Consider the following 286,662-nt stretch of genomic DNA (forward strand, 5'->3'; position numbering starts at 1 on the left):
TCATTCTGAACCATCCAGGATTTTAGTGCTTCATCTTGTCCTTGAGGAAATGGGAAGATTTGCATCATCTGGAGGGTACCCAAGACATGAGCGTGGCCACACACAGCTGAGCTCTGTAGCGAGCAATAGCTGTCAAAGTGATTGTCAGGGCAGCAGCCTGGCTCCCTCAGGTGAGCTGGAATTCCCTCCAGCTCTTCCTAATCACTAGACAAACTGTTTCCCCAAAATATGCACTGAGCAGCCAGTGAAGAGCACGAGGCGTTGCTTTTAGTTTGCCATTTGTTTTTCACAGAGACAGAGGCCTGAGCAGAGCAGCTGCTGGAGGAAGACTTCTCTTACGCTGTTGTGACAGATCTCATTTATGAGCCTTCAAGCCCCATTCACCTCACATGCAAAAAGCAACAGCTGGTAGCACCTTTGTCTTCTCTCCCAAGACCACAATGGCACAGCCACTTTCTCTTCATTTCTCTGGGGCACGTCTGACAAGAGAAGGCATAAATACAGTAACAGCCCAATTTATCCAAACAGTGAGTGGCGTTCACAGCCACAAAGCTCTGCTTGCTGGAAAGTTTTCAATTACTTTCCAGCACAGTGATTTTCTCCACCTCGATTCATGCTTGAAACCACTAGTAGACCGTTTGTACAGTCATATCTTTACATCAAGATACTTTCAGCCAGCCTGGCTGTTCAAAAAAGGTTACAGAACAATAAGGTCTCTACAATAACATAAAAGGTCTGATATTTAGCATCAATCTTATGTTTGGCTGATTGTTCAATTTGTCAGATTCAGGGTTTTTCTAGGTATCACAGGAAGCACCTGCCTGCCAGGCTCCTGTAATCATGGCCTATTTCCTCTGAACCAAACTCTCCCCAGAAGAAGGTCCATGAATAATCACCGGGTATTGAGTTATGAGCAGGACGTGTACTTGGTGCTGTAGCCCTGTTCCAAAGAACCTGTGGCTAAGGAACAGTAAGTACAAACCCTTTGATCTGGGACAGCTATGGGAAGCGACAGTGGGATTGCTGAACCTGTCAGACTGGACAGAGGTTGTGCTTCCAACACACACTACTTTTATGTAGCTGGTGTGTGCAGCTGCTCACCTGCCTGTAAATTACAGGTGTTGAAAGGGGACATGAGCAGGGAACAAGCCCTGTGGCCCTGCGAGTGCCTGTGGTGTGGGGTGAGGCAGCGCAGGAAGGGCAAGAGTGTCAGTACACTGACAGGGCAGTAGATTTCCATAATCCTCAGGCACCCTTCTGAACTAGATGATCCCTCTCCTGGGAAGTTCCAGGTCTTTCAGTATCACATGTACACATCTTACTTGGCAGCCGTGGAGAGTAGTTGTGCTGTATTTTTCCATTTCTGATTAACAAAATGACAAAATGCTATTATAACCCTGGGTACTTGGAACAGGGTTGTCTGCAAGCCAAGAAAGCAATTATTTGTTCCAAGCTGGCTGTCCTCCTAGGTCTCTGTAATATTTTTATGCCTTTCATTGTCATGACTGACAATACTAAGATTACTTTTCAAGACTCCTGCCCACCGGACTTACACAAGTAGTACAAGGAGACCTTTCTGGAAGTACCCCTTGTCAGGGGAAAAAAGAAAAAGTTGGTTACTCCCTTGATTTACCAGAACTCATAAATGACCTTTAAAAAGGATTTTGTATAAGCCTTACTGGTCATTTACCAGGAAAACAACAGAAGACAGTCTTTAATTTTAGAGTCCATGTAGTTTTGACTTCTGAAGGCAGACACACAAGATGACAAAACACTGGACTAAGAGCCCTCTATGAGCTCAGGTCCCAAGGAAAGAAGGAATAGCTCCTTTATGAGTCACGAGGCTGGGTGGGAAAGCCTGATGAAGACATGTGGAGATGAAGAGCAAATACTTCAAAGAGCAGACACTTCTGCTTTAGTGAATAGAGATCCTCTCCTTTATGGTGTCCTCGTACTTTCCTGGTTTTTATTAAAGGAAGTGCAGATGGGGAAGGGGTGCTCAGTGTGGGTCTCACTATTTGATCAAGAACGCATCTGAGAGGGAAAAGCAGCTTTGGTCTGGCAGCAAGCAGTTGTCATTGGAGACTGAGATTGATCTCAGCATACACCAAATCCTGAAAAAAGCTCTGAGATCATCTCAGATCTCCTGACTTTGCTGCATGTGAATTTATAATGCAACAGAAGTTCCAGAAATATTTTTTTTTCCCCAAGCAGGAGATTCTGGTGAATCTTGCACTGTCTTGCTTGTCCCTGACATGTTCAAAGGGAAAAAAAGTTTAAATCTTCTAGCACCATGTCAAAGATCCCTTCAGGGCTCATGGATGAGGCAGCTATAGTAGCTTTCATTTTGTGATGTCTCCTCTTATGTGTGTGCTGGGGAACAGGGTAAGATTTAGCTGGAACTAGGCTGACTTTCTCTGACTTGAAACTGGAAAAACCTGGAACTGAAAGCAACAGAGGAAACTGTCCTCCCAGAGATCAGATAAATATTCAAAGCTCTCTCTGTCATCGAGTGGCCTGTCACTACAGTGGAGGATGAAGGAGCAAAATGTCTTACTGATCAGGCAGATGAAGGAACTGCCTTATTTCCCACATGCTGCTGCAGAGGAGCAATCTGACCAGACATAGGTACAAGCAATGAAGAAAAAAGGAAGTTTTGACAGTAACACTGTACAAAATACTCCAGGCAAGCCCTAAAGGCACTCATTAGAAAAGAACAGATCTCCCCTGGGAGCCTGAAGGTGATCCCCTTAGGGAAACCTTTCTACAACATGATGGAAAGGTTGAGTGATAGGAACAGAGTTCCTGTTCTTCAGCAGAGATGGAGCAACACTTTGAGGCAATCTGAACACAGGCAGAGCATCCTGCAGCACTGGTCTCTGCCCAGGCTTGACTAGGAGCAGTTACACAGCTGGAAAGAGTTGAAAAGATGGCATTATGCTCTAGATCCATTAGCAAGGATTAACATAATAATTTCCAGCTCAAATCCTGCCCCAGTGTGATCTCCCCCAGTGCAGGCTTTGCATCCCTGAGAAGTTATCTCAGCTGCAATTGCAAAGACCCAGCCTGCAGACAGCCCTCTCAGGGAAGGTTCTCTGCATGGAATCAGGCAAAGGATTTGTTTGCAGTGGAGGCCCAGGTGGCTTGAACCCTTCCCTCCTAGGACAGGAATTTCCCTTGCTGTGCCAGTCACATCCCTGGGAAGACTTCCAGGGGAGCAGAGCACCTTGCAGAGCTCAGGCTCTTACATTTTCCCCAGGCTAGATGTTTGTACACCCAGAGTGTGAATGTGCAGGTGAACAAGCACTCAGACAAGGAGTGTATTCCTCCTTTCAAGAAAGGGCTGGTTTTCAAACAGCCATGTTCTCCTTGGGCAGGGCAACCCCCAGTGCTGACCAATCAATGCAAACCAGAAGTGCCAGTTTGAAGTGACAATAAACAGGCAATGTAAACCTGCAAGGACATACCCATCTTACCTAATTCATGCCTGACCCACAACACACAGACAGGAGATACAAAAATAGGAGTCTTCCTTTTGAAATCCAAACACTCATTTCACAGCACTCCATTAATTCAGCAGGGAGGGACTCTGAACAACCCCTACACTTTTTAGTAGAGCTGCACCCTGCATCCAGTGCAGCTCTCTTTAGTAGAGCTGCACCCAGTGACACTATTTGAACAAGAGAAGATGGACTGCAGATGGGTGATGGCTTAGGATCCACACACAGACCCCCAGCATCATCCACGTTCATTTTCTGCTCCCCTTAATTGCCTTGGTGTGTAATGAGCTTGCTGGCTGAAAAACCTGGGTGAGGCTCTGTAGCTCACTCACTTTGCAGTGGAATGAAAGCAAATTATTTGTTCAGAGAGAAAATCCTTGGCAATCCTCTCAAAACGGGAAGCAGTTAAATTACTGCAAGAAAAATCAAACCATTTACCACACAGTGTTACAGCTCAGAGAATACTGAAAGCTGGCACCACAGGGAGAGGAAGAAGCCTCCTTCCAACACACTGGCACAGCATGGAAGGGGGACTGTGTGATAGACCAGGTCACAAGTAAACACTGCTGAAAAATAAAGATTGTTTCAGCTAAATCAGTTCCTTGATCCAGCTCACTGCACAGACACCTGGTTTGCTGGCACCAGGAAAGGGCAGCCTGGAGGTGATAACGTGTCCTCTGACAAGTGCCAGTTTAAAGAGGTGGCTGGGCTGGCTGCAGTTAATCAATTCCAGCAGGCAGAGCCCAGTTCAAGAGCCAGCCCCAAGGTCAATTGTGCATCCTGCTCACCCCCACTTCCCAAACTGTTTCAGGTTGGCACTTTCGTTGACTTGCTGGGCTTCAACAGGCAGGGCTATAAATAAAGAGCCATTAATCAACTACTTAACTACCTTTTTTACTGAAATAAAGAAAACCCACAGAAATGACATCAATATGTGAAAAATCCAAACAAACAAGTTAGTGAATGCAAAGACGATCCAAGAGAGCATTCCCAGGAACACACTTGAGGCTGAAGTGGCTCAGAGAACAGCCGTGCTGGGTGTTGAGTCAGACTCTCCAGTGCTCCTGCGCTGACTCACTCCCCTGCCAGCTGCCAGCACACGCTGCGCCGTCCATTCAGTACCAACAGGAGTCGCTTGTTCAGAGTTCAAGTGCATCTGATTCACCATGAGCCATCAAGCTTCTGCAGTCCACTGCCATTCCCTGCTCCCCCTTCCCTACTCAAGTCCTTCTGGGTTTTCCCTTCTTCCCTCTACTCCCAGCTCTGGGACAGGAACACAAGTTACCATTTAGGATCAGAGAAATGTGCAGATTCCTTGTCAAGGTTACAAGGTCCTACAGGCCACTGTGGTGCAAAGGAAGCTACAAAAGCATCCCCATCTTCCCCTGCTGCTGCCTAGGGAAAGTTATTGGTTTTCCACTCTCCAGACCCACACTGGGAATGAGCTGTGTAGCCAGGCTCTTGCAAACAGTGCTTTTCCAGAGGACGTTAGGCTCTCCCCAAGACTTAAAACAGGAAAGAACGAGCCGTATGCTAAACACCCTCCAAGAACACAACACTGAGTGTTTCTTTCTTGGGCACTTGCTCTTCAAAGAGCCTTAGACAGAAGGATCCCACACCTTGCATCTCTGCAGGCCCTGTGTAAGAACCTTGCTCTTCCAGTTGTCCCTCCCATGACACCTGCACCTGTGCCACAGCACTGCTTCATCTCCACCAGCTCTCAGAGCCCCCCAGCAAGAGCTGGCAGATGTGGGATCAAGTGAACAGCTGTGTTAGGCACACAGGATCCCACGTCAGGAAGCAGACCTGCTGCATGACCAAATCCAACTGGAGCACCTGGGACGCAAGTCAGCGCAAAGCCTTAACCAGCAGCTGCCCTGCCACATGGCCTCACATCCCAGTCCCATGTGCCAGGAGTCCTCTAACCTAAGACACACCAAACTGATGCTCAGGTAGCCCTTCTCTATTCTCCTGCTCCCATGAATTTCCTGTGTGACCTTGAAGTGCACAGCTGTGTCTGCACAGCCTTAGGGTGTTGGTTCACCCCCATCTCAGGTTTGGGCAGTAAAACTGGCTTAAGCTCCTTCCTTCCTCCCACTGCCACAGCATTGAGAAATGAGCAAACACTGTCACAGGGCAAGAACAAAGAAATACTTTGAAAGCTGTTACATTGCCACAGGGCTCAGGAAGTTACACCCTCATTTTCTTCAGCCGTGAAAGGGGGATATAGCCATCTCCCATATTAAGTGACGTTAAGATACAAAGGATAAGGACAAACATGAAAAATTATGAGATGCACTTAAAATAGTTTTGCCACCTCTTGGGTTGGTAAGGATAAGTTCCATAGCTCTCCTTTTTACTTGGTGAAATTGCTCAAAGTTTAAAAAAGCCTATGAAATCTGTTTGCAGGTTGGCTTTGCACTTGGCAGTGTTTAGAAGTGTGCCACTGAACAACAACTACAGGCAAGGGGAGGAACTCCATTATTGTCCAAGGACAGGTGAAGGATGAACTGAAATGCTGGTATTCCACAACAGATTCCCAGCAAGGGAAGCAAGTAACAGCAGATGATCAGACAACAGGCAGAGGTACCAAGTGGCCATAATCAAAGAACAGCTTTTATTGGCCAGAATAACCAAGAAACCATTTTCTTCCAAAAAACAAAACAACCCCTTAACTCAGTGGTAAATCTTCACTAAGCAACTGAAACGCAAACAAACTCCACATAAACTTGACTGTTCTCATTCATCCTCTCAAGTATTCCTCCTCCTAAGTTAGCTGCTCTCCTTAACCCTCCTGCACCACCAGAAGTAGGAGAATGACAAAATTCAAAGTCATTTAGGACAAGAGAACAAAAAAAACCCATGGGGAGGCATGAGTCTGTCCACTTACACACATGAAAGAGGTTGGTGTATGCAAAAATCTTAAATACTTACCTGAAAGCAGTAACTTCCCTGTTTCTGAAGATACAAACATTTTACTACACAAACTATAGTTTTGTGGTGTTTTTTTGTTTTTAATCCCAGGATACAGGTACAGTTGTGGCCTGTACAGGTTGTTACAACTCAGACACCACCTGCAGTTTGTCAGTTTACACTTCACTATTCAGAAAACTTGGAAGTTAAAAAAACCATAAAAATTGGTTACACTGAGTTCTCAAAGCAAATCATAATTTAAACCTCTGCATTTACTCGTGCCAGTAAAACAAATACCAGACAGAGAAAGCAGGTATCTAAGAAAACCTTGCTGTCCCTGGTAACTGAAATCATGGTGGAAAGAAAAAAAAAATGAGAGAGACAGAGATGCCAGGGTGCAAGACACCAGTTCCAATAGAGGAATTCTCAGGAGTATTTTCACTAATTTCTCAATTACAGGGTGTACATTATGAGAAACCATTAAAAAGGAGATCTGGTTCATAAACAGTTATGCACATTAGTTCAACTTACATAGGTGAAAATTTAACAAACAAAAAGGAAAAAAAAAGTGTCTTAAAAAAAAGTTGGTATTTACACACTGTGTTTCTTGAAAGATCCCATGTGTCTGCACTGAGCTGTGTGCTGTGCACACACCTCTGAGGGTGTGTGAGCAGAGATAGCCACAGCACTTCCCTGACAGCAGGGAAGCAACACTACAGAACTAATGGGAATCTCAGCTCCTGGGAGTTACTGACCACTACTGCTGCTGTGCAGAGAACGGCACCATGTGTTTGACAGAGGAACTCCACTGGAAACAGTCTCCTGTCCTAATCTAGACATGATTTTACAAAACATCTAACACCTGTACTACACCTTTTGTAAGAAAATAGAGAGCAGCTTTGAGCTGCAGTTCTTCTAAACTACTGTAGGAAGGCTTCTCTAGGTACTTCCTAAATTGGCAACCATCTGAGGTAATCGATGATGCTGTTCCAACGAGCATCCTTCACTTCTCCCCACCTGCACCAACTGTTGCCTCCTTATTGAGTCCTCTGATTGACAAGTCGTAAACCACTTCCTCAATTTTCTTGACATCGTATTTCAGGCCATCGTAGCGTTTCCTCAGGGAGTCATTCTTCAGGTTGAGGAGGCGGAAGCCAGAATCCAGCTCGTTGATAAAGGTTGAGATGCGGAGAGGGCGAGAATAGTCCCCAGCTGTGACACTGTTCACTGCCAGCCTGGCCTGCGAGAGGAGACACCGGAGAGCACAGCAGCCACATCACATCACATCACAGTCCCCATCAGCTACTGTACCAAATGAAGCACTTGTGTTCTTGGCAGACAGATTATTTGTTCTTAGATCTACCTTTTTGTTGAGCATAGTTCTGGATTTTCAATCAAATTACTACTAGTTTAAATTGTTAAAGTATCACTGAGCAACATGCAGAGAAGCATCTTGCTACAAGTTCAGATCAAGGTGTTGTGTATCATAACTGCCAGGAACAACTCAGGAAAGCTAAAAAACGCATTACTTCTGTTTTCAAGGTCAGTTTCAAACCATAAACATGCATGCATATCTTTCTTACCAGCTCACTGGCCAGAGTTAATACACCAGAAAGATAATCTTCAATGTCCAGGTGAAAGCCCCGTTCTCGATCAGCTTCAACTGAAACAAAAACAGAGCAGTGATGAGGTGGTGCAAAGTGATGAGTGATGAGCATGAGCAAACCCAGCCACCTTAAATTGCATTTGTTTACTGGTGCTAATTTGAAATATCAAATTTATGAAATGCTATTACAAACTGAAAGTCAGCCTTTTCCTGTATGTGATGTAATTACAGCCTCTCTGTTCTTGATTCAGCATCTTGTACATCCTCAACTGTACACCCAACAGAGTAATAGGATTTACATCTATATACAGGATGTATTTTCCTTACTTTTTTCAAATCTTTTGCTCTGTGAAGACACAATTCTTTTATAGCAAAGAATTTCATCTGTTTTACACACTTTTTAAATACCAAAAGCAAGAAGTTAGAGAAACAAGCTCTCATCTTTGTGTTATGCTTTTGGTGCATTTACACACTTTGAATGAATAACCTCCATTGATGAAGAACTTATAAATGAAGACTTTTGTTAACATTAGGTTTGCCAATTTCCGTCTTTCCGTCTTCCAGTCTTCCGTTCTGAGAACTTCTTGTTTATATAATAAAATCAAATACCAGATAAACCCTGGAACTGATTTCTCAGGAAGAAATGAAGTACTGCCATTTCCCTGTACCTCTGAAAGCTACAATGTCTAAGGTCACAAGCTTTTTCTCTTCGGTTACAGCATTAACTTACTCCCAAGTATTTCTGCAACAGCTTCTCGGGTCACTAATGTTTCTGACTCCAAGTAGACTACGAATGCTGCCAGGAACACCAGCCGCTGCAGCACAAACCTCCAGTGCTCATGAAACCTGCAGAGGAAACACCACGTCAAGGTATAAATAATTAATGTTTATTACTGGAGCGTTAGGCAACAAGCACACATTCTGTGTGTGTTGTGTTTTCTGCCTTAACACATGCACTTTGCAGTACTTTTGGTTTATCAGAATGACACCAGCTAAAAGACATCTCCTTGGTACTCCAGAACTCCACACCCAGGTTACCACACCAGACACTGACATTGGCTCACCCCTCTCACACACCTCCTCAGCTCCCACACTTTTCCAGGCTGTGTCCCCCACAGACAGCCAGAGCTTTCCCTTAGCAGATCTGAACTGACAAGATTCTTGTTCTTTGAAATGTTCTTGTCAGGCACTGTCCCCATCTGGCAGCAACAGAACACAAAGGTGACAACTTCATTTAGTGTCTGCAGAACCAAACAGCCATTTCATGACAGATTTAGAGCTCTGCTTCCAGGAACGCCCCAAACCGAACAACTTAACTGAAATTAATGGAGCAGCAAATGCCCTGCTCCCAGATACAAGGGCAGCTCCAGCAGAACACCAACTTCTTAAGCTTCCCTTTTTCTTTATAAAGAAAATTTCTAGAACAATAATTCAATACTGAGTATTTTTGGTGAAAAGTTACAGTGTTTGAGCAAAAGACCTCACACTCTTCTACCACGATTAACTTTTCAAAGAGAAAGAAGCATTCAACCCATCAACCATTACATCATTATTCCAAAGCAATGATGCCAAATGCCAAGCAATTCCCACATATATCTGTGCCTGGCTGTGTGTGATCCTGCACCTGTAATACTGATCAGCAGGAAACTTGGTCTTCAGAGACTCCATCTGTGTCCTCACTGTACCAAAGTGCTCACGTGCCTTCTGACACTTCTTTGGAACTGAAAAAGAAACAGCACAGCATTTGGGGAATGAATACACTCAGGAAATGGATATTTGACAGGCAGCAGAGGTTTGTGAACCGTTTCCCAGTGCAGACAGTGCTATTTACACTTCCTTCTTCCTCAAGGCAGGCTACTGACACTTGGAATCAATCTGAGAAGTATTCCTGGTGACACCATGAGCCATAGAGGTAAAGCAGAAAGATTCCTGAATTCCAGGCTGTCTGATCTGCTCTGGGCCTTTGTTTTGAACTTGAGCCAAGATGTCCCAGCAACAGCCAGATCCCAAGCAACAGAACAGCACTGCACACAGCAGCTGGCCCCAAAGGAAGCACACACCAAGCACTGCTGCCAGACATCTCTCACAGTCAAAGGAAAAGCAACTTTTCCTTCACTATATTAAAATCTTATCCTATTTTTTTCCTAATCCCTCAGAATTCGGCTACATGAGGTGCAACATCCCTTCAGGAAACTGCACTTCCTGCTTTTTACCATGTATTTGCAGAGCCTGGGTTCCAGCCTGCCCAGTGTGTGTTACAGCCCTGCAGAGAAATGATCTCTTGTTCCTGCAGCAGCCACTGCCACCTCCCGTTCCCCAACAGAGTTACAGCCCCGCTGCAGCGCCAGCGGCCGACCCAAGGGCTGAGGGCACAGCTTCCCTCAGCCCTCTCACACAGCCTGCTCACAGCCAGGACAAAGATCAACCTGACACACCCTCCTGCATCTTCATGTACAGAAGCCAGGATTATTCACAAAAGCTACATCTGAAAGCTGTGATGGTTTTTACCAAACAACACCTACTAGGAGTCACTCGAGTGTGATTATAAAACTTCTGTTAATAACACTTAATTTCTGTTTAAAAAAATAAAAGGGAGGGAGAACGACATGCAAAAACTGAAAAGCTTTAGGAAGCAGAATGTGGGAGTGCTCCACGTGGCAGCCAGGATGAAAGAGCTGTGTGCAGCTCACTGAGAGCTACAGGGCTGCCTCAGTCACGTGAGCATTGCATGGCAAGGGGAACAGAGTAAGGAACCCGTTCACGGTTGGATTCTGCCAGAGGCACCTGTGACAAAAGAAACAATCCTTACTGTGAAGGCTCACACAATGCCCAGTGACACACACAACCCCCAATTCAAACCACCCTTGCACAGCCCCAGGTGCCACCTCTGATGTTCTGCAGCTGCAGCTGCAGAGACCGAGCTGGCTCTGGGGCTGTGGGGGCCCCGCCTGTCACCCTGACTGCCACCAGGCAGCAGCAGGAGGCAGCACACGCTGCCCGGCCTTTGGAGCAGCTCCACAGCTCCATCTGGGACAGGCAGCCAGGGAAGCCCCTGCAAGACGACATTTTAAAAGCCACTGGCTGGTATGGGAAGCTGGCCTCCATCAAACTCCCAACTATCCCATGGTTTTACTGACAGCTGAATTTGATGACAAATTCACAGGTCTGCTATCACAAGTTAACTCTTGACCTATCAAGCATGAATTAATTTTTGTAGGAATTATAAGATGAGGCTTTGGGGTTTTTGTCTGATTGGTTTTATTTGTTTGTGGTTTTTTGGTTTGATTTTTTTTGTTGTTGTTGTTTTGCATTTTTTCAGTTGGTTTTGTTCTTTTTTTTTTCCTCTAACTATTCCAATCTCTTCTCAGACTCCTCAAGTTCCAGGACCAGCTCTCTCCAGCAATTAAAGATCAAGTGAAAATACACTGAGTTGAACACAGGCCTGTACAGTTAAATGCTTGACAATGACTCTGAAGTTGCTCCCCACACAATGACCACGGATTTTCCCAGGTTAGAGAACTGTGCTTGTGTCACTACGATATTTTTATGAAAATCCTTTTGTCAGGATTTTCTTCTCCTGAGAAGCTGAGAGAGCCTCAGGAACAAATGAAAACAAATTCCTGTCTGCTGCTGTGGAATGCAACAGGAGCTTTCTTGATTGTCCATGTTGGATGTTTCTACTTAGTGACCAGTGAAGGAGGCAGCTGGGTTCAGACTCTCTGGGAGTCACAAACCTTTGTTATCCATTCCTTTCTATTCCTGTCTCATCTTCTGATGCATCTTTCTGTTCTGGCAGTATAGTTTTAGTGTGGTCCTTTTAATATATATCATAATATAATAAACCAGCCTTCTGAAACATGGAGTCAAGATTTCTCAGTCTCTTCACAGGTCCTGTGTGCCCAGAGAAGGCCACACGCTTGTGCAGATAAGCACTCAGCAGCTCTGACTGCCAGCACTGCCAGCTTTCCCAGCAAATGGAACCTGCCTGCACAGCTCAAAGCTCAGCTGCTGCTCACTGCTGAACACAGAGCCTCCCTGAGGCCAGAGGAAGCCCAGGCCTCCAGCTCCAGCCCCAGTGTGCTGGGCAACCTCATCAGGCTGGAAACAACCCATCAGCTCTGCAAGGGAGCGAAACAGCACCTGGGGAGGCTGGTTCTGTTTCCCTTCACAGGGTGGCTTGCACAAATTCCTCTCCAGAGTTTCCAGCACAGTCAGAATGCTTGCTTCTTCTCACAATATACTAATTGACTGGAAAAAACCCAGCTCTTCAGGGACACATTTACGTTTATTCCAGTAGTTTCACCAGTAAGCTGAGAAATGAGGGGGCAGGAAGAGCAGATCTGAACCTGGGCCTGCAGAGCCGCTCTCGGGGCCTGGAGGAAACAGGCTGGCCCAGAAACATTCTGTCCAACACCTGAGAAGCCTGGAACCAGGCTGATGACAACCCAAACCTCCAAAGCTGCAGAACAATTCCTGCTGTCACTCAAGCAGACATCAAGAGCAGGTCCTGCTGTTTCAGCCCTTGGAAATTCTTGTTACATTTTGCTGCGTTAAGCAGATTTTATACACACGGAGAGAATGTGTTGTGTACAAACCAGATGTGTTCCCCCCCCCCCAGTCCATCCTGAATACCCCCTCAGTGCTCAGGACCACAGCTTTTTGGGGTGGGGGGTGAAGAGATGGGACGGGGACCCTGATCAAAGGCCCAACAAGTGATGATAACACATCCTGTGTGCAAGCCACCTACAGGAGACCTAAGAGCCAACTCAGCGGCCCTGAAAAGAACACCCTGCTCTCTGCACCGAGACACAAAAGCATCACGCTAGGGAGCGGAGAAAGGGACAGAACGGCGTCCCCAATGCCGAACGGCAGCTTTACTACTTGTCCGGCTTGAAACCTCCCGGCTGCGCTCTCCTGTTCCCAGCAGCCTGCGGGAAACCCCCGCTGAGGGCCCCGGGAGAGACCGGACCCTGGAAAAGGGGCCCGGGACAGGGCACCCGCGTGCTCCGAGGGACGCTCCCGCCCCCGGCTGTTCTCCCGGGGGCGGCGGCGCGGAACTCACTGTGCTGGAAGCCGGGCCCCTGGTGCACGCCCTGCAGCAGCGTCAGGATCTCCCGCGCCGTCTGCTCCAGCGCCTGCACCACCTTCCGGATCTCCTGCGGGCACAGCGCGCCGTCAGCCCGGGCACGGCACGGCACCACCCCGTCCCCGCGTCCCCGTCCCCTTCCCCGCCCCGCCCCGCCCGCCCCGGCACCTCTCGGATGTCCTGGTCCTGGCCGAGCGCTCCCTGCAGCGCCGCGAACATCTCGCTCACCGACATGGTGCCGCCGCTTCCCGCCCACGGGGCCTTCCGCGCCGCCGGCGCGCGCCTGCCCCGCGCACCGCCTGCCCGCGCCGCGCCGGGCTGCCCCGCGCACCGCCTGAGCGGCCGGAGCAGCCAGGATGAACGGAGGGGCGGCCGGGAGGGTGCCCAGCGAGTGCTGATCGCCCCGGGGGTGAAGCTGGCCGCCTCCAGGGCGGGAGTTTGTCGCCCCGGCGGTGTCCGTGTCCCGGGCCGCCCTCCCGGTGCGGTGGGGCCGGGCCCGGTGGGGCCTCGCGAGGGCCCGTCCGCCCCGTTGCTGGGAGACGGCGTCTGGCCGCACGGCGCCGGCGCGAGGGCAGTGACGCACTTCCGGCGGGCGCGCGGAGGCAGCATGGCGGCGGGGGAGGCCATGGCGGCGGAGGCGCCCGCGGCCGTGAGGGCGCCGCCGCTCCTGGCGCTGGAGCCGCGGCTGCAGCGCCAGTTCCAGCAGAAGGTGCAGCGGGCCCGCACCAAGCGGACGGCCAAGGTGAGCGGGGCGGCCCGGCGGGGCGGGGGCGGCTCGGCGGGTCCCGGCCCGGGCTGACGCGGTCTCTGTGCCCGCAGGAGGAGCTGACGCCCGGCGTGGTGTTCGTGGGGCATCTCCCGCGGGGCCTCTGCGAGCCGCAGCTCCGCGAGTACTTCGGGCAGTTCGGGACGGTGACGCGGCTGCGGCTCTCCCGGAGTAAGAAGGTGAGGAGCGGCCCGCGCGGTGCCGTGGTGCGGCCGAGGCCGGGCCGGGCCGGGCGGGCTCCGTGACCTCCGGGGCTCCCCTTGCCCAGCAATGGCCCGCGGAACGCGCAGAGGCCGCAGCGCCCTGAGCCCCTCGGGAGCCCCGCGTGGGACGCGGCGGGGCCGTGCCCGGACGGAGCGCCGGGGCCGGGGGCTGTCCCCGGCTGAGAGGCGGCGGCTGGGGCACGGCCTGGTGGCCCCTTTTCCCGTGAGTAAATTCCCTCCCGCGGGAAGTGTCAGAATGCACCAGTTCAAGGTACAACTGAAGTGCCACGATTCTGTTTTAACTTACTTGTTGTGTTTGATAAATCTAATTTCTTCTCACTTCTGGGTTTGCTGTCACATTTTAAGATTAGTGTATAAGCATGCAACAGTGGAACAGCAGCACTGCAGGGCAGCTTTGGTTTTTTTTGGCAAGTAGGTACCTGTGAGCAGTTTGTTTTGTGTGCAAATATGTATTTTACAAATAATGACACGCCAATTAAGGACTAAATTGTGCTTTTCACAATTTCAGTGACCTTTGTGCCATTATTTGTGGTTATCTGAGAATAGGCCATGACTTTGGAAGAATAAAATAACTTTATTAGAGCCCTTCAGGTGCCAAAGCATTGTTTGATGTTTCTCTCTTGTCACTCACAGACTGGAGCCAGCAAAGGCTATGCATTTATGGAGTTTGAGTGTGATGATGTGGCCAAGATTGTTGCAGACACAATGAATAACTACCTGTTTTCTGAGAGACTGCTGAAGTGTAAGTATCAGCTGCAGTATAAGTCCTCTAGCATGCAAAGGAAACTTTGAGTTATTTCAGTTATTTTTTTTCAACTGAGCATAGAATCTTAGGGGTTTTTAATGAAGTTCTGTCCCAGAAGTATTTTCTGTGGGATGAGCTTTTCATCACGTGTAAAGAACACGCTCAGCAGGCTCTAGTGCTGGTTCTTTCTCTGGGCTAATGTTGCTCTTAGTGACTGTGTAACGTGAATCTCAGTTGGGTTTGCTGTAGAGATACTTCCTTTCACATGGACACTCCTTGGCATTTGCAGTTGTCTGTAAGGTTGGACAGGAGGGGTTTTTGAGTAAAAGGTTGATGAAATCTCTGAGTTTGTCAGTCACGGTAACAGTAACACCTTCTTTGGAAATGATTAGGATCATAGGAGGTGTTGTGAAACAATTTTGTCTGATCTTTCTGGGTGAAACTGTTTCACCCATCCTCCCGTCCATTTCTCTTGTGGCTGAGGGCGCAGTGACCTTTTCTGTGCTCCCGGATGGCTGCACCAGCGCGGTGCTGTAGCTGTGAGCGCCCTTGGCGGGAAGGGGAGCCCTGCTGTAACCCGTGCCCGTGTTTGGCGCAGGTCAGTTCGTGCCTCCTGAGAAGGTCCACGAGAACCTCTTCAAAGACTGTGACAAGATCTTCCGGAAGCCTTCCCAGCCGGCGGTGCGGCGCTACAACAGGATCCGCTCCCTGCTGGACAAGGCCAGGATGACCAAGCGCCTGCTGCGGAAGGAGAGGCTCTTACGGAAGAAGCTGGCTGAAAAGGGGCTGGAGTATGACTTCCCAGGATTTGTAAGTTTGGCATCGTTTCAGTGTCAAGCAGTATGTGCCTCTCGAGTTGTGCTGAATGCATGGCAGTCGTGTGTTTTGTGTGGGACTGGCAGAAGAGCTGGAGCCCCAGGGAGGCTCACTTGTGTTAGGAGCTGTATGGAAGCGCCAGGCGTTCAGTGTGGTGCTGCTGCGGGCTGCCCTCCGTGTGCCTGCGTGTTTACTCGTGGAGAAATAACAGGTAGCAGCAAAGGGCAGATGTTCCTTTTCTTCTGCTGGTACAAGCAGTTGGATATTCAGTGGTTTAATACTGGAGTGCAGATCCCCAAAGAGCAGAGGGGCTTTGGCAGAGTCGGGGTTTGAAGGCAGGTCCCAAGACCAGAACATCCGTCCACAGCCCTTGCATGTTCCCCTGCTGCAGAGTGCTTGGGTCAGGTACTTGAGTGGTGAGCAGTTAATGCTGTTTGACATGGAATGTTTTAAAAATGCAGAGTAGCGTGCTTTCTTGTGTTGCTTTCGGTGTTTTTGTTCAAACCAGATCACCTCTGTGTCAGTCAGTTTATTTAAACCCATTTGCTGTAGCAAAGACTTTGTAGTTATGAAACACATCTATGAACTGTTAAGGGATTGCATCTTCACACAAGTGTGTAATGATCCACCTGATCTGTCTTTCTTCCTAGGCTGCACAGGCGCTTTCCAAAAAGAGAAAAAAAGTTAAAACATCCAAGAAATCAAAACTGAACGTTTCTTTGAGCAGCCAGGTAAGACAGAGCAGTGCTGGTGGTGACCAGTACCACCATTCACATTGGTGTGGGTGTTTGAACAGCTGGCACCTTAATACTGATTTCAACACACAAAAACCTTAACATTGTTTGCCTGAGAGATGTTTGTGCCAGGTAGCTCCTTTGAGATGTGTTTACACTCTTGAACAGGGGAGGGTGATAGAATCCTCGTGGTTCGTTCTCCTGTGAGAGTATTCAGCAGCAAAGGCTTCTGCTCAGCACACTGCAACCAGCAGTGCCTGTGCCTCGGTGTGTCTGCTGTCAGCCTCTGCTGTTCAGCACTCCCCTGAGGCTGAGGTGCTGCAGGGTGCTGGGCCAGGCACCTGTACCCCCCTGCACCTGTGCTTTATCCTGGGACGACATGATCTCCTTCTGGAGTGGATGGAGTCCTTTTGTTGGATCGTGTTTCAATGCCTGCCTGTTTTGATAAAAAGAGAGGTGAATTGTTGAGACAGTCTAGTGCTGTCTGTCCATATTTCCGTCTGTATTGTCCCTCCTACCCTGTGCTCTCCAGGCACAGAATTTGGTGTTTAGTGCCAGGTAAAAGTAGCAGTAGGGTGAAAGGGAAGTTCGGGTCATCAGGGCTGAGATTTGGGATATTGGCAGTCCAAAAAGTCTGTAATGCATAAACATTTCTGTTCTGTTTCATCATTGTTGTGAGTTGGGGGGGTGAGTGTTTGGGAATTTTTATTATTACTGGGTTTACTTGTGATAATTGGGGCGTGGCTGGTTGTGAGGAAGACAGGATAACTGATACATTCTGTCAACTGAGTTCTGAGGGCTTACTGAGGTAACAAAGCTGGGATGTTTCAGCTCTGTTGTAAAATTGAATGTGGCATTTCTGTATGCCAGTCTCAAATATACTCCTTCATCCCCGCCCCGTTGCCCTGATTCTCTTCCACTTGACTTTCGTGATGCTTTGAGTGAGGAAATGCAAAATTTAGAAAGCAAATGTGCATAACAACCATGTTAAAAAATGTGAATTAATTTCCATTTGCCTTTCACGTACACTTCTCTGAAGGTGACACTTCTGTCCAAAGAAATAATGTCTACAAAAGTAGCTAGATATAAAATGTAAACAATTTTCTGAAGGAGAGCTGGACTGAGGTGTCTTGTGGTACCACAGGGGCAGTGACAGCTTTTTCTGGCAGATGGCTTTGCAGTGAATCCTGTGTTTCTGATCTCTTCAGGATCCTACTCCAGTCTGTACTCCAGCAGTGCTCGAGCGCCGGAAAGCTGCTCGGATGGATGATGACACAGAGGATGAAGTAACTGTAAGGCTTCCTTCTGGCAGCGTTAAGAACGCTGTGCAGAGACCAAAGAAGCAGCCAAGGCAAAGGCCAAGCCTGAAGAAACAGAAACAGACCTAAAATTTTTGTGGCTGTAGCCATATTTTTCTCAACTTAAAAACTATTGAGGTGGAGCTTCTACTGGGTCTGCTGCCCTGGCTTGGTTCATCCTGCCTAGACTGTTTCAGGTTTTCTTAGGCAAGGACTCTGTTCTCAGATTCTGTCCCTCTGGTTTAGCCATCAAGGGATGTGTGAAGATATTCTTGACTTTGTGCTCACAAGTGCCTGTGCTGTGACACAGCTACAGTAGTCCAGAATCTTCAGTTAATTTTGTAACTCATGTCTTGTGCTCACTGTTTGGAAACAAAATGTGAGGCTGTCCATTCAGAGTTTGCTAATGCAAGCAACTGTATCTTAAATTTATAATTAATTACAGGTTATTAAAAAAATTACCACCTTTCAGTTTTCTTGGCTCTTGGTAACAGTTCTTCTGTTTAACTGAATGTGTTCTGTGAAAGTTCTCATGTATTTGCACCAATGGAGGCTCTCGAGAAGATGCACCAATAATCAGAGCACTCTGAGTTCTACTGGCAGCTCTGTTGTCCTTTGTCACTGCATTTTAGTTTCATGGCTTGCATGAAACCAAGGGTGTCTGCTCCAGGGGTGATAAGCACATGGAAATATTGTAATAGCCAGGAGTGAAAAGGCAGGTTTTTGTCAGGAGTAGTATGAGTTCAGAGAATTGAGTGTAGCTTTTTGTAATGCATTAAGATTCATTCTTGTTCCAGCTTGCTTGTCATTGCAGATGGCAGGTATCCAGTCCTGCTTGAACTGGCAGTTTGTGCAGTGAGAATTTGGATTTTAATGCAAGTCTGAGATCTGTAGAAGTCCCAGATTGGGTTCTGTGCACATACTTAGCCTTCATCTTTTGTTGTCTTAAACACTCCAGTGCTGTTGGCTGCTGGTCAGGCTTGGCAGGAGATTTTACAGGAAAGCCCAGGTGATAATAACCGGCTAGGTAGGTGGCTGGCACTAATTCCTTGGCTACTTTAGTTCAGGTCCTGGCAGAGAAAAATTAATCTAAACCATTGGCCTTGCTGATTCTGATCTGTCTGGCCTGATCACTGGAATAATCGTGGGATCATAATGACATTGGCCAGGTGACTCAGATTAGATCTTTCTCCTTTCCTGAGGAAGTCACTTCAATGAGTGCATCTTCATATCCAATGCTCGTCACCTTGGGCAGGCCAGGGGAATCTCCTCACCAGCCCAGTGGTCAGGGACAGTCCTTGCCTTTTTATGGAAGTGTTGCCGCATACATCTGCAGGCTTCCTTCCCTGTGTGTTGTTTGCTGAGGAACAGGCAGTGCTTGCACCCCAAACCCCTGGGAAATGCCCGTTCAGTTGGGGTTTGAGATACAGGTGAGCACCGCAGTGGTTGGCAGAAATTGCTTATCTGTATCTGATGTGCAGCTCTGAAAAACTTCTACCTTGACATCATACAGCAGAGCAGCAGAAAAGAACCAAAATGCTCTGCCCAGAATAGACAGTTTTCTTTTGAAATCCATGTTCCCGACTTTGTGTCGGGCACATAAAGATGGCTGTTGAGTCTGGATGAGCTAGAAATGTGGCTGCGTTTCTCCTGGTGGGAGCTGAATCTCCTGACACCGGGGGGCAGCACGGCTCAGCTGTGTGGCCATGCTGCAGCACAAGGGTTCCTGGGAAACGTGGCACAATTGTAAGGAAAGCCTCTTGGCAGTGAGGAGTGAGTGGCTGCACTGGTGTGACTCAGGTCTCTAACAAGGCTTGAGAATACATGAGAAACCTGATCTTAAGTAAAAATGCCCATTTCTGTGGTGCTGCCACAAGTGCTCCTTCCTAGGCTGCTAAGTTAAAGCTGCTCTTTAGAAAACTTAGTTTACTCAGAGTAACTTCTCTGGTGCGGTTCCATGTTCCCCAAAGCCTGAGCATTGCCATTCCTGTGCTTCCCATTCCAATGCCTTGGCCTGCATTTTGAACATGGAATTACTTTCTTCCCACTCTGCTTCTGTTGCTGTGCTCCTCTCTGTGCCCAGTGTTCTGCCCCTACCAGTGTCCATTTGCTGCTTTCTTCCATGTTGGACTTAGTGGCTTCCCATGCTGCTTGCAGTGCCAGGGCTGTCCTGTCTGGCTGCACGAGCTCCTGCATGTCCCCTGCATGAGGGACTTTGGCTTCTGGAGGTCTCTTGGAAAGGTTTGTGCCTTTAAGCTGAAGCCCTGGCTGCTGCTGGCTCTCCAGAGTCACATAGCAGTGTGAGCCTTGATGGGAAGACGTTCAAGAAAACTGCTCACAATAATGGTTGCTTCCTGCTGTAATTTTCCTTTCCCTTCCTTTTGTTTGTTCATCTTCCTTCAATTGAGATCAGCTTAGATGGCAACTCTGAACAGCAAGGAAGCAAAATTTTGTGTTGTTTGAGGAAAGCACAACAATACCCAGGCTACAGCAAGGAGCTCTCAGCAGAAGGCAGCTTTTCTTGGTGATAGTTTCTGTTTTTAGGCTGCCTGTGTTATTAATACACTGCTGTCCAGGGAGATGTACGTAAGCAGAAATTCAGACACCTGATACTTGCCAAACATAGTTTCCGTAGCAAGTGGACAGATGTGCTGTGTCATGAGTTATGCCCCAGTCCCTGCACTGATTTTTATTTCTCATTTCTCCAGTAATTTGTTTGTTCATCTTGGACAAACACAAACCTCCTGGCCACTGATTTTAGGGCAGGCTCCAAATTGTTTTTACTGGGATGCTGGGAGTGTTTGGGCTGTGGTTTCAAGGCATGACTTGCAAGTGCTCTGCCTTTCAGTTATGAGTGGCTTTGTGGAACTGAACACTTCATTTTGCTGAACACTCATGTATGTATTACTCTTTGCAAGCTTGAGAAACTTAGGTGCTAGCCAAGCCTGCTAATTTACACTCATTTATTACAATTTCTCTGTTTTGCAGGAGGGAGCAGAGTTTTAAGAGTGTTCACCATTTCCTGGCACAAGAAATACTGGAAGTAAAAGAATGGGGAGTAGGGAGGGTGGGGGAGAAAAGCAGAATTGGCTGCAAGATAGAGGGGAGAAAGGAATGATGAAGGCAATGCTCACCTCTCAACACAAAGATACTGGTGAATGTGGCAGGGTTAGACTGCTCAAAACTAAAGATACAGTTTTACGTTTTCCTACTTATTTTGCCTGTTGGATGTACTGTGGGATGCCCAGGCTGCACGGAGCATAAGGAGTGTGCTGCCATCACAGTCCAAGTGCTGGCACTTGCTCGTGAGCCCAGTGAAGGAGAAGAGCAGGCTGGGCAAGTGACACTTGCTCTTGCCAGTCCCAAGCCTGTGTGCTTGCATACCTGGCTTTGGAAATGGCTGCAGCCCCGAGGAGCAAGGTTAAAACCTGTCTGCAAATGGCTCATGGTGCAAGGGAGGACTTCGGCATGGCTCTGAGGGGTGACATGCTCTCCTCTACAACTAACCAGGGAGGCAGGAGCTCCAGTAAATTCCCCTCTCCCAGCTTTCCCTTCAGAGTACTGGGAAGCTTGGCTCTCACTTTGCAGTGTGATGCAGCTGGGGTGGGCTGTGCTTTGTGAGGTGCTGTGCACATCCCTGCCCTGGGCAGGCTGCTGCAGGTGAAAGCTGGGCAAGCAGGTAACAGGAGTACAGTGAATGTGATTTCCATTACATGTTTTCCAGGAATATCCACAAATCCTCTTGGACCAGACTCCTTCATTGTCCAAGATGCTGTTCAAACACATCCTTTTTCCCCGACTTTTCCATCTAACCCCCAGATTCTTGAAATGTCTGACTCTAGGCAGCAATAATCTGCACTTCTTAGCCAGAGATATGCTGGGGACCATGCCAGGGTGCTGCTGGAACGGTGGGGAGGCCATTCTGTGTGTCAGGCTGCTGCTGGCACTGCTAATGCAGGCACATCCCTCCCTGCCCAAGGGCAGCAGCTGTCAGAGCAAGCTGAGGAAATGGTTAACTGTGTGAGTGAGAATTCTTAAAGTGAAACGCTTTCGTCCATGCAGGGTGCAGCAAGGCTTCTCATCACTTCTGACACGCTGCATTAATTAAACATATGGCAGGAACAGAGATCTTGGCTGTCCTGGGAGGCTTGGAGTAGTTACACACCTGCATGTCTGTGGCCAGTAACCATGTGGTTCTCCTGTGCTGGGAAAGGAAAAGCTGCAGAGAAGCCCCTACACAAGTCTTGGCTCTGATCAGGGAAGAAAATGCTGGTTTATGATAATCCTCAAATGTGTTGTTGAAGAGAGGCAGAACGGTGAGGACTGACTCTATGGGACTTTGAGACAGCAAGGTGGGGCCTGCAGTGAGCCACAGGCACTGGGGTCACTTCCTTTCCCTGTCTGTCCATTTGATCCTTCACATGGAGACTGGGGCTTGGCCTGGATTTGAAACTTGTTGTTTTAAAGAACAGGAAGGAAAGAAACAAATCTCATTTTTGTGATAGTGATTTTGGAAAGCCCTGTTCTTTTCTGTGTGTTTTTCCAGTGCTGACTGAAAGGAGCCTTGGTGAGCAGGTGCAGATGTGGAAATCAGGCTGTTTGCAGTGAGGCATTGCTGCCAGTTTCCCACAAGGGCTTGCACAAACTCCCACTTTGCTTGTGTATTTTTTTTTTAACAAGCAGGGAAGTAGTTACTTCTGTCAGGGTGGCTTCATAAGGCTGAGAGCGTTGCAGCATGTTGAGGGTGAAGGCAGGACTTGCCTCTGCTGTGTTTGCTCAGTCACTGTTTCTCACACAAGGCAGCCGTGCAGTGGGGGGTGAGCAGGGTCTGTGCCAGCTGTGCAGCAGCAGCAGTAAAGCTGCTTTGTCACCTGCACTGTTTTTATTTCTATTGATGTGAGAGCTGGAAGGGCCGTGGTGTGATTTTCAGGTGCTGGGCTGCATTTGCAGGTCTGCCTGTTAGAAGAGGGTTGGATTTATCTGCCCAGAGGTGATGGCAGAGGGAATGTAAGACAAATCTATAAAGTTTTCCTTCAGCTATCCCACACAAAGACATGCTGTTTGTGGTTTATTAACAGGGCAGTGCTAAAAGTGGGTTCTATTGAACTGTAACCTTAAAAAAATTCCAGTTTGGAACTGCTGGAGCTTTGTGACTGGTCTGGCAGGAGCTATGCAAGTGCAAAGGACTAGCTCCAGAGGCAGTATGGATTCTCCTAAGGCAAATGTGTCTGTTGGTGTAATGTCAGTGCAGCTCCATCATATGAATCACAGCCTAAGTTTTTATCCTGAGAACTACTACCTCATCTTTTTTCCCCCATCGGGTCATAACTTTACAAGATTAAATCCTGCCTGTTAATATATAGTACAGAATCAACCAGTTGTTTGTTAAGACTCATTTGGAGTTAGTGATTTGGACACTTGGGATTGGATGGGCTGCCAGTGTATGTTTGCTGTGTTGCCATTCAATGTCAGCCCTCCCATTGCATTCTGTAAGAGCTTCCATTAATTTCAGTAGAAATCTGCATTTGGGGTGACCTAATCTTTAAAAAGGATCTTAATCCACTTAGCCTCTATTGCAAAGCTCAGCATTTTTTCCTTGTCAGGAGCAGACTGCATTCCTAACCTTGATGTGTCACTTTCCAGTTGGATTAATATTTGAGTGAGGATAAAAGGAAATGTTTTCCAAATACTGAAAGAACCCATGCTGGTAAGGTATGTGCACATGCAATGTGCAAGTATTAAAAAGAAAAAAAAAAAAAAGAGATACGAGCATAATTATGTTTGGATGGTGGAAAAAAGATAAAATAGTATCAGCAGATGACTATAGAGAACAAGCACAGGAAGAGGTAAATCCATTCAAAACAGTGTAACTGGGAAACAATCAGGGAAGCGGAAATGGGGATGAAATGTCGTTTAATGTAAATTTTAGTGCAAGACAAAATAGGACTCTAGTTTGACCTGTAAATGTCTCTTCCCAGAGGCCTGGGGGCAGCCAGGAAAAATACAGTCTCTGATGCAAATGTAAGACCTGGTGCCCATGCCTTGGTAAGGCCAGGGCTGATCTTCCAGGCTACTCCATTAAATCTAGCACAGCTCAGAAAGCATGGAAAACTGTTGCCAGTAGCCTGTGTTCAGTTTTGGGGGGGGTTCAGCTCAGGCTCTGGTCACAAAACAAAGAACACCACAATTAACACTAATTGGTACCTTCCTTGATGTTTGGTCAGGGAGAATGAACCATTCCCTGCCTTCCTGGAGGCAGTCACTCCAGGTCAGGGGAAGAAGCCTGTGGGGATGTCGCATGGCTCACAGGACCTTCCTGCCAACGGGAAATCTCGAATCCAACCCAATTCACACTGCCTGAGGACTACCTGCTTTGTACAGGATGTTTCTCCTTGGGTGGCCAAATGTCTGCAAGGAGTGAGCACACGTAGACGAGCCACTGTGCGCTCCATGGGCCTTGAAGCCATTTGCTCATTTCCCTTTAATCAAAACCTTCTGCTCTTGTGTTTTCTTTTCTGTTTGGTGACTGAAGCGAAGCTTCATGTGCCTTCACGTGGGAGTTAAGTGGGTCAGTGGGATGCTTTGTTCGTGGCAGCTCTCACGTGGAAAAAATCCGATGCAAAACGCTGAGGCTTGGCAGGAAAGTGCCAATTAAAGATAGCGGTGCGCGAGCACATTGTGTGAGCTGAAAGTGCTCAAATCTGGGGCTGTGACAACTGCCATGTGCAAAGGGAAGAACAAAATTTCACGTTGATCTGAAGTACTTGTGATTTCCCTGTCTCAAATGTTGTTCTCATGCAGCATGGACGAGGAGTTTATTCCCTGTTTCCCAGGTAAGTGAGGGGTAGATGAGGTGAGTCACACCGGGGACCTGTGCCAGAATAGGATCAGCAGCACTCAGAAGTTGGGTACTTGGACTTCACCTCATGTTGGCCCATGGTATTTGTGCCAGCAGCAGTCCAACCTTCTCCTCAGCATGGATCAAGGCTGTGCAGAAGTGTGTGAGTGCCAGGAGACGGCAGAGACCCATTGCTATTGAGTCAGCTGTTCTTCCCCTTCTTCTTCAGCGAAGCTGTTCTTCCCCTTAGCCATGCAAGCAGTCAAGTTGGGGCAGCACATAAAGGAAATGTGGCCAAGTCTGCATAGCAGTGTGCTCAGCTCTAGGAAAGCAACCCAGGGACAGCCAGGCTTTGACACTGTTGTCCTCTGCTGTTATGGGCAGCTTCATCATCATACTGTCATTCATAAATAAAAACATTTCTCCCTGAAGCACCAGGCTCTCAGATGCCTGAGCAGATGTTGTGCAAAAGGGCCCTGAAGGAAAGGGGAAGAGCAGGTCATTCAGGTATAGTCAGTGTTTCTGCTGAAATAGTCCATCCATCTGCTTCCCACTAGTTTTATTGATACGTTTTTATTTGAAAGAGCAGTGTTGTTAATTGAAAGCTAGACTATCCTTACATTTCTTTATTTAAAAAAGCTTTCTGACTTCGTTTTGCCCTTACTTAAAGCTTTTTGTGCCCTTGCTGCAGATGTCCGTAAGTTCATCTCTTTTTTCACCTTGCAGATGGGCTGTGCTTTGTTTTGCACGTGTATAAGCACACAGCTCCTTGTGTCCAACCAGACCTTTCTCAGCAAGCAGGGAACAGTGTACTTTGCAGTGGACTGATTAGAGAGATGCCTGCAGCTTCACTGGGAGCAGTGTCCTCTCAGGAGACTTTTCCACTGCACTGGCCTCTTTGTTTTGGAGACAGGTAAGTAAATGGAGATCTTTCAGAAATGAGAGCATAGTAAAAAGTACCTTTTTTAGGTATGTCATGGATAGCGGTACTGCCAAATGCCTGCTGCTGAGCCACTGCTAGTGAAGGCCTGGTCAAGCAGTCTCATGTGATGGCAGCAGCTCCTCCCGTGGTGACTTCAATTTCCTTCATTTAGAGAGTCCTCTCTGCACCCCAAGATGAATCCCCAAGGGCTCCTTAGCAATAGCACAGTTGTTAGCTGACCATAACTTTAGAGAAGCTGAGGCATCCCTGCAGACTGGATTCCATCCAGAAGCTTAGATCTGGCTGCCCTTGGGGTATCCTGCCGTGCCTTCACGGTGTTTGCATTGGGAACTGTCGCAGGCGATGGATGTGCAGCTCTGTCACAGGTGTGCCAGAACTAAGGCAGAGTGATGGCCCTGGGAAAGCTGGTGGATTGTGCCATGGAATCGAGAGCAGAATGAAAGAATACTGAGATTAATGTTAAGAAACCTAAAGGCCAAGAATCAGAAGAATGCTTTCGCCTCCTACTTTTAAAAAGTTGGAAGAAAACTTGCAGGTTACAATGTATTTTTAACTTCTTTTCCTAATGAAAACAAGGCTTATGTGACCAGTCTGTCTGTCTGCTTCTATTCAGCTGACAGGCCAACCCCCTCCTTTTCCCTTCCCAGTGTTTAGGGGGGAGGAAACAATCTCAAGTTTCATGAGAATGGAAGAGCGAAATAATCATTGCCAGCCTCAGGGGAAGGCAGGAGGGAGCTCGGCCTGAGTGGTATGATCCCTTGTGATGGAGGGCTGCCCTTCCATCTGCACGGGGAGACAGCCCTGGACTAACCCCACCGTGCCACCGTGTCCCCTTGGAGGGGAGTGGCGCAGGACACACAAAGGAAGGTAGGGCTGCTGAGAGGGCAGGGCGGATTAGAGGGACAAAGAACACAGACCTGTGAGAAACCAGGCATCATTAGTGCTGCTGCTCATGGAACAGTGTCTTGAATATAGGCATGAGCTGTTCTAAAAGTCTCTGCGGGGAGCAAGGAAACAGTCATGTAGTAACAGGAAAAAAATCCAAATATTAGAGCTGATAATGTGACAAATTTATTTCTGTGCAGACTTTACCTGCTTTAAAATAAAAATGTGAAGAAAACGCATAAAGACCATGTCCACAATCTGCCAGTTGCACAAGGGAGCTTCTAGGTTTTGTGCAGTTGTTGTCCCCTGAAGTCTTGCAACAAAAGAGAGAATAAAAGTTATATTTTCTGTGCAAGTTTTACCTAGGAGGGGAGAAAAAAAATACCTTAACCTATGCCAGCTGCATTTCTCAGCATTGCTTTACAAAGCTTTAGCCTGCCAAACAGTGAATGTAGAATCACCAGAAGTAAGAATCTGTGAAAAAGGGGCAAACATACAATTATATCAGAAGGTAGTTTTGGGAGATTTCCAAAGTAAACGCCTCTTCATTGTAATACTGAAGAGAATAAATTCACAGCAAATGTGTGACACACAATAAGTAATAAATGTGTGACACAAAGTTATTGATTTACTAAAACTAAACAAAATATTGTTTCTCATAATTCACTTAACTTAGTACTATTCAGTTTTTATCTTATTTATCTTTTTAGCTCAAAATGAGCAAGGTATTTTGTGAAGGTATTTTGGGAACAGAGCAGGAGCTATCTCGACTCTCTGAGAGAACTTTGCCTGTAGTTCTAGCAGATCCAGGCGAAGCGGAATGATTGGTCCTTTGTTAATGTACCCATGGTCTCTGTCCTCAGCTGCTGTTGGGAGACTGCAAAACAGGAGAAGGGCGAAACACTGGGGGAGTCCTGTTTGCAGAACTGCCCAGCCAGGGAGGGGAAACACAGCACACGGGCTGCGCTGAAGCAGAGCTGTTGTGTCTGCTGTGGGTAGTGCTTAGCCAGTTAGGGCTCTCAGGAGATTAGCTACTGCCTGGGGGTGAGAACCATGGTAATTTCTAAAGCTGGTTTGTAATCACCTGCTTTCAGTTTAGTCAGACCTAGCATCCTTTTAAGCACTAATATCCCCAGCTTTCTCTTGACATCTGTGCAGCCTGTTCCACACTACACTCAGCCTGTGCTGATGGCTTCACCCAAAGCAGCAGGTAGGTATTGCAACCTGATGGCAAAAAAAGAACAAGCTGGAAAATCTTGGATTATTTGGAGGGAGCTTGCCAGAAGTCACTGCTGTGCCAGAGCTGTGAGCCAAGGAGAAGGGCGTTATTATTTCATGAAGTTATGAATGAAGATCAATCCTTTGTTCCCATACTGCTCTCCCACGTTTTGAGGCTCAGACTTGGTGTTCATTGGGAGCTGCAGTGTTATGGAGGTCAGCTGCCTTCTGCAGCACAGAGGACGAGGACAGTGGTGGTTTGAGGGGACATGAAGGTTCATTCCCCACAACCAACGGCAGAACAGCAGTCCTGAGTGCAGGGAACAAGATGGCCAAATACACGTTGGTAAAGAGCTTCTGCACAGGGCATTTATTTCCCATTCTCACCTCAGTTATAGAGTGGGAGTACTGCAATTTTTTCCATGAAGGAGAAAGAAGTAGTTGCTTTTAAATGCAGCTTTTAAACTAAGGCTGCAAAAATCAGCTTTGGAGTGGGTCTAGTGGGAGGGCAACAAAGATCATTAAGAGACTAAAGCATCTCAGAATCAGAAAAGGCTGAGAGAATTGGGGCTGTTCAGCCTTGAGATGACAGAGGGGACCTCATCCACGTGTATAAATATCTAAAGGGGGATGTCAAGAGGATGGATCCAGGCTCCGCTCGGTGGTGCCCAGCAACAGAAGAGGCAACAGGCAGAAACTGATGCACAGATTTCCGCCTGAACATGAGGAAGAACTTCTCTAACGTGCAGTGACCGCGCACTGGAGCAGCTTGTCCAGAGACAGTGTGGAGTTTCGCTCGCTCCAGAGCTGCCGTGGCCCGATGCCGTGCCCTGTGCCGGAGCAGGGAGCGTGGCCCGGCTGTGCCGCTGGGCTCCGTCCAGGCCGTCGCCCGATGCCGTGCCCTGTGCCGGAGCAGGGAGCGTGGCCCGGCTGTGCCGCTGGGCTCCGTCCAGGCCGCCGCCCTCGCTGCTTCAGAGCCGCCCCCCGAGGGCGGGCAGCGCGCGCTCACGGGCACGCGGCAGCGCTGAGCCCTCGCGCTCTCCGCGCGCCGCCTGCGGGACTCCTCTCAAAGCCTTTCGGCCTGTCCCCGTCGGAGCGGCAGCCGGGGGCGCGGCGGTGACTGGAGGCCGGTCAGCGGGGACGGGGCCGTGGCAATGCCGCTCGCGTTCCCGGGGACACGCGTGTCCGCGCTCCGGGGCCCGGTTCCCGGCGGGCGATGTCGCCATGGCGACGGGGCGCGCGGTAACGGTCCCCGCGCATGCGCACGGCGCGCGCTGACCTCACCGCGGTACCAGCGGCCGCAGGGCGGCGCCGCGCCGGCGCGCGGGGCGGGGCGGGGCGGGCGCGGGCGGCGCGTGCGCGCTGGGTCCCCCATTCTTCCCGTGGTCAGCGGGGCGCGCGCGCGGCCATGGAGCGGAGCGGGCGCCGCCGCCGCCGGCACTGAGGGAGGGAGACGCGAGAGGGAGAAGGGAGCGCGTCCGCCCGGCCCCCGCCCCCGGCCCGCAGGTACCGCCCGCGCCCGCACCGCCGGAGGGCCGCGGGGAGAAGCGCGGCCGGGGGGCTTTGTGTGCGGTGCCGCCGCCGCCGGGTGACCGCGGCGAGCGCGGTTCGGGGCGGGGCCGAACCGTCCGCGGCACCGGCCGGGAGGAGCGCGGTGCCGGCTCTCCCAGCGGTGCGGTTCGGGAACGGCAGGGGAGGGCGGTCCGGTGGGACCGGGGGCGCGGGGGCTGCCGGGGCCTGGCTCGGGGCCGCCGAGCAGCGGCCGTGCGGGAGCGGCGGTGCCGGGGCCGCGTCAGAGCAGGGGTCCCGGCGAGGCTCCCCGCTGGAGCGGCCGGCTCGGCGAAGGGAGAGAGGTGCGGCCGCTCTGCGAGCGGCGCGGGGCTTTGCTGGCGCCTGAGGCTGCTGCGCTGCCGGAGCATCGTGCGGCTTGGGTGGGTTCAGCCCTTGCGCTTGGCCCCTTTGTGCACGTGCCGTGCTCTGCTCGGTTTGATTCTGGCAGCATTTCGAATGGAAGTTGGGTCAGAACTGTGACTTTGTGCGAAGAGCTGGGTTGGTCATTAGATAAATCCTGCAGAAATGCTTCAGAGAGATACTGGGTCTGAGTAAGTGAAGTGTAATTGTGCGTGTTACAGGCCTGTGTGGGCTCTGCTTAAGGTATTTTTAATGTTGTATGTCTAAAGATACTGGTGAGAAAGGGAAAGGCTGCTTCCTTCCCCAATACCCTGAACAAATGCTTGAGAAGGATGTGGGAAACTGAGGTAGGATAACAGGCTCAGGGTTGTCTGGGAAGCCTGTGGTGGAGTAGCACAGAGGCGTCCCAGGTGTGTGGGTTGTTGTGACCAACAGATTTCTCTGCCCCTTGTGGACTTACTTCATAAGTCAGTGTTTCGTAGAGGAGACTAGGGTTAAGTAAAGTAGCGTGTGCCAAGCCAGTGTTAATAGGGATGTGGTCTCCAGCCCATCACTTCTGCCAGCATCAGAGACAAATATGTCTTAGTCCAGTTTGCTGCTGTAGCCCATTTCTCTGCATCTTTTGAGCTGTTGCATCTCTGTTCTGTGCTCCTCTTGATGCTCCCTGGGCACCATTGAGGACAAATCAAAGTGTTGTCGCTTGACACCTGCAGACACAGATCCATCATGTAGATCAGTAGTGCTTAGATAGTTCTCAGAAAGGCGTTGGAAGTGCAGGTATTTGTTTCCATGTGGAATTCTGAATTAGATTTAAGAGTTTTGCAGCTGGAGAAGGGAAATGTTTGAGAACTTGCAGTAGGAGTCAGCTTTCTCTTGAGTAAAGGACTACACCCAAGTGCGGAGTGGAACTGCAGTACTGTCATATTCAGGGTCTTCCTTGTCGTGGCAATACAGCTTGCTGTGTGCAGCAAGCCTTTGTGCTGCATTCCTGGGCTTGGCAAAGTCGAGCCTTTGCTTGTTTTCTCTGTTGAACCCTGTCAGTGGGACTGAAGCCTGGAAGTTACGAGAGGGACAGAGGAATGACATGTCACCATGGGTGATTCTCTCTGTATTTCATAGTCTCACTTGATTAATTTTTTTTAAATTGTTGCCAACATAAATAGATTTTTTTCATACTGGTGCCTGCAACATTCCTGTGAAGTCCTTAGAATTTGTCAAGCAGCTTCAAAACTTTCTGTTTCAAGAGGAAAAATGCCATGGCATTATACACTTCAGCCTTGCTTCACTTAGCTGATAACAAGCAGTGTTAAAAGGGATAGAGCAGCAGATTTTGGAAGTGGAAATATTTCTCTAGTTCACGTGATGTTCCCCAGAAGTGCAGCTGGAGAGAGTGCCTATGATTGAATGAGTTGGTCCTCCAGGCATCTTTAAAGTTCTGTAGGAATCTTGAATCTATGCTACAGCTTAGGTCTTAAGAAAACCATATATTTAAACAGCAGAAGTCAAACTGAAATGAAATTTCTCTGTTTCTCCCATGTTAATCAATCCTTCTCTATCCATCAGGCAATTTGGTCAGGGCAGTTGGATGTTAAGAGGATGAGAGTTGACAGCAAGTCTGGCCACGTCTCTGGTGATATACAGCATCACAGAGGAGGATGAGGGCGAGATGTCCTCTACAGAGGAGCCCTCAACAACCTTTGTGTCAGAGACAGGTCAGAAAATGTTTCAAGAGGCTGGACACGAAGTGTTCAGAGGGATAAAGCAGTGACCTTCCCTGCATGTACCTCACAATTTCAACATACGCGTGGATTTCTGTGGGAGTAATGTAGCTTTGAAGCTTGTGGACTGCCATTACAGGTCCCTTCTGGCCTCAGATGACTTTGGATCAGGCTCATGTGTCACCCTGAGCGTCTCATTATCTCTGGCCTTGCCTGCACTAGGGCTGGAAAGCTTGTTGGTGTGCCTGGATGGGGCTTGCTGCTGTTTGTGCCTCCTTGGCTGGCAGTTGTAATTGAAGCTTCTCCTGGATTGTGACAGTGCCAGCACACCTTGGAGCAGTGATTGCCAGTGCAGTGGAGAAAATGCTGGCAAGTATAGAAGGGTCTGTCACCTGAGCGAGTAAAATAGACTGTCCATGTCTATTAATTTCTTCAGACTGCTTCTTGAGTAAATTCTAAGCAGTCTGACTGTGAGGGAAGGGGTTTGTTTTTTTCCTTGATGAAGGTTGATGTGACAGTGATGTGCAGCTTTAGCTTTACCTGGCTGTTTGATGGTGTCCACTTGATGTTGTGCTTTGCTCAGTTGTTCCATTTCCATCGCACTGTACAGTGTTGAAGCTTGCATTACATGTTTCTTTAGAGCTCATTCAGTGGTTTGGATCTTGTCCATTGGATCAACCTGTTACCAGTTCTCAAAGCTATGTGAAAGCATGATGTGAGCTGTTTATGAGCTTTGCACAGTGGCATACTGAGGAGCTGAGCACATACATGTTCCTTGGCATTCTGCACTGCGCTGCTGTCTGGCTCTGTCATACATGGGAGAGTTCACTTTCTCCTCTCTTTGGGAGCATTAGCACTCTTACACCTGGAAAAAAAGCCACACCACAAAACCCAAATGAACTGGATGGAGTTGTAACTGTTCACGTTGTAAAAGGGCAATAAATGGGTTTTGTTGGAGAGGTTGCAGGTGCTCCCCAAGAGATTTGATCTCAGTTCATGGTTAGTGTTTGAGTTCATCTGGCTTCCTGTTCTGCCCCTTAATCAAATCTCTGCATGTTTGGCTCTGCAAGGAGGGAGATGTCCATTCTGCATCCAGAAAACAAGTATGCCAAGCAGGAGCCACAAAATTAATTATTAGGGAAGCGTCATCATCATTAGTTTGTTGTGAGTGGGAAGATTTAAAAATCTCTAATTTGTTTTCACCGCCAGCAGGATAACAGACTAAACAGCCTAACCAGGCCAGTCCCTGATGCAGTGTTTCGGTATTTCAGGCTTAGTCTGTGGCCCTTTCTTTACATTTTTTTGTGTAGATACTTCAGATTCCAAGATATTTCAGAAAGCCTAATTGAACCAACAGTAATTTGCTGAGGCAGAGATCTGAGATCAAAATAAAGTCAAATTTTGACAGGTGTTTCAAAGTGCTGCTGAGCAGAAGGGAGGAATTGCAGGTGTGTCTCTGCTTGTTATATGCAGGTGGTTTCGTAGGCTAGAGATTCCTTTAATTGTTACTAGGGTTCAGCTCAATTCATGGTGCTGTCAAATAAAAGCTCCTTCTGCTCCTCCATGTCCTGTGTTTCCTCTCAACCCAGTGTTTTATGTACCTTAAAGTGTCATGGTGGCTTTCTGCACTCCCCTGCAGTCTGTGCTGAGAGATTTCTTTGGCCGTCCACTTCTGTGCAGTTGCAAGTGCCAGGCTGAGTAGAGTCTGCTTATGCCTGAGTGTGGAGGGTAGCCCTCCTTCCCCTCCCTGGAGCTGAACTGATTCCAGGTGCTGGCTTCTACACCCCCCCAGCCCATCAGTTGAAATCCTGCTGCTGCTGAGTTCTCCTCTCTTTGGCCAGGAGTTTCCATGGCAGCCCTGGAGAACAGGGGTAGGCAAAGACCCCTGTTGTGTCATGCAGAAAACTTGTGCTTAGAGTCATGGAAGAGACACCCCACAGCCAGTGTCCCTTGAGGGCTTGCACCCAAGGTTTGATCTTCTGTATTATTTTCCCGTTCCAGCCTGTCATTTTACTGTAAGCACTTGTCTCTCGAGTACTTCCTTCCGGGGTAGATCTGGCTTGGACTTTCACACAAAAACTGACTTCTGTGTCACTAGCCAGTTATATATCAATAGGAATAGCAAGGTCCTGAAGGACTGGAGTGAGAAATCTATGTCAAACCTACTGCTCTCTTTAAAATTCAGTTATTTGGATCTTATGTTCTGTATTGGTTTTTTCTTTTCCCAAGGTGTTATTGCACCCTCAGTTACCACTGCCACTGGAGACTTACTTTAGAGTGACTCTGGGAAAGGCACTGAATTCCTACCCCATACCTGCCTGTAAAATAGGAAGGTGCTATTATACTACTTTTTTCTTCAAATGATGTACACAAAGGAGAGGCTTTCCATCTTCAGGACTGCCTAAATTAGTAATCTTAGCCTGAGGGACTTAATAATTCACAATGCAAAGAGAAATTACAAGATTCAGATGTTCTGTGAAGCCACTTGTCATGCCAGCAAACTGCAAGTGATGATGGGTCGCTGTTCTAATTCTCAGTAATGTTCTACTTCCAAACCTTGCTAAGCATTTTACCCACAAGGCTACAGGTGAAGGTCTATTCTTCCTTTGTTTTTTCCAGATGATCCAATATTGCTGCTGGATTGTGGAGGAAAGGGTGAGGATGTGGCTGGAAAATTTTGTCCTGCTCTTCTAGTTGCTGTAGAAGGGGAGCTGATGACACTTCCATTCTTCTGAGATGTCAGACAGCCCCCTGGAGAGAGCCTTGTGCACCCTTGGCTAGGTCACCTTGCAGAGCCAAGCTGGAAGTCGCAGAGCCAGTGCTGTGTGGTTTGTGTGCCAGGGTCTCACAGTGTCAGAGCTGCAGGCTCTGAGATAAGGTTAGATCTCTAGAGTAAGGGACAGGGAGGATATTTTCATACACATAAACTCAAAACTCAAGAACTATTCTGAGAATAAGTGTCATGATGATAGTCCCCCCCACCACTGGTCCCATAGGCCCCTAGTAAGTTGCTTGTAGTACATTTCCTTGGAACCATGAACTGAGATGTCTGCAAGGGGGAGTCCACGGGGAGCAGCTCCTGCCACTATAGGATTTTGAGCTGTGTCTTGGCACTTGAATTGTTAAAAAGGAAGGAGACCTTGAAAGCTCATTTTAGACTTGTCCTTGTCTCAGACAAAGTTAAAACCAAACTAATTTCAGAGAGGGGTTGTATTAGGAAAACAAAAGATGTTAAAGCTCATCTCATTTTCTACCCTACTCTGGAAGGGTTGCTCCCAGCCTGCAAAGTGGTTTCATTACAGTGTAGGGTATTGGAGTCACATTGAGGTGACCTGTGACTTGTCTTGATGTGCTGCAGCTTCATTGCTGATGAGATTTTTTTGAAGATTGTTGCATTGCTGAAATTGGTAGCTCCGTGTGAGGCATTCAGTTACCCAGGCAGCAATGTAAACCTTTAGTGGAGGCATAAGAATTTCTGTTATCTGAAGCTTATCTCTCATCTTACCCAGGCTAGGTAATGCAACTTTCACAGCCAGCATCTGGCCTAGAAGGCCAAGGTTAGCTTAAGCTCTGGAAATCTTTCAGCTGTCTTCGCTGTAGAAATCTGCCTCAGTTTTCCTGATGGCAGTGGAGTTGTGCCCTGCTGCATGTTGGTTACTGGCTGTACTTTTGGAGATGAGCCCCTTTCGTGACTCCAGGCAAGTTTGAAGACCAGCCAGTATTTAGCAGAGCCCTAGCAAGCCTTCAGCCAGACGTGGCTCTTCTAAGGATGAGCTGCCTGCAGCAGTAGAGTTTTACGCTGCTTTAGTGCAGCTGGTGCTGTGGGAAGATAAAGAAACCCTCCTTTGAAGACCTTCTGGAAAAGAAACTGCATCCATCTAGGCAGTGCTTTGCTTCTCAGCAAGGTTGGACTGAGAAGTGGTGGCACTGGCACTGTTTGAGGACAGTTAAAAGTTACTGGATGGGGCGTGGAAGGAGTGCATCAAGTGCCACCAGAGGCACTTGGCACAGCGAGATAAGCACGGGGCTGTCCCACCAGCTAATTAGCAAAGTATGAGTTGTCAGTCTGGAAATCTAAGATACCATCTTTGAATTAGGGGGAGGCTGAAGTACAGGGCAACACTAATTACTGATTTAAAACAATCACAGTGATTGTGTAATGTTCCCTGTCAACAAAGAAACATGATTACCTTCTTATGGGTACAGGTGAACAATGGGGAGGGCCCATCTGTCAGTTGCTTGGTGGAAGTTTCCTACAAACTCCCTTTGGCTCCAGAAAAATGTTGCTTTCTTCTTCAAGTAGGACACTTGATGTTGTACTTGCCACCTCCTTCTCTCAGAGTTTGAACAAGTAGGAACACTTTGAGCTGCTTTGTTCACGGCTGCTTGCACACCCGAGGGAACAGTAGGTTTGATTGCCTGCTTGGTGATTGTAATACTTTGTAGAGGCCTGACACCAGTCCCCTCTGGGGAGGGTATAGCTGTGCCGGTGGAAGCAAAAATAGAGAAGTGGACAGAGGGCTGAGAACTTCCACCCTGCAGAGCTGCAATTTGACACTGCCTTGCTGATGAGATCTCCACTTAGTCTTTGCAGCACATGGTTTCCACATGCTGTTCTAAGTGCTCTGAATTTCTTGCCCAAGGGGGCTTGGCTAGCAAAACAAGTAAGTTATGTGTTTACACTGCCCACCTTGCAGAAGTGGTGAGCTGCTGCAAGTTGGATGCCTGGTTGCTTTTGTATTTGAAAAAAATTGCTTCATTTGGCTAGGGTGGAGATCCGCTGAAGGATCAGAGTTCGACTGTTGACAGAGGTCTGTTGAATATACCTTAAACTAATTTTAAACTGAAGTGACTGTGCAATTAGGTCCTGAGACTTGTGAGGAAGGAGACTTGTTGGTACTACTGTGTTGCTGTGTTACTTGTACAGATGTTGGGCTACAGCTAACCCTGTACACAAAAAATAAATAAATAAAAGGCACCAAAGGAGTGTGGTCATGTTTACAAGTTGGTTACAAATTAAGCTCACTGGCTGGAAGTTGAGGGATACCTTCAGGAAGATGACTGGTTATTGAGTGGTGCTGGCTCTTGCCTCTAGTGATTGTGAGTGGCAGCAAGATGCTTGTCTCTGCGTGCTTGTGTCTGGAGCAGTTGTGCTGGTACAGTTGTCTGGGGAAGTTATGGACTGCATTGACTTGTTGGCAAATGAAGATGACAGTGAAACATGACAAAGATGATAACCTGATGTCTAGAGCAGAAAAGAGTGGAACATCATTTTTAAAGTCAAATACTTATATTGGAAGAACTCCCAAGGATAGGCAGGACACCAAGAGAGTAATAGTGCATTTTTATGTGCTTCAGGTTCCCTTCCTTGCAAGAGGAAGAAGATTCAAAATTTCCTGTGAAGTTATCCTAAGATAAAATCTTACTTGAGAATTGCAAATCATGCACTTTCACTTAGTCTGAGGTCAGTGCTGTTCTCCTAAGTGCTGAAAAAAATTCATTGTCTTAGGTACCCAGTTTAACATTGCCACAGCATCTTAGGTAACAAGTATTTCGTTTGATTAATTTATCTGTTGAGCCAGTTGCTTTACTGTGAATTCTATCAGCTTTTATGCTGTTATGATGGATAGTATCTAAGCTGAGTAACTTTGTGCTGTTTGATCTTTGTTAGCTTTCCTCTTTAAATTCATTTTGAGCTCTAAAGCGGCATTAAACATAAACCTTTGGATAGCTGTTGATGGAAAATTTGGGTGTTGCAAAGCATATAGTTTTGATGGCTGATTAGTGAAACAAAGAACTTTTTTTCAATGACAGAATTGGGGTAGTTTTTTCTCTTGGGTTGTTTTGTCTACTTGGTGAGCCTAGCCTGTCTCTTCGAGGTCAGACTACAAGGTTTGGGAGGATTGGAGAAAACCCTTGCTCTGGAGCTTATACTGGCAACCCTTCTCAAAACTTAGAGGAGCTCCAAACACCAGACCTGTGCCACTGAGTTATTAATTTTGAGTTCTGCGTGACTGTTCCTCTGTGGGAAGAGGTTGTACTCAACATCCCTGTCCAGAGTTCTTTATCTCTTGTAAATTTGGCTACTCAGAAAGTCCCGGAGTAGACCACTGGGGCTGAGAACTGTGGCTTGGTGTTTTTCAAAACTTATCTAGGGGGCATCTGCCCAGATGATTGCAGACTTGATGGGATGCAGCAGCCATATGCTTCATTGTCTGGCAAGTTAGGTTTTTTGTTAGCGTGGGTCTTGTTTTTCTCAGGTGGTGTTTTTTCCACTTCCTCCTTTTGGGAAGAGGGGAGTCAACAGACTTCCTAACATGTGTAGGATAGCTTTATTTTTTGGTTTTTTTTTAGAGAGTGCTTCTTAAACACCTGTTAGCTGGCAGTTGCAAGCCACATTGACCTTTCCTCTTGGTTTCCTGTTGCTGTTTTCCCCAGGATTCAAAGATGTTTCTGGCTTTTCTTCCCCACATACATTTGATAGCGGTGCCATAATGTATAGTGGATCTTCTTTATACTACAGTCCTCAAGGTTGTGACACAAATTTGTTCTTCTGTAGTGTACCATGATTTTTATCCTATGCCTTCCTTCATGTGTTTAATGAGCAAGGAAAGTGGAGAGAAATCTATTTATATTAGTTTGCTTTAAAGATTGTTTCTGTGCTTATAAGTCTTTGTAGGCAGAGACTTATAAACTCTTTCATGAAAACCACATAGAAGGCAGACCTGAATCTTTGAATGCTCATTTCTCATGGCAGTATGGCTGGCTAATTGTTTCTGGACGTGTTGGGGCATGTCTCTGAGTGGTGTTAATAAAAAATGGCTATTCTGTGGTAACTAGCACTCATTCACACCCTTCTGTAATCTGAAATTTCAAGTTTAAGCAAGTTCTAAATTTCCATCGTAAAAGCAGTTTGACTTTCTTCACTATCTATCCAGTTTAACAGAAGGGTCCTCTTTTGAACATGTGTGCAGCTTCTGGAGCTCCAGAAACAAGCTGCCCAGCTAACTTGCTACCACTAGAATGTTGTAGCAGTTTAATGCCCTGTCCCTTCTCCAGAAGCTCTGTGCTAGAGAGGTGTCCAGTGAAATGCTTCCCTACTATGTGAAAGTCCATCCTCTGGACATGTAGACGCTGCTGTGTGTAAGACTGTCTCCCTTAAGAGGAGTGTCTGCAGCAAGGAGCAAGACCAGCCTGTGCTAGAGGGCAGGGCAGGGGCCAGTATTCAAAGCTGCAGACAGGGAGACCTGAATGAAAGCATCTGCTGTGCTTGTACAATTGTGGAAGTGGCTCTGGTTTTGTGTCTGTGCTGCCATGGGAGTGAGTGCCATGTCATGAACCATTTTTGGTTGAGAATGGGAAAGCTCAGAGTGCTTCTTTCAGATTTGGTGCTAAATTGACCAAGTGAGAAACTGTAGCATCAGTAGAAGCTGCAGTAAAAAAGGCAATGCTTCCTTCTAGTTTGGAACTTTATTTTAGAAAGAAAAACGGTGTTAAGAGTACTGATTGGAGGGGGTGTTGACAGTCTTGGAATTTAAAATCAAATCCCTCTTGAAGTGACTTGAAACAAAATGGTGAGAGTTTTGTGTGTCCTTGAGATGGGGTAGGGGTGACAAGCAGTAACCTTAGATTTGGGTAGGGGTCACAAGCAGTAACCGGGTACAGCGCTAACTCAGAGCTTGGGGTGCTGTGTGTGCAATAGCACCCAAGGCTTCCTTGCTGCTCTGGGGACGAGGCTTTGCTGACAAGAAGGGAGCTTAGTGTACAAACATGAGCAATCCCTTCTGGCTGGGGGTAGGATTTGCCTGGCAGTTGGTTGAGGTGAGTCCATTGGTTTACTGAACCAGTTTTGATGCCCATCAGCCAGCAGGGATTTGAACTGGCTGCCTGGAATGGAGGGACCTGCACTCTGGTGACTCCTGCACAAGCAGTGTGGGAAGCTGGGACGCTTGTGGCAATGCTTGTAGGGTTAGGGAAGCTTAGGCCCTCAGAGCTGAATCTAGATGCTGTGCTTGGTGGTGGTAAGAGGTGGCCAGGGAATATGGGGGTGAGGTAATGGACTGAATAGCCTGCTTTGCAAAGGGTGCTTTTGTTTCCAGGCTGGGGTTCTTGTGTTCATCTCATCTGCTGTCAGGTCCATTTTCCCTTATTAAGACCTTTGTGAATGCCTTATTTGCTCAAACAGAAGGTATTTATTTGCTGCCCCAGTGCTTCCAATTAGCGAGCTTGTGCTTCCTTACAGCTTCTTTCCAGTTGTTTATTGAACCAGGTGTCCGCTGCACAACCTCTTCCCTTACTCTGAGCTTGACCTGCTTTCCTCATGTTGGTGGAAAAAGTAGGGCAGATTTCTAGCTTTGGGTATTATTAGCCAGGAAACAAAAAGACACCCTGAGTTTTTATCACCCACTTCCTAAAAGAACTAACCTGTGATGAGGGAGTGCTTCAGGAAGCACTGTGGTGATGCCAGGAACCCTGGTCTATGGGAAGGTGGAGGACAGGCCCTTAGTCTGTTCCCTGGCTGCCTGGAGGGATTAATTTGACTGCAGATGGAGGGACAAAAAAATCACTAATGAAGGGGACAAGAGAGTTCTTAGGGTTTAAGAGCATAAACAGAGCCCACACATACAGTAATTTACTTTTTTTTTTTTTTTTTTTTTTTTGCATAAGCCAAACACTTCTGAGTTGATGCTGTGCCTTGGAGTGGCAGCAAAGTTTAGCCTGACCTTCTTTGTGTGTGGCCTTGGTTGTCAACTGCATTTAGAGTGTGCCAGTGAGTGCTGTTTCCTGGACATGTGTAGTTGAGATGTAACAGAATTCAGCCTGGAAACAGCTTGAGCACCTAAGTTTTGAAAACTGATCATTTTACATTCCTGGAGCCCTGTGTTAGTGCTTTGTCTTGTTGACCAGCTGATGACATTGATTGCTGAAGGCCAACAGTCAAAATGGGATCCAGACCTCTTCCTGCTTTGACTTAAAGTAGATAGGTTTTCCTGGTGACCTGCTGAAGGATTTTGTCTCCACCTTTTCGGGTGGATGGTGACAGTTGCAATAATATTGATTATTAATCAACTGTTACTTTAAGCCATAAATTTACTGTCTGTCACTAAAACTTCCAGGGAACTGATGGATAACTGCTATTGTAAAGAATAAGGTTTTTGTCCTGACCTACCTTGTTTGATTCCTAAAAATAGACCAATGCTGCTTGTATCTGACTTACACAGCTTCACAGCCGTATGTGAATAACCTATTTTGTGACATGCTTTCAATCTTTTTTTTTTCCTCCAGTCTTAATTTAACCTATAATACTGTTCTTTTTCATTTCTTTCAGAATGGACTGCTGAATTGGGATTTATTGCAGACTCAACTATACAGCGCTGCTCATTGCTTCATCTATTACTAGTTATTTAAATTGGACTTTTAATATCCTGCCAGCTGCTGTCCACACACACATGGTGCATTGTTGCCATTCTCAGAATTGCATCTTTGAAACCCAGGCCCTCAGTAACCTTCATAGAAGAAAGAGGCGACCTCCTGCGTACATTTGTAGAGGGAGTTTTTGGCCCTGCTGCCCTCTGGCTCTCTGGCTGCTGCTGTATTTCTGAGACACTATGGAGCCCAGTATGGAGTACTGCTTAGCGCAGGTGCTGCAGAAGGATGTTGGAAAAAGACTTCAGGTTGGCCAGGAATTGATAGATTATTTCTCAGATAAACAGAAGTCAGCTGATCTTGAACATGATCAGACTATGCTGGATAAAATGGTTGATGGACTGGCCACTTCTTGGGTAAATTCCAGCAATTATAAGGTAAGACTTTGTCATGTGGAATGTGATTACTGTCAGAAGTGTTGATGTCAAATGCTACTTGATCTAAATGAAAGCTGTATGGTAGACATTCTATACTGTTCTGTAAGCTGGTGATTAGACTGAAGTGGTGACTGTTGTTCCATATCTTGGTAGTTGATAGCTGCTATGATATCGAGGACTCAAGGCAATAAGAATTAAGTGAACGGTGCTTTAAGCACAAGTGAATTTACATTTGGTGTTCATAGTTTGTGATAGTCTGTTTTCTTTGTTAGCTGGTGCCATGCTTTGATCATCTCAATAGTTTAGCAGTGTTCATGATTTCCTGCCCTACTAAAAGGTTTATCAAACTGAAAAAAGCATATATAAACTGCATTTGTTTTCACTGCCATTGAATCTTGTAGACTTTTGCTGTTTTCTGTGGGCAACATAGTAGATGAATTATACTTAGCTCAAGAAAGATAATGTGTGTGTCTTCTTTTGAATTTGATAATGTTGAGATGAGTTGGTAGGACACGGGACTCCACTGCCTTGTTATCCCTGCCGTGTTACTTCATTTCCCTTCAGGTTTAATGAGGAAGTCCTACCACAGCCAGGTACTGTGGGAGTGGGGAGGGTTTCTCAGCTGTGACTTGGAAAACTCTTGTCCTGGTCTGCTCATGAGGCTCTCTGGGAAGTCTGATAAAGTACTGAAGCTATTGTATGGGATGTAATAATGTTCCTTTCTGTTAAGTGGTGAGGAATCTCAGAGTGAAAGTTCCTACAGAGCTGGGCCTAAAGATGGGGGTTGTACTGGAGTTCATACCTGTACAAGTGAAGGAGGGACTGGCTGTATAGGTTGTAAGTGCACTGGAGCTCAGCATACTCAATTAAAAATGATTTTTAATGGGAATTTTGGTTGGGAGGTTGTTGTCACATTGCAGAGTGCATTTCTTTCTTTTCATTTTTGAAATGCAGAGTGCATTTCTTTCTTTTCATTTTTGCCAACAAGCAGCTGTTGTAGAAGCTCTTTGGCATGTAGGGAAAAAAAGCCCCCGAACACTAAAAACACTATCACCAAACCACCAAAGCTAATATGGTCTCAATAGAGAATCCTTTCTGGTGGAACACATGAAGAAATACTTAGCTTGCTGTTGTGAACAAGGAGTGTACATATAATTTTCTGAGAGTATTACATATTCTTATTGCCCCTTTTCCTGCTAACTGGCTTTCTCTTACAAATTTCCATGATTCTCAGTGGAAGAGTAACTCAAGCACAGTAAAATTGAAATTATCACAAAATGTGCTATTTGCATGGATTTCATGAAGTGATGTGGATCATAGAGCTGTGCAGTGATTTGCAATCCCAGCATCACACTTAGTTTGCAGAATTTCTATTCAGATAACATGCTTGTCTTCCCAATCTTTTGTCTGTTGAACTACATGCTTAAAATGGTCTGTGGTATTCATTTTCCAGTAACAAACTGGGGGCACTTCTGTACTGCAGTGACTCTGTTCCAGAACTCATGCTGCTGAGCTGGCTGTTCATTAATGTGCGTGTTCTATAGATAGCACTTGCTGTGATTAATAAGTTCTAGTAAGCATAACAGAGACATGTCTCAGATGTCTGGAGGGTGTTTTCTCAGTGAATGAGTATAGTAGGAGATGTGAAGCCTTTGAGTGGGGCAAGCTGGCTATGTGAAGGTCAGTGATGTGGTGAAGTCTGCTTCAGGATCCAGCCAAGGCTTAGTGCACCCTCTTATGCCAATCTCTTCCTTTTGTTTTAATGCTTGCATCCACATTATTGTTGCCTTTTTTGCTGACTGCTTGTGGGGTAGGGGTTCAGAAGCTCATCTTTGTCTGCTGTGAGAGAGCACAGGGGAGCTGGTGTCATCTGATCCAGTTCACGGATTAGTGTGTCAACTTTAGGAGTGAAAGGCTAAGCATCGCTGCCCCAGGATAGCCATCTGGAGAGCTAAACTGCAGTGGCCTGCTCACAGTGGAAAAGCTGAATATTTGTAGTCTGTTTCTCTTCTCACCTCAGTCTCTTCGTTTGAAAAAGTATCAGCTTAAAACAAAGATGGAGATCATCTGCATGATTTGAAATTTCCTAGCACTTCAGGAATAAAGTGTGTGTTCTCAGGATAAGACTGAGTGTGGATAACAAGAGCCATTATACTGGGACAGCATCCAGTGGATTCATGGCTCCTGCCTGTCTAGGACTACTCTAACTAAACACTTGTGCTTATATGTTATCACTGAGGAAACATCAGTGAACCAGAAAAGAGGCATCTCTAAGGCAAACCAGTTTAGTTTGGGTTAAAAGGAGCTTGAACTGATGATGAAATTGCACCTTTAGAGGAAGGGCTCAAGCTATCTCCCTCATTGGCATCCACGTCTGATCTGTGTATGTCATGACCATCATTGACCTTTTTAGGCTTTGCTGTTTTTCTGTACATTGTTTCTATTTTTTTATGACACTACTTTGTGAAGTCCTTGACCTCAGCACCATGACTGCAGATAATGGAGTCTTCTTTTTCAAGAGATTCAGAAAAAAAAAAAAGAATAATGGAGGGCAGATATGTTTTTCTTTGGTTGATGCTGTCTCAAGTCTGTTAAAAACAGCATGTGTAAACATAGCGAGCCCTAACATACTTCTGATAGCACTCAGTATTTTAAAACTCCTTAACAAATCATCTTGTGACCTGATCGCTGGTCCCTGCTTTGTAACAGACAGATGTCTTAGGTGAAGAAGGCAGTTGGATAGTTCAGGATGCTTTTCAAGTCAAGGAAACATAAAGGTGATTGTAAGAAACAAAGCACTGAAGTCTAGTGCAAAGCCTTTTGCATGTTTGTGCTTGCTAGGAGTGTGCTTGAACTGCACCTAAGAGCCATTGCAGCCTTGAGTTTTCTCAGCAGTACTTACAGGTGTGTAGAAGACATTAGAATGGTGCAGAGTGAAAAGATGAATTCTCTTTGAGAGCTCTTACTCCTCTTTGGAGCGCAGTTGCTTAGAGAAGACAGCCTGTGTTTGTGTGAGCACTAGGATATGTGGATTACACCAGTGAGGTTGAGCTGGGGAAGGTTTTACAGGATGCTTTAGGCCAAAGAGGAATTCTGCCTCTGGTCTGTTTCTTCATTTGTGCTTTGTTGCTTAGTCTGTGCTGTTTCAGGATGGTGGTTCTGCTTGACTCCTTTTCTTCCCCTGCTAAGCGTAAAAGAGAGTTATTTTGCTGAGCTTTGAATCTCTGAACAATATCTAAGGCCCGCACAGAGCTGTCTGTCTTAAAACATGAGGCAGAACAGCACAGCAGTGTCAGAGGCCTCAGCATGTCCTCTCAGGTTCCACAATCCTATGGCAAGGGGAGAGAGCTGAAATGGTCAGTAATCCCCTGGTGAGCCATCTCGCTTTGAGCTGCTTCTGCAGCATTTAGTAATGCGGATGTTAAGTGCACAGGATCTCCTGGCTCATCTGTGGCTGATGAGCCTTTCTCAGTATCCAAACCATGATGTAAATTAAGGTGTAATTTAAAGTCATATGTCCAGGATCTTAAAGTTGTTTTCAACCAGCTTGCTATTCCAAGAGGTGATCTGAGTGTTTGGCAGTGACCTTCTCTTGCCTGCTTCTTCTCAACAGCATTGGGAGATGAGGTCTCTTGCACCTTTTCCCCTGGGATGTGTTGCCTGTGCTGCTGGAGTTGAGGTTTCCAGTGGAAATAGTTCTTGTTAGTGAAGGGTTTTTTTAGACAAACATCCAAGAGGGAGATTGGTGGTGACAGAGCCTTCAAGCAAGTCAGGGTCCAACATACTCAAGAGAGATTGTATTCAGTGTTTTCACTTGTTGCAGAGTGGTAGGAGAGGCCAGCTTGAAGTGAAACTGGATGGAGGTTTGCAGTAAGGAATTGGATGCAGCTTTGTATATTTTTCATACACTTTCACAAGTAGTGATTTTTTGGCACTGCACTGCTCTCACTGGACAGGGTTTGCTTTCCAAGGAGAGTATCTCACCTTGCATGGCGTGGTCCCTTTGTCCCAGTGCAGCCAGGTCTGTGTGAGGCTCTGTGCCCAGCAGCCTGTAGGACTGGGTTTTGCCTCTGAGAGGCGAGTTAGGAACTGACATGGTTAACAGACCCCCGGGTCTGGGGACACATCCATCCACAGCCTCCTGCTGCGCTGGTAGACTCAGTCTGTCAGGGCAGGGCTGTGTCCTGAGCTTCGTTTGTGTTCATGTATGCAGCACTTTGAATTTGATTTGTTTAGTTCCCAGCTGATTTTGGTACTGAGAGAGACATCATTCTTATTTAAAGTAAAATGTAAGATGTTAACAAGCATTTTTTTGATATGATGAAATATTGCACAGATATTTTATTTCCCCTGACAAAGTTCCTAATAGCATTAGAGAAAGCAGCCTTCCATTCTGATCTGTTTCTGAATATCAGGCATTACAAGAGCATGTTTCACTGAGCTGAAGAGAAATAAAACTTACATAAATTAGCTGGCTTTCTTAAACTGTGTGTCGAATAATTTTTTTTTGCTTGCTAATTGAGGGGTAGAACAGATGGTGCAGGCTTAGTTTAAAGTGACATCCATTAGAGTTACTTAAGCTGATGAATGGTTGTTCACTATAAGCATACATTTGTTCTCTATACCATGTTTATTTTGGTTGAAATTCAGTAGAAGAAATCCTGATTTAAGACATAATTATCATGCATGGTTATGGGTTGATATGATAATTTGGTGAGTGTGTTTTGTTGAGTATTTAATGCACGGAGGGAAAGGACTTCACCATCTGTGGAAGAAAAAGAGACTTGTAAAGGGTTTCCAAGTAGCTGCTGTTAGCTGAGTTTTGAGCTGCTGGGGGTGCATGGAGATCAGTAATGTACACATTCATCTACTGCTTTCATCCCTCTTTACCATGAAGCTGAAATTGCTAATAAAGATGAATTGCATTTGTTTTGATGTACAAAAGACATGAGAAAGGGACTATGGAGGAAAAGTCATCTTGGAATCTGGACTTGAGAGTACAGCCCATGCCTTGCATGTGCTCATTATTGCAAAAGGGACTGTGGCAGAAACTGCTGCTGATGACTTCCCTTGTGGGGAGAAGAGTTACCTTAGGAAGGGCTAAAGACTTACTCTGTTTGAACTGCGTTTGTGGAGAGTGTCCAGTCATTATTTTCAGGCTTCTATGCTGGCATGCTCCTAATAGGTGGGTTTTCCTGCTTTAAATTTATGGAAGAGCAGAGTTTTGACTCCAGGATATCCAGTTTCCTGTAGGCATTGATATTAATTCCCAGTCCAGCTGATCAGTTGTTTTTTCTCTGGCTCTAATAGCTGGACCTGCCTTCCCAACACTTAACTGCTCTGTATGGTAATTTGATTGGATTATGGTGCAGCTCTTACCTCTATGGTATCAGCAGTGTGGGGAGTGCCACAGAGGGTGCAGTGCAGAACAGAAGATTGTAGCAGCTGGAATAGATCAAATTCAGTGCTAGTTTCAGAGCTTTGGATTCAGGGCAGGGGAAAAATTACCTACTCTAGCAAGTCAGCTTTTAGAATTCCCCTGTAGCTTTTTCTTCATGCATAAAAGGTAATAATGACTGATGGAGCAGGAAGGATTGTCCTTTTCTGGCTGTAGGGGGAAGAACTCTAGTGGAGCAGTAATACTTTCTTGTTGTTTCATGCACAAAGTGGATGTGCTACTGGTTGCATAAAACAAAAGGTTTGTGAGCCTGAGTGTGCCAAAGAACAGAATCTCTCAGTTGTTTACCAAGGTATCACCAAATCAAATACAAATAATGAGAACCTACAGGATCCCAAGGGAACCTGCAGAGTGGAGACAGAGTGTTGAAATAATTAGGACAGAAGTTTGTTTCCTTAGTGGCACATTCAAGGTCTAACCTCTTTTCCACTGGCTTTAGAGCTCAGTATCCAAAGTTCATTCATGAATTGGAGGGGAAAATAATCCCATCCCTGAGAAAATAGGTAGCTTTTGTAAAACCAAGTGTATTTCCTTTGGGTCACCTATTTCAGAAGTAGTTGAAGCCTGGAGCAGAGTCCTCAGGTGTCCCAGAAGCGTCTGCAACACAGCAACCTTACAAACCATGAGAAGATGCTTAAAGCCAACCAAGAGTTTCACACTCAGTAAAATTCCTCCAACCGTTTTCATCTCTCTTGTTTTGACCAAAGCAGCCTGAGGGTCATTGCAACACTTACATGGAGTTTTAATTAAATTGCAGCTTGATATCCCGTCTCGTGGTGGCCCATAGTGGATGGTGAGAAATAAATGGAATTATGGGATACAAAGTAAAAGTCTCCCTTGCATGTCACTCTGGCTTGTAGAGATTTGATTCCTGGTTTTGTTTGCTGACCAAATTAAGCTCTTGTAGGATTTTAGGGCTGGGACAAAGAAAAGTTGTCTACGGCGATTTTTTTTTTCTTGTTTCTTTGTTTGCTGTGTTGGTTTTGTTTTTTTTTTTTAATTTTTGTGTGCGTGTGGGTTTGGTTTTGTTGGTTTTTTGTGGTGTGTGTTTTTTGGAGGGTGTGTTTTTTGGTGTATATTTGTTTGGGTGTTTTTGTTATGTTTTTGTTTTCTTAGATATGTTTTCTCTTGTGTGTTTGGTAGAATGACTGCCTCAGCACTGGCTTTGGGACTGTGAGTCTGGGTCAACACACAACAGACTGAACCATTGTGGTTACTAAATTGAGAGGATAAAGCTATTCCTTTAATGCTGGTGTAGTGTTTCATTTGCAGCACTTCAGTCTTGCCACTAGGGTTTATTAGAGGTCTAACAGAGTTAGCCAGGTCTCAGAAAACCTTGGTGTGTATTGCTTCACTGCAGGCTAAGGGTCACAGCTGATGCATTGGTGGAAAAGGCAGATTATTGGGGATTTATTTTCATGGGATAAGAGTGTACTAATGCTATTGTAGAGTGCCTTATTGGGCCCTTCTGTGGCATGTGTTGTACAGTTCTAGTTGCCTGTCTGCAAGAAAGGAATTCAAGCTGGAACAGGTGCAGGGAAGGGCTAGTGGGGCGTTTAGGGTATTGGAGAGAGAGCCTGCCTAACCAGAGGAGACTAAGAGGTTTGGCTTGTTTAGTTTACAGTATGAAGGCTGACAGGGAATATGACTGCTGTCCATAAATACATCAGAGGAGTGACCGTCAGGGATGGGAAAGAACCCTTAGATTTAAAGGGCAAGGTTAGCACAAGAACGAATGGATATGAGTGAGTAAATTTAGACTGCATGTCAGATGAGAGTTGCCTGCAGAAAGAACATTGGAAAACTCCTGGAGATGAACAGATAAGGGCAAGACATTTGGTTTTAGGATAGATCTTGTGATGATTTTGAATAGTTTATGTACAGTGTAGGGTAACAGGATTATGCATAGTGGTAGGGCAATTTTGTTTCAGTTCTTTGTGTGGTAGAACAGATAGGATACTGTGCCTTAAACTGCTTGGAACACTTTAAATAAAATATTTTGAACAGTGTACTGGTTTGGTCCTCAGAAATCCCAAAGTGACTTTGAGAGACTGTTCATATTGTGCTTGTTACCTCTGGAGTAAAATTAGCAGTCATTTATATGCGTGTGGGACCCATCTGCCTTCATGTTTAGTAAGTGGCAGGGTGAGTAGGAGTGAATCCTCACTTTCCCTGACATGACCTGAATGGAAGGTTAGCGTCAGTGATGGATTTACTGGGACCTTGTTTTTTTTTGCTAGTCTCTAAATTGTTCAGTGGAGTTTTGTTGTCCTCTTGATGCTGAAAGAAATACTCATCAGCCCCCAGGGTCCTCCCACCAGCACCAACCTGTTGGCTTCTCCACTGAAAGTATGCACATTCTTCCATGTCTTCTTTGTGGGATATTCCTTGAAGTTGTCTTAAAAGCCATCCTTGTCTCACCCTTTGAACTTCCACATGAAAAAATTGCATACTGAAAGTCCCACTGTCAGTGGGCTCTAGTTGCCTCTGACTCGGTCTAGTTTTAATGAAGTCATTTTGTAAGTAGGGAAGTTGTATGAAGCCTCATTTCCTTTGCCTTTTTCTTTGTAGATTTGCTGGTATCTCATGCTTTGGTTTTCCTCATGCTGAGGTCTGGGTTTCAGTGGAATCTCTTTTGGTTACTGTATCTGTATTTGCATATAATCTTTGGTATCTCTGTTTTCCCTACCATATTAGGTTGAAGTTTGCTAAAATTGGCTAAAGAATTCAGAAGTTAGGTAAAAAAAAAGAATAGATGAATATTAGATCAACAATTTCATTATATCTTCCTTAAAAATAGGGCTGGAAATACCTGATAATGCTTTTTTTTAAACATTCCAGTGTGCTCTTAGCATTAAGTGCACCTATGGGTTTTTTTGGAAGACCAGCCCATGGGACTAGGTAGTCTGCTGCAGGGTTACCTTTGTGTTTCAGATGTGCATTTCTGGCTCTGGCAGCCCTCCTTTTTCAGCAGGTGCATTTTGGAACTGAAAGGTGGCATTAGCGATATGGCAGTCGGATCAGCCCTTAGGGTCACAGGGTAACTCAGGTTGCAGGGGCCTCTGGACTCACCATCGAGTTTCATCCACTATATCACTATTCAGTGACAAGGCCCTAAAACTTATTTATTACTTGTTTTTTAGCCGAATTTATTAGCTGGTAAGTGCTAAGTGTCCCAATGTCAGAGGGGCTTACATGAACTGACTCCCATGTAAATATTTTTGGGATGCCAGTGATGCCAGCAGTTTTGTGAGGTGATTCTGAGTCACCCAGGGTACCAGTGACAGCTTAACTGAGGCTGAGCACAGTCAGCTTGCCTTGCTCAGAGCTGATGGATGGAGCTGTGCTTTGTGTGAGTCTGTATGAAGCTGCCTCATGTAATTGCATCCCGTGTGTCCTCTGGTCTGTGGCTGTATTATTAAATGTAGGAGGGAACACAGTGGAGACATGTAGTCTGAATTTTTCCAAATGAATGTTGCCTCCCACAAATCATTCATTACTTTCTAGATGAGATCTCTTTTTTTTTTTTTTTTTTTAACTAGGCAAAACCTACTGAGTTCTTCATTTGTGCTAAACATGGAACTTTAAAACAAAGCAACATTTGAGTATTCAAGAATCGGAGCAAAGACTCGCAGTTATCAGACCGTGGAGAGCCTGATGGGTTTTTATAGTGTGGCTGGGATTTTGGCCAGAGGAAAGAATGTGTAGGATTGAATCTGCATTAAGTGTGAGAAAGTTTTTGTGGCTACTAATGCTTTTTCATCTCTAAAAGTAACCTCCAGGAGAGAAGTTTGTGGAAATGAAGAAAAATTGCACAGTAGAGTTCTATTCTGACATAGAGCCACAGAATGGCTTGGGTTGGAAGGGACCTTAAACATCATCTGGTTCCAGCCCCCCTGCCACTGGGTGGGGCACCTTCCACTAGACCAGGGTGCTCAAAGCCTCATCCAGCCTGGCCATGCCCTTCAGGTGGCAGCTCTGCTCCTACAGGCAGGACGTGCACACAAGCACAAAGGCTGGCAAGATTTCTTTGGGATGTGTGAGGTGAACTGAGGTGGTGCCACCTTGCCAGCGTTAAGAGTGTTTGTGTCAGTCAGCTGGTACTTGAGAACCTGGTAACAGCAAATGGGAAACATAAAATTGCTTCAGTTCAGTGTGTTTTGAAGTTATATTGTCTGAGTAATATCTGCATTTACTGTGAAATGTATATTAGGAATCAGCTCTTTGTACTAATTTTCTTTGTGTCTGTGGAACTGTATTAAAATACAGCGAGTTTGCCTTGTATTGCCATGACTCTCCATTTGACTAATATCAAGTGACATAGTTGTGTTGGGTCTAATTGGAAATCCTGCAGCAAATGGAGGCATCAGTGCTCGTGCAGTGACATGGAACAAATGTCTGCTTTTAACAATTTGGGAGGACTTCATGTCTCACTGTTGGCAGCTTAAATAAAGGGTCACAGCTCGTTCAGTGCGGTACAGAGCTGGGCTTTACAGGCTTTTACTGATATGCACCCGTCACCAGCATTGTCTGATGGAGCCGGACCTGTTCATACTCCAATTTCTGTAATAGCTCTGTAAATATAGACACCTTGAGCTTTCACGTTGGAATAAAAAGTGCACCTGGAGTTTTGGAGGGAATTCTGTTTGCTCGTAGTTGATGAAATCCGTCCTGATGCACCAAATTGTTTAACCCAATGCTCCTCAATAATCTGTGTGTTTGTGTGTGCTTTCATCTGTTTGGAGTGCTGTGGACAGAACGATCCTTGTGCAAATACTGCAGTACACTCCTACTTTTGGAAATTAAGCCCTTGGAGAAGGCAGCTGGGTACCTTGGTTAACTCAGAGGTGCTCAGAGGGGCACTGCAGTGCTGTGTCCTGAGGCACGAAGGGTGCCATTGCTGTGCTGCTGTTGTGTGCCTGGCTGAACTGCTTGACCTCCAGAAAGAATTTCTCACACTGTAATTGGATGTGGTATGGAAAGCTAAAACTGCACACAGGTTTTGGGAGGTGCATGCTCTTACAGATTTAAATATTTTGTCTGTCTGGCTAGAGCTTTCCTTCCAGGCCTGTATGGGTGGCTTTCCTGGTTTTCCTGTCTGCCTCTTCTACTTTCTTTCCCTTTAGATCTTTGGGAAGTTGTTACCTGCATAATGTTGCTGGATTGTGAATAAGTTATGTGAGTAGGTTTGCTTGTGAAAGACTACTAGCTCCAACCCCATCAAGATCTGAACTTTCTTGTTGCCTTCAAAGAACTCTGCTTCTTTCTTCATGTTGGTCAGGTCCCATTGTCTACTTGCAGTTTCATCTGTTTCCTTCTGGACTTTCCTGCTCCATAAGCCTGCTGAAAGGTAATGAGAAGGTTTCCTAAGCAGGAGGGCATGTGTGGAGAAAAGTGCTGTGAAAAGTTGCACCTAGAGGTGGTTTGATGGAAACTGGTACTGCAGATGAATGGAAAGGCAGGAGCTGCCATCTGGGACCAAATGACAGTGCTTTGAAGGTGGAGATCTGAAACTTCAATTTGCAGAACAGCTAGAGAGTGATGGTGGTGTGAAAAGAAGGATCATCCATGAAAAAAGGTATCTGTAAGATAATTTCCTTACAGGAGCAGTGGTACAAATGGGGCATACATTTGGAAAAGGTGGGAGAGGCTATGCAATAGCAGAAGGGTGAGCTGCTGAGAACCATGTGAGAGCTTCAAGCTGTTTAATACAGATGAGATGGGTTGGAATTTAGGTCTGCATGAAATACTGCAACTTTAGAGACTTAACAAACTTGAAAAGCATCTTTCAGGTTTCTATCAGGGAGAGATCTTGAATGCTAGATACTAACATGGTCTTAGCTGTCTATCCTTCATTATGCTATCACTGAGGGATCTGGAGCTGATGCTAATTGATGGCTCTCTGATAGGCATTTCTGAGTTTTCTGGTGGCCATTTTCAGGAAGAAGTAGTGCATGAGAATTGTAACAGAGTGTGCTGAAGCTGGGCAAACACTTAAGAATGAGAGTTGGTGACTTTTCTAGGTGGTAGCTCTGTTGCAAAACTAACTCATGTGAAAGCTGGCGTGAGGGTGGCTTGCTGGCTTTTTTGTCTGTGGAAAGCAGGCTTCTCATGATGTAATAATGAAGTTGTCTAGGTCACATGAGTCCCATGGGCTCCCTAGTTCTTTCAGCTAATGTAAAGGAGGGAAATAAGGTGAAGGGAAAGTTGTTTTAGACAAGAGAGCCAGGATGAATTGCTGGAATATGTACTTTATACTCTGTGTGGGTACTCCAGACTTCCATGTGGTGTTCTCTGTGTTTTAGCTAGAATCCATATTTATCACAATTGTTTTGCAGGAGTGTGTTTTATGGTGATTCCAAGATCACTGGTCAAACATCAGTGTAAGTCTGTTGGCACAAAGGGTGGTTCAGGTGGTCCTGCTGTTTCCATGCTCCCAGTCAGAGAGGCTCATTTGGTGCAGCTACAGCCCTCAAACACTGCTGAGCAAAGGCTGTGCTTTGGTGGGTGACAAAGAGTGGGGAGCTGTGCAAGTGTCCCTGTCTCAAAGAACCAGTTGTTGTGCAGACAGCTTAATGCTGGCAGTTCAAAAGGCTTGGATAAAGCCCTCTGGGGAATCTGAAGATGTGCATGAGCCAGGAGCTTGGAAGAGAAAGGAGCTGCTGATCTGGGAAAAGATGGAGCTGTGGGGAAAGATGAGTGTGGGATAGACTCTGCTGTCCTTGTGGGAAGATATCCAGTGGTGACTCTCATGTTGAGGTCTGAGAGGAAGAGAGATTCTGGTGAGTCTTTTTAAACTGGGATAAGGGAATCACAGGCAAAGAGAAGAGGCCAAGGGCAGGACATTTAGATGGTGTTCATCAGAATGGGAGTTGAGCCAGAAAAAACTTCTGGCACGTCAAAAAGATGCCCTGAGCCTGTTTATCTTCCTTCTGTTTTCTTCATGGCTATCACCATTGAAGTCTGGCATCTTCAGACTGGGAGGGTTAAAATAAAGTGTGTTACTGAGAGGTTGATTTCCAGGGATCAGAGGGACACTTGTGATAAATGAGAGAAGCAGTTCTGGTAAGTGAATGTGTGCTGGAAAATGGCTCTACAACCAAACTTGGCTGAGGAACAATTAAAACAAAAATGCTCTAAAACCTGCTTTTTTAGTCAGGAAAGGTGTGGTAGGGTTGGGACAATGGGAAGTCTGGAACTTAATTAAGAGCCAAATCCTGCTGCCACTGAAGTTGGAGAAACTCAAATTGACCCCAACTGCTGCAGTGTGCCATGTGCAGGCTCTCCGGAGATGGGACAGAATTTTGGATGAACAGCACCTCTAATGTGCAGAAGATCTGTCTGTTTATTTTGAGTTTGAGCTCTTCCAATACTGTTAATAACACGCCTGTGTTACTTGTGTGCATGTTAATAAGGATTAATTTACATCTGAATTTTGTTTCTTATGGAGATTTTTTTCTGGGAGACATTCCTTTGAGGCATTCCTTTAATAAGAAGTAATGGGGGGGTAACTAATCTTGTTTAGCCTTTTGTTACAGAAGTCAGAGTTTGTGATTGAAATTTATGATTTTCCACTCCCACTGTTTGATGCTTTTGAATCTGTATTTCCATGTGATAGTATCAGTGATTTTAAAGTAGCAACACATTGATAGTTCTTTTTTTAAAAATCAATTATATGTGAATTTATATAAGAAATATTGGCTTCTGTGCTAGTTACTTTGGTATTTTTTGAATGTGGCATCTTCTAAATGTACTATTTTCTATAAATCTTACACAATAGAAGATGGGGGAAAATCTTGGGCTATTAGGTTTTTTTTATACTGTCCTAGGAATGGATATGGGAACAACCCCAGCCCTCTCTGCTTTTTTGCACACTGGGAGGAGCACAGTTACAGGTTTTTTTTATACTGCCCTAGGAATGGATATGGGAACAACCCCAGCCCTCTCTGCTTTTTTGCACACTGGGAGGAGCACACCAGTTTTGAAGCCATGAGCTCTCAGCCATGTGGAACTTGGTTTATTGTTTAGGGAGCTATAAAAGATAACTCAAAGGAAGTGCGGCTGTTGTCTGTGGGCTTCCATTTGCTCTGTAGAGATCCACATCCTTATTAGAAAGTATGTAGATCATGTGTGTTTCAGAAGGCTGAAAACTATTGCTTTAGAATTGGGGGTGGGGAGTCCCTTTTTGGCAGATGACAAGAAGGGGATTTTTTTGCATTTTATCATGGTATAAGGAATGTCTGTATCTATAACAAAAAATAAATTGCTGGGCAGAATTCTTAGTTCTGATTTTCTTCCTTTATTTGATTTGAAGATCTTAAATCAAGTTAAACCCTAATGCTGTTTCAGAAGAAATACTTTAGTCATAGAAAATAACTGGTTTCAGTGCAGAAGGAACTGCTTGGGATTTCTTGTACTGTATTACATGGGACATCAGATTACCTGATCTAATGAGGCCCTCCTGCTTCTAAAAATCTGTTACTGGTGCAAATAATGTTGGATAAAGAGGTCATAGTATTTGCTGCCTGTATTCTTTAAAATAATGTAGCTTGATACTAGACAGATACTGTTTTCAATAACTTTGTTCTCTTCTTGCTGTTTCCTTTGTACTTCCTAAATCAGTGATGTGAGGTTCCCTCTGCTTCCAGACAATGTTTGTTTTGACATCCTGAAATCTTCTCTTGGTTATTTTGTGGGAAATCTGCTATCTCATTTGTCTTGAATAGAATCATTCTAGGTATAAGCATCTGAGGAGAACAGCTGACTAACCAGCATTACAAGCTGGATTGCGATTTGGAATTAAGGTTTCAGTCAGGAGAGCTGTCCTTGTCCAGAACACTGGTTGCTTGGGCTCATGCTGGGTGATCAGCTGGGGGTTGTGTCCTTGTACTGAAAGAGTTACTGTTCTGTAGCAAATACAGGAGCTGAGAGTGAGGTATTTGGGTGTCCCAGGACCTGTGGTAGCATCCACATCCTTGCAAGAACTTGAGGGTGCATCCTGCTCCTCTGAGGCTTGAGGCTTAGCAGGGAGGGAGATAAGGAGTGAGCCCACATACAGCTAAAGGAGGTTCTTTGCCACAAGCATTCTCTTTCTCACTGACAGGTTCAGTGTTTGTGGATGACATGCTTAACCTGCATATGGATATTGTTTTCATCTTTGTGCCTGTTTTGAATCTCTGCTGTTCAGTGCTCATTTTTGGAACAGTTGCATATCTGTGAGATGAATCTTGTTTTTTCCTTTTATCTAGCATCAAAAGAATAAAAGGAAACTTGAAAAGAAGTGTACGTGCTTTTATTTGACTTGCACAGCTAATTTTCTCCTTAATGCTGTGAGCTTCAAGTTGCTGCTGAAAGCAAGTTTGTGCACATGCACCAGGAGTGCATGCAGGGAGAGAGTCACAGGTAGATAAATGTTCAGTTCCTGGGGAGCTGTAGATTCCCTGTTTCCTTGTGTTTTCCACTTTTGTTAGTGGTGAGCAGTAGGTGATCTGGCTGCACTGTGGACAGTTGAGCCTGTCTTTGACAGTCTTTGTCATTTTCTGGGCCTGGTGGGTCTCAGGCTGTGCTGGTTGCCCAGGCTTTGTGTAGTGCCATCTTTCATCAGGGGCTGTGTTTGTCCAGAGTATTTGGGCTGGAGCATGGACTCCTTCAGTAGAGATAATGCTGTTTGGTGCCTGATGTCTAAAGCTTTCACTAGAACTCATCTGTATAAAACTTCCTGAAATTCCTGCTTGTTATGAGAAACCTCCCTGCTTCTTCCCTGATCTTGCAAGATCTGATTTAGAAATACTTAGTGCATGTTTTTTCAACATTTACTGTAAATAGTTGGTTTGCAGGTTCACTGCTCTTCTGATTGGCATAGTTGATGATATACATATCTTTGAAGTCTTTGATGCTGGATCAAAAGAAAATAAAATGATTTTGGAAGAATGAGATTAATATAAATTTTTAAATTCTGTAGTGCATTTCCTCTGAAAGTATCTGGAATTACTTTTCAGACCAACAAAATGGCTAAATCCATCATTGAAGGCTGCTGCTCCTACCTGCCTGAACAACAGACATGGCATAAATGTGTTGCTTTCTGTCAAGGGAATTTGACTGGTTTAAATATTGATGCTATGTTCTTTAGTCACCAGGCATTAAGGCAGAGACTGTATTTGGTTCCTAGTTCCCAGATAAAGTAGTGAGGTAATAGTGCAGGGAAAATCTGGGAGTGGGCTTGCAGGGTACCCTGCCTCCCTTCTGCCCGCTGAATGGGAAGGGAACTGCTCTGAAGATTTAAGTGTATTTACTGCAACATTAGTAGAGGTTCATGTGGAGCTGTTCCCCCTCCCTGATTGCTGCAGCAGCAGGTGCATTAGGTGGCTTGGCTCTAGGGGCCAAGACTGTTCTGGAGCTTCCTTGGCCTGCCCTGGGGTGACTGAGCCCAGAACCTGGTGTGCAGTACTGTCACGGGGAGAGGTACAGAATCAGTGTTAGGAATACGCTTGTACCAGGCATGGTGGGAGGAAGACCTTCTCTGCCTGCATGACTGAAATAGGCTGGCAGGCAAGGTGACTCCATAGTGAAGAGGAAATCCCTGGATGTTTTTCACGCTCTTCATTTTCTGCTTTATGTTTTTATGAAGCTGTAAGTCACCCCCCCAAAGTATGGAGGCTGCTCCACAAATTCCTGTTGAAAAGGATTCCTCACTGTGCGGAATAGAGTCTAAGCGAGTTTCTGGCCAGCCTTGGCCCCTTCCATGTAAAAACATGATTAAACTACTGCAGGTTGGTTTTGTGTGTGTCAGAAGATTACGATTACAGGTTAAAGACCTGGGTTGGTGAATGGTGATCAGCTGAGTGGGAGCTGGATTTCTGCTGGGCTAAAGGTTTGCTGGAAAAGCAGGTGCCCTTGCAGGGATTAGCTCCAGGGGAAAAGGTGTTTTCTCTCTGGCTGCTATATGCAGGTGTTCTAGCTAATGCCACATGCAGATGCTTCTCATTCCAGATTAATGATGCTTTGTACCCCCAGGTCTCAAGGAGGTTGTTTAAAGGAGAGAAGTGTATTGACAGGATTCAGTTGTTGAGTCTGGTCTGTTTGCCCAGTTCCTCAAACCACTGCGGTGAATTCACTTTGGAGCCATGGGCAGGGCTTAGTTGCTGCTGAGTTGGCAGCTCCAGCAGCAGGTGATTGCAATTGTGCCTCCAGTATTTTGTGCTCTTGGGAAATGACTGGAGGCAGAACTCTGCCACTGTCCCCTTCCCAAGCATATTGTATAGTCCGCGTTTGAAAGAAGAAAACTTCTCTTGCAGATCCTTTTCAAGCAACCTCTACTGCTCCCAATCTGACCAATGAAGGAGCTGTGTGGATTTTCTTTGGTGTCAGTAAGAGGAGAGTGATAGTGAAGAGTGGTTAATAATGAAGAAGAGGCTGCTATTGACTCAGCTTGCAGCAAACCCTTCTCCCTCCACTGGTTGCTAAGGCTGTAAAAGGTGGTGGTGATAAAAGCCAGGTTTGCAAACCACAGGTCTGCACCACAACCAAGCTCTTCTGTGTAGGGAGTCAGAATAGCAGTCGTGTATTTGCAGGTGGCTCATGAGATGATGCTTTAGATACCTCGCAGACACCAGCAGAGTTTTTTGGGCTTGTTTCTGTCCTGCTTGCAAGTGTTTGCAGTCAGCAAGGAGATGCCTTCCCTGCCTGTAGGAGGTTGTGCTCTGCTTAAAGGCTGCAAGAGAGGACACAGTTGCAGCAGCAGTGCAGAGTGCCCCACTTGGAAATTGATTGGTTGTTAGTTTATCTGTGTTCAGGGGAAAGCTCTGGAGAAGATTTGTTGAAGAGTTTCAGAGGTTGAATATTAATTTTTAGGAAACCCTAACTGCAAGCGTGGCTGTATTTTCCCTGTGGTCTTAGGATGAATAGGCATTACAATAATGTGATATGAGTGTAAGACTAGCCTGTAGTAACTAATGTGTTTTGGTGGTCTCTGCCTTTCTGGTATTCAGGCTACCCATGGAAGAAAAAAAAAAAATCTCCTGAGATAAGGTTTTGAAATGAAGTTTCTATTTCCAGGTAACCCGGGCTGTTTAATATCCTCTCTTGAATGAAGTGCAGTGAGTCTGTTTGCAAGGCCTGCGAGCACAAGCTGTGAACCTCACAGCTGGAGTCAGTGGAGGGACAGGGCTTGTGCTTCACGCTGGAACTGGGCTGTTACGGATTTGGATTCAGTATACAGTATCCAAGTTTGTAAAGTCTTCTCTTCTTCCTGAGTCTCTTATCAATCTTTAGGGAAAATGTTTGTGTTTGTTAAATGGAGGATACCGGCTCATTGTAGTGATTTGAAAATGGGGGTCGTGTCAAGACAGCTGAGGTTGGGGGAGGATGTCTAACTTAAGATCAGCTTGTTTCTTGACCCTTCCAGAGCCAACAGCTAAAGAAGATGTGGTAGTTTTTAACTGTGGTGGTAAGACAATTTCCATATGGTCTGGGAAATGGTGCAAATCTCTTTTTTTTGACACAGTTTCATGCAATTTAGTTTAAACTTCTCCCTGATAAGTAAAATGCTGCAAGCATAAAGTAAATTTTCTATTGCTTTGAGTGGCCTGGAGACGTTTTTACCAGGTTTAACTCACTTAGTGTGGCATAAATGAGTCCGATTTAATTGGGAAAGGGCTGGTCTGGGTGTTATTCTAGCTTTGGTAGCAGGTCTTGCAAAGCAGCACAACTGAGTCATACTGATATGGAACCCAAGACAGAGCATGCTGAATATGCTGAGTTTGTTTCCTTTTCATGCAGAGTCCAGCATGTGTGTTTTGTGAAGTTAGGTGTATGGGTGGTTAGAAAGTTGTTCTGAAGAGCCAAAAGTTTGTTAAGATGTATTGATTGCTATTGAATAATGAGTGTCACAAATATGAGGAGTTTTACTTGGTCTTGGAGCAGCTCAGCATGATAGAATCCAAATGTCTCCTTGCATCTTACTTGCAGTGAGGAGAAAGCTCTTTCATGTTCTCTGAGTGAGCCCTTCTCTAATATGTTATTCCAAGAAATCTCATTATGTACATGCTCCATATTTCTCAAAGCTTGGCTCAAAGTAAGTTTTGTCAAGAAGAAAATTGTATTTGTGTGTGTGTTTAAGTTGGCATCATTGGTGTAGAATGTGCTAAAGATCCTGCAGGGGAAGAAAGGATGGATATGGTTTGAGTTTCAGACCTAGGAGAGGGAGCCTAAGGTTCAGCGTAGTCTTTATATACTTCATGATTGTACATTAATCTTGATTTAAGCTGGTATTGGAGAGTTTTATTAACCAGGGTGTCAACCTTACCCTGGGGAGTAACTTTTATCATCCAGTGTAGTGTATTTCTACAGAGGATTGCTAATAAGAGTCTATCACTCTGCCTTTTATTGTTCATAAAGGATGCTTACTAACTAATAACTTACATTGCTGATAATGTGTTTTTAATGGCAAGGGAGGAAATTTTGAGGCTTTGTAGGTATTGTAATACCAGGGACTTCAGGAAACAGTCAAATCCAGTTTATTGTTCACAGAAGACAAATGAATATACCCGGATGTCTTCTGTCAGATATTTATCCAACCTATGCTTAAAATACATCCTTTGAAGATTTCACATTCTCCCGAATCAGTCTGCTCCAGTGCCCCTCTGGTCTGCCTGTTTAATTTTCTTTCGAGCTAATCTAAGAGGATTTCTCTTTATCCTTCTCCTGGAGGATATGGGAAAAGATGATCACCTTTGTTCAAGTCCACGCTAGCAAAATCTCTTCAATGTGGTTTTCAGTACAATTGTTAATGTGTGCCAAATGAGGCTGCTGGTTTGTGCCTTGTTCTGCAGTGTGTTGGCAGAGCTTTGTGCTGCTGGATCTGGTGGGATTTTGGGGGGAGGACACACCACTCTGTTCATCCCAGAAAGGTGCTAAATAATTGAAGGATAGAGAAGAACAGGACTTTTCTGCCTGTAGGTAGGTGTGCTCAAAGGCCTTGTTTTTGCCTCCTTTTCATTGAGGAGTCATGTGCCCTTGGAGGTGTAACATCTTCAGTATTTAATGAAGATCTAAAGTAATCTTTAGCCATTTTATGGCAGCTGCTCTGGTTTCCAGCTCCAGTTCTGTAGCAGTGTCATTAACAAAGAGCTGGGGGGAGATGGGGGATGAAGCTTTAAAGGAATTGTTGTGGGCAGAGATAGTTTTTGTAATCTCTGGAAAGGCACAGCATGTGGCAGGGAAAAGAGCACGCTGGCAGATGGGGTGAGTGCAGCTACAGTCATGCCAAGGAGACACTGTTGTGAGGCTTTCTTCCTGTGGTAGACAAGTGGGTCACAATGTTGATATGTCACTCTGGGAACTTCAGCTGTGATCAAGAATGTGATGATATGAATTAAGGGCATTTCTGGAAAGGGAACCTGTAGAAGAGGTAGTATCGATCTTTGTGCATGGAGGATTTTGCCCTTGGAGACAGAGGTTTCAAATCAGTCTCCTCTAGATGAACTTGCATGTCAAGCAACAGCAGAGAGGAGAAAACAGTCTTGGAGGCTGCAGCAGCAATGTCCTGTGCAAGTTAGCTGGGCTGTAGTTTCCCTTGGTGGTCACCGTGCTTATGGAGTGTCTTACAGTGATGTACCTGGCAGAAGTGATGGGTGGTGTTAATGGTGCTTTGGTTTGTGACTGTCTAGTAGGGCTCAGAATCTTTCCTGTCCATTCCTTGGTGGAGCTTTCTTTTTGGTATTCCTGGTTAGCTTTGCAGCCTGAGGAAGAGTGTGCCTTTCTCGTGCACTGTGGCTGCACTGCAGCGTGCTGCTGTAGTGAGGGCTTGCAAGAAGCCAGCTATGGCTCTTAGACTCGCCTCAGAAGTTCCTGAGCTGCTATTACGTGAGCAGAAAACTGGTTTGGCTTGTGCTGCTCTTCTCCCGCTTGGTGAGGCCAGAGAGCTGTGTCAGCTCCCTGCTGAGTGTGGCTGGTGTTGCCTTGCTCTTTGCTCAGGGAGGCTGAGAGGCAGCTGTGGCCAGACCCACATCACCTGTGTGCGGGAAGAGGCTCTGACCAAAGGCTTCCGAGAGCAGGCTTGGGAGACCCATCCTACCTCTGCTACAACAACTCTGTGTTGTGGTGCTCTGAGTCACCTGGTAGCACGCCAGTTCCTTTCTGTAAAGTCAGAGAATTTCTTCAAATTCTTGCAGAGACAGTGTAGGCTGGAAGGGTGCTGTGTGCCTCCATGCTGCTTTGTACAGATGAAAAGAAAAATAAAACCAGTGCTGGTGCTAGTTGGTGTTACATGCCTTCAAACACTCCTAAGGAGGGATTTGGGATTGCTTTCCATGGGTATTTTTCTTGGGACCTTGTATTTCTTGCTGAAGAGAAGTGGTAAAAGGGAGGTGTTAATGTTGCTGTATCTTGACTCCTAGACCTAATTATCTAGTGATGAAAAGGAATTTTGTGGAAAAATAATGTAACTGCATTAACCTGTCTTGCAAAATAAAGTTTTCACTATCTTGGATTATTTAATGAGTCACTTAAAGAAATCATCAAAGGCCATGTAAGGTTGCATATAATTGGGCAACTCTTTAAAGAGCATGTGGTCTCCATAGTAGATTGAAGTAGCTTAGTAGCTAAAAATCTGTTTCTGGAATTTTTCCCTACCTAATAGAATTTAGATAACTCTGAATTAAGTCATCAAAAGGAGACAAATTCACAGTGACAGCTGATTTCCCTGTCCTGTTTCTGGATGGGGAGAATGTGAATGCAGACAGCTGGCTCAAGTTTTGGTTTTGTGCTAGTCTGATGGGTCAGAATCTGGCCTGTAGCAGCTAATCCAAATTCCTTACATTTGGTTGATGAAAATGTCAAGATACAGCAGAAACCACTGCAGGGCCTGCATATCTCTTGAAGATTTTTTTTTTTAAAGAAAGAGTTAATAAAGAATCTGTGCTTTGTTTCTGTGTTGCTTTGTGGTTGTGGCATCTTCTTTGATGTATGAATTCGGAGACAAGGAACAGAATGTATATGTGCACACTCAAATTCCCAGTCCTTTGAAAGATGGAGGAGAAATCTCTTTAAATGGTGATGTGAGTGTATGAGTAGGTCTGCATGGACATTTTTTTCCTGCATCTATAGATCTTAGACTGAACTACATTTGTTACTGGACTGCATGCTGGCACAGTCCCAACACTGCAGGCAGATGTATATGAAGGAGCCAAATAATAGCTCTTTCCAACATACAGTACTGCTAGACCTCAGTGTGACAAGTTTATGATAGTAATAATGCTCTGTAGTTCTAGTTGAGGATATGAAAACTAATGAAAAACACTACCTTGTATCTCCTTGCTGTGGTGCAGGAAAATGCTATTAACCTACAGGAGGAAAAGGATGAAGGGCAAGAAGAGGCATAACTGTAGCTGCATCTGCTTCTGAGTCAGTTTGTGGTGTTGATTTTGTGGAAGACTTAGCAACTTATCTGCTTGACTTCTCTTACAATGTCTGTTCTTAAGAAAAAGCAGCCACTTGATCTCTAACCTGTACTAAAAGCAGCGTTATCTGAAAAGCATGTTATGTTTCTGTGTTTTCCTTGGGCATTGTCGTATTTTAAATCCACTAAATTATGTTTTCTAGCCTGACATAGTTACTATCTGTGAAACTCAATCTCCAATCCAGCTGAAATAGCCTCTGTGCCATAGACTGCAAGAGACTTGCCAGCAGCAATCCCTCCTCCTTCCTGAATCGCTTTGCCACTGATAGAGAAATAGTAATTGAAGCCTATCGCTGTGTGACTTTGAAGTTTTTACTTTTATCAGATGATGTCAAGTTAAAACCTCCTAGATAAATGAACCAAAAGCCCAATGCCTTTTTCTTTGCTGAAAAGAATAACTCAGTTATGACTGGCAGTATTTGAACTTAAAGTGTGTATCTTGCTCCCTTTTCCGTGTTGCAGATCCTTTATTAGCTGTGTGAAACACCCCTGAAGTCCAAGATTGTCATGGGTCGGATCATGTAGCTGGAGTCTTTGGGGGCTACAAAATGTTGCCTGGCTTACACTACTCTACACAGAGAAGGATTAAAAAAACAAAATAAGTTTTTTTGTTTCACAGTCTGTCAGCAGGGTCTTACAGGTGGCGACACAGCAGTTCATTAAACCTGGTTTTGGATTGACAGGGCTGCTTCTAACTAGAATATAGAAAAGTGTTGCAGGTTTTAATGAGCAATAGAAGTTAGTTTCAGCTGAAGACTATGTGTCTATAAAAATCAAGTACAACAAAACACCTTCTCTAGAAAAGTGGCCTGACTGATCTAATTTGAGCAGTGGAGAGGAGATGGCGTTGAACTAACTGGACTTCGGAAACAAGTTCTCAGCTGAATTTATTGATGAGGTCCATTCTTATGCTAAAAGTAGAGTTACTGTTTCATTTTACTCAATGTGGAATATGCAGTAAGGCTGGCTGGGATGGGAGGAAGCAGTCTGGCTTCCTTTTCATGTCAGGTTAACAATGTCACACTATCACATCCAGCATTCTGTCTGTCTTGTTTGAGAATTCACAAGACATCAGGTTTTGGAGCTCTAAGAGTGACCATACTTTCCTATCCGTGTGAAAGTATTGTTGCTTTATTTAAAACAAAAAAAAAATACTAATGGGATACTTCAGTTTGGAATAGGTGTCTCAAAGGAAATAAATAACTTCTGGAGTTAAAGGAGTGGGAAGGCTTACATAGCATCCAACCTGTTCAGCAGAAAGCAAGAATGCTGATCTTGTCAGCAAGAGTCCAGTGAGAACAAACCTCTGAGAAAATAACAGAATTACAAAATAAGGCATCAGTCTTCTAAAATCACACACACACACACAAGTTATTTAAACACTTGATTCAGCTTAGCCATTGTTATTTTGAAAATAACAATAAGAGTTGTGAAGGAGAGAAAAATGTAGTAAAAGCATTGTGAAAGGTGAGTACAGCCTGTCCAGGAGGTACCTGCTTGGTCTGGCTGAGCTCCCCTGAGGTGTCAGCTCTTTGTGTACCTGTGCTGAACCCTGAGCGGCTTCTTTTGTTACACTTACAGCTTCTGTTCCTCTGATCTATTTCAGGTCTAAAGAGTTCCAATTAAGATAATTAATCCAAGAACTAATGATTTAGTTGAACACTTAATTAATACTTTACTTGTGTCAATCCACAAGAATTTGTGGAAACCTCTTAACGTGAGGGATGCTTGTTTGTGTAGTTGTGGCAGTAGAGCATTGATAGGAGCTATTTGCCTGACTTGTTTAAATGTGTTTTTAGAGCTGGGTATAGAAGCCAGAATTTATGTGGTTTGTCCCTATAATTTTCCAATTGGTTTTCCACTTGTGCTGTCAGCTGCTCAGATGGCTTGTTCTTTTCCGTTAACAAAATGTTGGCTCCCTCAAGCAGTGTAGGATGCAGCATTCCCTTCTCTTCCCTTGTTTGTGGTTGATTTTTTTCTTGTTTGTTTGTTTTGGTTTGGCTGAGGGTGTTTTTTTTCTGTTTTTGATTTGTTGGGGGTGGGGTTTGGTTGTTTGTTTCTTTGGGTTTTGGTTTTTTGGGGTTTTTTTCCCTGTAAAATGCTTGCAGTTGAACAGGTCTGGAGACTGGATTGCTTCAGCCACATGGAACAGGCACTGCTGGAGCTGTCTTACCAATGTCAGCCCATCCACGTGTCCCAAGCTGAATCTTGAACCAATGATTGCCAGGCTGTTCACCTCACTGTGCTGTGGCTGGGCTTCCCCAGGTGCCATTTGCAGGAATTCTTCATAGCAGTGAGTTATGCTATGACTACAGTGGCTACAGTAGCCAGAAAAATCTCTCCAGGCAGGTTTGTTGAAGAGTTGTTCCATGGTGACTACTATCACCTCTTTCTGATCTGCAATGTCAAGTGAATTGGTTGATAAGGAGTGGTTTTTGTATGGAATGGGGTTTTCCAGACAGCTTATTAGAGAAGCCCTAAGTACACAGCAGAGCCACAGTGGCACTGCACAGCACTTGGTGCATGTGGTGTTTGCTCCAGAGCAGTTCTGCTTTTCCATGACGTAGACATATGCATTTCCATGCATAAACATTTCCATGGCAAGAAAACTCCCCTTGATGTCTGCAGGTGTCCCAGACCCTGGATACTTGTGGATAGGTAGCCTGTCTGAGATTGCAAAGCCTTTTTGGGATCCTGACCACATGCCAGGCACCCATGTGGCCCAAGGGTGTGCTCTGATTTAGATGCATTGTGCTTCACTATGCTGTCATATAATTGAGTATCTGTTGGACACAACTAAAAAGGCGTCTGTTTTCAGTCTGAGGGAGGAAAACAGATGTTTTATTCTCTTGTGAGAGCTCACAGTGATGCATCAGCTGTTGCTCCAGATCTCAATGATGACAGCCAAAAAGGCAAAAGGAAAGACACCAGGTCAAAAGGAGTTGAGGAGATCAACATGAAATAATTTCTATTTCCTTTGTGTTAAATGACATGTGGGATTTGGTTCTGAAGCATGTGGAAAGCATTACCCTCTAAGCTAGAATTAACTTTTAAATGGGTAGGGACAGAATATTTTTTCATTGATTTCCTAGACCAGATAGAACAAAGTCTTGGAAGAGATCTAACTGCCACAAGTTAAATGATATTAAAAATGATGCTGGACTTGATCAAGAGCTGGATGTAAGACATAGTTGCAAGAGGCATGCATGGGCTACAGAGTGGTTGAAGCTGCTGAGCCAAAAGCTGTGTAAGAAGGTCTGCAGAGTGCTAGGCTGGGGCCAGTGGTGTCACTTCACTCAAACATGCCTGTCCCTTGCAGGATCACACAGCAGCTCAAGCAGAACGCATGCTGGCAGCTGCCCAGCTTGCAGACGGGCACTGGTACGTACCTGCTGGTGTGAGGCCTGGTTCCACCTGCATAGGCACACTCAGGAGAGCAGGTCAGCACTGGGGCTGTCCCCTTCTGTGTTCCTGTGGCACTGTTTTTGCTGGGCTCCTGGTTGTAGTTGGAGTATAGCAGTGATGGTAAGCCCCTGAAAGTTTTCCCTTAAAATTGTTTGACATGAATTCAGAAACAGCAATTAAGAGTAGCTTGGAAAGAGAGTAAGAGGGAATGGCAAAAGAAGAAACTGGTGTAGCCAACAGCCTAAGGCAGTAGCTCTCAGTCTTCACTGACCTTATAGAACAGGGGGAAGCATCATGCTGTATGGGCTGTGCTAGATCTTGTGGGTGCTGTAGAAGCTGAGTTAGATGTAGCTCAGCTGCACCCCTCACTGGTGTTGGTGAGACTGGGAAGTGTTTTAACCTGTGCCTTTAAGGGTCATCCTCTGAGCTTTCACCGGAGTGGGTCAGAAAGAGTATGAGCAGGATTCTGGCTGAAGTGGTGCCTTCCTCTGTGGAATTCCTTCATCCCACCTCTCACCCTTTTCTCTTCCTAGCACCCATCTCTTCACTTTCCTGGGTTATTGTATCTTTCTGTGGCTGACAAAGGCCTCTTGAACCTTTCTTCTTTTTTGAATGGAGTTCTTCACTGTTGCACCATTAAGCTGTTGCTGATTGTGTCTGGAGACACTTTCCAAAGGCGTAGGACTGTGTGGTACGTGCTGAGCAGGCAGTCTGTCTGTGCAGGGTGGGAGGTGCTGTGAAAGCTCTAGGTCTTAGGGTGTTTCCAGAGTGTTACAAAGACTGTGGCTGCTGAAAATGCTATTGCATTTTTAATTGCATGTAGTCCTTTCTTCCCAAACAAGGCAAGAACAAAGCTTCATTAGCCACCATCTAGCAAGAGCTGTCATCATCTAGTAAGTTTCCTACTCAATCTGGCTGCTGCCTACTCCTCACCACTGTGGCTGCTCTGCCTCCCTGACTGATCCCCAGCTTTTTTTCACATTGCCAACAGCTGGTGGGACTTTGCTGTGTCTGCACCTCTTTGGTGCCCTCCTCATGAGACTGGCCATACATCCTGTCATCACTGCATTGCAGTATTGCTGTTCCTCATAAAAGCTGGTGTTGAATGGTGTAATCTGGAAGTGCAGATGTTCAGAAGCTTGGGAACTAGTGATCAAGGGGAGTATCTGGATATTTGAACATCCTCACAGTTGTTACTAGACTTTGTGAGTCCTAAGGGAGTAGAAGATTGTCAGTGATTATCTGCTAGGTTGTGTGCTTGCCTTGTTTTTTTCCCAGATGCTGTCTGAACCCTCAGAAACACTTCTGTTCCAGTTTTAAAATGTGTTGACCCTTTCTATTCTTGTAGTGTTAGAGATGGAGTTGGGGTCAGTGCTTCTGTGCTAGGAACTTTTAGGTGCTCCGGCTAATATGGTTTTTCCTGCAGGCAGATTCCCAGTGTGATTTCTCACTTGCTCTGTGCACTGTAGCAGCCTTTTGCTGCTAATGGAGGGGAAGGCAATGTTATTAGGTAAAGCAGCCTGGTCTGTTAATAAGGCACATTGCTGTGCTGGCAATTGATTAGTTGCCTTAATAAAGGCTTTCCGTTTTCCTATAAAAAACTAAACAGGGCAATGCAATGGCCTTTTTATTTTCCTTGCCATATTCTTTTTGCTTTTCTGTAGCAAAAGGAATGCTTCATACAATGAAGCCTCATTGTATGAGGCTTCATTATACCTTGAGCTCTGAGATGCAACTAGTTACCAAAGCTACAGGGAAGTAGTGATCCTGATCCTAAGCTGATCCTGGGGCAATATCTCATCAGTGCTCACAGAGTTATATTAATTTTTTTCCTTCCTGGCTGAGGACCTGGCTGTAAGTGTAAATGCTCAGCTGGGGGCAGTGGAAATGTACGGAACACTGGCAGTGTTTGTGACTAAGATATTTAACTTTTGTGGTGAGGAACCAAAGGCAGTAGCAGTTGTTAGTGCAGGTGTTTTGTTTTGATGTAGTTTCATGTGAAGACACTAAGCATTGAGTAATGCATAGCTGTAAGGTGCTGCATAAGCAGGACCACCTTTCTGAAACAATGGTGCTGCTGTTGTTTTTCCAGCAGTGTTTGGGATAATTGAGATGTGAAAGTGTGAAGTAAGTTGTAATTCTGCTTTCAACTGCAAAGTCTCCTGTTGTATTACCATGAGTGCTGCTTCCCTGGAGACTTAGCAGGCTGTATTTCGTGTCAGTGGTGATTTACCTGCTGTGCTGTCTGGAGCTTTGACCTTGCTCAGGGTAGAAAAGCCTCCTGTACTCCACAGCAGTGACTCTGCAGCTTGTGCTTCCCTCCATGTCTTTGGAGAAAGCCCAGTGGCTGCTCTTCCTCTCATCATGCACAACCACAAGTTGAGAATCTTTGCAAACCAGGGTGAATTTATTCTTTGGAACTCCTCCCTTCAGTTCCCCTGAGCAGAGGCAGGGTAGGGAGCACTGTGATTGAGGGCTGACTTGGTCCAGCTCTTTCACCTGGGACATACTTGTCAGCTCTCCTGGAAGCAGATGTCTGCATTTCAGGGTGATCATGTTCTTTTAAGCATTACCCTGTTTGTCTTTGTGGAATTTTTTGTTATGATAACTTTTTGCTCTGTGGTGCATTTTCTTTCAATTGCTTTGAATTTCTCATGCGTTCTGTCAAATCTCCAGCTTTTCGATCAAGAGGCAACTGAGGCGCTTTTGTTGGCTTTTTTTACTGAATCCAGAAGATAGTTACTGGAATTTTTTGCTTTTGCACATGAAAGGTGCCCTTGTGTTCTAACAGTAGTGGTAAAAATACATCTCTGTAGCGATAATTTCTGACAACCTTTTCTTAATGTCTCCCAACATTTAAATGACCTTAGTTCTCTTGGAATTTATTTCACTATAGAACTATGCATTTTTTACTGAATTGCTCATCTGTTACCAGGCTTGTAAATGAAGAAGAACTTTCAAATACCAGTTTTTTGCTTATTTTACAAGTGCTGGTGGTTTCATTGGGTGTTTCAGTTCACCTAATTCCATCAGGGAATTGGAGGATTTTCAAGGTGGTGTGTGTGACAGAATGGATGGTATCTCATCAATCTAGAGAAAGAACCCAAGAATATATATTTAAAGTTTTCCCCCATTCAGCTCTTTGACTATAGCTTGCAGTCACGCCAGTAAAACCAGTTGTGCTATTGTTGCTGACTTTTTCTTTGCTCGTGTTGGTTTTGCAAAATGTGTCGTACAAAAAAAACTTAGCATCTGTGTCTGTGTGAGGATTGTTGGGCTGGGGAGATGGACTCATGCTTCCAGTGCAGATGTGGTGCTGCCTTGGAAGATGAAATATTAACTCTTGGAATGGCAGAAGGAGATGGACTGTTCCAGGGTGGATGTGGTTATAGTTGTGTGCATACAGCAGTCAGCATTTCAGAAGCTGATTCCAGGTTTCTCTGACAGGATTTTAGTTACTGCTGTGCTGACCCAAAATACCTGACTTCAGAACTAAACCTGCCAATATCATCTGACTTCAGCTTGGTCTTGGGTGCCCAGTTCAATTGTGGTGGATGTTTCATGTCACAAGGCATTAGAACTGCTCCCTCTCTGACTGATCAGCACTGATCAGACCAGCAGTGATGTGAGCCATCAATGCTTGCCTTGAACTTCTCAGTGTGTCATCTGAAGTGCTACACTTTTTTCAAAAGTGTATTAGATTTACTCAAAGTATGCAAGCACTTCTCCATGGTTTTGCTTATGAATTCAAAAGATTATCTAAGCAACTGTTCAAAAAAACCTGGTTGAATACTCTTACAATTTTTTTTTCCATATTGGGATTTAGAAGTCTTGTCTTCCATTTCCCATCCCTTCTCCAAAGCAAACCTCTCAGACAGAGTTCAAAGTGAAATAGCTAAGCTGTGTCACCAGTGATGGCAATCAGCATGTTGAAGCAGCATGAAGCAAGCTGGTGTCACAGCTGCTGTGGAAGCTCTCTCCAGCATTCCCATCTAGGTCCCAAGCTGCCAGGCATGGAAGGTTCAGCAGGAGGCCAGCAGAGTGCAGTGACTTTGTGGGGATGTACTGCCCGTTCCACTGCTGCTTCCCGGCCAGGACAGGGGATGAAGGTTCCTGCACCACATCCCTGCTGTGGCATGCTGTGATGAGTGGAGGGAAGGGCTTGTCTCTCCCCCCTAGTTTGTCCAGGCCATCCGGGTAGCCTGGAGGTGATTCACTCGGGTTTCTTTGTGCTCAATCAGCTGTTGCTGGATTGTGCAGCTTCTTTACCCTTTTATGGGAGTGTGTTTAGGTGTGTCTTGTTTTCAAGATGGATTTGTCTGCCATGCTTGGTGACCATGTACTGCTGGAACAGGTGATGATGCACTGCCTGCTCTCTGATATGGCGGGCTGCCTGCAAGTCTTTCAACACCACCTGGATATTAAAGGACAGATGCTTTGAGTTGTTTTTGTTGACCTCTGAAAAAAAAGTACTGTCTGTATTGGGAAAGGCCGTGTTGCATCCTGGGAACCAACAAGAGAGTTCTTTACTGGGAGAGATGACCTGGCAGTTGGAGAGAGGCAGGAGAAGGGTTTGCTGACAGCCCTTGGTGCCTACAGAAAGTACTCTGAGCTCTGAGACAAGACAAAGCGGCAGCAGATGCCAAATAAGCTGAATACTGGGTGGCACAACTTGCTTTATTGACTGTCTTGGGGAACCTCAGGAGTCAAATGAGCAGAAGCAGACTCTCAGGCCGAGGGCTGTCACTCTGTGATTCTGAGATCACTCTTTTGGGGGCCCGTGTAAATAGGAGGCTAAAAGATCTGTGCTGATGTAAAGGCCTGGAATAGCTCTGTAGTTATCAGCATTGCAGCATTATCTGGAATTTCGGATGGAGAGCTGCCCTTCCTGTGCCTTGGTGTGGAGCTGTGCCTGCCAGCTGGCTCCCCTGGGGAGAGGCCTGCATTGGGATCACGGCACTGGGATGGCTGCTGACAGGGCCCATCGCTGCTCCCGAGGCTCCTCCTGGACCTTGGTGTGTGTTAATTCGGGCAGAGCTTCAGGAACTGTTCCAGCAGTGAACGGGTGGGCTCTTCAGTGCAGTCAGTCCAATGCAGCCAGGGCTGGAATTCAATTAATTCTTTGTTCATTTGCCAGCCATGCCCTGGGTTGTCTGTTATCTGTCTGTAGCGGATCTGTTGACTCTGTCAATCCATACATGATTTCTACTTTCTGCCTCTGACCTTCTGAGGCAGGTGTCACATTGGAGTTGATAAATGAATCCAGCATAGTCGGGAGTAACATTTGCTCACCCCAGTTGTTGTTTCCTCAGTAGCTGTCCGAGCACCACTGTAATCATTGTGCTAATTCATAAGCACAATAGCAAAAAGTCGTGCATGGCTTAGCTCATCCTCCTGGCCTTATCCTGGGGGTGAACTGCAGGGTATGTTTGCACTGTGCATATGTTTCTTTAAATGCTTGAGCGATGAGTTCCCCTCACTGTTCCTGGCTTTCGGGCAGTTTGAAGAAGAGATGGATTCCTTCCTCTCCCGGGATCGAATTTATCCCTGGGGCACATCTCTGTAATTGCAGGCAGCACACTTATCTCTGTGCAGGATGCTGCTGTGATGGGGCTCTGATCAGACAGCTGTAAATGGTGACTGGCACTCAGAGTCCCATTGACTTTCCCTAAAAGCATCTCTCCACTGATGAGGATCTGGAGCCCGCCCTCCTGCTGGGGCTCTGTTCCCAGAGCCCAGGCGGGAGGCTCCCCTAGAGCTGGCAGACACAGGCAGCGATGGGCCTTAGGGCAGCTGCCTGAGCATTTGTCAGTGCTAGATTAAATCCAGCGTGCGAGATGAATGTGAAAACGAAACACGGCTTAATAAAAGCACGAGGGAGAAGCTCCTTTGGTGTACGAATAAATATTGTTGAATTAAAAATTGGCAGTGTTGAAGGGTCTGTTACTGTGAGGGGAGAAGACTGCATACGCTCTTTGGAGAAGGTGAATTTTTTCCTTGGGAGAAGTTAGGATCCAGGGGCTGGTATTTAGGAAGTTTTTTTTCACAGGATACTTTGCATGGAGTAGTAGGCAGTTTCGCCTGCTGCACCACGCATAGTTGGTTCCCTGGGTGTTCCGAAGCCGAATTTGGAATGAATCCACGTGCCGGGCCGAGGGCTGTGGACTGACGGCTGCTGCGCGAGTAGCGCACGGGGTTGGGCGCAGAGCAGCACGGCGGGCGCCCGCACGGGCTCCGTAGGGAGCAGCGCTGGCGATGGAGGGGGAAGGGAGAATGGAGGCGGTGCCGGGAGATGGGAGCGGTGCCGGGCGGCCGCAGCACCACGCGGGTCTCCCACGGCGCCGTGCGGCGCTGGGTCCAGCTCGGGGCGAGCGTTGTTCAGAACGCGCCGCGCACACGCCGCGGTGCGAGGTTCCAAAAATTGCGCCGCGCACGGAGCGGGCGCTGCTGTGTTGTTCAAGGCGTTAGCAGGGCTGCTCTCGCCATACGCTCATTGAGCAGCCGCGCAACCCCCAGATAAGGACGGTTGGCGGTAGCTGGGGCGCGCCGCGCGTAGGGGAGCGCGAATCGCACCCAGGTCCCGGCGAGGGGCGGCGCGCCCCCGGCCCGCCCGCTGCCCGGGGCCCGGCTCGGGGGCGCGCACCGCGCGGGGCCCGGCGCGCCCGGGCGGCTCCGACCCGGGTTCGAGCCCTTCGGCGGCGGCACTACCCAGAGTGCTCCGCGCCAGACGGGCGCCTATTTGCATAGAGGGCGGGGCCACCGCGCGGCGGCAGCGGCGCCGGAGCGCGCCCTCTGCCGAGCGGCCGCGGCACTGCAGGGCACGGCGCCGGTGCTGCCGGGATAACCGCGCTCCCGGAACGGGGAGGGACAGCGGGTACGGACAGGCCTTTGTACAGACCCCTGTGTGTACACGGGAGTATAAATGTATATGGGTATGGCAGTATCGTAGAGTATCCTGAGCTGGAGCTGGCTTACAAGGATCATCAACTGCGGTTCCTGGCTCTTGCACAGGACAGCCCCAACAATCCCCTATGTGCCTGGGAGCCTTGTCCAAGCACTCCTTGAGCTCTGGCAGCCTTGGGGCCACCACCACTGCCCTGGTTGTTTGTGTATATATGTACACTTGTGTGCATGTACAGGGAGCTGGACTGTGTTGGAACAGTCCCAGTGGCACCACCTGAGAAGCCTGGCTGTCCCTGACACTTCCAGGGGTGATTAACCTCTGTGCTTATCCCAAAACCTAGGGAGAAGTGTCTTGTACCAGCACAATCATGATCTATAGAGTTTGTGAAGTGTTTCACGTACAGGCTATACAGTATGTATACAGTGTATGATGTACCTTTTTTTAGTAAGTAAAGCTCAGTTAATCAGAGCAGGTTTTCTGATCTGCAGCCTGTCATGAAGCTTCTCTCAAATTACATGTCTTCCTTTGAATTCCAGTTATGTCATAAAAGTGTTTGGTTTAATTTCTGCCAATAAATAATTAAGCAACTCTTAGTGCATACAGTTTTCTAATTATAATTGTAATAATTGCAAAGAATTAGAAATACTAGTTACAGCAAATACTGAAATGATTTATGCACATGGTTTGTGTACCTTGCACATCTATACATATGGATTTAGCACTGAGCAGCAATCCCAGTTGCAGTGCACTCTTAATTCATTGCCTGTTCTGTGCTTGCAGGTGGTTCTCCTGGGGATTGACATCATCTCTGCACTGGTGTCGCGCTTGCAAGATCGCTTCAAGGCCCAGATTGGCACAGGTGAGGGGTCTCTGTGTGTGTCACCAGCACTCTGCCAGCACCTGCACTGGCAGCTGGACTCAGAGCTGTCTTTCTTTCTTCCCAGGAGAGCACTTGGGAGGCTCTTGGTGGTTTTCATGCTCTGCTGAAGGGCAATGGGCTGATGCCTCAATTGGGCTTTGGGGGAAGAGCAGAGGGGTTCTGCCACTGTTGCAGTTTTTTCCTGAGGGATTTGAATGTTCCTGCTTTCTTTCCTTAGTGCTGCCAAGTTTACTTGATAGGCTGGGAGATTCTAAGGACTCAGTGAGGGAGCAGGATCAGACCTTGCTGCTGAAAATCATGGAACAAGCTGCTAACCCTCAGGTATGCTCAACAGCTCTCCACAGCATGAGTGACTGACTGGCTGTGTGAAAAAAGGAAACCTTTTTTCTGTCAGAAGGTTTTCTCTGCCATTTTTCTGTCTGAAATGGTTTAATTTCCCTACACCTTGTTATAAGGTGTTTACTTCATTTGGGAAGGCTGATGCCTGACAGGATACATATGGGAGCGTGTCAGTGGATGGGATGGGTATGTATCAAGAGTTATTGCTTTCTGTAAGTATGTTTTAGGTAGTGGGGAGTTACTGTGAAGTCAGCACAAAACAAAGAATTAGTCAGATCTAAAAGTATCTTGCTTCTTTTTGTCCTGTTCTGCTTGGATGGGTGTAAAGCTTGTATTTGAGCTCCATAGGTGGTGTGGTGTATTTCTGCTGGAAGCCAGAATCTGTTTCTTACCCCATCTCATTCTTTTTTTCTTACCTGTCTTCTGCAGTACGTGTGGGACAGGATGCTAGGAGGATTCAAACACAAGAATTTTCGGACAAGAGAAGGGATTTGCCTCTGCCTTATTGCAACACTCAATGCGTAAGTCAGATCCTTCTGCAAACCTGTGTTGTGTACATGAGCCTGCTCTGATTCATAATGGTGCTTTTTGTTCTCTGTTCCCAGATCTGGAGCTCAGAGTTTAACACTGAGTAAGATAGTGCCACATATATGTAACTTACTTGGAGATCCAAACAGCCAGGTGAGCTTTTGCTGTGAGTCACGTCTAAAGGTTGTGCTGCTTGCCTTGTTGGTGATGAGCTAATTGTGCTGCTGCTGGTGAGCTCTGAACAATGCTGTGCACACAGAACCCCTGGCTGGTTTTGGAGAGGTATAATTTGAAGTATGTCCAAACTAGCATATCAGTTACTCCGAGGGTTCAGCAGAACAACATGGATCTGCAGGTGAGATGAACAGAAGAGGGAAACCTTTGTGGGAAGGGAACTCCTGTGCCTTGGAGCCTGCAGGGGCGGCTCCTGGGATAGAGGGGATGCTGCAGGGATCCCTCTGGGCTCAGTGCAGCACCCCTCACCTTCAGAGAGAAACCAGTCTGGGCAGGGAGGGCAAATGGGACCAGTCAGACAACCTGGCCATGAGCACTGCCAGAAGTTGTACAGGCAGTTTCTGAATAGAGGGTGAAGACAATCTGTACCAAGACCTTTAACCAGCCATGCAACCCAAATGAAAATACAAGTGGAATAAAATCTTTTGCTCCTGCTTTCTGTCTTGTTTGGGATTGGTATGTGGGGTTAGTGAGAAGAGGGAGGTGGAGAAGTGTTGTTCAAACTCGCTGTGTAATGTGGGCTAGCAGTTTTTGAATAATGCTGTTGGTTGTTCTGCCAGCATGGGTGACACATCTGTGATCCAGGTCTGGAGAGGGTGTTCAGCTGGAAGGAGGTGTGGGGTGTCCAGCTGGAGAAAGGGTTTTGTGTTTGCTCTGGGAGTTGGCCATATTTCCGTGGCTGTCAGGGTCTCCTTGCTAAGAGGAGGATTGAGAGTGAAGCAGCCTTCCCTTGCTGCTTGTGCCGTGCAGGATGGTAAACTCATTACTCCAAGAAATTTAATGTTTAGTGTCCTCTGTAGTTCTGAGCTGGGACTAAGCAAGCTGTTACCCTCCAAGGAAATCCTGGGTTTAGGGTTTGGACTTGTTAAGCACACAGATGACTTGCTCCTGCCATAGGTGAGCTGCTCTGGAAGGTTGGTGAAGGCACTGTGACATTTTTCCTTTGTGCTGCCTCTTCCTTGTGCCCGGCACAGCTCCTTGTCCTGTATCCAGCTGCAGGGGGAAACAAGGCTGATCTCTTTCCCTTTCTCCTGGGTCTGGTCCCTCATCCCCAGAAAGCCTGTGCCTGAACTGGTCAGACAAAAATCGCTGTTGACAGTGGCTCTGGGTGAAGCAGGGTGTGCCCTGGGGCAGGGGCTGGTCCTGGGCTCCCCTGGAGCTGCTGCTGTGCTGCTGGTGCCTCCTGAGCGCTGGGAGACTTGCTGGACACGGTCACTGCTGCCCTCTCTTGGAGAGAGGATCGAGAAACACTCCAGGTCAAGTCCAGTTTTTTTTTCTTTTGTTGTGGATGTGGAAGCTGTTCCATCAGAGCCCTTTTCAGAAATAAGTGCTTTCGTTGTTTTCAGCTGATGTGATTGAGCAACCCAATGTGCATCTGGTGTGACAACAGTACTTAAACTCGGATCATTTTCTCAAAAATAAAATTACTAAAGCTTTATTATTGCTGTGGTAGAGTAAACCAAGTATGATGGAGTCGCTCCTTGCCTTGCCCCTTGGGATTTACAGTCCTGCAGCTGTGCCTCTGCCTCACTGTACACACAGAGGCAATCCTTGCAGTGCTCACGCTGGGTTGGGGTCCGTGTACCCAGAAAATGGGGACACCAGAGAGTCCCCACAGACTGCTGTGCCCAGCAGCCTTGGTGGCAAATGGGGCTGATGGGCAGGAGAAGAGAGGCAGGAGTGCTGAGTAAGGGCTGGCACGAGTGGAGGAGGGGTTTGGAGGCTGGCAGGGACCTGCTGAGCCAGAAGGCTGCGGAGCCGGAGAATGGGGAGAGGTGGGTGTGAGTCAAGTGTTAGGGTTTTCTTTGGCTAGGAGGCAGGGTATGTGTGCCTGCCCTCTGACTCCCACCTACAGGCAATTCTGGCTTGTGTCTCAGGATATTCCATGTCTAGTCCTGGGGTGTGGGGGGGGGGGTAGCTGCAGGGCCATCTTCTGAGAAGCAGAAGTGCACAGTCAGTATTTCTGTAGGCAGAGCAGATAGTTCGTTTACCTTCTCTGCCTGCTGTGTCTAGTGGAGGAAGGGTTTAAGTACAGAAAGGTGACACTTTAATCAGATTTATGTCTCTTCTGTTGGCTGGAAGGAAGGACGGGCTCAGCAATTTCTTGCAAATCAGTTTGGAAAATATGAAAAATTCATGGTGACTCGGGTGATTGATTACTCCTCCCTTCCTCCCTGTTTTGCTATCAACATAGAAAAGTAAGTTTTTAAGACAGCATTAAAAATCAGTTTATTTTATAATCTCCCAGTAATATAAGGTCCGTTTGTGTCTCTATCCTTTTTTCATCCAGTAAATGTACCTGTTGTATACAATGGGAGGAGTTTGGCAAAGGAAGCCAAGCTCCTTTTGCATGAAGCCTTTCATCTTACACCTTCACTGCCTTTTCAATTCAATTACCTGCTGATACTGTTAACATGTGAAAGGCAGGGTTGGAAGCTCCTTCATGAACTGTGTGGTAATGTGTATAGTGGCAGCTGTTGTTGCTGGAAAATAGACAAATTCAGTTCTCTAATGTAGGACTTATTAAGGATTTATTAATTTAAATTGTAAAGATGATTGATTTCTCTCATGTCTCACATCCAGGTTCGAGATGCAGCAATAAACAGCCTTGTGGAAATTTACAGACATGTTGGTGAACGTGTAAGGGCTGATCTCAGCAAAAAAGGATTACCCCAGTCTCGGTAAGTTGAGAATGTCCTTAGGTCTTCACTATTTTTGGGCTGCTTTTTATTCCCTTTCTTCCTTCAGAAGACTTCAGGAACCTCATGACTAAACCTTTTCCTGGGATCGTTGTTTCATTTTTAAAAAAATTTTTTCATCGGATAAACACTCAGATTTACTTAGTGCAGATCCTGTACCTTTGCCCAAGTATGCTACAGCATCTTTGGAAAACCACAAAAATTATAGCAGATGTCTATTTAAGTGATTTTTCCTGTATGTTCTGCATTTGTAGAGAGGAGACACTTCAGAGTAGCTTACGTTTATGCAGCATAGTCTGTCATAAATGACAAAAACTCACAAACAAAATAATCAGTTTTAAGATTTTATTTAAAAAAAAAGCAGCTTCCCTCCCCTGCCCCCCACCCCCAACCCACCCAAACCTCAAACAAAAAGCAACCAAATTTATGTCAAAACCAACACCATGTCCCTCTGCTTCTGCTGTCAGGTGCATTCAAAAGCTGCTCTGCATTGTGCCTCCAGTGCTCAGGGCACAGCATGGTTAGCCCTGAGGATGGAGTAGATGGCAGCTTGTCAGTGCTCAGAGGGAGGAGGTGGTTTTGGAGTTGGGGTACATGCAGGTGGAGGCAGCACTGTTGCCTCTTGTTGTCCAGTGGAAACATCTGCTCCCACAATGTGCCTTAAACTAGTAAACTCACTGGGAAGGATTGATCAGATGTGATAAGAATCTTCTGCTCAGCTAGACCTGTGACATAAATGGGAAGGTGTCAGGGCCAAAGACAAATGTTGTGTCAAGTTGGTTTTCAGGGGTGTATTTTGTGGTATTTCTGCAAATTGTTTAGATAGAAAAAGTGGTGATGAACTGGAAATGCATCTACAATTAGCTGTATCACATCTTCAGTAATGTAGTATTTTCAATTATATCTCAGGTTTTCCTTTCAACTTTTGTGTTGATGTTGGTTTGGTTTTTTTTTTTTTAAATATTAAAATAACTTCCTTGCATTGACATTTTCTGCTGACATTTTTGACAGTGCTCCCAATGACTTGAGGGAAGCCAAATCTCTTCTATAAGACCTTAAGATGGTAGAATTTGGCTGCCCAGGGAAGTGTTGGAATCACCATCCCTGGAAGTGTTCAAAAGCCATGTGGATGTGGCATTTCAGGACATGGTTTAGTAATAAACCCAATGGTGCTGGGTTAAAGGTTGAACTCGATGGCCTTAGAGGTCTTTTCCAGCCTTAGTGATTTTATGATTCTAATATTCCTATAATTTAAGCTCAGTTGCTCATTGTGTATTTTTAAACTTTCAAACAGGTTGAATGTAATTTTTACAAAATTCGATGAGGTCCAAAAATCTGGAAACATGGTCCAGACTTCAGTTGGTGAGTAGAAGTACTTGTACTCTCTGTTTGGTGCTTTTAGCAATTTTCAGTTGGTCAGGCATTCCAATGGATATGCAGCAAGCATTCTCCTAGGGGAAGCAAGTATGGTGAATGTTCAGAAATGCACACAGTGCCTTTGCAACAAATACCCTGGATGTTTAGTTTGTCTGCTGTGTTTTTGTAGTATCAGAAGAAGGAAGCCAAAGTTTTGAGAAGAGACGGTGGTGCTATAACTGTCTTCTTTTCCTCTTGAGTTACATTAGGGAAATACATCTCCTGTTCTCAAGTCCGTGTGCATGTAAATTGTTCATAAGGTAAATTAAATAGTAATTTCAGAGAAGAGTTGCCTTTTCAATTTAATGCCCTAAAAGGCACAGAGAGTGTACACAATAATGCAGCAGTGTTCTGTTTAAAGCTCATGTTGTTTGTATTTTGCAGGTCCTCAGTGTCCTGGGATTCCTCCCAAATCTGTCCCAAACCAGGACACTAAATTTGTATATTTTGTATGTTTAGGACTGATAGCCAAAGACCCTTAATCTGAGCCTTAATTCTGTCTTATCTGAGACTAGTATTTTGCTTACTGTAATAACAAGTGTTTATTACTGTATTTACAGATAAGCTTATGAGCTAGGAAATAATTTAACAGGTATTATAAATTTAGTAGGTATTGTTTAGTAGTAGATTTTTGTGAGAGTTCTTGGTGAGGTAATTAATCTTTCTGCTGACAGTTGAGTAGAGCAGATGAAGAGCCTGAGTTCAGCGCTGTGTGTTCCTATCAAGCTCACACCCTCTGCAGGGCCAGGAGCAGGGGAAGTGATGTCCCAGTCATTCCCACCATGCTCTTCAAAGTCAAGAGAGCAAAGAGGAATTTTCTCTTTTAAATAGGAAAAAATACCTTTTTCACTTCTGGGCACCATTCTTCTTGCCATAACCATTTTACAACACAGTAAACTTCATCCCTGCAGAATCAATAAAATTAACTGGTTTGAAAATCCTGAAGTTATAGTTTGGATTATTCAGAAATGTGGTGTATTATTGTGTATGTTTGGGAATGATGAAGACCTAGTACAGGTTCCTTTGTGATGGAATGGGTTAAAATTACGTTTATGGAATGGGTTAAAATTACATTTTTGCATAATATGGGACTATTTTGTATGTCCAGGTGGATGAGGCTTACAGGGGTAAAAAAGTGCAGTTGAGAAACAAATGTCCTTGTTCTTTTTTAGCAGGTGGGAGGGGAAGTAAATATTTAATCCCTTAGCAAACTTGTTTAGGTTCCCAGCCTCCAGGTGATTTCTCTGAAACCCCTACTCAGACTGAAACAGATTTACTGCTGATTCAACTTCCTTGCTTTCTGCTTGGCTAGGCTAAGGTGGAATTTTTGTCTCGCTAGCAGTGGAATAGAATGAACTTTCCAAAAAAGAAGCAGCAATTTGATGCGTCATTGTACTAGCTAGATTGCTGTTGTTTGGTGGAGGCAGACTTGTGATCTGAGATGTATTGCTACATTGACAGCAGTACATTAAAGCATTGGTGTGTATCAGATCTTCTACTTTTAGGCTTCATTGAAAATTATTTTTTCTTTTATACCCCTTTGTCACTCTTTCAGTGAAAGATTTACTCTTTTTGTGCATCGAGGTCCTGAGACGTTATGATCCCCATCTTCTGACTCCGTGGAAAGGCTTTCAGTACTTCCCAACACAAGTGCTCCTGTATTCTGCACTCTATTTAACCTGATCTTCTGATGTCTCCCTTCTCTTGCTTGTGCTGTGGCAGGACGCAGTCTCTGGAGTCTGTGTGTGTGGTAGGATTTCTCCTCAGTAGAATCTCCTGTATGAGCATTGAGACAAAAAAGTAGCCTGGGGGAAAAGGGAGGCTGGAGGAGTGTTAAGGGTCATTGAGAGCAAAGCTAGTATCTCCTCTTGTTCTGCCTTTTCATCTTCCTAGACCTTCCAGAACCTTTTCATCTTCCCTAGAAATGAAAAAGTTATTCTATAAGTTCTATAGTTGCAGAATTAAAGTAGTTCTCATTTCTGAAGTTAGTAATAACAACATTACTTATTAACATTTTTTGTGTGTGTTTGAGGGGAGGGTTCACTTTCCCTTCGTGCCATAGGCCTGTTTGTTGCTTCTTTCTTGCCCTCCAAGCACAGCACAAATACAGCGTTACATGCTCATCCTATCTTGTGTGTCAACAGCTCTGTGCAACTCTCAGTTTATCTTTCTGAGATTGTGTAAGCCAGCAAAAGGAGGCTTATCTTCACCCACAGTCACAAGTTTATTGTGGCCTGTGAAAGACGAGCTAAATTTGTCAGGTTTCTTGTGTCCCTGACACTTTCTGAACAAAGGTGACACTTGGAGCAGCTGTCAGAGTCACCAGGGAGGATGGTGATAGATACTGCACATGCAAAAGATGTGCCTTTCTCAGGAAATAGTGGAAATGGCTCAGTCTTGTTAACCCTTTGAATCTGGCAGCGTGGTTGGATGGGTGGCTCTTGGTTAATGTGCTTCTCTTGTGGGTAACCAAGAGCAGGCTGTTGGCTGAAAGGTCACTCGTAAATGAGCACCCGAGCTGTGCTAATCACAGCGAGACTTGAAAGTGGTTGTCAAACCTCTCTTGCCACAGAACACAGTGGTACTGGGCGGCTGGGACAGCAGCTGTGGCTTCTAGAACGGTGCAGCACAGTAAAAACTGGTCTCTTGGCTCTGAGACTCCTGTTTGGGATAACACAGTAAAAACTGGTCTCTTGGCTCTGAAACTCCTGTTTGGGATAACACAGTAAAAACTGGTCTCTTGGCTCTGAGACTCCTGTTTGGGATAACAGTTTCCTCTACCAGGTCACTGAGGATTCAAGTAAAAGGAAGGAATTGCAGCAGTGCTCTTTGTATATCAGCAGTACTTTGGAGATTAGTGAGTTGCTCTACTTGTTAAAGTTTTCATATCTAGTGATTCCTAAGACACAAACAAACAGAAATCTTACACGGACTACTAGAAAAGTTGCTTAAAATAATAGGACATTTTCTTAACCCAGAGAAGAAACCTAATGAGTCAACTCTAATTGGTCTAAATTTCAAGTCTCTGAAAATAATTCATGTTTTGTTTTGGCTTATCTTTCTATACTGTAGTCCATTAGTCCTTGTTTGAGTTTATCTTGAATTGTTCTTTTTTTGGCTAGGCTTTGTTTTTATCATTTAGTAACACAAGAATCAAATGCTTAGTGGGGTGGGGGAGGTTTGCATAGTAATCTGAGGTGTTTCATTAAGTTGGAGGAGGTTTTGGCATGCCCAAGTATGCTGCTTGTTGCTAGGCTACCAGCAGCCCTTACAGCTAGAATATGAAGTTAAAATCCATGCTGGATTTCTTGATGATTCTCAGTGCATCTCTGTTTTGTTATTTGGCATATAATTAGTCAGCCTCTTGAAGCAAAAATTATAGTTTTTCCCCCTTTGGGCTTTCAGCAAGCTAATTATTTTCTGTGTTACTGCTTTGGCTAATTATGCAGATGCCTTATTCCCCTGGGACAAATACATTTTCAGCATGAAAGAGCCAGTAATTGCCAGCTAGTCAGCTGCTGTTTCTGAGTGGCGTTGTGTGATGCTCTTCAGTTGGATGTGATATAGAGAGAGGCTTTTGGACAGAGTCTCCAAGAAATTCATGCTGTATGGGTTTCCTTGGTATTATCTGGATGGACCTTTACAGAAACTCTATGGATATTCCATGGATTTGAGTTGACTTTGAATCAGATTTGGACTCCGGATTTGGACTGAAACTTATAATCAAGTTTCAGTAAATATTAAAAAGGAAATAAATTATCTTCTGAAAAATACAAGCTGATAGGAATCAATGACCCGAACCAAAGTTACTAGCAACCAAACTGTTTTGGTGTGGTTTTTATGCTTTTCATCATTGTGATTATCCTAATACGATGCAAAACTTCATTTTTTTTATGTAAGTCACACAATTTTTTGCACGATGCATTTATATTTGTGCATGAAGGGATATTGTGGTGGTGTTCCTGTGGCAAAGGAGGGCATTGAACTTTCCTGTTGATGTTGAATTTTGACTCGGAAGAGCAAGACGGATTTAGGGACAGTGGAGGTGGTAGTGGTCTTGGGCTGGAAGGAAATCAAAACAGGATCTTAAAGCCAGAATTCTGGGGCAGAGATCCCTCCCCCACGGGTACCCGTGCAGTAAGATGAGAGGAGGATGCAATTTTGGTAGCTGACTGCATGAGTGTGTGTTCTAAGAGTAATAAGCAAGTTAATTAAAACAGTGCTGAAATAAGACACGATAATTTCAGTTACTGAAAAATTATGAAGAGGAAGAAATGCTACTTTTCAGTAGAACTACTTCTATATTTGGGAGGGTGCATAAGACAAATATGCTATTTACTAAATGAATTCTGCTTGTGAAGTTGTGAACTTGGAGTTAAGTAGATGAAAACTGGAGCTATTTTAGATTCCTGTCTTTTGCTGGTAATAAAGCTGAGTCATTGGAAGCTATTTTCATATTTATTATATGAAGGAAAACCACCCACATTTGCCAAGTGATGCCATGCATCTGAGGGTGGAATATTGTTTGTTTGTCAACACACATCCAAGCAGCAGAATTGCAGATGGGAAGGAGTGACAATTGTCTGGCATAACAGATATTTTGAACCAGTAAATGCTGCACTGTGCTTTTTTGCTTTCATACCTCCTTGTGCAGTTAAATTTCCATTATGGCTTGCTCTCTATTAATACAGTTCTCAAGTTGAAATACAAAGTGAAGCAGAAAATTGGTTTCATTGACTCAGCATTTTTAGGGCATGAAAAAAGCAAATAAATGCCTCTTCACCTGTGTGGGCCGAGAGAGAGCAGTCTGAATGATATTTGAATGAACACCATTAATTGACAGTGCATCCTTGTGGAAGGTATAAATGGACAAGAGGAGCTCTGCTCCCTTTCTAGCAGCTTTGTAAATAAGCATATTGCTGAAATTCTCAAATGCAGAAGGGGAGGGCTGTGAGCAAGCAGGCACAGGGGGGCACATGGAGCTCAGCTGCGTGCTGAACAGGCTTTTATTTTGGAGGAGAGGTGGCAATCGCCTGCTAGGTCACACAGCAAAGTGGTGTAGGAGGGTGGCGAGTTTGCTGGTGATTAAGTTGCTGAGAAACATGTACTGAGAGACGGCTGCTCCCCAGCACGGTGCCTTTCTCCAGCAGCTCCCCAGCACCGCAGAGAATAATGACTACAGGGAAAGGTAGGTGCTAATGAATGTGCCACAGGGATGGATGTGTTTATTTGTAAATACCTGAGTGTTCACTGCTCTGTTTCTTTTTAGCGGTGCGTAGAGACTGAAGCAATCTTGCAGTAAAAGTGGAACTTAAAAAAAAAATAGTCTGCAAGCATCTGTAGCCTGGTGTCATCAAGCTCAGTTTAAGATGATATAAAATATGATAAATTGTTTGATGGGGTGGAGAAAGAGAATGTGTGCATATGTAAGGGACCAGAACAGGTTGAGAGAGGTGAAGGACATGAATTTTCAGAAACCCTGCTGGTCAGTGTTGTTTTTGAGTGATCACTGAGACTTCCATTTCCTAACTGTTTCCTTTTGCAGCACTAGTTGGGAAGATTTTTTAAATTGGTTATGAGTTCTTTTGAATTAGCATTGAATCACAGTTCCAAGAATGTACTAAATGGAGATATCACTTTTTTTAACCTGTATTTTTTGTGTTTTAACTGCATTTCTGTAACAGGATGTGTGTGGTAGTCAGTGAGGCTGGACTGGGACTTGGTGCAATGGAAAGGCAGAGGAGCTTTGTATCTATTCACCTGTGAAGAATTAATTTACAGGAGGGAAGCATATATTGTATTTATTTTTGGTACGTAAGAAGCCTGTGCTTTTCATCTGAGCTTTCAGAGGAGATGATTTCTGTTAGCCATCTTTGTAAAAGCTGCATTTTCTTTCTTCCCCCTTTTCTCTCGATTCAGTGTACCTGTTGTCTTTTTGAAATCCTTCCTATACTGTGGATGTAGTAGACTAATTTCAGGAAGTCTGAGTCGGTCGGTATCCAAATTTTCTAGACCTTGGGTGTGTATTGATATTTACTGTCTCAAGGTGTGAGTTAATTGGTAGCTTTTTTTGTTTGTAACAGAATGTGGAAATCTCCTGGGCAAATTGAATGCTGTGGAATGAGCACTGCATGCTACAATATGTGCCGTTTCTATGGACAGATCTTTATTTTATCCTTCCAGATCATTGTTTTCCAAGGCAATTACTGCATGTATTTTCAGAGGAAGCAGTGGATACATATACGTGGTGTTCCTTGTTCACCATCAGTAAATGCCTCCCGATGCCAGGGAATTAATACAGAAACCTGTCTGGGTTGGTTCTCCTCCTCATGAACTGCATCACCTGTCACTGCATAGTGTCACCATCTACAGCTGAGAGACCTTCGCACTCTGGCTGCTCCTGCCTCTCAAAAGAGGAGCTGAGAATAATCCATGATTTTTCCAAAGTTGGAATTGTGTTAAATAATTAATATACTTCATTGCTTATTGCAGAAAGCAAGCATGTATTTGTTGTCGTCAGTGAAGTGTGATGATTTCATCATGCTGGGAACTTCTCAACTTTAAAAGATCAGCTGGTGGAATGAACAGCCTGGGGCAGTGGTCTAGCTGATCTTATCAGTTGGGAAATGTCTGACCTCCAGGTCACTGCTCGTTGTCTGAGCTGTAGCAGTAGGAAATGTCAGAAGAAAAGTACGTGTGTAAGTTGTTAGTGTATCGTGAATTCTGGATTGAATCCAAAGTACCTTGATTCAGATTTCCTTGCAAAGAAGGCCAGAGTTACTCTGGTTATTTCATCACTTCCCCTAAGCTCAATGGTTTTATATGAGCACACAGATGCTCTTTTGGCAAAGCTTTGGTGTAATTAAGCAGAACCACTTTACTACCCACATCACTAACAGACATGCAGAAAATACGGGCTGAAGGAGTGGGCACTTAAAGGATGAGATGCTGCTGTTTAGTGTGGGCTTCCTGAGTAAAAGATTAATGTGCACCATTCCATTATTACTGATGGAAGTTAAATGCATGAATGTCCTGCACATCTGGAGATGAAATTCTTCATGCAGGGCCTGTTCTCTTCTTCCCTATTGGTAAAATACCATGTGTATGTGAGCAAACTCAATGGTTGCCTCAGGAAACACATGCAACTTATAACACACAGCAAGTATGAATTTATAGTCTAGCGTTCATAAAGAATTAGAATCAAAAAATCCTACACCGTTCCCTCCCAAGGAAACTGCAGTAACATCTGGTACAGCTGGGGAGGCAATTACAGTTCAGGATGCTTAGTAGTTTGCTGATTTCTCTGCTATGATCTTTTCTTTCAAATTCTTTCACCTGTTTTGGTGTCAGGTTGGTTTCACCTCTAAAACAAAGCCTTAAATTTGCAGTGGTCATTGTCTTTAAAGTCTTTTCACCAGTTTAGTGGTATTTTCCTGTGCTGATTTTCCCAGCTGGCTCTCCTTTGTAGTTGTTCTGTCAGGAAGAGCTTGCAGTCAAAGCTGGAGCAATATTAACTCCAGTGACATTTTTACATGAAAGGACTAACTAAATCTTATGGTTTTGATCACTTAGCTTTGTTTATGGTACACAGAATCTTCCAGGGGCAAGTTCATCAGTAGGATGGTTCATACATATGCCTGTGCACACATACATTGATTGATCACTGTCAACATAGCAGTGATTTTTAAGTCAGCCTTTTAATTCTCATCAGTTCTCTGAGAGATGGGAGTACAAACTATTCAAATATCATAGAGCAAGACTGGCACACTGAAGGGCAATCTGGTGGGAGTAAAAAGTATCCCATAGTTGTACACTGTGCAGATTTGTGAAGCTTATTTGGGTTGTATTTGTGTTTCACACACACTAACTTCAACCCTTGTTGGGGGTACATAGTAGAGTACTTCCGTGAGCACAAGTGAAGGTATCACAAACTTTCTGCTCCTATGACAATAATTACAAAATTGTTCTTGGCATAGAAGTCCTTGCCTGAGGCTCACAAGTAGTTCAGTTTCCAAGAAAGTGGTAGAGGAGTAGGTGTCTTTCTTTTCTGTATGCTGGCTGGGTCCTGGAGAGTAGTCTCCTAATAACTACTTTTAAATGAATGCTCTGGGCTGTTTTTATATAGAATCACTGTCCCAGTTAGAATTCAGTTGCTGTCCTTAATCAGCTGCCTCAGTGGTGGCCAAAGACTGCTTGGGGAAGAGATGAAATTTCTTGCACCTCTTGTGGAGCAGTTTGATAAATTCTGTGCTGCTGCTCTAATTTATTTGATGAGATTTATTTTCAGGATGAGTGTGTAACAAGTGGACTGGGTTTAGCTGCTGTAATTAGCAGCCTCTGAGGACAGCAGTCACTCTGATAACTGGTGAAATACAGGAGAGGTTTTTATGGGTAACAGAAGAACACAAAATGTTTTTCTCCTACCAGCAACAAATAACATCCCTGTCCTTGTATATTGTAACCACAGTAGCTGCAGCTTCCATAACTGTGAGATTTTATTAAAGAGTCTAGACTGAAGAGCACCTGGTTGATTTCTGAAGAACCTGGAACCAAATGCTTGGAAGCTTGAAGGTCTTCTTGTACCTAGTTACTTTTCACTATCAGATCATTGACCTTAGGCTGGATGAGATTAGACTGCTGAACCCTTTCTGAGGCAGACTTAGTAATACAGATGGTATATCCAGTTTTAACATGCAGTGGTAGAACAAAACCTGCCCTTAAGCGATGTTAGTGGGGGGCATGAAGAGGAGCTTTTTTCCAAAATGCAGGAGTGGACAAGTGCTGGTTTGTTACTCCAGAGGGAGGTCAGGGAAGGCAGTGTATGTACTTGGCCCCGGTCTGGCATTACACTGCCTTCCTCCTCTGTTATGTTTGGCTGAAGTATTTTGTTTGTAGCTCAGATATAGTGATGTGAAGTAGAACAAAACTGAGCTATAATAAGTAAACGCATCCTATTTTTGTAGTATTAAGACAGCAAATACTGCATAATGACTGGGTTTCTTCTGCCTGCTGAAGGAATTAATTCTGCCCTGCTGCTCTGTCAAAAGAATCCTTTTGTTGCATTGTGCTGAGCAGTTTGAGTATCTTTTTTTGTTTATTCCCATGAAGCCCCAAAGCTGCAGAGAGCCCTGAATAATCCTGGCTAGGTTTACACCCCACATGTAGCCTGCAGGGATCTCACTGCAGACAAATCTTCATGAGGAAAGCTGCTGATGGCTGCTGCTTTGCAGGTGGCCTTCAGAATCAAGCCAGGTGAATTTTACCAAAATTTATAAGCAATGCACTACAGAGGAAGAGAGAAATACCTTAATTCACTGTGAAGTATCACCTGAACTGCTTTTTTCAAGAATGGCAAAACCTAAAGCAACCACATTTCCAGAGCTATTCCCTTTCCTGTGACACACCTAACCTGCCTTCCCTCAGAGCTTTTCAGTGCTCAACAAAATCCTTTAGATGCTTGACATGGATGTTTCTGGTATGAGATGCACATGCTGATGTCTAAGGAATATGAGACATATCTGGGCTTCTTTGGAGATGAATGCTTGAATGCAGAGATAGAAGAGTGAAATTTACACTGTTTTTTTACTCCAGATCTGCTCCCTTTGTTACTCTTGGACTCTTTCTAATGATTTCTGTGGGAAATGAACGGGCCCCTATGTAAATTTCTGGTAGACTATGTTGTGAAAAGCCTTGTTATGAGTATTCAAGGCATGACTGCTCCTAGCCTTCCAGAGGGAAGGGGGAGACAGGAGTTTCAGGTATGAAACAGTGTTGGCCCTGCTTCTGCTGGTGTTTATGCACTTGGCAGCCTGGTGCTGCCTTCACCCCCGTGCAGTGAGACTGTTCCCTTTGGCTGTGGTGTGGCTAAGAGGAAATACGTGTACAACTTTAAGAAATGTGTGTCTCCCACATACATCCCTGCCGAGTGATGGGACTCCTGTCTAGCGAGCGCTGGCTCATAATGAGGCCTGACATTTCTAATTAGGGCAGCTTTATGAAGAATGGGTCTAACTCTGTTCTCCATCATTTATGTTTCTTCCCCTGAACTCCCCCCAGCTCCTGCTGGGATCAGGGGCAATCCTAGAGGCAGGGCTGGGCACACTTATCCTGCTGCAGCTCTGCCAGTGCACTTCAGCTCCGATTTATGCTCCTGCTGTTTGAGCTCTGTGCTGGGCAGGAGCTGAATCTGCAGAGGGTTCTAATCACATGGAGCTTCTGTGATGTGGAGGGACAGTCACGCTCCTTTTCACTGGAGACTTAAATAAGATCTGATCCCAAGCTTCCACAGGCAAAATATTTATGCACCAGCACGCTGAAACTTATTCTCTGCTCCCTCCCCCTTAAGAAGCTCCATACTAGTCTCTAGTGCTTTCCTTAGATGTCTTTTTCTTCCTTTTATTTTTGATGTGTGTGCTGGATTTTGTCTCACTGCAGTGGGATTTCTCCAGAGCCTCTGTATTGGGTCTTTGTATGCACGTTGTGCTCTGTGCTTGCTGCTTGCCTTCATTGCATTCCCTTAAGCCTATTTATTATCATGGGCTCTAAAGCAGTCTTGTCCCTATTTTTGTCCTAACTATTTTTTGTTTGTAGCAGCACATTATAAGGAGCTCTGTTCACTCTGCCTGAAAGTGTGGGAGATGTGGCAGAATACTGGGGCCCTGGGAGCTTTGTGACAGAGCTGGATTGTGCCAGGTCCTGTGTCTTTTGTGTAGAGTGGGCCAGGCAGCAGAATGTTCCCTTCAGAGCCTCCCGTGTGAGCATGTTACCTTTGGTCCTTTCCAGAGCTGCTTCCAGGGAAGGCTGCATCACAGAGCCATCTGAAACACTGCATTTGTCATGCCCTAAAAATGGTAAATAGTTCCAGTTAGAGGTGAGAATGTAGCTGTGTTTGATGGTGCTCTGCACCCTTGGCCAGCGATGGTCTGACCAGTATTTGAAAGCAGGTGATCTCTGCTCCCTCATGGCCTGCAAGGGGTTTCTGTGAAACTACACACAGGACTAATGCCTGTAAAAAGCTGTGATGAGCAGCTCATCTTGTAAATTTTGGGCTGGAATCTTGACTTTCCTATACCTATAATGCATAGACCGCTAATTCCAGAAAACTTCTGAATTAGAAGTAAAGTTTTTTCACCAAGAGGCTTTTAGTTGGTTTTATGCAAGTTCCTGTAGTGCACATACTTGAGGGACTGAGAGGGCAGCCTTATGTTTGGAGTTTTTTTCCCATGAGATGATATTTTTCTTCACTTTGAAGATAGTGAGTGAAGCACTGGAAGAGGTTGCCCAGAGGATCTTCATCCATGGAGGTTTTTAAAATGAGTCTGGATGTGGCCTTGAGCAATACAACTTTGTCAGCCCTGCTTTTGAAAGGAGATTGGGTCACTTGACCTTCAGAGGTCCCTTTAACCTAAATTATGCCATTATTTCATTTTTCCTCCTGTAGGATGCAGTAGGTATGGAAGATCTTCAAATTGATTTAGTGATTTTTTTTACTCAGTACTTTCTAGCTGTGTGTGTCAGTGAGCTGAAGGCAAGGTTTGCCAGTGTCATTTGAGATTGTGTCTGATATTCAGCTCTTTAGTTTATCACTGAAGTGGTAACAGGGCTAAAGGCAGAAGAGAATGTGACCTCAGCCAACAACACAACCTGATGTCAGCATGAAAAGGCTGCAAGCCACAACAGAGACACCTCTATAAATGGCAGCATGTATCCTTTAATGCACATCCTCTGCTGATTTGGTGTTATGCTAGAATGGGTGACAATGCTTCACTTTAGTTTTATTGGTCTGTCATCAGTGTGACTGTCAAGTTGCACATGGGCATTTTCAGTGAAGCATTAAGATACAGATTGCTCTTTGATTTTAATATTAAGAATTTAAATCTTGATATTTAAATGTGGATATATTCTCACTGTTTATGTGAAGAGCAGTTTGCTACAAATTAGTAGGTGCTGTATTTTGTTCAATTTAATCTTCATGCCGTTCTTCAAAATACTATTATTAGGAGTCTCCTGAAACTTCACATGTAATGGCAAGCTTTATTTTGCAGACAGAGCTCTGTATTCCTCTTCCCTATGTAGACAGCCAGAATATTTCTTATAACTCAGGATGTTTGAATTAATTTTCTTCATTCAGTAAGGTTTTTTGCCTTCTTTCCTTGTAGTATTTGGAAAAGGAAGCTAAGTTAGCCTGGTTTAAATGTAATCTAGATGACTAACCTAGATCATCTCAACAAATCCACCCCTATTCCAAGCAGGAACTATCAGTGGCTCTTTGTGTCGGTGGGAGAGGCTTTCCGGATGAATTAGAAGGACCCTGTTTCAAATATTTAGAAACTAAACACAAAAATCACTATTAAAGAAAAGGGACGGGAAGTTCTCCAGCCCATCTTCTTGGTTGTGTTTTTCAGTGAAGACTTCATCAGTTCAATCTCCAGACTGTAAAGAGGAGGGAGTGTGTAGTGGGCAGCCTTGAAGCTTTGCATGGGTAAAGAGGCAAGGCAGACAGTTTGAGTTTATGCTAATTGAAGCATTGACTTCTTATGGGCATCCTTATGTAAAGGTTTTATTGAAATTCCTGCCTCCCAGTTAAAAAAAAAACCTGATCTTACTTGCTTTCAATCTCTGAGCAAAACTAAAAGTGAATCTATAGTTGTGTGTTACGTGCTGTGCTTCACATGCGCCAGTTCCTCTGTTTGCTAATTCTTCTTTAAGTGAAGGCAAGCACAGATGGCTGCTAAAGTGAACTAGATGATTTGCCAGCGTGGTGGTGTGCTTGCAGGAGTGGGACTTGGACAGGCCTAAGGCTGATTTGTTGTCATTGCTTTGAGTTTGAAATTTTCATTTAGAAAGTTGAAATTCTTAAGTTTTGCCATCGTCTTCAGTTTGTGGTGTGATTAATTTATGGATTTTTTAATTCTAGCGAGATGCTTGCTGACCTTTCAGTCATTTGTTGTTAAGAAGCCATGCTTGTTTCCTGTTGAGCCTAAACAAGAATGGAACATGAATCAGTCTTGAACAGAGAAGTTCATGTAGGACGTGCATTAATTCTGTGAGAGACATAGGAGTTCTTCTCTCCATAATGCCAGGAGGCAAAGTTGTTCTCATCCTTTCATAGACTCTTCAGACTAAATCATGCCAAGAGACTCTCACCAGAGGGGCAGTGAGTGTAATTTCATCTTTTTAGCTCAACTGACATAGTTTAGCTGGCCTGAAAGGCCCCTGGGTGCTGGTTAATATGCAGACTAGTGGCTCAAAGCTTGCTTCCCTGGCTGGCTTGTGGCTTCTAAGCATGGATTCAGTGTTTGACAACATCTAGGGAGCTGATGGGATGTGCACCATATCCAAGGAACCAGGATGCTGCTGGTCACTGATTGCTGCAGGCTGCCACAACAGTACAAATAGTAAAGAGCTGTTGTGTAACTGAGCCATTCAGTTCCAGTGTGGACAAAATAATAATTCTTGCTACTTGAAATTAAGGTAAGTGATCTGTAATGGAGGTGAGCCATTCAGGTGGCTCAAGCTGGTTAATGGTGGAAGCTTCAGATGAACCAGGCTGATGCTGCTCTAATGTTTTGGGAGGCCTAAACTGATACCTGGTGAAGCAGTTGGCCACATATGAGGAAGAATCATGCCTAGACAGAAAACTCTTACTTCTATAGTATCTGCAAGTGTACAGGACCTTCAGCACTCCTGCTTGTGAAAGGAATGAAGTGGTCAAGCTATGACTGGTACTTGTCTTCTCCAGAAATGTTGAAGATTTATTTATATACATTTGAGCATAGAATTTGGGTTTAGGGTTTTGATAAGACATTATTTTCCCCTACACTTTATTCCTATTTCTTCTGAATTTTATTTGCATCTGAAGGCAGAGTGCTGTGAACTGCTCACTTGCCCCATGTTTGGTTTTCAGTAACAGCTGCTGACAGATGGCAGTGCCCTATGAGCATTCCCTGTTACTTGTGTTAAACAACAATGCAGCAGCAGCCTATATTGTCTGCTAAAAATTACTGAATTGGATGGAGAAAGATTTATATGGCTTTTTCTTCTGCAACTTCGTCTGCTTGACATTTTCTGATGTGCAGCTACTGATACACTTCTTTGTTTTCTTTGTGTTATAGTCAGCTGTTTGTGCCAATTTTTTTAATGTTCATACTGGTTTTTCACATAGTCTAAGCAACGCCTGGAAACACCTGCTAATAATAAAAACTTGCTAATTTGGTGCTCTTATCTGCCTCTGCTTTCACACCTCCTCTGTGGTATTACCACTTCCATACCTGAAAGTTTCAGTCATGGAGTTTGTGAACATTTTTCAGTGTGTCAGCAGATAGTAATCCTGCCTGTCAAAGTGAGTATTAACACTTGGTTACACAGAGTGTAACACATGGTCACTCCTGCTTCTGATTTGTGGAAATGTAAAGCAAATGCATGAGACTCTGGAATCTTGACTGTTGATCTTAAGCAGTATTGTAATTTCCAAATAATTTACTTGAGTGTCAAGATCCTTTTACTTGGTTATCGAATAAATGGAAATAGTGAGTCGTAGCTCTCAGTTATTACAACTGGTTGAAATGTGCTTTTGGATAAATGTATTTGCACTCTGTGAGTCACTGTGAAAGCCTCAAAGTTGAAGTTTAGAAAGGAAACTCTCAGATAAAGTCTGTGACTAGGTGTTATCATTTGAAGATTGGTTTCAGTGTCTCTTCCAGCTAGTAGAAGGAAGGTCTTGGTCTCACCTGGAATCCTGATGTTGCTACACAATTAATAAATACAAACCAACAAATAAATTTTACTTGTATATAATGCAAGTGTATTTTCTTTTGCACATGTGAGAGGGAAGCTGTTGTGAAATGAATGATGTGGAAGAACCATTGTTTTCCTTGTTAGATTTTATTCTCTAACACACATTTCATTTTAACAACTTAGTCCCATATTTTTAATTCTCTCCATTCCTGTGTCTGAAATTAAATGTGTTTAAAATAAAATATTTGAATTCTTTGACATGTATTATTTTCTTTTGTTCCTGCTCTGGAATGTAAATTCTAGGTGTGTCTGGACACCTTACAGCCCACGAGAGACAAAGTACCTTTAATAACCTTGAACTTGAACCTTTTGTTTGTCACGCAGTACACAGATGTATTACAGAGCATCGTCATTTGAGTGAGTTCTGGCAGGAGGGGGGTTCACTGGATGGCCTCACCCTTACAAAGAAAAATCATCCATTTTGCCTCTTGTGAAAGAGAAATGGTGCTCTTCTGCACCTCCTCGGAGTCATGCCTTTTCTCCTGTACAACAATGTGAAGTGAGTGGAAGATGACAACAAAGTGATCTAAAAATAAAGACTTACATGAAAATGTGAGGATGCATCATACTTTGATTTCAAAGGTGCTTCAAAGAGCTTTCCTTCCCTCAGCTCTTGCCACCTCTGTGACCTGATGGCTACAGATACTTACCTTGGGATCAGTATCTTCAGAGCAAACTTAGAAAACAAATTTCTTCTTCCCAGTCATCACTTACAGTAAACCTGGGTTCAGGGGAAGATTTCATCGGTGCTGTGCACTGTAAAAGGCCCAGTAAGTGCTTGAAGACCATTATCTCAACCTGGGAACCTGTTGCAGAGTTTCCAAAATAGAAATGTCTCAGACTTCATCCCTATTTTATTTTGTTGAATAACCTTGAAAGAAGCCTCTTTTTAGAATTGAAGCAATCCATTAGTTTCTGTTGTTACTCCTGATTAAGATTTATGCTCAAATGTGCTGTTTGGTTGAGCAGTTGGTTGCCCATGTGCTCTCTTCTATTCCTAAGTGGTAGGATGTTACAATGATGTGAATCCATTTAGTCTCTATTTCTGCCTGTTCTCCCACACCCCCTGAATACAAGGGTTTCTGTCCTTTAAGTCCCAGACAGCAGGTGGATCTAAAAGTCTTCCTGCATTACAGTACATGCCATAACGTGCCTGAACAGGAGGAAGGTCTGAATTGGTCATCCTTGAATCACCCTAGATAGTTCAGCTAGGCTTTGTGCTTGTCTGGCAACTTAAAAAATACCACCCTAGAATTAGTGGGGAAATTAGACATTTAAATTATCTCTTGGGCTGATACTGTTTTAGTAATATTTGATTTTGACATCAAACTGTGGGGAGTGACTTTATAGTAATGGGGAATAAGGAATCATGGCTTCAGTCACTAGGAAGTATTTAATTGAATTGCTGGACTGAAAGGGATGCCTGACTCTTGCTTTTTGAGCATGATATTATTTGATCTGACAAGTAAGAAGTTGCATATGCACCAGTTCTGGGATGGTTCACAAAGCACAGTGTGTGAATTCCTGTCATATATGTTTCACAAGAATTTTTCTATTCCCTTCTCTACTTACTATCTGTCCTTCCTTGTGTGTCGTAGAAGTTTAATCTCTGTCTCTCCTCTGTAATTTCCGGAGCCTATTTCCATCTCCCCAGACTTTAACTCGGGCAGTGTACATCAAATATCATACTAAGCTCTGGTTACCTAGATTTTGTCTCTGTTGGGTAATCAGTGCTTCAGGCAAGTAGTAAAAATCCTCGTAAGTTTTAAGGTTATTGAGTGTAAGCTTTAGAGTGAATTGTGTATCGTAGAACTGAAATAAAAGTAGGAACTGTTCATCTCAACATGTGTATTTATGCTCCTTTTTACAATGTCACAAAGCAGAAGCACAGTGTAGTTAGTGGAGTCTGGTTCTCCTGGTGACTTCTATGTTTATATCATAAGCAGCCTGCTGAAAAGGGGACAGCTTGCTTCCAGGAGCTGAGCCTTTACAAGGACTACACTTTACAGCTTGCAGTTTAGGAGTAAAGTGTAAATGTCACATATGAAGGGACATATCTCCCTACAGCATAGACAGTGCAAGCAGTGCAAGAGGGAAGAAGCTGCTATCTGATTTGTCCATTTGAATTATCATTTGCAGTGGTCTTTCAGGGTCACAGATGTACAAAGTTGCTGTGCCAGCCAGACTTGCCTTAGGGAAAAGGGAGTTCTCAAGATGCTTAGAAAATGGTTCTTTGTATTAATAAAGTGTTGTTTTGTTTTTAGTTTTGACTTGTTGACTTAAAGAAGTCATGCATGGAGGCAGTAGATGTGCATGTCTGAAACCAGAAGTCTATATAGATGGAAATCAGTTGGGTTTTGGTATCCTGTGATGATAATGATTTCAGTAACTTTTCTGAATGAGGAAGGACTTATACCAGCCATGCTCACCACCGTGTCTCAATCTTGTTCCACATCAGCCTCTCTTGGCAGAATCACCTGTGAGAAGTGCTAAGGAAAGATGAGTGATTTTGAGTTCTTTTTTTCCTCAGTAGTGGTGAGAATGGCTGTGCCAGGCTTTTTCTGCAATCAGCATTCCCAGCTTTTGCATGGGAAGCCCTTTGGTTTTTAATGTCTCCAATTCTGTTTAGGTCAGCATTGTCTTGTGGAGTCTTTAATGAGCAGATCCAGAGTAAGATGTTTAGCTGGGTTGTGGTTAGTGTTTGTATTCTTTGTGGTAAATGTGAATGATTCTGCTCAGCCTAATTTTCTTTCTTTAGGGCTAAGTTAAATTAAATTACCTTACTCTTGCTGTAGTTTAATAGCATCTCAAGGGCTGTGACTTTGCCTCAGCTGGTGTCTTATAACTTGTTAAGCAGCAATAATTTGATCATGCATCTGAGTCCTGAGGCAAATTCATCCTTCGTTTTCACTTGACAGACTGCCCTTAAACCAGAGGGAATCTGCTTGCTTGTAAATGTTTATTCAGAGCTTCCACCACCTCTTACCAAGTTTTGAACTTGATTAAAACTAAGAGATTAAGGTCAAAACAAGTCTGCCCTTAGTCCCTTTGTTTAGTTCTTCTTGTGGGTGAGATGGTCTCCGAGTTAGAGTCAAGTGGTGCAGGAGATACGGCAGAGAAACTGGTAGAGCTCAGTTTAGATGAATCAAGATTTTACTGGTCTGACAAACACTTTTTTTTCAATTTGAATTTCCTATTTGATCCTGACATATTGTTATTTGATGCAGTAAGTGGCTTTATGTGGTAAAACTGATTTCTGTTGTTGTTCCTTCTTGGACAGACCAGCTGTGGAAGTCTTCTACCATGAACTTAGGATGTGGGAGGAAAACAGGATGGTTACTGAAGAGGTTAAATGGCCAGCTGTGATCAGAATCAATTATTAAGTCCAACTTTCAGTCATGGCAGATATTTTTGGATGGCTGGATGACAGGCTTAAGTTTTACCTAGATGCAGGGACCTGACGATGGTTGAAAAAGGGTGCTGAGCCATGGGGAGAAAGTGAACAGCAGCACTGACTGAGGCCAAATAAAAATGGGTTGGACAGGAATATCTTAGACTGATTAGGACACAACTACTTGCATTTTTAACTGCCCTTTTTTCTTTTAGAAGAGAAGGAGGGGATATTTGTGCTTATTTTTTAATAAAGTCTAATAATAGTAATTATTTTTATCTGTGCTATGACTGCATTATTTATATTGCACGCACTTTGAAAAAAATGCTTTCTTCTTTGTAGTGCATTAAAGTTCCCCTGCTTGCTCGGGGTTTCTTGTTACCTCTGAAATACGAATACCAAATTTAGTAGGCTGAAGTAATTAATGACAAAAGGAAGGAAAGTTTCAGCAATGTCTTCACTCTACCTTTTTGTCTGCTTTTCTCCCTCTGAGTATGACTGCTCTGTTTGCTGTACCTGATGATGATTCTTTATGGGGAGGAATGTGGATGAAAGAGCATAGATCTCCCTTTTGTTTTAAAGTTGTTGGGGAGTGGATGAAACAGGCTTCAGGAAAACGGAAGCCCTGCTGACTATTAATATTTTATAAATTGTGACACATTTTTGGTTTTAGTGCTTTTCTCCCATGACTTTTTTTCCTTAAGCCCATGGTTTTCTTACATTGAGGCTTTGAAGGACAGGTGAAAAAGGCCCAAGAAACAGATGTATCTCAGGAATTGGAGCTTTCCACCTGTAAATCAGGCATTCAGACTGTGCTTATATTTATTTGAAGCTGTATTAAATATCAGTCTGAATTGTTTATGTTAGCCAACCATGTGGAAACCATATGCTGTACTGTAGGTATATGTCAAATAGGCTACTAGTCGATGTCCTAAAACCTCTCCATGCTCACTTGAAACCATACGGAAGAAAATCTGAGATAACAGCAAATTTAAAAAAAAATCCTGTGAAGTACAGCATGATTTTGGATTCACCTCTATCCCACATCTATAGAGCTGGAAGCAGAATTTAGCCTAATATGATGGTAATTAAATAAAGGAACTCCTATACTCTGATACATCTTCTGGCATTTGCTCTAATTCTGGCTTTTCTGCACCACCTGCAGTCAGCTTCCTCATGTGTACTTGGCCTTTGTTTCCATTGTGTCAAAGAAGTGGAACTAATCCTGTCTAGATCATACACAAATCTGTGCAGAGTAGTATTATAAGTTATTGGCAGTGAACATGTATTCTAAAAATTACTGAACAAGCATTTTTTCACTAAAAGTAAAACCTGTCTCATATTATTTATTAGTTTCTGCTTTTGCACCTTAAAAAAAACCCAAACATTTTCAATGCTACCTTCGGAGTCACTGGTCTTGAGTGATCGTAATAAATACAGTAAGATTTTTCTACAGTGATCCTGAGAAAAGTGAAATGCTAGCTTTTCATTTACTGTGTTTATTCTCTTTAAGCCACTGGGGAGATAAAAACCAAATGGGCTTGATTGTCAGGAAACCATTGCTTCCCTCTGCCAGTGTTAGCCAAAATGAATGTGATGTGAGTGGGGAATGGGTATTTCTCCCCAACATCAGCATCAAGTCTGGTTCCCCATCCCTTTCCTTTGCTGACATCTGCAGTGGGTGCTCTGGAGATCGCAGAGCCAGCTCTTTAACTTAGTAGCCATTGTGGCAGGAGCTCAGAGGTATCTCAGACCACTGTTTGGTAACCATTTCTGGCTATAGAGCATAGCCTGGATCATAAAATTCAACTTTGAATTATTCTTAAATAAACAGAACTTGTCTGTACACTTTGCTTTTGTATATGTGTGTTTGCAGCCGGTAGTAATATGCATCTTTATAAAGATGAAGCATTTATTTATGGTAGAAATTCCTGGTTATCATGCTGGTCATGCCTGTTTTGCTAGTTGACAATCTTTCTCAAAAGGCATGTAGGCTGGGGAGTTGTTCTGTAGTTTTCCCTGTGGTTTTTCTTTTGTCTCAACCACCTTCAGTCTAAGACATTCTTATCTCATGATTATTGTCCACTGAGCATTTGACAGATTTTAAATGGTCATCTAATTAAAGTATATTAATTATGCATCAGGTCAGGCATTCTGGGTGGGAGTCACTGATGTGTGATGTGTGTAACACTGTGCAGTTTTTGCCAGTGCAGTACCCATGTTCTTGCATTATCCTTTAACCAGACAGATAGAATGCCTTGGGACAGAAGGCTCCTGTTTTCTGTGGCTGTACAGGCTGTGGGCTGACAGCCTTGTTTTTTCCTTCATTGTTCTGGGATTACTGCACCTATTTCGTTTCTTGGCTCAGAGGTGGCTGCTTGAAAAGTTTAGGATCCCCCACCATCTCACAGGAGGTGTTGAGCACCATGTCCCTGTGAATGATTGTAAATAAACATAAATGAAGGTACTCTGCAGCTTCCCCAGGTCCCTCCAGCACAGCTTACTGGCTTAACTTCACCGACCCAGCCATCCTCTGAGAATTAACCCAAAAGGAAACAAGGCTGCAGCTTGGCATTTTCATCTCCTTGTAGATATCTCTAGAGAGCTTACTTCTGCAGGACTCGTGTGCATTAGCAGGCTTTGCAGGGTGTTCTGTGGTGGCTGGAGGTGGGATCTGCAGCATTTCTGGCCCCGCAGTGTGCTCTGTGTAACTGGAGGCAATGAAATGCCTTTGCCTTTTGTTTTTGTAACAGCACTTTGTCCTGAAAATGTCAGGATGCTCTTTCCTTCCAAAAACAACTCCGCGTGCTCCGTGTCACTGCTTTACACCTGGTGTTCTGTGTGTTGAGAATGAGCATCCCCTCAAGAAGTGATAAATGCTAACACTGGAAACAGCAATTTCCTTGTGTTGACAATGATGGTGTTGGGGCAGTCAGCATCGAGGTGAGCTGCACTGGTCATAATTGCCCGAGGAGGCAGAAGGATCTGTGCAGGGAATGCCAGCTGGGGAGTGCAGGCTGGAGAAGTGCCTCACCCTGTGATGTCATGGCAGCAGATGGTGCAAATAGCTGGAAATCTGGACCTGGTTGTGGGGCTGGAGTCACCTGCCCTGTTTGCTCATAGGGCTCCTGCCATTACAGGTGAAAAACACTGTCCATTGGAAGGCTTCAGATTGTTGGTATGCCTGGTAATTAAGTTCGTAGGCTATAGGCAGTCCAGGTAAGACAAAATATCACCTATCGATTCCACAGGTATCTCCTTGTTCCTTCAGGTTTTGGCAAATAAGCCCCAGGCTGCTGCCAGCAGGTGTCTCCCTGGGAGCTTGGTTTAATCTTGCTTGCTGTTTTCCTGTAGTGCCAACCCTGGGAAATACCGAGAACTCAGTTTCAGGTGTGGCTAAGCTTCAAGCCACCTGTAAGAACAACTAAATTAATATTTTTTTCCTAATATGTTGATTCTAATATGTGTTATTTCTACTTTTTCCAAGCTGCTTGCAAATGTCCTTTTTTTGAATATGCATGGAGCAGTTTTGGAGATAATATTGGGAAAATAAGAGAACATTTGTGTCACTACTTACATCTCTAGTAGGAGGAAGAGAAAGGGATCAGTACAAAAAACTGTTCAGGAGTGGAGCCTAATCTAGGCTCTGGCAGTGCCCTGGAGCCTTCACACCCTTGAGAATGTCCCTCAGCTCTGTGTCAGTTTATTCACATATTAAAAATAACAAAAGATACTTCTTGCTCTTGTTGAAAGGCTCTGCCCTTTAGTTACATTTATATAATTTTTAAAGCGAATACTGTGCAAAGCTGATCACAGACCTGGCAAAGGAGGCTGTTGCCTGGGGTGCTGGATGTAGTGTGGGTGATCAGCAGCTGGGTGATGCTGATGCCCACTTTGCTGCCTGAATCCTGACATTGGCTTGCTGCAAACACAGGGAGTCCAGGCTGTTGCCGTAAGTTTTCCATCAAATGCAGAAATGGAGGTGAGAGCAAGGAGGGGAAAGGTTCATTGATTGCTCTTTAACCTGACACATCCCTGCTATATGTGCATATGGAAGTGGTGCCTGAGGGAGTTCCTGTGCCTCTGCAGAATGGAATTTTTCTGTCTTGTGAATGAAGGCAGAAAAATTCACTTTCTTTTATATAATTATTTGCATAAATAATTAAACTTCAGTAAGGCTGAGGCAAAATCTTAACATTGCCACTGCAGTGCAGCACGGAGGATTCATATTAAAGTGGGAAATAGTGTGCTTTATCTGCAGTTCGGGTATGACAGGATGCTGTGACAAGGCTCATTCCTGTAGTTCTGTCAAAAGATGTTTTCTGACTCTAAAGATCTCCCTGAGCCATCCTTCATCAACAGCCTTTCTCATTGATTGCTATCTCTAGGGCTCAGGGACCCACTTTGTCTCTTTCCTCTCTGAAGATTATGCTAATGAGAGCACAGTGAGGAGGGAGCAATAAGGTGGTGCAATTTAAAGGGTATTTTCAAGGGTCCACAACAAAACTGGGGCAGCGCTCCCAAGCACAGTCAGCAGGGAAAGCCACAGAAGCAACACCCTGGTGTGGAAACAGGCTCTGAAATAGCTGGGGTGTTTGTGAAGGCGGGGGAGATGTGTGGACAGCCGGGCAGGGAATGCAGGGTGGGTGCTCCACAGGGCATAATGACCAACCTCTGGGAAACCACAGGGGTAAGTGCAGGGCAGGGAGAAGCTGCTTTTGCTCTTTCAATTGAAACTTTATGTAAATACGTGGGCTTTTGGGGTTGGGTGTGTTTTTCCAAGGTATGCACTGTGGATTTCCTGGTGCTCTTGAGGTCTGGGGGAAGGCTGTGTGGCTGCTGGAAAAAGCACTGTGGGAATATTGTGTTTCCAAGGATTACTTTGAGGAAAGTAAATCCTTATCTCTGTCTCTTCTTCACTTTGATTTTTCCTTATGTATATGTCTGTGTCTGTCTCTCAGTTACTTAATTTTAAAAAAATCATTATGAGTAAAGGCTGTGTCTGTACAGCTCCTCACACATGGGTGTTTGATTCTTGTTTAGGTGTCTGTATGAACTGTAGTAAAGTAATTGGTGAAACTTTACTACAGTTTCCTGGCTCTTAATGAATTTATTTCAGTTTTTGATGCTTTTGTGAATTATTTTGGTTGAGCTGGTGCTCATTCACTCAGTATCATAGTTATTATGTTGTCTGCTATTGATATTTAATTTAATAAAGCTGATAGGAATGTAACTTTTGTACCACCTCTTTTCTAAATCTACTTAAAGCTAATGGAAACTTTCATGTGGCTGAAAACAGGCTAAGTGACAGTTTCACTAACTCTTAAAAACTCCCATTTCCAGGCATGTTAGTTTTACAAACACAAGTTTCTTAAAACTTTTGCTTGCTGTGCTCTTAGTTGTGCTAGTGCTCGTAGATGCTATTGGAGGGGGCATGCTGTGACTTGCTGACGTGATGGCATTAATACTGTCAACATTATGGTTAAAAAAGTTCTGCTTTGAAGTAAACAGGCTCATTAAATCCTTTTTTTTTGTCTCTTCAAATCTTTAGAACTGTTGTTCTCAATCATGCCTGCAGCCATCTGTCATGGCTACATCTTAAATTGGAGTCATCTGATTTCAGGATTGAAAATTTTAATGTCCCTCAGAAAAGTAACTTAAATCATCATAAGTTGAATGATTTCAGATCAGTCTTCTGCAGGATAATTTTTTTTGAATTACCAGGCCAGTCCCTGAGAGCAGATTTTGAATGTTGCTGGGCTATAGCTTATTCTTGCAGATTGAAGTTGGAATTTACTTTCCATGTGCTTATTGTGTCTGCCTAGTCTGGTGTTGGATGTGGTCAGGTCAAAGTGTACAACAGTGTCCTCACACCAGTTTGGTAAAGTTGATTTTATCATAGTGGTATGGGTTTAATAAGTATAGGGTTCCTCACTAACAGAAATGTGCTTTTTTAATGATTTCTATGCCTAAATGTTCTGCTTACAGAGGGATGGCAGGCATGAATACTCTGAAATTGCTGCAGTTGGCTGCTTGGGTATAAGCAATGTGTATTAGAACAACAGCCTATATAATGCAATGTATTTGGAGCAGAAGACAATTCCAGGTGCTACTTCTTTGAGGGTTTTTCTTTTCCTTTGCGATAGGAAAGTTGAAGGCCTATTAGATTCATTAGGTAGTGATTAGACAGAATGAGGCAGCAGCCAAGATGATGGCTTTCCTTGCTAAGGAGGGAAAACTGAAGCATTTGGGATTAATGAAAAGCACATGGTGTTTAAGAATTATTAAAGCAAAAAGCGTTTTGCACCTGCCTGGCCTGACATTCTTGGCCTGGGTCTCTAAGCACCACCTTACCTGTGGCAGATGGCAGCTGTGATGTTTATTGTATTTATTATTCCATAAATACCTTGACTAGATTTCCATTGTTGAAACCTTATTCCCCAAAACTCCCACCCATAATGATGTGGATTGTAGTTTAAATAGGGTGATATATGTGAGATAAGAGAAAAAAAGCCAAGGTACTGGTACATGTCTTGTCATTGTTCAGCCCCTGGAGCAGTTCATGCTGAAGCCAGGTTTTTGGGACTCCAAAGCCAGTTGTGAAGGAGATGAGGTGGTTCAGCTCATAGTGCCAGAAGGGAGCAGCAGGGGTGGGCTGGGACTGGAGCTGGTGGCTGGGTCAACCTGGGATAACTGGATATGATGGGAGAGAGAGGGACAGGTGGCATTGGCAGGACTGACCAGGGTCAGAGGCCACGTGGGTGGCTTTTAAGGTGCAAAACACTGCCTGGTGTGGATGGTGGGAAGGAGGAGCTGTGTCTGGAGCCAGGGAGAGCAGCTGGGACACTGGGAGATGGCCAAGCAGGAAACCTTAATAATGTGCTGTGCCCATGGACTTCTGCTTGTAGCTGCCACTCCTTTGTTTTTAAACGCTTAAGCCTGCTGAAGAGCTTATGCATGTTCCTTTATCTTTAGTGGGTTTATAAACTCATTTTCCTAGAGAAACCTTTACAACACGTATGTTGGAGTTAGACAGTGTTGCAGCTAAGCCATGCATGGGTTTCATGTGTGCTAATGGGAGCAGGCTTCTAACCTTAGCTGAAGCTGTCTCGCTTGGACACCCAGCAGAGGGTGACATCAGAAGTCACAGCTGGAGATGGGGGTGCCAGATGCTGCCCTGGGGGGAAGGCATGAGCTGAGATGTCAAAGGGGTGTCTGTCTCAAAAGTATGGTCCAGTGCTCATGGCCCTGTGCCTGGCAGAAAGGGTTAAAGAGGAGCACACCCTGTTTCCTTTGGCATCGGTAGTTTTGCTGGTGTGTTCTTGGCTTGTAAACGGCTCTCAGATCTTCAGGGAGCTGGGCTTTGCCCACCTAGTGGGGATCAAGCATGCAATTTGGAAGTGCTGTAATGTTTGTCAGCTTTAGCAGCTACCTGTCTGCCCCTAGTGGAGCATGCCATAGGAATGGTGGGGAGGCAGGTTCCTCTGGTGTCATCCACTTCCATCTGCACCCAAAAGAGGGATTCCTCTGAGAATGCAAGAGGGTACCATCTTGCCTGTTTCAGCTGCTCTGGTGCTTGTAAATGTAACAGATGATGAGTGGGCACAGTGGGCCCAGGACAAGTTTAGTCCTTTACATAGTCAGATCTGAAGACCATAGTGGGGCATCTTTGTGAGGAACAGAGATGATGGAAAGCTCTCTTCCCAGTCTGTCATCACTGGGATCACAGAGTAGCTGTCTTCTCTAACAAATAACTAAAATATTTGAATCTGACCTCCTAAAGTTTTTAAAAGCCAGAAGGCATCTTTTTTCATTGGAAAGGACATTTGAGACTCTGCTTTAAAAGGTCCCAGGCTGGTGGTGCAGGCAAGGGACGCGCTGGCCCTTGTTTACCATGGTTCTTGAATAGCAGCCTCTTCTCCCCACTTTTCACCTTGCCCAGACCTGAAGGGGTTACGTTTTAAAATGAATAATGACTAAATTTATTCGTCATGGACAAATGATGACAGCTGTTGAGATGCTCCTGTTAGCACTTCCCAGGGGATAAAGTCAGGCTGGTTGCTAGTGCAAGCCAGCCGAGCCAGGCACACTCAGCTCATCTTCATCCCGGATTATTTGTCCTGGGTTCCCCTTGCTAGTAGGGAATTTCCTCCCTAGAAGTGAACCGAAGTTTCCTGGGCTGAAATGGGTGTTGATAATGGGAATTGTGCAGATCTGCAGCCGTAGAGAGAGAGGACAGAGGCCATGGCTGTTTAAATCCACGTGTGAAGACAGCATGCTTAATGAATGCGAGGGGCAATGATTGATTATGTTCTGGACTGAAAGCCGCGGCGCTCTGTGAAGCACTCTTACATCTGGGCACGCTATGGAAAATATGAAGGAATGTTGAGGAAGCTTATTTGCAGAAGGATATGTACTTGTAAGCAATTTTCTCTTCTTCTTAAATAATGTAAAGGAATTGAAAAAGGTAAAGCAGATTGTCTTCTCTCTGTCTCTGAGACAGCAGAGTGGCGAGCAGACAAAGGCCTCTTTTATAAGGGCATGTCTTTGACAGAGAGTACTGTAAGGTCCTTATAAAGGAGCACTGGGGGTGTCTTGTGATGGGAGAACGGCAGCGGTTATTTAATGTTAGAGTGGGGCACTGATTCCGCTTCAGTGCACCTCAGCTGGTGTCCTGAGAGTTACACCCATGCTGAATTTGCCATTTGCTGATATGCTGAAAAATATGAACCCAGTTCAAATGATTATTATGAGCAGGAATCAATGGGTGGCAAAGAAAAAAGGGGGTTTTGTAATAATAATGTACAGTATCTTGGTTTTCTGTTCTTTTCTGCACTCCCGTGTCCAGGTTCCTTTCTGTTCTTTGTTTCTCTTTCTGTTCTGCACACGTGCTGCTGGCAGACTTGATGTGCAGTTCCGAATGTGTTGCTGTCATTCTGCACTGCTCAGATGAGAAAATGCTGTTGGGTTACTGAAGGGGTATTATGGTTTGATAAATATGTAATGCTTAGTTTGCAGGCTTAATGAGCAGGAAGATGCGATTGTAATCCAGTCATCCCCAGAACTGTGGGTGGGCTGGTTTGATTTTTGGAGCGTTGCTTTTTTTGCTAATGCTCAGAAAAGCCTGTTTTAGAAAGAAATGATCATTTATTTAGTTGCTAAAATGTTACAGGAGTGCAATGCTTTTAATATCTGGATTTTTTTAGTTTTGATTTATTATGTGAAATAGGAAACCACACCCTCTTCTCCCTTCAGCGGGCTGAGGCTTTAAAAATGCATACAGAAGAGGAAGTGAGTTAACTAAGGCTGCATCTAGGTAACCTGAAATGCAGCTGATGGAGAATTTTATTACTTGATGAAACAGGCTATGAACTAGTAAAAGTACCTTCTGTTTCGAATATGACTGATTTTCTCTTGGCTGTTAATACATATATGTCAAATAATAGTTTGCTAAATATTTATATAGGAGCTTTTGAAATGATTGCACCTGGAACAAGTTTTGCTTAGAAGTTTTTGGATTGAATGGCTGTCCAAGTCTTTCTGAATCACTTAAACCTTGTCCTAGAGGCTTCAGAGATTACACACTTTAAAGACTATTTTGATCTGCCCTGACCTTGGTGCAACTCACACCAAGTAGTGTTTTTGAAATAATTCCTGTTTGAACTAGACTGTGTCTTTTGGGGGAAAAAAAATCAGTTTTGCTGTTTTAAGAACTGTCTGTGGTAGAATTCAGTGGGTGATGCACCTCCTAACCTCACTGAGGCTCAGCCCTGTGATTATTGCAAAAAATGGAGGGGGGAGCAGGGGGGAAGAGAGGAAAAAAAAGGCAACTCAGAATTTAATCTGTTTTTAACCTCTAGCCAGTTGCCTTGTAATATATTTTTCTATTAGGTGAGAAACAATATTAATAAATCACATTGGAAAACTCTGTTAATAAATCTTCAGTAGCTGTGTTAACAGAATATAATCAAGCAACTTATTAGGAATCTGGCTAGACTAAACAATCTCTTGCAGAGAATTTTCATTTAATTGAATTAAAAACATATTTTCTAATCCTTTAATCATTCTCATGATTGTTCCCTGAGCTCTTTTCAAATTAGTTTTGAATTACATATGTCAGAACAAGACTGGTGTCAGTCGGGAGATAGCGCGGTCTCCATGGCTGCCTTCAGGCACCGTGTTAAAGAGACAGCCCACATCCTAATTGTGGTTTATATTCTCTTCAGCTGTGTGACCTGAAATTTATCTAAGTAAAAGTTCTTCTGTTCACTTTTGCCTTGTTTGCTTTTTCCTGAACAACAGTACCAGTTATTATTTTATCCCTTTCCTTTAGAGTTGCTTTTTTCCTCTAGCCCTTTCCCATATTTCAAGACATTCTTAAACATCAAAATGAAGAGATGTCCTTGTCCACCTTTTTTCACTTTTTGGATGCTTTTGTGTACCTGCTGTGTCAGTACTGAGTTGTGGTTGGGTTATGGCTTCGTGTGCACTGCTGCATATCAAAAATGGGGTGTGTAGGTTTTTGGATGATCTGTGATAGTTCTTCTGTGTCCAGCTGCTAATAAGCCAGTGGCACTTAGGGCAGAGAAGACTGAAGGTGGTTGAGCTGAGAACAAAACAGGCTTTTCTTCCTGTTCTTTTGCCTCCTCAAGAATATGCCTATACTGTTATCAAGTTACTTTTTTACTTTCAGAAAGCTCAGCCTGTATTAAATTTCACTCATTAGTGTCTCACTAGGAGCCTGTATTTGTTACTAGATGCTCCCAGATGCTTTCCTGAGCAGGGATGGATTAAAGCACCTGCTTGACTTTTTGCCAAGCGAAAATTGTGAAGGAAATGTTCCTCATCTGGTGGAGAGTGAGTGTGTGCCTTGGGCTGCTGGAGAGGGACAGGCATGAGGCTGATCTCAGATCTTGAATGAAGTGTTCCTGTGGAGAAGCTGAGTGATGGGGGCTGAGCTGGCTTTCTGGCCTCAATAATTACGTGTTCCATCTGTATCAGCTGCCCAACTGCTTTGTCACCTTTCAACCTAAGGCTGTTTTTTCAAGTGAATTAGCTAATCTGTGTAAAACTGCAACATAAGCAGTCCTTTGGAATTGAAGTAACCTTGACTGAGAATCAAAGTGGCTGTAATTAATTTTTAGTTAATTTATGTTCACATTTGGTGGTAGAGGCTGAAGTTGGATGTACACAGAAGGTTCTGTAAGGTTTAATGCACCTTATAATTATGTTTTTATGAATTTGAGAAAACTTTTTGTATTTCCTTGTAAGGAATCTCTGGTGTTAATTTAAAGAGTTAAAGAGGATTTGTAGCTCCAGATGGGTCTGTGATTTATGGTCTGTGGTTCATCAACAACATGGGTGTTGCCATGTGAACTTTCCTGGGTGACTGTTTATCCTTGGTCTGGTGCAGGCAGTTGCTGCTGGATCTTGGATTTGCTTGTGGTCTTAGTTTCGACTGTCAACACCCCAAGTATTATCTGGGGCTTGCATCTTTCTGCTGCAGATTTGAAGTTCATTCTTTTCATCTGAATGCATTCATTGTAAGGGTTTATAACACAGTGGCTGCAATAGTGAAGGATTGGGTTCAGTGAGCTGGTGGTATTCCATGACTAACTGGATTTTAGCATGAGATGGGAGCTGGCAGAGCAGGCTGGAAAATGTAGCATGTTTGCCGTAACACAGGCATGTTCCTGGGGACACCCCTTTGCTTCATTGGTCTTACAGCTGAGTGTGGGTTTTTTGGCAGATAAAATTTTTGATGATGAAGACTCCGTGGATGGGAACAGACCTTCCTCAGCCAGCTCCTCGACATCTTCAAAGGCCCCTGCAAACTCACGCAGAGTTGGGATGGGCACTACCCGCAGACTTGGCTCTGCAGCCCTGGGCTCCAAGTCTTCAAGTAAGCCAATAGCCTGTATAAATTGATGTGCCTGTGGAGGTTTTACAGTGTTCATATTGAGCTTCTTGCAAGCACTTCCAGACTGGCCCCCAGAATCCAGTAACAAATTTTCCCCTATGCAGTCACTATGTGTGTGTTCTCTGCATGCCACGACCAGAGTCTGGTAGGATGAATCTCCAAGCAATCCCCACATCCCCATAATTTATTTTGCATTTTGTGAGAGGTTGCACCTGCATAGTTGTGCACTGAGGGCTATGAGTAAATCAGTTGGTGCTCCAGTGTGTAGATTTTTGCCTTTGTAGTTCCAACTCTATCTGAACTGAGGCTGCTTAAAACTACACAAGCTGTATAGCCACACTTCAGCCCTTGCAGTCTAAACCTGACACACTGGCTTTTTTTTTAAGACCTTTGGGCATTTCTGGTAATGAAGGTGCAAAAAGAATACTGATCAGTCATTCTGAATGTCAGCACTAACTCTACGTGTAGCTCTAATTCTATATGAGTCCTAGGGAAAGGGAGAAAGTTCCCTGTATCAGGCAGTCTCTAATCTGATTAGTATTCCAGAGACTGTTTATCTTCCTTATCGTTCGTCTGTTTGTGCACCTGTCAGATCTCCACCTTCATCTATTATAGATGGGATTAAATCCTTTAAAATAAAGTCTTCCATATAATTAAAGTAAGTATTCCCTTTCATCTTTCAGACTGTGTCCCCTAACTGTTAAAAGACTACTGTAATGACTTCCCTAATGTGCCCTGTGTGCCTGTGAGTTGAAGGATTCCATGAGTGTCTCGCCAGTGCCTGGCATTGAATTTCCCTGCCTCTGCTTTCATTACATCTGCAGCACTCCCAGGCTGCAAGGGTAGTGAACTTTCTCCTGATTAAGTGCCTTGATAGCTGGTGGTTTCTTAATTGATTCTGTTGTTGATAACAAGATTGAAAAGGCTTTTTCATTTGTGTGTCAGCAGCCAAAGAGGGAGCAGGTGCTGTGGATGAAGAAGACTTCATTAAGGCATTTGAAGATGTCCCAACAGTTCAGGTAAGTACAGTTACCTGTTAAACCACGTTGTACTAAAAAGCAGAAGGTGGATATAGGATCTCATGCTTATCACTGGCAGATTGTGCTTCATTGTGATGTTGGCAAATCTTTAAGGGGGAAGCGGGTTAGAAGTTGAAGGGAGGCAAGTTTTAAATGGTGGGGTGTGCTAGTAGTTTATGTGAAACCCTCTGGGCACTGAAAGCAGTAAAGGTGACTTGTGTCTCAGGGATCACTGCTGTTGTGAGTGTGACAACTGGGCTATGCACATTTCCTGATTTAACTGGATAGCTGAGATGCATCACGTATCCCCTCTCCTTCACTGGAGCTTTATATTTGGGAGAGCTGAACAGCACATGTGTCCACTCACGATCTTCTGTCGGTTTTGACTAATATAGCCACTAATAGCTGCAGGAATGCTGCTGAACTAAAACTATGGTAAAATAATGCAACGTGATCCTTTAATCATCTTGTGATAATTTCTAAAATTTTGGTTGCAGGCAGTGGGTGTAAATTCTGTGCATTGTGCAAAGCCAGTTGTGTCCAAGACTAGCACATGATGTTTAAGCATTGAGGTGCAAAGGATATAAGAATGTAGTTGGGAAGTGATCTGATTTTAAGGAGTAAATCCTGCATTACAGTGCTACTCTGTATTTCAATCTGTAGATTTATTCCAGCCGGGATCTTGAGGAATCCATAAACAAGATCAGAGAGATCCTATCAGATGATAAACATGACTGGGAACAGAGAGTTTCTGCGGTAAGTAGTGAATTTAGATAGCATCTCTATTAATAGAAGCTTTTTCTACACTGAGCTTGATCCCACTAAGGGTGCTGAGAAAACCTCAGACTAAGGCTGGAATGTAGTTTTAGTGGTGAGCACCTGTTATGTTCCCCCAAACTTGAGAGAAACGTTTCCTTGTGAGACTGAGTTTAAGCCACATTTGTGAGGGAAATTGCTATTTGGTATACTAGACTCTGTTGAGACAGCATCAGGTAGAGCTGGAAGTTGTGCAGCAAATCCAGGTTCAAAGCTAGAAATTTGCTGGCAGGTGCTAAAATCAAAATGCCAAGTCTTAGTCAGAATATCTTAAAACTTACATGATAAGGCAGAAAATTACTTTGCTTACAGAGAACTTATTTATACTTCTGCAAAAGGGAGGTGTAAAATAATTCAGGATAGGTCTTGAATAAATAAATATGACTGTGGGAAGTGTGGAAGTGGAAAATGGGATGTTATATGCATGTCAAGACTACTAACTGAGGTGAGCTGTGTTTTCATGATACAAATAGATGCACAGTCTTGTCTACACAGTAGACTTTCATCACTGGTGTAGCAGCTTTGCCATGTCTGTCAAACCCTGTGTTACAGATTTGAGTGGCAGACTGGGCTGATTCAGCTTCCTTCTGTTTAGTTTTATTTCTGTACTGAGTATCAGGGAGGTGAACTTGAGCCCATGTGCAAAAGCCCTGGTGCATGGGAGGGCCTGTGAAGGTGTCAGAGGGTTGTCTGTAGGATGAGATGGTGGTCCCTGTAATATTAATAGGAAATTTCCCATTTTGATGGGCTCAAGGTTCCACTTCTGCTAGAGCCAGATAACTGTTTTGATGAAGTCAGTGGCCACATTCTGGGTATAAGTCATTATTGCCCAGGCCTGAGTGTGAGCCATGCCCTTTAAGTCTAGGCATCTTTTTAACACAAGAGTCAGCTGTGAGATTGCCTAAACATTAGAAGCTGCTGTAAATAGGGGAACAAAGTGGAATGTTTAAGATACCTTTTAGTTTAAAGAAATATTGTTTGGTTATTAACTGTACAATTTGAGTGGCTGTATGCACCACTTCTGGATTTCTGTAAGTTAGCAAGGATGTTTAGCTTATTGTACTTCGTGTGTTAACTAACCATGGCTTGAATATAAGATAGGAAATAATAAAATTACTTGGACATCAAGAATCAACTTCCTCAATACATGTTGATGAATAATTGCACAAGAAGTCTGGAACCAGGTATTGATCTTGAACTGTCCTTTTATTTGCTGCTCATTAATAGTCACTGATGTCTTTTATACTCTTAACAGTTGAAAAAGATCCGCTCCTTACTTTTGGCTGGAGCTGCAGAATATGATAACTTCTTCCAACACTTAAGGCTTTTGGACGGAGCATTTAAATTATCTGCTAAAGACCTGCGCTCTCAAGTCGTACGAGAGGCTTGTATCACCTTGGGGTGAGTTTATTTTCCATGTGTGTTTGAAATGTGATGTGGAAGAAAAGGAATAGGCACTGGTTAAAACACAATTAGGATGCTGCTTGTGCTGCTGGTGCTACATACTTAAAGCTAGAACATGATTTGTCTGCATGTGTTTCAAACCCCATCATGTGGGCCACTAATTGTAATTCTGCCAAGCTGTGTTCCTGAGTACTAAACATTGCTGATGTGGGATGCACAGAATGAATGAGCAAGCCATGCCTTCATGCACAAGTAGGGAAGCATTAAGCAATAAAGCTGGAAATGTTTGTTTTCTTCTGGTTTGGATTGAGCTAGATTTTATTTCTCATGGCCTGTCCTTTGTGAAGTACTTAAAGAAAAAGTGTGCTTCAGTGTTTATGATTTTTTTTCTTTAAAATAGGGACTTTCAGAGAAGTTGTAATATAAACTAACAAAAAATATTCCATCACCTTGATCCCATTTGTTTGATAAATAAATTTTTTGCTGTGCTAGTTACATTATTTTATGCTGACCTTACTGTTCCTCAGGGTTCAGATGAATATAGGACACAAGTTTGGAATGAAAGGAAAGGAACTGTTTTTTGAAACATGGTGTTATCTGTCCTTTGGAGTTGGAGAGGAGATGACAGTTGCAAAGATTGAGATGTCAGATGTGCTTATGTCACATGTTCTGTACAAGTCTGACTCGCTTTATCTTCAACTCACTTACCACCATGACTTCATTCTGTTTTTCAGACATTTGTCATCAGTTCTGGGAAACAAGTTTGACCATGGGGCAGAAGCCATCATGCCAACAATTTTTAATCTAATTCCAAATAGTGCCAAAGTCATGGCCACTTCTGGTGTTGTAGCAGTTAGATTAATCATTCGAGTAAGTATACATCAAAAGAGTTATAATTTCTGAATACTGCAGTGTTTCTGATGAAATATGAATGCTGCTGCAATAAAAATAAGATTAATGCCTAATCTACTTTTCTGATAGTGCTGGGCTTGGCTGTCTCAGATGTTCTGCAGCCTTGTGCAGATGATGCTTGTTAAGCTCTGCTAAAATAGTAAAGGAAATGTTTCTTTTTGCAGGGCAAGATATTTTCATCTCTCTAAGAGCTGAGCAAACATTTTTCTTTGAAAGGGTTTTAGACCAGTCTTGCAGCACAGACTCATCCTCTTAATTATGCTCTAAAATACCTCACAGACAGTCCATGTTTCTCAAAACTGTTAGTTCACAGTGGTGACTTCTGCTTAGTGATTCATTGGGTGAGCTGTAGGTTGCCTAAAGTCTCTAAAATTGTCACCATTAGCAGTTCAGCTCCTCCTGCAGTGACTTCAGCTACTTGATTCACTAGAAAGTGTCATTATAGAAGAAAATCAAGTATTTGTTAAAGGTATTTTAGCTGATAAATTGTAAAATAATTTTATATTAAAAATCTGCCTATATCTGTTAGTGTTCCTTTATCTAGCAGTTCTGTTTTTAAGTATTGAGCAACAATAAGGATCTGAGTACTGAGCTCAGGTGGCCAAAGGAGATGGTCTTTCATTCTATGGAATTGTTGTGTAAATATTTCTTCCTGATCTTGTTTTTTTACTTCCAGCACACGCACATCCCTCGGTTAATACCCATCATAACCAGTAATTGTACCTCCAAGTCTGTTGCAGTTAGAAGGTGAGAACTTAGTTTGCATTTACTGGTGTACTTGTAAATAGATGCTTTCTGAAAATGTGAATGTATTTATTGTTATTTTTGAAAGGCTTGAAAACACACTCACTTAATATAACATGAATCTCATTCTTCTCCGTGATTTGAGTTCAAATTCAAAGTCAGCTATCCTGCATAGGCTGTGTCACTGCAGAGAGGAAAAGGCATTTTCTCACAAGGAGAAATGTTTTTTAAACTAATTGTTGCCCTTACATGTTGTTATAACAGCATATTATTTTGGCATTTTTACAGACACGTCCCTATTCCCCACTGCTGGCTGTTACAGTGACTTGTTGTCTTTGAGCCAGTAAATCAGTCTTACATGAAGGCATCATCTGGAAGGGAAGTTGGACTGAATGGTCTAATGATCCTTTCTGCCCTTGGAATCTACGTGCTTCAGTCCACTACCTCTCTGGGAGACTCTTGTCTCCTGCATGTGCTTTGACTGGCTCTCCTTGAGTTAGGCAAAAGGAAGGGCTTTGTGGTTGCTGCATTTGTGACAAACCTTGAACACATTTCAGCACGCTTGTGCCTCAAGATTCGTGAAGTGAGGCAGGGAGATTAAAGTTGGAAAGGTCTGTCCCCAGATGAGGCTAGCTGTGAGGTTTCTGTGTGAAGCCTGGACTAACAGGTATAGAGTATCAGTGTCAATCTGCTGGGCATGTATCTTGTTTGATGAAAAACAAAGCTTCCAGGATTGTTTTATGTTCTCTATAGCAAGCTGCCTCCAATTAATACTTCTGACTGTTTATTAATGGTTTTTTTAGAGCTGTTGATATTTTTATTGAGGTCAGCACTGAATTTTGATGTCCCAAAACGCTTCCTAAGCAAACATGGCTGTTGTTCACAGTCAGGTATGGCAAAGCCAGTGTGCCCCAATTAACTTAAACTCAACATTTATTCTCTTTCTTCTCTCTCCTCTCAGGCGCTGCTTTGAATTTTTAGACTTGCTGTTGCAGGAGTGGCAAACACACTCCTTAGAAAGGTAAGTTCTGAATGGAAGTGGGTTTGTTCTCTCCTGCTTATCTGGAGAGAAGGAGATAATTTCCTGGGTCATTTAGAAAGGATCATTTAGGAAAGAAGATCATATTAGGTAGCTGTAGTAGAGATGTTTTTGCCACCAAAAGAAGCACGTATGCACATACACTGTTTATTCTGTAGTTCTGTCAGAGTTTGGTGAGTATGTCTCCTATGCCAGCCTTGGATAACCTGGCTGAGCAAATCCCTGAACTCAGTAACTTTTGTTTAATTTTTTTTTTTCCTTTTGCACCCTGAAGTGAGATGATGAGGTGAAGTCTGCTGCATGTCTCATTAGGACCTTCTGAGACTTCTACATTACTTTAAACTAGTGACCAGTTGAAGTAATGGTGCAAGGAGAGACTTGGACACAATTCCTCTAGCCCTAGACTGCACAAGGCTGTTTAGGGCTTAGGAGACTGTTCCAGAATCCAGGCAGTTTGGATAGCTAACTAAAGGTCTATGAGGGATGCTGCTTGCTGTTTCCTAGACAGCAGTGTGGATGAAATAAAACTGACTTGTAAGAATAAATAAATAAAGGGCACAAAAGATCCTTGATGGAAATGAAAGGATGTGGTGAACTGTTAGTTCTCAGAAACCAAGGCAAAATCAAATTAGTAATTTTTTTATAAGTGTGGCACATCTTTCTGAACTTCTGGATAATATTTTCTTTCTTATTTCAGACACATATCAGTGTTGGCTGAAACAATAAAGAAGGGAATTCATGATGCAGACTCTGAAGCCAGGATAGAGGCAAGAAAGTAAGTGGAAGCTGTTGTTGGTGTCTCTTCTTCCTCCCCTTCTTTGCCCCTGTTTTGTGAGTCAGTGATACTGCATGGTTGAGACAAGAATCCAGTCAAGATAGATTCTCCTGACTTCCCAGTTGGTGGAAAAAGAGAGACTGAGGAGTGACCATTCTGTACAGTTCTCTGAGGAGGGGAAACAGAGAGGGAGGTGCTGATGCTTTCTTCCTGTGATCTGATGATAGACAGGTGGGAATGCTTTGAAACTCTGACAGGGGAAGTTCTGGCTGCACATCAGGAAACATTTCTCTGCCAAGAGAGGGGAAAACAGGGTTCCTACAGAAACCTGTTTCAGGGGCACTTGGACAATGTCCCTAACAACAGACTTGAACTTTTGGTCAGCTCTGAATTGGTCAGGCAGCTGGTCTAGATGTCTCTTATACGTCCCATCCCACTGAAGTAGCCTATTCTATTGTTATTTGCTACTCTTGAAATCAAAGCCCTTGTGCTAGTGCACTGCTAAATGAGATCCTAAATTAAGGTAGTATTTTGTGACAGTGAAGATAAATTTTTGTGTATGTCTATAGGAAATTTTAATATTTGCAATTAATTTTATTCTTTTGAAAATCTTACGCATTTCCATTAATATGATCATACTTACAGTAGTATGCTGTGTACCAGGATCCTGCTTTTCTGAACAGAGCACTACAGGAACCTTTTTCTGCAGAAAGAGGATAGTGTAAAACATAAAAACAATGAATAATAAAGTTTATTAATCTAAATGCTGTGTTTTAAGCAGTGGTGTTTCACAGTAGGATGCTTAAATCCTTTTGAAAGGCAGCATGTCCATCACTGAAAATTACAGTAGTCACTGAGACTTCACAGCAGGTGACTAGTTAAGCTGAATAGACAGCAAGGAGAATGGCATGGGACTTCAGAGAGCATGCTTAATTCTCTCTTCCCATGTTTATTCAATAGTAGTGTGGCTGATTGTGAGACAGAAATTTGTTTTCTTCTTGTGATGTGAGAGTGCATGTGGCTTCTCTGAGGACTGGCTGTCACACACAAACAATTTTTGATTCATTTGAGCTAATGATCTTACTCTTGAACTGCCCATTAGTTGCCCCTTGAAAAGTACTGAGAGTCTTCATCTCCTTTGTGCCTCAAGAGTGAATGGTGTTTAGCCATCAGCCAGGAGGTTTGGATCATAGAGGAATTCTTCCCTCATCTTAAAGTGCTCTTTTATTTTCATCATGGCACTGATTTGAAGTGCACGTGAGCATCTCTTTCATTTTTCTTGTTGGTTTGTTGTTTTTTGTTTTTTTTCTCAAAAAGACAGGCAGCAGCCTCAGCTCAGTACAGAGACGTGTCTCTGCAGCATTCTTGGAGACCTGTTGGTTACACTTAAGGAAGAAAACAGCAGCTGGTACTTTCCTGAATCAGGCCCATTCATGTGTGTTCTGCCTTTGGCATGGTTGTGAAGCAGCTACTGCATACCCTGTCCCAAACTAGTGTCAGTCTGGTGGCCCTGCAGTCTCCCATGTGCAGGAGACAGCTGGAGGGATGAGGGCTTCTTCCCTAATGCAGCTTTGTTGGCTACTCCTGGTTTTACAGCAAATGCACCAAATGGTTCTTTTATTTGGTTTGTCTTTTGGGCAGCTGTTTGAGCAACACAATGGTTGAAAAAGCTGTTTGTCTTAGATGTGTCAGGGCAGTAGGTGCTTGCAAATGGCTGGGCATTAGCCCCACTGATGGGTATAGTGACAAGGACTCACTTTTGTGACACAGACCCCTAAAGTGTGCCAAGGGTGTGTTCACAGTGCTGTGTCTCATTTCCAGGTGCTACTGGGGTTTCCACAGTCACTTCAGCCGAGAGGCAGAGCATTTGTACCACACCTTGGAGTCTTCCTACCAGAAGGCCCTGCAGTCCCATCTGAAGAACTCTGACAGCATCGTGTCCCTGCCACAGTCGGATCGCTCCTCCTCCAGCTCCCAGGAGAGTCTCAAGTAAGGCTTTCTGTGTCACTGCCTCTCCATTTGAACTGCTGACAGACAGCTCCATTAAACTGAAGGGAGCCATCACATTGCTTTGTCTCATCTGGTCATTATTTGGACTCTACACTTGGTTACTCAAAAATAGATTTGTTTATTTATTTGTTTGTTTATTTTTTACCTAGCACTATACTGTTGTATGAACAGCAAAACCCTGTGCTGGCTTTAAAATATAATCATTATCTTGACTCCATAAATAATTTTCTAGGAAGCTATTTGTGCTCAGCAGATACTGCTAGTTACTCCTTTCAGGTGCTTAAAACAGTGCTTAGATTGAAGTTCTGCCTTTAGCAATAATCCTAGAGGTTTAAATCTGTCTCTTTCCAGATAAAAGAAAAGAAATTACTAAATTAAACTTGAGTTGTAACTGCAGAGTCAATATGTAACTCTTATGTTGAATGTATGTATTTTATCTACTCTCAAATATACTGTCAACTTAGATTTCAAATGTGTGGATTTAAGTGTAAGACCTGTATGAAAAATATCTATAACTTACTGGTGTAACTTTTTATATCTACAAAAAGTGTTCTTAAAAATGTCTTTTTGCACAAATAATATGAGTGCTAATTTCTTAATGCTTTTATAAATAATTTAATGGTGGTGCTGTATTCTTAAACAACAAGCTTTGGTGGTTTATTCCTGCTTATAAATAATTTCCTATTAACTTAATTGTGTACTAAGGGAACAGAATACTGCTCTTGATGATTGAAATATAAGTTTTGTTTTAATAAGTGTTTGTATTAACTTCCAGCCGTCCACTGTCTGCCAAAAGAAGTCCTACTGGAAGTACAACATCAAGAGGTGAGAACAGGAGCTGAAAAATGTCCTCAGGTGTTGCTGAGGAGTGTGACATTGTGATACATAAAAACCAGCTTTGATCACTGTTTACTGCTCCCTAAAACAGCAGCTCAGAATGTCGAAATTTTAATTACTTTTGGATTTTACACCATATTCTGTGCATCAGCTGCTGATAAAATAATGCTTTTAAAAGAAGTTAGTAAATCAATAATTTCTTACCCCTGAAGGGGAGCCTAAAAAGTCATGAAAACTGTAGCCAAGGTATGCTTTGTAATAGCTTGAATAAATTGCTGCTGATGCTAAGACATGCACCTACATAGTCTGATAGTGCCTTCAGTTTTACAATTTTTGTTATTTATTCTCTGTGGTATCAGCACTTACTGGAGGTGTCTGCACACAAGTCCTACAGTGTTAATTTCCATCTCATTGCTAATATGTTTTTCTTGTCAGATGGAATATTTAGGTACAGCTTTTCTGTCCTAAGTAAATGCATACAATAATCTAAATAATACATTTTAATACAGAATATAATTGACAAAACTTTGTTGGTAAGAGATAAGTTGCCTTTTACACCTGACCAAGGTTGGGTTCTGGCTGGTTTGTCTGTAACTACTGAGACCTTTGATTCAAGGAGATGTTGTTGTGTAACCTACTTGACTGTGCACACAAATGCATGTTTGCTTGCAGCTGAGTAGTCAAGCTTCATGCTTAAGAGGGTGAGCATCAACAAGTGATGGGAACAACGATCCTCATGAGAAGATGAGGTGTTGGGAAGGAAGTTATTAGAACCTGGACTGAAGGACCTGCAGGTCTGTTTTGGCCAGCAACTCTCACGTGCCAGTGATGTGGTTGAACTTTCCCATCTAGACTCCATTAGAAATTTCTTTTTACTGGCCTGACAGCCTTTTTATCTTATCATTTAAGCTTTTACAACTTGATAAAGTTCTTAGAAGCAGTGTCAGGGCAGCATTGATTAAATATCTTTGCAGGCAATGTGGGGAAGCCCACATTGCCCTGATAAAGCATTCTTAGTTGAGGTATTTCAGTGCCAGCAGGGAGTGTTAAAAATAGTACTTTAAACTGCTTGTCAGGCTCTTTGAAGCACACAGCTCAAAAAATTAATCTTCTTTATTCTGGATCTCCCACTCCCATCTGCAGCATCTACAGTAAGTACAAAATCTGTGTCAACACCAGGATCTCTGCAGCGATCCCGCAGTGACGTCGATGTGAATGCAGCAGCTAGTGCCAAGTCAAAAGTGACGTCTTCTGGAGCATCCACCCCCTTCAGTTCTGCTGCAGCCTTGCCCCCAGGGTCATACGCATCACTAGGTAAATCTACGCGTTCTACAATTGCAGTTAGCTTCCTTTAGTGCCTCGCAGTTTTATTGGAATAATAAACTCTGACTAGAAGAACGTACCTCTGAGATAGTTACCAGCTCTCCAGGATCAGTGTGTGATCTCTTGCCCTTTGGGATTAAGGAAAAAAAAAATACAACTGAACTGACTTGAAGCAACAGTTTTGAATTGTGTAATAATCTGCGTCTCACAGATTGAGGACAATGCTACTCAGTTCCTTTTGACATGTTCTCCTGTCTCTTTTCCTTCTTTTCCTTCCCTCCTTTCCTGAAACTGCTTTTCCATTGTTTTATGCTTTGATTACTACATCTTAGCTGAATTTGCTTCCTTTCTGTTTCACAAAGGAGAAAGATGGAGAAGCAGAGAGGAGGTTGGCTTTGCCATGTCATCAGACAGGATATAAGTATCTGTTCCTTATGCTGGCTCTTTGGATTATAGCCGCATGTCACATTATTCCATAGAGCATTGTGTATCGCCTTCAGGTGTCTCAGGGTTTCTTAAAATAAACTTTGCATTGGATCTTTCTCTCCTGGAATTGCCATCAAAGGAGTCACAGAGGAGGAAATGCAAGGCAGTGATTGACACTGTATTTGCTGAGCTTCATCTCGGTTTGAGCAGAGCTGATCATCTGAGCTCATTTCTCGTTCTGCTGGTTTCACACTAATCTAATCTCAGATTTGTCATCCATCTACCTTTACAACAGGGAAGAAACTCAGGGGTCTGTGCTCTTGATTTAAGCTGTGTACTTTATCTTCACTGAGAAGGGTTGAGGAGTTTCTTCTTTTAATGTAAGGCATTTGCTCTTTAACCTGTTAAAAAGTAAGTGGTGAATTATATAGGGATGGTTTTTATGGATTCAGTTTTGAGACAGGTTGACAGATTTCTTTCATATCTGGAGTGTTTTACCTTGGCTTAGATGTGTTGGTTGTATTTAGTTCAGAAGTTGAATTCTTATTCTGATTTAAATTGCTCTTACTTGGTTCAAGATGCAGATACATTGCAGTGGAAGTGTAATTACAGAATGTGAAATTGATCATATGATGGTGGGCTTAAAGATGCAGCCACTTTTGAGTTGTGCTGCACTCTGGCTTCAGTGGCTAAACTGACTTCAAACAGTCTTATGTCATGAGGAAGAATGAAGAGGGAGGAAATATCTGCTTAGAGCTGACTTGGTCCTTGAAGCTTAGAGACTGAATCCAGTGTCAGTCTTGTTCTTAACCAGGCTCTAGGAGAAAAGTAGCAAATTCACTCTTAAGTGATGCAAACATGGCTGCTCCTGAAGGATCCTGCTTCTTTTTTAGCTAGTCTGGACATTTATCACCTGCACATCCCCATGAGAGAAATGGTGAGGCAAACAATGAAAATGGAGTTGTGCAAAGGTTGGTTATTGCAGGAGGGAAAACCTGCAAGTGTTTTCTTCTGATACATCAAGGTTTGATCTGCTGCTTGGTCCAACTTTTTTTATTTCTTTAATTGTATTAATTTTTTTTTGTATATTTATTTAGCTAATATATAGTGCCCACTTCTGTTGATGTTACTGATTTTTCCCTATTAACCCTGTCCTTACTTTTCTTTAATTTGCCTAAAGATGGTACTACCAGTAAAACTGAGGGTAAGCAGTCTCTGTGTAACTGAGGTGTGTCCACAGTCGTACTACCCTCCCTGGTCTCTGTTCTCAAAGTGTTACCTGGTTCTCATCCATGTTCACTGGTGACCTGCATGAAGTGTTGCATGGTTGTCCTGCTCATTTTGATGCCATGGGGTATTCTTCACTTTCTCTTTGAGCTCCTCCCTGCTAAAAACCATCAGTCTGCTTTTATGACTCTGGTCACTAAGTTGTTATGTGGGTTTTTTCTCTATTTAAAGCACTGCTTTTGGTTGAAGGTGACCTGTGTACAGACTAAAAAAAAACCCAACAAAAACCAAAAAAACTCCCAAACAACATAAGGCTTGTGATTTCTTTTCTCCTTGATGTGTAAAGGTTTGCTGTGTTTTTCCATCCAAAGCTCAGGTCACGACTGCCAAATGCTTTTGGGAAGAGACTGGGCAGTGAGAGAATTGAATGAGATGATCACATGGCAGAAAAATGAGGACAGTAAACAATGATCTCTAGGGAAGGAATATTTAGTCAACCTCTTTAAACCTGACCTCTCTCTTTTTGTTGCTAACTGTCTGAGTGAGATGGCTTACACCAAAGACAGTTGGAGGAAAGGCTTTTTATACTAGAACACTGAGCCTGCTAGTTTGGGAAGGATCCCAGTCTGTTTTTCTGGCTCATGGTCAAAACTTGTTCTTTATTTCTTATTTCTTCAGCAAAAAAAGATTACTGAGAAGTCACTTTTTCTGAGGTAGACAGGAGTTGGAAACAAAAATGTTTTCTACACAGAATGGAGATACCACACTCTCCAGCAAAGCCTTTTTTTCCCAGTGCAAGTCTCTTTTCAAGGGATCTATTACTGTCTTGTGGGACTGTGCTCATATCTTTGATGGCTGCTTGTATTTGGATGTGGTGGTCTGAGAAGTGCCACTGTGCTGTTGTGACATCTGTGTTATTTTCCTTACTATTAGTGACACATTGATTTGTTATTTGGAGGAGAAGGTCTGTACCATTTTTGGAAATGGTACTTAGTGTTCACTGAGAGATGAACTGACCCCTCTGCATCTTGAGCAGGAAGTATTTGTGCTTTCTACTCTGTCAGTGATAAGGAATATGAAGTTGAGCTGAGACCTGAATATTTCTAAATCATGAGTTAGATGAAAATTCCAAGTTGTTGTAATAACTGATCTTATTTCTTCTTATTTTTTTAAAGTTGTTGACACTTTTCTTTTGTCTTAATTCTTAAACCTATCTATTTTTGTCCTACGTTTGAAATGTTGAGGGTTTAATGTTTTACATGAAATACCAGCTTTCAGTCCTCTCCCTGGCTGTGATAATGTTTGCAGAGGCCTGTTACAACAGCTGTCCTGTGCAATACTTCTATTTTTAGTCTATTAAATACTCTAGTGTCATGATGCAAAAGGGTGGGGGGTTTATTTTGTTACTGTTTTCAATTCAGTTACATTAGGAGCAGATTGGATTTGGTAAAAATCTGTAATAGAAACCAGCAAGTTGCTTGGGGCAGGGAAGATTGAGATGAACTTGCAAAACTTGAGTTTGCTATCCCCTCTGTTTTAAATACCAAGTCTTATACCTTCTTTTTGCTGTAGGATTCTCTCTTTTTTGATGAGGAGGATCAGGGAGAATTAAAACTCAGTACACTATAGCCACAATACTTCAAGAATGAGTTTAATCACTGTTTGAAACTCTTCATCTTTTTCCTTTGAGGTCGTTGAGGCAAAAAACCCTTTATTCAGGATTGAGTGTGTCCTTCACTGAATAATGAAACTGAGTAAGGTCTTCTGCCAACTCTGTGATCTTGCAGATTGAGTCAGGAACTCCAGGGGGAAAAAAAACCTTTGTACTCTTGACATAAATGTAAAAATTAAGAGGGTGGGGCTAGAGAAAAACATCCTCTTGCTCTGGAAACAGAAGGAAACAGGACATAAAGCAGAAATGTCATCTACAGTTGTGCTCCTGTGGTTTGTTTTGAGTTTTTTGCCCAGGTCACCAGTAAGTAATTTAAGAGAAAATTCCTGTGTTATTTTGTGTGGTTCAGCTTGACATTAAATCTGCAGTCTGGTTCCCATCATGCTTTCTGTAGCTACATTGTAAAATTCTGCTCATTCCCCTCAGCTGGGAGCCAGCATTGTGTGGACTTGGCAGTTCCCTTCTGCTTTGCCCTTGGTTCTCCTCGTGGTTTGGAGTCAGGCAGCTCAAACAAAAGGAGCAAGACAGAGTAGGTGATGCCAGTGCAAGAATGCCAGCTAAGAGCCGAGTATCAGTCCTTTGGTTTTAAGTTGTGACATCCCAACGATTGGCAAATGCTGTAGAAATGCACCTCCTTATGGAAAGGATAGGTGAGTCTGTACCAGTGAGGTTTGTGCAGGTCTTCATGCAGTGCAGAATTCCTTGATTGCCCAGACCCTCATGTATGGGGATCTTTTGAACTGCACTTAGGGTTTTACCCACAGAAAACTCAAAAGAGATAAATTACAGTCTTGATCTTCCCAGCTAATGCTAGGAAGGTGGCACTTGTGCCATGTTTGTTATACCTGACTAAAAGAAACCTTAGAAAAGTTTCTGCTTATTTTATCATGAAACAGCTTTTAAAGTAATACTTTAAAAGGCTGCATAATGCTTTTATTAATTAGAATGGTTCAGAGCATTTGTATTACCTTTTTTTCAAAGCAAGCATGAAGTCAAACCCTTCAGACAAAGCCTTTCTCCAAAAGGGAAAGCACAAATGCTGGTTTGACCTGCGACAGGCCAGCTCAAAACAAAATCAGCAGTTTGTGGTCAGTGGCACAATTTTAAATCGTTTTTAGTATTCACCAGAAAGGCAATAAAATGGGGTTTGTTACAGTTTTCAGATAACTTAGGCTCAGGTAGACACCTTGAGTGCATTATCAAAGGCTTTGGGAGTAACACAAGTTTAAAGAAATTGCCATTCCTGTTTTCTTCTCTGCCTTAAAGTTCTCCCTTGTCCTTAAGAGTGAGGCTTGATTCAAAGTCTTGACTGACAGCGGTACCTTACACGGAATTGCTCAGGTCGTAAGTTTTTTGCTTTTCTTGCTCCATCCCTTTGCACCTGCTGAGTTGATTTGGCTTTGTTTGTTTGTGTAGGGTAAAGTTGAGTGCTCACTGAGCCCTCTGCTTTGGAGGGAGATCTCACGTAAAACCCTGAGGCAGCCCAGCCTGATGATTTCCAATAGGGATCAAGTGCCTTTCAGGGTAAATCATTGTGCAGAATCAGGTCTTTCTAATGTTGGAGAAGTGCTAAATGTGCATGGAAACCATTCTGATGGGGGTTGTAAAAAGTTCTTTAAATATTATCTATACAGCATGTTTTTAATTGATCTCTGTGTGTCTCCCATGTCCATTTGCTATTTAGCAGTGGTGCAGTTAGGGCTAGAGGCTCTTTCAGGAATGTTTTTCTCCAAGTGGGGCAAAAACCCCAGTGCTGGGTAACCTAAATGCATTAACATGATCCCTGGAGAGACCATCATTGTCCCAGTGCATCCATGTATAACTTGTGTGATTGTAGGTGTCCCTATTCACGGCATGGAATTGATCAAAGTGAGTTGTGAAGCTGTTGAATACCATTTCTAGACTATTTGAAAACCATTTTTTTCAGTGTGATATGAGACTGAGTGTCACAAAGCCTATGGCTGTTCAGTGCACTGGGGGTGGGGATGCTGCAGTATCCACCCAGAGGACTCTGCCTGCCAGGTGAAGCCTCTTGTAAAGCTCAAATGTTTTCATAGAATCTTCCTTAATTTGTTCCTTTTCTGAAAAAAACCAAAACCAAAACAACCTTTCTAGGTTTAGGCATTTGTTAGACATTTCAGGGTTGATTCTGAACCATTGTTGTAAAAACGACAGTAACTTTAAAAAGTAAAACCAAAACCTCCTAAAAATCCAGAAATGATTTCTTAACACAACACATTTATATGGAGTCTTTAAAAATCTTTTCTGTACCAACAACAGTGTGTCACATGTCAAATTTAGATCAAGGGCTTTTTTATGGAAATAGTTTCATGGTTTTTGGAAACCATGTTGGGGCAGTCTTTATCTGTTCCTTTGCTGTGTTGTTGTTGTTGTTTTTAGGATGCAGAAATACTTTTAAAAGCAGCAGAAAAATAATGGTTGTGAAATATGGATTGCTACATCTGTAGTTTGAACTAGATATGGAGACAAACCCACTTGAAAGCAAAGAAGTTTTGGGAGGGGAGGTGTTTGCTTGAATTTAAGAACAAGAAAAAGTCGAAATAGCTCACTTGATATTATATTTCCAGTCCTGCTTGAAATTAATTTTTCTGTCTGGGTTAGAATGATAGAGGTAAAGCCACACACATAGTCCTATGTGCAAATAACTCTTGGATGTGAGTGCAGATTCTTGTTTGCAAATGAAATTCCTGGGGGAATGCAGAAGCCACATTTGTGTTGTATGGATTGACTGCTATATATGCAATGTTGTACTTGGTGTAATATATATTAAAAATCCATTTGCAAGGCCAATGCAGTGTTAGTTCAAATGCTTGTCAGCATTTTTTAAAGGATGAGAAAATCTTTATCAGTGTTTGGACTCTGTTCTTACTGTGGAAGAGCAACTTCTTCTCTCACACTGTTCTCTCTGACACCCAATAGGCCTAAATCAGTGTGCAAGTGTACCAGTCCAAAAGGAAGCAGAATTTTTGTTCCTGAGCATTCATTCATTCATAAAGAAACTGCTGAAGTTGGTAGAAATCTGTCTACCTGCCCTCAGGGGTCCCAAAATTGGGCTGAGTTTTCCTCTTCCTGTCATGTTGATAATCACATGTTAATTAAGTTTGTGTTAGTTGTGTTTAATTTTTTAAGCCTCTAGAAATGGTTTCAGAAGCTAATCTCAGTTTCATTTTATGTACTATTTTAGACTTTGTATTTCTTAAGTTGGAAAAGTCACACATCTTACCCCAGTTTTCCCCTTCTTAGTCACCTGCTGATGAAGATTCAAGAAAGGGAAAAAACCCCCAACTTTCATAGATGCAGAAAAATCCAGAAAATTTTGAGCATCTTAAGTGGCCTTTGTGTAATAGGAGGAGACATCAGTCCCTTCTCACCCATTCTTGGCCCATGTACATCACTAAATGTGTCTTCCAGTACTGCCTGTTACTGTGTGCAGTGTTGAATTTCAGCTTGATTTCCCCCTAGGACTTCCTGCAGTGCCAAGGCCTCCCACTGGCCTTCTGGAGGGATGCAGATGAATTCCATTGCTGCTTCCTAAGATGGTCAGGTTTAAATTCTTGTCTTACTGTGATGCCTTCCTGGTAGAAATGAAGGGAAGCCTTGAGGCTTCTGAGAGGAGCGTGATGTCTGCCTGCCTCCTTCCCCGTGCCTGCCTTGGAGCCTGTGTTGGGCTTTGGGTCCATCTCATTAACAAGTGACAGAGTGGCTCTGCTCACCTGTGTGGAGCTGTGCCAAACTTGCCTGGGGTGAGATCTGGCTGGCAGAGAGCTCTAGAGCTTGCCTCTGGCAGTGCATCACCTTGACCCTTTGTAAGGGGCGAGAATGCCCTAGAGCAGAGGAATCTGCAGCCTTGCTTGTGGTAAAGAAGACCTCAGCAGCCAGTTCTGTGACTGTTGGACCCACATGGATGTGCTCAGAGCTTGTTCACTTGAGCCAGTGGTTAAAAAGTTTTGTTTGTGTTTTCCCAGTTTTCTGCTGATGATTCCTTCCGTGTCTTGTCTGTAAACAATTGTTTGAATGTACTTACCTGTACTTTGCCTACTGAGCTGTTTTAAAACTAAGTGCTGGTGGAGAGGTTTGAAGCAGAGCTGGCTTGTAGGCTTTTTCCCTTGCAAACAAATTTGCCCTTTCTTTTCAAAGTTAGGCATCTCCTTGTCACTTTGGGTCTAGCAGAAGCTTTCAGACCATGTTATGAATATTTTGAGAGCTCAGAGAAGGAACACAGCTCCCAATCGCTCTGTCTGGGCTGCTTGCCATTGTCGTGTCCTGCATGTGTGCCTTATGTGAAGTGGGTTTTTCTGGGTGGGAAGTCTGTGTGTTTCCCTGTTCACATATCTCTGTGTGCTTATGGTGGAGACAGAGGGCAGTGGATAAGTATCTGTAACCAGTGGGTGCAGTTGTTTAGACTTCTCTTACCTGTTGTGGGTTTTTTCCTTTCATGATTGTGCCTGAAGCTGGAAGTCATCCTCTGGATGCAGGATAGCACTGGCAGAGTCCTGAGAAAAAAACAACTTCAGTCTTGGCTAAGAACTGACGTGTTGAAAAGTATTGATAGAGGCTTTCTTTGTGTTACTCTTAATTATCATTTCTTTCCCATTAACTAGAGACAGATAATTGAAGCAGAGCACTGGAAAGAGCATTCTGTAGGAAACAACCCTACCCCAGGAAGGGGATGAACTGATGACCCCGTAAACTTTCCTAGCTCAAATTTCGGTGGCTTTTCCATGAGGAAAGGACAGAACAAGGACTGAGAACACTTTGGGACTTTATATCCATTCTCTGCTTAAATAAAGAGAAGGCACACAGAATCTCTTTTCCTCAACACTGGTTATGTTAAATAGGGCTCTCCATTACAAGTAAAGTTGCACTGATCTCTGGATAAATATGAGGGACCTGTAAACAGCGGGGAAAGTTCAATGAGCCTGAAATAAAAGTGTGGCCAGGCTGTGTTGACAGACTGTCACAGGAGTGCCTGCCAGCCTGTGCAGGTGGAGCAGGATATAGAGCACCAGACAGCCACGTGGAAATCCCAGCGATGGAATTCGGGAGGGCATCTGTCACACCTGTCTCTGAAAGGGTGATCACCTTGTCAGAAAGTAATAATTTGATACAGGAAGCTGCATTTAGGAGACTTGAAATTTGTTGTTATTGATCCTTTGCAAAGAAGCTACTATAGAACAGGAGCAAAGGCTATAGAGAGGTAATATTTTTTAATTAAACTGGCTGATAGCATTACAGAAAGCAAAGAAGGTTTTGGACTATGGGCTGTGGCTGTTACCACTCCCTCCCCTGCATCTCAGCCAGCCTAATAAAAGGTGTTGCCTCTCCCAGTAAATTTCTTTTGTACCTTGGCTAATTGTGTGTATAGAGTGTTAGACGCTGCTGCTGCCTGTGTAAGAAACTTGTTAACAGCGTGATTGTCTTTGCATTCCTCCAGGCCGGATTCGCACCAGGAGGCAGAGCTCTGGCAGTGCCACCAGTGTCACCTCCACGCCTGCCGATACCCGAGGCCGCAGCCGGGCTAAAGTAGTTTCCCAGTCGCAGCGTAAGAATTGCTTTATTCTTGGGGGAGCAGAACCAAGAGTTATTGATGTGTTTCTCTTGAATTGCAGTATCACCATCAGAGAATTTGGCTCACTTTGGACATGTAACAAAATGAATCCCCACCTAGCCAGTGTGTGCTCCTGCTGACAAACGGGGCCCTAAATCCCAGTGATTAGTTGTGGCCTTTTTTACCAGCTGTGCAGCAGAATTTCGTGTCGCTGTGATGTGTAGCTCTAAATAACTGGCACTGTGTCTTGCTGAGACACCCCCCTGTGCCTGTAGCTGACTGCTTGCCCTGCCAAGCCTCTCCTGCTTATGTGACTCTATTTCTGTATGTGTGAACACGTGAGCTGTCTAAAATTAATGGGGTTTGGCATCATTTGAAAATAGGACATTACCTATTTTGTGTAGATATGGGAAAAAGGGTTCTGCTTTGATTCACATGACACATCTGCGCTCTCTGGCTTCCTGGCAAGGCATGCTTTTCTCCTAGGAGCCATACATATGGTGCTGCTGCATATTTGTCATGTGTGTCTGAGGAGAATTTTGTCACTCAGATTTAGAAAGGAACTGACGGAAGGGAGAAACTCCCTGTTATGAGGACCTTCAGCCTTGAGAATAGGAGATTGGGTTTGTGAAGGACCTGTCTGTTCTGAGGACTTGTCTTGCTTTGTACCCCTATTTGAAAGCCCTTCTCTGTTCATTCTTTCATTGCTTTGCTCTGTCATGCTGGAGGGTTGAAAAAGCTGTTTATAGCCTTGTGTTAGACTGGGACATCTGCAGAAAGACATAGTATATTGAGCATGGGGCCAAATGGAAATCTTTACATTGAGGTCATAAGGATATATTTGGGCTTTGGGATGCTAATGTAAATTTATTTCTTCAGTATTGTACTTAGAACTTAACCAAAGCCAGAAGTCACCTTTTTTCCATAAACTTAGTTTGGTGAAAAATGGTCAGAACAAATGAGACAAGTCTCAGAAGTATTTAAATAATAGTTATTCTCTAAAGGTTTCAAAGATTATGGACCTAATTTTTCTATAGAATGCCTTATAAAGATTTCAGATGGTCATGTCTGAACCTGCTGCCTTGGTCTAGTTTGCTGAGTTTCCAGCCTAGCCCAACCAGATGTGATCTTTATCCTTAAACCAAATGTTGCATGGAATAATTTACAAATTCAAATATAATGAGTCGGTCACAGGACCAGATTCTCCATGCCCACAGTGGATAACCATGTTGTAATTTCACAGACTGGGTTGGGGTGCAGTTTAGAGCAGAACTTGGGTGTTGGTTGACATTTTGCTTAGAAGTTGGTCAACCTTGGGAAATTTAGTTGCATCTGCACATTAACTCACTGCATTCTGCAGAGGCTTTAGGAGTGACATGTTTGTAAATAAATCTGTCTGTATTGTGTATAGCACAAACCGCATGCTGAACGCTGTATTGTCTTGCTGTCTTTTAATCCACTTTTTGCCTGTCCCTTGGTCTGCCCTCATAATCAAGGATCCAGATCAGCTAATCCTGCTGGTGGTAAGAAACGTTTTCCCTTTCTTGCTTTTTCACATTATTTCTTTCACATTTTTTAACTGCTAAGCTTTTAGCTTTCCTCATTCTCTCCTAACTGTAAGACTTAAAAAGCATTTTGTTGAAGTCATAAATGAAAACGTGTATGGCAGGGGACTTTGCTTTCTCCCACTAATCAAACATGGTAAGCGTCTCTTCTGATGTCAGAGCTGGCTCACTGCTGCAGCTCAAACTCCAGGGGCTGAATTCTCCTCTCAGTTACTTCAGTACATCCCTGCTGACACCAGTGAGATGACTCTTAGGTCACAGTGCTGTGTGGAGACTGGCACTTGTCACTCTGGGGTGGGGAGAATGGATCTGGCAGCAGGTACAGTATTGGAGTATATTTGATTGGTTCAGAATGGCTCTGGCCAAGAAATTGGAGGGGGCAAGTAACTTTATACATGTGCTATGGTATTGTTCATGATGCTAATAGAGTTCCCTATCTTCTTACATTAAGACAGAAGGACAGTCTTCAACTTTTGTTGCACTCTAATTGTAACAGTATTTGGAAATGAAATTTTTCAGAGATGTGAGATGCATTTCAGCAAGAAATCACTGTGAATATTGGTTCAAACTGTGAGCTTGCCTGAGTATGCTCTTGCAACCCGTTCAAATATACTTTTCCAGGCTGTTTCAGCAAATAAATTTAATGTCAGAAATCGTAATGGCAACAGCAGATTTTCAGGGACTCACATACTAATTTCTTAGAAGAAATATAAAGTTGCCATGGTCTGTTCAAACAAGACAAGGAAAAATAAAACAGGCCAACTATTCAACTTGCTAAAAGATTTCATAATCTGAAAAAAAACAACTTAGGTTTAAGCAGCCAGACCTAAGTAAGCCAGCATCTGAGTGTGAGGCTCATGGGATTTACCCATTATTGTGCTGATCTGTTCAGATGTGGTGGGTTTTTTATTTTCCTTCACTGAATTATTGCAGAAAAGCAATGCCACCACTGCAGTGTAGCACGAAGCTGCCTGAGCTGCTTTGCAGCAAGTGACCCGTGCCAGAAGCCAGGGCACTGCAGCACATCCCTGCACACAGCCAGGTTGGTGTTGCTTTATGAGGAGGTGAGGCAGCCTGGAAATCTGTTGCTGCTGCAGCAAGGCTGCCTCAACACCTCCACAAACTTTCCTGAAGCCAACTAGGGTGTTCATACACTGCAGTGTCTGCTTTGGGCTTGATCTTCATGGGCAGCAGAGTGTTGCTGATGTCAGCGTTCATTGTCCACGGGCTTTCCTCAGTTGTCTTGAAAGCTTATAGGGAACATTCCCATTAGTTTTCTGAGGGATTTGGATTAGATTCTAACATAGAGCTGATTGTGTTCCAGTTTTGCTGCCAGTGTGTTTAAAATCTTGGGGGATTTTAATTGTTTGTTCCTCGTTTCTGGTTCTCTCCTAGCTGGTAGCCGGTCTAGTTCTCCGGGTAAGCTCTTAGGAAGCTCCTATGGTGGCCTGAGCAGTGGAACATCCAGAGTCCAGCCAGTGCCATCATCCTCAGAGAAGCGCAGCAAGATTCCTCGGAGCCAGGGATGCAGTCGGGAGACGAGTCCCAACAGAATAGGCCTAGGTAAGAGCAGTCACTGCAGGGACGTGCTGCCCGCCTGCCTGAAGGAGGGGCTTTCCTCTTGGCTGGGGAACTGTTCATGCTGCTGTTGTTCTTCTGAGTTTTTCAGTTGACAAGTTAACGTGATTGTGGTTTAGGAGATTAATCTCAGCTTTCCAGGTCGAGCTTATGGTTTCAAAGTAAGCCTAAAGATGTTATGATGTGTTTTCTGTTTGAAATTCAACATGAGCAATATTGCCAGATCAGAAAGCAAGAGCAATTGTGAATAACCATCAGAACAAAAAGACCTCATTTAAGCTTATTCCTAAAATGAGTTGAGCAATCTTTACAGTCAAATGGAATCAAGGGCAGAAAGTGCCTTCTTGGATTATTTTAGAAATTTGGCATTTTACATGGTTTGCTTCTCTCATCCTTAATTTACTGGAGCCACATTCTTAGAACATGTTTAAGACTTATGTAGTAATTGTTCTGGTTTTGATACTCTGGTCTCACTGACTGTTATGTAAATATCCTGTAATAGTTTCTATTTTCAACTCTATCAGCAGACTTTTTTAAAGTCAGGTGAGTAAATATCAAATCTATAAAACTTTGTATATCTGAGTCAAAGTGAAAAGGTATTCAGTGTGCTGTCCAAACATTTTCATTTTTTAATATGTATTATTTTATAAGTTTGAAGCTAATGTAGAAGAATATTTTAAATTATACTGATTCTAATTTTTTTTATCTCCAGAGACTTTACTAGTAGATTGAAATTGGTTGAAATTGTAGCCTTACTGTTGGCAATTAAATTTATAACTATTGCCTTAGCAATAGTTTTATATTTTACATTTGGGCTGCATATTTATTTAGAGGAGGTCATTAATAAAGAAGTATTTTATTAATTCTTTCCAGTATACTGAAATGAGTTTAAAGCACCTGAGTGTATATGCCATTATGATTCATAAAAAATACTGCATATTCATTGTGACTGCTTTTCCAAATTCACTGTTCTTCTTATGTCTGATCTATTTTATGGGCTTTGTATGAATACATTGTGCTTTTCTGTTTGTTGCTTTTAAAATGTGAAGTGCCTCCCAGATACTGGAGGTAATGGTTCTGCTATCACTGTGAAGAAGAGCATTGTTTTTTAGGAGGAAGCAAAGAATGGTGGACGGTACCATCACATGTGCTTAAGCTGATCATCATACTGTGTGGTCTGATTTGAAACATTCTTGAGCACCTGAGGGGAAATTGCCTTGTGTAGAATCCTCACTCTTGGGTTGCCTGCTTTCAGGTATATTACAGGAGCCTTGAATTCTTTTGAAAGAGCAGTTTGTATAATTTCTCTGACGTGCTCCCTGAGAACATAATCAGTGCTTGTTCTTTGAGAGGGGGAGAGATGCACATATATCACATGTGTGGCTTTCTCCCCAGGACACAGCCTGGGTTGAGCTGTTATGGGAACAGGAGTGTCTGGCACTTTACTGTTCAGTTGCAGAAATTCTGTCTGTTTATTGGATTTTAAAAGTTGTAATACTGATCCAGATGGAGATAGCTTTCGAGCTGTCAGCTACGTACCATTATTCCATTGTACCTATTGCTTTATGACATATTAGCTAACAGTATTTTGTGCTTTTTTATTGTGTTGCTTCAGTCTCTATATTTCCTTGATATTTTATTTTGTTTGTTCATTACATTAAATTAACTCCCACTCACCTTGATTGCAAATACAGAAACCATCCCCTGGAGTTCTTCAGGCTCTCCTGGGGCAGTAGCAATAATAGAGCCCTCTGCATGTGGATGCCTGTTAGCATCAGTGCCTTGCTGCTAGCTTTGATTTCCATGATGACTACAGGTATCCATGAAGTAGATTCCTTCTGTGTGCTGGGAAGCTTGAAGAAGATTTTGTTTCCCTAGAGGCAGCACAGCAAGGCACATTTAGTGTTGTGAGGTCCTGTGTGGTCACCTGTATATCTCTGCTTGTGACTCTTCAGTTTTAAGCCTGCCTCTGCTGTCTGCTCAGTGAGTTTTACTAGTGGTGATATCCTCTTGGGGAAGGAGGAGTGCAGTCCATTTAATCTTGAGCATTTCTTTGGGCTCCTTGAAGGAGATCATGTGCTCAAACAGGTGATGTCCATTTCCCATGGATTGAAAATCATTAGCCTGAAGTTAATTCTGTTGGATGCTCTGCAGATTGTGTGGCACAGCTGGGATCTGAAAGAAGTAAGAGATCCAAGACAGCCATTCTCCAAAAAGTGGAGCAAGCACGGCTGCCTATCAGCTTCATGCAGCAGCACTCTTTCTGTTGGGGTTATGCTGTGTATATTCATTGGAAATTTGCAGGCAGTTCTTGACTTGCCTTGACTGGGTGTTGCCCACTGCAGAGCTTTCCTTTGGCTGTTTGGCAGGATTTCAGACTCTTTAAAATGCTGGTATTGATGTAAGAAAGCGTCTGCTGATTCTTAGTCTCCACTTAAGAATCATTAAAATTCACACCCTAATGAAATACCAGTTTCTTCTGGTAGATTGGTAAACAGGGACACTTTGATGTTCTGGTGGTGATATTTGCATCTGTGGGGTTCCACTGGCATCAGACTGCTTGATAGTGTGTTTTAATAATGGTGTGAGCTATGTCTAAGTGCTCTGACTTTCCAGATGAAATTGGTGAAACTTGGATGCACAGTACACATTACAAAGTTTGAATATTATTGGAAACAACCCATCCTTGTCCTGTCCTAGACTTTCTCACAGCAGAGCTGGCTGTGGACATACTGTCTGCTTTCATGCTGCCTACTCCTCTTAATCCATTTTGCTACTCATTCACTTGATTTCTGTCCAGCTTTTGGGTTTGAGAATTCTCCAATTGAGACTTGCTCTGTCTTCTTTGCTTTTGCTCCCTGCACTGCAGAGACAGGCTGTCACAGTGTGAGAGACTTAGCTAAATGACAACACTGCTGGCCTTCACTGCTGGCAGTGTCTAAAGGAAATAGCCTGAGTAGCTGATACAAAATCTTCTCTACACAACATGGTGGTGAAAATGTGAGGCAGGTGCCTGGGAGTCCACAGCAGACTCATCCTTCAGTTCTTTTCAATCCATTTTTTTTTTCTTGATTTTCTTTTGTATTCAGCAACATGCAACCCTTTTATTTGACCATTAATCCTGAAGTGTACCCAGTGTTTGGCTTTGGGTGTTCTTTTTGTGCAGTCAGTATTATGCTTCATCTGTAGCATTGTCCTACTAGTGTAGGACAATGCAGTTAAAGTGCATTTTCTTCATGCTTCATGCTGCTGCTGTTAGCTGGTATGGAAGGAGAATCTATTGTGTGCATCCACTAATTTTTTTAATCATTCACATCTCTCCCTCTCTAAAGAGCCTTCACTGTTTTTAGTACAGTTGTATTATAGAAAAGATGGGCAGATCTTCTCTGTTTAAGAGAAATGACTGCTTGTGCAAAGCTGATGTGAAGGCTGCCACTATTTGAAGGCTGTCTAAGCATGAGACCCAAGAATGAGAAGCTTGCTTCTAGAGAGTCTGCAATTTCAAACCAAGTATTTGTGTGGAGAGCTTTAGTGTTACTTTTACCTGTAGTTCACCTGTCAGCTTTTTCCCTTGTACATCTGAGATGGGATTATTGTACTTATGGAATTTAATTTCATCCAGTTCTTATAATTTAGTCTGCCTTATTAATCGTAAGACCATCTAACTCACCATCATTAGACATCAGGGTGATCTAATCAGCTTGGTTGATAGCTCATCTCACATTGTCTGACATCAGAGGTCAACCATCAGAACCATTAATTCACCACAGAGATATGAACTGGGTTTTGCAAAACTGGGAGGGATTTGCCGAAGCAAGAATCTGGCAGAAGTCTCTATTTGAATTTTAAAGCCTGAATATGAAGGTTTCTATTCTGTTCTGTACTGTTTTGCTTGAAGGATGCTAATATATCCATTTTATGTGAGGGCACTGAAGCACTGTAGAGGAACTTCAGCTTGAGTCTAGGCATTTAAGTTCTGTATACAAACCGATAAAGATTTGCAAGAATATATAGATATGTTCTGAAGCATTCAAATGACATTATTTAAAAAAAAAATAAGGATACAGACAAAGTATTAGCACGTTCATGTTGTGCATATGTAGCTCTGCTGTGTTGTCACCAAAGCTGGTAGTTTAGATTTTACTCTGTGCCTAAGAAAATTCATCAACAGCAATTCCTGAACATTTTAAATATGCTACTGCCTTTTTAAAACAGCAAGGGAAATCCCTCTTGTCATTAAATTCTCCTGACAATTAACTGCTGATTTTTGCCCTAAGAAAATATTGTATTCTTTATCAGGCATGAAGCTTACTAAATAACATTCTGCAAACATTTTTGAAGCATTCAGGGTCTCAAACATCTGCAAGCATGTAGGGTTTTGTACAAGTAAAGAATATAGTTTAAAGCTCCCTTGAAGTATTCATATGTCTCAAACTGTGTGCATATAAAACCATTAAGATAAACTTCTAGAAATGTCTGAGGAGCAGAGGTTAGCTTCTGTTAAATATCTGAAGCTACTGCTCTCTTCAAATTCAAATCACTTTTTAACCTGTCTTTCAGGTATTCAGGTTCTAAATATTTTTCCCCAGTATCTTTCATTGGAGAAAGATATCTCTGCAAGTCTGTGCGGTACACCTTTTTTTTCCTTAGGATATTTGTTCAAAAAACTCTCCTTGTGAAAGGCAAATCTATGTAAAAACATCATATTAGTATTACTTAAAGAAATTTTTGTCTGATCATTTGTTCCAGAAGGGTGTTTATTTTAAAATGAAGGAAGAAATATTCCGGAAGGGTTTCTTTCAGCCTCATCTGTTTTGCAACAGTAGAGCTTCCCTAAATGATTGAAAATTCCTGCTCTACTTGAATAACAAAACTTGGATTGCTTAAGAAAAAAGCAGACTGTCAGCCAGACATTAATGCTGCTGAAATTTCACATCACAAACACAGCTCAGCATGTAAGGTAGTTGGTTTATAAAGAGCCTGAGCAGGCTGCTACAAATTGTAATTACTAATGTGATAATTACCATAACTAACAGAACTGTGACTTGACTTTGAGCTTTCTGTCCTCATTAAACTTGTTCACCTTCTCTGAAACTCTCCATGCTGCATGCTAGCACGGAGCAGTCGTATCCCCCGACCCAGCATGAGTCAGGGGTGCAGTCGTGATACCAGCCGTGAGAGCAGTCGAGATACAAGCCCTGCTCGGGGCTTCCCTCCACTTGGTGAGTACATGTAGGCATTGGAGCTTTAAGGGTCAATATTTTTTTTTCCTTTTTCCCTTGTTGTGATTGCCCTTTTAAGACACTGCTAGGAGGAATGAGCTCTTTTCTGTCCTCTGGATTCCTGACACTCCCCGTTTCCAACCCCGTTTTTTTTCCCCTTCTGTTTTCTTCTGCATGCTTCAATTCTGGTTCTCAGCCCTTCACTGTTAGCAGGGAAATAGCTTAGTTTGAACTTTTGCAATTTTTAGTTCGATTGAATCAGCTTCTATTCTGCTGTGCTTCGCTTAATAACACTGATGGAAATCTATGGGAGGGCAAGCCTGGATTTTCTAGGTCACAGTGAAGTAGTTTTGTAGCATTGTAGCCTGTTGTTGAGTGACTCAATTATTCATGATTGGATTTTCTTACAGCTAGGTACAGTTACAGTATATAATTTCTATCCCGAATCCTCCAGTGGAGATAGCAGCTCTCTTTTTGTAGAGGTTTTACAGGACAGTCAATCATCAATTAAGTTGCACATGCTGTAGGAAACTTTGTCAGGCAGTGTAAAACCAAGGAAAGACTGAGATTTTAAAGGAGCATCATTAAACTGCAGTTAAAGTGTACAGTACAAATAGAAAATCTCATTGCACTTACCTTATGCAGAAGTTTTTCTGCACAATGCTGAATACAGCAAGATAGTTAATGTTTCTGATCAAATGCCATATCATATGTTCAACCCAATACATTACTTCTTGTATCAAAACTCGTCATCTCAGACATGAAATACAGTTATTTCCAGGCCCTCTTCATTTATGTAGTCATTTAATGAAGGATGGTGTTACAGTATCTATTTTGCACATAGTGACAAAATACAGTTGTATGATGGAATGTGTAAATGGAACAGAGCACAAGTTTTAATAATTGGAGAATCTTTTGGGTTCAATGACTTCATTATATTGAGCTATAAAATAATCTGTTTACATTATTATCTCAGCTTCTGGTGAAAAATGGAAGGAGTTCAACTTTGCACTCATAACTTGGTTCATAGCTCTTTAAGATAAATAGGTGAACATTTTTCATTAAATGAAGCTGATTTCATACCAGATCTAGAAAAAGACAGTAGCTCCACAACTGTAGCTGATTTTTATAGTTAACCTGCCTAGCTTCAAGTTTGGATGAAGCTTTTTTCTTCCAGCCAAAATGTATAAGAAGGCTGGATTTCAGTGTTAATTTGTCAGTGTTCTATGTCACTGTGCTGTGTTTTGTTTATTTCATTGAAAAATACAGTCATTGAAGTACTGTCTTGAGCCCTTGTTCTGAAAAGCAAATGCAGTGTATCAGAACCATGGTCGGTGTGAGCTTTGGACACTCCCACAAGTGCTGAGTCTGACTCTTACACTGACTATAAAATCTCAGTTCCAGATGTGTGTTATACTGTTCTATTGTGAGGAAATTATGAGGAGAGTGTAATCTCATTTTAGCTCATGATTTTTAATTACCGGAAGAGTAATGCATTTCTAGAAATACATTGTTATAGGTCAAAGAGGTTACATGGGGAGAAAATATCAATGTAACGACAATAACCCAATGTAGTTATTACCTTAATACCTTTTTCTTGTGTTTTCATTGAAATGCTGTAAGATCAAATATGTTCATGAACTTGTTAATTATGTGGTGTGTGATTCATCTCAAAGAAATTTATATATGTCAGTTTAAGCCAAAACAGTGTGGTTCTCAGTATTTTTAGAACCGTGTCAATCTTGCAATAATGCAAAAGTAATATCATCCTGTGTTCATAGTCTGGTTTTGCTTATAAAGATTAACTTGTATATTTGTGAATTATATTTAGAGTAACTTAATGGAAATGACAGGATTGTTGCATTTAATGGCATTAAGGTCAGTGTCAGCACTGACGTCCTATTATTTTGTGACTGCAGTGCAGGCATACATGTCTGTGTGTCATGAGTCCTGCTTCCTAAGTTAGTAAAAGCAGTCAAGAGTGAATCTATACTCAGCCTTCTTGCAGAGATGTATGTTTTTAAATTTTTTTTTTGTTATTTTTGTTTCTCCCTGGGCCTTGATCTTGCAGTGTTGTCCACAGGGGCACAGTTTGATGGCTTGGGGGAAAGCAGTTGTGACCTGTGGACCTTAACTCTGAGGTTCAGTCCATAATCCTGCACTGATCACGCAAAACTTTCATGAGTTTACTTATGATATCAGTGGGATAGTACTTTTGAATAAATGCATGTTTTCTCCATGGCCAAAGGCCATATTGCATATAGCTTTTAGTGAAGCTCTCAAAGTCAGAAAAACCCAAAATTTTATTTTTCTGAAGTTGCTGATTCCTATTTCATTATATTAGTATTTGTGTTTATGAATGCTTTGCCTTAAACAGAAGACTTAGAATTTTCTGCTGCACAGTTATGTGCATAATTGACAAAGCCTATTTGTATTGTAAGGTGATTCTGCTTTATTTTTTCAGTTTCTTGACAGTACTAGTTATGATGTTAAAGCAGCAAGGCCTTCAGTGAGTCTTTGGTGATGAATTGCTTAAATGAACAATCGTTTTCTTGGGTCAGTTGCTTTGAGCTGGTGAGCATGTCATTGCTAGACACAGGGAAAACTTCTTTAGAAAGACAAAATTTCTGTAATTTGGGAATGACTGGGCCCGTTTTTCATTTGCTTTCATAAAGAACTCACTTGTATGCTGAAGCCAAGAACTGAAAACCTCTCCAAAGGCATTTTGTGATTGATGTGCTGCTAACAACTGGGAATTGAAGTGGGAGCTATATTTGGCTTAGGCTCCTCTGCTACTGTGTGCGCTCCATTGCTTTTAACAATTTGTATACATGTGTCCTTCTAGATGGGTGTGTGATGTGCATCATATTCTCCTTAGCTCTGCATGTACATACTGAGGTTCAAGAAACATGTATGCAAAATTTGTTAAAAGCAAGGGACCTTTGGAAGTAGCAACACCTGAATATGTGTGTCCGTGTGTTTACCTGGAAAAGAAACCAACCCAAGGACCATTGCAGTGGTTGGTGACCTCCCTGTATGACTCTTCCTACTTATGTGGTTACGCATTCTCTTTGTTAACGTTGATTTTATTATGCATAGGCTAGAATGTTGTGGAAAAATACCTGCAAGCACAATTTGTAACCATTCCTCATGGCTTCACTTGGGGTTTAGATCAGACACATCTAAACCCTTCTCTGTAGTTATGTGCTCCACGTTCTCGTGACGGCCGCCTGCCAGACCTGCAGGTCTGGACCGTGACTGATGTGCATCGGGGTGTTTTTTGCTGAGCTGCGCCCAGTTTGGGACCGTTCCAAATGAGTTCTGTCATGCATCGTGTTGATGGTCACGGGGGAGGGGGAAGCTCGGGGCGGAGGCGTCGCAGCGGGGCTCGCACTGTAGCTGTTCCGCATCCACATGCAGCGCCATTCCCTGTCACTATGGAACACCTCTGCCGGTAGCGGTCACACGCATCCCCTTTGGATTGTGGCATTTTCTGTCTCGGGTTCAATGTGTGTTAATCCTGTGGGTGTTGCCATTCCTTCTACTTGCAGCTTCTCGACGTCATTCCAGGTCCACTAGTGCTCTCTCCACTGCTGATTCTGTTGGGCAGTCAGGTGAACAAGCGCTAACTGCATGAATCCGCTTCTTAATCGTAGTCTTGTTTTCCACCATCTTAACATTTGCCATCGTGTGCATCAGCCGGCACTTGGCATGTGCTTCTCACCGCTGCGGGGCTTTCTGTTCTGCTTTTGTTCCACGTGGCTTTTTGTTTTGAGTTTCATTTATTGGATGTTTTTAATTTTGTGCATTTTAGGAACATTGTGAACAGTGTTTAAACAAAGGGTGATCCAGGGCTTTCTCAATTCTCCTGTAAATTGGATCAGTTGTGCAGCATGGGCTAAATCCTGACTGATGCAGAGTACTTGCAAATTCTTCTTCCTCTTTAGCAGTGTAGCACTTTCCAGTGCCTAGGACAGGATCCCAGTGAGTTTCATCCCATTTATTACTAAATATTCTGGACTCCTGTCGCTATTAATAAAAGTTCTTTGTAGGATCCCCACCAAAATACACAAGAGCAGCAAAAATTTAGCACCTGATGAACTTTCAGAATGAACTTTGGAGCATAACATATGCTGATCCATCCTTCATATAATTCTCAACTTTTGTCCAAAGTACATGGAAGCTTTTGAAAGAAAAAAAATCCCTTAATTTCACTGGGCTTTGCATAATGTGACTGATGGTTACATGTAATGAGAAAAATCTGCAGATTCCAGTTACTTCTGTCCCTTCCCTGTACTAGATTTGCAGTTATTTAACACCCGTAATTCCTTTTGAAATAAGGATATTTTACTGGGAATCTTAAAAATAATTGAATGAGGGTTAGCTTTGGGACAACAGAGACTTAATTGCGGGGACAAAGATAATGTAGAAGATGAGGGGTTCAGTGTTTTCTTGGAGGCTAAAATCTTATAAGGAATTTGTTATACTGAAAATTATTTAATTAACACCCTTCAGATAGGGAGTGAGAAATACTCTGTTTCTCATGAGTCTAGTTAAATGGCTATCAGTAAAACTCTCAAAACATTTCCCTTATGTTACTCAACAGAAATTGTGCAAGCTGATTTGACTGGAATTTTTCAGATAACAATTTGAATTTGTATTTAACCAGAATAATTAAAAATATTTAAAATAGCTGTCTTGTAATACAGATTTAACCTTTGTTTGCTTTTGGCTTCCTGTGATAGTCACTTCGTGTTTGGCTCCTGTGGTTTGGTACAAAGCGTAATCAAATTTTGTATGGTTACCTGTGTGCTACAGAAGGCCAAAATGTTCTAAAAAATTGCAAAGCAGGATTTAATAATGGTGGTTGCAAATTTTCACCAAGTTTGTAACAAATATAATGAATGAATCTAGCCAGGGAGACGAGGGAGTGTGGCCACAGCATAATCTGCAGATTTCTTGCCCAGTAACATTGGGCTTGACTGTACTGGTTATTACTGGAGCCAGGTGTGTTCCCAGCCCCACATCAGAGATGTGTTGAGGTCTCTCCTGTGGTCTTATTTCAGCACTCCAGGATGGCAGCAGTGTCTTGGGGAGAAGCCCAGAGTAACTTGGGTGTTGTAAATTTAAAAATCACTGAACAAAGTAGTTCAGAAGATTTCTGATAGCCATGGAGATAGAAGCCAGCATGCCACACTGTACTTAATGTGTTAAAAAAGCTCAATTTTGTTTCTTTATGCTGGGTATTTAAACTGATCTACAATTGAATTACTTTGTCATTTTGTTCTTCATTTAAAAAAAAACCCCAACCAACTATCTTCCCTTTTCTAATGTAATACTAAATTTATTCAAAAACAAATGACAGTGGTATTTTTCATGCATATATATTCAAAAGTTAAAGCCAAATTTTGATCTCAGTAACGCTTGAGGATGTAATTGATTTGGATTTAATATAAAACCAAGTCCAGAACTTACCTCAACAGCTACAGCCTTTGTACTGTACCAGATCTCATTTATACTTAGAAAAATCCTTGACCTCTGTACAACTTTATAGTGTATATATCTCTGTGTGGTGACTTCAGTTTCAGTCAGACCTACTGCATTATCATCTCTGTGCTTTTGTTACATGTGCACAGATTTTTCCATTTTAGGAATAAAGCACTGTTTCATCTTCATGTTTGAAGTTATTCTTCAACCCAAATGCATTAAAAAAGGGGATAGTAATAACACATACAACTTTTATTTCTTCGTGAAGTGTCATGATTTGATTACTTTTTGGCAGTAGTTCTAAGAAGTTTGTTTCTTTTTTTTTTCCCCCCTGTAATGTGTTTTGTAGAAAATGTGCTTTTGTTGTAAATCAGAAATGTCTTGTCTGGGTACGTAGCTCTAAGAAACAGTAAATTTTGATAGGTACAACTTCTGTTTGAAATAAATATTAGTCTGCAGGGGTTTTTTTCTTTTCAAAATACTTGGGACTTTAAAAATCTTCCCTATTTCACCACAGCAGCTTAATCTCGAATAAAGCTTTGTAATTAGGACAGTAGAACTGGCCAGCTTCAATATCTGATATAAATTATGCATGTCAGTGTGAGCTAATCCCTAAAAGATATTTCAGTGCAGTAGGTTCATAAAGGAGAAAACAATGAAATTTTTGATATGCAGTATTTTCCCCAAAAACACATTAAGCTGGTGAATACCATGTTTGGCCTCAGTTTTGAGCAAATCCACTATATGGTTCAGCAATTTGATAAGCAGTATTTTTGCACTGTTAAATTAATTATAGATGAAGTGTTAAAAGACCTGTGTGACTTGACCCCACTCTCCTGCTGCTTGATGTGGATCAGCTGAAGGTCTCTTAAATGGGTTTGTGCAGCTTGATCCGTGCTCCAGTGAATTTGCTGGCAAAACTCCTGTTGGCATGTGTGGGTACAGGGACAGAGGTGTAACGTGTGTTCCAGGAGGGATAGTCTAAGTTCTCCATGAGCAAACACAAGCCTACTCAGAAAGAGAAACTTGGAATGTCATAACCAATCTTTCTGCTTATAGACCAGAGCCAGGATCCCAGTATCTGGGATGTGATCTGCCCCCCCTCCAGAAGGATTTGGCTGCCAGAACCTGGCCTGTGATACTTAAAGTTACTGATTCTGTCATAGGTCTGCTAGTGGACCTTTCTGAATTTGGCTTTTCTAAAAAAACTAATTTCGGTAACTTTTTTGGTAAACTGGGCAAATTATAAAGTAAACTAATTAGTATTAGTAGTGTAAATGGCATTTTAGACTCAATGCCATTGCTTTGGATGCCACTGAGAGCTTTGCCATCAAATTCAAAGGGAAAAATGATGATATTGTCTGCTCAAAACCAGTTTTGATATAAAGCTCTAGAATTTAAAGTTCTCAAGAGAACTAGAAATTGGAGTCACTTCACAAGTGAGTTTTTAACTTAATTCCTATAGTGTGAAGGTGTAGGGGTATATTCTACTGGTTAATCAAGCCTTGAAACATAAAATAGACTAATCTGGTGCTGCTAGTCTCACATCCTTGCCTGAGAGAAAAGTCTGCAGGATAGATGAGCGCTCGAGTATTTACATGTTCTGACACTGGGCATGGTTCTGTCTCTCTGAAGTTAATGAGAAGCTCTCTTGATTTTTGAGAGTGTCAGATTGGGATGGGCACGTCTGCCTTTGACATTAAAATAAAACTTTGAGATAACTGAGTGAAAAGAAACAGAAAATAGATACCCTGCTTCCCAGCTTAAAATAAGTAAATGAAAAGTTGCCCTGAGGATCCAAAATTGCCTCCAACGCCCAACAAACAATAGTTTATTTCTTACCCTAATGGCAGACTCTGTGAAGCTCTGGGTAAAAGGGCATTTAATGGAAAAGCACTGTGAGTTCCCAGAGTCCATGGGGAGAACTACTCGGGCACCTGATTAGGATTCCAAATGAATGTGAATTCATTTAACAATCCCTTTCACTGTTGTCTTTTGTGCAGACCGGTTTGGACTCGGACAGCCAGGCAGGATGCCTGCTTCTGTGAATGCCATGCGAGTCCTGAGCACCAGCACAGATCTGGAGGCTGCTGTGGCTGATGCACTGGTAAGAGGAAAAATACAAAATGCTTCCAACTCCGGAAAGTGGCTTAAAGTTACCTGTACGTATGTTCTCCTCTTTCTAAACAGCTTTATCCTGATCGTGCCAGTGTCTGATGCTGTAGAGTTACCTTTTGCTGTTTTGACTTTGGGAATACTGGCAGCAGTATGTTTTTCCTGATTCCATGTCACTTCTCTGCAGCTGTCATCAGACAGACTGCTGTGGCTTGGTACTACAGCTGCAGGATGGGTTGAATCAGCTGTTTGCCTTTCACTTGGCTGTCAGAGGATGTGCCCAGCATTTGTGAGGGTGCTCGGCACTCGTGGGGTCAGAGATTTCCATCAGTCCTATTTCTTGCGTGAAGATTTTGTCAAAAAAACAGTGTTCCCTGTTAGTGAATTCCTGATCAGGGTTTAGCAAGAACAAGTTTCTACCCTGTGTTATTTGCACCTGGGTAGATACTCAGAGAGCTCATAACTTGGCTTGCATGGAATCTGTACCATCTCATGCTGTTATGGTGTAAGTTGAATTGTATTTGTCTGGTTTGCTGCTAATACTTTTGAACATTCACTGCTTTTCCTAGTAAATTTTACGTCATTTTAAAAAATGTTGCTTATTGTACTAGGATATCTGCTGAATAGAACCCAGAAAGTGTCTTCTGCTTTTCAGAAGGCACGTGATAAGCCTTTTTATATACCTCGAATATTTGGGGGAGCAAGGATGTGTAGAGGCAGGAGAAATTATTGTGCAGTGCTAGCTGAGTACCTATTGGTCTTCTCCAGCTGTAGACCTGAAGGAGGGAAGGATTTCCTGATGTGTCTTGAAACAGATCTCTCAGAATCTGTCTCAGATGCACTTTAAGGAAGATGAACCATGTCGTCAGTGTTTGTGGTAGATGACCTTCCTCCATTTCCTAGTTCACTGTCCCCAAGGATGGCTAACATTTTCTTTTTTATGTCTGATTATCACCCAGCTCATGGCACCCATTAGAGTACTTCTAGAAGAATGGTCCTTTTTACAAAATTTTTCTTTCGAATCAAAAAGTGTTTGTGAACGAAGATAGGTAAAGCAGTGTATAATGGATAGCACTGCTGTGTTTAGTGGGCTGAATCACTAGTGAGCATTTTCATCACCAAATGAAATGGTGCTTGTGAGCCCATTTCTGCTCTCAGCACCTCAAATTTGCTACCAGAGCAGTTCAGGACATAATTACAGACAATGGTTTGCCTGTGTAAATGAAATCAGGCTTTATCCCTGCATGTGAGCAGCTGCTGAATACAGGTTTCTTAAGGGAGAAGAGTATCACAGTATTTCAATTGACCGCTGAGCCCTGAGGTTTCTTTGGGTGTGACTTAATCTTCAGCAAGATTTAGAGTGCTCTTTTAAATATTCCAGCTTTGATGTTAAGTAACATTAAACTGAAATGTTAAAATTTTGAAGGGTTGAACACTTAAAAGGGAAATACTTAAGTCTAGCTGGAAACTAGCTGGTGCTGCTGACTTGGTTGATCAGTCTGAATTTGTACAGCTTCAGGAGATGCAACACAATCTTGTTGATCCCTTCTTTCCCACCACCCCATTTTTCTCTTCATTGTGATGCCAGCTTTTACCCAGTAACCTTGTTTTCGAGAATTGTCTTTTCCATGTAGTAAGAAATAAAAAGAATTTCTCCAAAGGTGGCTTCAGCCAAATCCTCAATTGAAACAAAACATGGTGGGTCATTCTGTGACCTCTATTCCCTCTGTACAATTGCAGTTGGATCCACTACTTCTGTTTGAGCGGGACTTGGCCTGAACCCACAGTGTCCATACTGGGAATCAGTGCTTGGCTCTGTCAGAAGAGCTCAAAGGGTGATGGAAACTTTGCTGTTAAGTAAGGCCTTTAAGCCACTGGTGCCAACCAGGGGGTCTTAAAAGAAGCTAATCTTCAAAACAGTGTGGTGTAAGGGCTGTGGGTTGAAAGAGAACTTGGCAAGTGAAGTTTGTTAAGTATGCAGTACTGTAGATAGTGACTTCCTCACATCAGGATTTCTTTGCAAGACTCTAAAATGAAATGCTGCTAGTAATATGTGGGGAAAGAGAAATCACTACCAAAATCTCTGGGATCTTTCATTGTAGATTTCTCAAAAGTAAGAAAGGAAGTGCTGAATATAGATCTGTTCCTAAAAAAGTTTTTAACGGATATTCTCAACTTCCAAGATCCCTAAGGGAAATTGTAGCCAGTATGAATAGTGCAACAGTTAGGAGATAAAGTCAGGCATTATTATACCCACTTTTATTTTGCAAAAACTGTATTTTTTTTTAATTTGCTAAGACACATTTGCTATACGTTTTTGTTGCAAAAACAAACCCTACATAAGCTTCTGACATAATTCTCTATGCTTTTTCCCACCCTTCAATATTTTCCTGCCTACAGCTGTTAGGAGACTCCAGGAGCAAGGTACTAGTGCTTTCTTGACTTTTTATTTCTACTTTCCAACTCTCCCCACCCTGTTGCTAACACCCATGATACTGCACGTGAGTTAATTTCAATGCTTCAATCCTCCAGTCCTAGTTGAAGCAAAACTCTGCTGGCTGTACAAGTCCAAGACCTGCAGGACTGGATGCTGGAAGGAATTCTGTAGCAAACACTTATAGAAATACAGAAGATTTTTTTTTATATACATTATCTTGTCAACCCTGTTTATTTAAGGTTTATTTAAGAGGTTTTTTGCTGCCAATTATGCTACTCTTCTTTCTGTAAGGATCAAGGCAGTTAAAGATGTACCTAAGGGAATTAGATCCTCTCATGCCATGCTATGGACATGAGTGGGATTTGACTACTCAAGTCCCTTAGCAGCCTCTGGAAAGAATCCTAGCCCAAACTAACAGAGAAATTGCCATCTCCCATATCCAGTGCATTTCTAGAGTCACTTCAGTATTGATATCAAAGTGACTGGGCATGCCAGCACAGATTTTTCCAGCTATTTCTTCCTTATCTTTATTTTTTGTTTAAGTAGAGGTTGTATTGTCATAGTATCTGTAACAATGGAACTGAGCATTATTGCAAATAGAATATTTATTGTATTTAATTTCATTACCAGTAACTTAATTCTACTGGGCATAAATACATCATTTTCATGCTGGGGAAGGCAGGCTCTCTTCCCCTGAGTCACTCAGTCTCATTGAGATCAGTGGGCTCTGTCTTGCACTGCTGTGAGAGGTAAGCAGGCAATGCATGGTGGCATCTTTAAAACACTTCAGTCACTGTAACAGTAGCACTAATCTTCTTTTTAGTGATTGCAAATAGAATGTTTTTCTTTGGCATCAGTGTAACTGTATATAACTTGATAAGTCTGAGTTTCCCCTTTTCCAGAAAAAGCCAGTGAGGAGGAGGTACGAGCCCTATGGGATGTACTCGGATGACGATGCCAACAGCGACGCTTCCAGCGCGTGCTCGGAGCGCTCCTACGGCTCCAGGAACGGGGGCATTCCGCACTACCTGCGCCAGACTGAGGATGTGGCTGAGGTGCTCAACCACTGCGCCAGCTCCAACTGGTCTGAAAGGAAAGAAGGGCTCATAGGTCTCCAGAATTTACTGAAAAGCCAACGGACACTCAGGTGACTTCATAGTTTTCTGGTGTCAGGAATGCATTAGGGATGACTGCAGCCAGAAGGCAGTGTTATGTACCTGCCTTATGGAGACAGGTAGTGTCTTCCATGGCTGTGAAGGCTTTGTCTCCACAATGCGGGATTGCAGTTAACTTTTGGAAAAGTTTCTGCTGTGTCATCAGTATAATTGGTGGCAGCAGTGTAGAAAGGGCTCAGGTAAGCATGCTGTCTTCTCTTAGCCTTCATCCGTCTCATGAAGACCTCCAGTGGTAGGTGCTTGTTGTAGCACAGTGAGATTTCCCACAGTGATGCTGTTCTAAACCTACTCAAAGGGCGGTGCCATTTTTACATTAGTCTGTTTGAACCTTCAATATTTTTTCCCATGGCAATTTAGTTGGTGAAGCAAACATTGCACTTACTCTAAAATGACTCGGGTGTGTGTTTCAAAGCTGAGATCAGACAGTGCTGGTGCTGGCTGTACTCTTTATGAAGGCTGTGTTAGGTGTAATTATAGATCCTGTTTGTACCTCTTGAAAAATTTTATATCACAATTTGTGTCTTATAAATGGTGTAGTGTGTAATGTAGAGGGAAGATTCTTAGGGCTGTGAAGAATGTGTACCAACTCTGAAACTGCATATGGTAGGAGAGGGACACCTTTTTCCCTTGCTGAAAACCACATAACCCCTTCAAACTCTTTTGGCACATCACGCCTTTGAAGAGGTTTTAGAATTACCCAGTAGGTCTCAGAATTATCCAGTAGTCATTTGGAAACTCCCTATGGCCACAAATCACATTAACTAGACAACTGGCTCTCAGGCCATAGACATTTCACCCTTGGTTTATGGAGAAAGTGTTTGAAATAAGCTGTTTATCTCTTGGCTCCTTTGAAGGTAACATTCACAAATAGTTGTGAATGACAATTTTATTTTTCTGTTATGAATCATATGTACTTAAGTTATAGCCAAGTTTATAAGTGGTTGTTTAGAGCCTTCCTACTTGGGCTTGTGCAATTGTTTCTATTTTAAAAGGGCTTCACACTGGCTGAAAAGAATTTGATGGTTCATGTTAACAGTCCAAGTAAAAGTGTACTGGGGGCAGGCCTGAAGAAGTTGTTTTCTTGCCATTATAAAAATATTCTAGCACTTCACATGATGTGATACAGGCCTTAAATGGGAAGTGCTACAGGCTTTTAAAATGGGTAGTTAGAGTCTCTAGATCAGAGATGCTTTTTGATGTGGTCTATTTTTGAGTCTCTTAAAAGATACTTCCTCTATGTATGCTGTCTTTTTTCTTTCTCTTTAACAAACTGTCTGGAAAAACTGTTGCACCTCATTACTTGTATGAAAAAGTTGGGTGAGATTTGATTTTGCCACGAAAGTGTGTGAGGATTATAAGCAAGGTTTGGGGTGCTGCTGGGGATAGTTGTAAGGGAGGAAGGACTGACAATTTTTGGTGATGGGCTGTTTATCCAGGTCAGTAGATCTTAGCAGAAGTACTGGTGGAATTAAACCTTGATTTCAACCCTGCTGGTTGTAGTGTTTGAACTGTGCTGTCACCACAGTCCCTCAAGCTAGCAAGTTGTCTTAGCTTTGATCCTGAATAATTTTTAAATCTGTCCCAGAAACTACCCCTCTGTGCAGTTATTTTTTAAAATTTGATACTGTGATTAGTTCTCTGTATTTCATTTTGGTTTTCTTTTGATCTGCTTCCTCCTTGGTTCAGAGCTATCTGGTGCCTGTTCTAATGATTAGATTTTATCATCCTGCTTGTTCCCACGGCATCTTGAGAACATCATCAAGGTCATTAGTCCAAGGGGCAAGTCTGTCTTGTAATTAAACCTGCTGCCTTCTGTTGTGGTGTAACACGTTAATAAGAGGCGGTGATGTGGCTGGGTTTTCTTTAGTATTCTGGACTGAAAGATGGCTGATCCTGTGTTAGCTGGGTTTGCATATCCAGGGATGTGCATGCAAAGTGGAATGGCACTTACCCATCCTCTTTGTTTCATACAGCTTCGTGTGGCCTACTTTTTTAAGGGCTCCCCATAAGGTCGCCTGAATAAAACAAGGCAAATGAGTCCCTTAAGGAAATGTTCTTCGACTGCCTGTTGCAGTTTAGTACTTGCATTGTTACCTTGGGTCTGTGAGCTTTTAGAAACAGACATGCATATACTTGCTGACTTTATATAACCTTTGTCCAGAAAGAAAATTCATTAGAGTAATAAATAGGGGTTCATTCAGAGACCTGCAATCTGCATGATGTCAGGAGAGTGCTGTAGTCATTCTGAGCCTGTGCAGCCTCACCCTGAATTAAGCTGACAGCTTACTGTGATGTTGTTACAAAGACTTCTCCCTCCCTACCAGACTCTTAAACCCGTTGGTTTTGTGCCCTTTTAAAATTTATTCAGCCTTTCATGCATAGATTTATTGGGGGGAAAAAAGTCCTGTATTACTTAGGAACAATCTAACATAAAGCATCTGTAGACTACTGCCTTATTGTGGCCTGTTCAAAGATTATTTTTAGAAAGAGAGAAGTTGGTGGATTGTAGAATTAATGTTGGTCTGGAAATACATTCCCTGTAGTCAAAATCTTCAATAACTCTTCTCTGAGCAGTCAGTGTTCGTTTCACTAGTTGCTCTGGTTTCGTTGTATTTGTGGAAGATGTCCATTTGCATCCATAGTATGCAGGAAATGTAACTTAACTGCCTTGCTCTGTTTTTGTTTGCACCATAAACAAGAAGAGCTTCTGTGCTTTTTGCCAGTTTGCTTTGCAGGAAAGCTAAGACTTCTCAATGCATTGCAGATAAGAGCTTTGGCACCAAAGAGTTCTGCATTTGGCTCCAACTCAGTTATCTCATGCATCATTCTTTTTTCCCTCTGCCATAAGAAGAGCACTACTGAGCAGCTAATAATCTCTTATGAATAGGAAGTTAGATTGTTCCTTGATGTAATTATCTTCTGATTTAATAGTTGGCCATTTGTTAATGTCTCTTCCATTTCTGTATGTTTGGCTTCTCAATGTGCCTGTCTGCTGTCAGACTTTTGAGTCAGTTCTGATCTGTTAATAATCTGTGATTCTAGACTGATACTACTGAAGCAACTGGGAATTTAAACCAAAAGATGTGATTAGTATATAACCAGAAAGTTCTGGTTCATTTTACTTGAAAATTTGAAATCCTTGACACAAAGGAGACTTGAAAAATCTATGTTTAAGGTAAAAAAAAAAATGCATGATTCAGTGATTCAGTGACCTTGACCCACACAGAAACTAAGTGCCTCGCAAACATGCACATTTCAAGTTGTCTTCTGTAATCCAGAATATAGAAGAAAAAAGCAGCAGAAAATAAAATTGTCTGGTTTAAGATTTTAAAAAATAAGTGTTTCTTAGATTTTTAGTGTCAAACTGGTGATCCCAGCAGTTAAACTGAAGTGCCAGTAAAGGCTTTGTTTAGATATACAAAGTTTTCAGAAGTGTGACTGAAGTAACACTGAAATAAAGAAGGTTAGGTCTTTCTGCTGTTAATATTTATTAGCTGATTTTTTTTTTTCTGCAACTAAAGCTTTGGCATTAATGTTGTGTTTTATTTATGTGTTTTAGCCGAGTGGAGTTAAAGAGGCTGTGTGAAATATTTACTCGAATGTTTGCTGACCCTCACAGCAAGGTAAGATCACAAAGGCTTCCTTGCTCTCCTACATTACTGAGTGTGCACATTGGGCACTGTTCCAACATGAGTGGTTTGTATTTCTACCCCTGCCATCTGCTGGGGAAAACTGGCATTTAAAAATCTCCTTGGTTTTCATTTGTTTTACAAGGAGGGCATGTGTCTCAGTCTCTTTCATGTTGCTAGGAACTGGTTACGCCATGCTGCCTGAGGAGCAGCCTAATGCCTTTCAGAGGTCACCTCCTGGAGCCAGGAGTTCAGTTTGATTTGCACTTCTCTAGGGTGTATTTCTGGTGATACACAGGGAAGAGTGGTCCACAAGGGGTCATGAACATCACAGCCACTGGGGCATGTGTGTTGTGTACACCTGAAAGCAGATGTCTCACCAAGATACTATTCTGATTCTCATAATCAAGGTCTTTAATATAGCTACTTTGCCTTCCTTAAAACACTGACCTTTGAAGTTAAAGGCTGGGGCATGAATTGACAGACATTTCTTAAGAAGAAGTGGGCCAGAGAATGGGGAGGTAGGGCCCATAGGCATGTTCAAGACTAGTGGATTTCTGTGGACAGCTGAGGAGGAGCAGGGAGAAAGGAAAAGGGAATTTCATGCATTTTCTGAGTATTGCTAGTTGAGGAAAACCAGTATGGCTGTGTAAAAACATCAGCAATTGGGTTAAATGCAGTTTGAGAAAGAAGAAGTTGTATAAATCTTTGTACTTCAAGACCTCTTGGTAAACCAGTTTTAATAAATTATTGTTTGGTGGAAATTCCATGGGCAGGCAGAGTAGCCTGTCACAGGTCCTGCTCAAAATGTGCATCTTTTGCCTTAATTATACGGTGGGCCAGCTGTCCCACAGGTCTCACCAAGCTTGTAGTACCTACCTGTAAGTTCTTAATGCTTTGGTTCCCCAAGGTTTGTGTAGTAGAAAGGGTGAAGGTGTAATTATTTGTTTGCAAAATAATTCCAGTTTCTGAGTAAAGTGGGAGTTTGTTGCACACTGGGCTCAAGTATGTCCTTTGTGGCAGCAGTGATGTGTCATCTTCACTGCTTTTTTTAGAATTGCTGATACAAACTCACTAGTTATGGTGTTAAACACATGTAGCTTTGTTCATATAACTGTATATAAACATATGTTACTTTTTTGACTGAGGAGACTGAATCTGATCCAAGGCATATAATAATTGTGTTTGAAGAAAATGTAAACTTTGAATGAATGTGTATTTTATCTGTTGAGAAACTGCATCCTTGATCACTCTGTGTTCTAACGAGTGGTTTGTTTTGTTGCATGGCCTGCTTTGCCGTGGAATTCACAACAGAGAGTAAGTGTTTTCTACCCCTTCCTCCTTCCTTCATTCGTTACATGTGGTGTTTTAATACAACACAGTTTAGACATGTCTTGTCTGATTTTTTCCCAGAGCAATGTAGTCACTAAAATCATTCATTCGTGAAACTCTTATAACAAAATCATCCTGAAACTCAGACAGTAAACCCCCTTCCCCTTTGAATATTTTTATTTTAAGAACTGTATTTCTTTTTTCTGACGCTTGTTTTGTTTATAGGTGTTCAGCATGTTTCTGGAAACCCTGGTTGATTTCATCATCATTCATAAAGATGACTTGCAGGATTGGCTTTTTGTTCTCCTGACCCAGTTGCTAAAGAAAATGGGAGCAGATTTGTTGGGGTCTGTGCAGGCAAAAGTCCAAAAAGCTCTGGATGTCACCAGGTAGAGTACTCAGATGGCAAATGTTGCTGAGGTTTTTTGGGATTACAGGAAGGTGTGATTTTAGAAATCCAGCAGTGCTGTGTATTTTGAGGGCTCAGTCTTGATGAATATAACGGAGAAAAAAGTTATGTCACAGTGTTTCAAGTATTTAATTAAAAAGTCTCTTTTCTAAATAAATATCTTTAAAGCATAAATTTCAATATATATAATGGATTAATTTTAGGGTTTTGTGGGGTGTATGCTCAGATATCAGGTTTTTTTGATTGACAGGCACCCAAAAATTGCTGTTTTCAGAATATGAATGGCGCTTTACCACAAAATTCAGCACCTCTTTCTTGTAGTTCAAACACAAATAACAGGTCAGGATAAGAACTTGAATGCTACTGCAGTGCTCACACCAATTCTGTATTCCATGTCCTTTGTAAAGGATGTCCAGCACAGGTCACTATTACAATAAAATTTGGCTCATTCTAGAATCTGATAATTTTAAAAGGAAGGAAAAAGTAGTAATAATCTAGGAGAAAATAGTGGGGAAAAAAGAGGAGAGAGAAAACCAGGTATGAACCCTAAAGACAAGATAAAGCAAGCTGCTTCTAGAGATAAGGGAACAAAGCAGAGTCTGAAATGAAATGGGCAGGCATGCCAACAGAAGTGTACAGACAGCAGAGTAACAGTGTGCAAAGATGCTGATTTAGCAGTTTTCTCCAGCATTGTGTCAATAACTAGCTAATCCTTAAGGTGAGAGTTTTTCTTATGGATGGTAAAGTTACCAAGAAGAAAAGTGTGCTGAAATCTGCTATGTAAACTTTGAGGTATTGAGTTAATTTCATTTATGTTGCATTACATCTTTCCTTTGTTTCCTTTGGACAGGGATTCTTTTCCATTTGATCAGCAATTTAACATTCTGATGAGGTTTATTGTAGATCAGACCCAGACTCCAAACCTGAAGGTCAGTATCAAAAGCCATTTCACTAAAGCATCAATGTGCTTGTCTTAGCTTGTCATGTCAGGCATGCCAGCAAGCATGGAACTCATGAGAAGGTAATCATTGTATTATGTGCATGATACAGAAAATATATTGGCAACTTGGAGACATGTGCCAGGAATACTTCCTCCCCACCATGTGATGGAAGTCTTGTCAATCTGTTGTGGGATCTGTTCCTATGGAAAAAAATGCATCTTTGCCAACTCCTGAGCTTCACAAATCCCTTTGCATTTCTCAGGTCAAAGTTGCTATCCTGAAGTATATTGAGTCCTTGGCAAGACAGATGGATCCAACAGACTTTGTGAATTCCAGTGAGACAAGACTTGCTGTATCTAGAATTATAACTTGGACTACAGAACCAAAGAGCTCAGATGTGAGAAAGGTAAGCCAGGACAATGAAGTATTTGCAGTAATTATTACTCTTCAGAAAGGATAAAAAAACCAAACAAACCTGTCATAAAGGTAATGAAAAGTTCAGTGATCAGACTCAAACTTTAAAAAGCCCTTATTTTACATACCTCACTGTCCAAACAAAACTGTCAATTCAGCCCACACACAATTCTGAAGCATATCTTCATATATTTTTTTACGTGTGTGACTTTAACTACTATTACCATACAAAAAGAGATCATGGTTTGAAAATGTGCTTTTTCTTGAGCATTCTGGAAATATCTCTAGGTTTGTATTTTGTTTAGGTGAAAGCTTTGTGCTTTGTAGACTGAAAGCTAGCACAACTTCAGTGTTATAATGTTGTTAAAAGAAGGTAAACAAATCAGTAAGCTGCCAGGGGCTCTCAACCCTTCTCTTTTAAGTGCTGTGTGTTTATCTCTACCTGGAAAAAACTGACACAATTAGGTCAGGCCTGGGTAATAGTTACCTGGTTCTTTATCTTGCTCTCAATGCAAGTGTCAGGCAAGCTAAAATGGGACAGCTAATGATACTCATCTCTCCCAAGAGAAAAGCAAGACTTAAGCAAGTTTTATGTAGCTGGCATCTGTAACACAATTTAAAATTACCTTCTATTTCCAGTAGGAGTTAAAGGCTTTGAGATGAACTTGGATTTAAAAATCCCAGCCAAATTTTAATAATTTCAGAATGTAAAAATTGTATGAGAACTTTACACTATATGCACATAAAATGTTGACTTAGTACTAGAATAACATGCAATTTTATAACTTTGGAAATAATAAAATTACTTTTATTTGATTCTGATGAAAAGATTGCTGGGTATCAAATGTGCTGCCACACACGTGTGCAGCATTATCCAGCAGCTGAAGGAAGGCTTCAAAGAAGCTGTTTGGGCGTGTGCTGTTTGCTTGCTCACATACAGATGACTGGTTCTGGGGGAAAAAGGAATATCCTCTTTTCTGAAGACTTCCTGCAGGGATTATTCACAGCACTGTAACTGAAGCTTGCTTTGTAAGATAGTCTCCCTCAGGAAAAAAGGGATACTTTAAATTCTGGACTTAGATCTGGAATGTGGATTTGCATTTTAATGTTTCCATGTCCAAAGTCAGAAAGAATTGATCAGGCAAAGCAGCTGCTCCTGTGTTACAGTTCAGGTGAATTTCAAGCAGTTTATTTGGCTGCTGGGCTGTGAGGGGAAGTTGTAATTATTTTAAGTAGAAATATGCATTGAAAAGCAACATCTCTTCATATTGCTCCGGAGAAACATTCCACCATTAGGGGTCATCATTGCTGCGTGCAAAGGGAAGCAGAGAGCATCTGCTGCAGCTGAAAAATTGGATGCTTGCTGTTCCCTGTGGGCTGTGGGGAGCAGGTGCTCACTGTGTGGTGTCCATCCTTCTGTCTGTTCCAATGGCTTGCACAGCTCTGGCAAAACTTTCAGCAAGCTCTACCTTGTGGTAGAGTGGTACTTGGGCAAGTGCCTTGGGCCTGGCAAGAGATTACTGAACCAAAATTCTTTTTATTAAACCTGCATATGACTTGGATTTGCCTTTGGTGCCAGTAGTTTCCAAATAAATTATTACACAGTTAAGCTAATTTAGGCTACTAAAAACAACCGCACAGGTGATTTTTATTTCATCATACCATTGGTGTACTATGATTTTATTAAGAACATAGTACAAACTAGGGGCTTTAGAAGAAACAGTGCAGCTAAGGATTTATAAGCAATCATTGGCCATTATCTGTGTCAGGACTGTAGTTAACAGACTTGTAAATTGATTATGCAGTAGTGAATTGGATTATCAAGAACCAATCTAGGCAGGTGAAATGTTCTGAAGAGCACAATTAAATATTGCTGTGGTTTTTTCTGGCAACATAACTTGAGAAAAAAAAAGTTTCACTAGTACCTTTTTAGTATCAAGATGATTCATTTAAGCATCAGAAGATTCTGCCCTTTTGGAAGGTATTATGGTGGCCTTCAAGATCTGTGGTTTTCTAAAAAGCAGACCATGCCCTGTAAATACTGTGACAACCTGAAAATGGACACAGCAGTGGAGGTTATGGGGAAGAAGGAGAAGAATCAGTTTTGTCTTCAGGTGATTGAAGTACCACAAGAGGTCTGTAAAAATAGATTTTCAACGGAATCTGGTCTTAAGATTATCAGTACAATGAACTGAGCTCCTGCAAGTGACCAGAGTGCACAACATTTGTGGTGTGGAGACCTCCTGGGTGGTGCAGCCTGGTTTCCAGGTGTGGCTGTGGCTGACTTGGTGGAACAGTGATGCTGCTGCTCAGCTGCTCCTGGAGGCAGGGACTCTTTCCCCCAAGAAATGGAGTCCCACAGCCAATAATATCCTCTTCACCCTAGTCTGAGTTACTGAATTCTCCCATAATGCCAGTAATATCTGTGTGTGCTGGCCATGCTGTTCTGTCTGGGGTTTACCTTTGAGCAGAGGCAGATAAAGCAAATTTCCTCACACTGCTGATGTCTGTCAGTGAGGAAGGCATGTGGCTGCTGTGTGCACGTGGCAATTAGTCATGCAAATCTGATCCTGTAATAGCAACCAAGGCATCTGTTCCAGAATAGAACTTACTATATTTTCAGTCTATACTGGAGATTTTCCTTTTGTTAGTGATAGTCTGTCCATTACTACCACTTACTCTGTGTGATGGTCATGGACATCCCAGCCACATAGTGTTAAGGCACTGGGAAAAAACAGAACAAAAAAATGTAATTTAGCCCAAAAACCTTTTCAAACTGAATGCTACAGCTTTATTAATAACTTTGTGTTTTCTTGTGACAACACTTAAACACACTTAATGAGCACACTTAACCAATCTGACACAACTTGAACTGCAGCTCATGTTTTGTAGCTAGTGGGATAAGAAAAAGTAAAAAAAATGCTGTCTTGCATAAAGCAGTTTATGGTCCTGTATGAAATGACATCTGTAGTTAAAACATAAGCTCTGTTTTCACAAGGAGAACTCACGTGATGTACTATGAGGAACATGCGACTGATACTGAAGTGTGCATTGACAAAATGTGATTCCCTTTCAGGGCAGAAACCATTTAAGCTGCTGATAGTAGCCATGAGCTATGTGCAGTTAAAATTATTGTCAAGCTTTAGGTTTAAAACAAGGTGATCTGCAGTGTGTTACGGGTAAATATTTGTCTTGTTTTAAAGATTGTTAGTGCTTGTGGGTGTTTACCCTGCATTCAGCTTAAGGTTCACTTCCTGCAAGCAGTGCTTCAAGAGAGGTGAAGACATTTGCCTTCCATGCTGAGCAAAATGCACACAGGGTAGGAGCAGGTCCTGCAGTGCCATGTGGAGACCTGCATGGGATGTGGTTCCAGTGTGAGGAGAGCACCTGTTGGTGATTCCTGCACATGCAGCCAGCTCGTGGCTTTTCCCCCAAGCAGAGCTTATCAGTGAGCAGGGCACAGATCAGGATTTCAGATAACTGAGCTGTAATTTCGACTGCAGTAGCATCTAACCTTGTATGAGATACTTGGCTTTCCTCTGCACTGATTTGTTTCCTGCTGTAGCAGGGTGTTAATTCTGATTTTCCTCTGGAAATTGTTTAAGATTTGATGAAATAATTTTACAAAGGGCAGTTAATTCCCACACAGAAAAGTAACACAATGGCAATGCCAGTAGTGTGATGATTGGTCTGTGAGGACATTGTAAGTCAGTAACTTCACCATTCTGTTAGTAATATTGCCAGCAAAGTTGTTATGCAATCCTTACGTAGGTAAAGTGCTGATTGAATTTGGATGACAGGCATGGGCTCTGTGTGGGAAAATACTTTGATCCTGGAAAAGAGCCATCAGTTTGAGAATGGAAATTAGAATAAGGCTTCTCATTTGACTTTGGCCAATGTCTACAGAAAGCTCGTGTCCAGGGCTTGTCTGAATGGAAACTTTTGTTTAACATGAGTGCCCAGAATTTGTGGGTATGGAATCAGCTGTAAGGGCACACAGGATCTTAGCGTTTAGGAGGACCTTGTACAGGCTGAAGGGGAATGAGGCCTCCTGAAGGTGGTGGCAATTGGTGAAGGGCCGGTGACAATTCTTACAGTCTTGTTAATCAGCCCAGCTCTGGTCTTAATGATGAATAACAAGATCTGTATTGCCTGATTGGTATTTGGACTACTAATATCGGGGCAGAAGAAATTTTTTCCTTTGCTCCAGATACCCTGACTGGCTTCTCTGTTGATGAAACATTCCTATGGTGGTTTTATTTTACAAGCCTGAAGGCATTTTTACATGTTATGGGCAGCCTTGTATCACGTGTACATCACGTTCTGCCTTCCACTTATGTAACCAGGAAAACTTTTTCTTTCAACTGCCCCACTTGTCACTGCAAGCTGCCCTTGAATACAGACAGTTGGATGGGTTTTGGTAAGAAAATCCAAATTCATTGCTCTGAATCAAAAAGCCCAGGAGGGTGCTTCTGTTGCTCTAATTTTCATGAAGATGAAGCCCTCCTGAGAGTACCTTGAGGAAGGCCCTCCTTGGATTGCTACCACTGTTTTGCAGGTGAAGTCGAGGGATATCTTAAGAAAATCAGTTTGGGATCAGATTTTTTTCACTAAAATTGATTGAGGAACAGTTTCTGAATTATGAAGAAGGAAGATTTCAGAGAGAAAACTGCAGGCCAATAGACACTTCATAAGTTGAAGCAGTCAATGAAGATTTATTTACTTCTTTAACTAGTAATCCTCAAGGTCATTTCTTCAGAAATATTGATATTGTCACTTTGATTAGCAAAACCTATCTATCAGTGAAGCCTAGCTCAAGGAACTTTAGATAAAATATTTCTGTGATATCTGTAGGAGGACCAGTGACAGGAAAGCAAACATGTTTAAGGGAAGGAAACTCCTTTGCACGGTGATGCCGTGAGATCTCTAAAATCTCTTGGAAGTTTAAATCATCCATCTGATTTCAGCTGCTCTGGGGCAGATGTGTAAGAGCACTCTCAGAGCCTCTTAGTGAGCTGAAATGGCATTGCTTCTTGGTGCTGGTGTTATGCAGTGAACACTCAATGAACACAATGAGCATGGCCTGTTACAGCAGCAGTGGCAAAGAGGACAGCTGCAGAAATACTTTGGAATGGCAAATTATTTTAGTACTCTCTAGCCACAAGGCCTTGCCTTTCTGGGTCAGAGGTTTCTCTAGCACTCCTGCAGTATTCCTGCACCAGACTTGTGCAGCTCATGGACTCCACGATGAGCCAAGTTACCAGAGCACCAGGCATTAGGATTTCATTTCAGGCTTATGAAATCTTAAACAGGACTACATCCATATTGCTGAGGTCAGCCTTTTAGCCAAAGAATATTCCAAAAAAAGTCTAACTCAATGTAAATGCCCAGAGGAACTTCTATCAGGCATTTAAAACATAGTCAATGTTAGGAAATATAGTGTAATACATGGAAAAAGGCACCTGGTGGATTGTAGTGTTTACTTGATTTAAAGCTATTAGAACAAAAAAGGATCTCTGTGTCCTAGCTGTGTTTCCAAAATAGTATCCCTCATTTTCTGTTTGTTTTGAATTTGATGCTGCAGAGCTAGGAGAGCCCAAATGTTTTTAGTGTAGGCAGTGTGAGGAAAATGGCTTTCTCCCAATGTTAGTGGCCTGAAAATGGGGATGTGCTTGTTGGGAGCATGGCGCCAGGGTGGATTTCCTTAAACTGAAAGCAGTTTGAATATACATACTCTGCACTTACTCTGTTTGCTAGGAGAGCTAGTGCATGCTAATACGAGAGAAGAGATGGCTTCCCAGAATTTGTATAGTCACACTTACGTATCTGTGAACAGTATGTTTGTGTGTACGTGCAATTTATATAAGCACTCACATACCTACACAGGTATAGGTGATGTTTCTATTTTGAAAATCAAGTCTAGAGGTGATGTTTATGTGATGCATTGCAGAGCTGTTTGCAGTGTGACAGATAATTCTGCTGTACTTCCTCTAGCATTTCAAAAATCCAGTGAGATTAAAGTGCATGTTTTCATTACAAATCATATGACTTCAGTAGCTAGCTCTTCTTCTTTCTTAGTTTATATGTGGGAACTTTTGCCTGAGAATTCAGGCTTCTATCATGCCAGGTTTATAAGTTTCTCAGTTGTTAATGAAAGATGTTTCTGGTCCTGAAACCTGTTTTTGCAACAACTGCCATTTTATAATGAGCAAAGTTACTCAGGGTAGCCTTCATCAAACTTGATTTCTGGGGTCATGTCTGGTTCTCAAGAAATAATGAACGTTTTTGCCATGGTCTTTTCTGTGCCCAGGTCACCAAACAGCAGCACTCATGCATCATAATCTGCTGTAGAACAGTCATCCAAACATGTGGTGGTTTGGTGGTGCATCTTTTTTGCTGCCACTTTTCTGAGATGCCTTTGACACTTGTAATGCAACTATCTGTGACTTGTGATGTATAAAGTATGTACTGTGTAAAACAGAATAGCAACATGGATTTAATCTGTTTCTGTATTTAAATTTGTTAAACAAATTCTTCCTTTTCAGGATGTGGGTATGAACAGCAAATGCTAATACAGGTGGTTTGGGAGAACTGTGTGTTTAAAAACTTGTACTCAAGCTAACGTGCTTGGATTATGTATAAACTGCTAAAGCCACTGCGCTTCACATTGCCATGTCTGTGATGTGATGTCCTTGCTCATCTGATGCTAGGCCTGAAAAAGGAACAAGCAGAAGGTTTGGTTTGGTAGATAGTTTGTTAGTTCAGTGCCAGCAAATACTTAATTGTCTGCTGGAAAGTACACTGAAATAAGACTTGCTTAGAGCTTGCAAACTCTCAGTCGATGTGAATAACTCACTTAACACCAGCTACTCATTGGAGAATTGCAGCCATGTGCCAGCGTGTGCTAATGCAAGCTGCCTAATGTGCAAGTGCTACCTCTTGATCTCAGGGGATCTGTATTTGATCTGAAGTTTAGTATAAATCAAAGTGACATGAGAGAGAGCTTCTCTGCTCCATTGTGCCTTAAGTTATTAATAAAAACCATATTTTTCTTAGACTGGATGGTGATGCATTCAGAATGTAATTGTGTGTGATGCATTCAGAATATAATTGTGTTTGTCAAAAGTGAGTAGATTTTAGTGAGGCTCTTCCCCAGACTGATCACATGATAAAAGGCATTTATAGGCACTGTTGGTCCATCAGACTGATGTCCAGACTGGAGACAGGAGTTTGCAAGTTTTTAACCATAACTTCCTCTCAACTTAGAGATATCTGTGAGGGCAGGTGCAGGGAGATGCAATTCTCCTGTTCCTGGCTGGCCAGATGCAAGTGCCATCCCAGTTCAGCACTGCCTAGGCTCTGCACCTCAGCAGAGGTTTTCAAGTGGTTGTGGAGGCCACCAGGAGGGTGCCAAAGCAATGCCTTGTACAAGAACTAAGGGATAATCTGTAAGCCTGAGAGCTGTGGCCGAATTTAATTTTGAATTTAATTTCAGCTGCCCTCTGCCGAAAGGAGTGCTCTTTTGATGACATCAAGTAATGCTTTTTTTATTAGTTTCTGTTACTTGAAATGAAGCGAGAAATTGATCACAATTCTTCTGCAAAAACATACCCTGTGTATTGTTTAGGTGATTGAGTTGAAATCTCTGTTTTCTTTGAATAATACCAACTTTCCTGTTTGTCAAACCCAGACGATGCATAGTTGGGTGGGTGAGGATTTGCCAGCTAGGACAACTACAGCCTCCTCAGGGCCTGGTGAAGGAAACTTGGAAGAGAAGTGTAAACAGGTAGCCTGAACGCCTTGTGCACTAATCACACTAATTGTGTTTGCAGTCTCAACTCAACTGTCTAGCTGTGTAAAGAAACCTGGACTGGGAGCCTGAAAAAAGTGTGTCTGTCTGAAGTAATTTTTGGCTTTGATGTGTTTTTTTCTGTTAACTCTATTGTTGTAGTTCCTCATAAAGGATCAGGGTACAAAGTCCTCTTCTTTTATGGGGCTTCCAGTGTTGGGAGCCCATCACCAATAGATGTTTGAGTAACTTGGAAACTGCCTTCTTGTAGCTCAGGCAACTATCTGCTTGTTCTGCTTGGTCCACTGGAGCAGCAGCAGCAGCAGTCATATGGGACTTGTATTAACCCTAGGTCACTGACCACATTTCCTTTCTAAAATCAATGGATTTTTCCACTCAGCTTTGATCTGTTTGCTTAATAAGCCAAAAGATTTCCAAGACATTTTTTTATAATTCAGCCAAGTTGAAAAAGTTACAGATTTTGATGAATCTGACTATCATCCACCATCTAGGTAAAAACAAACCAGATATTGCTGAAGCATTTGTGTCCTTTTAGCAGTTGACAACTATTGGACAGCAGGAATTGCAGTGACCTGAGTGTGAAACTTTGGGAGCTGCTACTGGCTTGTGGAACCTGATGTCTCACTGCATTGTGATAAGGAAAATAACAAAGTGACATAAGCAATCCTTTACAAACTATTCAAGAACCTGACACTGAGCCAGACCCCCTCTCTAGCATAGTCAGGCTCTGAAGTGACTGGAGTTTCTCCAGCTGAAGCCAGCAGAGAATGGCTTCATTAAGATTAGATAATCTGTAGGGTCTACGTTATGTGCCACTGGAGGAGATGGATTGGTGTTCTGTACTAATGGTACAGGGACACAAAGGCAAGGGAAAATTCAGATATTACTTTCTTCAGACTATGTATCATCAAGCATGAGTGTTGCATGGAGAATGTTTGTACATTGTGTACAGAAATAAGTTTTTTATTGCTTGTTGTATTTATTTACTCTGACAGTAAGCTAATGAAGCAAGACGTCCAGAAATTCAGAGATTATGAAACTGTCTCTGGTTTGTCACAAGCTGAAAATCCACAGATTTAAAATTATTAGAAGCATTATCTGTAGAAGATGTCCTTTGATTAGGTAAAAATATGCTAAATAAGTGAAACTTAGAGGATTATCAAGTGTGTCCAGTTCTAACTATTATGACAGATGTGGAAAATCTGCTCTTGGTGTTCTTCATTACTGAAATAAAATTACTTGTGTTAGAAGCATTTCAGGAGTGAAACTTGAAGCATGTTACAAATATGATTTCAAGCTAGCATGGACCTTCCAGCTTTTGAGGCCAGTAAGTAACAATGTTGGTACAGTGGTAGGGACTAAGGCCTTTGTGTATTAAATAGTAAGTAAGAAATTATGGGCACACTTTCAAACAATGACTTTTGCCTGAAATAAACCTGGAAGTGCTGTTGGATGTCTGAGGACAATTTAGAAAGAATGCAGACATGTTACTCCAGTGTTGTCTTTGAGACCTTTCCTGGAGCACCACTCTCAGGATGTAGTAGTCCTTGGCTTTATTTCAAAAGGAGTAAACTATAGGTCTGTTTTCTTTGAGGCCACAGAAAATTGTGGGCTTTGGGAGCTACTGTTAAGCACTTCATTCAAAGCCCAGTGACTATTTACAGGTGACAGGAAGGCTGCTGAAGAGCACTGGGTATACAGAATTCTGGCAGACACCCCTTAAGACAAGCTCTATTTTGTGCAAAGAGGGAGGACAGACACAGTTCTGTTGTTATTGAAGCCAAAAAGCAAAAGTGGAAGAAAACTGTAGTGACCTCTGAGACCTGAAACTTCTCTCAGCTACTCCTGTAGGACAGTGTCTGTGCTGTTAGTGTTTGTGGTGGAGCTTTGCTGAAGGTTTCTCTCAGATCTCTGAGATGCATCTCAAATATCTCTGTTGGGCAGCTCCTGACTTACCAGTTGATAACTCCAGATATTCTAATCTCCAAGCAATCTCTCAATCTGTGAACTTCATTGATCAGTTTTTGGTTTGGGGGTTTTTTGGTTTTGTTGGTTTTTATTTAATCTCAATGAATGTGAGATCTGTTTGTTCTGACACAGAGGATCTGCATGTCCACTCCTAACTCTCGAGGGTACGCATGCTGTTCACCAGCGGGAATGTACGTTGGCATGGCTTGTCACTTTGCATTCAGTTCAACTGCTGTTCCTTGTTCTGAGATTTCTTGTGTGCAGTAATATTTTTATTACAGAAAATTCTGTGCTGGTGAAAGCTTAAAAGTTCTTGGATCAAAATGGACAGAAATACACTTCCTTGTTGGATACCAGGCAGGCTTCATGGCAGAGTTGTCCAAAACTTCAGGTCAGAGGAGGGTAGACAATGGAGTTGAGAAAGCCACGGGGGAAACTATCTCCCCACTTCTTTCATCCTTAGATCTATAGAATGGAGTGAATAGTGACATACTGTGTTTCTGTTCAAGTCAGTAAGAGTTTTGGCAGGAGAGGCAGCGTGATCCATCTGGTATGAAGTCTGAAGACCTGTTTGCTGCCGTCCTTGGAAGCCTGTTGAGTGTTGTGGGCCTTGGTTCCTTTGTTGGCCATATGAAAAGGATGATACCAAACTTTCGTGGATGGAAGATGTTTTTATATACAAAGCTGTGCTGGTTGCTGCTGATGACAGAAGAAACAGTATAGCTTGAATTGCAGTTTGCACCCTGAAACAATGGGGTACTGTGATTCCCCTCCACTATGAAGGGTGCTTGTGTACCCAAGTTCATCATCTGTGAAGAATTCCACTCCACAGGGAATTGCAGATCCCATTAATTATGGCAACTTTGTAAACACATTACTTACTAAAAAATCCTTCTTTAAAGTGATGAGAACTTTGAATGTACATTTATCCCTAGAGCAGTGAATTACATTTGTATCCTTTTCAAAGTTATTTTTCATTTTTAGGAGATTTTAGAAAGTTCCAGAAAGGATCAAACCCAAGTGTCTGCTCTTCCTAAGCGTATGTGTATGCTTTTCCAAAATAAGAGCATGTGTAGCTTTGCTGGTTAAGTTCGTGAGCTCAAGCCACTGCTTTGTGTCCAGATACGTATTCTGGAAGCTGATGTGTCAATGGCTACACCTCCCTTGGAGAAGGTGTTGCTGCAGACTATCAGAAGTCCTTCATCATAGCTTCCTTTTTAGTGTTCTTTTTATTGATGTTTGTATACTTTTGAGGTAAAGTCAGGGAACAAGCCCACAGAACTGGTGCATCCACACAGGTTGGATGCTGCTGGGGAAGTCTGGTTAGGAACATGTGATGCTAATTACTTTTTCAGGCCTGCACACTGTGATTTATTCTGCTTCCATTCCCATTTGATTCCATTGTCTTAGTTCAGATCTGCAGAGCAGTGTGTTTGCTAATAGACTGGGGGAGATCCTGTTCTGGCAGGATTTCTCTGAGGCACGTAAAGCAAACCCTGTCCAGTGAAATTAATGATAGAATTCTCAATTGTTTCTGTGGTACCTCGGTTTCACTTACTAAATTTAGGAAATGTGGTGGAGTCTAGCTGGTCCATGGCTGAGAGAATGGTGGTTGTCACCATCCTCATTGGTCTTCCACTTCAGATGGAGTCTTTTATTGCTGAAAAAGCCTGAGTGGTCAAGATTTAAAAGGAGAGGTGGATTTTCTGTGTGATGAAACAAACTTGGGATCCCTAGGAAGAGAAGAGGTTGGGTGGGAAGAGAACTCATCCCATTCACACATAAAATAAAAAGCACGGGAATGACAGATCGTAGTCCTAGAGTTCATACTTGTTTGAACTTCTGGTTTTATTTGTTTGCAGTAAATCTTTGCAGTAACTTGTTCAATTGAAATATATGCTGGACAGGACAATGGTAAGAGTTTCTCACTAGGCTGTGAATAGCTGTACACGTCACATCTGGGGAAATAATGATGTATATGCAGAAATATATTTAAGTTTTAAGAACTAAGGCTAACTATTGCTGTTAGTAATTAGTTATGATATATCACAAAGATTTGTCTGGTAGGGGAGTCTTCTTTTTGAATGAAACACACATCACTTACTGTAAGGATCACTACCAAGAGAATGCATGCTTTTTTCAAAGAACAAAAACTGATGGTTTCTTTTTTCTTCTTCTTTTCAGGCAGCACAAATAGTCCTGATTTCTCTCTTTGAATTGAACACTCCTGAGTTTACCATGTTACTTGGTGCCTTGCCAAAAACATTCCAGGATGGTGCTACCAAGCTCCTGCACAACCACCTCAAGAACTCCAGTAACACCAGTGTGGTGAGAGGCCCTTGTCCTTGCAAACAGCAGAGCCCCAAAGACAGCAGCTCATTGATAAGCTGTTGCAGATGTTCAGTTTGAATTATCTGTAACTGTTGTCTTGAAGCAATATGGCAACAGAGGCTTTTGTTTGATTTTGCTTTTAATAGGGACCATTAAAATAAAAAATCTCAGTTATTTTAAAATTTAATATAGTCCTAACCAGAAGAGATTAAAAAATTACTGAAAAGTGCATTAAAATTGGTGGGGTTTGTGCTTTCAAGTTGGTGGTGCTTTTGAAAGTCCTGCCAGTAATGATTTTTTGGCTAGAACAGATCCTGATACCACAGATTTTCTGGGCTTCTGACTATTATTGAGATCAGTTTAATAACTGTTATACTGTCTGTTAAGGAGCTTGCAGGATCTTTAATATGACCTACAATGTCACCTCACTCTATGTCTGTTACTTATGTTTTGCTTTTATGTGAAGCTCTTACGTATTTTTATTTCACTGAAGGAATATGTTAGTAGATTTAAATAGAAAATTTCTTTCCCTTCCCAGAGCAGCAAGGATTAGGGAATTTTTTGTCTTTTTAATGTGGAAATCTTGTGAACTTGATGGAATTTGAACCCTCCTATCTTTGCACTTCCACAGGGCTAAGTAGAATTTAGTGCAAGCAGGAACTGCAACACTAGGCTTGCAGGCAAATGGTCTGGATTCTCTAATACTTTTGACTCTCTGTGAAAAGTGTCAGAATTGAGAGCAATTTCTACTCATTTTGCTGTGGTATAAAAGATTGTGCAGGCCAGTGGAAAAATGCTAAGTTAGACTGCTTACTTATTCTCCTAACCAGTATAATCAGAATGCTTTAGACAATGTGGAAAATAGCTGTGTAATTAGAACACTAAATTGTCAGGGTAATGATGAGCATATTTTGGAGCCTTGCAAATCTTGTTTGAGAAGTTGGATTGATTGACCATTTCTCTGGCAATATTTGCAAGCCAAACATGTTGAGTATTTAAATTGCTGTACTGTGGTACACAGGTTCTGTGGGTTGTGGAGAAGTGCACATACACTTTCTTTATTCTCAAGAGTCATATTTTCAGGAGCGTATTAATGACTACATTCACCATGGCTGCACATTTTTAGGTCAAGAGACATAATCAAAACTGCACTAAGCTTGTCTAGAGCAAACAGAGGCACTGTTTGGACCTGTTGTTGTACCTGCCTGTGCATTGCAACATGTTGCTAATCCCTGTCTTCCTGCTTCTGTGCCAGGGTTCCCCCAGCAATACCCTTGGTCGGACTCCTTCCCGGCACTCCAGCAGCAGAACCAGCCCCTTAACTTCACCTACCAACTGTTCCCATGGTGGACTGTCTCCAAGGTAATGTGGCAGGCTAATTAAACCCCTTGCAAAATACTAAAGGATTTCAACACCAAGTGTGCGTTTGCAGAATATGACTCACTTTGAAAGCAAAAACAAGACAATAAGTTTACAGTAAATTTCTGCAAAGAAGCAGTGTTTGAACATGATAATATGTGGCTGGTGATTGACTTCAGTGTTCCAGTCCTCATGCTGTCTGTGTAATTTTAATATCTTTTCTTATCATATTAGTTTTCTTTTGTGGCCTTCAGAATTACATTTGTGGATCATGAAGGTAATATTAATTGGCAGCATTAGAAATAAGGTCTTGCTGAGATTGCATATGTCACAATGTCTGTGATGACTCTCAGAACAGGAGTTTCAGTTCACCATTTTTTAGGTGTGGACCTGTAATCAGTAATTCTTCTGACTATATTACAGGGCTCGTGCTGCTGAGAGAAGTGCTGTATCTGCTGTTCCCCTCTTATTCTTTGTGAGGATGCAGGACAAGCAGAGGTGGTGACTGTTTCAGTGCTGAATAACTCCCAAACTGCTCACCTGGCTCCTCACCAGCAGAGCAGTGGTCTGGTCTTTCAAGCAGCAGGTCTACTGCAACCAGGTGTTCTGCTGAAGCTGCAGGTGCTACCCTAGAATATATTGGTCCACTCCAAAATCTTGTATTCAGCCAACAAGGGCTCTTGACTGCTGGGAATGTGGATGTTTTACAGCATTAAAACTTACAGTAAGGGAGATGGCATTGTAGACAGTATGTTCTGGGACCTTAGAAATGTTGGAGGAAAGCAGCAAGCTGTTATCTGGACAAGCTCTGGTTCATGCTGGAAAAGCTTAAATTGTGCTGCCCTTGTCTGCCTGTCCTCTTCATGACAGGTTGTGGAAGAGGCATAAGGAACCGTGTTGGGTGGGGACTGCAGTTCATAGTGCAGTGTAGCAGTTTACATTGAATTCTGCTGATCTACCCATGTTCCTTGCAAAACTCTCTCTGAAGGGATGCTTGGACATGTGAGTGTGTCAGGAAAAGTACAGGCCTTTAGCATTTAATGAACAGTTATACTAATTCCAGCAGCATAGGAATCACTGGTGTTTCCTGAGAAAATTTTGGGTATCTAAATACATCTTTGTGACTTCTAAATCTGCTGTAATTCAAAACTAAACCAAGAGTTTGCAAGCCAAAGCCAAGTTGCCTATTATGAGTTTTTTTCCACAAAGGTTTCATTAAGAAATTAAGTGGTAGAGTTTCAGGGGAACAGTTCCAACTATGTTGCTTCCTTTTTGACTAGCTTGAGCATTGTTGCCCTGCTGATTTCTGTCATGGGAAATTATTGACTGTGTCTCCCAGCGGTTACGCTGTGGTTTTGTTGGCCATGTTGGCATGTGGCACTTATTTTGTAATTCCGCAACCTTTTACCATGCTTTTTGGGTTTTGCCATTGGGACACAATTGTTTATTGCCACTTCACTCACTGTTTTCTATTTGTCTTTGCATTCTTCTCACCTCTTGATGTCAGGAGGCAAATATCAAAGTATTGATTAAAGTATCCAGTGTACATTGTTGCTGTTGCTTTCTAGCATTTTGCATTTAGAAACTGAAGGGTTTTTTCTATATGTGATTTGTTCTCAAGGACTAGTTTGACAGGGCATATAATTCCAGAGCATTCTGCCATGGATGCAGTTGTCCAGGAATTTCCTTTAGAAAACCATCATTCCTTCCATTTTGTATAAAGTTCTTGGAGGTGTTTAATCAAAAATTTAGGTGTCTTTTCAAGAAGTATGTCCTGCTTCCTTGCTAGATTTAGTTATTCAAGAGTGATGTTTAAAAGTTACTCTTCAGTGATAGGTGAAGGGGGAAGCTGCTATGAAAGCCCTTTAAAATATTTGGAAGTGATAAGCTGTACGTTTTGTGGCGAGTGCCCTCTGAGCTGTAACAGTATCTGCAGATTTTTGCCATTTGTAGAAAAGGCAGTGGCAAGTACTGCAAATCAGGGGCAGTAGCTTCTGAAGCTCTGCTGGGCTGCATCCTTCTTGCAAATGTCTTGTGTAGCACAGTTTGGGCATGGTCCTGATTTGAAGGGAGAATTTAGCTCTGGTTGTCCTTTCAGAGAAGAGGCTTTGAAAGATGTGCTGACAGACTGTGGTAAGTAGGGTATGCTGCACTATTGCATTCTTTGGTATAGGTGTTTCAGTGTCATGTTTCCATTACAAATGCTTGTCATTTGCTATTCAGCACTGCTGTGAAATGTCACTTTTCTCTCTACAAACTCAGAACATAAACACGCCCAGCTCATTCTGATAGCAGTGTAAAAGCATCCAGATTCCCAGTTTCTTTGTGTAGCTCTCCTCCAAAAGCAGGCTTGGCCTTACATTTTCATGGGGCCTACTGCCAAAGGTTTGTAGTCAGGTTGTGTATTCCCATTGCCTCCTGGGGTGCTCTGTGTGCAGGCACTGCTTGCTTTGTCCCTGCCCATGCCTTGTGCAGGCAGCCTGAGTGTAGTCAGTGGAAGGATTATCTCCAGTTCTTAATGCCAGCTTTGGTTTTGAAGATTATGCTTTCCTTGTATTTTTTTTTCTTGGTTCACAGATTGGAGTCAAATGCAGAGGCATACATGTTTTTGGAGCTGGGATATGTGTAGAAAGGATGATTGGGTCCTGTAAAAATAGGAAAATGCTGCTAAGCATAGCTGCTCTCCCATATTACTAATGGTTTGTGGGCACTATCCTCAACATTAGTCAGCAAGATTTCCTCGATACAGATTTACTGTATTATGTGTGTATTCCAGGTGACTGATTTTTTGGGAGTTGTGTGTTTGTGTATTTATGTGTACATGTATTTGGGGCCTACGGATAGATTCTGAATGTTTTGATTGGAGTCTGCCAACAACTGATTTGCCTATCCAGATGTTAACATCTGCTTAAGTATCCCCTAAAGTCTTCAGGAGGGTAGCATGCTTTCAGGGTCTTGGACAGAGTCCTTTCTCCTGCCTTCATTTACTCCCCCCAGTTCTGCTTCATGGTCACTATAACATATCCACTACATCTGTGAGTTACTTCTGCATTTGTATCTGCTTTTTTTTTTTTTTTTTTCTTAAAAGTTTTCGTTTTTGGTGAGAGGAATTATGGAAGAGAGATGTGCTTTCTGAAAAAGAAAACAGGGAAGGGCATTTGGGAAGACTAAAAATAATAGGAAAAACACGCCAGACTTCAGACTGAAAGAGAAGAATGTTTCCTAGGCAAAGCACAGATAAATGGCTTGGGTTTGTGTAGGACAGAGAAATCTTCTGAGATTTAACAAATGATTTTGTAGGACAAAATGGCAAACGCTGAGTTGTGAAGTCCTTTGGTGTTCTGAATGGTAAATTGACTTCTGCAAACTTAAATGTTACATTCAGGTTGGGAAGTTCACATATTAGAATTTTGTAGGAGTAATTGAACAAATACATTTGGAATGAGTTTCTGCCATTATTAGTAGCCCAGAAGCCTGTGCTTAGTTTTGATTATTAAAAACAAATAAACAAAAATCACCCAAAATTAAAGAAAACAATTTAGTCCTTCAAAGATCTATAGAGGAAATGCATCACAATAAAAGGCTACAATTTTATCTGGCTATGTAAGTTTACATATTTGCTATTTCACTGATAATAATAAATACCATTAAAAGCAACATTTGACACTTCCAGTATTAAGTTGAGCAAGCAAAGGCATGGAAACAGATTTAAAATAAGCCGCTCACTTTATACAATAAGGACAAACCTGCATTGTTTGGGGGCCTATGTTCAGATAGGTGAGACCTGAGCTGTGAGACTTCTGATCAGCAGTCTGGGAGTCTGGAGTATTTCCTTGATAACACTGGCACGTAATAGCTGTGGGATTTGATTGCTGGTTAATGAGTGGAATTCTTGACACTGCTCTTCAGAGGAGTTTTTTAACTGGCTTTGCTGCTGTTTGCACTGGAGCAATTCTTGACTTGTTTGTCACTTCTCATGTGAAAGTATCTTTCACTTGCATATGTACAAATACAACTATCCAAGACAATGTGCTGAAATGTAATAGAAACAAAGTAGTGTTGTTAATACTCCACCAGCTGAAGCATCTATTCTCATTTAGAAGGTGATTTTGAAAATCCATGTATCTTAATGGGAAAAGGACAAAAGCAGAGGTTGGACAAATTGACACAGGAATGGATGTCTTGACCCAAAGGCACAGGGTCATGCAAAAACTTAAACGGGCCTGTGAAAGTTTAAGGAGCAATCTGAATCAACTCAGAGGCTGGTTTCATCCAGTCTTTCCAGCTTTGTCTGCTGAAACCTGGGCCAGGTCCCCACGATCCATTTACACTCCAGACTGACTTTTCACTTGCTGCGTATTTGGGTTCAGTTAGAATCTGGTGAAACAGGATCAGATCTTAAGCCCTGCAAAGGTTTTCTGATTATGTAGGGCCTGACTGCAGGCTTTTATAGAGGCACCAGGAGACAAACTTTACAAGTTATCTTCAGGTGTCTAATAAAAAAAATTCCAATTTTCTATTCTTCCAGGGAAATCCTGTTGCTTAGAAACACCTGCTTAGAGTTTGAATACACGTGTGGCCAGGGATTGCTTGCATAGAACATTATAAATGCAGTTGTTTATAGAGGCTATATCCATTTGTAAAATCTACTGCTTAGTACGAGCAGGGACTGGATTTTTTGTGAATCGTATTATGTTAGGAATAAAAATGGAAATGAATAATAAAGACCAAAACAAAGACTTGTGAGGCGCAATGGAGTATTCTTGTTTAATTTTGTTTCTATTAATTTTTTTCTCTCTCCAAGGCAGCATGACAGCACTAAGCCACTCAGATTATAGTTTCTTTTTTTTTCCTCCCTCTCCTTTCTCTGTTTTTTCTCTCTTTTGTTTCTCCTCTGGTCACGGCAGTCGGCTCTGGGGTTGGAGTGCAGATGGGCTGTCGAAGCACCCCCCTCCCCTTTCTCAGCCTAACTCCATCCCCACTGCTCCTTCCCACAAGACTTTCAGACGCTCTTACTCTCCCAGGTAACAAGCTACCTGTTAAACCAACTTGTCTGAGGTGTCACAGTATTATTTACCTTTCACACCATGAGATTTGTTCAAATGTGGGTCTTGGAGAGGCTTTGGTTGGAAAAAGAACAGAGATGATGATAGCTTTCAGAGAGCAGGGCAGCCACTTGCTCGCTGCTTGGGGAAGATGCAGCATGCAAGTGGGGATAAAAAAAAAAGTGGATTTTTCCAGACTCTTTCACCCATTCAAGAAGATGGCAGGGAACATGCTTCACAGTCAGTTTCCAATGCAGAACACAGTTGCTGAGCACTTTTGGCAGGCACTGGTTGCATTACAATACCGGGGGCAGGATCTTTCAGTTTAGCTACACTGTGCATGTGGTACTAGAGGACTTCTAGATGGGCACACACAGCTCAGGAGTGACTTCACATAGAGCTTTGCTTGTATAATGTGATGGTTAAACTTGGAAATTTGTAGTATTGAAATTAAGATCGTCCTTACCACAAGATTTTATCAATTGCAATTTCAACATCTATTCCTCCTCCTGTGCCCTCACATGGTGTTCCAGTCTGCATACAGCTCTTGGATCAATAAAGTGGACTAAAGCTGTATGCTGGTTTTAAGAAAAAAAACCCAACCTGAATACAAATTTAATTTGTCAGATCTCCGTTAAATTCCTTGTATTTTTTTCAAGTTTAAACCCTGACAAAAGACCATCTGTAAATGTGGTTTCTCCTGACTTAGATATGTCTGTTACCTGAGGAAGGACTATATATAGTCTTTCCTTGAAGCAAAAGGAAAGACTTTCATTTTTCCTAATGAAAAACTATTGAAAGAAAAGCAAAGAAATTTTTCCTTGAGGGCTCAAAATCTGAGAACCTGTGACATCTGAGAGAAAAAGTAGAATGCAGTTGTAGGTACCTCTGTGAACACCTGCAGAATTAAAAACTTTAATTTAATGTTCTGACTCTGGTAGGACACTGTGCAGCTGTGGAGGGAATCCATGTTGATTTTTGGAATAAAACTAGTTGAAAGTGGTTTTTCTGTCTTCTTTTATCTGACACCAGATAATAAATTTTGGAATAATGTAACATATATTCCAGCCCAGCGCCTGAAAGTGCAAGGACATGAGTTACTGTGTACTGCTTGAAGACACTAAACTGTGGACTACTTACACATAGTTTGGATTGGAAACTGAGTAACAATTTATGGAAGTAAAATGTATTTCATGCCAGGCTGGAAAACTGCCAAATTGTATCTTGATAAACTTATAGACAGCTGCATTGATTTTGTGCAGCAGATGGAAAATAATGTTGTGACATCCCTAAACACTGCTCATCTCTACTCACTTCTTATTCATCCTGTGCCTTTCCTCTAGTTTTCTGCATGGGTCATAATTTTTTTTCCATTTTGTGCTTTTTTGTTTTTTCCTGAAAGGTGAGTGTAGTTCCATTTTACTTTTATTCCCCCCATTGTGTTGTCTGTGAAGTATTCCAGTGCACATACTGTCAGTGGAGACGTGTGTTCACATTGTAGAATTTTCATTCATGTAGAGCACAGCCATAATGTGACCTCCTACACAGGCTTACTCCTGATATATGAAATCACTGGATTCTTTAGGTTTTTGTTAAAATGTGGGTTTGTGCTTTGACAAATGCATCAGATTGGTGGCTCTGAGAAATTACCTTAGTCCTTTAGCACTGAAGAGTCTGTATTCTCATTGTTCTTTGGTAACAGTGTAGGGCAGAATTCATCCCTGAGGAAAGAAGTGATGACTTCAGCAGATTTATTGTCAGTATTATATTTGTGATTATTTCTTGGTTTTTCTGCCATGGATTTTATTGTGTGACCTTCGGTAAGTCATGTCATCTCTTGGTGAGAGAACAGGTACAGTCACATGCATACCTTTTCAAATGGTGGTTTCATTGCCCACTTCAAAGTTGTATGAAAAACCCTTTAAGATCTGTGAATTAACCTGCTTGAGCTCAAAACATATATTTTTGAGGTTGTATGAAACAAAGATTTTCCTATGGCTGACTGGTACTTCTAAAGAACCTAAGAACTGCCTTGCCTTCTGTCTGGAAAGCCATCACAGTGCATTACTGTTGTTGAGCTGTCTGAAAAGCCTTAAATACTTCGACTTCTGTAGGTTTATGAACAGCTTTTGTTTCCTGATCTTGGTCTGTTAAATGATGGCTCATTCTCCCTGGTCTGCCAGACACTGAAGAATTGTTCTTGGGTCTCCTTGTCAAAATACATGGTGCTGATGCTTGTGTGAGTGTAGTGCGAACACGTTGCTTGGGAGCCGGGGATTATGGCTATTTTCAGTGTGTTAATCCCAAAGGAATTGGGCAGCCCATCTTATAGTCTGTCTGAAGTCCCCAAGTTTCTTCCAGAAAAAAAGCTGTGGTTCTAGATATTTAATAGATATTTAATATCCTGCTTTTGGTTCAATTGAAAATAACAGCTGTGTATGCAGAATTCAGAAGGGAATTTCTTGTTTGTTTGTTTGGGTTTTTCCCCCACCCACCTCATAGGGAATCTTTCTTTTGTGGAAAAGGAACACAACTCAGTTCAGCCATCTGCCTCCAAGCCCATCCTGTCATTCTTCCCAAAATATTATGAAATAGTAATTCACCACTGTAGGGAGCCACTTCTTGCATTTATTGACAAACAACTTGATGTAAATGTCTGATTCAGTCTATTTGCTTCTGGCTCTACTGAGATTTGAGACTCTGCCAGAAATTGTTCTCTCTTGCTGGATCTATTAATTTAGTGATTGTCATGCAAACTCAACTTCTCCTAGATAGAGCAAAGCCCTGCCAATAATGCTTTTTTATTTTCTCAAAGGTTGTAGGAACTTCTCTTTAGCCAGATCTTTTAATATCATCTGCCCTTGCATGCAAGGCATTTCATCATGGGACTTAATTTTGGATAACTCCTCAAGGAATCCCAAAACTTTTGGCTCAGAAATTTCTGAGGAACCGATAAACTGCAGCAAAGTGTCAGGTTTGAGTGAGAGAATTCCCAAGCTTAGGCCAAATACTGAAATGCTGTTTTTATCAAGGCACTGTGCAAGTGAGTTAGGTTTTACTACTTTATAAATTAAAATGGGCCATGTTAGACTAGGGTTTATGTCAAGTTACATTTTCCTTTCCATTTAAATCTGTCATAGTTTCATATATTGTTAAACTTCAATTTCACTGACTTCATTTTCGCCAGCTGTCACAACCATTTGAGTTCTTACAGTGATTAATGCTATTTTCCTTTTTAAATTACACCACTGCTACACTGGGAATAGGGTTTTTGGTTTACAGAAGGTAGCACACTTACTGAATGTAAGAAACAGTGGACCTGTTTTCCCTTTGCTTACAGCAATGTGTTCTCCTTGTTTTAGCCCCGTTTGAGGGGAAGCTCAGACCTGAACTCTGCTCTGATTCCATCCATGTTGTGTTACAAGTCACTGTTAGACAGGGTACTCCAAACCATATGTCTCCAGCTTGTTTTTGTTGACAGTCAGAAGCGGATTCCAGTTTCATTTGTAACATTTCATATACGTTTGGTCTTTAGTATGCTGGATTATGACACGGAGAACCTAAACTCTGATGAAATCTACAGCTCTCTTCGTGGAGTCACAGAAGCAATTGAGAAATTTAGTTTCCGTAGTCAAGAGGACCTGAATGAGCCAATCAAACGTGATGGAAAGAAGGACTGTGACATTGTAAGTGTTCCGTTGTTTAATGTCCCCTGATAGATGAAATTTTAAAACATTGTGATCAGACCTGCCTGTGGATTGTTAGTGTACAAAATCCAGTTATTCCTGCTGCGTTCTTACAGGCATCTTCTGCTTATTGGTTGTTAACTTCTTATACCTTAATTATGGGGTTTCACTGACTGTTTCCCTTGGCTCCTTTTGACTTCTGGCCTCCTGTGGAATGTGCTCAGTGGGCTTCTGTGTGAGTGCCATGAAGGATGGAAATAGTGCTGGTGTTCCTCAAGGTTCAGCATGGCTCAGTGATGGCTTTTGCCTGGAGTGTGTGTAGTCAGGTCTGTAATGGGAAATGTTAGTTCTTGAAATGCATGGATGGTTTCCGTCACAGGCTTAGGACCTGTGACCATTCCAAGTGCACAGCTCATACAGTATCTTATGCTGCAAGAGTGCTTACAGAAACTGTGATCATGAGATATTTTTGAGCAGGTGTAGTTGTGTGAAAGAAAAAGGTAGTAATCAAAGTTTTACCTAAGTATTATGTATATATAATACATGTAAATCTGTGCCTTTTCCTGTTGGAGGATGAACTCCAAAAATGCTACAGTTTCCACAGAATTTTGAACATACCTTTTTTCCTTCTGTTCCATTCCCCTAGGTGTCTCGGGATGGTGGCCTTGCTCTCCCCAGTGGTGATGTCCGTGGAAGCAGTGACATTGTGGAAGGCGGAAGGATGGCTCTGGATAACAAAACCTCCCTCCTGAACACGCAGCCTCCCCGCGCCTTTTCAGGGCCCCGTGCTCGGGAGTACAACCCCTATCCTTACGCTGACACCATTAACACTTACGACAAGACCGCCCTGAAGGAAGCGGTGTTCGATGACGACATGGATCAGCTTCGGGATGGTTTGTGTCCTCTCGCCTCGGAGCACTGCAGGCAGCTCGCTGCCTCTGGTGTATCTGTGTATGGCTACAGCCCTCAGATATGGGCCTGCCTGTGCATGTGTTGTGTATTACATTGCATCTGAGTTGAGGCTGGGTATGAAATACCCTTTGTTCTCATGTCCCAGCAGAACCTCATCTGTGGCTACTGAGAAAAAAATGCTGCACTGCGGTTTTGATTCTTGTTTGCCTGGGGTTTCCTGTAAACTGCTCCCTTAAGCATCCACATGCTTAGTAGGGACACTGCTTTGGGACCTTCCCCTCTTCATGGCTGAAATGCCTCACTCAACAGCTTGTTGTTATTGAGTGTTTGACTTCATTTAAGTGCAGCTACACATCAGCTTTATTCTTTTGCAGTACACTGATGAGTCACTGTACTTTAATCTAAAGGTCATACATGTGACCATTGGTTTTGGGTGTGTATGTCTGGGAAAAACCACGGCAGTTCTCATCTTGTAGAAGTAATTGTTGGAACTGGAAGAAATCCAATTGTCATCTCTTCCTGGTTCGTTAGAAGCCATGTGCAGATGCATGAGCCATGCTATGAACTCAGGTTAAATTATGGGCTAGTCTGATTCTGTTTCCTCTTGACTGAGACCACCTGGACGTTGATGCATTTTTGGGGGGCCCCTGGTTACATGAACCTTATTCAATAGAGGGTGAGCAGTCTTGGCACCTTTGATCTTTTCTCCATTTCTCCAAATGATTTGCTGCCATTTGTCCTAGAAGTACCCATTGACCATTCGGATTTGGTGGCTGATCTTCTGAAAGAGCTTTCCAACCACAACGAGCGGGTGGAGGAGCGGAAAGGAGCTCTCCTGGAATTGCTAAAGATCACAAGGGAAGATAATCTTGGAGTTTGGGAGGAGCATTTCAAAACCATTCTGCTCTTGCTGCTGGAAACGCTTGGAGACAAAGATGTGAGATGTAGATTTTGTCTTAACTCTCCTGTCCATTGCTTCATCTTGGGTAATAATTCTTACACACCAGTTCAAATGTAACCTGCCACTCATCAGTGGTACTGCACTGCTTATTTTTTCTTTTGAAGGTTGACAAGTCTCCTTTAGTTTTCACTCTGTTCAGTGATGAGATTTAAGTTACTCCAAAATGTCCCAATTTTTCTCCCTCCCACCAGAGTGTTACTAATAAATAGCTAGGAAATTGACCTAGAATCAGAAAAAAGTTCTAGTCTAGAAAAAACTGTCAAGACTTCAGTTATTATCTTCTGAGTTACGATAAAGTTAAAAGCTCTTTATATTATACCCGTTCTCAGCAAGGAGAGTAAAGGCATTCTAGAATAAATTAATTTTTTTCCCTGGGTGGTTTAAAGACCCAGGGTATTAGATCTCATGGGATGAGTCTCTGTCTCTTGTAAAAATGTCATCAAGAACAAGCTGCTTCCATAGGAGATGTTGTTTTGAAATGTTAAAAAAAACCCCAGTGTTATTATCACAGCTTTATGTTTGGTAGTTGATCAAAGTGGTAATGGACAGGCTAGGCTTTTTTCCATTTGGGGATATTTGTTCAGCTTGCAGCATGATGATATTTGGTAAAGGCTCAACACCCCACTGCACCTTCACATCAGAGCCGTACTCCATCTGAACGTTACAATATTGAGGCTTCAAAGCACTCACCGTTCTTTTTTTTTTGTTTCATCTGATTCAAAAATCTGTTGTATTTCTTATACTACTTGTAAAACATATATCATGCTCTCAGAAATGTTAATTCTGAAGCAGGGTAGGTTGCTGACATTTTCTCAGTCATTGTTCTTAGTTTAAGCATGAGCTGCTGTAGTTTTGCATGTTTAATGATAGCACCATCACACAAGTATCAGAAGGTCTGGTGACTTTGTCTTAAGTACACGTGAATTGTGCTACTGTATGAATTTTGCAGATGAATAGCAAAGCACATATTTTAAAGGCTGAAGAGGATGAAGTAAAGTATGTATTTCTCTGCTGAAATAATGACATCTATTTGGAGTGGCCACAGGTCAAAAATTTAATATAAGTTATGAAATTGAAACATGTTATAAATCCCCTCTGCTCATGATCTTTTGATATGAAGGATGAAGACATAGGTCAGTGTTGACTACAGTAACTTAAGTCCTTGAAAGTAATTTCCATAGGAGTTACAGGACGAGTCAGTTTTACTGCTTTAGTGCATGAAAAACAGCTTTGTGGCATGGATGGAGCCCAGTTTGTTATCTGCCAAGCTGAGCTAAAGAGGAAAGGCAAAACATGCATGATCATGTAATGTAGATGTCCTTCTGTGAGTACAAATTTGTACTTCATTGCCAAAAGAATACGGAATTTAGGAAAGTAGTCATCCTGATTCATGTGTATGTGTGAACAGTCATTTTATGTGGCTTTTTGTGCAAGGAGCCCAAGTCTGAATTTTGTTATATTGATTCCACTTCCCACTGCACCGAACTGGTGGCGTAGGGAGCCACGCAAGTTTCTGATGAGCCATGAGAATTCACTTCAAACTACAATTTTGAGAAGTGACTCTTTCTAATCTTTTTCTAATGTGTGTTTCTCTTGACACAGCATTCAATCAGAGCCCTGGCACTGCGAGTCCTGAGGGAGATCCTGCGGAACCAGCCGGCGAGGTTTAAGAACTACGCGGAGCTGACTATCATGAAAACACTGGAAGCACACAAGGATTCCCACAAGGAGGTGAGTGAGCCTTTCAGCTACTCGAAAAGCAATATGGACCTGCTGAAGAAATGTAGGACCTGTGAGGCTTAACAGGCAAACGTGTTGAACCATCTTGACAGTGGAACAAATCAGTATTAAGTCTCCCAAGTATGAAGAGACAGGATTTTTACATGCTGAAACAGTGAGGAAAAAAGTGGAGACTGTCAGAGCTATTTATGTGGACTTGGAGCTGTCTGGAGTGGTATGTCACTGTTTGTTCATTTCCCAGGATTTCCCTGCTTCTTCTGGGAGAGGTTGAGAACTGTAGGAAAAAAGTGCATGTTTAATTATTTTTTAGAGCATGCTGGGGGCACTGTGCTGCCTCTCTCTGTACAGGTAAGAATACAAAATGTACTGGAGAACACAAAGGCTGTGTTCAAGCAGAATTGTGTGTGAAAACTGAATGGTGAAATTAGGCTGTGCTGGAAAATTGGGAACTGGTGAGTAACAAAAGAAAATGGACAAAGAAGCCATGCTGCAGGGGCAGAGGAAGAAGAAAGGGAAGGGTGAATTGCATTTTCCTTTTTGTGAGAGAACTCATATACAAAACTGAAAGTATTCTGAAGTAAAGCAAGAATAAAGGGACATGATAACATTGTAAGTAGATAAATCCAAATTACATTTAAAGTTAATCTTTGTAGATTGATTTCCAAGTTGGATCTTTTAATCTACCTCATTCATGTTGGAAGTTTGAGCTAAACCTTCTGGAAAGTGCTACCAGTCCCTAATTTCCCTATCAGTCTGTGATGGTTTTGTTACCAAAGTCCTTGGTTTGAAATCTAAGGCATTTATTCTTCTCAACAACAGGATTATTTTGAATTAGCAGTTTTAGGTATCTCTGAAGATACTTGGCCATGAAAAGATTATTGAAATAGACCAGACTGCTCCAGAGCATTGGGTCACTGACACAAGATTATTTTAACCATGGGTAGCAGAAATTGTACTGTTTGAAAATCAAAACAGCCAAACCAAAAACACTCCTAGGGAAAGAAAATAACAGCCTGGATTTCTCTAAAATGCAGAAGCAGAATATGTTTAATCCTTTAGTGAATGAAGGCCACCCTACTCTGCCTGCCTTCTTCTTCTTGATTTAGAGCCTCTGCACCCCTGTCTTTTTCAGTTCAGAGTACTGAGAAGCAGTTGTAAATTGATTTTCTGATAAAGCAGTCAGACAAAACATTATGTTCTGAAGGAGTGCCTTTTATTGGCAAGTTTTCCTGCTTGCATGCTTCTCAGCTCACCTTGACTCAGTGCCCTTTGTATTTTTGGTCTGAGAATCCTCCAGAACTAACATTTCTAGCAGGACCTTTCCAGACTGTCCCCAGCATTGTTTTAATGTCCCTCAGAATCCACTGTCCTTGTGGGACTGGTGGGTTTTACAGCAATCAAGACTGCTGTTGAAAACACCATGCTTTATGCCTCTGTATTCTTGTGCTGTGGAAAGGTTCTTCAGGATTTGCATGAGCTGCCTCCCAGGGAAAAGCAGGGAAAGATAAACTCAAACCAGGAATGAGAGGTGGGAGTTCTGGCACTTCTTTATAGAATAATTGAGCTGTGCTGCACATAGCGTGGCTTTGATTTGACATGGTTTTCCAAGCAGCTTCATAATGAGGCATCAGCTGCTGCCCTGGGACCTTTGGGTGACAGTGGGACACTGCAGGTATATTCCTGTTTTGCCATCAGTTGTGTGTGCACAGCTGTATTAAGTGGGGACAGTGGTTCTGGGTTTTTCTTTCTGTGTATGAGTATTTTCTGATCGCTGTGTAAATGAGGCTCTCAGAACCATGATGCAGCCCAGGAAAGGTACCATCTGTCTGTCAGTAGTTTGAGCATATCAGCATTCCTGAAGTTAAGAAAGGTACCTGCACTTGAGTATCCACATGAGCTAGGCTAAATATATACCTGGGAATATGCTCAAAGTAGTTTTACCTGTAGTTGGGACTTGCTGATTCAGTTAAGTCTGTGAAAAATTAACTGAGAGATCATTTGGGCATGGCTCAGTTGGTCAAACTCATAGCCTAGAGCCAGGAGGTCACAAATTCCCTTCCCGTGGTGGCCCACCAGCTCGCTCCCACTGCTGACTTTGTGGCACTGCTCTCTCCAGGAGGGGAGGAGGAGCTGCCCTTTGACTGGATCCCACTGAGCAGGAGATTCAATGAGGATTCACCAGTTTGTGAGTGAAGGGCACTTTCAAAGGATAGCTGAAGAGGGAAAGGAAGTCCTGAGCAGTCTGTTCTGCAGCTTTCTTTCTCACTGTATCAGAGCAGTATTAAAGGGAGTGGTTGCACTGTTCTTAAACTACGTAAAATCAAATCTTCCTCTAGACTGTAAGAACTATTTCAAGAAAAGCTGGTATATAATTTAGTTGGGAAAGGGTTTTTCTTTGTGTCAGTGATGTCCTGATAAGATGACACTCCAGTTTGTTATGTTTCTGGGTTGCTTCTGCCTTGTAGCAGAAGACAAAAGTGATCCTTGGTTATGATTTGATAATTTGGTGTCCAACAGGCTGTGTAAGTTAGGAGAAAATGTTTGTTTTGAGCAAGCTGTATCTGTTTCAGTCTTTCTTACTTGAATTTCCCCTTCAGCACAGGGACTACTAATTGCTGCCAGCTACTGCTCACATTTTCAATTATATGTGACCCACAGAGACTCAATCTAAAGTGACCAAGCAAAGGGAATTTGAAGAGCAGCAGAACTGTTAAGGTTGGGTGCTGTCTCCAAGAAGTCATAGTAAGAGGCAGTTCTTTGGAGATCAGGAAGGTTTGTTTGTCTACACAAATTCCAATATTGCTGTTGTTGAGCATCACCAGGAGACATCAAATGTCAAAACCAATATATTCACCAACCAGCCAATATAACCCCCTCCCCCAGCTGAGTGCTGATATCTAGTTAAAGCTTCTTTTCTTTTTTTAACCAAGAAAAGGCCTGTGACTTTATTCCAGATTACGTAGTTGGAAGTATCAAAGCAGTGTAGCATAGTTGGATATTTTGGGCTGCCTGGATAATTGGCTGTTTTTCCAAGTCCAAGGAGAAGTCTTTAGACAGTTGGGTCTTTGCCATGGCTAAAAATCATCTGCCTTCTGTTGCTGAAGGCAAGGTCTGAGATCAGCAGAGCAGCACAGCTGAGAGCACCACATTTTCCCCAGGGATATGGGAGAGGAAAAGTTGGTACATGGAGTTGGAGCTGAGTCACACCTTGTTGTGAGTGCAAATGCAGGAGATTGGCAAAGCACAGACCTCAGTAACAGGTCAAAATGAATGTGACCCTAGGCTACAGACTAGAGGGCTCTGGGTTGGGATTCATGTTTAGTTTACATTTTTTAACTTTGTCCTGTTTTTATACTGTTTGTAGTACAACAGACTGTTCAATGCTGTTGATTTAATGGGGTGATGTGAAGAGTCAAGCCTGCTTCAGTCATAACTGGAAACATTTAGGGGGGTTGGCATGTAAATGCCTTTCACTTACTTTAGGAGCATTAGAACGTAATTGAAGTTGTGGATGATATTAAATCTTGTTGATTTTTATCAATCTTTGTTTGTAGTTACTTGGAAGAGAACCATCTTTCTGTTGCCAATTAGTTAATATTAACTCATTTGTTCCAGTGTAGTTACTCACCCATAACTAAGGAGAGATGCTGCTTTGCTGACCCCATACCACTGATAATGACATTGCTTCAGATTCATGCCAGCAAAGTGAGAATAATTTCTTATTATTGAGTATTTTAAAACAGAAATAGTTTAGTATCTTGGAAATCAGCAGCAGAGTTGGAAATCATAGGATAGCTAATTTCCTGCTTCTGTCTCTGGCACAAATCCTATAGACTTAACTGATGTCTGTTTTCTGTGTGTAAGGAAAGGATCCTATTCCATATCTTAGATATCTAATTTCTGTATTTTATGATATAGAAAGTCCATAAGTATAATTGGGATACTTACTGTACATTATTGTATATTCTTTGTTGTAACCCTCTGAAAGAGGGAGAAGAAGAAATCAGTTACCCATTACCTGTTGATAATTTTTATTATCTTGCTGAGGTTCTTTTAGATTGGCCTCTGGTATTTATATATTGGAACTGTCCTCTGATTGGTATGATTTGTGTAGGTTTCTGCAAAAAGAAAAGCACTAAATGATCGTAGTCCTGAAGATTGTTACCTAGTCTATGCTGGAAGCTACCAAGTGCTGCAACTGGGCAGTCACTGATGTTCCATAATATATGTTTATGTGCTTTTTCAGTTTACCAATATGTTTCAAATGTTTAGTGCCCAGGAGAAGCAGTCTAATCTACTTCATCTCTGAATCCTTATAAAATCACACTGCTTTTTCATCTGCTTAGCACTCTCCATTGCTGAGTCCCCTTCCTGCTTTGAAACCAAGTCCATAATTGTTTGTTCCTGTCTGAATTAGACTGTAAAGCCTTCAGGGATGGGAGTTTGCCTGACTAGTACTGGTAAACCTCCTTCCCCTCCAGCTTAGATTATACAGGCTTTAAGTAACCACCTCTAGATGGCAAAATTTGGCTCAAAAGCACAGCCACATGTCTCATAAGCCTGAAAGCAAGACCTTGTTCTTCTGCTTAATAAACTTCTCTGGCGCTCTGCGTGTTTCACAGGGGTGTGCAAAGCCTCTAAACTTTCAGTGGGGCTTTGCCTGCACTGCCTCATCCTCTACAACCCTCTGCAGAGACACTGTAACTAGCAATCATGGCAAAGTACTCCCAAAGTACTTCCCAAAGGAGCTTAAGCTCCTGTGGGAAGCTCTCATCCAGGTGCCACAGGTGCTGCTTTGCTGGGATCCCTACATGTTACACTGATGCCCTGCATAGCCTGTGAACCTGGCATGCCTTAGGGGAGTCAGGACATTTTCCTTACTTATTTTCCAGTACTTTGTGTCTCTTTGAAGCAGAAATGAAACTATCAAAACTCGTAAGCTGGTTGCTGCAGCTGTCAGCAGCAAGCAACATGTTAATGCATGAAGTGTAGTAGCTGAGCAGAAGAAATTGAGTGGAAGAGATGGAGTCTGAGCTCTGGCTGTCTTAAGTGAATAGGGTCCTGTGGCTGCAGTGCACTGTGAACCAGGTAAACCAGTGGGAATTGTCATCTGAAGTTTGTCCTGCAAATTTTGTAGAACTTTGATGATACCAGTGTGCTTTTCTGTTCTTGATCACACTAATGCTGCACATCAGCATATCCCCTCACACTGAAATCAGGAAGCAATTCCCATGCATATTCCTGGGACTTCCTGACCTGTTGCTGCCTAACAAGAAGTTTACTCCTTGGTAGCATTAAGGAAGACATTGCTAGAGGTGAACAGCTTTCTGTGTGCTACACCTCGCTGGCTTTGTGCGTGTGAATATGGCTCCTTCCCTAAAGCAAGCTGGGTGGAAGTATAAAAACTTCTCTTTCGTGAGACTCACTAGAAAAGTCTTAATGCATCACAGATGTCTTTCAAGGAACCCTACAGCACACAGAGCTTATGTTATGCCAGCAAAAGTCAGGCTGAATCTAGTCTCCAGTGTGTAGAGCATAAGGTAAGCCTTTAGAAAGGAGAAAAACCTGCTGCTTTAAGGCCAAGAGCTATCTCTTAGATCTGCATTCCAGGGCTACCTGCCCTGTGTTGAACGATGTCAAACTATCCAGTTCAAGCCATGGTTTGCTCTAAGCTTTTACTAGGAGGTAAAATCATGTTTGTGACATACCTTACATACAGCTTAGTGTCTGTGCTTTTAAAGAACTGCAGGCTCTCTGTAGTCTTGCACATCTTGCTTCATTGCCACCCTTTTGAACCTGCTGCTTCCAGCTGCTGTCATCATTTTATGGCTTTTCTACTTTTATTTTGTATCTCTGAGATTTTGAAGAATAATTATATTAGGTCAAGACAAAAATCTTGCTTCCCTTGATACCCCATCTGACTCACCAGCAAGAAGCAAGCATACACTGATGCTTCCCTGTGGATGTTCTTCCCCCTTCCAGCTGTCTTAAAGCCTTTCCGTGTGAATGGTTCTGCCTTGCCTCCCTGTGTGGGTTGGCTTTTTTTTTTTCTTTGGTTAACTTGTCTAACTTCTAATCCTCTTGTGACAGCAAGCTCCCCAGTCTGAGCACGTAGCAAACAGCACCCTTTCATTTTCTTGGGCTTAAAGGATAGATTACATAGACACTACTTATTGTGGTGTCACTGTTAGTACGAGCCTTTCCTGTCACTTCCCGATGTGTATCTGTTGATCTTGCCTTCAAAGCTGGGAGGAAGACCTGTTCCTTCATCCTGTTTATTCATTTCTCCCACTCCTTTTAAGGTTGTTTCACTCTGCTGGTCAGGTTAAAGCCCTGATTAAAAATGATACTTGATTTTTTGATACTGTAAGGTATGTATGATTTGCAGGGCACAAGCAGTGTGCCTCATGGCAAAATGGCTTTGCTAAACTCTATTACAATTGCATGTTCTTGTTGCCAAATGACCTGGCAGGTCGTACCTTTTGATAATGCACTTCCCTCTGTTTGGAAATGCTGCTGATCTCTCTGGCAGTGCCAAGTGAGCGGGACTCTGAGCCAGTTGGGTGGCTACTGAGAGCCCCTCATGGGATGCAGAGTCTGTCTGGGTGGCTGAATGTTTTGTTTTGCCAAAGCCAGGAGGGAGGGCTGGTACTTGCATTGCAAAATGGTGGCATTTGGCTTCCTGTGCCAGCAGGGATGAGTTTTTCTCTTTGGCTCACCGTAAGCTTGCCCTACCCCTTCCTACGGCCTGTCACCTGCTGGTGCTTCCCCAGGGAGCCAGGAGCTGGTTACCTGCAGAGGCTCTCATCCAAACAAGCATGTTAGCACATGCTGGAATCCTGTTGATGTCAGTGAGACCTGAGCATGCTATTAAAGTTAATCACAGCTCAGGGGGTTTGCTGAAGTGTGGCTGAGATGCAGGCATTGTCTGCCAGAGGTGCTCATGGGAGGCTTGGAAGTCTCCCTGGTGTTGTCACATTTACAAGCTCCTGTCATGCTGGACACGTGTAATGCATCCTCCTGTGTTTGCGGGGGAAGGGATGTGAAATGGCCAGCCACTGCCTAAAGGTAGCCACATGTGTGCTAGAACTGGGCAGCAGTGCTGAAAGCAGGACTGTCCAGGAGCATTTCTGTACCTTCACAACTTTCTTACTCATCTTTTGATGGGCAGAATATGTGACCTTTGTTGCTGTTGAACTGCCGCTTGTTTTGTGAAAAAGGATCACTGTATTTTAATGCTCCTTGTGCTTGGAATTGGTTAATAGCCTTTTGGTCTCATGGACTTGCTTCATACCTTCAACTTAATAGACATGGTATACTGTGTGCAAACAGGATATGGAGCTGAAACCCAGACAGAATATTCATTAAATTTTTCACCTACTGCTTTTTTTAAATGGTAGTGTGTTTGAGATCAGAGTCTAGCCATAGGTTTATACTAAGATATTGTTGCTTTTCATCAAGTAGGATACCAAGAGAATGTAAGGTTTAATTTTTTTCTTTTTACCATTTTCTTTTAGCCTGTTGTGATATATGTGCAAGCTATTCCTTCTGAGAGTGTCTGAAAACACCCTCCCAACAGTGTTTGGCATTGCTGCAGAACAAAATCCTAAGTGGCCTGTGTTCAGATAGTAATATTTGGGTCTTTTTAGCTAGTGGCTTGCTAGTGAATAGTTCAGTTGATGGTAAAGTATCAGGGCCCTCTAAGTTCATGCATTTCATCATTTGTGGAAAGCAGACATCAGAAGCTGCAGTGCCTGGAAGTGGATTCCTTTAGAGACCTTCTGGGAGCTCCTGGCTTAATCTACTCCAGCAATTCCACTCTGTGCTATCAAAGCCTGGCTTTCCCTTAAGTACTTGGGTGTTTCTCTTCTTTCCCCACAAAATCACACAGTGCTGGCTCCTAAGCTAGTACTAACTTACGTGGAAAAATACTAACTTCATGCTTCTCATGTGGGAAATTGAAGAGAAATTAGCAAAGACATAGCTGGAAGAGGGAAAGCTTGCTGTAAGTGGGAGAGCAAGCATTCTGTTCTGCATAGCTACTCATTCACAGATCTTGCAGGAAGAATTTTTTTTTTTAATATTGACCACATTGTGGATTGCCATTCATTTTGGAATATGTTTTAATGTTATAATTAAATGCTGAGAAAGGGTTGAAGTAATTGGAGCACTTGGACAGCTTTATTTCTGTAAATAGGGCACTGGTACTGAAGCAGTTCAAAATCTCAGATTGCTTCACCATCCTGCCCATATCTTGCCTGCATGCAATATTTGTGCTGTGTGAAGTGTCTGAGATCACATTCACTGTTGGATCTGCCTGAGAGAATGCCAAAAGCCACGTGGATGAGTTCTGGTGTTTCCTGGGAATACAAGTGTCTTGTGCCATTCCTGTTTCAGGGAAGTAGCTCTCAGCACGAGTGGAAGATAAATGTTAGCAGCATGGCTATGATGCTATGACTGTGGGTGAAGCTGGCTCTGCAGGTGGAAATTATCCCTTCTGGTCATTGTTAATTGCTGTTATCTTAAAAGTCAATTAAACCTTGTGTTCTGTAGTCCATGGGCTAAGATAAACTTCTAGCTACTCTTGTTCATGCATTACCCGCAGTAGTTGCTTAAAAATAATGAAAGCTCACCTTCTTTTGAGGCTTTGATAGAGCTACATCTGTCCATAGATTGCCTTACTCAAATAGAAGTCCCTGAGTTTGATGCCATCACAGTGTGTGGGAGAGGAGAACAACACGAATTCAGCAGCCACGGCTTCAGTGTCAGGGACAGGAGACCTGTTGTTTGATTCATGTGCTGTTTCGCAGACTGCCTGGAACAGATTTCCTGGTGCTGATTTCCAAGTATTGACTTCAGACAGCCCCCAGTAGTTCAGTTTAGGAGGAGGTAGAGGAGTGGTGCTGGGCACCTGAGCCTCCCACACAACCAGGAAAGAGGGGTGCTTTAATGTTCCTGGGCTTAGTTAGGGACTGCCTGGGACCAGCTGGAAGACCCCAAATATGAGGATTTGTTACTGCTTCTTTCTTCTTAAAGTTGAGGTGTTGGATTTAAGTGTGCCCATGGGGGCATCTGTCTACTCAGGATTTACCCTCCCTTTAAAGTAAGCCCTGAGAAGAGGGGAGTGAGAGAAGATGGGAAAAAGCATCCTCCATCTTTTGTGTTGTAACAAGAACACGAGGAACAAAGAGTGTGTTATTTGTGGCCAGGAAGAGGGCAGCCAAGAGGAAGCTTCGTTTTGTTGCCTGGCAATTAGCACAGACACTTGAAAAAAGAAAACCTGCCTTCCCATCCTGTTCTTTTTTATCCAATTACTGTAGAATGTAAAATTAATAAATTCTCTTGGGAGGAGAGACCAGGATTTGGGTCTTTCTTCTTTGAACTAGCTGTCCTACCTGCTGGAGAAGAGTGAAAGTTGTGAATTTGCTTTCTCTCAGGGTAAAGTTGAATTTAACATCATCCTTGCTTTGTGTGACTGCTTTACAGTGTGGGCTGGTTGCAGAGGGTGAGCGCTGCTGCTGTTTGCACTTGGTCTTCCTCCCATTTTGTATGTTGATCCCAGTGCTGCCTGGATGGGCTACCTGGTCAGGGACTCGCTAAAGCCTCCTGTGTCTGTGACCTGGATTTGGCTGCAGTGTAGTTCAGCTGGGGAGGGGCCGGACACAGCTGCCATGGCTCGTGCCACTCAGCACTGAGGTGCACACTGGAAGCTGCCACAGGGCCGTTCGTCGTAAGGGTTAAGGAGATCCATTTTGTGTAAGTCTAAGCTGGTGGACTTGGGTTGGGGTTCTTTGGCAGTGGCTGGAGAGATGTCATCCTCTCGATTGGGAGTGCCTATCTGCCTTGGGTGACAGATCATTTTTTCAACCTAGCCACAACTGTGACACAGTTACATTAGGCAGGAAGGACTTCTTGCCACTGGCTGGAACAAAGATGTCACTGGAGACAGAGGATGTGAAGTCTCAGAGTCAGTTGCCCCTCAACAAAGCCTCCTGCAGATCTGTTAATGAACATCCCCAAGCATTTCCTGGCAGTCATTGCTAGCACATGCCAGTGGTGTTGGCTGTCAAGGGTGACCTCATTAACATCAGGGTTTGCTCTACTTTCATTTCAGGTTGTCAGAGCTGCTGAAGAAGCTGCTTCCACCCTGGCGAGTTCCATCCACCCCGAGCAGTGCATCAAGGTGCTTTGCCCCATCATTCAGACTGCAGATTATCCAATTAACTTAGCTGCCATCAAAATGCAAACAAAAGTCATCGAGAGGATTTCCAAGGAATCGTTGCATCAGCTCCTACCTGATATCATTCCTGGGTTATTACAGGTACAGAATCCCATGTCACTTCTCCTGAGCACAAGCCACCATTAATTTGTGACATCTCTGCCCTAAGGGAGGGAGAATGGTGGATCCTATGGGGCCAGATTTTGGTAAATTAAGCCATATAATTTTTTGGTAAAATAAATTTTTTATATATGAGGTTTGATCCTTTTAATGTTAAGGAAAGGAAAACTCAGGTTCTTACATGGATATTCCACAATTGCATGCCTTTTTCTGACTCCCAAATAAGCCAGTAGCAGCCATGAAATAAATTTGAGGATAGGAGTTAGCCACATTTTACACTGTCTCTGTACAACTTGTAGTCCCCTTTAATTCCCCTTTAGTTCTGCTGAGCTGTTCTGTGCTTTGATGGTACTTTGCACTTGAATTTGAATCCCAGCAGGCATGTTGCTCCTTTCCCCTTTCTCTCTGAAATTAGGACCAAGCTACTTGCTGACTTTATTCAGCCTCTTTCATAACTCTCTCAGGCTGGGTGGGGAGCTGTGTTTTTGCCAGTGCTAAGGCTTAGTTGCACACTGTGGATTTAGCTTTGAGCACTGGCTGTAGAAGTGTTGTCTTTTGGTCCCCTGCACAAGCAGCTGGCAGTGCTGGGATGGGGCTGCAAACAAGAAGAAAATAATGTGAAGTAGTAGTGAGGGAGGAGAGAAAATGTGTGTGTTTACTGGGGAGAGACTATGACAGGACCAGATCAGTCAGAGTGAAAGGGGGAGATGTGTTTAGGTGGGTAGGATTTCCATGGAGAACTGGGATAAAGAGGCGCCTCCTCATTGTGAGCTTAAAATGTTGGAAGGACAAGAGCAAAGTCTGCAATTGCCCTTATGCATCCTGGCATTCTTCCCAACTTTGTAGTGTCAGCTCTTGCAATTCTTAAATCTCAGCTTCTCGGAATTGGACAATTCTGTATTCATCTAAACTTTTGTTGTAAAACGATTTTAGCCATCATTGCTGGAGACAGCAATCTGAACAGCAAAGCTTTGATGCACTGGAAAAGTCTGAGAGCAGCATGCCTTTAAAAAGGCAGTTTTATTTGTCTTCTTTAATTACTTTAAATGGTTCTTGTTTCAGAGTGTAATCTGCCTGAGATATTTCCTTACCTTAGAGACTCAGTGATAGAAGGAATTTACTCCTTTCATTTGGGAAGTGTTTTGGGATGCTGGCTGAAGGACTGTGCGTGGAGAGAATCACCTTTGTGCTCGTTTACCACGCTGAGGGTCCTGGCAGAGTGGTGAGGGGGTGAGGAGTGTCAGCAGCCATGTGGGCACAAGTGTGCAGCTCAGCAGCCTGGAGCAGGCTCTCCATGGACAGATGGGGACTCCAAGGAAGAGCAGGGCTTGGCAGGGGAGTTGTGGTGCTTGCCCTGGTCCTGATGAGGAGGCTCAGCCTTTTCTCCACCTTGATGCTCGATAGTCGATAGCTTGGTGTTTCTCTGAGCTCACTGAGGTCTCCTGCTTTCCTAGCTCAGTGCTTTGTGGGATTGCACACTGTTGTTTTGGGCTGTACTTGGGCCCTGCAGCTGGGACAGCCCCAGCTGTGCTGGATCCCTCCTCTGGCATTCCCGGCAGAGGTCACCCTGCATCCGGAGGAGCCGGCGTCCCACAGGCTGAAGTGCTGTCTGCCTTTCTCATGGGGTGGCTGCTGAGTGCTGCATCTCTGCCTGAGCTTGGGACTGGTGTCCATAGCTGCTGAGTGACCTGGGGGCTAGTTTGAGCTCTGCCCAAGCTGCCAGAGATCAGCAGATGTGCAGGGGTCTTTCAGCATGTTCTTTCCTGTGGTATTTCCTGCTTGATAGGTAAGCAGCCCTTCAGAGTCCTGACTGTTCAGGACAGTTCATGGTCATCTGAACTGGACACAGAAATGTGTGTATCTGATAGAGTCCTGAGCTTGTGTTAGGAAGCCATGTGCTGTTATCTAATGCTATAAATAACTAGATATCAATAACTTACAACGTGACAGTAATAGATAGGGTGATTGCATTCTCTTGCTCTTTGAGTATTCAGATTGCAAACTGTTAGGTTAAGCAGAGGTTTTTTAATTGATCTCTTAGGTCAGCCACATTTGCAAAATATACATCAGCTCTGTAGTGTATTGCTGAGGAAGGATGTTGGGGAGTGCTGTTTGTCTTCTGACCTTTTCCTCTCATTTCCAGGGTTATGATAACACGGAGAGCAGTGTCAGAAAAGCCAGTGTATTTTGCCTAGTGGCTATTTATTCAGTAATTGGAGAAGAACTGAAACCTCATCTCGCACAACTCACAGGAAGCAAGGTACAAGAGTAATGTGTCTCTGGTGTTTTGGTACTGCAAGCCATTCTGCTGGCTGTTACTAGCAGCAAGACCAGCAGCTTCACTGTAGCTCTGGGTCAGGTTCCCTGAACTCTATTAAATCCTGTCTCACCCTGACAAATGCCACAGGAGCAGCACTGCACGTGCTCAGCAGTGTGAGCATTTGAAATCCCACTTAGAAAATGTGAATGGTGTTTGGAGATTGGTTTTGATTGATACATTTGATCTTGTTTAACTGCAAGCTGCCTCTGAGCAGGTCCTTCTCCAGCCACATTTGCCTTCCTCCTTTGGCATTACATCCAGAGGTGATTGTGCAGTGAGCTGGCTCAGCTGGCTGCTCTGGCTGAAAACCAGATCTGTAATACAAATTACATAGCTTTTAGTCTGCTCTGTGGCCACACAGGCATCCTTGTGCAGAGAGTGATGGGAATGCCTGGGGATGGTGGGAGAGCAGGTCCTCTCAGCAGCAAGTTGTGATTAGGGCTGGTAGAAATGTAGGTAAAGCTTCACTCAACAGCAGGGCACATGTGTCCCTTTCCTTCTGGGACAACAGCAAGCTCAAATGACCCTTCAAAGGACTTTGTACCTCGGAGTCAGACTAGCTGCAAAACTCAAATTCTGACCTGATGCTGCAAGTGAAACCAAGCCCTTAATTCAATTCCGTCCTTCAGACAAGAATTTTGTGTTGGTGTTTGATTGCTTTTCAGAGCTCTCAACAAGCCACCACAGTTTTTTTTCTGCTGTTTTAAGTCTTCATTCCAAAGATTTCTACGCAATTTTAAGATGAATTCTGCAGGTTTTGTTTCTGCAACAAATCTGTGCACATAAATAGCTGCTTTGTTCAGAGGGCTTCATTCTGTCATTTTGAAGGCATAATTTCTTTTGTGGGTAAGGAAGTGTGATATAGGCCAAAACAATCTGAGACTAAAAACACTTGGATTTTATTTCTGTCTTGTCACTAAACAAATTACAATTGTGCCTTCAAATTGCTCTGCAGAGACAGCTGTGTGTGCTGAGGTTTACCTCTTTATATTTGGGATGTTAGGAAATTCCCCTATGAAATGTTGTATAGGCTTTATTATTCCAGTATCCTAGGTGCCACAAACATAGTCCACCACATCACTAACTATAAACATGTAAGTAATTCTTCTGGGTTTATGCAGACTGCCTGCCTGTTTGAAGTTAAATGTAAACATGAGTCATTACAGGATCTGGAGTTTAGGTGGCAAGGAGGGAAAAGAAAACAAATCCGTGCAAGGGAAGTATATAGTCATAACAACTGCAATTGCACTAGATGTACCACATTAGTGAAGATATAATGTCATTGGAAAAGAACATTTTATAAAACAGGGAAAGTTCAGGGTGTTTCCTAGGAGGGAGACCCTTGGCTCTTGGATCACCAGTGTGCCTGCAGCCCCACTGACCTCTGTGGGAATCCTGCTTGACCTGGCCTGGCTGCAGGATTGAGGTCTGTGAACTGATGGCTGCTGAAGTGAAATGCAAGAGGCTTTTCTAAATCCCATTTATTCTGTCTGTAACTTCAATGGGACTGGGCATAGCCTCTTGTCTCTGTTCTGAAATATGGTCAGTTTTCTTGCTTTTCCTCCAGAGTGCCCAGTGTCAGCTCACCACAAATGAGAGTTTTTATGTTGGCAGTCAGCTTTTCCCCCTCTGTTTTTTTCTGGCATCTTCTCCTGATGTTTCTTTCTTTCTTTCAGATGAAGCTACTAAACTTGTATATAAAGAGGGCACAGACCACCAACAGCAACAGCAGCTCCTCTTCAGATGTTTCAACGCACAGTTAATGGAGATCTGTGGACATGTGTGTAGACTTAGAAGCAATCAACGGTGCCTCTCAGAGACCTTTCTGCTACTCTTCACTGGCGCGCTCCATCAGCTTAAGGAGGCCATGCAGATATTTATTGCAATCAGTATTTTAGTCCCTTCAAAGCTTTTATGTAGAATCTTACTGGTGTTGAATGTAAAGGAAGCAAGGTCTGTGTCGCAGTCTTCATTAAAAGTGAACATCGGAAAGCCATACTTAAACATATTTGTATAGCCTGCTGAAATCTCAGAAATATGTTTAGGTTAGCATTCTAACACTGAGTCCAAGAACCTGGGCACATGTAAAAGTCGAACAAATCTTGTTGGTTTAGTTGATACCCAGTTTTGGTTTCTGTGTGTTAGTTACCTGCTCTCTCCCCTCACCCATTCTGGCTGTGTCCTTCTCTTCTTTCAAGTCTTGTGTTCCTGTTCTGTACTCCCTGTTGCCTGACTTGCAGGGCCCTCCATGGGGAGATCTTTGCAGGTGTGGCTGTGATTCCAGCTTCAGATGCTTTAATACTGAGAGATACCAAGTGAGTAATGAAAGTAGGTTCTTTTTAAACATCTGAGTTTTGTACATAGTTCTGACAGACCCCGGATGGGCTGATCTCTCTGTAACTGCTATCCAGCCAGCTGTGCTGTGCGTAACAGCTGGGCTCTTCCTCTTTTCATTGACTTTGTAAATACTGTCCCCTCTCAACCCATTTGGCTCTTTCATATGTTCAAAAGACTCTCCAGGTTACCTGTTGCTCCCCAAAGGGAACCCGAGACCCAGTTCTGGGACCGATGTCTGCAAATAGGATAGTGGAGTTGGGTGGGTGGGATTGGGTTAGGCTCTGAGTGTGTCAGTGGGTGGGCAGTGGGAGCTGGCAGAGCTGTACTTCAGTGCCAGCTGTTTTCCTTGAAATCTGTAGCATCAAAGGGCTGATCTGCTGCTCTGACTGACCCACTGATGCTGGATGGCTTTGTCCCCGCAGCTCCTTTGCACTTTGGGCAAAATGTTCATCCCAGAGGACAGAAAGGGTGTCTGAATCTGAACAGAAATACCACATGGAAGCACCTCTGAGCCAGCTGGGACAGTGCTGGTTGCCTGCCACAGCCCCTCCTATTCCTGAAGACCCTGCAGTGCTGTTAACTGCCTTTAGAAGCCTCCTTTGTGCCATCTCCATGCACAGGCTTGCTGAGTGCTCTGCATTTCAGAAGAGTGGGGGTCCCTCACTGGGCACTGCTGGCAGCAGGGTGCTCCGGGTGAGGTGTTTGCAGCCTAATGACACAGACCAGGTCAGAGGCAAACCAGCAGCAATCAAATACCCCACAGCACTGCCCTTCCCTGAACAGAGACCCTTCTTTCTGCAAAGGGGGAGCTCCCCCTGGCTCTGTCTGTAAACAGGGAAGGCAGGAGGTTGCTAATTAACATGCTGTGTTTGGCCCTGGGCTGGATCCTGGCTGATGGGCATGCCCACCCCAAACCTGCCCTGGATCCCAGCTGGGGTTTTGCCTCCAGTGCCAGTGATGCAAGAGGATGATGGACTTGCAGCTTATGGCTGCATCTGTGGTGATGGATGTGTTCCCTGGCTGCTCTCAGTGCCCTGGAGTCTCTCCAGCTTTAGGGAGCTGCGGGGACATCTTGGGAGCATACTGAGAACATGAGACTCCATTACTGCAGCAGGGGAGGGTAAAGCCCCTTCCATCAATTATCCCTCTGTGTTTCAACCCCATCCCTGAGGAGTTAAGCTGGGAGCTGACACTTGGTGCCAGCTTTTCTCCCAGTTCTCTTCTCAGGAGGGATTGGGGCTGGTGGGGGACTATGTGTCACTGGGCTGTAAAGCTTGTTGGTCCCTTTCCCTGCTCACCTGAGAGCAGGAGAGGTGACCTGCTCCTGGTACACACGTGTGCAGGCTTTTGCTGGCTGCAGGGCTCAGCAAATTCCCTCATCTTTCCCAACCAGTAATGCTATGGCAGGAGAAACCGTGTGCTTTCCTGGGGTGGGGGATTCCCCCAGGGTCTTTCTGCAGGCTCAGAAAAGCCATCCTCACTAAAGGGGGGAGATTGGCTGCTCCATGATTCATGTCTGCCTTTCTCTGGACCATTTTTTTCCACATCTTTCTGTATGCTTGTTAGAATGCTCTTTTAAAAATTTTTTGAATGCTTCAAATTTGATTTTAACACAAATTTATTTTTCCTTTTGAGGAAATACTCAGTTGACTTGTTGGCAGCAGTTAAGCTGTCTTGTTTGAATTTTTAGTAGTGGGCTAGGTTTTTTGGGGGGGTGTTGGTTTTTTGTTTTGGGTTTTTTTTTAAATTGTGCTCTTAACTGCTTAGTATTTATGCCTCTCTTTCTCCCCATCTCAGCTCAGCATCTTCTGTTCCAGTTCTGGGGTTCAGAAGGTCAGCATAGCTGACCAGGTGGTGTTAGTCCCTCCCAGCTGTGATGGAGCTTGGTCTATCATCATTTGCTGTTTGTTGGTTTTGATTTTTTTCCTTTCCATTGAATGGCACACTGTAGCAAATCTCCAGGAATCAAATTCCTTCCCAAATGATTTTATAGGCTTTATAAAATCCTGTCGGTATGCACTGAGAGTGAACGCACTGTAACGTCCCCGGCCGGGGTCCCAGCTCGTCCTCGAGAGGCGCCTGCGGCCAGCCTGCGCTTCCCGAGCCCCTGGCACCAGAGGGGCTGCAGGGGGAATCAGCCTGACTTCCTGAATCAGATTCAGTTCTGTTCATCAACAGATGCTCATTAATGTGCTACTTAATTGCATTGCGTGAGCTGAGGACTGTCCATCTTTGAGTACTCTAGGGTATGTTCTACCTGGACACAGTAGGAGCATTCTGCTTAGGTATTTATAAATCATCAATGTACATAGTAGGGTCGTTTAGTATGTTGAACATGACCCAGTTTTTATTTTGTGTTTCCTTTGAAGTGCTCAAAGGGCTAGCTCTGAATGTCACCTCTCTGATCTCCAGTTTTGACTTCAACAAGCTGTACAATCATCTTGTTTTCTCTTCAGCAAGCATAAAGGTCTCTCTGGCTACAAATCACAGTGTCCACGCACGCTTGCAGAGGAAGGTCTGCATGCTGCAGTGCCTCACTGCTCCGGTGAAGCTTGTGTTCACCTTCTCCTGGCAGTAGCCACCTACTGCAGCTGCCTTTTTTTTTTCTTGCTGCCCATTATGCAGGGCTTCAATTTTTCGTACCTTTAAAAAAAAGGAAAAAAAAAAAAAAAAGAAAAAAAAAAGAAAAAAGTGTATTTTCTTTGCCCACCATGCTTTAAAAATCTGAATGGGAGAAAACTCTCAGCAGACAGCAGCTCTTGGCTGCAAGGTTGCTGAAATCTCAGATGTGGATGTTTTTTCTGCCATTGGCTGCACCAGTGCTCCGTGGGCATGGGCAAATCCCGGCTCCATCTGCCCCACAGGTCTACGTACTGTAGTTCTCATGTAGTTCAGAAATACCGAGGCATGTGGCTTTCTTAAGGTACACTATGTGTGCTTGCCTGGATTACAATACAATACAAGACTGTCTTTTTAATTGCTTATTACTAGCTTACCAATAACCTGTATAAGTAATGTAACTTGCATCTTTGTCATCAGAACCTTTTCTCCCCACCCCTTTATTTATCAAGCATAATATTACATATTAAGGGACAGAAAAATAGACCTTTGTAGTACACAGCAGGACATTGCTAACAATGTTTTAAATGGGAAGTAAAAAACGCTCTGAAAAATGCCAGCCATGAGAAATGACTTTGTTGGCACCGTGTTCATGCGCATGTATTTTTTTCTATTTTTTCCGCTTTTGTCATGTTACATCCATATCTGTATTTATATCTTATTTGTTTCACTTTTGAGTGTATCATGGCAATTGTACAGATGTTTTTTGTTAACATTTACGTGATAGAATTTGCTAAAAAAAAAAAATTAAAATAAAACCTTTTGAGTTTGCCCTAGAGTAAGTGGAAGTTGGGTTTCTTCTTGGGGGAGAAACGTCAGAGTAATTCACTGCCCAACACAGCTCCTTATTCCAACCTGTGCTTGTAAATGATTTGGTCTTACTTGGCCACAATTGTGTTTGAAAGCTGATGGTTGTGCAAAGTCATGTTGTACAAACTCAAGGAGGAAGGGCTTCAAAGATACCTGTATTCTGAAGCTTGTTGAGAGAATTACAGAGGTTTTAAAATACGTGGCTGTAGATATTTGGGTGATGAAGCATTTGGGGAAGTGAAGGAATGCTGGGAACTGCACAGCAGAACTGGGTCTGTGTGCCTGGTACCAAATGACAAAGAACTTGAATTTGAATTGTCTGGGCAGCCTGAGCACTGAAGCACTTGTGTGCTTTCCTGTGGGAATAGCAGCTCATCACAATTTAAAAACCTGTAGTGAAGCTGTGCTCTACTTGGGAAATGAGTGTTCCCTAAGGGATGATTTTTACCTTGGTGGTCAAGGCACAAGCTCCTCAAACACCTTGTGCTGGGAGCAAGGAAGCCAGGAGTGCACAAGAGGTTCAGATTTTGTAGGGGAGGCTTTTGGTTTGAATATTCCTAGACAGAAGAATATATGGAGAGTGTCACAGAGCATGAACAGCAGCACTGACATTCCTCACTGTCACCAAGCCCTGCCACGTCAGCCCAGAGACCCTTCTGCATTGGGATTCAGGGTCTGGGCTGGGAGCAAGGGACAGTGGTGGCTCTCCCTGCTGCAGATCTTGCCCCTGTGGTGACAGGGTCTTTTTTGACTCTGTTGTGTGCCAGAACAGTAGGAGGGAAGGTCCGTCCTTGCCCAGTAACCCTGGCTTCTTCCCAGAACACTTTCCGTGTGGTTATGCAGAGAGAAAATTAGATGGGCTGAATCCCAGCTAGAACTTAATCTGGCTACTGCTGTAAAAGACAATAAGCAATTAACAGCCAGAGGGGGAATCCCCATCCTTTATTGGATGTACAGGAAACTTAGTGACAAAGGATGAGGGAAAGGCTGAGGTACTTAATGCATGAAGCAGATCCTCCTGAGTGCCATCACAAGGCTTGTACAGGACAATCGGGGAACCAGACCCAGCCAACGTTGGTTTGTGAAAGGCAGGTCCTGTTTGACTGACCTGACCTCCTTCTGTGACAGTGACCCACTGAGTGGATGAGGGGAGTGCTTTCGATGTTTTCTACCTGGATATCAGTAAAGTCTTTGACACCATTTCCCACAGCACCTCCTGGAGACACTGGCTGCTCATGGTTTGCACAGGTGCACTCTTTGCTGGGTTAAAACTGTCTGGATGGCCAGGCCCAGAGAGGTGGTGAAGGGAGTCAAATCCAATTGGCAGCTGGTCACCGGTGGTGTTCCTCAGAACACCAGCAGTTCTGTTTCATGTCTCTATCAGTGATCTGGATGAAGGGATCAAATGCACCCTCAGTCAGTTTACAGACAGTGCCAAGTTGGGCAGGAGCCTTGCTGCTGGATGGCAGGAAGGCTCTGCACATGGATCTGGACAGGCTGGACTGATGGTCAGAGGACAATTGTATGAAGTTCAATAAGGTGAAGTGTCAAATCCAGCCCTTGGATCACAAAATCCCAGGCAGTGCCTCTGGCTGGGGCAGAGTGGCGGGAAAGGTGCCCAGCAGAGAAGAACCCAGGGGTGCTGGTCAGCAGTGACTGGACATGAGCCAGCTGTGCCCAGGTGGCCAAGGAGGCCAGTGGCAGCTGGCCTGGATCAGCAGCAGTGTGGCCAGCAGGACCTGGGCAGTGATTGTCCCTCTGTGCTGGGCACTGGTGAGGCTGCACCTCAAATCCTCTGGTTTGGGCCCCTCCCTAGAGGAAGAACATGGAGGTGCTGGAGCGTGTGAAAGGGAACTGTGGAAGGGTGTGGAGCATAAAGACTACAAGGAGTGGCTGAGGAAGCTGGGGGTGCTTACTTTGGAGAAAAAGGCTCAGGGGATGCCTTATAGGTCTCTACAACCAGCTGAAAGAGGCTGTAGAGAGGTGTTCTCTCCTCCCAAGTAACAAATGATAGAAAAAGGGCCTCAGGTTTCACCAGCGGAGGTTTAGATTAGATATTAGGGAAAAAAATTCATGGAAAGGGATGTCAGGCATTGATCAGGCTGTCCAGGGAAGTGGCTGAGTCACCATCTGAGAAGGTATTTAAAAGATGTAGGTGTGTCACTTATGACATGGTTTTATGGTGGACTTGTCAGTGCTGGGTTAACAGCTGGGCTTGGTGACATTAGGAGTCTTTTCCAACCTAAACGATTCTATGGATTTCATGTGTTCTTTGGGATGAGACAGAAGAGAATTTGTTTATTGAACCAAGTGTCCCTTGTATCCCCTTTGTGGTGAAGTCCCTTGTCCTCAGCCACATGACTGCTTCACAGATGAGGACGAGGAATGGCTGCAGTCCTTGGTTTAGAGGGTTTTGCTGAGCTCACCCGTGTGGAGGAGGACTGGAGTCGCTGCCAGCCATTAAAGGTAGGTAGCAGATTCCTGGCAAGTGTGAAGACTTGCTGGAAGCGCTTACAGCCCATTCTCAATTCATTTCTCTGTCCTGAAGAGTCTGAGCTGCTGCTTCTTCCTCCCTCTGCATTCCCCCTCAAATGATTTTGTGACCCCTTCCCTCCCAATAAGGGATGTGCCAAGGAGCGACTCAGGACATGTCAGCAGAGTTGCACTCCTGGACCAGGTAGGTGTCTTATCTCAATTTTTTCTACTTCAAGAACAAGATATTTTGGTTTAAGCCCCCTGAGAAAATGCAGCTCAGTTGATCAGTGGTAACTTAAATAATTCCACAGCTTCTGATTGTGCAACCCAACCTTTTACTTGTGCAACCCTCGTTTACCCTCTCCGAGCAAATATCACACACCACTCTCTTCCTTTCACCAACCCAACACATTTTTCCTGCTTTGCCTTTTCATACATTTCCATGAAGTATGAAAAGGACCCAGCCCAGCAGCCACACTCCAGCTCTGGCAAGGACCCTGCTGGGAAGAGGCTCAGGGCAGGAATGGATGTAACACTGACCTCAGGGAGGAGAGGGCAGACCATAAACCAGGGCTCTCAGATGGTTTTGTGTTTGTACAGGTCCAGAGAAAGGCCATCCCTGATTGTGATCCCCAGTCATGGATCCATTTGTGGACAACACGGGATTACAGCCAGCATGTGCATGTACAATGGGCTGGAGAAGGCTGCTTCAGTAGCAGGGTCAGCACTTGAGTGCCTGACTGAGCACAGCCTTCCTCTGCTGGAGGATGGGAGGGCAGTGACACCCACTGCAGCCATTGTGCCCCTGGACCACTGCAGCACAGGAGATGCTCACGTTTCAGATTCTCCCTGAGGATCTGACTGCAGCCAGTCTTGGGAAATACTGGCCCATTAATCCCAAGGCCCTTACACAACATTACTCTGTTCTCCATGCTGCTTTGTCATAACTTGGCATGGACTGAAACAGGCCCAGCAAAGCCATGGCTTTCCCAAACCCAGCTATTTACCCCCAGACTTGTGCGCCAGCCATTAACCAGGAGCCAGGGACTCCTCTCTGCACAGCTCAGGGACAGAGGGGATGCTGCTTGTCTCTTGGGGCAGGCAGGAAGCACAGGATGATGCTCACGGGGTGTACCCCACTGAGGGAGCTGGGGCCACAGGAGTGTGCAGAGGCAGTGCTGGGCACAAGGGAAAGGCAGGAGCTGGTTTGGGAGCAGCCGCGCGGGCAGCAGAGGGGATGGTGAGGGCAGCGTAAACCAGACCCAGCTAACGCGGGGCTGGCGGGATTACAGGTGCCAGGGAAGCTGCTCACAAACACATTGAGGACAAAGCAGCCCTCCAGAGCTGAGGGGTAATGAGTAATTAATGAAGAGAGGGATGAAATTCATAATGACTCAAAAATGTCCGAGATAATGAAGTCCTTTTCCTTAAATCCACCTTTAACAAGAAAGCTAAGGGAAAGGATTTAGATCAATTAAGAAGTAAAGAAAGGCAGTCTTGTAAAAATAGCTATTGACACAAGCAAGTGGGGGAACAGCTGGAAAGCCTTGCCACAGACATGTATAAAACAACCGTGTATGGCATAAAGACACCCATAAGTGACAGCAGGTACAGTAACAGCCGAGAGGGAGCTTCAGCATACATTTAACAAATCACTGCAAAGGCAGCAGGGGGCTGGTGAAGAGTCTGAGACCATGGTGAGGAGCAGCAGCGAGCAGGGGTCACAGAGCACTCCCGTGGGATGCAGCAGCCCTGTGTGAGCATCAGCAACCACTCCTGGGCAAGGGATACGCAGTGGCCCTCAAAGGGCTGGCCCCCCTTACATTCAAACTCACCAAAGCCCAGGGGACACAAAAGAGGCTGGAAACATTGGAGCTGCCCCGAAAACATGTTATACCTGCCTCTTAGAGGAAATATTTTTGTCTCTCTCTGTTGCCATGCAGCAGGGTACTTGGGATATTCTTTTCCTTGTCCTGGTGACCCAACTTCTTAACAACCATAACCCCACCTCTCTCCTCACTGCCTTGCTGAGGAATAACCCCTGTAAGCCCCATTGTGCCTGGACCTGTCTTCTGCCCCCTCCACAGGTGCCCTGGTGATCCTGCTTCCCCTGTGCCAAAATGCTCCCTCGTGGCACAGGCTGGGTGGGCTCAGTGTCCCTGGGTGGGTTGGTGCTTGGGGCCAGAAGGGTTAAACGGATGGCCCTGTCACAGGGGCAGTTTCTTGACTGCCGGTCTATAAATAGGAGCTGGGTTTCTAATCTGCTTGCCACTTGTTTCCACTCCCTGCCAGTTTTTTCCTGCTTTTTCCTGCAAGGAGGTACCTGCAACTGCTACAGCTTGCAGCTCTGCAAACTCTGCTGGGAGAGGATGAGGAGCAGCCGAGTCCTGCCCAATGACACTCGTGTGTCAGTTGTGTGTGTGTGTAACCCACCCTCGGTAACACACACACACACAAAAAAAACCCCAAAAAACCAAAACCCAAGGAAGGAGAGAAACCAAGCCCTGCCCTTGGAGGGACTCCAGGATCCTGGTTTGTCCTGAGAGTCCCCAGTCCAGTTTGACTCCCTGCCTTGCCCCTCCAGAGCTGCTTCAGAGCCATCCCCTTTTGGGACAGGTGAAGCCCTGGTCCAAGCTCTGCAAGCTGATGTGGTAGACCTGGTTCAGCTCCCTGGGTGAAAAATCCCTTTTGGTGGAGAGGGAGCAGGGAAGGGGGGGCTGACAGCATTTTTGGTCTCTTTGCAAGTCTCCAATCTGCTGACTACCCCCAAGCCTGCATCCCCTGCCCTATCTCCTCCATCTCTCCAACAACGAGAACAACTCCATCCCTGCTGAGCGACAGGCTGTAAATCCTTGTGAGGGCTTGCTGGAAGAAGGGACTGGGGTTTTGCAGAGAAGGCCTGTGAGGAAAAGCTGGCTTCCCACGAGGGTGAAGAAGACATGGGCAGGTTGGAGAGAGGCCAGAGATTAGCAAGGACATGATGACTTCCAGTAAGCTTGACCTGGGCTGGATAACAGGCAACAGAAGGGGCTCAGGGAGGCAGGAGAGCAGCCCTCAAATATGCAAGAGGCAATTCCACAGGGGGGTTTATCTCTTCTCTGGATAGGGCAAGACATTCTGGGTTTAGCAAGAAAAATTTAGATGAGGAAAACATAACAATCAGAGTAATAAAGTTAATTTGTTTCCAAGCCTAATTTTGCAAGGGGATGATGTGATCAGGCATGAAAAGGAACAGAATCCTGTTGTTTTGACCTGTTGCATGTCAATCCACTTAAACCTGAAAACTCAACTTGGACAAGCTTCTCTGATAGTGGACAAGGAACAGACTGGAGGAGAATTGGCCAAAAAGTGGGAGGTTCATTGCATGTCTCCTCCTGAGCAGTGTCCATGCCAGGTAGGGTGCATGTCCCAGGGGCCTTTCCCTGTGTGCCCACCTCGAGCTTCATCACTGCTGACAGACAGACACTTTCCAAGGCTGCTGACTCACTGAAATTGAAATGTTCTCCCAAAAAATGCTGAGTTTGATAAAATCGCTAAGGGATCCTGCTGGCTTCCCTGACAGCTTGGCTCCCTGCCCTGCATTTGGAGTAGCTGCTGGGAGGGAGGTTACTCTTGGCAGCCAAAGAAATGCGATGCTCAGGGTGATGGCTCTGCTGAGGCTCTGCACAGGCTGTGCCAAGCCAGGGCGCCCTGGTGGCATCTTCAGCCTCATGTCCCCCAGCACTCTGCCGTGCAGCTGCCCCTGGTGCTCCATGGGGTGTCCTCCATGGAGCATGTCTGGTTTCAGACGCCAAACTAACTTTTTTTTCCTCACACATTTTGCACCCTACCTGCACCCCAGCACCTCTTCCCCTGGGAGGATGCAGAACACCCACTCAGAGTGACAGTGGCAGTAATTTAGTCCCTCTCACAAAAGACCAGCTCTTCTGGCTAACAGTAAGAAATAAACGGAGGTGGGTATTTGCCCTGTAGAGCCAACCCAGGTAAGCAGAAAGCTGCAGTTGCTTTTGCATTCCACTGATGATGCAGAAGCACCTCTAGTCTGACCCAGTTTGGCACCCAGCAGCATCAGCCTGAGCTGTGCTCATCTGAGCCCTCACAGGCTCCCCAGAGGTGGGGGCCTCACCCTCTTCCTCACTCAGCTGTGCCCTCGTAGCACTGTCATGGATGCTCCCCATGAAGCCCAGGAAGGGCTCCTTTTGCTGTTCTCTCCTTTTGCTGTTCTCTCCTTTTGCTGTTCTCTCCTTTTGCTGTTCACTCCTTTTGCTGTTCTCTCCTTTTGCTGTTCTCTCCTTTTGCTGTTCACTCCTTTTGCTGTTCACTTCTTTTGCTGTTCACTTCTTGCTGCAGCTCCCTGTTTTATACCTGGCTGCAGATGGTCCCTGCTAAAGGACCATGGTGGAATCTGTCTCTGAAAATTTAATGCAGCTTTTAAGAAGCCCCTGGACGTTTTCCCTTCCAATGAGCTTCTTCATCATGCTGGTAAGCCAAAACTGCTCCTGTCAGCTAGGAGCTGAGAGCCAGGAGGTGGTATCCCTAACTTCTGCTGCTGAGAGGAGCCTGTGCCCTACCCTTGGCTATTCCTGGGTGGTCAGCCATAGGTGACAGATCCAGGGTGTCCTCTGGGACAAAGGAAATGTCTCACCTTGCTGGTGAGAGGTGGAGACAGGACAGCCCTTTTAGTTCTGAGCTAGAAGCTGAAATCCAGCCTGCTCCAAAATAATGCTTGGAGCGATTGGGAGTGCTGGAAAGGGATCTTGAATAATCTGTGATACCTCTGCAATGAGGGCAGGGGGGCTTGTCTCTCGAGGGAGTCACCTGAGAGCCATCAGGGTCACTGTGGGGAAAGGATGCAAGCTTCCCTCCATCAGGCTTCAAAAAGCCAAATCCCTGCGAGTTGCCCAGCTCCTGCCATACAGCATGGGAGCCAGAAGCTCTTGCATCTCTCTGGGACATGTCCCCAGCTTGGAGCACTCCCTGGAGGGCAGCACTGCTGGGATGTGGGAATGGCCTCTCAGTGGCATTTTCCCTGCAGTCATTACCAGCATGTGTATTCTCACTCTGCTTTGGCTTTTGGCAATCACTGTGTTTTGGGCAAGCGCTAAACATTAACTTAGATTTGTACTTAATAACTTGGTGGTTTGTTTGGAACTCAGAGCAGAAGGAGGGGACACCCTCAGTTCCTTCTCCTGGACTTGCCAAGGGTTTAGGGATGCCAGAGCAAGAGAGTCACTGAGCACACACCTATGCTTGGCTGACGGCATAGTCAGGTATCCACCAAGGCTTGTTTTCATCAACCAAAAATCTTTGATTTCCACGATGATCATGACTAGGAGGACCTCACTGATTCAAAAGCAGGGTGAATAACCTTCTCAGCAGAAACCAAGGCCCTGGAGGGGACCGGTATGTACAGGAATGGCATTAACAACTAATCCCCTCTAATCCAAGATGACATCCTTATCACATGAGGGCATAAAATGTAATTAGACTTATATAGTGCTATCTCCAGAGCACTAAGCAAATATTAACTAATCCATCTTCCCAGTGCTCCTGTGGTGACAGTGCAGTTGTCCTGGATGTGCAGGTGGGGAAACAGTGGCATGGGATGCTGCACTAACAGGATCTCTTTCAGGAGAAGGCCTTGCAAAGTGTGCATCCAGAAAAAAAATCAGCAAAGCAGTTTACAGTCACTGGGAGATCTTTTGGGGACATGGGGCACATCTTCCTTCAAGGCCCCTGTTATCAAGGGGATAGTGAGTTTCTGCTGCTTCTCAGCACTTCCAGGATCTCTCCACAGCTATTACATATTTGCAGGAAGTTAGAACACATGTTCAGAGATGGGCTTCCTCCGTTGTTGAAACACATTTAAATTTTATCCAACCATCCCCTCAGCTCTGTTTGCGTTAGGGTTTGTTTTCTAACCTTATGTCCCAGGTTCTTCCCATCTCATGGATGCTGCAGAAGGCACCTTTGCCAGGGGGAGCCTCCCCTCCCCCTGGGTCTCCAAGGTTAACTGGCCCCGAGATGGGAAATGCAGCTGATGGTCCCTGCCTGTGTGGGGTGATGCCACTTCCCTTGGGACTAAGGCCAGCGTGCAGGCTTTGCACCCTGAACTGAGCACTGCCACCCTTGTGCCAAGGGTACCTGGGGGTGGGCAGGGAGCTCTGCCTCAGCCCTGCCTGCACCAGGCCTTTCAAGGGGCTGGCTTTTCCTTTAGAGCCTGATTCCCTTGGAGCAGCAGGACCATTTGCAGCAGTGGGGGAAGTGATCCTCTTATCGCTGTTGGTTAGCCTTGGGTGCCCTTGACAAAGAGCTGCTTGTGATGGAGGAAGACACTTAAAAACAGCCACTACGTTTCTCAAGGCCTTGGGATAAGATTGTATTTCTTGGGCTGGCAAGGCTCTCTGCTTTAAAAGCAGTTGGATGCAATTGAGTGTGAAGTTCAAATTCCTGGACCAGTCTCTAAAATCAAAGACACCCACAAAAAGGCCACTGGCATTTGAAGGACAGAAAATTGAATAGGTCCTTCTTTGGTGATGATGTTCCCTTGACTTGAGGACATCGCCCTTGAAGCTCTGTCCCAGCACACATTTACCAGAGGGCCTGGGAAGAGATGTGTAGCACAGGGTGAGAAGAGACAGTCTGTGTCCTTCAGGTTCTCCCCAGCTCTGGGTCTCCTCTCCCTACTGAGAGCTGCTCCCACACCCTTCAGGAACCAGTCAGTGAATGTGGTGTTTTACTTTTCCTTGGGTTATTGGGACTGAATGAACAGTGAAGATTAGGACTCATGGGTTTGTTCGCTTCATTAATAAGGTTCCAGATTTTCTGGAATAGAAAAGAAGATGCTGTATGCAGAAAATGTCAGCAAACTTTGTCAGGGGGGAAGAAATGCCATCAAGTCAGGTAGATGTGGAAGTAGTTCATGGAAAGCTGTTTAGACACTGATCTCTTTGGAGTTGAGACTATGCTATACTCTCAGTGGTATTCATACCTCACTAGGCTGAGAACAGAATCCATCCCCAGCCCTCCCTTGGCTTCTTCCCTCCCTGTTCCCCACACTGTGCTGGCACCACCACTCCACACTAGGACTCAGATCCAGGGACTGATCCATCTGAGAGGCAAACTGAAGACCAAAAAATGGCTTTTTTTCCTCTCCTGAAGAAAGAGCACTTCCCAGAGGGGGCTGCTCACTTCCTGGTACAGGTGAGGTAAGAGGTACAGTGTGTCTGCAGGTGGGTGGAAGTGCATGGGGAGGCAGTGCAGCTCTCAGGGCAGGGCAAGGTCACCCCAGAACCAACTAGGTTCTCAGCTGCTGAGAAGTGGCTTCCACAGCAGATTTCTGCCTGCTGCAGAGCTTCTGCTGACTCTGTTTAGGGTAGCAAAAAATCTCTATGCTAAGAGGCTGCCTTCAAACCATGATGCAGTTAAAACCCACAAATGTCCAAATGTTAGCATGCTCCAGAGTAGGGAGCAATCTTTGCCCTTTTAGAAAGCTCACCTGACACTTCTTTTCTAGCTTTATAGTGCTGCCAGTGAACTGCTGGAACATGCATGACTTGGCCAATGTGTCCTCTAAAAGCCATTGAAAATGTTCCCTTTCCTTGCCCGAGGGCCCCTGGCTCCAGAGTCGAAGGATTTCCTCCCTCTGCTTCTGGAGCTCAGGCTGCCCAGATTAAATCATGTATTGAAAAATTCCATAGCAGCTTCCGACCTCAATGAATAGCATATTCAAGGCCACTGGAAGGCTCTTGCATATGTGCAGTTCAATGATTTTCAACCATTATTTTTATTTCCAGTAGAGATGGGAATCCCCCAAAAGTCCCATCTATAGCCAGCTGGCCTGTGAAGTGCAATCACTTTCCACTGGTGAGGAAATGACACGAGGAGCAACCTGGGCCCTTGCAGGGTCTCTGGGTCACTGGCTGAACCTGCTGCAGCATGACCCCTCATCCAGGAGAGACAAGGGATTGCCCTGCTGGCATCTAAATCCCCACAGGACTGAAGGAGATTTCCTGTGCAGCCCCTCAGGCTCCTCTGGTCACAGCTATCCACGCCCAGGTGTGTTGGGCTGGACCTGGCAGAGATGCACCATCAGGCCAGATCCAGCAAACAAGGGATGGCTGACAGCAAAGGACAGCCCACAGGTGAAAGGGAGCCTCAGACCATCCCACGGGTGACAGCAGGAGAAGAAGTTACCTTTACTAGAAGCACATTTCTTTTCACTCAAAGGTAATAGTCTGATTGTTCCCAACTCCTGCTGCTGAGCTGGGACAACACCAGGTGTGTCACCCACAGCCTCTACCAAGAGACATCTCCCCATATCATCATATTCCTCACTGTTTGATTCCCAGATCTGGGCAGTTAGCAAGCTGCTCAAGGAGGCCATCCTTCCCCTTTTGTAAATATTATCACAATGTGGCGCTTTTTTTTTTTTTCTGGAATTCTCTATGGATTCCCAGTCACGCTGTACACTGGCACCAATGGTTTGGACAGTTCTTCAATGCAGCTTATGTTTGGATTGCTGGATCAAAACCTTTTAAGTTTACTCACTGCTAAGGTTAGAGCGGGCCAAACAAGAAACTTGCAGGAAGAAGAACTTCAGAATAATGTATTTTATGATTTTGAAGAAAAAAAGCACAAGAGGCAGGTATAATGATAAAATCAACACGCTAGCCAGTTCATAAAATGGAAACTATTGAAAAGCAGCTATGATGATTAGATATAAATCTGACTGCTTGACACTACTAAGTAGATGATGTCACTTTGAGTTTATTCTATTTATTTATCATAAAAATAACACTCCTGTCTCACCATTAATAATCTCCATGACTGCTACTGCTCACACCAGGTGTTATGAGCTGGACATTGCTGGATGCACTCAGCTTCCCCTTCAGTGTTACCACCTCTTCTTCTGTCAAGAAGAGACCCTTCCCAAGAGATGTTTATAAATTGTGACCAGGTTTCTTAACCCTGTTTTTATAAATGAAAGCAGATGTTTGGCAGGATTCATCTGATTCATCTTCAGTGTTTATAGCAATGGGATCACACTGGCACAATCCAGGGAATTCAGGATGCTGTGCACCCTATACTAAGCAAATATTTATAATAACTCGAATAAGGAAGACAGAGCTACACTGAAACTACTACAACCTTAGCCTATTTCACACTATTATTTCTGTTTTTTACATTTTTAGTCTATCTACAATAATCTGTCTTCAAGCCCACAAATTTCTTTTACAATGGGCAACATGTATCTATAGCACAAGGCTCTTGATGGAATTATTCTGTGGTAACACAGTTGTTTAGCTGATGCCTTATAAACAGACAGGTCAGGAGTGGTTATTCCATTCCCTGCTCAGGGTCAGCTGAGAGCAAATCCACGTTGAATTTCAGTGTCAGAGGAACCCCTGTCCTGAGATGAACCAGCAAAACTGTTTTATGGACAGAGTAAGGTTGCATTTATGAGAACACATGCAGAGGTTGAGTAGCGACTTTGTGTCATCCTGGGGAGGATCCCCATTCCAGAGGGGAATGAAGATGGTTTGCCTGTTAGACTTTTTAATCTCAGTTAATTGATTGCAAATTCATCTGAGGCAGTTAATGATTTGGAGAAGTTGATGGGATGTTTGTCTCAGGACATAATTATTTCTGTCATTCCTTCCTCAAGCTGAAACTAAATGTTGGTTAATTGTCACTGATTGATTAAAGTAGAACAATAGAAAAATTTTCCTCTGAAAGTCTGCGCTTGTCTTTGCTATGAAATACGGGAGTGCTTCTAGCCTGAGACAAAATCCTACTGAAGACAGCAGCTTCTGCTCGGTACAGTGAGTTTTAATTATATCCTTGGTATCTGTTGTCTCTTTAGTCCAACTGCTGTTGGACAGTCAGGCCTAGAGGAGGCAAGAAATGGGTCATTTTTGCCATGCTGTAGCCAGCAGCACTGAATATTGTGCCTCTGAACTGCTGCTGACCTCCCCCAACTACATCATGGGAAAAGCTGAAGTAAAGGCCCCCAGGAGGGCTGTGCAGTGAGGTTAGTTATTGCACTACAAAAACAAACCCACAAGCCTTCTTTTGCAAGTGCAGGTGCAGCAGTTTTGTGCTTTGGTCACTGAGATTGTCTTGTTTGAGGGTATTCATTCAAATAGTCTGTTTGTGCTTTCAGATGCTATCTCGTTCCTTTCTGGGAAGTCTTTATCCACAGCACAAGAGTACCCTCAGTGGGCAGATGATCTGTGTATTAGAGACTTGAAATTGGTGATTTCAAGTCTTAAAAAATTTGGAAATTACAGTATCTTAAACCATTTTCCTGAGTTGTGTGGGAAGGTGCTGAAATTGTCACATTCCTATTGGTCCCACTCAGGTTATTGTAAAGAATGTATTATTATAAAAAAAGAAGTTATAGAAATGTGCCCACTGTTATGTGGAAAATAAAGCCTCTAGGTTAGATATTAGGAAATCAGAAAAAGGTTCTTCCCCTAGAGGGTGACTGGACACTGGAACTGGCTTCCTGGGGAAGTGGTCATAACACTGAGCCTGCCAGAGCTCAAGAAGTGTTTGGACAATATCCTCAGGCACATGGTGAGATTCTTGGGATGTCCTCTGCAGGAACAGGAGCTACACTCGATGATCCTTGTGCATCCCTTCCAACCCAGGATATTCTGTATTTCCGTGATTTTTCTTCCACGTGCACATTTTGGACATTCCTGTAACTCCAGTACTTTTTGTCAAACAATTCTTAAGTTTATCCCTGGATGTGTAAGAAGAAAATGAAATCACAGACTTCAGTACTGCATGTCCCACCTTGAAAGAGATGGCTTCTCCCTGGTCCTACTGTATGGCTGCCAAGGAGAGCTAGACTGGGACTCATCACCCTGGGATTTATTCACACATCCTCCACTGTCTTGGTGATGTCAGTTTGCCTTTAAGTTTCCTGCAGTGTGAGGTGACTTGGTAATTTCCTAATGGTGATGGGATATTCGCATGTGTAAGGTGCACCCACGCTTCTGTGCCATCATATGAAGTTAATACAAATGTATTAATTCATTAATACAAATGTGTTAACTTGCCCCACAGGACTTGCAGAGACAAGAGATGACACCTTGTATAAGCAGGAAATCTGGGATATCCTGGTGGAGAAAGGAATATTGAGGAAATAAATGCATTTGTAACTAGCAGTAGAGGTCAGTCTCCACTCACCTCACCTCAACTTACCTTACCTTGCAGGGAACTTGGGAGGCTTGATTATTTGACTTGGGAATTGCTCTGCAAACACAATAAAAAAGAGTCTTAGAATTTGTTTATAAAAATTAAGGGACTAACATGTTATTAGAATAATTGTACAAATTACTGTCATTGCAAAATTGCTTTTATGTACAAATATTCCAGTTGGGAATAATTACAGTCAGACTACATGTAGCTAATAAAAGAAAACCACACTCCCTTTTCCAGTCTATCTTCTTAGTTATGAATTTGTTGTGTGAATCATCTAACTAGAGCATTTCTATAAGACAAATCTCATTTGATGGAAGCTTTACTCTGAAGCAAAGAAGAAATATTATAATAATAATAATGATAATAATTGCTTAAGTATTATTGTATTTTGAGTTTTTAAACATAGTGTTTGTGAAGGACTATGTGATTCTGCTGAGGTATTAAGCATCCTCTGAAGGACTATTGAAAGGTGTTTTGAGTACATGAAGCATCTTGAATTGTTTTCCTCTCAAGGAATTTAAAATGTCTCTAAAGTGTTTCAGGGAAAATGAAAGACTGTAATGTATTTCATACTTAGTGCTGTCCTACAACAGATAAATGCCCTGGAGTGGAGCATTTGAGTTCTTTCTATGTGCTTAACTGTGTCTAGTAATTATCCTGAAATTATTTCATGTCTGAAGAGTTTACATTGGAGAGGATGTGGCTACTTGACACTGTAACTTTGCCAGCTCCAGATTATAATAAAGCCTTTCCTCTAGAGTTAAAAATAACCACTTTTCAGCTGGCTTTTGCACAGAAGTCTCACTGGGGCAGGACAGCACATGCAGTAGAGCAGCACGCAGACCTTTTACCATGAGTCTCTTCAGGAAGTAGGAAGCTGTGGACATCCCACATGTGCTAGGGCATTACACATTTGGTAAAGACTTGGACATTGCCTTGAGCAGGAAGGGGATTATGGAGCATGTAGACTAAAACCTGGGTCAGGACCACAGTACCCCTTGCAGGATTTCATAGATTTGAAATGTTGGGGGAAGTGACTTCTGAATGTCTCTAATCTAAACTCCACCTCCAAACAGGGCTGGAGCCTACACTGGACTGCATCAACCATGGCTCTGCTGCTGTCGTCTTGAGGACCTCCAGGGATGGAGATGCCACAGCCTGTCTGGTAGCTTGTTCCAGTCCTCTGGTGAAGAAGTTTTTGTTAATGCTCAGTCTAATCTCCAAATGACAGCTTGTGGACATTGCCTTGACCACTGCTGCTAATGAGAAGTGCTTGACTTCATCACCTTTTTTAGTGCCTTTGCATAGTGGGCTGCTATTAGGACCTGTCTTGACCTCATCATCCTCAGACCCAGCAAGCCTAATGCCTTCAAGCTCTCCTCACAGGAGAGCTGGTCTGTGCCCCGAGTGTTTCAGCAGTTCACCTCCTGGGTCTGTCCAAATTCTCCACCTTGAACAAGACGCTCAAACAGGTGCAGTTCCACCAGCACCAGGGAGAAGGGGCGATAGCTTTCCTTGATCTCATGCATTATGAGGAATGGTTTGCCTCATTTGTGGCAAGGAAGAACTGTTGTTTTGTACTTAATCTTTCAAGACTGGGGTCCTCCTCATTAGGGCTGCTCTGTCGTCATCCGGTTCCCAGCCTGAACTGATGCATGGGGTTATTCCAGTGTGGTGCAGTGCTTTGCATGGCTCTGCAAAACCCAGTGAGGTTTCTCATGGCCTCAAGTTTCCCAAGGTCTTGCTGATCAAAGCACGGGTGCTCAGTATGCCAACCACCCCACCCAATTTGGTGGTGCCTGCAAATCTCCAGAGGGAGTCTTCTGCCTCTTGTTCAGGCTCTCAGGACTCCCTTTTCATGAGTAGAGAGGACACAGCCTTGGTCTGTGGAATCTATGGACTAGACATCTCTGGCACCTCTTCTGCTTTCCCACACCCACCCTTGGCAAAGCTGGCTGAAGCAGTCAGTTCCTGCTGCAGCCTGGCTCCTGGCCTCTCCTTTCGCTGCTCTCCTCTCCCTTCAAGTGCTGACACCAGTGTTTGGGGCAGGGTGGCAGACCAGGCTGGTGGGCGGATGTGGGATACACTCAGACATCACAGATATTTTTGGCCCGGCTACAATTTTTCAGCTATGAAGCAAAGCTTCCTCGGGCAGCAAAGCTGTGAGCAGAGCTGGGCTGTTGTCAGCTCTGAGTGACGATGCTTCACCTCCTGCCACTGCTCCCCACAAGGCTCCAGGCAGTGACGGTCCCCCCTCTCTGCCACCCTGGTGTGTGAGGGTGTGATGTATTCACGCCGCTCCAGCCAGGACAGGAGCGCAGCACAGACGGTGACCTCAGGCAGAGGGACCATAACTAACCTCCAGCCATGTTCTGGGCACAGCTGTTTGCAGAGTCAGTGTCTGCTGCTGGCCAAAAAGTACATGATTTTTTACTGCTGTTGTTCTTTCTCTTTTTTTTTTTTTTTTTTAAATCATGTGCTACTTTCCTACTTGTGCTGCTGGCTCTGGAGGTCTCTCTTGCAGCAATGTAAACACGGCTACTGTGTGTCCCCACGATTGTAGCCTGTAGCTCACAATGAGACAGCCAATGCCAATAGATGTATAATGAGCATTTAAAAAGCACTTATTTTGTCATCCAATCATCCATCTCCCTCATTGTGTAAATATTTTTTTTGTTTCCACAACAAAATGACTTTAAAAGAAATGTTCACCAGGAAGAAAGAAAATTTTGATTCTGGTGATAAAATCAGGACAGTCAAAATGATTAATATGACATTGGGGAGAGCTTGCAAATGAGGCTTAATTTCTGTGGCAAAAAGTCCTCGTGGATACATCAGCGCTATGTTGTGCCTGGAAATTTAGTGGCAGCTGGAAATTTGATGGTGACCTCTGATAAGTAAGAAAATGGTGAGGGTTTTAATGAATGACTTGAATAAGAAAATAAGCCAGTCTGTGTGGTATTCTTCCTGATATTTGTTTTGCTATTAAGTTTAGTTAATGTGGTTCTCATTGTGTCAGGATGATTGTGTTGACAGCACATCACAACATATGAGCATGGGGCAGTTTGACTGTCAGGGAAGGGGACACATTGCTCCACACTCACGAGGTAGAGCAGGGAGGTGACTTTAATAAGATGGCTTTTGGAAGCCTTTGGCAGGAGACGTCAGAGATTGTAATGACAGAAAGAGTCCTGGTGAACTTCTTTGCTCTCCTTTCTCAAACTGGCCACAGGACCTAAATGAATTCCTTTCTGTTCAACTTTTCTTTTTCTTTTTCTTTGTGAAAAAAATATTAGTCTGTAATTATATCTAGAAAATAGGGATGGCGGGAGGTGGCTTTAACCACAAAGTTTGGGAAAGTTACACTCATGGTGGATTACATTCACTGCAGTCTGTTCTTAGCCTCAGTTTATTAACTTGCACTGTTTATTCTGTGGCTCTTGTATCTTTGTTGTGAGGTTCAGGAGCATATTTTATGAAATGTTGATTTTCCATGTGCGTATTTATAGACTATGTTTGAGTCACCTGTTAATCTTCCTCTTGTAAAACCAAAATAAGCTCTGTGTTTCTGTCAGTATAAGGCACACTTTCAAGGCCTTGTTCATTCTCAGGTTTTCCAGTTCAGTGTCCTCCTTCCTGGCTGTAACACCACGACTACATTCATACTCCTGGTGGTAGCCACTGCCCAGAGCTTCTGTTCAGCAGAGGGCAATGGGAACGCATCTAGGCTGGTTTCCATCTCAAAAGTGGACCATGGAATAGATGAGGAGACCTTGAGGGTCAGTGGTCTACCTGTGAAAGCCTGTACTTGCCACTGGAAGCAGTCCCAAACCCTGTCAAAGGCAAAACAATGTTCTTTCTAATTTAAAGCAATAAGGGCTGTGTAAAAGCTGTTCCTTTCTTCATCCATAATATTGCTGTTGATTAAAACCTCAGATTTGCAGTCCTTTCTATTTTCTGGTGCCTTCAGTATTTTCCAGGGAAAGTTGAGCAAATTTAGCCAGTTACAGCCCAGTCACATTTCTTGGTTATCTTTGAGAGCCTCCTTCAATATAACTCCCCCAAGGATCCCCAAGCCAAAGGCTGGAAACCTGTGAGCTAGGATACACAGAAAGGGAACACAAAGGCACATGCTGACTATTTTTCATTAGAGCATATTTAGTGCTTGGGTGACCATCTCAGTAAGTCTCTGCAGCTCATTTCAGATCCCTGCAGTTCATCCAGATTCTATGGTCTGTGCATCAGGAGGGAGGTGGAGTAATCCCTGAATAACTGGCTGCTTTTGGGAGCTCTTGGGTACAGTATAATGTTCACCCTTGATCCTTTAAGTTTATCTGGGGCTTTGTGAACACAAAATTGCTAAACTGATATAGAACATCCTGTTAGACTTCCCAGAAGCGACTCAGATGCTTGTGATGGAAGTCATAAAGTCTGTTTCTTTTCAGTTTCAGAAGCAAGTGAAGTGTTTCACTTCTTTTACAGATCTGCAGCCATCTCTACAGTGTTACAATGCTCAAATCCATTTAGACCCTTGCCTAATGGGAACATTGTTCTTCCAGAGCAGAAAGGGAACTGAATATGTGACTGTATCTCAGTCACTTCACTGCAAATTCTGCTAGTTTGGTTTCAGGTGCTGAAAAGCTGATCAAAACCTCTCGACTCTCCAGTGAAGCAGATGAAAAATGTTTCCCACTCAGTGCTTAGCTAAAGGGATTGCAGTGAACAGTGAAGCAGCAGCATGAACTTTTGGACTGAACTCACTGGCACACTGCTTGGCTTTCCAGGTACAAAGATCCACAGGAAAATACACTTGTTTTTTAAATACCTTTTTTTCAACACAAAAAGTATCCCAAGGTCCCTTCATAGCATTACCTCAAGTAGAAAAATCCATCAAACAAAATATTCAATCAATCCCTTTTAATCATATGATCAAAGTATTTTACCATGGCAAATTGAACAAGCATCTAAAACAAGAGATGAAAAGCAATCAGCACAGCAAAGAAATTATTTTAATCTGGGAGGAAGTAGGAGAGTAAAGGGAAGTTTGGGTGACAAAGCCATGGTGGAGAAGACTTCTTCACTGAGGGGTTGTGTTAAGAGGAAGAGCAGATGCTGGGAGCCCCAGAGAGAGAGGTGCAGAGGACGATTTTCTCTGATGTGGTGGATTCTGAAGGCCAGGAGAAGGTATTTGATGTTGTGGTACAAACTTTCACACTGGGGGAAGAGCAGCAGTTAGACCAGAAAATGGCTGAGATTTCTTTCAGGAGAGGTAGACAAGGAACAAAGAAGTCCTTTTCTTCATCAGATTTGGCTTAGAAAGGAATGGGAAGGACAGGAACATTTGGAAGACAGAGTTGCTGCCAGAGTCTCTGTAAAATTAATTAGTAGATTTCACCTTATTTTTTACATTCATCAACAGGCTAGAGAGGATATGAGTGGAATTATTTTAAAGTAATTTTCACTCCAACATATGTACTTTCTAGAAGGATAGTAAAGAAAATATATCACACCAGACTTGATGGGATCCTTTGTTTCATACAGTATGGCAATTTACTTTTACACTGGACTTCATATTTCCCCAATAGGTGCATCGAACTACTTAAACTGTGGAAGGATATTTACTATTTAGAGAAGTCCTTGGACAGCTCTGCAAACTTTGCCTTGTTTCTCTGTCCAAGAGCTATATATAGTCTTTGCTTAATCAAGGTCTCAGATGTTGTGTGAGCAGAGCTAAATATTTTCAAGAGCATAAAAAGATAACTCCAGCCATTTTGCTTTGCTAGAGCCAGTGTTTGTCTGTGTAGTAACCGAGGATACTGTAAAGGCGCATTGATTTGTGCAATTTCTTACTCTGAAATTAACAAGCAGATATAAGCAGTGTATCCTAAAAACTTTTAGACTCATAACATCTCTGTAAATCTGCTTAGTTACCTTTCAGGCCACCTTGTTCCTTGTCTCAAGATCTGAGACCCCAATGACCATCATTATATTGCATCTGACTGTATTGGGCTTGACCTAACTATGATCTATAAATGTTATGACAATAGCAATATTCTATGATCATGGCAGGAGAATAGAAAATTCATCTGTCTGAAAAAACCCATCCGATGGTGAAATCTGACAGTGCTGACAAGTACCCTGAGCAAAGTGCCTTTTTCTCAGCTGAAATTTTACCAGGAACCTCAGGGATAGGAAGCCATCTCCTGAAAAACTGACTGAAAGATGTTTAATGACTCAGAGTAACTAAGGATCTGTTTCAGTGTCTGCTGGTGGATAGACAGTATGAAATGACTAAACAGGGAGTCTCTCTACCCTTTTGTTCCCTCCTGCCCAAACTATCAGAGCAGAGAAGGACTGGGAGGACATGCAGGTGCCCTGATAGCAGGGGGTTAGGAAAATGACAGCTATGGGCAGCTTTGTGGGTGAGGACCAGGAGCTGCAATTTTAAATGGAAAAGAAACAGATTTCTCCATACTGTGTGGGGGCGTTGAAAGGACAGGAGGGTTTCTAATGGGCTAGGGGTGAGTTTAGTCTCTGACACTGTTCTCTTCTTCATCCACCTCCATCCACCAAGAGGCAAACTTTGCCTCTTGCTCTCTCAGTTGGAAAACACCCCCTGACACAAGGTCGCATTAACTTGAGGCACAGGGCAGCCTAAGAGACAGCAGGGAGCTAAAGCCATCAGCTGTCGTTCATTCAAAGAAAACAGGGACCTGCGAGGAGCCTGAGCAGGGCTTTCACAGTGGTGTACGACGGCTTGGCTCGGTTTAAATCACAGCTCAGAGGGCAGGCGGCAGCCCCAGCACAGGGATTGCCCTGGACTGCCTCGGGGTTGGGGTGCCCGCCCCTCCCTGGTCCCTCACGACCCCTCACAGCCCGCTCCGCGCCAGGCCCGTCCCTCGGGGCCGGCGCTCCGCCCCGGGGCTGCGCGGCCCGTGCCCGCCGGGGGCCGGGGCTGGCGCTGGGGCGGGCCGGGGGAGGGCTCGCCCGGCTGCGGCGCCCCGGCCCGGCCAACCCGCGCCCGCCGGGGCTGAGCCATAAAAGCGCCGGGAGCCGGCGGGGCCGCGGCTCCAGTTGGCGGCAGCCGTGCCGGGCACCCGTGGGGCGGGCAGCGCGGCCGCCGCTCCGCAGCGCAGGGACCGCCGCCGGCCGCCCCCAAGATGCTGTTTTGGCACACGCAGCCGGAGCATTACAACCAGCACTCGACCGGCAGCTACCTGCGGTGAGTCCCGGGCGGCGGCGGCGGCCCTGGCACGGCGTGGGTGTTCGGTCGGGTGCCGCCGTCCCGCTGCCGCCCGGCCGCACTCCCGGTGCCCCGCCGCGCCGCTCCCTCTGCCTGAGAGACCGTTTTCCTTTTTTGCTTTCTCTTTTTCCTTCTTCATTTCTTTTAGCGCCTGCTTAGGCAGCTCTCCGCGGCGTTGCTCTCTTGCTTGTGCCGGGTTCCCTCTTCTCCGGGCTGGGGGAGCGCAGCTCCGAGGGAGGAGGTGCGGCAGCGGCCGAGCGCTGTCAGAGGTTTGAGGAAAACGCCTGTTGGCAAATTGAGAAGGCACCCCGTTTTCTGGGGATGGGGTTTCTTAGTCTGCGTTTTAGGACGATGTGTGAAAAGCGCAGAATTTCACTTTCTGAACTTGTCTAAACCAGCTTTTTCCTGCCTCCGCACAGTTGCGTTCAATTAAATGTGCCTAATTTAAGTACAAGGGCTGCTAAACAATAGTCTGTGACATGTGTAGCACAAACCCGCGTTTCCTCCCTCCCAACGATGTCAAAGCAGGCAACTTTGGGAGTTCCCTTTTTGCTGGGTGCTTGTGAGTTATTTGCTTTCTGAAGATGTAAAGTTCGGCTGTCAGCTGGTGGCGATTGCTGGAGTGGGATTTTGCTGAATTGTGGCAGTGGAGAACCTGCCTATGGCCCAAGAACCCTGACTTTCGAATGTACCCCCAAATAACCACTCTTGAGAGAACATTGAGTTTGTCTGGGGAAGCTCTTCGAATGCAGATAATGCTTCTCTTTCAAGGAGACACGCTATCTTGACTATTCCTGCTGCCTGTCAGTGTACTTGCAAAGAAATTTTATTTTGGACTAAATAATAATCTCCCATTATCAGATGATACAATATTGGGAGATTCTTGCCTTCTGGCAGCTTTTCTTTTTCTTCGTACAAGATACTTCGTCTCCTCCCTCTATGTCAATAACTCAGTTTCACAACATGTATGTGGCAAAAGTCTCGTTCTCTCTTGCTTTGCACTTGCAAATCTGATTAGTTTAGGACAGTGAAAATGGTACAAGCAGAGAAGCATCAGCATATTCTCCATTAGAGGGTGTTTACGGTGGTCAGGCTGCTGCATTAACTCCATGGATTGGTAGCAGGAGTGCTGGAAGATCATCAGGTCTGGGTCAGGCTTTACTCCGCAATTTAAATTCAGTTTAATGGGCCAGAAAACATACTAGCTTATTTTTGCTGGCTTGATGCTAGCTGGGGCATAGAGGATATCTGTTCTGTCAGGAAGGCTGCTGGTATGGAGGTGACCTATTGGTGTTTTAGGAACGAACTTCAGCTTTAGTGAGTACCTGTGTCTGTTAAATGGTGGGTTTGGTCTGGGATTAAAATCCCTATAGCCGCTTTTATGGCAACAATGCCCTCAGGTGTTTTAGGGCAGGTTGGTTGAACAAAACCCTTGTTTTTTTATGTAGAGATGGCTGATTCTGGCCAATTCACTTTCCATGAGAATGTGTCAAGACATGCATTTCTAACAGGGGCATTTTTCTGCTGAGCAGTGCCTTTCTGAAGGCTTTCCATACCGCCTTGTAGTGACTACAGGAAACTGAAATAGTACAATATTCGAAGTTGCTGTAAGAAAAGTTTGTATAAGTTATATCTTACAGTGATCAAGAGCTTTCTGTGTATTCGGGACATCGTGTAAGTTTTGCTGTACTTCAGTGGTTATTTGTAGATGGAGCGAGCTGATGCTACAGAAAAAAAGTCTTGTAAATTTTCATTCATTTTTTATGAAAACGCAGTATGTGTTTTACCCTCTGTTCTGTCAGCTGACTGAACTCTCAATTAGCTTTCTCCCCTTCCAGGTATGCAAACTAATTGTTATTTAAATCTAGAACTGTAAATCTTTAGCATAAGGGTGAAAATTTGGAGAGTTTTAAGGAGTTCAACTTTTTTTTTTTTAAGGGTAAGAACTGTTGTAAGAGCCTGTTTTTCCCTAAATTTGATTTGCAGCTCTTGAGTGAAGAGTTGAGTAAGTGTTGTGATGGCTTATATACTTAAAACTTCTTTTGACCTCATTCTAGGTTCCAAACACTTATTATAAGGTCGAATGCTTAAGAAGGTCTTGACCCAAAGCACTTATACCACAGGCCATTAGTTTAAATGCTCTAGGAATAAAAAAGTGATTAACTTGTGTGGCTTTGTTAGAGCTTAAATATGGTGAAGCTTTCCAGAAACCAAGTCATGGATTCCTCCATGCTTGCAGTATTCAGCAGTCAGACAGCTGTGCTGGCAGGTGTAGGGGTGCAAAGAACCTCATGTGAAACATGGTATTTAAATTTTTACTTCCCCTTGCCTGAAATTCTCAGCTGTTTCAGGTGAGTATATGTACAAATTCCTCACCACTAACTGTTAAACCCAGGCCACATTTTGTGCACTGTTTCTGCCGAGCTGCAGAAGTTTTTGGGCGCTGGAGTTTTTGACCTGTTCTCATCTGTAAAGCCACAGGCATCCAGAGAGCATTGTGCAGAGTGGGTTAGGAGCAAATGTTGGCATCCTTAGGAGCAAATGTTGGCATCCGGGCTGAGTGAGATGACTCCGATGACTCCGGAGCAGTATCAGATCCTGCATGTGTGTGGAGCAATGCTATCTATTTCAGAAATCTACTGCAGGCATTTCTGTCACTTCATTGCTGTAGTAAATCATCACAAGGGAAAAAAAAAAAAACAAACCTCTCTGTGGCAGCAGTTAGGCAAGAGCAGTGATTATGTCAGTAATGCCAGGAAGCAAATGGGGCTGGATGCCTTCGAGTGGCTGATAGTGCTGGGGGCGTGGGGTTGGAAGAGAGAATGGAAACAGAGATGGGTGTTTCTTTTCTTCCGTCTGCATCTGAAATGGCACAGTTTGCTCTCTGGCATTGTTTGCTATTAAACAGGGGTACCTGTGTCTGAACCAGGCACTTGAGCAGTTTACTCTAAACTGGTGCGCTGTTTCACTGATGACCTGGGTAGCCTTCAAGGTTGTGAGTGCTATAAGTGGATCATTAACTGAACAGGCAAGGAAAAAATTCTTAATGCCCTTTCAGGTTGCGTGCCTGTACGTGCTGGATAGTTTTTCTTAGAGCATTTTGTGCATGGGGTTGTCAAAAGGAGCAGAACCTACAGCCTGTGTGAAGAGAATTTCAAGTCTTCACACATCTGGAAGAAATAGAGGAGAAAAAGAATCACTTGTTCTGAATTGTCACCGCGTTCAGTATAATTCTCCTAATTTGGAAGGGTATTAATGTTTTAAGTAAGTGTACACAATGATCAGCAGTGTTAGTGGCATAGGAAGGCTAATGTGTGTCAGTGTCAGACAGGCTGAGATAAGGATGCTTATTCCTGACATCTCATTTTGTGCTAATGAAATCATTTGTTGAGCTCTCAGCCTTGCTAATACCAGTTCTGCTTGGGGATTAGTGTGGGTTGGGATCAGCCTGGGACTAAATCAGCAGGCAGGTCACTATCAGCATTTTGTAAAGAAGTGGGAGCTGGGGCTGTGTGCAGGTCCTAGTGGAGCTGCTCCCACGCACCTGTGTGTGCATTTACAAAGGTAGCCCACTGCTGACTTTAAGAGCTGTGTGATTCCTTGGGACCCCGTTTACTAGAATGCAGGGAGATATTATGAATCAATTAATCCAGCCATTCATGCAGTCATTTACCTGAATATCTCCTTTGTACACCAGAGCTGTGTGTGCTTCCCACTCATGGCTGCTACTTGAAGACATTTTACTGATCTGACATTTGGCTGTCAAAGTGCCCTTTCTTGCTTTTTTTTTTTTTTTTTCTGAAAGGCTTTCATCTGAGAACCTGAGAACTCTTAATCAAATATGTCCACAAGGATGAAGGATCTATTTTTGATCTGTTTTTTCCTTATCAAGAAGACTGCTTAACTGAAAAGTGAATCTGATTTATTTCTTAAAAACTTGCATTAATTCTCAGGCACACTCTGTTTTGCCAGTGCTATGTTATTTTGTGTGCAGTGCTGATATCTTAGATGCAGAAGTTGCCTGGTTACATTAAACAGGCCAAACTCTTCCTCTTTTAGCCATTTTAACCTGGTGTTTCTCCAGACACCACCCCTGGTTATCTCAGACCATGAGAACCAGATGCAGGTTGAGGCTAGAATAGCCCATAAACTCTTTTTGACTGTGTGTAACTTGTACGTTGCAGAGATGTCCTTGCGCTGCCGATCTTCAAGCAGGAAGAGCCGCAGCTGTCTCCTGAGAACGATGCCAAACTACCACCCTTTCAGTACATCCTCTGCACAGCCACCTCCCCCGCCGTGAAACTGCACGAAGAAACTCTGACCTACCTCAACCAAGGTAGGGTCTGCAGTACACTGAAGAAGAGGATGTTTCTTGGGAACAGTTAATGAGATTTGATCCCATACTTTGCCTTACTGGGAGGGCAGCGGGATGGGAAAAGAGGGATAGGAGAGGGGCGGGGGGGTGGAGGAAAGGAGAAATATTTCGTTTTCCACATTTAGATACCAGATTATCAACTATTTTAAAATAATGAAATACCACTGATTTAACTGTTGACCTAAGGCAGTGCTACAGCATGTACAATTCCCTGTGGCCAAGTACTGGCTTGATCTCAGACAACTTAAACTGCAGCCTCCTGCCTTCATCTCACAAGGCCAGACTGCTGAAGCAGATTGGACTGGGGAGGGCTCTTACCACTGCAAGTCCCCCAGCACTGCTGGAGGGCATAGCCAGGGAATGGTTTAGCAGGTATCCAAGGGCTGCTCTGAGGTCTGGGCAGAGTGACATCTCTCCAACAGGCTGGCTGGTGGCTCTGCTCAGTGCCTGACTTGACAAGTTGCCAGGGTTCAGTGAAGCAAGGTCCTATAGCCGACCTCACAGACTGGTTCATACTCCTGGATAAACACTTTGTTTCTCTGTGTTCTTTTCTCCCCTTTGACAGCATTTGTGCAGACACATCTGTGGTTGGTATTTGGCTGTAGATTTGCAGAACCTCCTATGTGTGGGTCTTGAGCGGATCAGACCTCTCCATGCACAGATTATGCAAAAACATATTTTTGCTCATTTTCTGCCAGGCTGTAAAAAAGGGCCTAACAACAAGCTGAAGGCTGTCTGCCCTCTCACTGAGATCATCTCCTGCCTCAGGATACTGCCTCGTCTCTAAGCTTCATGCACTGAGGAAGATGCTCACTTGGGTGCCTCCCTGGATAGGTTTCTCTTAACGCTGGTAGAAATTGGAGCCCTGACCTCCCTTGGACTCTGACCTCAGGTGCAGCTGGCTGCTGGATCTGTGTTGGCAGCTGGTAGACCCATAGAACCCTCACAGAAAGATCACTGAAGTACTGCAGGCTCTCCCCAAGGAGCCAGGTGTTTCCTGTCACATAAGCTGGCACTGTTCTGTCTCTCAGGATCAAAAGATGCTTGGGATATGTGACTGTGTCATCTCAGTTTATTCATCTAAACACAGCAGATCCCAGGAGGTTATAATGGGGCATATCAATTGTGAGATTGAGATGAGTCTTCCTATGAAACACAATTCTTTCCTGTATTGGAATAAAAGATTTTTTTAAAGTGAAAATCTGTTGACAGCCAAGTATTTTAGTATACTTGAAGCAGTGCCTACTTTTTTACCTTGGCAGGGGAAAAGTTAGACAAGTCTTAATGCAATACCATGAGTTTTTTAAAAAAACTCTGTGACTGGAGCAATCCTTATTTTCCTTTGCAAAGTAAGACTGTTACTGCCTTTTATATAGTTTGCTTTATATGTTGTGGTAGGCTTTGTCCTGCTTACTATTGCAAGGAGTTGTCTACTGCTACATCCTGACAGTGCTTCCTGCTTCATTGTCATTTCTTGGATATCCTCTATCTTTCATCCCTCAGGGTGAGATGTGTCTTTGCAGACTACAGAAGAGCTTGAATCTGGGCAGGCCTGGAGGAGCAAAGCAGAGATGGGGCTGGCAGGAGCTGTGCAGAGGGGCCGAGTTGGGAAGCTGGGGTGTCTGGTTTCTGTCAGTGGGCTATTGGTGAGAACGTTGCCATGGGTTAAAAAGGGATGAGGATTTCAAGGCTCTGTCAGAAAATGAATCCCCTTAGTAGAGTTATGTTCTATGAGCTTGAAGAGGTGTGTGAAGGGGACCTCGAGGCAGCTGAGGTTTCTGGAACCAATGCTTGTGGCATGGAGAAGAACTGGCTGACTCCAAAGCACTGTGACCCAGCTGCAATGCCACATCTCATGAAGCAATTTAAGACCATTCCTTATACCTTATCAGCTTGTGCTGGCTGTAAGCAAAGGGACACCTCTTGCACCTTAACCTCCCTCTGTGTTTATCATGGATTGGCCAAGCACTGTTACATAAAACTTCCCTTCTTGAGTGTTGTGATGGATTACTTTAGCAAATGGGTAACTTCATTAATGAATGTCCCTCTGCCCTGCCTGTGTGTCAGTCATGGCTGGCTTGTTGTAAGGTAGGTACAAAGTCAGTGGCTGTCCCAGCAGCACCAGCAAAGCAATTCATATCCAGTGTGGTTGCTTTCTCAAATTGTGAGTAAGGGCTTTGGGATTTTCTCCTTGCTGGGGGATTCTTGCTGCTTGCTGTTCAAATGTTCCTTCTCAGCTTTAGCTGTTCAGCACTCAGTTATGACCTTGTGTCACTGTGAAGCAGCTCTGCTTCCTGCCCTGAAACACATTCTCCACACGTGACTGGTTCAGTGGTGGTGAGTGGACCAGCTCAGGAATGTCCATATGCAGAACTGCATGGAAGAAAGCTCTGTCAAACCTGACCTGTGAGCTGTGGAAAGCTGGAAGTACTGCGGAGCAAATTGAAGGCCAAGTTGCATAGCAGAGATAGAAGAGCAATCAGTGGAGAGTTTCACATGTGATCTGAAAAGACTTCATATGGGCTGGGAAGGAGGACATTCCAGTGTCTCTGTGTGTGTGCAGGTGGGAGAAGGCTCCAGACTTGTGAAGCATAATGGCTTCTCTTGCTCCTTGCAGGATAGACCTAGAGGGTGGTCAGTGGTGTTGAGGAGGAAGGTGTCTTTGGCCTGGACTCTCCCCAAGGATGGAGGCTGAGAGAACTCTGGAGCTGGAAACCAGAGAGGAGTGTTTGCACAAAGGGGCAGGGGAAGGATTTGTGTGAGAGCATAAGAGTGAGCTTAGCTGTTAAGTTGACTTGGGGACATTCAGCAGTGGCAGAGTCCCAAGTTTGTCTGCTCCAGTTTGAAACCATGAGTGCTCTCTGGCCACAACTCTAGAACCAGCCTGTAAATGAGGTAACTAGAGTCAAATCTGTAGCTTGGTTTCCAAAGACTGACTCATTACACTTGTCAGTCCCAATCTCTTTCCTCTCCTGCCTTCCCACATTCCTTGGGAAACTGGAGCCAAATTGAACACAGTATTAGTTTGTTGATCCTTAGGGCAGTTCCTTCATTAATAGGTCTTTACTGGATCTCAGGAGGATTACTCATCTGATGGGACAAAGTACAGGCTTATTAGTATGGTGTCTCAATACCACTCCACCTTCAGTCCATGAGACTGGTAAAGGTGCTGTCCTTGCACTGGAAGTTGCTGCTGGCATTTCTCCTTTGGTCAGGGATCACATCTGTCAACAGAACTACACTGTCCAAAAGTCTGCAGCACAAACATTCTAACATTTCTGGAACTAGCCTGCCTTTTAGCACTCTTTCAGTGTCTCTTGTGGATAGGGATTTTCAAACACACAATCAACCAGCAACCATATTACAAACCACTGCTTCAGCAAGATGGCTTGATGCAGTGCATATTCCATGGTCTGCAGTCATAATGGGGTGTGGTTTGAACATGGCTGGTTGAAACCAGTTTCAAACACAGACAGAATTGGACGCAATGAAAGGTGGTTCCAGAAATGGCAGCAGAAGGAATGTGGAGGAAACGAGCACTGTGTACAGTAGATCTGAATGTTAATAAATTTGAGGAATAAAGTCATTATTGTAAAAACCAAAATGTCAAAAATCACAAAAACCTGAAAGTCATTGCCCAAGGGAATCAGCTTGTAGTGCCAGAACCACATGTGTACTGTGAGCTGTTCAAGTCATGATTTTGTTTCATGACCAGTGTTGGGCTGGCTCAGAACTTTATATGTTAATTACTTCAAATAGAGGGAGGCTAAGTTTGGTGGCAGAGGGTCACTGAGAGCTGTGTGAGAGATCCAGCCCAGTGTCCCAGTGGTACTTCAGAGTAACTTGCAGTCATCTGCCTGTAAAGTTTTCTTGGGCTCCGTTCAGCTCTCCCGATCTGCAGTGTGTGACTTGTGGTTCTTGGCTGTGCAAAGACTTTAGTGTGCAGCTGGCTAGGGTTTGGAAGGCTGGACACCCCTGCTTTATGGTGTCTTCCAGGAGTCAGCCTTAGTGCCAGTCCTAGATGGTTCAGAGGACAAGCAAGCCAAAAACCTAGGCCATGAAGGAAAATCACTAATACCTGAGAGAACTTGTGATTTTGGGAGTGTTGCTGTTGAGGTGCATTAGCAAGTGGTGCTTCATAAACCTAATGATGGACTTGAGTCTGGGTCACACCTAAACAAAAGCCCAAATTTCAACCCCAGGTTGCCAAGGTATATATCCAGGTTCAAGATATGTATGCATAAACTGGTACATTTAAAATGGTGCTGCATGTAAAATCTGTTGGGTATTGTCCTGCCTCAGCTCAACTGCAGATGTGCTCTGGTTGCTTCTCCAGAGAAAGGTGCAGGAAGCACTGGGCAAGAGGATGCTTTGGAGTAGATGCCTAATTGTTTGGGTAGGAAATGAAATTGCTTACAGCAGGAGGCAGAAGAGAACCTTTGCCTCCTTTAAAAAGTCTAAAGCTCAAGTTTGGTTGCCTAATCTACAGCAAGACAACCCAGTTTTAAACTCTGAGATTTACAGTAAATGAAAAAAGCTGTTTTATATTGACGTTAACTCCTACGTAATTGAATTTTTATGGGGTCACAACTGCCTGGATGTTCATACTTTTCCTGGAACAATTCTTTATTTGCCTAAATGGAGTGTAGAGAAAGCTGAGTGACCAGCTCTGGCTGGCTGTGCTTCTGGTTTAATTATAGCTCTGTTTATGGGGATATTTTTGCTTTGTCCCGTGCTAGGAGCTACCTCTTTTCCTAGCAGTGACTGCCATCACTGACCAGGCCCTGGACATGTGTAGGAGCTCTGCTGCTGGTGGCTTCTCCCATGTGGACAAATGTGCCACCCTTGCCTGAGATCACAGGCTCAACAGTGGCTTTGTGCCATTGACACTGTGCATACCAGCTGCTCCCTGGTTCCTGCCCACCCACCCGTGCACCCTTTTCCCTAATTGTTATGGGATGCCATACTGCTCCTTGACCCCTTTCCACTATGTTCTTGGTTTGGATGGTTTAAAAAATGAAATGGCTGACAATGCTAATTTGTCTTTCCCATATTTGAAAGGGGCTTTTGGTGTTTTTGGTTCTTTTGGTGCACTTCATCTTTGGAGAAGGAATTTGTCTCCTGCCTGACTTTGAAAACAGCTCTGAGTAGGTTCTGGTGTCTCAGCTGAAGCCATTAATTGTGCTAGAAGCAATTTCCCCATATGTTTGGCAGCTCTGTCTTCACTTGGCAGCCCAGGATAAACAACCCTGTCTCCAAACCACACCATCCCAAAGCTCACTATGAATCTTGCTTCAGATGACAGGGCACCTCTGTGTAAGTAGAGCATCTGACTTCTGTTGTCCCGAGGAAGCTAGAATCTCAGTTGTCTTTTAACCAAGAGGCTGTTTTCTATTCTTTTTGTAATCCTTTCTTCTGTTGCTAACATCTGGATGAAATTCAAACGGGATTGTGAGCTTGCTGGATTGTAGCCTGTGCACAAATCCTACTGGAAGCCCCTAGACTGCATTTTGTTCCCCCATAAATCTTCAATATCTGTGAAAAAAGGGAGTGCTCAGAAGTTCCTCAGAGTGTGGTAAGAAGTATGAAAATGCTGGGAAGATTTTTTTCCTGATATTCCACATAATTTTTTTACTTTACCTCATTATCCATATCTATTTGAGAGTCCTTTAATTATGAGAGAGAATTTTTTGCCTTGATTTTACAGGATTTGATGTTTGTGTGAATGTTACTGTCAGTGTGAGATGATGTAGAAGTTTTCCAATTAGCCTCCCCTAATTTGTGCCTTAAAAGATCACATTTTAGGTAGCAGTAAGAAGCTTGAGAAATACTGTAAGTTTGGCCTGATAATAATGTATATTATTAGGAATAATATACATTTTTATAAGAGAATATACTTTTTTTGGCTAAAGAGGTAGGGGAAAAAAAGCACCTTTTTTTCTCTTGTTTGCTTCCTATGAAACATTTATTATGTGTCCCTGAAACTAGACAGCAAGCAGTGGAATTCCTCCTGTCCCAGCTTGGTGCCATGTTCCTGACTGGTGTGGAAGGTACGTTGAGATCCTGTGTCCTTCCCTGCCCTGTGGTAGCAGCCTGATTGAGCAGCCACGGGTGGGAGTGGGACTGGGACTGGCTTCTCCCAGTTTCCTATTGCAGAAATGTCCTGAAGGAAGGAACTTAACCTGAGGGCATCTAAGGGAGCTCCTAGGTGGCATCAGGAGTCATACTCAGCTCTTCTGCGTCCCTCGTCAGCACCCTCACCCAGGACCTTTCATTTTAGTTATCTGAAACTCAAGTAAATATTACACACAAAGCTACTCCTTCAAAGCTATAAAACCTGTTGTCCAAATTGACTTAAAACAGGTTGAAACCAGAAAAAGCCTGTATTTTTTACTTACCCAGAGAGGGTTGAGGTTTTCTGAGCTGGACAGATGTGACTGAGATAATCCTGGGTGTTTCAAGTACATGCTAAAGAAGTGGAAATACAGGAAGAGATTATTTTCGCAGGGTAGGTATTTTTACAGCTTTCCATTGGAGGTCCATACATTTTTTACGGATTAATTTGTATTAAAAATCAAAATTTATAACATGGTTTAGCTTAGGTGAGATCAAGTGGAAACCTGTGCAAAAGAAACCCAAGTGCACACAGTGAAGTTAGCAACTAGAAGTGTTTTTGTGTCAACTGGCTTGTTTTGAGTCCTTGATTCAAAGTGAGACTGTATTCTTTGGGGGTTTAAATGCACCTCCCTCTCTTGAGTGGAAACCATTGTGAATGAGGAGTATTTCTGTTAGTGCCTGTTAGCTATGAAGTGTCACCACTGTAAAATAGACCATCTTCAAAAGTCTGTGGAGAGTAGGACTCAGAAAAATGTTCATATAGTAAATGAGCAGTGAAGTTTTCCTGCAGCAAACTTGGCTCTGAGACAGCTCTTTGGCTTTCCCACAAGAAAGAGGTAGGGAAGTAGAAGAAGGAGGCAAGGAAAACCCCCTGGAGTTGGGGGCACATTGTAAAAGGAGGAAAAACATAAAAGGGACCTTATGATGGTGAAGCTCTGTGGTGTGGTGATAGAATTAGGAGTTGAATTGCTGTGCTGTGTTCCTCCTGTAGCACTGCTGCCCTGATGGTAGGGGCAAGCAGAGCAGGAATCCTCAGTGTTGAACTCCTGGGTACCAAAACATGGTGGACCTAAGGGGGCTTTGTGCAAGAGGAGAGGCAGGAGGCAGATGAAGGCCCAGACTATCGGTGCTAAAGCAAGGCATGTGTAAATTGTGGTTCTGAGTGCCACAGTTCAAGCAAATTCAGAAGGAGACCACACAAAAGAGTTAATGAACATTGGTCATGGCTGGGCAGCTCAAAGTAGATGCAATCTGGACACTGAATACCAGAAATTGAGAAGATATGGTAAGGAAGAAAAGGCTGGCTTTACTGACCCTGCTGCATCTCTGGCCACTGTGTTGAAGATGGGATGTGGGGCAAGATGGGCCTGCCGTGTTAGAATGACTCTAGTGTTCCTTTTGCATTTCTTGGCCCACAGCTTGTCCTCCTTTGCAGGATTTCCATGTTCCTAGCATAGTGGGAACTTCCAGGGTGGCCTATTGTGTAGCTGGTGAATTCAAAATATCCACTGGATAAACATCTACAGCGTCTTGTCAAATGAGGCTACAGTAAGCAACTGCAGAATATCTCACTGTCATTTGTGGTTCAGGGATTGAGGGTTCTGCTTTTGCTTCTTGTCCTGCAGAGTGTCCACACATGGGACACTTGAGAAAGTCTTATGCTAATTTTTATTTTAGCTTGTGACTGGCTAAAAAGGTGTGTGTCATCAAGCATGCAAGTTCACGTGCCAGCTCTGCCACTCTTGTCTGTTTATCCTGAGGGTTCATTAATCTTTCTTGTCAGAAAAGTCTTTGTGTATGCCTGATGCCCTTAATAGTTGTGTTTGGCTGTTCCAAAGGTGATCCTCCTGCCTGCTGGATATGCTTTGGTTTGGTATGATAAATGCTTGGGGTTTTTTTTCCCTCCCCCTCCTTCTGCATGGTGCGTTTGACTGTCAGCATTCCTTTGCCTTTATCTGTGCGCTCTTTAGGATGTCCATATAAAGTTGCTAAATGGAATTTTTATTGGCTTGGCTTAATAATCAAACAGTTTCCGGCCTGGTTCTGTCTAGTGCTGTGTGGATCCATTCTGTGAAAGAGGACACTCTGTTGTTTTTTGGAGTCTTTTTTCCCTTTTCCACAGACTTTTGTTGGGGATATTGCTTATTCAAAGTTTAGGGTTTAATTAATTTCTGGAAAGCCTGCTTTGTTAGATTAAGGCCTGAGTCATATCAGCCTGGAACATCAACATCCTAATTGGAAATTAATGTATTGTATCGGTGTATTGTGCAGAAAACCACAAAATGCATAGTGCAAGTGGCCTTTGAAATGCAACACCAAAACAAAGAAAAGCAAACAGGATATTGTGGTTGTGTAGTAAAATGACATTTGAACAAAATGTAACTTTGAGCTTGAAATAGTGATAATCTTTTTTATTCAGAAATTACCTAAAATTTCTATGGCTGTCTAAATTCCATGGAAATCAGTAAGCTGTTTACTTGTACCTTTTGAGCAGGTGAAATCATTCCTGTGTTGAACTGAATTATTTTTCTTCTGTACTAAGTGCTTGACTTAAAATTCTACTGGCCCCACATTAAGTGGCCGTGCCCACATTTAATGTGTGCTAATTATCAAAGACAATGCAAGTTTAAAAAAGTAAGCAGTCTGTAAATCCTCCTTCAGATAGGTGGAATTGCTTCGTGAATTATGAACCAGGAACTCTCTGGACCTGGGTGGTTACTATTTTACTGGGTACTCCTTTGTAAAGTGAGTTGCTTAAATTCTAGCCTAGGAGATTACATGAATTTGCTTTTGCCCAGAGAATGTCTGTTTAAAATAGAAATTACAGTATATTGTCACTTGCCCAGGTTTTTATTGGTATCCCTGAAGCTTTCAGTGAAGTTGGGAGACAAACTGCATCTCAGGAATGTGCTGTGGTTTTCTGAATATTATTACTGTCCTGTTCTCTGCCTGAGGTAGGGAAGAAGGATTGTGGTGAGTGAGGGGAGAACTGGGTCATAGAGTCATGCAGGAGGCTGCTGCAGCATCAGCTGTGCTGGGGATTGCTTGCAAAGTGTCCCCTTCTTTTCAGGTGGTGACAGAAGTGCTTCGCCAGTATTATACCTGACCTGGGCTATTCAGTCAAATCATTGTAGTCTCTGCACTGGTATCCTCTGCTCCTGTCTCCAGCTTTACCACCACATACTGACTTGGAAAGTTGTAGTCTGACCTGTATCAATCTGTGTTTCCATCTGAGACACGTGAAAAAGCTCAGTATGGGGGATCTCTGTATTTCAGCTTTGTTTTGGGCTTAGTTAGTTGTAGTCTTAACTTGGGAACTGGAAATGCAGATTCTTTAGTCACGCTTACAGACATGTTTCTTTACAGTTTGGACACCTGACTAAGAATGATCTGTTACTGATTTAGTTTTAGCAGGAAACTGTCAGTGTGTGCCTGCTCGTGCTGGTGAGTCAGCGACCCAGCATTCATAAATGATCTGTGTATCAGAGCCTTGTGTGACTTCTTTGCCCTCTTTGACGCCAGGGGGAGTTCATCTTCCTTCAGGTTAGATTGCTATTATTCCCTTTATTTTACAAAGGGATTTTGTTTTCCAACATCCAAGTGGTCATTCTTTAGAGCCTTTTTTCTCTATAGTCATAATTGCAGGGCTGAGATTATAATTCACCATTTCATTAGTTTTGCTGGTAGCAATGGTGGAAAATACAGGGTGAACAAGGTTTGGAAGGTATTTTCCAAGGAAACAGTATAATCCAAGCAGTTTGGTGCTATAAAAGTACAAGTATCTGAATGCTGTCCATGCTAATAAATTCTGGGTACCATAAGCCACAAAGCAATGAATTTACTGGAAAGCTTTAAGGAGAATAAATTAAAAACCACTACCAGAAGATAGATATGTAAGGGAACTTTGAGGAATTGGGACCAAATTCTCACTGACAGAGTTTCACAGAGAGGGGAAAATACCCTCATGTTTTCTGAAGCTTGGCTGGGAGCAGTCTTGTTTGATAATCATGTAGCAACTCAAGTTAAACATTCAGAGTTCAAGGGGAAAGCAGTTAGCATAAAATACCATTTTGATTGAGGTTTTTCATGGCATAAACTGCATTCCAGGGCTTCCATCAGATGACCCATATATCTTTCATCAAAGCATGTTATTTCCTCTTTGGCTTTCTGTTTAATATTAACTCTGTCTACACTGCAGTTTCTTTTTCACTGGTCTGCAGGATCTGTTTCTGACTCCCTCTGAGGTGACTCACTCCTGTCAGGTGGAGATGTGTGGTGCCCACTGCCTTCCAGGCTGCAATTCTGCCCCTATCCCCTGCAAGGGGGTCAGAGATGGCATGCTGCAGAATTTTTGAGTGCTTGATGCTAGTTTGAAAGGAATATGGATGATGCTTTTAGGCCTGTTATTTTCTTTTGTCTCATGGTAACTGAAGATAAGCAGATCAGGCTGACCAAAGAGCGAGAGTGTATCAGTGCGCAAGGGTGTCCCAAAAACCTGCTCATTCCTGAGATACTTGCTGAATGGCTGACAATGCTTCTGGTTTGACCATTGCCTTCCTCCATAGCACAGCTCATGCCACTACATTTTGCTGTCCTTGTTACCCCTGAGTACAGTCACAGATGTATTTTACTGTCTCTTGCTTTCAAAACATAAATTCATATTCTGTACTGATTAATTAGGCTCATATCTGCATGGGAATGAACTGTAAGTGCAAGAGATACTTGGCTGTGTGAATGGGTTCAAGATGATGAGCTGAATCGCTCTATGGTTGGTGAAGTGTATCTCCAGACTGAACCACTGAGCAGCCAATTTGTGCAACATAGATAAACACGTAGAGCACATACAAGTACATAGTACAGCAGTTGTGGCACTTAGGGACGTGTTTTAGTGGTGAACCTGGCATTCCTAGGTTAATGGTTGGACTTGATGGTCTCAAGGGTCTTTTCTATGATTCTGGGAGAAAACCCATTTTTTTTAACCTGACCTTGATCTTTTTTATGCTAATATAACAGAATTGATGATGTATGTAGCTCTAAAATTTGCCAGGTGAACAATATTAACATTTGTCAATGGGAACATTAGCAAGTCTTGTGAGTTTAAGTGTGGAAGACCTCAATTTCAGAATGGTGGTTTACAAAATACACTTCTGCTGTCTAGTAGTCTTCAAAGGCAGGTCACTGTTGTAAATTTTGTTTTACTTATGTGCCGGGCATGTTGCCATGGTTATTTTGGTACTTCATATGATTTATTCTCTGCTCTCCCCATGCCCTCAGTCACTTGCTGGATTCAAGGGTCATTCCTGTTTGCAGAACTCCTACTAACATCGGTAGGGCTGTTGTGCAAACATTTGGGGCTTCAATATGGCCTCTTTTGTCCTTCCTTTTTTTCCCTTTTCCTATCTGCCAGCCAGCTGAATAAGCACAGTTATCTCTGTGCTCTGTGGATATGGTCTGTACCCATGCGGGTGGGATTCTCAAAAGGTGGTCTGCCTCTCTGACACATCTGCTGTCATTAGTCTTTCAGTTCTAAGTCCAGATCCAAAAATTCAGCATTTTTGTCTCTGCTGGTAGAAGCTACTTAGAGGGAGATAAATCTGCTTTGCAGGTTTCTGCAGGGCCAGTTCTGCAGAGAGACTGGTTGAGCCAGAAAAACCAAACTGATCCCCTCCTTGGTGCCTGCCTTGTCATACCCTGTGCATTTTTCAGGAAAAGGGAGGATAGCAAGATGAACAAGAAAAGCTAGCTATAAGGTACACATATGCTCGATTAATCCTAATGATCCTATCCTGCCTTGGTACTGGTTGCAGGCTTATCGTAAAGACTCGGTGTAGTACAATGTGCTTTTGTACTGTCTTAGTAATTTCTGCGCATAAGATATTGAGACATCAGTCTCCATTGTCTGCAGTCAGCCTCGAAGAGATGTCATTTCATAAACCAGTTAGCTGAATTCTGTTGAATAGACTAAATTCCTTATGTGAGGGTGGTGGTGGGGTGGTGGAGTGTGTATTCCCTTCCTGGAACTGCTCCTTGCACGTGCTGTAATACCCATTGCTGCCTCCGCACACGTCTGGAGGAATATTTAAGCCCTTGGCAGCAACTTTCCATGCCTTATGAAACGTTTTTTTGTGGTTCGCCAAAACACCTTACAGGCCTGACTGCTCCTTGAAGATGGCAAGCTTTTCCCCAGTTGCCATCCTCTGCAGAATTGTTCCTGGACCTGTTGTGCCAGCACCTCTTCACACAACCATTGCTTTGGCAGAATTGCTTCAGCAGAAGGGACAGACAGAGGCAGTGCTGTTACAGCCATGTGGCATGGGGGGACAACTGCCTCAAGCACCTTGGTGACTTTCTGGAGGGTGACCAGAAAACCATAGCAGCCTCAGAAGACAGCTATAATTGATGCCCTAATGGAGAGCTTTGAGCTGCCAAAAGGCAAGCCTTCCCCTCAGATTTCTGCTGTGCTTTAATGCCTGTCGATTACTGGGGCAAATGCATTCTGTTAGCAAAAATAAGCTTTCCCTGATCAAACGTATGCTTTATCAGCCACATAAATGCCAGCATGACTCTCATTGCTACAACATATTAAACACCTTGGAAATGTTTCCTTAAACTCTAGGTCAGTCTTATGAAATCCGTCTACTTGAGAATAGGAAATTGGGAGAGTTTCAAGATTTAAACACAAAATATGTAAAGGTAAGGAGAAACATAGATTTCTTTTCTTCCTGCTACTACATACAGCCTTTAATGAAGGGCCTGACCTTGCTCCCACTGAGACAATGGAAAATGCTTTGCCATTGTTTTTAATGGAAGCAGGGGTGATGGAGTTGTTGAGTGCTAGTTTCATGGGACTATGCAGCTTGACTTTGCAGGGCTTCAGGGCAACCTTTATTCTGTTTGTGATCCTGACCCCAGAGTTTCACTATGAATATTGGATTCAGGGGAATCCCAAAGTTCAGTGGTGAACATGGTCAAAGCTGTGGAGAGGCAGACTTGTCTCCCTGCTGAATCACAGCAACATGCCTGGGTTGTTACGTGACAAATGGAGGGCCCGGGCGTTTACATAGTTCTGCCAGGCAGATTCTGTATAGCTCCAGTTTACTTTGGTAATGAACATAATGATGAACATATAGAACTTGATCATTTGGTTTGGAGGACTTCTTCCTGTTGTTTCCTCCACTGCCAAAACACTTAAAATTCAAAAACATTGGTCTGGACCCTGGTTCTGGATCCAACCTTCAATTCTTGGCTTTCTGCTTCAGGATCTCCTTTGAGAAGTGGGAACTAGTTGCAAAATTAGTATTCCAATTCAGATTTCAAATCTTGTCCAAGTTTAGGCCATTCCCTATTTGTCTTTTGGCCCATTTCAGGTAGTATGTGGATTGGGATTCTAATTTTGCAGGTGTTCCCACTGTGGCTTGTTTGCATCTTGAAGCTGGGTTTTGATTTGGGCATTTCTCAGGTTCACTGGCAAAAGTTGCTCACTCACTTGATACAGAAGTCCCCAGCAAGAGTGTGGGCTTGAGAAACTGGGATGTTAGGGGTCATTAACTCATGTAAGTATAGCACTGTGAATATACAAAAGAACATTTTAGTTAAGAGTACCTTAGGACTTGTCTGCCCTGGGGATTGCCCTTATTCCAGCCTTTTTCCAGTTATTGGCATGGCTGCACCATTGCAGACCAGCCTGCTGCTGCAGATGCTTTTCTACTCTACCTACCCTTGTTTAACTACTCTGGGGCAAATCCAATGACTGGCTCTTAATGGCTGGAATAAAGTTGAATTCCCACTGACAAGGTCTGGACATGCCAGCTCCACCGGGGCAGGGACAGGTGAGCTGGCTTCCACATTTGCGAATCAGAATGGGATATACTGGGGTTGGGACATGGTACAGACACATTAAATATTACCCCCATATGAGCCTTTTTGGGTGTTGAGGCAAAATAGTGATGTTTACATGCCATGACACCTGAGATTAGGTGGACATTGCTATAGTGCTTCCAGAGTGAATCCCAGAAAGCTGTACAGGGCTGTGTTACTCCTGTAAGATGGGCCCTGTGAAGGGGGAAGTGTGTTTCTCTCTCAGGGGTCCCTTAGGAATTTGATACACTTGGTGATGGGTCTCTTAGGTGGACCCTTCCACTCTCCTCATCAGTGGGGGTGAGAAGCCTAACAGATCAGCTTTTGCTTCTACTCTGGAAAACCAAAGTCACCTTGAGAGAGGAGTCTGGATCCCATTGTTCATACTGCTGTCTTTTTTTAACAGAGTATAATTCGTGTAGTTTTCCACGACCGCCGTCTGCAGTACACAGAGCATCAGCAGCTCGAGGGCTGGAGGTGGAGTCGGCCTGGGGACCGCATCCTTGATATAGGTGAGACTATTTCATTGTGCCACCTCTGCGCTGCTGGGAAGATGAGTGGTGTGTGGAGTGTCTGCATGTGTGTTTAGGTTTTTTAAGAATCCTGTGTGTCTTTGGGAGGGAAGGAAATCTAGCGCTATAGGTCCCAAGTAGAGATGTCTTTGGTGGCTTCGCTTTCACATGCATGTTCTGATTGTATGGAAATGCTTTCTCTTCTTCAATTTAATATTTTTAAAATTTTAGGGGTTTTCTTCTACAGATATCCCGCTGTCAGTTGGTATCTTGGATCCCAGGGCTAGCCCAACCCAGTTGAACACTGTTGAATTTCTCTGGGATCCGTCAAAGAGGGCTTCAGCATTCATTCAGGTAAGAGATAAGTCATATTTCTGTGGTAAATACAGTGGTTAGATATCTTTTAAAGATGTGGGGAGACAAAATAGCCAGTACATGAACAAGAGAGAAGGATGGTAATGATAATTACTAATTCGTGATAATCATGTGTAATTAACTTGTAGAATACTCGCTAAATCAATTTGCTGACTACTTGTTAATGTTGGAGTAGTACCTGCTACTGCCAGGATTTTCTTTTAAAAAGTATTCAGACACTGGTATTGTTTTCTAAGCATAGGTTTTGTTTCAAAGAAACGGTTCATAACCTGTTAGTTTTCCTTGTTTTCCTCTTTCATGACTATTTCGTATTCTGATCATCAACGATCTGTTTTTAATCTGAATGAGGGATTTACTTAAATCAAAGGATGCTTTTCCTGATGCCCTATTTCTTTCTGAATTGCTTGTTCTCCTGATTATTTTGTTGAGAGGAACAAAAATAAAAACATATGAACTCTTCTGCCTCTCTTAGTTTTCTGTGAAGAGCCAAAACCTCATGTTCCGGCAGTATCTGAAATTCAGATGAGCACAGGTTCCAGCTGTCTCAAGAGATGAGCACAGTTTCTGTTTTGCCAGGTACATTGCATCAGCACAGAATTTACTCCACGGAAACATGGAGGAGAGAAAGGGGTGCCCTTCCGGGTGCAAATCGACACCTTTAAGCAGAATGAAAATGGTGAATACACAGAACACTTGCATTCTGCAAGCTGCCAGATCAAAGTGTTCAAGGTATGAGGTAGTTTTGGCTTTGTCATCAGCTAGATTAATGCTTAATGCAAAGATTTCAGGTGGTATAGGAGCGATGCAAATATTGGAGTAAAAGAAAATACTTTTAACTGGGTATGCTTAAGATCTTAAACAGGACTCCTGTGCACATAGTGGTATAAGCACAGACCTACACAGCAATTCTAGTTGAAATGTTGCACCAAGACTTGTGCCAGTCTGTTGTACCTCAAACACTGCGAAAATACTGACATATTTGGGTTATCCAGTGTGTTTTGATGCTCCTAGGCAATCAAGACATTAGGGCGTCTTCAGTTTCTTTGTTGGAACCCTCTATGAAGAATAAAATTTTATTGTGGAGATCTTAAATACCTTGTTGTTGTTGTTGGAGCACAGTTTGTCTCTGTGATACCAGCAGGAGAAAAAGATTCAGAGAACAAGCATCTTTGAAGCTCCTAATCTGGGCATGGCAGACCTATAGCTACTTAACAACAAACTCTCCATGGGCCTGTTTTCTCAAGGGATCTGCTGCTCCAGTTGTGTTCCTGTGGACAGTGTCTTTCCTGTTTCTGGAAAAATGGTACAAATACTACTTGAGGTGCATAGCTTATGGACTGAAATAGTTGGAATCACATCTCAGGGCTGTGGTCACCCTGTTTCAGAATTGCAGTAGGCATCAGTGGTGGATGTACAGAAACAGTCGGGTTGCTTGATTAGTTCTTTTGTCTAGAAAATGCAGATCTGATCTTGTTTCATATGTAGAATTCCCATAAATCTTAAGGAGGCTTTTGTGAACAGATTAAATAAATCTGTTGGCCTCTGTCTCAAAACTTGTAATGCTTGGCATAAGGGAGAGCCTGTGCTTGTACTTATAGCCTAAAGGAGCAGACAGAAAACAGAAGACTGACAGGGAAAAAATGGAAAAGAAGACCACCCAAGAGAAGGAGAAGTATCAGCCTTCCTACGAGACAACTATTCTCACAGAGGTAAAGTGTTCTAGACACATCATACTACATCATGTTGGGAGATAAATTTAAAAGAAAACAGTATCTGAGCCCTGGAGATTGTCTTGTGGAGACATGTGTGCTCAGATCTGAGTGAAACTGAGAGTGAAGCGAAATTATAAAACGACTCACTGTTGAAATTTATGAAAGATGCCAAAGTTTGTCTTGGGGTATAAACTAACCCTTAGAAACCTGGCTTTAAAAGAAAACCCAAAAAACCCAAAAACAACAACTTTCTGGACTTTCACCACTGTGCTCCTGGGCACTTGTCATGGCCCTCAGGTGCCAGTTGGATAAAAATACAGTTGTCTGTATTTTTTTTTTTCAGAACTGATTGGCAAAAGTTCATGTTGAAGATGGGGCCCTTGAGCAGATGAATAGGCTGTCTGATTAAATTATTAATCTGTTTTTCTGTGTTTTTCTATGAAGCTGTTGTTACATGCAAGATTCTGGGTTGTACTCCAGGAATGTCTTATATTCTGATGCATCTGGTGTAGAGTTGTATGTGTTTCTGCCCCTCCCTGTCATTGCTAAGATGTTTGTATAAACTTACCATAGGCTGTAGACTTAGTCAGCAGCAGGACTCAAGAGAAGGATTTAAAAGTGTTGTTCAGTTTCCCTATGGGAATAACTTATTTGATTTAGTTCTTTTTTAGAGCAGCTTGTTGGACTTCCAAAAATGATGTTAATTATTCTTAATTTAAATCAGCTTCCTCTTTGTGAGATCCAGTCTCTCCCACTCTATTTTCCTCATGTTGCCAGGAGCAACCAGCATGTTTTCTGATTGACAGACCTAATTCTACTGAGTTGGCAGGTCCCAGACTCTCCCTGTGAGCTCTGATGCACTTTGACATATTGCATGGGGAAATATGGGTTGCCAAAGAGTTAAATATTTGCCAGTGCTTGTGGAGATTATAAAATATTTGCTAGTGTTTGTGGAGATGATAAAGCTCTAAAGCTACACTTGCTGCCTTTTTATCGTTGCAAACAAGGCCACTACAGAGCATTTTCTTGAGCTCTTGGTGGTGGGGGATTCAGCAGGGCTAGATTTCTCCTGCTGATTACTGTGGCTTAAATTCAGGACAGAGTCACCCACTTCTGGCTGGGTTACTCTGGTTTTACACTACTGTCATGGAATGTGTAGTCTGACCTGTATTTGTGAAGGCTTTTAGTAGGTTTGTGTCTGTCTATCCTAAATTTTCTCCACTTAGTACACATTTATGACTGGAGCTGTTTGACTACTAGCCAGAGGTTTCAGCAGGCTGGTTCAGATTCTGTTCTTTTGCTGGTATAAACCTGAAGCAATGCCACAGGAGCATTTTTGTCACTCTTGCCTGGATTTAATTAGGGATTTATAATTCAGACCAGGGGTATTTCTGTATCATTGCTGCCTTCAGTCTGAGTTGACTTACTGGCGTTGCTCTGACTTACAGCTGTGCACACTTTGGCCCAGTGTTATTTGGGGACAGGCTTTGTGAAATGGGAGAAAGAAATGTGGAATGCACAACTGGAATCAATCTTGGCCCCCTGACAGCCCACTTGGAGAGCAGTGTAGAAAATCCATGGCCCGTCTCCTCCTCCCAGCAGGAGTGATGAGCTGAAGTTAGTGGCGTGGCAACAGCATGAATGTGGTATTAGAGGAGAGTCAAATCCTTTATTTCCATCCTTATGAAAGTTTCCCCACTGCCTTTCTTCCAACAGTGCTCTCCCTGGCCAGATGTGCCTTATCAAATGAACAATGCTCCATCTCCAAGCTACAACAGTTCTCCCAACAGCTTCAACCTCGGAGATGGGTATGTAACAAATACATGCTTTATCTTTCCTGTTGATATGGTAGCCTGTGTGTGTCCATGCATTTCATACCCTGCAAGATGATCTTAAGGACCTCCCTCCTTTCTGGCAAGCAGAAAGTATTTTCCAAAAGCCTTTAAGACCTTGCATCCAGGAATTCCCTGTAATGCAGAGTACTGTTTGTACATGCACTCTTTATGTGGTGGCTGGAAGGTGAGCATCAGAGGGCCTCAGGGCAACTCCTGGTGAGGACACACCATGCCCTCTACCACCAACCCCAGTATCTTCTCATAAGTGTGTTAGAGGCTTTCAGCACCTCTTCAGAGGTGGTGTTTCTTCCTTGCTTTCTGTCTTGAGGTAGTTTGGGGTGCTGAATTCCTGGGTGAATGACATGTAAAGAAATCCTGTTTGGGGCAAAACAGCCTGGGTTTTGAGATGCCATTTCAGAACAAAGGACTAATGAAGACATGTTTAATTCATTAAATAGCTATCATAATGAGGTGATTCTGAAATGCTGAAGATGGTAACTGCTGTCAGGTGCAGCAGTGTCCCTCAGTACTTATCAGTCCTCCCTGCTACATGCTTCCCCTTAGGAATTTGGTATAGGCCTTTTTCTTTTGGTAGGACTCTGCCATCTTTATTGCCTTCCCACACAACTTAATTACCATGTTGTATTAATCCATGTTGTATCACTAATTTTCAATTAACCCCCTCAGACAATGAAAAAGAACAAACAGTGAAATTACAAAATTTTGTGTTAGTAGAGATCTGCTGAGTAATTTTTTTCCTTTGGTAAAATCCCTGATGTGTTTAGGAGTCCTGTCTATGTGTTTAGGAGAATTTACTAGAAATGTGGTTTTGCATGATTTATGGCACTTGACTATGTTTAAGATAACACCAGGGTTGAATTATAAGGTCCTTTATTCAATTTTTGTAAAGAATTATTATTAGACAGTGGATTTAGTTAGGATATTTCTGGCTCATAGAAATTTCAAGTTCAGCCACCCTGTAAGTTACAATTTTCTTGCTTAGGTGATGTCACATTAGTGAATCAACCATATGGAAAAGTTTGATTGAGGTCAGTAAACCTGAGTTTTTCTCTACTCAGGTAGATAGCGTGAGGTTTTTTTTATTCTTGTTCCAAATTTTGAATACTTTTTTAAAGATCTGATAGACAAAAAAAGCCAAGTTGGATGTAACTTGTGAAAGTTGAGTCAAATAGAGGAGGGGGAAGAGGATGGACACTGCAATGTAAAATTTAAAATAATGTGTTTTTTTTCTCTTCCAACTTTATATAATTTCTTTTAGCAACAGTTCTCCAACCCACCAAATGGAGCTCCTGCCTCCCAGCAATGATGTAAGTACTTGAGATCATGTTAATGTGGTGCTTTTCTCTTTTAGGACACTGGTGAACAGTTCATTTCAAGACCTTCTTATTCTTTTTGCAATGTAGCATCTCCTTCCTTCTGCTTCTATTCAAGATGCCCAGCAGTGGCTTCATCGTAATAGGTTCTCTCCATTCTGTAGACTCTTCTCAAGTTTTTCGGGTGAGTTTAAACAGTCCAAAAATTCTGGTTTTTTTCTCTTCTGTAAGTGCAGCTCATGTAGCATCTGCTGCTGGCCACTTTTGATGGGATCCTTGGTCTGATCCAGTGTGGTTGTTCTTTGGTTTTTAGATTAGTTACCATTTGTCAAAACAGTTTGTACACCTACAGAGTAAGTAAAAATGGAAGGAAATAAGTTAAGATGGAAAGGACTTCCTAAGTTCATGAAGTGCAACTTGGAAGCAAGTCCAGGGCCTTGTGCATTTGCCTTTGAATATCTCCAAGGCTGGAAATTCCACAGTCTCTCTAAACAACCTCTTCAAATACTTAACTATTCTGACAGTGAAAAGGTTTTTTTTTTTGTATCAAATCAGCATTGCATCTTCTGTCTGCTGCCTCCCATCCTGTCCCTGTGCACATTTAAGAAGCATCTGGCACCTTCACTGTGCCCTCCCATTCAGAAGTTGTACACACCAGTAAGATGGTGGAGGGGCAGTTGTTAGAGGAGTTGAAACTGTGTGGAGACTCTCTCTGACTTGCAACATGATGAAATAACTCTGAATGTGACAGTTACAGAAGACCAGGTCATTGAATGGCCAGTGTGAAATACCTAGCTTGTTTATGAGTTGGCTCTGGAGTATTTTCCAATGCAGCACTGTTCTTTTGGCAGCTTCCAGCTTTCTGTTTCACAGTGATTGATTTAAAGTGCACACCTCTCTGAATTTGCAACTTCTCTGTATAAATTGATCTGGTTTAGCTTTGTGGATTCTCTATGCCCTCTACCCCTGCCCTTTTCTGCTGCCCATACATTCTATTTGGAAGCTGAGATTTGCTTAACTTCTGAAGAAAAATCAATTTGAAATATGTAGGTGCCGACTTACTGAAGATGTCCAAAGAAGATTTTGTTCAAATCTGTGGGCCTGCTGATGGAATTCGGCTCTTTAATGCAATTAAAGGAAGGTTTGTACTATTTCCTTCCTATTTTTTATGATCCATTGATAATTTCAGTGTTAACTGGAAGTTAATCCTGGAGCTGTAGTATTTAGACTCCCTTTTAATACTTCAGAGAGGTTCTCTCGGTGACTGGAGATCAAATGATATTCAAATCCAAGCACAGCTCAGAAATGCTGCCAAAACAAAGCAGCATTATGTGGATCTCTAGTGGTTTATTTGCTACCAGCTGATAGCTTGCATCCATTTCATGAGATACACAGCCTACGCTACCCTGTGCTGCTCATAAATTCTACAGCTGAGCAGGATTTTAATCAGTAGAGGCAGGTATAATGAACTTAGGAAGTGCTGTAAACTGTTTATTCTTACCTGATCTTGAAAAGATTAAGGTGCTCTGCATCTCCTCCTAGGGGTCTCTTGCTAGACATCCTGAGCTGTCTAGTCAGCAGCATCAGAACTATCCCTTAGTTTGTTACTTATGCACGGCCTGAATGATTCCATCTCTTACTGTTTGATAGCTGACTTGGAACTCTTTCAGATGTACTAAATAACTTACTACTGTTTTTGGTTAATCCATAGAAATGTGAGGCCCAAGATGACAATTTATGTCTGTCAGGAACCAGAGCAAAACAGGTCCCATCTCCACCAAAAACGAGAAAATGGAGATGGCAGTCTTTGTGGTAAGTTCTTATATAGATTTTGTTAAGCACTTAACTGGTGAGAATGCTGCTTTCTGCCTGAGCTGCTGTGCAGGAGAGTTTGGTGTCCTTAGTATTAGAAGGGGTCCTGTTTATCCCAGTTTTTCCTCTTTGGCTATGGTTTCACAGCTACAGATTGCAAATGGCACTGTCTGCCTGGGGGACAGACCCAGCTTATAAATTATCTGCAGACTGCCACAGCAAAATCTACATTCAGTTCTTAGTAGGGACGACAGCATTAAAAACCACCCTTCCATCCATAATCTAATTTCTTTAGATTATGTCTTGTTTGAAAAAATTCAGGGAAATAGAAAGTTGGTAGGTCTTAAAGTGCGATTATAATTCTTGAAAGTTCAAAGCTTTTGGAAATTTGTCATCCCTCGTGACACAATGTCCAAACAAATGAGAACAAGTTATCCTTAAATCTTGCATTTAGTAATAAACAGGCACAGCTTTCCTACCTGGTAGCTATAATTTGGATTAGATTTCTAAAACAATACTGTCATCCATGGTGTTACCTTGTACATTTTATGTTCTAGTTTGTGCCTATGGAATCAGTGAATGGTATCTAATAAAATACTGCTTTTGTGTGACATAGCATGTATTTTACTATTTGATTGAATTCTTTTTGTTTTGAACTTCAAAAATCAGTAAAAGATGATTATCAAAAAAATAAGAGCAGCTTTATGAGAAGGCTGTTTTAGTGCCTCATGATGCAAGTTGTAATTAGTCCCCATGTTTTCCTCTGGGTAAAAGTTGTGTTTGTTTTAATTGCCTGCTGCATAGAAATAGTGGGTATTTTTCTGCAGATCATCAAGCCAGATATTTGGGGGATGCTTTAAAACACTAAGCTTGTTTATTCCATTTGAACCTTTGTCTTAAACCCATTTGGTTGTTGATGCCGAGTGTCTTGCTGCTATCTGTATTTGCTGTTCTGTAGCTGCTTTCCACTTGTTGCAGTGTATCATGCAATCTTCTTAGAAGAGCTGACCACGCTGGAATTGCTGGAGAAGATTGCAAACTTGTACAGCATTTCTCCACAGCAGATCAATCGGATCTACCGGCAGGGACCCACGGGGATCCACGTGTTAGTGAGCAATGAGGTGAGGGGGCTGAAGGGGGCTGCATCTTTGTCAGAGATGGAGCAGCTGTCTGACTTCTTGAAGTTAGAATGAACTTTCAAATTATGGAATGCATCTTCAAGGGAGAATTGTAATGCCATTAATCCCAACAAGTTAAAGTAGCGAATCGGCATGCACAACACTGATTTTGGTGTGGTTTCAAGACCTGTGCTTTGTAAAATATGTTTGGGTTCTTGTTTGCTTTTTTAAAACAAAACAAAACATGTCATTTATTGGGCTCTACCTGAAAAGAGGTTGTGGCAGTGTGGGGCTCTGTCTCTTCTCCCAAGTAACAAGTGTCAGGATAAGAGGAAATGGCCTCAAGTTGTACTAGGGAAAGTTTAGATTGGGTATAAGGAAAAAATAGTTTATTGAAAGGGTTACCAAGCATTGGAACAGGCTGCTCAGGGAAGTGGTTGAGTTACCATCCCTGGGGGTGTTTAAAAGTTGTGTAGCTGTGGCACTTGGGGATGTGGTTTAGAGTTGGGCTTGCTGGTGCCAGGTCAATGTTTGTGCATGGTGATCTTAGAGGTTTTTTCCAACCTAAATGATTGTATGAATTTCTTTTCATTTTGGCTACTTACACACATTTTGAAATGAGGATCTAAAGACCTTTTAAAATTAAATAGGTAAGTTGCCCAAAGAATACAAGTTTTAAAATCTGTAGGGCAATTAGTTGTACATCTTGGCCCATGTTTCCAGGCACTGGGTCTGTCACTATATGCATACTATAATTTATGGATCTCTGATCTCTGGTACTGTTTGTGTCCCATTATATGATGCCTTAATTTAGTCCATTCCATTAACTTACAGGTTAATAGTGAGTTGCCCTTCTTCCTCTTTTTCCTCTGCTAAATTACTTACTCATTCATGCACCAGAATCACTTAAGGAGCTTCATTTATAAGAAGCATTGTTAAAACAAATGAAGCAGAGCATAGGTCTCAACTGGAGCCTAAATTGAAGGCTGTAATGCTTATTCCTGAAGTCTCCTTGCTATTCCAGCCTGATTAAATCTGAAACTTTGATGCTTTATGGATGCAAAGTGCTTGGAGGCAGCTCTTGGTAGGGGAATTGCATGAACCAGCCTGGGTATAAGGCTTTAAATATTTGCTTAAGTCAATTATTAACAAGTTCTATTGCTTTTCTAATATTTTTTTTCTTGTTCTAGTACTATAGTGGCAAGAGTGTGGCACTCTGTGAATGTACTTCATGCATCATTAGGCAAAGACACACAAACTGGGCAGAGAAGTTTGATTTGAAGGAGTAGAGGCTGGATGTTAAATCCAAAAGAGTATAGGGAGATCAGTCTAAGTTGAAAAGGGTGTTTTGATGTGAGAACTTACAGCTGAAAAATGCACTTCTGGAGTGATACTCAGTAGCTAGGAGAGGGCTTTTTCACAAAGCTGGATTTCATGAACTGATCAGAGAGGTTCAGGTCACACCTCCCTTCTCTGAAATTGTGTCCAGCATTTGCTTCAGCTGTATGAGACACCTCCTGAAGGTAATTCACCTCCTCTGTCCCACATAGCTACTCTAAGATGGGAGGAAGCATTGACTAAGGATGAATCTTAAATGGGCTTTTCATATTGCAACTGAAATAATCTTTATCTCCTTATTTAAAGGTGCCACTAGAATCTGCACCTCTTCTGAAAATCTAGTTGCCTCTCATGAATAGCTCAAATAGCTTTAGGCTCTAGTCTTTCTTCTCATGATTTGCCTTGCTTCTTATAACAGTTTCACTACAGTTCTTGTTTCTTGACAAAATACAAACAGGTAAATGAATCCTGCAAGCACAGTATCTGTGCTAATGTCTGATCAAAGTAGCCAGATGGATGCTGCTGAGGTGGCTTTTCCGTAGCAATTCCTTTATTCAGCAGGGAGTCTATTTCTTGGGGTTTACCATTTCCAGGTATTCTTTAAATGCTGGTGTAAGTTCAGCTGAGCTCCATCGTTTAGCTGAATATGTAATTACCACTGTTGGATTTTTAGGAAAGGGACTACCTTAATCCTGTCTAAACTAGTACAGCTTCACTGAAAGCAACAAGAGCATGATCTTTAATAGAATAATTGGAGTGGTATAGGAACCTTCAGGATCAAGAGCTGCAAAGAGGATGGTAAAATGCTGAATAAGCTAGATCAGTTTCAGGCAAGCACATTTAGTGTGAGCTTCCCTTAAACACACTAGCAACTGCAAGAACCTTAATTGATCAGTCATGTACATTAATAATCTCGTGGGCAGGGTTACTCAGGACTGTGCATGCTGTTTAATACCTCTCCTCTAAGTCTATACTGGCTCTGAAAGAATTGTAAATTTAATTGCTAAAAATGTATTGTGTTGGCTTTTTTCCTTCTGCCCTTCAGATGGTGCAAAACTTCCAAGACGAATCCTGTTTTGTTATCAGTACATTGAAAGGTGTGTATTGCTGCTCCTGTTACCTCTTACTCTAAAGATAATTCCTCCTTTCAATTGCACTAAATGTTATCACAAACTCAATGCTGTTATCCTGAAAAGATAAGTAATCTAGTCTAGTGTAAGTCAAGCTGTTGACTACACGATGATAGACTGATCAATGCTTTACTCCCAGTTACACTGCTACAAGAATTCCATAAATCCATTGACACCACTGACATAAATGAGCAGGAAGCCTTCTAGTAAAACGATAAAATATGATAGTATGTAGGGTTTTTTGTTATGTAAATTATTTGACATAGATGTTCAACATTGGTTTTCATGAGTGGGTTGTGAAACATGTGTATGAACTATTGCAAACTACCTAGAAAGAAAATTTGAAGTTCTGTATCTCTGGTGTTTCTTAAAAACAATGAAAATATGCTTGCATTTCTTTGTTACAGCTGAAAGCAATGATGGCTACCACATCATTTTAAAATGACCGTGCTGCACAGAGAGACTTTAATGGCCGAAAACTTAGTGCCTCACTGAGATTGCTACAACCTAGACTGGAAACACGAAGAACCTTCTGGATAAATGCTCCTGTGAACTAAGAATTACCAAACAGCTTAAGAAAAAACTTGCTTTTACAGATAGAAATTTTTGGTGGTGTGTGATTTTGGTGGGTTTGGTTTTTTTGTTTGTTTGGTTTGATTTTTTTTGGTTCTTTTGGTTTTTTAAGCTGGAGCTGAGAAAATCCTGAAAGCTTGTACATGTTTTTCCCTCCCTCCCTTCCTCTTCAGTCTTGAAAATTGTAGAGGTTTCTGCTTATTACTTAGAAACATCTGCCTTGTACTAAAGGGAAATGAAAGATAAACAAATCCCAATTCTCTTCACCCCTCATGTTCGGATGAATTGCTTACAGTTCTGAATGCTCTCTTGCTTTCAACACACACCCTGATGCTGATGGATGTGGACTCCCCAGGATTCCTCTTGTACTCTTTGAGGTGGAAGGCTGGGGGCTACCTCCCAAAATGGATTGGGCATAGCAGAGGATGGGTTTGGTGCCCAGCCTTCACTGAAGTGTCAGCTCTGGAAGTTCACACTTAGCTGTTCTCCACCTGCAGATGTGTTCCAGGTGGACCCTGGTCCCTCCTGACAGACCTTCTGTAGTACCAGTCCAGCAGAACAGTTCTGTGGGGGTTCAAGGGAGGACAGACAACTTGTGGTGAGCAGTTCAGTACCACATTATCTGTAGCTTAAGAGTAGTCTCCTTGGATGGAGCATATGAAGCTTTTCTGAGGAACTGTTTTGAGCATTGGAAGCTATAGTGCTCGTGACAAATTCATACTATGGGTTTATTCTACTCTACAAATTAGTGATTAACTGCTATCTTTACTGTAACTGGGAATTAGAAGTTATAATCTTAATGGATTTTCATCCTCTTACTGAAGTGAAACTGTTTTGATCAAGACCAGGTAACAGATCATCTTAGTTGCTGCTTCTTATATTCTCTTTCCCTTTTGACTCCTGTTTCCCATATCTGTAACTATGTTCAGCTCCACCCTCCCTGGGTCTTTTAGGACTCCATCCAGGCTCCATTAAGCTGAAAAGGTGGCTTCCACTGAAGTCAAAGTTAAACTGGATCACATCTTCCTTGCATGGATGAAACCATTTCCCTTTTGATAGCTAACTAATGTGGCTGTTTCCCCAAACTGAGTGTCCATGCACCATCAAAATCTGATTCTTGAACATTTCAGTTCATCCTGAACTGACATGGAAAGCTGAAATACCAGACATTTTCCTGGAATGGAAATTTTTCAAAAAATGAGAAATTGTCAGCTGGAAAACACTGAATAAAATGTTCCAGCCTTTTGAAATGGAAACATTTAATTAAATCCATTTGGCCCTTAAAGCAGCATCAGTTTGAGCTACTGTTGCAGCCCTCAGAAATTATCATTCGAGTGCCTTGTGCGCCGTGTCTCCCTTGGGGCCGAGCTCTTTGGCTGAATTACAGATCCCATGATGCTCCTACCCTGGGTTAGTCAAACAGGGAATGCGTCATGAGGGCTGGAGAGGTGCCCAGGGAAAAAGGGGGCCATGGAGCCCTTGAATTACAGCTCCCAGCTGACACTGGAGGAATTCGGACAGACATGGACTGATATTTCTCTGACAAGAGTTATGTGTTTCAAGTTTTCCCAACGGAAATAAACAGCAAAATATTGAGAAAAGCAACCTTTTTTTCATTAAAGCATCAAGTTTTGTGCAAAAAACCCCACCCATCTCCACTGATTTTTTTTTTTTTTTTAAACACCAAAAATAATACTAGAATAGAAAACTTGCATTACAATGGGAAAACCTTCAGCCAACTCAGCTAATTGAGCAGCAATGCCTACTTAGGCACGATCTTGCTCAAGTGACTGTCCTGGATGCTCCATGAATTGTAGGCATGCAAAAAGGATGCCTAGGCTTTGGGACGTGGTGGTTCCCCCTTCTGAAATGAAGGAATTGAGGCTCCTTGGTTGAGAACCAAGCTGTGTAGCTAAGGAGGAGCTCCTGACCATGGAATCCAGGTTGTGGCCACACACAGCTGCCTTCCAAAACAGTGAATGAATTCCAGATGCCTTTGTGAGCAGGTGGGACCAGTGTGCCCCTGTGTACCAGGAACTGCTTGATTTATTTTTAGAAGGTGCTTTGGAAGATGGATGTTGGCTGTGGTTTTTCATCCTGCTCTGTAATACTGGCCCAGTGCATCGTATGGCTGTCATTGGCATGCAGCTCAGGTGAATCTGACCTCATGGGAAGGGTTCTAAATAGACCTTGAAGTTGCCAGGAGTGTAGTCTGTAATCATATCATATCCACTTGGATGTGATAGCCCTGTAACTGAGGGGACACAGCAATACTGATACCCAGTAGAGTGAAGAAAGGATAGAGGTGGCTTTGCTGCCAGAGTTAGGGACTGAGAACTGTTTGCTTGTTATAAAACATCTAACTTCTTGATTCTTTTAAAAACCAGCTCTTACCCATAAGGAATTACATGCCAAAGTCCTTATAGTGTTTCAATAGCACTTGCTTGATGAATTTTGAGTTGCTTCAGCTTAGAATCGTAGATTATCTTGAGTTGAAAGGAACCCTTAAGGGTCACAGAGTCCAATGCCCTGGTCCTTACAGGAGTACCTAAAACTGATCCCTGTGACTATGAGCGTCATCCAGAGCAGCCCAGGTGCTCCTTGAGCTCTGGCAGGCTTGGTGGCATGACCAGGGACAAGGGAAGTCCCTGGGCAGCCTGTCCCAGTGACCAACCACCCTCCCAGTGAAGAACCCTTCTCCAGTGTCCGGTCTGAACTTGCCCTGATTCATCTTCAGTCCATTCCCTCACTTCTGCCACTGGTCACCAGAGAGGGGAGATCAGCCCCTCTCCTCCACTGCTGCCCTTGAGGAAGGTGCAGAGAGACAAAGAGAGAAAGACAGACTTGTCTCACCTGTGTGTCAGGTAATCCTTGATTGTCCTTGGATCTGCCATCCCGGGAGGGACTTGTTTGACCTGTTTGTGAAAGGGACAGCCTTCAGAAAGGAACTTTTGTTTCCTCAAGAATGGAGAAAGCACAAATGTTTAGTTTGGGATAGATATCTAAATTGTAGATAGACTAAAGGCAAGAGAGGCGAGTGGCTCCCGCTCATCTAAATAGCTTTTAGTTTTTTATTAAGTGCCTGTTACACTTATTTTTACTCTTTTTTATTGTTGTTGCTTCTATTTCTTTCTTAAAAAATAAGAAAACCTACTCAAAGTAATTTAACTGGAACTTTTTACAGCTATATGTGAAATTTGTACAGCAGAACTTTGTAAGGACTGGGGCTTAGGATAACAGGGAGTAAGTAACACGGTTTCCTAAAGTGTCCAGCTCTTCAGTTGTATGTATGATGACAGCCACTATGAGTAAAAGTGGGCTTGCTGGGGATGAAAAGGCAGAATCATTATGTGATTAATACCAATATGACTCCAGCCAGTACTAGCAAAGTATAAACTTGCATTCTTGTTGGATCTGTACTGTCTGTTTGAAATTTCATAAATCGTGGCATTTTCTCTATCAATGGAGTAAAGTGATAGTGATCAATTAATGTGACTCTGGTGATGTCTGGAAAACTCACAGTAATGCCCATGATACACAACTGCAGGGCAGGGAGAGGGCAAACAATCTGGTGATAAAATCTTGGCCATCTGACTGAGGTGGCAGGACTGGTGCTATTAAGATTACAGCTCCTGTTCTTTCTGCTAGCCCTGCATGCTTAATTGGCTGAAGTAGAAATAATCATTCAATATGGAAAATACTGGAGTTCTCATTGTCTTAGTGTGAAATTTAATGGGCAGAAGTTTCAGGACTTGGAGGTGGTAAAAGATTCTTGCATTTGAGAAGCCCTGAATGGCACTCTCCTTATAATGTAACATATACATATATATGCATATATATATACATATATATATCCACATACATACTGTACTGTATCAACACATATTTGTGCTGAGTACATGTGTTCTTTGGCTTTAACTGGTACTCTGCTTTGTTTAGTTGCAGTTCAATGTAAAAGACTCTGGTTGATCAAGCTTCAAAACCCAGCCATTCCTTGGGTAGAAATGTAAAAGTCCATAGTAGCAACTAGGTGATTTGGACATGGTACACTTGGAGTGATGTAAGTTTGATGAATTTCTGCAATACAAATCCCAGGCCTTGGTGAAGATGAGCATGTTCTTTCACTGACACTGCAGTTCTACATTGCAGCTTCTGAAAATTAGTTAGAGTAACAGAGAATTAGATTGCCCAGTGCTTAGTGAACTAGTAAGGCTACTCCATAAGCAGAACAACCATACGATGACTTTTCCTAGCTCAATGTTGTATTGCTTAAGCATTGGCTGTAATTCTAACAATCATCTGGTGGATGACTCAAACAGGTTTTTTTGTCTCTTATCTGTCGGGATTTTTTTTTTACTTTTCAAAGAAATGCTTATATTCAGACTATAGCTTCTCTTTCTCCTCCAGTTATGAAATGGTTTAACTTTATGCTAGTAATAGAAATCTTTTCATTAGATTATAATCTGTTTGACAGCACAGGGTACTCAGAGTGGGGAGTGTTTGGCTTTGATCATCACTACTGTGGGTGAATATGAGAAGGCAGACTGGAGGTGTATCTACCATCCTTGGCTCTCTCTAACAAATGGGTTAAGCTAGTGCCTAATTTTTTGTTCATTTTTGATTTGTACCTTTTTTTTCCCATTCCCTCAAAATTCTGTTCCCTGGTGGGGGATGCATTGGTGACCAGATGATGTGCCCAACTTTTTAAAGTAGCCTGCTGTCCTGGTTTGCTTGGGGTGAGCGTTTATCTTTCAAAGGGGAGTTCCTCTCTTCACTGACAATGCAGCTGTCAGAGGCAGGCAGTGCTGGCCACAAAGTTGGCATGATGGGCAAGGGCCAGTGGAGGTGGGTCGATGGGAGGCTGAGGCGTACCAGTCGTGAGTAAATACTGCCACACTCTTCGTCTTTTCCTTTGTTGGTTTTTGGGGTTTTTTGTACATGAATAAATAAAAAAAAAAGCATATTTTGCACTGGCTCTTGTACTGTTGTGCAGAAGAAATCTGTATCTAGAATCTGTGCTCCAGTCAAAATGCAAATAAATCTGTTTGTAAGAAGCACGGCTTTGGTCTCTGGTTTGTTTGGTGCGGTTGGGCACAGGAGCGCCTCGGCACTGGCTGCTGCTCAGCGTGCAGCTGCGAGGGGCTGGGCACCATCTCGGGGTGAGGGGGAGCAGAGAGTGCAAAGTGCTGGGCAGAGAATGGGAGCTGCAGCCAAATGTCCTGCAGTGTTTTCTTCAAGTTGGGACTGACTTCATTTCCCCACAGCACAGCGCAGTGACCAGCTCGTGTTTAACCCAGGTCAAGGCACGAGGGGAAGCGCCTCGTTCCTGCAGGGGCTGTGGCAATGGGCATTGTGCTTTACTGAGGGCACCAGCTGTGTCAGATGGCACAATCTTTGGTCTTGCAGTGCTCAGAAGGCGCAGCCATTTCAGAGCCTGGTCCTCGCTGACATCAGAGATGAGCAGAGTCCCTCCTCACGGCAATGCTCTGTCCCATTGAGCAGCTGTGAGACACATGCTGGCAGTGAGGTTTGGATTGTGGAGCATTCACAGTGGTTTGGCTGGAAGAACTCCAGTATCCTCTAAGGTCTAAACCATAGATCTAGTAACTTACATAGTCAGGAAATGAGCAGATGTTCAGAGTCATTTTCCAGTCAGAGAAGATGGAGCCCAGTTTGCAGACAGCATACTCTCCCAGCAGTCAAACTTCATGTCAAGGCTAAATATTGGGAATGGATGTACAATCAATGTAAGGGTGCTCATTAATCTCTATTGACCTCAAGCAATTTCAGCTCCTTTCCTCTGCTGCTGATTTAAATCTCAAAATTAGAAAACACATCTTGGGCCTTGGGTGTGAATAGCAGTTCATATGCAAAGTATAAGGGCACAGACAATGTTCTTAGGTTTCTAATGTTCAAGAGATTTTTATATCTTTTCCTACCCGTGACTCGGGCATTCCCGAGAAGAGGAAAGGGACTGTCTATCCCAATTTCAATTAGCTTAAAATTCCTCTGGAGGCAGAAGTCCAGCCAGCTGAGGCCTGATTCTGTATTCAACTGCTCCAGGCATGGTGAGGCAGTATTGTGTCCCACAGGGCTCCTGGGTTCAACACAGTTCAGTGTAGCTTCAGATCCACATCCAGGCAGCAACAGGGATTTTGGGTGGGTTGTTCCCTGAGGGCAGGATGCTGGTGGGCACTCAAGGGTCCAAGGCTGGCATTTGGGCTCTTCAGTGCTAAGTGTGGGGTCGTCACTGGCAGCAAATGCTTGGTGACTTGGTGCTTGTATGAGCTCTGCCAGCTGCAGGGGCCATCCCTGGGGCTCTTGGGAGCTGGAGGTGAATCCTTCCCTGAGTCCTGCAAGGTGGGGGGGTGCCAAGGGAGTGTCATGTGCATGGATAGTTCCTACCAAACTCTGCACAATACTATCCCTCTTCTTCTGTAAGCTTGACCCATGTGCTGGCAGGGGTTGGTCAATGCAGAAAGAAACACTAGGAAGGTTTTTACCTAACAATAAAAAGTGTTCAAGGACTGGGAAAGTGATAATTCTGCACAATTTAATTTCTATGGGAAATGCATGTAAACAACCTCAGAACAGATACAGGAGTTAGCAGCCATAGGACTGGACAGGAACTGTTAAGAGCTTTTAATGAGAGAGGAGAAGCAAGACTTAGGACTGGAGCTGTTTAGTCACAGCACTGGCATAGTCTCATCTAAATCCTCAACAGAAAGTAAACATTTTAAAATTAATTGTCTAATTCCCAAAACAATGCAGTCTTTCAGGTAGATTAGTCACAACTATGGAGCAGGCAGAGAAATACCACCTATATTCTCCTTCTCTAAAGAAGCTAAATGCTTCCAGGCTTACCTGAGTAGGAAAGATTTGATCCTGCAATAAATTAAATTGTTTAGGGTTCTTTTAGTAAATTACAGCAGAGGCTGGTTGTCCTGATCAAACTGGAGTTTCAGACAAGTGTTGACTCCCCTGCTCCCCAGAGATGTGTGGCCCAGGGAGGCAGGACTGTCTCATCCTATCCCATCCTAAATCTTCTATTTTTGGCTGTTGCAAACAGTGCCACTATCCATTTTGCTGTCTAGAAAAGCCTCAGTTCTGATTTATCTGATATTAAGTAATAAGCAAGTGTGATGCAGCTGGAAAAAAGTTTGATTAGCAAGAATCCAAAATTAGCTGAGCACATTAATGCACTGAGAAATAGTTTTTGCATTGGTGAAAATTTAAATACTGAAGACTACAATGTAGAGATGTAGAGAGGAGATGTGCTAGCAATATTATGTTGGATAGACTTAAAAAAAAAAAAAAAAAGCACTGCTGAGAGGAATTCCTCCTTGAAAATATTTTCAAAGCCTACTATCTCCCAGAAGAAAGTTCCTGGATGGGTTGGCTCCACTTTGGGAATTAAGTTCTCCATGACATCACCTAATGGTTTAACCAGTGGTAGTAAAATAAGGGAAAGGTTAAGTAAAAAGATGAATGCATGACTCAGTGCAGGTAGGAAATCCTGGCTGAGGGTGCATGGCCGGAGTACCCTGGAAAGCAAACCCAGCACAAAGGCTTGGAGGCCACATACACTGAGCCAAGTGCGTGCTGCTGCACAGCTGTCCTGAGGACAAAAACATTGTCCCAGACCAAGTTATTCCAGAGCCGCCCACAGCTTCCCTTTTCCACCAGATTCACCTCATGTCATGGCAGAGCCTATGAGGCCACAACTCTCGTTCCTCCAGCAGCCATGGTTATTTAATGTCACATGCATGGCTTGAAAGAAATGAAGAAAGAAATATATCCTCAAATGAAAACGTGGGGATAATTTTGGTGATTGTTGAAGTAATTACTGGGGGGGGGGGGGGGGGGGGGGGGAAGGGAGAGACATTCTTCTTTCTTTTCTAAAGCTTTGGCTTCCTTTTGGTTCTTCCAGCCCCTGCCAATGGCTTTGCACTTTTCAATTCTCAAACAGTTGAATTTTTGGTCTAATTATGGTGATGGTTGTGGTCACTGCCAACCAGCTACACAAGCAAAGTAATTGAGAAAACAAACCTTTGGATTCTTGGAGACTCCCACTTTAAAACAATGAAACAATTTTTTCTCTCTCATGAACATCACAAAGTGGTGTTAATCTGTCACCTTTCAGGCTCCCATGCCCACAGGTGGTGACCCTGTGTCTCCCTCTGTGAAAATGTCCTTAAAATGATATTTTAGAGCAAAGCACCTGAGCCCTAGTGGTGCAAAGAGCATTACCAAGAGCCCGAACTCAGAGCCTGGGCCAAAGAGATGGATGTGTTTTTCAGGGCTTGGGGCTGTGGAGAAAAACTACCCTGGCACTTGCTTATAAAATTAAATTCTTATGACATTACAGCACTTTGAAACTCAGAAACCCCCAAGCCACCTGACTCTTGGTACATCCCTGACTGGTGGCCACCACTCTTGGTTGAGCAAACACAGGAATATGTGGGGAGGTGATTTCAGGTTTGAGAAGAGAATAAATATAAGATATACATTTTAAAAAAAGAAATAGCATTCTATACACCCACTAAGCACAGGAAGAATGGTAAGAATTTAAATACCATGGTGGCACTCTGCCACATGTGTTTTGTCTGCAGTGTCTGATTTTTAACTTAATTCTTCCTGTGGAGATTTATAGCTGAAGCATGGATCAGACATTAGGTAAAATATTAACAGGCCATTTTAAAAGTCAGGAGTACAAGACACTAAGCCCCATCCCAACAGAGTGTCACAGCTATATTACCAGGGTCCTTCTTCAGGTGTTTTCTTGTCACCTTAAGCAGGGTGCCAGGTGGGTGGAGGGCAAGGAAGCCGGCTACGAAGTGTTGGGGAAGAAATTGATGGTCCTTAATTAAGAGTGACACTTTTTCACCTACACATTTGACTTTTTAGGAGGACTTCCAAGGAAGCCAGGGCTGAAAATACCCTTTTTGCCGAAGCTGGGAGGATATCCTGGGAGGTGCAAATGAGCCAGCAGGTGTTCCTCAAAGCTCGGAGACAAGGAACCCTCCCTGCACCTGCCCAGGGGACCTGGCTTTATAAACCAAATACTTCCCTCCCTTAGTGGTGGGGTTGAGGGTAGAGCAGGGGTGTCATCTCAGGTGAGTGGTTGTGGTTAAAATATAAATTGTTCCTCTTTAGTTTAAAGCCATTATCCCTTGTCCCATTGTGATGAGCCTTGCTAAAATGTTTGCCCTTTAAGTATGGAAAGCTGCAATAAAGCTCCATAAGGGTCTGCCCCAGGTCCCACAGCATGAAATCCCTAATGCTTTCCCCAGCCTTACAATGGTTCATGCCAGCTGTGGTACAAGTTTTTGCTGTTAAAATGCTGGGAATGAAGCTATAGCATAGTCTGGAGAAGTTTTGTGATGGGAGCATCTAGTGATGGTTTTTTAGTGAGTGGTGCTCCATGTGCTTCTTCTGCTGTGTTCTTTAAGGGTCTGTGTGACTCAAGGTTTTGCCTTTCTGTGTGTGTAAATGAGACAAATCCTGAGCAATTCAGAGCAAAAGTCATCTCATCTAAGCTGTCCTGGGGATAAAAATGGTCACAGAGGCGAGTAACTTTCTGTCCCCAAATTCTGGGGCCAAAGCCTAGGTATAGCCAGCAGTATCACCTGCAGCTGTAACCTGTGCTGATCCCTCCTGGTGGGGCTCACCTGTGGGTGCTCAAGGAATTGCCAGCCCAGTGCTGGCTGTGCAGTGCTTGGCACTGGTGGGAGCTGTAGAAGGATGCAATTAAATCAATTACAGGCTAGTGATTTTGCATTCAATGGAATAATTACTCTTGAAAGCTGGCAGTATGGGTGAAACTTGCTCCCAGCCTTAATATCAGGTTTCACTATCTTGCCAGAAAGTGTGATTGACGTCAGCCTGTTGCTGTGATAAAGGCTATAAACTCATGGGCTCATAAAGTAATTTAGTGTGGAAGGAGTCTTCAAAAGTCATCTGGGCTAGACCTTGCTCAGAGTGGGGCTAGGCCAAAGACTGCTTGGTGTTGTGCGGGGTCAGCAAGGGGAAGCCCATGGCCAGTGCTAGCCAGGCAATCCAACCAGAGATTATAACATCCCATTCTTGCCTCAGATAATTTATGAATCACAAAGAAAAGATCTCTGTCTTTCCAGTGTTGGGTGCGAGAAAAGTAAAACAACATAGGTGTGCTAAGCCATAATTATATTTCAGTTCATCCCTTAAGAATGTCTATTTTAAAATTATATTTTACTTTACTTGGTGATATATTTATTAATTTTCCCCAGCTAATAGAAAAAAAAGATAATTTGGCAACCACTTTCTACCAAGTTGGGCAGTTCTTGTCGTGGTGTGTTTTGCTAGCTGAAGACGGAGCTGGACACTAAAAACTTAGAGTTTTACTTGCTAACAATACTGCTTCACAATGATGGGTGAGATTGGCAGTGTGAGGGGTCTGGGGGGCTTTAAACTGGGGTGAAACTTCAATGGATGAGCTTTTCCATACTGTGCAGATGCCATCACCCTCCACATGTGCCTGGCAGAGCAGTCTACATTTTGGGGAGCCTGGGGAACCTGTGCTGTGAATGCATTAAATTTCCCATTTGGGTTCTTGTGCAACTGGATATGTGTGCTGCAAAATCTCAGCTCTGTTTGCTTGTTCTGATGTCTCCAGATGTGAGAAGTTGCATTAACTTGGCTTTTTTTTTTTTTTTTTTTGTGCATGATGAAAGAGCACACAATCAAGAGGAGAAATAGCCGTGGAGTTGGTGGATAAGAGATGCTTATCCTTTAGTTATAGTCTTGAAGTAAATAAAGATGTAAGCTGATTTCAGTGCTTTTTAATTTGGATGGAGATGCTGCTATTGGCAGGGCTTACTACCCTGAAACTAAGGCAAGTCTTACAAGCTGAGCCTGGACCATGGGCTGTAAGCACAAGTAGCATTACATGGTGCCTTCATGTGTCTTCTTTGAGGAAAATCATCATCGTGTTCCTTTAAAAAGGAGCAAATTCTAGAGGGAACTTGATGGGAAAACTCCTAAATCACCTGAGTTGTGACCATGGGCTTCACACTGAAGAGTCCTGTTCTAAAGTGCAGCTCTCTCCGAAGAATGTGTGACACGTGCTAGAAAGGGTTTTGACTCTAGGAAGATTTAAAATGTGGGAAAATGGCATAATTTGATGATGATAATAAAATCAGTTATATATTTCAGGTTTTCTCCATTTAAAATCTTGACACATTTTCCACTCAGAATAGTCCCTACCAACATTACTATTACTGTAGATACTGTGGTCTGTTCAGTAGTAAATGTATCATGGAATTTCATTTCAAACTTCCTTCCAACAGTCTACCTGTGACTGATAAAGCTTCTGAGAAAGAGAAGATTTATTCTGTTTCATAGTAATTTTTTCTTGAGTAATTGATATTTAGGGTGAAAAAACTACTTCAAAACTGCAATTCAATAAATGATAAACTTCGATTTTGCCATTCAGAATTACTCCTGCCTCATTTTCAAAATGGGATATTCTGACACTGACTTCTTTCCCCTTGCCATAGTATTATTTGATTCATTGTTCACCTCAGTAAATTAAAGGCAGCAGAGCAGGGTAGAACACCAATTGCTTAAAGTACATTTTTATTTATCAAGTTATTTAGCCTGTACACTTTGTTCTTACTGCTTTGAGAACATAAACTGTTTTCTGAACAGGTATTTGGCATGATGGCTTGGCCCCAAGACCCATGGAATTATGTTGGATAAGTCTGGATGCCTCCTGAGTATTGTTGCAGCATCCCTGGGACCAGCTCAGCTGGGATCTATAGGGTTAATAGGAACTTTCTTAGAATTAGGTTTAAGGCCAGCCTTTACCAACTAATCTGTAACATTTTATTTCTTTATGTATTTTTAGTGGAGTGCCTTTGAAAAGACATGGTGTTTGTCTGGGGGAATTTAATGTTTTTGAGTTTTCTCAGCATATAAGAGGCAGCCCCGCTTGGTATGTCCTAGTTCTTGCAAAAGTTGCTGAAAAAAGGGCAGGGCTTTTTTTTTTTACGCTTTTGTTATGTTCAGATGGGCTTTTGGAGGGTTGATGATTTCTTTTCCACATAATCTTTATGAAGAGGGAAATTCTGTAGTGCAAAAATAGTTTTGATCTGTCAGAAACCTGTGGCAGTAACTGAACTGGGGAAGTGTGGCTGAACCCTCTTGACCACAGGGAGAAAGAAGATGGGATGGGTGTGACTGCTTGGTGTTTGAGGTTTGCACACACTGCGGCCAGAAGCATCACTTCAGTGGTGGTCAGTGAATAGCTCTGTGTTACTGGCCAGGCAGTGCCTCCTGCCACACTGACCAACATCTGCCCTGTATATTCTTGAGTAAGAATTTTTCTGTAGCACTTGACACCCAGTAACATTTCTCTTTGAAGGGCTTGCCTGAGTATTTAGATATTCCCAAACAGATCCAAAGAATTAATGGGTTGATAAAATATTTTCCACAGCAAACTATGACTGAGGTATAGGGTTGGTTTTGCTGGACAGCTGCAAAAATGGATGAGGTGTGTGTTGTACTGCAGCTGAAGCTCTTGGGTGTTTGTATCAGCCTTCTTGAAGGTCAGTGGAACAACACTTAGAGATGCTACTGAAGAGCAAGGTCCTGCTGTAGCAAATAGTGAGGGAAGTATTCAGGAGTACTCATGCTTCTAGCAATTCTGTCTTCAGACCTATTGATCTTTCTTTGTGTGTGCTCCTTTTCCACCTAATTTGGCACAGCTCTGTTGCCAGTTGGTTGCTGATATTATGATGTAGGGGTTGATAAGCACTTGCCAGCATTCAGAAACTTTCCATTCCCACACTTTGCAAGCCCTGGCCGTTTTTCAAGCCTGTCATTTGAAGCTGTTTGAATCATGGAAGAACAATGACAAGTGAGGGAGAATCTGTTACTACTGATATTTATCTGGGAGCCTCCTTTGGTGCAATTACCAGCTGGGGAGATAAAAAGTGTGGTGCAAAGAGTGTGTTTGGATGATGGTCAAAAAATAGAGGTTAGTGCACTCTACGAGAAGCTGGAGAGTGCTGGATCAGCACCAAGCAGTCACAGCGTATCACACTGAGCAGGCTGGGTCCTCCACATGGGAAAATGAAGCCAGGGACACTCCTGGGACAAGGAGCAGAGAGCCTGGTTTCACCTGTTCCCACTGTCACTGGAAATTTAGAGCTCAGAGGTGGAACTCCCTGCCCTGTGCAGGCAAGGACAATATTTGATCTTGCTGCACAAGTAAGGTAGGAGCCATGAGCAGTCACCAGCAAATGCTGTGACGTTTCCTGTCTGTGCCCCACATGTCTTCAGAGACTTTGTGATTCTGTGAGCTAGCAAGGGGTAAAATTCTCATGTAGACATAGTGAGCCTGTTATTCACTGCTTTGCTGATCAAAGTAAACCTTTCCTCCTCTCTGGCCTTTTACATTTTCCGTGTTCAGGTGTTGTGTGTCCAGACAGTCCCAGGAACTGATGTGTGTGCGTTAATGACCACTCACCACACGCTTATAGGTAAGATGAAAAAACATTTGCCATGTGCTTCCTCTTCCACAGTATTTTGTTTCCATCCCCCTCCTTTATTCTTCTTTCAGGTTTTCTGTGTGTAATTTGCCCTACTCTTGCTGCTGATCCTGCACTGCTTGTCTTGGGATGAGCTGCTGGTGCTTGGGATGGGCTCTCACACCAGGATGTGTCTGGCTGCTGCACTGACCCACAAGATTCCTGCCCTGCATTCCATCTCTGCCTGGGAGGTGGTGTAAGCCCTGTGCCAGTGTCTGCAGAGACTACCCAGGTTAGAAATAAATGACTGGTTGTGACTTGGAAGAATTTCTAAATCTGATTCATTTCATAGCTACAACAATGGGTATATTGGTCCAAGACAGTGTGTTTGAGGTGGCTGGAGAAAGAAAATGCACGTTCAAGTTTGACAGTAGCAGCCTCAAATGAAGAGTGTGTGTTGTCTCCTTTCAGACAATACCGGAGAGGTCAGCAATGAAGCTGTGCTGCACCCTGGGGGGCTGGTTTTGGTTTTCAGTGGAGTGTGCATGAGGGGCCACGTCTCCAACCTCTGTGATGGTTTAACTTCCATCTTCCTACCACATTGCAACCACAAAGCTGTGGTTGTCCTCTCAGTCCCTTCATCTCGTCTCCCAGGATATCTCTGGCACAGGTGGTGGCAAACCTGGATTGTGAGAGGGGTGAACACTTGAGGAAAAATGTTTTAAGCAGGGTCAGGTGCCTGATCTGATCCTTAATACCTCCATCCCAGGGTGCTGAAGCCCATCAGCAGACGAGCTGGGGCGCATGGCTTGGCTGTGCCCTGAGAAAAGCAAGGCTGACCACAACTCTTTGCTGCTCCTTAGGGAAGTTGAGCATGAGCTCATCAAGTGGTTTATGATCTGATTGAGATCCTCAGCCAGGGATGAGGCAATTAACTAGTAAAAATCCACAGGCCCATAGAGAGACAGAGCAAAAGTCTACTGAGGGAGCAGGCAGCACTGTGGATCCAGAGTTGTGTGCAGCTTCCTGCAGCAAGTATGGTGCAGCCCCAGCTCCTTACACTTGAACCTCCTTTAAAAAGCAATATCAATACCATTATTACTTGATATGGGCTACTATTTAATCACCCAGTAGAGCTCTCATTATTTTCATGCTTCCACCAAGTACAGATCCTTAAAATACAAACAAATTCATGGTCTCTTTTTATTTTCCCTTGAGACAAAGCTGTAAAACAGCCGTCAGTGTCTCTCAGTGATTCTGTTAGTGCTCTCAAAACCTCACACTAAGTAAGGCTTTAGCATTGCTCAAACCAGGAAACCTGACACAGAGCCCTCTTTTTTATCTGCAAAAAAAGACATTGTGTCATGGATTTTTAGGAATAAAGCTGCAAAACAGTTTGATGTGGGTTTTTCTTTCAACCAACACAATGTGTTGAAGCATTCCAGATGTGTCAGTTTACTAAAGTTCATAGGGTGCGTAGAAGTCTGAAGATCTTCTACCTGCAGTGACACATAAATGCCAGCACCACTAATTTTGCTTAAATGCTGATCTGTAACTTTTTCCATAAGGTTTGACTCAGAACTGCTCTTTTGAGATGAGTTATGGATGCATCAATTCCTAGCAAGACAGCATGACCACAGTGGAGACTCAGTGCATGTTCTGGTTGATCATCACAGGTAACCCTGCTGTGGCAAAACTGCTTTCACATGAGATTTAGCGCTGCACAAAACAAACTGGGAGATGTGGTGGCTTGGCAAAAGTGATGAGGTAGTTGATGCACAGACCAAATCCTTACCCTGCGGTTTTTTTTTTTTTTTTAGGTATTAACTGGGAAAAACCCCAAACGCAGAGTGCTTGTCATTCTGCAGGGCAGCATGGAATAATGAACTAGTTTGTTTTAGGCTGCTCACAGACCTTTTCAACCCCAAATTCCAGCTGCAGAGGCAGAAATTCCTCCTTGTAAATTCTGATTATGGACAGTGGTAGAAAAATTGTAGATTTTCAGATGTGAAGAAGAAAGCTGCTTGTAACACCGGATTTGGAAAATTGTCTTTCAGAATAGAAAAATTTACTTTTTTTCTTTTTTTAGTATGAATATTGCTTGCTGAATGCAATCGATTAGTATTTTTCTGTAGAATTAAGGAATGCAAATTGATTAGGGACCATTTTCTTCCTAGAAGAATGTACTGTATCATCAAAATTTCTGATAAAGGAAAGAGTGGTTTGAGTTATCCTATGATGACGAACTCAAAGTCGAGAACAAGACCAGTCAATTCTGTGATTTCTTGCTATGGAAGAGATGCAGGCACATGCTATGATTTGTGATGTTCTTCACATCACAATCTAAAGGTGTTTCTACATGCTGTGGCCATTGTTATTGTTATCACCTCTTGTGAATCAAGATACATCACTTGATTTTTCACTCATATTCCACTTGATCTAAAGCAGTTGGATTCCCTGAGGGGATGCAAAGGTTTGCATGTGAAGGGTAGGGTACAGGTGATCAGGGCAAAATCTGTGGTAAAGACATCATCTTTTGGTATTCTATTTGGGCAAAGTTGGCAGGTTTTGAGGCATGAAAGAACATTTTCAGTAGTACTGCCTTCTCCTTACAGACAGTGCCTTGCCTCTGCCCTTACACCACCACAACCACTTCTGTTTTCTCAAAACAGTCACTTTCTTGGTTGTCTTTAAGCATCACCCAGAACACTTCTTGATTTTCCTGCAACTCAAAATACAAACAGTATCACCTTTGGTTTGTGTTCAGCAATAATCCTGATAAGATTTCTCAGGAACCTCAACAGAACAAGTTAAAAGTAACTTTGTTGACGCAGTTCTGTGGCGTACCGAAATACATCAAGTTGTCATTTATGGCATACTTGTTTTCTTTCTTTGTCTCAATCCAAAGACATAAATAATTGTAATGGATTACTTGTGGTGTTTGAAGAAAAAAATGTTCTAATCGTATGTTTTAGGTTTGTTTCACTTTTGGCTGCAAGGTCTGGAAATAATTAAACCTACTAGACTCAGAAAGAAATGCATATGGAAAGAAAGAATCTGGAGGTAGAACTTCAAATCTATTAAAGGGAGTGAGGAGTGAGTAAATAACATATCAAGATGAACTAGCCAGGGGATCACTGGCTTTGGGCCCTGGTTTGTAAGTCATATTTACAGGAAGAGATAGATCTGAGGTCTACATAGTGAATTGCCCCAAAGCTGGGGCATCAAAAATCCAACTCTAATAAAGGTACAGATCAACTGAAGAGATGGTTTTAAAATATCATAGGGTTAGTAACAAAGAGGATAAGTGTGACATTAGTCTCTTTGAAATGCCATGAATTAGGAATGTGGATAATGATGGTTGGAAATGTAATTGCATATGGATTAGCCTGCTGATGTGGGGGAACCGAGCAATGCTGTTAAACACACTGTAACCAGCTCCTGAATGGCTTCCAGATCATGTTGGAAGATAATTGTTTGTACAGCTGGATCTTCTCTATCTGCTTTCAAACCACTCTGCAACCATGTGGAGAAGATTTTATTATATTTTAAATTTGTGTTTCTTCAGAATATTCCAATACATCTTGAGCTTGGAGAAAAACTCTAATTATTGCACAGCTTCAAAACCTCTGGACTGGAAACATTTGTACATCTCCATGGAAGGAATATAATTCCTAAAATGAGAGTGTTTCCACTCTTAAGGCCCTCTAAGAAAGCTCAAGACAAGGTATTCTTAATTCTTTTATTTTTTTAATTCGTGGGTGCACACAAAGCAATCTGGCTGTATAATTGCAGAGCTATTGAAATGAATCTGAGAATCAGGATGTTACTTTGGTGGTGGATGAAACAATAGTACAACTGTCATAAGAATGTTAGGGGTTTTTGGATAAATTATAGAGTAAAAAAGGTAGTGGCTTACATGCTTTGAACAGCAACTGTTTTGGTGGGTTTTTTAGTAACAATCATTTTTTAATATATTTTACCATACCCAGATTCCTTCCATTAAAAGCCTTGGCCAGATAAAAATATGGCCTTAATGTAAATTGATCTTTTTATTTCACAACATCAAGCTCTTAAGAAGAGAACATAGTGGTGACATGCAGAATGTAGAATTTTTTTCTTGGCAGTGGTGGACATCAAATCAAGATTTATAACAAAACAGACATATTTTACTGAAATGAATTGGAGGCAGGAGCTGGTCAGGATGAGTAACATGCTTATAAAAAGTCTCAAACTTCTCTGTCTGACTGGATCCACCCAGAGAAAGTTTCTTCAACTCTATCAACACACAAGAACTTCTTAACTGCAGAAGTACCACTCATGCCAACCATAAGAAAGGCAAAAGGATGGGAATGAAAGTGGCTGTTGGTGAAAACAAGGCCATTTGGAATTTTGTCTAGTATTGGAGAAGATGCCTTGATGTTTTCTTGGTGGGAAAGAAGAATATGCAGAAGATGCTGTGCTAAAGTATTATTTGTTGTTGCTCTGATGGGGAGCCCTGGGGAAGTCCCCTTCCCTTCTCTGGACCCAAATCTCCTCTAGCAGAACTGGCCCCTTTCCTTTGTGCTACTGCAGAGAAAGTAGTGACAGCAAGGCTGAGCAGGAGGAAGGATGGACTAAGAGCTGGAGGCTGATAGCTGCTTTGGGACCTTCTTGCAGGCTTTGGTTATTGCATTTCTTCTTTCTTATTCATTGTTTTTTTTCTGGCTGTTTTGTTTTGTTTTTTTCATATTCCCCCCAATTTATGTCAAACTCTCTCAGATTACAAACACCAAGGGCTAGTTTGAGTTACGCTCCCATTACATTTTCAACTCCTGAGCATTACTGCCTAGCAGTAATCTGCTCCAGGACAAGTCTGAGACTCAGCCTTGATTAGTTTGGCCCCTTATAGAAAAGGGTTTTTGTGACTGCCCTGCTAGGGAGAAGGGCAGCTGCATGCAGGGAACCAGCCAGGCTGGGATGTGAGCAGCACAGGTGTGGGACAGGTGGATGGATGGAAGATGTGGAGGTTCTAGCTGCATGCAAGCCAGGGAGGGAGCTGTCTGGGATGGGCTGTGAGCACAGAGGGCTGCATGAGGGGACAATACAGGATATCCCCTAAGCCAAACCTAAAAAATACTTTATCCCACCCTGCAGGCCTCAGTGAACTGCTTGGTGCAACTTGCTGCTTGGATGCAGAACTGAGCCCTGCTTTGTCCACAGTCACACTGGGCTGTAGCTTGTGCTCCTGTACCTTTGATGACTGATTGATGTCTGTCAATCACTGTGTTTGAGTATGCCTGTGCTTTCACTTCTCACCTGGGCTCTCACCTGCACCTACTCTACGTGAAGGGGCCTCTCTGCTTTGCAGCAACCCACAGAGGCTTTGTGGTCTGGGCAGAGGTGCAAAAGAAGCCAACCAAGCCATTGCAAAGCAGTGCTTCAGTGCTGCCCTTGTTCTCTTCCCTCTTTTGAGAGCCCAGTGCCTGCTGCTCAGTTTCCACCAGCAAGCTCTTGCAGGACAGACCCTTTGCATCTGACAGTGGTTTGATGTCCTTGTTGCTCATGTGGTTGGCTGGTGGGATGCTCAGGGAACAGCATCTTCCTCTGTGCTTCTGCAGAAATGTCACATTTCTGAAATGAAGTATGTTGTTTGCATGTCAAATGGCACGGGGCATTTTCACAGCTCTCCTGGCAGCCACAGGCTTGGCATATTGCAGGCTGAAGAGCTGCCAAGGGCAAGCATTCAGAAAAAAAAATAAAAATAAAAAAATCCCTTGCAGGCAACTGCCAGAGTTTGGTGCCAGGTTAATCAGAACTCCCCATTGTCTCTCTGAGACAAATGTTCTGATTAAATCTATTGTTGTTGGGCTTGATGGGACAAAGTGTTACTGAGTTACATCACAGCTATAATGTGGAAACTGGAACACAGCACAATTTATGGTGGAATGTTCCCTGGTATTGTTCAGAAATATCACCACAGAAGAAGTTTGTGGGAATGATTATTTGAAAGCTGCTGGTCTAACAGTGGCTCGAGCCCAGCTCCAGGGTGTCTAACTAGGCTCTGCTCCATAGCTTAAGTAAACTACTTAACCTCCCTGTTTCTGCTTTGCCCTTTATGAGCAGTGGTGTTAAAGTGTTTGTCTGCCTTCCTGCAAGGATCTGCTCATGTTTCCAGCTGGCTCTGGTTTATGCACCCGTGCTGGTGTTGCAGACTCTTGCTGTGTGTGCTGGACTGGGGGTTTTCTCTTCCTTCTGTCCAGCCTGGTCATTGTGTTCTCATTGCTGCAGCATCTCAGAGATGACTCGGAGTGACTCTGAGTCCTGCCTGCTGGGGCTATCATGGCAGAGAGAACCTGGCACCCACTGCTTCCACAGTTTGTTCCTATAGGCCTCCCATCCAGCTCCATGGGAAGACCCCGAGACTCCCTGGTCTTTAAACAGTCCTGGCTTAAGGACTGTTTTAAACACAATGCAGGCTTAAGGACTATGTGGTTCTTAAACATGGAAAAGAAGCAAGTGTTGGTTTTGCAGGAGGCAATACTGATGAGACCTCAAAAAAGCTATTGCAGGATATGAAAGAGGTGGAATCAGACTGTCTTGTCTAGCCACCTTATGTCACTTAATAAAAGCCGTATATCTGTGAGACGTAGTGCATGAGATTGCATCCAGATTTCGTGGCTCCCATCCATCCATCCTCACACAGACTGAGGGCTGCCTGGTTCCTGGTTGTCCTCAGCTAGCAGGGCTCACCAAGGTATCATAGCACACTAGATAATTTGAGCAACCTTAGGGTCATCAATAGTAAGCTGAACACTGAAATTTGGAGGGAAGGTCATCTGTCTCTTTCTCACTGACTCTTTTGTGTAGCAAACAACAAGGTTTGCGTGAGCCCCTTCTGACATTTGATAATGCCATCTCTGCAAAGTGTCATTGTGTTGGAGAACAGGAGACAGATTGGACTAAATGCACAGGAGACTTAGAAAAGCAAGTAACAGAGCAAACAGGGGTCTTAAATGAAGTCTGGGTGGGATCTAGCTGGTCAGGTTTACTATGATAACAGATCATAATATCTCATCTTATATCTGTAATTTTTTTGAAGATGCTCTAGGCTCCCAAACTCTGAGGAAGATGTTTTTATGAAGCCAAAAATTCTCAGCCTTTGATGGCTCTCCCTGACCTGGCTGAGTCACCTGTTCAGACACCTTTCTCCCTCAGGTGCAGTTTGGGGTGGAGGAGAAACGACACTTTCCTTTCCTTCATCTCGTCTTTGCCTTTATCTTTTTTTCTCTGTTTTTTGTTTTTACCTGGGTTTGGTGAGAAGGGTGAGTTACAAGCTAAAAAAATGCAGCCTGTGGCATCAGCAGGGAGCTCTCATATTGTAATCACCTGAGCTGTGTTGTCATAGATTTGTTGGTATTTTGGCCTTAAACACACCACTCTCACTTAAGGCACAAAGAGCATGCTGTAAAAGTTAACTTTGCTTGGCAGTATGTGCTTGAAAACTAAAAGGTTTCTTTTTGTCACATGTGTTTAACGTAGAAGGTAATTAGAAAGGACTGTTAACATATGGCATTAACCACCAGCTGCAACATAACAGCAAAGCTAAATTTGGTAATAGTGAAGGGGCATAACCCAAGTACCCAGACCAGTAGACCATAGTTAGTGTTACCAAAAAGGGTTTGTGATATCCAAACAAGTGGGAACAGTTCAGCTGGCAGCTTGTAGATTGACATTAGCATCAGAGGTGTAGACAGACATGAAAAAATAAAATAAAGTGATGGAACAGTTTTTAAACGAGACAACTGCATGGATTAGTTGCCTCATCAATTGATGAAGTTGGTTTGAGTACCAGCTGGTGAAGCTCTGCCACTGATTTTCATGAGCCATGACAACTTATGGCTTATGGGCTACAATGGAGGAAAGTGCTGAAAATTGCTCAGTGCTGTGAGGAATGGATCCAAGATGATGTGAGCTAGGAGTATGTGATGTATTCTCATCCCTGGAGGGGAAGAATAAAACAGTCCAAAACTGTTCTAGGAATAGCATCTCAACATAGTCACAAGGACACCGCAGGAAATAAAATATTAATTTGAGATCTTCCAAAGATGGGAAATTATTGACCCAGAAACCCTGCTTCTTTCAAAGAGCAATGAAATTAGAGAAGTTCATAAAGACACTAGGAATGATAAAAGAAAATTCTACGAGCAGTGAACCTGATAGTGGGTCCTAAGCACTGAATACTATAGCAATGTATAATGAGGCCAAACACTGTTCATGTTAGAGTATATGGTGAGGAGATTTTTTCATTGATGAAAATCAAAGAGAGAAAGTAGCTCAACATATAGAAGGAGTGAAGCCTTTCTGAGGGGAAAATAAGGGGGCAAAGTTTAGTTAGTGTGTGCAAAAGAAATAACATGTTCTCCTAACATTAAGAAAGAAATTAGTGGTTGATGAGAGGAATGAGGCACTAGGCTCAAGCCTTCAGAGAAAAAAAAAAAGCCAATTTTTTGACTTGGGAATGTAGATATTGCATGTGGTGAATGACAGTATCTGCTGGGATGTGACAGTGGTGTAATGCTGTTACTAAACACACTGAATTAACTGGGTATTTTTCTCAAGATCCAAATTTGTTAAATGTCTGTAACTCCTATATTTTTATGAGATGTACTGTACTCTGCCTTTTCTAGAAGACATTTATTAGACACAGACTGTCAGTGGTCAGAACAAATGTTTCCTTGAAGATGAATTTATGATATTTTGGATGTAGTCAGATGATAACTTTAGCTAAGCTGAACAAGACTCAGGAGTCACTCCAGGCAGATATCATTGCAAGAAACCCTCAGTATTCAGTGATGCAGCTCCACACAGATCTGCCTTCCAGAAAAATGCCATCTCCCTTGCCTGAGAAACTGAAACACTTAAAATAGACGTTGACTTAGGAACTGCATGGGACCAAAAGTAGTTTTACTGTCACTGCCAGACCCAGTGCCTGATCCTGCTGTGTCTCAAGGCCTGGCAGAGATAAGATCTTGACATACACAGTCTGGTTTTTCATGTCAAGAAAACTTGGATGCATTGGCCCAGAGGAAGCTATGGTATTACCCAATAAAGAAAAATGGACCTGGTCTCAGTAGATCAGGGAGTGCTTCATCCTGCACTGTCTGGTGCCAAAACCATTCCAGGTAAAATGGCAATCTGTGCTTAAGAGCCATCTTTAGCTCTTCAAAAATCAAGTATCTTGTCTAAGCAGTGATTTCATATCCCACTATGGTCAGCTTGCAGGGAATGACTAGTCCAGCCTGCTTCAGGTCGCCGCACACATTTGGGGGAATCCTGTGTAAATGCGGAGGGAGCCTGTGTGACCAGCATACACTGGTGACGAGCTTGTAAGTGCTGGAGAGTGAATTCGTTGAGCCCAGTCCTCCTTAAGTGTATCCCTCTCTTTTCTGGAAAGTGGAGAATTGCCCCCAGTCTTCTCTGAGTGTCTCCCTGTGTAAAGCTGCAGTTTTCTGTGCTTGGGTCAGTCAGTGTGATGCACTTGAAGTGGGAGCATTCCTGCAGCCTCATTTCAGGTAGTTTTCTTGTTCAGTTTGATATTACCTGTTTCTTAATATGTTTACAAATTTTGTCTTCCTTTGGTCCTGGATTCTGCTGTTCCAGGCATTTTTATTTTCAGCTTTCTGTTTCACACAATGTCTGCAGCTTTTAATGGAACTGAAATGTACCTTAGAAGGGCTAAACATTCATCATCAAAATCCTTTGAGGAGTTATTTCATTATTTTGAAAATGTTTTAAAGTGGCTTGTTGGATTGCTCAAAGTGAGTGCAAGCACTTATTTGCCTAAACAACACCTTAAGGTGTTTAAAACCCAACAGAGCTGTAAGCTATGTGACTGCTGCCCCCATGTCAGGTGAACTTTATCCAGTAAAAAATACATCTGATACAAAATCATTGCTGTGTTATCTCCAGTTCAAGAAAATGAAAACAAAAATGCAGATTAATTTCTCACTCCAAGAACTGCGCATGCATTGAGCTAGGAAGAACACCTTCCATCATCATGAGGCCTTTGCCTGCGCTGCCAACTTGGCCGATGTTGCCCATTGGTCTGAATGGCCCAGGGGGTCCCTAATTTCTAACTGTAGTTAATGATGTTCTTGTAAACATGCTCACAGATAAGACTGTCCCTTGGGAAAAGTCCTGGTATCAGGCTTTGGACTAGTCTGTGGAGATGCAAGTTTGCTGGAAATGTTTGGCATGACATTTCAGTTGAGTCACCACCCCTGGAGGTATTTAAAAGCTGTGTAGATGTGGTGATTATGGACATGGTTCAGTGGTGGACTTGGCAGTGCTGGGTTAATGGTTGGACTCAGTGATCTTAGAGGTCTTTTCCAACCTAAATGACAGATTCTGTGATTCAGCTTGTCACTGCAGCCTGCTGTACTCCCTGCATGGTGCAGCCATGCCCGCTGTGTGGCTATGAGAGGGCTCACCTGTGACCACCTAAACCAGCATGGTGGCACTCCTTTGTCTTCCCCAGCGTGTGGAAACTGTCTAGAGTGACAAGTGACTAAGTATTTTGTGAGCCCAGCTTGAGACATATCATCAAGCACCCTCATGTTTATCTTATGGGCATTTTAAAGTAGCAACATATAAATCCATGTGTCACCTTAGGAAAGTCCCAGTGATTTAGCAGCAGAGGGACCACAGACACGAAAGCGCATCATGAGGGAAAGCTGCATCACCACGATGCCCTTGACTGGCACCTGCCTCCACCTCCAGCTTTGTGGGAGGTAGTGCTGAGGTGAACTGAGGACACAGCCACAACAACTTATACTTTTATATATGTGTTATCTGAGATGCAGTTTATACGTGTGAAAATATAGTAACCCCAGACTGATGGCAATCAGTATTATTGGCAAATAGTATCTACTTATTGTCACTGTTGGCAGTAGTGTACAATTAGAAGGATTTTCATAGCTACCCAGAGCAGTGTGTCAAGGATCATTTCCCCTTGGCTTTCCTTGCAAGAGACTGATTGCTGATAAAAAGGACATAAATTTCGACCTGTTTGAGCTGGTTGTAGCCAGTTTTCCATAAACGCATTACAGTTTAACACCAAGGAATGCTCTTTAGAACAGATGGTGAGAAGGAATGGCACCCGTTCAAACCAACATGGCTGAAGAAATTTTGGGTACATTTTTGCATAATGAACATAATGTATGCATATGTGTGTGTTCTTACATATAGGTAGTACTTTAATTTACATAATTCTCAGTAAATAATCTTGACTCATTGTCAGCTATCAAATACCTACAGAAATACCAACCATATTTTACTGCTGTCTTGGTAGTTTGCTCAGTATTATATAGACTTTTGTTCTTCTAGTGACAAGATGGAAATTATTCATATTGATATGGTAACTGGAAGTTTATTACTGTAAATCTTCTGTTTTAATTTTTAGAGATAGGACATACAGTGTGCTGATGCTGACACTGGTTGGAAAATGTTGTCTTCTTTCCTTTATCACAGTGCTTGTTTTATAATGGGCTGCCCGTAAGTTTTTAAAAAGTTCTGAAAATATTTGAAAACCAATATATTCAAATATTCAATATATAATCCCTATCCCTATCATTGACTTCCTCTATGAAACACAGATTTCCTCTGTCCAAGTTTTAAGTTTAAACACCTGTGAATAGAATTTCATATGTGCCATGCCTGAAGAGATTCTAAGTTGTTCTGAGAAAATATGAATAATAATTGACTCTAGAGCTGGCCAGCTGTGTTTTCAGACATGATTTGCACACACATGCTCACCCTCCTGGAGGGCTCACCCTTACATGGGCTGTATAAGACAACATCAATTTCCACAGCAAAGGTGGTCTGTGGTTCGAGTTCTCAAGTTTGCCCCACCAGTTACACATGCTGACAGCAGTTTTCATGCCGAGGGGCAATTACAAACCTAGCTGAAGGTTTGTGTTTCTGCAGAGTGTCTGCAGTAGCAATGAACACCCTTGTTCTTGCAGGAGCTTCCAGAAAAACCTTCCCTGTAATAAGATCAGATCATCTTGTTTGGATTAGCAAGTTGTCAGACTGGTTGTTGCTCCTGCTCGTCTTTAATTTCTAATCTAGTGACAAGCTGTGAGTTATTTGATTTGATTCTTATGGTGGATCCAGGGAAAAAACACAATGCTTTGAGGATCACTGTGTAGCTGAGAGTGAAAAAGTATGTCCAGTTTGGGAGTCTGCTTTTTATGAACTGCTCAGTGATGATATGAAGCGCAAACTTGAAATCCCTGCCAGGGCAGTCTGAGAAATACAGATTTTATGAGATACTTAAGGAATTTGCAAACATTTTTGAGGGGAGAACCAACAGTTGTTTCAAATATATTTATCTGTGACCTAGAAAAATTGTTCTTGTGGTTTTGTGATCTAACGTGGCTTGTGCTATAGACGTCCACAATGATTTTTAATAACCGATTCATTACGAGTAGTCCAGATCTATGGACCAAAGACATCTTTAACAGGCATAAGAATGCACTTCAATTACATTACACAAACAAGATACTACTGTGTATGAAAGAGCTGTATGACTTGTATTTTTGCTTCAGTTAAAATATAACCAAAACGTAATCTTTTGTACGTGGCCTTATGAAAGACTGAATCACGTGCAGCAGCACAGAATAGTGGCACTACCATAAAATAAGGAGGCTATTAAAGGATTTAAGATATGGTCCTAAAAGTTTGTAAAAGGCACTTCTTCTAAAGGGGGGATATTAATCTCCACAGTTCTAGTAATTATATTTTATTATACTGTGTCATATTTTAATTTTGTGCTTTTTGTCCCAGCCAAAGCAACTGGTGTGTATTTGAGGTGTAGTTTTAAAGCACCAATAGTACTTTTGGAAGTTGGCTGTGTTTCAGTGGTGGGGAAGTGTCAAGTATGTGACTAAAGTTTCAGTAGATTTGTAGCTTCTAATTCTATCATTCATTTGCCTGTTCAGTTGGGTTATGCTGCTTTTATCAGGTATGGGTGAGATTGACATTGACATAGAGCCTTCACTTCTAGAGCTTTTAAAAGAAATTTTAAAAGATTAATGGGGCACAGAAAAGTGCCCCCAAAAGGGGTGTTGGGAGAAGTCTCTTCTCTCACACTAAGAGAAGTAATTAACTCTCTCTGTCTTTAGCATATGGCAGGGCACGCTCACTATCACCCTGAGTAGCCACGGCAGCAAGAGCAGCATGCCATTTCTTCTGGAAAGAGCAGCCAGATGAAGGGTTTGCAGCTGAAGAGAGATGTTGGTACTTAAAAATAAAGCATGACTTTTAATAGGAGGGTGATTAGCCAAACTGCAATTGGATGGCATTGATTACCTGCCTCTTGGTAAGGACTGAATGAGGTCCTTGCTGAAAGGTATGTTTTAGGCATACCAAGTACTATTTTAAACATAAGAAGCCATTTCAGTAAATAGAAAGGGAGCTTACAAGCAATATGGTTCCTTCTGTCTTTAAATGCTCTGAATTATCAAGGTACTGCTGTTTTTTGCAGCCATGCCATTTATGAAGTTCAGACTGCACCTTTCTCCAGTGTGCTGTCCTGGGAAAAGACCCAGCTAGTCCATGGACAGATGCTTAAAGATTAATGTCTGATGTTTATTCCTTTCTGCTACACTCAGTGGGTTTCATGCCGTTATATACTTCATGATACTTTGATCCTTTGATCCTTTCTGGGAAGGTAGGTGCATATGTGTATTTTGTGTTGTTTTCCCCTCTTTTGGAGAGGGTTGTCCCTTTTAGTGAGGATGGGGATACATGACAGAGACCCATGCTGAGCTTTCTATGAGACATAAGCCCTGTGCAAACATTGGGCTGAATATTTGTCAAAATCTGAGCCTTTGGATATCAGTGTTACAGATGTACAGTATTTTGTACTCCACCTCTTGGCAAACCCAGTCATTAATTGTCCATTTGGTAAAAAATCCTCATATATACTGGTAGGAAAAAATGAGATGGAAAAACCTTTTGCTCAATTCTCAGAACATGGGAAAGAAACAAGAACATGTGAAAAGTATTTGGGAAACACTTGGATGAGTTGTGTATGAGTGTACATTAATTCATTATAATGAAAATTGCATCAGCTTTCTTTCTGGGGTTTACATATGATGCCCCCATGGCTACAAGGACCATGTGTTCTCCTCAGCTGACTGTAGACAAGTTGGTGAGGAGCACTAATGTCAGCAGAATGTAGCAATGCTCCCCAGTGCGTGGTTCCCTTTGCTCCGTGTCTGGCCTCCCATGTTGGTGCTCTGCTCTCTGTGCCTGTGTTCTCACGACCATCTCTGGTTCCTATCACGGGGCAGAAAACCTTCCCTTGGCAAAAAGGTCCTCCCTTGACCATCTTCCTTCATCTCAGTTGTTTGTTCCCGGATGAGTTATTGATCTGGTGCTGGTAGCCTTGAGCATTGTTTCCAAACAGCAGGGACAGAAGCTGCTTGGAAAAGCAGTGATGAAACCAGAATGATAATTGCTGTTAGTTATGAAGCATTTCTGCAGTCTCAACCAGGCAGGGACCAGTGGGTGGCCAAGGCATGGCTGAGGGACAGAACTGATCTCAAGACTGAGAAGTTTGCTCATTTAAAGGTGAGTTTGTCTTCTGATGGCAGGCAGTACAGATGGATTATTGGCAACAGATGTCCTTCCCCAGACCTGTGTTTTCTCCAGTATGAGAGAAATGGGGTGGTTTCTGAGCTTGCAAGTTGGAGTCTGCCTGGAAATGGTCTTTCTTAACCATTGCCAGTGGGACCACCTCCCTCCCTCTGCCTTGGCTCTCAACAGCCTTTACAGCAATCCCCCTTCTGAAATTTATTAGAGGAAAAAATTGCTAATACTGGAAATGACCTGTTCACCTTCAGATGCCTTCATGCAGGCTGTGTCAGGGAATTTCATGTATTCATTTTCAGTAATGAAGTAAGTTGGCAATGGAGAGTTTTCTTTGCAGGACATCATTAAATAGCCCACGTGCTGGGCTGGCCGTTACACGTGCGCCCTTTTGCCCTCCGCTGGAACCAGCAAAAGGTGTGTCATAAGGACATTATTCCTATAGATGAATCAATCCACTAACCCATTTTCCAGCAGCAACATTAGGTTCCTCTGTTCCTTGTCACCCCGAAGCGCTGGGTGGATGCTGTCTGTGGCTGGGTGATGTCTCTGAAGCTGATATGACCCAATGACCAGGCAAGCAGACTTTTGTCTCCAGCAAATGTGTGCAAGAAACTGCTTTGCCAGCATGCACATGGACTGCTTGGAAGGTGTTGCATTAGAGCCTCTTCCTAATGAGCTGTGGGATCTGGGAGTTGTGCATCAGGCTAATCTTTCCAGGAATTTGACTTGAAAGCTTACCACATTTCCAAGTACAGGACATGCCCCTGCAAATGAAGAGTAGGGTGTTTGAACTCCTATTTGACTGTTATTTATTCTAGATATTTATTTACCTTTGTTCTTGCAGGACTTTTTAAAGTCCAGTATAATGTCAGATATGCTGAATGCTGTAAAAAAACCCCAACTCATCAATCTTGATGGATTTTTGTTTGGCACTTATAGGTTAGGCCTGGAGACACAGCCCTTTTATAAGTGTGCTGTGTGCTTTTAAACTCATATATAAGGACATTGAGGCATGAGGTTTGCATTTGCTTTGCACTGACCCATGCCTGAAAATGAACCAGCTGTATAACACACACAGCAGCGCTGTGTTTTCCTGCTCTCTGTGATGGTAGGACTCCCACAACCTGCTGAGGCTGGTCACCACCAGTCCTGTGCCCCAAATCCCTGGAGCTTGGGGCTGACACACTAACAGAGGGAGCAGCCTCCTGTGCAGAAGGACAGCCCATCTCCTGCCGAGTCCTGCTGTGGCAGCTGCATCACCTGGAGCCCATCCTGTCCTCGCTGTCAGACTGTTTTTGCCATTCCAGCCTGTCAGTGTACCGCAGCCATCAACATAGACATTCCAGGGGAAGTTGTGCAACTGTCCCTGCTTAATCATTAACTGGGACGTTCTAGCTGTTAAATTTTTTTATTTATGTCTAGATTTTTGCGAGGGGAGACACTTGTTGGCCAGGGCAGGCTGAATTGCACACAGAGCTCTGGCGCTCAGCCGCGCTCTGCCCTGTGCGCATGAAGCTGAGCAGTGCAAGGCTGGCCAGAATTGAAAGCAGGGCTTCCAGTGATGAAGTAAAACTGTTACTCCTAAGGAGCATTGGCTTTGCTGAAGGTCCTGGCTGGGAGCTGCTCCGTGCTGGGTGTTGCAAGTGCCAGCACGAGGAGCCTGCCCTAAAGAGGCAAAGCCGAGGCACAGGGGGTGACCCATGGCCAGGACTTGGGCACTTGTGTGTGGAGAGTCGGGTTGTCACAGCAAGAACCAAACCCTCACCACAGTGAGAGGATCCCTGGAGGCTCACTGGGGCTGGGGTGTGTGGGGAGGGCTGTAAGGATGTGCAGATGGGGTTTTCTTTCCCCAACATGTGGGGTTTGTGGCTCTTGCGCTGGGGCTCAGAGCTCTCTTTTAGGCAATGCCCAGCCAGTTCCAGCTCACTCCTGGCTAGAGGTGGTTGGTGGGGAGATCATCCCTTCTTCCTCCTTCATCCCCCACCTCATGCTGCATTTTACTGTTCAGCTGGGGCATGTCTTGGTTTGAGTCAGTATTTTGGCCAGGCTGATTGATTTCAGAACTTTGTGTATTTGAAGCACTAAAACAGCATGGCTTGATCAGCAGAGAAGCAGTCTGAATCCCTGCTCATTTTTGAGGTCTACTGGGGGTCTACTCTGTTCCCCCTAAGCACCCCTCTCTGATTTACTATCACAGTGGATATTTTGGAAGGTGTGAATGATAGCAGCTACAGCAGACAGCTCTTCAGACCATTCTTTCATCTCTAGCTTGCAAGCTCCTGCCAAAGCCACAAGAACGGAGGAGCAGAGGTGAGAGCTGTCCCTGGGGCAGAGCCAGGGAGAGGGAATCTGTGTTCCCATCTCGTCTTCCCTGCACCATTACCCCTGGGATCAGGAGCAGTGCAGCAAGGTTAAGCCAACATATTTTGCACCCAAAATACACTGAACAAGGAATCAATCTAGCAAACGATCTCATGCTCCACAGAGAAATCCTTCAGATGTGTTTGCTGCTGTTTGCAGCCGTGCTGCACCATGGCTTCCCAGTGAAGTCACTGAGCCCAGCTGGGTGTAACTGAGGGTGGTGCTCACATTGTCTGGGCTAAATGTCAGCGAGGAACAGCAGCAGTTGGACAAAATGGATTTCCAAGCATTTCCCTTCTTCTGGTCGCACAGACCCTCATTCTTGGATGGCTGAGGCAAAAAGACAAGAGCAAAGTTATTTTAGATGGAAAAGTAGCTAAATGTTTTGTTCTTTGTGCATAGAAATAAACAGAAATGAGCTCTGGGTCTTGTAAACATCAACACCCAGTTTTGTGTATATTGCCCAGCTGCTAGGAAAGCCTGATGTGTTCTAACTCTACTTTGAGTTTAAGGAATAAACAGGATTCACTGCTCAGCCCATGGGGTTCCTGACCATGCTTCTGAGGATTCCCAGTCAAGACTTGAGTATTACCTGTGCTGATGTGATTCTGCCTTCCTTCACACTGGGCAAAATCAGCTGGGCTAGCTCAGAGCTGCCTCTGAAACTGTTTGATCCAGGTGAATGGTCAGAGTGCTCTCTGGCAGATGGACCATAACATGCTCCTGGATGCTTGTGATGAATGTCCAAAGTTTCTCAGCTACTGCATCCACAAGTGTGACTAACACAGGTGATAGGAGAATGTTGAGAAAAGCCCATGGTTCTAAGCCTTCCCAAAGAATGTGACCCTGAATTCGGACCAGATGTGACAAGCAAGACCTTCCTTTACCCTGATACAAGTCTGAAAATGTCCCAGGTAAGGCACTGACTCTTCAGTGGTGGTGTAGAGGACCTGGGCCATGCTCTAAGGGAAGCTGCTGTCAGATGAAAGCCTGCTGTAAGGGCTCTAAGCAGTTAAAGACTGGCATATTTACATTGGATGTTTTGCTGATATTGGTTTTCCAAGAAACCAGTTGTAAAACTTGCAGCAGGACTGCTTCTGCAATTCTGTGCCAGACAGCAACTGGAGCCTTGTGTCCAGGACAGGGCCTTGTGAACTGCTGTCTAGGAAACACTACTGCACAAGGCAAACCCTTGGTTTTCTGTGTTTACTGTACTGTATTATTGTGAAACCTGTTCTGAAATATTGTTCCTAACTAGAAATTATTTGAAACAGATTCCTCCTTGCCATCCTTTTTGTGGTGCTCACTTAAGACTTGGTTTTTCAATTCTTGACTGAAATTTAATTACAGGAACCAAGGTACCCAAGTCAGAAGGGAAGGGGAGATTTGGTCTTAACCTGACCTTCCAATCAGCATAGATACAGTTCCACTTTTCCAAAATTATGTGAAACTGGACTTGGTTTGTGTTCTTTTTATATAGGGTTGAACTTTTCTCATGCTCACATATTTATAAACTGAAAGTACATCAGCAGTGGGAAAGGAAAGGGACAACTTTTAGTGTCCTCATGGACTGGCGTGACTGTAGGCATACAACTTGCACATGTAGAAACTGCAAAGCTACAATTTCCTAGGCTGTGAGGTGATGTTGGTGAGTTTGCTTAATCCTGCAGTTGCCATATCTGTTGGGATCCTGGCTGCCACATGCTGCCAGCAAAGCTGGGCTCTGTGCAGGACAATGCTGTGCCCAGTGCCTGCATTCTGCAGGACTCTTCTGCTCCCTTCTGGCCAAGTCTTGAAATCCAAACCAGAGAAGATTTTCTCCACATCTTGGCTGGATATCAGGATTGGTCTTAGAAATTCTGTGGTCAACACAATCCTTGATGCTGGTGGAACAGGAAATGAAGGATGGGGATGAGTGTGCCCCATCATCAAGTAAGTGCAACCATTTATGGGTTCCATTTCTCTTTCCTTTTCACCCACAAACTTCCTGGTAACCAGTTTCTTCTAGAAACTTTTGAGGTCCTCAGAGGATATGTGCTCAAGAGTCACAGTTACTGCAGTGCTGCAGCAAGTTAGTGATTACTTTTCTCCTGTTTGGGGCTTGCTTTTCATGATGATTTCTTTTCCTGGTTGATGTATTCCTAATGTTTAAGCTAAGGGACTTCCACACCAACCTACAGCCCAGACCCTGCAGTAATGGCACAGAACTGTCTTGTTTTATTTCAGGATAGCTAATTTTGATGTGGAGACAACTTCTGTCTCACAAGTGTTGGGAATTTTGGAAGTGGCAAAGTGCTGCCCATCACGCCTCAGTGCCCCGGTGCTTGTCTGCAAGTCAATGTGCTTATTCTGGACCAAAATTAAGTATACTGTTGAATTAAATGAAAGAGAATTTATAACCATGACTGAATTGTGTTTGCAGAGAAGCTCTTTCTTATTTTTGCATACTATTCAGCTGCTCTTAATAGTTGAGACAAGTGGTGTTCCACGTGGGATTAGTGTCCCCTTTGAGGGACAGGAAACTTGGACACAAAGATACGTGACTAACTTCATGTAGGGTCCTATAAGGAGCCAAGGCCACATAAGGAGCTCAGTGTCCTCACCAGAGTCATTGACCCAGGCACAGGAGTCCTCTAATTGATTGGGAAAGAGAGCTGTGCCACATTCAGACTCAGGGTCACTACCTTGTGAGGCCCATGCCACTGTCCCCACCAGCGGCAGGACCGGGAGGGGTGGCTTGTCGAGCAGACTGTGGGTGTTGCCATGGGCTCCCACTGCAATGCTGCTCTGCTCTGGGGATACGATGAGCTAATCCTGCACACCTGGCTCTGGTTGCAGTTCCCAGGATGAAAAAAATCACCTTTATCTGTAATCAAAATTTTAACCTGCACGACTGACAACCCTAAACAAAAGGCAGTTAAAAAAGAAGCCCAATGTTTATTACCTAACATGTTTTCAAAACCCCATCATGTTTAACTTAAACATACTGCTCTTAGGGGGTGTGAGTCATGTCTTTAATCATGAAGACTTGACAATAGCAGGTAAATTAGCAGGTTGCAATACACGAAAACCTTTCTTAGAATGTCACATTGCCAATCCTGTTGCAGGGTTGGGACCTCGGGTGTATCTTCCAAGAACCTACCTAGGCTGTGTTAGTTAGATATGTTCAAATATCTAACATATTGTTAGTGTTAGTTAGATATGTTCAAATCCAGTGCAGCTGTGCTGGCAAAAGTTCCTGTGTAAAAATCAAGATGGTAAAAAAGGCCTTTTGTTTGGATGAGTTGTGTTACTCAGGCTAACCTGCCCCAGCATGAGGGCTTTTGTAAGCTGTCTGCACGTGTTGCTAGTGGAGTTACAATGAGACATTTTTTGAATAGACTTGTGTTATCTTCCTACAGACACTCATGTCTCCAGGTGTCCGCGGCATGGAATATAAATGGGTTATTCATCATCATGGACCAGCTACTGTTAAACTTTGCTAAAATTTAAAATACCATCCCATTGGTTTCCTACCATCTTTCTGGCTATTAAATGACTACTGTTTTGTTTATATGACTCTTTTCTGCTACACATGTATAACCTATGCCAATATTTTTGTTATTTTAAGTATTTTGAAAGTGTTCTCCCATCCTTTTCTCATTTTTCTCTTCCTTCTCAGCCTTCTGCAAGCTCTCCTTTTTTCATCTAACCTCCTACAGACTACTGCTGCTAAAGGTATGGACACTGGATCACTACTAAGAAAAATCTGCTGATTGATGATGTTATTGTAGATGTCTGGACTTCTTTTTCATTATTACTTCTATCTGTACCAAGTGGGTGTGTCTTGCCTTTGAGACCTTGTTTGCTCTTTTACTCCTTCATTACCTGCCTCGTGCCCCCCACTCACCTGTGCTCTATCAAATGCTTATGAGCATCCTCAATGTCCTTATGAGGAGCCTGTGTCCAGCAGAGCTCAATGGCAGGCTTTCAAAGGAGACTGTAAGAAATAGAGAACAAAAACAGGTGTTTTTTTTTTCTCCAAGGTCTATGTCTGTAATAAATACTAATGTAAGAACCAGTAGGCTAGCAACTGCTAAGGGGGGCAGCACAGATGGAGTTAATGCACAGGTATTAGTGAGCATACCTGTAGATTTGCACACTGCAAACTGATGTTGAATTATATGTATTTCTGTTTATATACTCACCTAGTTCCTCCTGTATTTGCTGCTCATCTTCATATATTGTAAACTCTTTAAGGCAGAGATTTTTGTGTAACACCTGTCAATCTTGATGAAGTACTGAGGACACAGCTACTTACTGATGATATTATGACTAAATAAAAATGAGTGTGCTGGTCATGACTTCAGGTTCTCATTTATCCACAGCTTCATGTTGATTTCTTGATGAGAATCTCCTTGGAAGCTGAGGAAACTGGAACGTCTTGGACTTGGCATATGACACCAAGAATCTGCAAACTTTAGAGACTCTGTTGAGAGTAAGTAAAGAGATGAACCACGTTTTTTAATTTCTAGGCTTCATGCTGTGCAGCTGGGTTCTTGTGAGAACCTGGCACTCTTATTAACAGGACATGCCTCAAGCCTTATGAATTCTGCCTAAGGTAGCACCACAGGCAGATGGTATAGATCCATGGGCTTCCATGGTCAGGACAAGAAGCTGACAGATCTAAGGTTTGTCTTTCCCTCATATTGGAACTGATAAGACTGGGGCAAGTCTAATTTTGAGTTGTATTCACCACTGCCCTTTTAAATTTTCTTCCTTGGCTTCATACTGCCTCACTTCAGCCAAGAGGCAATAAGTGAGATATAGGAGGTTTGGTCTGACCCAGAGAGGTCCTGTAGCTCATCTGCCAGGACCACAGAGCCATTAATGAACCCTTGGGGTTCATGAGCCCAGATCCCTGGAGGTCCTGACTCTTGTGGAAGGTCTGAGCAGGGATGTCTTATGCACAAACTCACTATGTCCAGGCAAGGTTTGCAGCAGATTGTCTTCTCCGTGCATTGGAATACGTTATCCTTTGGTCTAGAGAAATAACAGGAGGGGAATTTTACATAAGAGGCTTTTGCCATGTTGTTTAGATTCTGATGTATCTTATCCAAGATTTTAATGGAAAGCTTTCTTCATTCCTACGGGCCAGATACTCAGCTGGTGTAAACACAAATGCCATCGCTGCTGTGCTCTTTGACGCAAGGTTAGGGCTGAGCTCATGGTGGTGTTGTGTCTGGGAATATTTTTATCCTTTACAGATATTTGCCCCCTCTCCCCCTCTGTCTCCTCAACGATTCTTTCTTCTCAGCAAATGTGCTCCTCTGTCTGGAACATATGGGACAAGTATTTTCTTCCATTCCTTCACTACTTAAAAACAGTCAAATCAATTTGGCTAAAA

At 43.3% G+C, this 286,662-nt stretch overlaps 4 protein-coding genes and 1 non-coding gene across 45 annotated transcripts; 3 read left to right on the top strand and 2 right to left on the bottom strand.

The window, feature by feature from the left end:
- Nucleotides 1–4,376: 4,376 nt before the first annotated feature.
- Nucleotides 4,377–13,475, bottom strand: TSN (translin). 2 transcript variants are annotated; one of them, XM_038142537.1, is made up of 6 exons: nucleotides 13,334–13,475; nucleotides 13,082–13,175; nucleotides 9,644–9,740; nucleotides 8,750–8,865; nucleotides 7,997–8,076; nucleotides 4,377–7,653 (listed from the first exon to the last, which is right to left on the bottom strand). In XM_038142537.1, exons 1-6 carry the CDS (start codon nucleotides 13,337–13,339, stop codon nucleotides 7,417–7,419), a joined length of 630 nt encoding a protein of 209 aa, XP_037998465.1. In that variant the 5' UTR covers nucleotides 13,340–13,475; the 3' UTR covers nucleotides 4,377–7,416. The 2 variants fall into 2 exon arrangements, with proteins under 2 accessions (XP_037998465.1, XP_037998464.1); XM_038142536.1 differs by having other exon boundaries at nucleotides 13,274–13,407.
- NIFK (nucleolar protein interacting with the FHA domain of MKI67) lies at nucleotides 13,310–18,159 on the top strand. Its single transcript, XM_038142535.1, is given in 7 exon segments — nucleotides 13,310–13,847; nucleotides 13,925–14,050; nucleotides 14,729–14,837; nucleotides 15,439–15,650; nucleotides 16,307–16,387; nucleotides 17,599–17,740; nucleotides 17,743–18,159. Coding segments are annotated over 7 exon segments (1,233 nt in total). The 5' UTR covers nucleotides 13,310–13,337; the 3' UTR covers nucleotides 17,796–18,159.
- Nucleotides 18,160–23,517: 5,358 nt separating this feature from the next.
- On the top strand, nucleotides 23,518–199,712 carry CLASP1 (cytoplasmic linker associated protein 1). 40 transcript variants are annotated; one of them, XM_038143229.1, is made up of 44 exons: nucleotides 23,518–25,439; nucleotides 40,530–41,004; nucleotides 74,008–74,086; nucleotides 74,325–74,428; nucleotides 74,876–74,967; nucleotides 75,052–75,127; nucleotides 77,792–77,889; nucleotides 79,202–79,269; nucleotides 109,260–109,412; nucleotides 110,376–110,449; nucleotides 111,113–111,205; nucleotides 112,521–112,666; nucleotides 113,404–113,539; nucleotides 114,258–114,328; nucleotides 115,287–115,346; nucleotides 116,062–116,139; nucleotides 117,961–118,128; nucleotides 118,925–118,974; nucleotides 120,130–120,300; nucleotides 121,916–121,939; nucleotides 129,090–129,197; nucleotides 130,700–130,726; nucleotides 132,164–132,331; nucleotides 137,461–137,568; nucleotides 141,120–141,182; nucleotides 145,059–145,162; nucleotides 147,571–147,594; nucleotides 148,510–148,754; nucleotides 152,342–152,405; nucleotides 153,726–153,728; nucleotides 153,969–154,132; nucleotides 155,003–155,081; nucleotides 155,356–155,499; nucleotides 163,198–163,293; nucleotides 167,470–167,613; nucleotides 168,872–168,978; nucleotides 173,883–173,999; nucleotides 177,556–177,706; nucleotides 178,353–178,599; nucleotides 179,362–179,555; nucleotides 181,182–181,310; nucleotides 191,434–191,640; nucleotides 193,802–193,918; nucleotides 195,655–199,712. In XM_038143229.1, exons 2-44 carry the CDS (start codon nucleotides 40,810–40,812, stop codon nucleotides 195,739–195,741), a joined length of 4,833 nt encoding a protein of 1,610 aa, XP_037999157.1. In that variant the 5' UTR covers nucleotides 23,518–25,439; nucleotides 40,530–40,809; the 3' UTR covers nucleotides 195,742–199,712. The 40 variants fall into 40 exon arrangements, with proteins under 40 accessions (XP_037999157.1, XP_037999156.1, XP_037999158.1 ...); XM_038143228.1 differs by lacking the exon at nucleotides 23,518–25,439 and adding an exon at nucleotides 28,940–29,078; XM_038143230.1 differs by lacking the exon at nucleotides 23,518–25,439 and adding an exon at nucleotides 28,940–29,078 and having other exon boundaries at nucleotides 179,365–179,555.
- LOC119703595 lies at nucleotides 72,734–72,850 on the bottom strand. The gene has a single exon (XR_005257673.1). It is a non-coding gene; the product is annotated as a U4atac minor spliceosomal RNA (small nuclear RNA).
- Nucleotides 199,713–220,468: 20,756 nt separating the features above from the next.
- TFCP2L1 (transcription factor CP2 like 1) lies at nucleotides 220,469–255,818 on the top strand. The gene is made up of 15 exons (XM_038142847.1): nucleotides 220,469–220,655; nucleotides 224,861–225,012; nucleotides 237,785–237,861; nucleotides 239,432–239,537; nucleotides 239,785–239,891; nucleotides 240,489–240,641; nucleotides 241,511–241,621; nucleotides 243,341–243,432; nucleotides 244,739–244,787; nucleotides 244,884–244,977; nucleotides 245,844–245,934; nucleotides 246,505–246,605; nucleotides 247,584–247,726; nucleotides 250,107–250,158; nucleotides 250,599–255,818. Exons 1-15 carry the CDS (start codon nucleotides 220,594–220,596, stop codon nucleotides 250,634–250,636), a joined length of 1,428 nt encoding a protein of 475 aa, XP_037998775.1. The 5' UTR covers nucleotides 220,469–220,593; the 3' UTR covers nucleotides 250,637–255,818.
- Nucleotides 255,819–286,662: the final 30,844 nt, after the last annotated feature.

This window comes from Motacilla alba, chromosome 7 (assembly GCF_015832195.1).
Source record: "Motacilla alba alba isolate MOTALB_02 chromosome 7, Motacilla_alba_V1.0_pri, whole genome shotgun sequence".
In the NCBI taxonomy this organism is placed as follows: Eukaryota; Metazoa; Chordata; class Aves; order Passeriformes; family Motacillidae; genus Motacilla; species Motacilla alba.

Coding starts and splice junctions, on each gene's coding strand:
- TSN (XM_038142536.1), bottom strand. CDS start 13,339: ATGTCGGTGAGCGAGATGTTCGCGGCGCTGCAGGGAGCGCTCGGCCAG. Junction 9,741..13,081: donor GGGGCCCGGCTTCCAGCACA/GTGAGTTCCGCG, acceptor TTTCTTTTTCAG/TTCCAAAGAAGTGTCAGAAG. Junction 8,866..9,643: donor CCTGCTGATCAGTATTACAG/GTGCAGGATCAC, acceptor TTTCCTCTGCAG/GTTTCATGAGCACTGGAGGT.
- CLASP1 (XM_038143229.1), top strand. CDS start 40,810: ATGGAGCCCAGTATGGAGTACTGCTTAGCGCAGGTGCTGCAGAAGGAT. Junction 137,569..141,119: donor TCGGGGCTTCCCTCCACTTG/GTGAGTACATGT, acceptor TTCTACTTGCAG/CTTCTCGACGTCATTCCAGG. Junction 193,919..195,654: donor CACAACTCACAGGAAGCAAG/GTACAAGAGTAA, acceptor TCTTTCTTTCAG/ATGAAGCTACTAAACTTGTA.
- TFCP2L1 (XM_038142847.1), top strand. CDS start 220,594: ATGCTGTTTTGGCACACGCAGCCGGAGCATTACAACCAGCACTCGACC. Junction 239,892..240,488: donor GGGCTTCAGCATTCATTCAG/GTAAGAGATAAG, acceptor CTGTTTTGCCAG/GTACATTGCATCAGCACAGA. Junction 244,788..244,883: donor TCCTGCCTCCCAGCAATGAT/GTAAGTACTTGA, acceptor TTTGCAATGTAG/CATCTCCTTCCTTCTGCTTC.